Below are 256410 nucleotides of genomic sequence, written 5' to 3'. Positions count from 1 at the left end.
TCAAATTAGAGAAATATTGCCTAACTTACAGAAAAGTTTTGCGCATTATAAAGATGATATTTAAAACTTTGATAGTTTGAAATAATCGAAAAATTATGAGATTCATTTTATCACTTTTAATTCGTACCTCGTTTTGGTTCTGTTTAACTGGCAAAATATTACGACGAATTTCACCAGACGGTATCGTTCCACCCGAGGAAGTTACTCAAGGACTTAATTCTGTTTATACTATTAGACTGTTCAGGCAGCGTTTGAGTAGTTAAAGGAGATTTTCCTTACGGTAAATAGAGGTATCAGAAAGGATTGATTAAAATGAGAAAAATTATAAAAAAGAGGTGAGTTGAAACGAAGAACTCAGCTCAGGGCACTGAGTTTAAATTTTAGCTTGAATTTGATCTCACCTACAAGGAAATTAGCTTCAGCGAGAAGCAATGTAATCCAAAAAGTATTTAGATGACTTTCTTTGCAGAGTTTTCAGTAGCAATTTTATGAAAAAAATGTTTTAACAAATATTAAATTAATCACAAATTTTTGTTAAAAAATTTTATTTTAATATCTTTCTAGATGAGACACGTAAACTTCTGTCTTCTATTTTCCTGGCCTAGGTAAACTATTTTCGAAAATTTCGATTTCAAGTTTACATTATTTCTCAAGTGATTTCTCAATTATTGTTGAACTCTGTAATTGTAACTGAAAAATAAAAAATAAAATAGAATGATTTCCCTACGCAACTTTTGCAAAACATTCTATTAGTTTGAAAAAAGAGAAACAAAATACAAAACCTTTAAATACAAAATTTTTATAGAAATAGGTCAAAAAGTACCGAAAGTAAGGAAAAATTAATTGTACAGCTTTGAAAATAGACACCGCTCTATATTTAGTGTCTATTGTTTGGTAGTGTAATTTAAAAAAATGGTAATATCAGGTCAGTCCATAAGTTCTTGCGTATTTTACCCATAATTTCACTTTTGTACAATGTTTGCATACAAAAAATTATTCGCGGAATATAACGGAACTATTTATATTTTCTTTCATATATTGTGCATTCAAAAAGTGATTTTAATCGCAGATAGAAGCACGTGTTGTTAAAAAATAAAATTGAATTCAAACGCGAGTAAAAGGTATATTCTGTATTTTTTTTTTATAAAAGTGGTAAAAATGCAAGAACTGCTGCTGCAGAAATAAACACTGTTCACGGAGAGGATACCGTGAGTGTAAGGACTGCGTAAAAGTGGTTTTCAAAATTCCGAAGTGGTAACTGCGACGTGGAGGTTGCCCCGCGCGCTGATCGTCCTAAAGTCTTTAATTCCGAAGCCTTGCTCGAACTCGTGGAAGCTGAGCCAAAGTTGGCAGTCGATATGATTTTCAGAGTTTAAATTCGTCGCATGGAACAGTTCACAGGCACCTGGTTCAGTTGGGAAAAGTTTCAAAGCTGGGAAAATGGATTCCGCATAAACTTTCCGTCGCCAACCTTCAGCAGAGAGTGAATGTGTGTTCTCAGCTGCTGCAACGGCTTGAAAATTAAAGTTTTTTGAACCGAATCGTTACTGGTGATAAAAAATGAGTCCTTTACAATAATCCTGTTCGCAAACGCCGATGGTTGGATAAAGATGAAACACCTGAACCGACCCCTAGAGATGGCCTTCACCACAAGAACATTCTCCTGCCTATTTGGTGGGATATGACCGGTATTGTTTATTATGAACTTCTGGAACCAAATCAGACGATTATTATTCCCATCAGCTATCACACCTGAATGAGGCACTTAAAAAAGTCAACCGTCTTTAGTGAATTGGCGCAAATTTTGTTTCACCACGACAACGCAAGACCTCATACCGCAAGGTAAACATTAGGCAAACTGAACGAGCTCGGATGGGAGCTAATGCCGCATCCACCATACTCTCCGGATATTGCACCTTGTGATTATCACCTTTTCCGTGGACTTCAATTCCATATGAGTAACAAGAACTACTCCTCAAAGCGTATTTTGGCTCCAAGGACAACAAATTTTTTGAGCAGGGAATTAAAAATTTTCCTAAACGTTGGGAAGACATTGTAAATAATGAAGGAAAATATATTATTGATTAATAAATACTTTAAACATCTTTTTTATTAATTTTAAAACCACCTTTAAAAAAGCACGAACTTATAGACTGACCTGATAACATTAAGCTACGTATTTTGCCATTAAACAATATTCGTTAAATTAAAACAAATCTAAAATCAAAATTTTTAATAAAATGTTCGTTAAATTAAAACAAATCTAAAATCAAAATTTTTAATCAAATGTCATATAATCCAGAAAAATGGAACACAGAACGAAAATATAGCTTAGGTACTTTAGCGTTTTTACGTGTCACTTTAGCGTCCTTACAGTGTATCTAGTAGGCACTTACAAACTCGTTCTTGCCCAATTTTAAGGGGAAAAAAGGGGCTTGCCTAAAAATTATGAACGTTTCAATCACGAACAGTCGGTAGCAACCTAATATATATTTTTCCATTCTGCGGTTTTGCTCTTAGTTCCGGTTGTTTTCATGGACTCTCCGAAATACGATTTATACCTATGCCAGTATGCAGGAATCAAAAAACGTTTATCCATTGTCCACACGAATCATTTTGTTCTCTCTGAAAGGAAGACTGTGCGTGTAGTGGCGCAAAGCCGTGCCGGGTGTTGGCTAAACCAAGATAATGATCCGAGTCAATGTTACAGGATCGCACGTTTGAGCTTTACAAGTGCCTACGTTAGAGGTATATCAGAGCCTTCCATATATCGCAGCATGGCCGATTCATTTACGCGCTTTTCGATCAGATCAGTACATTGGCTTTGTTTTCTGGAGCTTATTAGTAAAGACCGCCGTAGCCGAATGGGTTGGTGCGTGCCTATTACTCGGAATTCGGAGAGAACGTAGGTTCGAATCTCCGTGAAACACCAAAATGAAGAAAAAAAATTGTCTAGTAGCGTAGTAGCGACTCCTCGGCAGGCAGTGGCAAACCTCCGAATCTGCCCTTCGGAGTCGGCTCAAAACTGTAGGTCCCTCCATTTGTGGAACAACATCAAGACGCACACCACAAATACGAGGAGGAGCTCGGCCAAATACCCCAACAAGGGTGCAAGCGCCAATTATGTCTGGGAGATGTGGAATGAATCGAATGGAATCTTATTAAGATGGGATTATGGCTAAACACACATCCACCAAAGTGAAGTTTCTCTCCCACCGCAAATCTGACACTAAATTTGCGCTCCTTGTCATGTCAACTCTAAAAGACCAATGGTCTTCTACCTTGTCTCCTCCAAAGCATTTCCTGTACTGCAGGGATATCTGGCTTTATCACCCTGGACGGAGTCGCTGACCGGCCCCATTAAGATGACAGCCATTCCAGCTATAAACTCTCCCATCAAGGTTCTTAAAATAATTGCGCGCTCATCCTCAGAACGGTGAATGTCTCATCCGAGGCTTTGCAAATTCTTTAATTGAAGATTGGTTTTAACTGACGCATTTCAAGCCCAGTACACAACCATGCTTTCATAGCGAACCACGTGCTTTATGGCAGACATCCTACTGTAGAACAAATAATCTAGACACTGGCGAGCTCTATGACCAAGTTAGAGAAGTAGCCTCACCAAGAGTCGTCTTCTCACTTTATCTTGCTCTCAAACGGAGCATAACGAGAAAATCAAGACCTGCTAAATACTTGAGTGAAATTGAAAGATGTCAGCTAATTGAACCACATGCAAAGGAATAGTTTCTAGCCACTCCCAGATGGAAGGGCTGTCACAGACTATTAACACAGGCCGACAAAATTTAACCAACATTCAGACCCAGAAACCAGACTATATATTTCCGAAGGTTTATGATGCGCTGAATCCAAATCTGGCCTCAGAATTGCTCTATCAGCTCTGGTTTTCGAGATATCCTAACCTAAAAGTGCAAAAAACCCCATTTTTGCCCATATTTGAGGTTATGTAGCCTTGCAGATGTTTTCTTTCACCAAAATTAAAGGATGGCATCTTTAAATACAATCCTTCTTTTTTCAAATGGCGTTTTGTTTGCTCAAATATCATTTTTTTTCGCAGAGATATCGCATTTTGAAATTTTCATGTTTTTTTTGTATTTTTTGCACTTTTAGGTTAGGATATCTCGAAAACCAGAGCTGATAGAGCAATTCTGAGGGCAGATTTGGATTCAGCGCATCATAAACCTTCGGAAATATATAGTCTGGTTTCTGGGTCTGAATGTTGGTTAAATTTTGTCGGCCTAGTTCCATTAAACACGAAAGATACGATTATCGTAAAAACTCAAACTAATAAATTAATTTTAGTTATCAATCCGAATTTTGCATGGACAGAGAAGCAGATATTAGTTTAAATTATTTCGGATACTTTTCCTTATAGACTAGTGTAACCTATAAATATTTATATGTGAATTTATCAGTCGCATCAGTATCGTAAATAAGACCATTTCGTAAATAAGACCGGGCTTATGATCAGAGGGAAAGACAATCAAAAAAGTTGAGAAGCTTACGCTTGAAACACGTTTTTTTATTTGTATGAAAATCACAGTCACAAAATTCAATTTTGCTTAAACAGTTGTACTTATATTTAATTAATTTTATTAAAATTATTTCACCGAAACTACAACCACCATATTGAATATTGCAAAAAAAAAAATTGAATAAATAAATTATGAAGCCTATCCATTATTCATCCTTATTAGCCTACATTTTGTGGCCTCAGATACAGCAAACTGCTTTTTCAATCCATTCAACTGCCAACCGCTTGTGGGAGCACATTTTCCCAGGCACTTAAAGGCGCTCAAGCTGCCAAAATGGTAACAACATTTACGAGTACTAAATATGTACTCGTATGTCTGTATGTCGTCTGCAACACAACAAGAACTACTTAAGGCTATTGAAATCAATATGATTTCAACAGACACAATTGAATGCGGCAGAAACCAGGGCAAATGAGATGAACCAAAAACCAAAAGAAGCAAATGGAAGTAAAAGAAGAAAAGCAAAAACTCCTCAGCAACACAGCAACACAGCAGCACAGCAAAGAGTAAACGCGACGAAATGGAAAACAATAGACGCCAAATAAATCAGAGCAAATATGAGTACGTTTACATTGATGTTGCATGCATAAAAGGAGAAATAACTACTATATGTACGACAAAAAGCAGTTGAGTGAATAAAATCCGAAGTAGCGAGTAGCAAAAAATAAGAAATTATAAAAAAAGAAAGTGGCAAAGGAAGCCATGCAAGCGCTGCTCCATGGCGCTACTCGAATGCATTGGTACGATGTTTCCACAACTGTTTTCATTGTTGTTGTTGTTGTTGTTATTGCTGAATTTCTTTGGTGACATTGTCGCCAATGCAATGACGCCAGCTGCTGCCGCTGATTCTGCAGATTCTGCTTCTTCTTATAACACTCGTCCATTGCACAACTACTTACAGTGGGCGGATTTCGAGTGAACCATGAGAAGCTTTCGGGATAGCGCCCCTGTATGTATGTACACATTGGGGATGTCATGTTTTTTAGATCCCGTAAATCCCGGGATCAACTTATATTAATCTCGGGATGCCGAAAATTTTTTAATATCGAATTGAAAGAAGTGAAAAAACCTCCTGTCTCACATACTCACTGGCATGCAAGTGAAGGCGAACAGACTAGTCACGCTGGCACGCAGGTCATGAGAGTCAATCACAATAAAGCTAGACATATATATAATGGTTCACAGTTGACCGATGGAATTTGTCGAAAGCTCCTGCTACCTCGGCTGCACTATCACGGCAGACGGCTGCGCAGATGAAGATGTCAACAGCAGGCTAAACAAAGAAAAGGTGGCGTTTGGGCGAATGCATACAGTATGTGCGAGTTCGCAAAGCTCCAGGCGTTCTAAACTGCAAATATTCAGCTCATAAGTGAAGCCAGTGATGTTGTACGGAAATGAAGCATGGCTGGTCTCTGTCACTATGACAATTCAAACGCAGAAAGTGGCGGTGGACAGGTAATACACTTGGCTAAGGTCGATGCTGCGCGAGCTAGCACAAAACCGTGTACGATGGGAAAGTCTTGTCGAGGCCCGACCGGAGAGAACAAGGAACAAACAAAATAAAGAGATTAATAAAAAAAAATTTTCTAGAAAATGGAACTGATGACTATATACATATATTAGGGCAGGTAAATTTGTATGCATTTATTTTTTCTACATCGCACCTAGCAGATATTCGAATTCTACCATGAAATTATAAGAAAAAAGTCCCATGTAGTAAAGTCAATTTTGAGCCCTCCAAATTTCACATAATTAGGCCACTTAATTTTTTTAACTTATTAGCAATTTTTTCATGTCCAATTTTTTTTATTAATTTCTGTACAAAATATTTTTCATTGTATAATAAAGGCCTTATAAATTAAAGTTCTACAATTTATACGGACTTCACCAAAATTTAGCAAATTTCAAAAAATTGTCATCAAAATTTTAAATTTTTAATCAGAACTTTTATAAAATTTCTGGGTATGCAGTTTCATAGCCCATTCAATTTTAGTATAATGAAGTTTTTCCATATAAAAAACTGGTTCGGTAGTCTTTCATATAAGTATATATGTATGTACTACCTTCACAGCCGTGATTTGTTGCCAGCAGCATTGACTGTCAAATCAGAAGAAACGTCATATTTATGAGCATCGCCCAAAAACATTTGGTAAATTTTGTTTTAAACAAATAAATACACATTAAAGAAGACTTCCTTACACTTTCTGCGAAGACGTTCGCTTAAAAATGCCTCATCTTCGGAGAACTCAGGCACTTCACTCGCAACGAAATGTCAGTTTTCGCTCAATTTTAAATGACAAGTTCTTTTTAAGGTGGGAAATGTTGCAGGCATATTTCACGGTGTTGTCACGGCGTGCCGTGAAATGCATATGAAACTTCACGCATATTTCACGACAATGAAATTCGTATGGATTTTGACAGCAACTTCACGTGAAACGCGAACTTAGTAATAGCTTAAGAAGAGGCTCAATATCGTATTAAGAAAATTGTATTTTTGACAAACATATTTCTTTAAATATCATAAGATGGCGCTAGATGTAATTTTATATTATTTTGATAGGTGAAGTGACTGCAAGAAAACTGTTTTATATTATAAATCGAAGTAAAATTTACAAAAAATATAAAATACAATAAAAACTTATTTTTAATATTTACCACCATTCTGCGGTCTTATAAATACAAATTAGATATAAAAATAAATTCTTCATATGGAAAAATATGAAAAATAACCAAGTAAACGTTTGTATAAAAAAAACGCTTAACGTGAATATTAATTTCCCTTATTAACGTTGTTTTAAAAAAATTGTATTCAATTTGGAGCTCCGAAACTGATTTTTGAGCTAAACTCTTTTTTCTTATATTTTTATGTAGAGTTCGAATCTGCTAGAAACGATTTCGAAAAAAATGGCCCGCCCTAATATATATATATTTGGTCTGATTTGATTCATTCGGGATCCCGAAAATTGTTAAAATCACATGTAAAAACGAAACAGAAACTTTGAAGAAAACGTTACACATTTTCCTTAAACATTTTCTTAAATGAAAAAAAAAAACTTAAAATTTGACCTACGCGCTAATAAAAGAAGTTGAAATACTATTCTTTGTTATGGTGAAGATACGCGTTTTCATTCTCCAAATAGCTTTGACTCCTTTTCACAGTTCAGTCAGGAAGTGTTGAAGCCGAAAGATGTTTTTCGTAGCTGGTATCACTTTAATTGATTTGCAATAATATTGGGTTGGCAACTAAGTAATTACGAGTATCACTCATAGATGGCTTCAGTTGAATTTTTAGGTTTGCAGACGTAGTACAAATGTAAAACACATTTTGGTATTTGATAGTTGGCAATTCAGCTGTCAATCAGTAAAAAAAGTTTTTTGATCGGTTGCGTAGTTTTCGTTTGAAAATCAAAAGGAACATTTTCGCAATATTTGCTTTTTTATTTCCTCAAAGGGAAAACCGCATCGCAAACTCAAAAAAGTTATGTGCTGTTTATGGTGACGAAGCCTTTAAGGGGGAGGTAGGGTTTAGCGCTAAAAAAAAAAACACTTTTTTTGTGAATTTTTTACAGAAATATGGCTTAAGATACTTTAATAAAATCAGTTACATGTTATTGTACATCTTTTCAATAAGTTTTTAAAAAATATTAATAATAAAATATTGACAAATAAGCCCATGACAGAGTTTTTTTGGAGATATGTTTTTCGAGAGGTGCTCTGCGGTGCCAATCGGCATTCGTCGTAGAATCATCTGAAACTAAAAAAGTCGAATTTTTCAGTTAAAGTATTACGTAATGCTCCCCCCTACATTAATAATTTTTTTTTTTTCATTTTTGTAGTTTTGGTGGCAAAAAAAAGTAAAACGAGCATTTTTGGCGAAAAATTTCGCCATATTTGTAAGTGAAAAACAACCTTAAAAAACAAAAAATAAAAAAAAAACAGTGTAGGGGGGAGGTATTTTTGATTTAGAAAACGTGTGCCAAATTTGAAAAGAATCGGTTGAATAGTTTCGGAGTTGTGATTGGCACCGACTTTTAAGAAGTCATTTCGGGAAAAACGCGTTTGAAAAAATGACTCTGAGAAATTATCGATGCTCCGCATTCGAGGTAGAGTGCCTACAAAGGCTATAACTTTGAGAGTTCTGCTCCGATCCATTAAAAATTTTGACACAACATTGTTGAAATGATTTACTATAAGATGAGTGAAGAAAAAAAATTTCGATTTTGTGACCCTACCCCCCCCCCTTAAAGAACGGCAGTGTCAAATTGGTTTCGTTCTAGTGATTTTTCACTCAAAGATGAAAAATGCTCTGGTCGCCCAGTTGAAGTTGACGACACCCTAATCAAAGCAATAATTGATTCAGATCGTCACAGAAAAACTCGTGAGATTGCAGAGAAGCAATAATTGATTCAGATCGTCACAGAAAAACTCGTGAGATTGCAGAGAAGCTTTATGTATCACATACATGCATCGAAAATCACTTAAAACAACTTGGCTATGTTCAGAAACTCGGTACATGGGCTCCTCACGAACTGAAAGAAACGCATTTAACGCAACGTATTAACAGCTGCGATTTGCTAAAGAAACATAATGAAAAGGATCCATTTTTAAAACGACTGATAACTGGCGATGAACAATGGGTTATTTACAACAATATCAAGTGGAAAAGATCATGGAGCAGACCAGGTGAACCAACTCAAACAACATCAAAAGCTGATATTCATCAAAAGAAAGTTTTGTTATCAGTTTGGTGGGATTATAAAGGAATTGTCTACTTTGAAACCTAATTCTGATGTCTACATTGAACAACCTACGAAATTAAACAATGCAGTTGAGGAAAGCGGGCCGGATTGACACATCGAAAAAGCATTGTATTCCATCATGACAATGCAAGGCCACACACATCTTTGGCCGCTCGGCAAAAATTATTGGAGCTTGGTTGGGATGATTTGCCAAATCCATCGTATAGTCCTGACCTTGCACCATTTGATTACTTTTTGTTTCGATCTTTACTCCTTGAATGGTAAAAATTTCAATAATGATGATGATGATGTCAAATCGTACCTGATTCAGTTTTTTGCTAATAAAAACCAGAACTTTTATGAACATGGGATTATGATGCTGCCTGAAAGATGGCAAAGGGTCATTGATCAAAATGGGCAAAACGTTACAGAATAAAGTTATTTAGTTCCATGAAAAAATGGTCTTTGATTTTCTAAAAAAAAATCGCAATTACTTAGTTGCCAACCCAATAATAATATTTTTTTATATATTATTTTAGTTTTGTTTTTGTATATTTTTGTTAATTTTTTTTATTTTTATTTTTTTATTGCAATCTGTTTTTTTAGCATTCAGCAATACTTGTACTTAAACCTTAGACATTATACTAGACATACATGGAAAGCACCCAGTGGTGAAACCATTTCTAGATTTTTGCTTATTAGCTTAATAAATCCGTTAGTGATTTTCTCTTCATAATTTGGCTATCCTATACAGCCAAAGAGCTTGCTTTTGAGAGAAATATGAGAATTTCGATTAAGTAACCAGTATAGATTTCGGAGTTTGATTCCGAGTGCCTTATATTTAGTGAAAACATAAGTTTTCTATGTATGCTTTATGTCGAAATGCTTACCAAGGGGGTATAATTACATCATTGAGTCTCACGGGAGGGTATTTTGCCTCATGGGATTTTATTCTCCAATCTTTTAACGATTGAGTTAAATCCTTTTTGAAGTTTAAGTGAAGCTTTCTGGGGGTTAGAGTCAATTGCGAGAACAACAGTGAGAAATGGCGGTCTTTGAGATAAGTAATAATAAAATGTAATAATTTATGGGTAGAGTGTAATTTATTTTGCATAGCAATCCGTTATGCCAAACGCTTTTAACGGTTTGGGATATATCGAGAAATGCTACTGCACGTTCTGCTCAAAAGCTTTGTGACATCTATTTATTTATGATTTGGGACTAATTTTTGGTCTTTAATTAACCCGGTGGCCACCATAGCCAAATAGGTTGTAGCGCGATTACCATTCGGAATTTAGAGAACGTACGTTCGAATCTCGGTGAAGCACCAAAATGATGAAAAAGTTTTTTCTAATGTCGGTCGCCCCGAGTGTATTTCTGCCATGAAAAAACTCCTCATAAAAAATATCTGCCCTTCGGAGTCGGCTTAAAACTGTAAGTCTCTGCAATTGTGGAATAACAATAAGATGCACACCATAAATAAAAGGAGGAGCTCGGCCAAACACCCAAAAAAGGTGTACGCGCCAATTATATATATATGGTATATAGGGTTTTCCAATGAGAGGTGTTATTTTGATACTCAAAGAAAAATGCTATTTTTTAATATAAATGATCGGATGTTGGTTGGTTGGTTGGTTGGTTTAAGGGTGACCCCGCATCGGAGTGCCACATAGACCGCAAGTTGGATCCGTTGTGTTGCCCTAGAGCTCATTATTTTAAATGATTTCCCCACCTAACCGAGATTTTTATTGTAGATTTTGGTCAAAGATATTAATTCGTTTCGAGAATTTGATGAGAGATTCGATTTTCAGGTTCGAGAGTACTGAAAGATTGTCAATTGTTGGAGAGCCAAGAAGAGCGAGGCGACTTCTGGCTAGACCGGGACAACTGCACAGCAAATGTCTGCTCGATACTTCCTCATCTTCGTCCTCGCAGTATCTGCACAGGTCGTTTTGAGGAACCCCGAGCCGACGTGCGTGAGTGCTCAAAAGGCAGTGGCCGGTGATAACAGATATTATATGCCTTAGTTCGTGTTTCGGGAGACTTATAAGGGTTTTTGTCTGTTTCAGATTGTAGGATGGCCAGATGATCGGATGTTTATTTTATTATAAAGAGGAAGGTATGCTGTTAATAGTGGAAAATAACACCAGGCAAATAACCACCACGACCACTCTTACAAAACAATATCCTTTTCATGAAATTTTCCATAACCATCACGTGGCCCCGAAGAAAAAGGTCACAAGGGGTTAAATCACAAGATCTCGGTGGCCAATTGTGATCCCCTCTTCGAGAGATAATACGGTCCGGAAACTTTTCCCGTAAAAGATCAATGGTGTCGTTGCCTGTGTTGCCTGTGTGACACGTAGCGCCGTCTTGTTGGAAATAAAAGTTGTCCATATCAATACCATCCAATTTCGGCCATAAAAAATCGGTAATCATCTTTCGATAGCGATAGATAACACCTGTTATTGGAAAACCCTTTATATATATAATTTGTGTTAGTAGTCTGTAAGAATTTGTTGTTCATAGAATTTATAAATAACAATGGCAATGTACAACGCTCTACACCTCATTACGTAGATGATTTTGTTAATAGGACTCTACCCGTCAACACCTCATTACGTAGAGGATTTTGCTAACACGACTCTACCCATCAACATAATCAGATTTTGCTATGTAGAGACTTTTGTGTTCACTCTTCGTTATACAGAGACTCTTGGAAATCGTACTTTAATCGTAAATTTATTCTAAAGATTATCATATTTAAAATTTCTCGTTTAAAAATAATTTTTAACGAAAAATTTTGGTACAACGCAATTTTTTTTTCAAAGGCCTCAGCTAAATTTTGTTACAATACATTAAAGCTTTCGTTGTATCAAGGTTCATTATATCGAAGTTTCGCTGTACTTTCAAAAACACTTTGTACTTCCCTTTTTATTTATAATGTATACGTTCCTTAATCGCATAGTTTTTCAAATATAATTTAAAAAATTGACTAAAAAATTATTTTTTAATTTTTTTATATCAACTTTACTACTTTTAAATTTGTTTACTACTAATTTAATTTAACTACTTAAATTTTTTTTACTACTTTTAATTGTTTTTTTAGTAAGGGAATTTTAGAATCAGTTTATCTGTTTCCAGTTATTGAGTGTTTTTTTTTGGCTTGAGCCCCGTGCCGAATCCCGCAATCTCGGGATTTCTGTAAAAATACCCCGACATTCCGGGATCAAAATTTTCCGTTAATAGCGGTATCCCTGGTACACATTAACATATACATATAAAATCCTATATATATGTGTGTGTGCATGTGTGCATTCAACAATATTTTTGCGTATGTTTACAAAATCATAAGCATATTTTTTTATTATTAGCCATACTATTGTCATTCGTGTAACTTGCACACACACACACTCATTCACAACCTACTATTGCAGTTGTTGTTGTTCTTGTTTGCAGTTTTGCTCTGTCGTCTGTACGGCATTGTCGCCAATATGTTGATGTCGCAAAAGCGCAGCTGAATTCGAATGGGATTTCCAATCTGGCGTACAATATGAGTTTATGTCGATCGATATTAGCGACAATGCCTACACCGAAAGTAACAACAATAATAACAATAACAGCAACAACGAAACAATTGTAATAATAATACACAAAAAGAAAAGCAAAATGAGCTTCGAGTGAAACAACAATGCAATGCTATGGTAACAATGCCAAAAAACTACCCGAAACAATTGCTTGTAAGCATCCTTTTGTTTGGATGTGCATATGTGCATGTGTATGTATGCTTCTGAATGTAAGAAGCAAGGTATGTGCATATGTATGCATGCAAGTAAGGAGGTTAGTGGTGGAGTAAAAAGTTTCATGATAAATTTTTGAAATTCATTTTCTTTGCTTTTGTACATTTTACCATCTTCTCTCATTTTTATACCCAATGCCTATTAGCATAAGGGCATTGAGCTTTAAAAAGGCAGCCTTCAGCTGGTCATATGCATGCCAAATCATAAAGTAGAATCAGCTAAATAAGTGCAAAACTCTGTTTCATACTACTTTCAAATTGAAAAAAGGATAGTTTCGGCTTTGATGACAGGCTGAATTGTGCATTTAATGTCACTTCTCCAATTATTATATTAAAACTTTTGTTAATTTTGTAATTTCGTTGATTTTTGTCTGAGCAAATCTGATTTTCAAAGCGGACATTTAATTTGTTTTTACTTGTGCACAAGTCACAGATGTTATGAACTGCCCTCAGCCCAGATAAATTCGAAGGCCTGTGCTCTATGGCTTTCAAAATGGATACAGCCAAATTAGCTTTTCCTAGCTTCATTTGCCTTACCACCTTGATCAAAAAGTTCGTAGAATTACCGCCAGGTGACGCTCTAATTTCAGTTCTGTTTTTTTAATTGGTTGCCACATCTGTGATAAGCATTCTTGCTGAAATTTTATCGCCATTGCTTAACATTTGCGAGAGTTACACCGTCTTGAGTAAGTCTACCACTGCTCTCGTTTTCGATTATTTACAGTTTTAAAAATAGATTTGAATTTGCAACAAAATGTTTATTTAAAATTTTGCGTTAAAAATGGCTTCAATGGTGCGAAAACTTTAGAAATGTTGTGAAACTCTTTCGGTAATGATACTTTAAAGAAAACCGTCGTTTCCCAGTGACATGAATGCTTCAGAAGAGATCGTGTGTCTATCGAAGATGACGAACGTAGTGACAGGCCGTCGACACAGTGATGGTAAATGGTTTTTTGAAAAATCCCTACACAGCCCAAAAAAATTCCCTACTTTTCCCTACGCTTACAACAAACTTTCCCTACGAAATTCGCTACATTTTTTTCTCCTGTGTTTACACTATAATGAGGCAATTGCAACGTCAAAATTGAATTGTTTGCTCAAGATTTTTTAAAAATTCCGTACAGAGCTTCTGCAGTGCAATCAGTTCTTATTGGAATTAGATCCAGCAGCTTAACCACAAGCCGCTCGCTTTCCTCGTCGAAAAATCTCACCATAAGACACATATGCGTATTGAGTCCGATGTCTCTCATCGATCATTATGGAAAATTTGTTTACTTTTAATTCTTTTAACTAAATTGTCTTTTTCCTCTTTTGCCAATTCATTTTTTATTAAGCTGGTGCACTTCTTTTTCCCGAGCTCAGAGTTTTTTATTATTTCAGAATCGGGCACGATTTCTTTTAAGAGTGGGATTAAATGGTCCACCACTTGCAGCGCATTTCTTATTTCGAAATTTCTGGAACCATTTGGTTTACTCGCTTTATTTTAGATGTCTTTTTAATTGCCTTCATATTTTTTGGTGCATTTTTGTTTCGGCGTGCTGCGGTAAATCAGACTTGCCACAGCTCAAAACTTTGTTGCACGCAGTGCATTTGCATTTTAATGGATCGTTAGCCACAGCTTCAAACTAGCCACTAAAATTTTGTCGTCAAGCCACTTGTTATTGAACTTTTGTTTCCGATACTTGCATTGTTTTTCCTGGTGTTCCTCCGAAGAGTCAGTCGAAGAGGAGGAGCTCATTTCTGTAAAATATATGCATTTTAAATATAAAAAAGCTAAAACGAAAATAATTGCAAACTTACTTCAAAAGTGAAAAGCACCAGAAAACGTGGGACAACTAGCAATTTTCGCGCAAAGAAAAAATCGTGCTAGCGTCAACGAAGAAAAAAACAGCCAATGTTGCCATATTAACGCTTTTAAAAGTATGCTGCCATAAGGAAAAGAAGTCTGGCATGAAATCTTACCGCAAATTTTTATTTTAAATGCACTTTTTTAATTTTACCCCACTATTTTAAAATTTTTTTTGTCCTTCTTGAAAATTCCCTACATTTACAGAATTAAAAAAAATCTGTCCCTCTTTTCCCTACACCCACATTTTTCGACAAAAATTCCTACATGTAGGGAATTTTCCCTACATTTACCATCACTGCGTCGACATCGAAAACTGATGAATAAATTAAAAAAGTGAAATAAAAGTTAATCAGTAACTACGAACTGACAGAGGATTCATGGATCCAGATTTTGCGCCTTGTTGCAGCAAAGTTGGCCCTGAGGGCCTTCATTTCATGCAAAAAGTGGATCGCGTTAATATTGCCAAAGATTTAATTTCGAAGGCTGAATCCGACCCAACATTCATCAAATTCATCTTTACTGAATACAAGGCGTGGGTTTATTAGTATGACATGCAATCCAGACATCAGGCGAGTGAGTGGAATGCTCCGAAGGAACCAAGACCACGTCTTCAACAAAGTTGGTCTGGGAGACATCCTCTTTCATAATTATTTGTGCTTGTTAATGTAAGTTAATATTTTTGTTAGACTGTGTAATAAGTGGATGACTCTCATTTTGGAATTAAAAAAATGATTTTGAGTTTACAATTGGTTACAGGAGTTGCTCCTTAAGGTTACGGAATATAATCAATTGCAGAGTTTTACTTACATTCTTTTTTATTGTTTTCTTTCTTGCTATTTTTTCTTTCGTTTTTCTTTTCTATCCCCTTACATGTTTATATTAACCTACATTAGCAATATTTTCTAGTTCTCTCACACATTTCACCTACACTTGCGTCGCAGCAAACTTACGCTCATCAATCTGCCCAGCCTTGTATTCTATCGTTCTTGTGTTTCCCTACTTTGTTTCCCTATAATTTGAATTAAACAGCGCGTATATGGATGTGCTTTGGGTATAAAAGGTTTAGTTCCAGCCAAACCTAGACTTCTTTGCTTATTTCTTTTTTTCTTCCTCGCTTTTTATTTTTATCATATTATTCTGTAGCAAACCAAATGCTTTTTTCTCACAGTCACACAAACACATATAACACATAGTCATAGAATCACACATAGCTACGTATACATATATATATTTGTAACTTTAATTGTGCATACGAATATGCCACTGTTGATAGCTCCACCAACCAGCAGACGTTCAAAAAAGAATAGAAAAATAAAACGTGGTCTATCATAATGTACAACAGACAGTTTAACCTAGAAAACGAAATAAATCTAGCGGCTCCTGCCAGTCGCCAGTCAGTGTCCTTCTTTTTCGTTTTGTTTCCCCTTTGCTAGGCAGTAAACAGCTTCCTCTTCATTTGTATTAGTTCGTGTTAAGCAGCATTTTGCTTTTTCTTTTAAATCCCAGCTTGCTTTCCGTTTTTTTCTTAAACAATGAAAGTGTAACACTGGTTCAGAGATATTGCATTAACAATTCTAAATTTATTTTGGAACTCTTTTTCATTTTCATAAGCAAAGTATTCGAGCGAATATCTTTGAAATTTAATTTTCTATAATTGCGAATAAAAACTCAGTTAAAAGGCATACTTTTATATATATATAATTGGCGCGTACACTCCTCCTATTTGTGTTGTGCATCTTGATGTTGTTCCACAAATAGAGGGACCTACAGTTTTAAGCCGACTCCGAACGGCAGATATTTTTATGAGGAGCTTTTTCATGGCAGAAATACACTCGGAGGCTTGCCATTGCCTGCCGAGGGGCGACCGCTATTAGAAAAATTTTTTTCTTAATTTTGGTGTTTCACCGAGATTCGAACCGACGTTCTCTCTGTGAATTGCGAATGGTAGTCACGCGCCAACCCATTCGGCTACGGCGGCCGCATACTTACATAAGTAAATTTAAATATTTTAAAAGACATGAATGTTTGAGTATTTAATTTGTAAAATAAATTAATACCAAAAAAATACGTAAGTCATTGTTGAGAGAATTCAGTGACCCATTCGTTAAAAAAAATAAAAAAATAAAAATTACTGGCGCGTTCACTTCTATCAGGTGTTTGGGCGAGCTCCTCCTCCTATTTGTGGCGTGCGACTTGATGTTATTCTACAAATGCAGAGACTTACAGTTTTAAGCCGACTCCGAACGCCAAATGATTTTTTATGAGAAGCTTTTTGATGGCAGAAATACACTCGGAGGTTTGTCATTGCCTGACCCATTCGTTACTTAACGCTTTTTACCACATTAGTAAGATCGAGATTGAAATACTGTTCTGGGGTTGGGAACAGGGGCCGAAAAAAATCATTATTTTTAAATTTTTAATGAGAAAAATCAAAAGCTTCCAAATACTGCAGAATAGTTTCGCATATATGTATGTATGTATGTTTATGTGCATATGTTTTAATGTTCTTTATGAATATTTTCTGATTTAATATTTTTGGGTTATATATATGAAAAACAATAAAGGGTATTTCTAAAGAGGCTAGCAGATATTATTTTAAAATAAAACGTGTAAAAATTTAATTTCAGGTTTCAGTATTTATATTCAAATATGGCTCTTAATAATTATATTGTGAAAAATTACATAATTTAAATGTCCACCCTTAGCACGTCTACAGGTAAAGTCCGCCAACATTGTTGATAACATCGAGATGTTGATGTTGGAGGTTGTTCAGCAATATTTTGCGCTACAGCAGCAATTTTGCCAATAGAACGCCCAGCTTTTGGTTCTTTTTCTCTCTTCAACAGAACCAGTTTCTTGAGATTTTTTCATCAACCTTAGTATTGTCGACGCATTCGGACCAAAAAATTCATGAATTTTTCGAGATGTTGCTCTTAAAAATCTCCACTGTCACAATAAATTTCAATAATTTTAGGGCGCTGCTGTATCGCGTAAAATCATGCATCTGTTTACTTGACAATTATCAAAGATGACGTAAAAACAAGTACCATCTAGGAGTTATTCACTGCTGACATCTAGGTGTCGCTTTTGAAAGACCCTTTATTGAGAAAGCTACTTCGATTTTTAATGAATCGCTCATAAATCATCCTCATGTATCGAGTTATATTTGTTGATCACAAATAAAACATATTTTTCGAGAATTATTTTTTAAGAATTATTATTATTTGTTTGGTTTTAAACCATTCATGAAAACTAATGACCATTTTTTGAGTCTTATATTTTTAATCTATAATAAAATTCATTTCTTCTCAGAAATAAAAAATAGTTTTTAAGCTACATTTTTTTGGCAGATCGAAAAACTCAAAACGTCACAACTTACCTGAAATCAACTCAACTCAATTTAACTCACCTCACCTATTTAACCTCACTTCAATTCATATTAATCATACACATATCCATTTAGAAAGCTGCGATCCTTACTGCCGTAGCCATAACGCCATAGCCGTAACCAAACCATAGCCGCAACATTACAGCATTTGTCGATTAGTCATGGTGCAATGCAAAATACCTACATCCGTTCTCGGTCCAACTAGTAAATCTGTTGTCCTCGTTCTGCTTTAGTGAAGCCAAAGCTAATTTCCCTGCTATCCTAATAAATACAATTTAACTCATTTTTGAAGAGAATCTCAGTTCCACCACTATATTACTCCAAACAAGCTTCTCCCTTAGTCAATTAAGCGACCATCTCATTGCATTCCATGTTCCTAGCCCTAAAACTCAGATAAAAGAGATGATCTTCGACTGAGAAACAGAGTGTATTTCTATCTTGCTTTCCCTCACCAGCTTAAATTAGGACACAGAATATGACTGTTTTTGTTGTTGCAGCAGTTCACTAAGCCCTATCAAACACACTGTAGTAGGCGGCCGTCAAAGTCTTTCTCAGCTAACAGTACTACCGGGAAAAATGCTGTTTCCACGAACTATGTCCAATGGGAAAAGAGTATTAAATGGGTTTGTTCAAAAGATCATGTGAATAGGCAGTTGATATCGTGCGGAGAACTTTCACATGTCGCGCACTTGATCACAAATTTCGCGGAACAATCGATGGTGAGTGTGTAGAGAGCTCCGATTGTGCCAAGACCAAAAAACCCGTCGTTTTTAGTCAAAAAAGAAAGCGATGGTCACGGTTTTTATGGACTAGTACGGTATTGTGCACAACAAATTTTCGCCATAAGCTTATAAGGACTATTATTTGGACGTCATGAGACGTCCCATCGATGGGTGTCAGCTATTCACTTGATATGGCTCCCTGCGATTTTTCGATCGAGTCATAAAACCCTTACGGAGAACGCGTTTTAATAGCCGAAAGAAAGTACATAATGGAAAATCGAAGACAGCTCTGATGGCTATACCGAAAATAGAGTTCCAGAAATAATTCGAGATCTGGATCAAACGATGGCTGCATTCCATTTGTGGAACAATATCCAAGGCGCACACTACAAATAGGAGGAGGAGCTCGGCCAAACACCTAACAGAAGTGTATGTGCCAATTATTTCTTTATTTTTTTTTTTATTGTGCTGGTGTAACGCGAGTTACGCGAGACAGCTGAAGATCTACGTCTACAAAGTGTGGTGGCTGAACACTGATAACGACATTCAGGAAGCAGGTGTTCATAACGGTAGTACGGGACTTCCGATGAATGTCGTTATTGCGTGTCTGGATACCGGTAGCTCCAGTGGTTATCGTGTGTTGGTATCCTGGATCTCATCAGCCATGTGATATAGATGCGTCCTGACGTGCCTACGGTAACACCTCGATAGGAACTGCTTGTTGAGCGTAAAGTTATGCACTTTGATTACGTATAACTAATTACTCCTAGGTGCCCAGATAGAAGCTGCATAACTCAAAACCGGTCAGCTGATTGCCTTATTTGTCGCCAGCAACGTTTCTTTGTCTTTGCCCCAAGTGCTACCGGGCAACGATTTGAGTACCTTGTAGCTGTTTTCGATCTTAGTGATGATCGCAAATGTATGCCCTGGGAAAAAAGCAAACAATCAAAAGAGACCCCCAGTAACTTAGGGTTATTTACCATCAGAATTTGAGTATCATCGACTGTGACTTCCAGTGATAGTTTAACTTCTGAGAAAGGCTGTAGACGTAATCGTTCGCATTTAAATATAAGCCATCGATGTCATTGCTTTGAGATGGTATTGCTGCCTGGCTGTGAATATGTATACTGCCCCTTTCGTTCCATTAATTTGCCTGTTTCTTTCACCCTTTCAAGTTTCGCAAATACCTGGCACTTATACTTGGAAGTGGCTTACGTGGTTTCTCAGCCGTGGTAACTGAGCATCACCAACAACGCAATCCATTTGCAGCCTTCAGTATGAACGATGTACCTGCAACTACATGTCGAAATTCGAGTTAGATCCCATATAGTCCGTGGCGCTCTGTAGTATCTACATATATATGTATAATATTTATGCTCGAGAATGTACCCAGGACCAAGCTCGACAGCAAACATATTTTCTTAACCACACTGTCGCTACAGCAAAGGATCTACCTTTTCAACAGATGTCGTTGAAAATAGAGAGTACCTCCATAAATACTTATTTTCAAAAAGCCCACATACAGTAGGTGTTTTATATTATCCTATTAAATATTTAAATTAATAGTTCTAACATTTATGAATTATGTTTTTTTACTATCGTCTGTATTTTGCGCCATTTCCCAGCCGATATTCTTCATGTAACACAATTTTTCTCTTGTAAACTAATATATTTATCTATCATTTTGTTGTTGTGCATTCCAAAACGTGAGGTTAACTGCAATAAAAACAAAATTGTTACATTAAAATGCAGCCACAGCATGAATCTGCTTCTCATATGCACAAATGCCTTTTTCTGTATTCTTCTTATTGCTGACATAGTGCCAACTCACTGGAGAAAAAATGACCAGTAGCTGTGAACGTGTCGCCGTTGAATTTAATGTTAAAGCATTTGAAGAAGGAAAAGAGAAAAGATAATGTCACTAAATAGTAGCTGGAGAAGGAATTTTTTTTTATTTGCAAGCATTTGTGCATACAGGGTCACGGTGTTTCATCCCCTGTAAAACATCAATATGATACAAAAATCTTTTTCTAACAGTAATCGTCTCTCGGAATAGATAAAAATGCACCGGCTCCGAAAGTATTCCATGCGATACCAGCTGGTGGTAGCAGAGGAAGAGAAAGACCTATTTTACGTTGAAAATATCAGGTGGAGAAAGACTTGGCTTCACTTGGTGCGTCCCACTGGCCCTGAACTCGGCCAAAAATCACTTAAACGATTATCGCGCCAACCACGAAGAAGAGGAAAAATCGCTTCTCGATAAGTGGTTAGATTAAAATGGTTGCAGATCTACACAGGAGCATACCGAACTAGGCTCCAATACCTTCTTGTCTTTCGAGATAAAATATAAGTCTGTTGACTGTCATTTTATTTTATCCATCGCTAATTGTACTGACTTAGAACTTATTTCAGCAACTTTTAGCCAAACTTGTCTGGTTACTTCCCAAGTGGATGCCTACCTTTCACTTGTCCTTTGACTTAAATTTTAACCAGCGCACAGATTTCACTATTAGTATTTCGCTCCCTGTGACCAGGAACCCAGACTACATTCGTGACACATCGCATGAGCAACTCATTTGGGGTTCTCTTACATTCCAGAAAGTACTATTGGACCATACCTCAAAGCCAACCTTCATTTCGTCTGACAGACGAATCGTTCATGTGTTGGTACTTGATAATTTGATGTTGTCTGATCGCACGAAAATAGCTGAGATTCAATAGCTGAATTTAAGACAAAAGAGACGCGATATTTGTTAAAAATATACTAAATGTTGTTGACGATCGTCAAGATTGAGAATATAGCCGAAAAATGTAAATTAACTGAAAATATCTTTTATTCTGTGAAAAATACATACCTATAGTTTTTTTATTTTCAGCATTTTCTTCAGCGTTTAATAAATCTACAAAAGCGCAGTTCGAGGTTCTGATGAATGAAAGCAGCGGAATTGTGACCTGATAAGAGGAGCACCAGCATTTGGAGCTGATCGAAGAAAGGTGGCGAACAGCTTTTTTTTATTGGTACCTACGAAATGAGAATTTCAGCTATTAGTCCATAGATGACGCTAGGGGTTTTTTTAAACCTTCTCAAATGACTTGTTTTTTTCGTCTCACATCTGTCAACAATATTGAGTTCATTGTTTGTTACGTTTTGTACAACAATGCATTTTTGTCGCTCTTAAAAATGTCGAATTTCGTGTCTTCCAACTACGATTTGCGGACATCGTTGATTTTCTGTTATCAATTGAAGAAAAACGCTTCTCAAGCTCATCAAATGCTTATAGAAGCTTATGGTGGGCATGCTCTAAGTAGAGCACAGTGCTTCAGGTGCTTTGAAAAATTCCTAAGTGGTGATTTTAGCGTGGAGAACGAGGACCGTGGCCGGCCACCGAAACAGTTTGAGGACGCCGAATTGCAAGCATTGTTGGATGAAGATGAATGTCAAACGCAAGAAATGATGGCAGAGCAGTTGGGAGTGAACCAAAAAACCATTTCTAAACGTTTGAAAGACATGGGCTTGATTTTAAAGGTCGGAAGATGGGTGCCGCATGAACTGACTGAAAGGCAGCAAGAGAACTGAAAAACCACTTGTGAAATGCTGCTCTCCCGGTTCAAAAGTCTTTTTTGCATCGAATCGTTACGAGTGATAAAAAATGGGTGTAATTCTCCAATAAGCGTAAACGATCGTATGGTCCGCCCGGCCACAAGCCAAAAACAGCGGCCAAACCAAATCGTTTCTGCCGCAAGGCAATGCTGTGTGTTTTTTGGGATCAGTGTGGTATGATTTGGTACAAGCTATTAAAACCAGGTGAAACAGTTGACGGTGCACGCTACTAACGACATTTAGCCGATTTGAACAGCGCTTTACACCGAAAACGCCCAGAATATGCCGATCGGCGTCACAAAGTAATTTTTCTTGATGACAATGCAGCGCCACATCGAACAAGAGCGACCAGGGGAATTGGTGGAGATGTACGATTGGGAACCGCTGGTGCATGTGGCTTACTCACCAGACTTGGCGCCTTCCGATTACCATTTGTTTGCATCGATGGGTCACGCACTTTCCGTGCAGGGCTTCAATTTTCACGAAGAAGCCAAAAAATGGCTCGATGATTGGTTTGCGGTCAAAGACGGCCAATTTTTGTTAGCGCGGCATCCACAAATTACCTGAGAGATGGGAAAAATGTGCCGCTAGCGATGGCTATTATTTTGAATATTAAATTTGTAACCATTTTTTGTTAATAAACGTTTGAAATTAAACAAAAAAAGCTCATTTCATAGGTAAATATATACCTTATATGTAACGAATTAAGATAGCAAAGTATGTAAAGTGGTGCCAAATTAATCATGAAATTCTGTTTGTGAATACCTTTTATACTAAATAAAAAAAATTATTTTGAATGATAAAAATCTGTATTTTGAACTTTACGTACTCCAGTATTTACTTGTTTGTTTGTATACTGCAGCTCAGATAGATTTTTATGAGGCCGGTATTAGAAAAGATCTTTGCTATCATTTAGTATTCCGTGTTCCAAAACATAGTAAATTAAATTATTTATAAGCATTATTAAAAAGTTTATTGAAAGAGTGTTTAGAAGAAGCAAAGTCAACCCCAACAGATTGGTAAATAGTATTAAATTCGATCGATCAGAGCTCTAATGACGGATACATTCCTAGTATACGGAGATCTTATAAAGCCAATACGGAAAAAAGCTAAATTACGAAGCGCTCTAGATGGGGCATTGAGATAGACTAGCTCCAGAAGAGAGGGGTAATCCATAACACCTTGTATAATATTAGTCCAATATTTTACTGACCGATCTCAGACAACAATTAGAGCTAATTTAGATATATTCAAAGGATTCAAAGGAAACACTTAACGAAAGTAATGTGGTAGCATTTCGAAATATTTTAGAATAGTTGATTACTATTACAAAAAGAAAAAGAAAGAACCTTATCAAGCTCGATTTGGAGCATTCGTGAATGGGATGAGTTTTTTACAATAATATAGATTTTAACGTCGTCGGCATAAGGTAACAACTTGGCATATAAAAAAGTTGTGTATGCCACTCATAAACAAGAAAATAAAGCTCATTCTCCTACAAAGAGCATATAAAAAAGTTTCAAATTTTGTGCAAATTAAAAAAATCAAAAAAAATTTCAGCAAAATCTCATCATCATTTCACACTTTTCAATCAGAACTTATAGAAAAATCTAGCGTTCTTGTGAATTTTCTCCTTATAACGAATGTTCGAAAGTTTTTTTTTATATGGAAGAAAGCACCCAACATCGTCAGCAAATAAATTGTCAAGAATCAACGCGGTTTTTGAGCCATTTGAAATTTGCATTTTATTATAATGAAATTCAGTGGACGTACTTGAAATTATTTAATTAAAAATTAAAATTTATTTCTGATTAAAAAGTGTGACATTTTGATGAAATTTTTAACAATTTTGTGCAAAATTTGAGCCTTTGCGTTACGTGATTTTTGTTCTAGTATGTGTACTATATTTTCATAAAAAGCATTTAAAATTAAATGAGAAACAAATAAATTGCCAAAACATGTCAATAAGTGTCAGTGCTATATAAGCTGTTACTTGATGCAGTGTATCTCAAAACACCTGAAAGTAACCTTTTCTATGTTCTCCGGCCGTCTTTCATAGAGCAGATTCAATATATGCACATGTAGAGGAAATAAAATAAAAGCATAAATTGATATAAATTAAAAAATTTAAATTTCTATTATATGTTTTTTACAATTTCCGGGCTAATTTACCAATTCAAAAGACTTAAGCAACGAACTTGCTTCACCCTAAACTAAAGAGTGATTTTTAAGAGCTATAGGAGTTTGTCAAAAAAACAAAATTCAGAAAAATGCATGAAATTTTTATTTAAATCGATAGTACAGTCCATATAATTTAATGTTTGAAGATTATTTCATGCAAATGTTGACCGCGACCGCGCTTTAAATGGTCCATCCGCTTAGTTCAATTTTGGCATAATCTTTCCAATGTTTCGGCCGGTATCTCACATATAAATGCTTTAATGTTGTCTTCCAATGCGTTAATTGAAGCAGGCTTGTCTGAATAGACATGAGCTTTAACATAGCCCCACAAAAAATAATCTAAAGGCGTTATATCGCACGATCTGGGCGGCCAAGTGACAGGTCCCGAACGTGAAATAAAATGTTCACCGAACTCGCCTCTCAGCAAGTCCATTCGTATTCGTGCTGTGTTGCATGTGGCACCGTCTTGCTGAAACCACATGTCATGCAAGTCAAACTCTTGCATTTTGGGCAAAAAAAAGTTGGATATAATTTCACGGCAGCGCTCACCATTCACAAATACGTTACGATTCGCAGCATCTTTGAAGAAGTACGGTCCAATGATGACACCTCCAGCCCATAAACCGCACCAAACTGTGACCTTTTCTGCGCATTTACGTACCCATTGATCCAAAAAAGAGCTTCGTCGCAGAACACAATTTTTCGATAAAAAAGTGGATCTTCGGCCAATTTTCCAAGACCCCATTCACCAAAAATTCTGCGTTGCGGTAGGTCATTCGGTTTCAAGAGCACCAGCTGTATTTTGAAAGGCGTGAAGCCTAAATCCTTTCGCAAAATTTTCCACGTTGTTGAGTAGCAGAGGCCCAATTGTGCGAACGGCGACGAATCGATAATTGATGGTCATCATTAACACTGGCCGATACGGCTGCGATATTTTCTACAATTCGAACTCGACGTAAGCGTGTTGGTGGTTTGATGTCCATTAATGTAAACTTGGTTCTAAATTTAGTCACAATAGCTCGAATAGCCGCTCATTTGTACGACGATTCATGGTTAAATTATAGACCAAAGTGAAGATGTTTGACAGTGAAACAAAACACGAAACGTGCGTGAGCTATTTAAACCAACTGTTTAAAAAGATAATAGCTACAAAATCACCCGTTATTTAATAGTAATCGACTCTTTGTGATTTAAAAATACAATACCTTTAACTAAATATAATTGCGCGCGCACACAAATTGGCCACAACTAATCTGAAGACACATTAATTTTGCAGCAAATGACTTAACAACAAGAACAACAAAAACACACTGAAGAAAATACGAATAGGTAGTTGCAATAATAACTGACATTGGATTGTTGTGCTTAACAACTGAACGTCACCAAATAGCAAAGAATCGCCATGCAACGCCTTCACCACGACGAGCAACTGCAGCTGCTGCTGTTGCTACCACCAGCACATCACTAATCAACAAAACAATAACAAAAATAAAAATAAAAACCAAAAAACGAGTAATAGTAACAAAAATAAAAATCACCAGCAATTGCTGCCTCAGCGCAGTAATGCTGCACCACTGCAGCGCTTTAGTTTAGTGCGGCTCGCGAACGAATTAGTGGACATGCAATCTGATTAAGAGATTGATACACTTCTTGCATGCGGGTTGGGCTACTCAGAGCCATCCTATTGGCAAAAAGAAGAGAAGAGAAAAAATAAAATAAATAAATAAAGGCAAATGCATAAAGCATAATACGAGTATGAACGTCAGCAGCAGCAGCAGCGTTAAACGAAAAGCGCCAATTCGCATGCCACTTGCCCACTTAGCTTCAACCCCAAAACATTAACTGCCTCAACTAACCTCAACTGCAACTCTACTCAAACTTCGACCACGCACTCGCCTCACTTCATTCAACTCATTTCATTTCGTACTCATCTTAAGACCCTGTCTCAGGTCCTTTGCATTCAACTCAGTTTGTTTGGCTGTCTGTCTAGCTCTTTGTATTTTTTTTTTTTCTTCTTGGCCTCTTCTTATCACTAACTCATCATTTGGTTTTAATTTTTATGCCTTTTGCGCCTCATACAATAAAACAAAAAGTATTTGCGTGGACAGCCTTGTTATTTTCATTATTATTATTGTTGTTGTTGCTATTTCACGTTTTGTTTATTTGTTGTTTTGGCGCACATTGGCGCATTTTCACAGTAATTTTGCGCTTCATTTCTTGGTTGGCCGCCGCCGCTTGCTTTATTTTTATCACTAAGCTTTATAAATTTTTTTCCTCCGCGGTGCTTGGCATTTTTGGGCGGTCAATTGTGGTTGTATTTTTTTCATTGAATTTTTAGCGCTTTGATTTCTGCCTGCTGCATAAGCATTGATGTAGTTTTTGCTTCCCAATTTGCCTATTGTGGTTGTTGCAATTGTTATTGTTTTTTATTGGTTGTGAAGTAGTTGTTGTTGCTGCCATAAAAATTGCTTTAAATTATATTTGAACTGATTAACAGTTCAACTTATGGCTTTGTGGGCGTGTTGACTTTATTTTAAAGAGGCATTGCTTTATTGGCCATTTCGCCGCCTATCGCGATTTGTATTAACATTTGTTGGCACTAACCCGTTTCTTTACGAGTAGTGTTTTGCAGGCTGTTTTAAGGGGATTCGTGTTTCAACTCCTTTACATTGACTTTCATGTTGTTTTCTTAAAGATTTATGCTAGCAGAATAAATTCAAAAATTTGATTTTCAAATGCATTTGGGCACAGCTGAATTATAATTTTTATGTTTCTAAATCCTCGATTTAAATGTTTACCAAATTCCGTCATTTCACAAGTTCCATCATTTTAAAATAATAGGATTTTCGTTAATTGGTAATAGGTTGCAGTTGCACTTAAATTTGGACGTACGCTCAGCAATGCCTAGCCTATTTTGTATCAACTGTGTGCAGGTGTAAAAGTTTCACCACGTTATAGTAACGTTATTTGGAACCAGTCGATTTTCTAATTATTCATTTATTCAATTCAGTGTTCAGATAAATCTTACAAACTATTTTATATAGTCTATATGTTTCTGAGTATTTAGTTAAAAAATTAAAATTACAGACACTTAGACTAAAGTCGAGGTTAGAATAGTTGTTGCAATGGTTTTATTGAAGGCGTAGCTAGTTCTATACCGTTGATCTGCCTCAATAATCAATCTGCCTTAAATCATGGTGCTTTGTCTAAGGTTTAATTAAACTCAGTAGCTCTCTGCTATTTATATTGTAATTTAAAAGATTATACACGAAGTGAACCAAAAAGTAGATTCGTCTTTCTTTAAGGCTTTGTAGGCCAATCAATTTGCGTTTGCCTACATAGCCAAGGAGACCTTTGGGCCAGCAAAGCTTACACAATACATATTTAGTAAAGACTTTTGGGACTCTTTCGTTCTTATTTATATGGCAAGCGTAGAATGGGTTCCATATTAATGAGCAATAATCTAGTCGGTTTCGAAATAAGGAGACGTAGAGTACTTTCAAGGTCAATCGACTAAAGAAGTCTTGCGTATTTCGACGTTACAATCCAATCATAGAAAAAACTTTGAAGACAATGTAATCAATATGTTTCGAGAACTTCAGTGTTGAATCGAAGATTATGCCCAAGTCTTTAATATCCTCTTTGCGACTAAGTTTAATATTGTTCAAAGTATAATCATGGTTAGATGGATTGAGTTTTTTTCCTATATGAAACCACGCAGCATTTATCGTTATTAAAGTGCGGCTGGTTCAAGAATACCTGGTGCATTTCAAAATTATCTAAAATAATCTTATCTTGCAAAGCAAATAATTAGAGATCTTAGGGACGAAACGTTTTTAGCCTATTCTCAAATTTTAAATAGGTAAAAACCTCACATTTCTTGGTATGAAGATAGAGGTTATGATATAATGTGCGGTGGACCACATTTGGTAAACGGAACTGGCGCTGTGGGATGAATCAAACGTAATGTTATGCTGCCTAAGTTCTTGAAAATAATAAAGATCCTTTTGAAGATTATTACAACCTTCAATACAGCACATTTGTAAAAACAACTGAACGTCATCTACAAACATCAAACATCATTTTGTAGATTGAAATCCATTTCAGTATTGCAGACTAAACGTTAATCATAATATAGATTTCGGCGATGCCATTTTTACAAGTAATTTCATTCCCTTTAGGTAGCCAAAAGGGATTTTAAATTTGTGTGAGTGGTGCTGAATTAGTACAAGTAGTAATGGGTCAAAGCCATGATGGAAAGAATAATGAGATGGCGCCTATCGTGGTCCCGTTACTTTGCGCTTAGCTAATTTGACAACTAGTTACGTGATTTTAGCTCCAGTATGGCCAGATTACCATTTTCGTAACTTGATTTAGCATTTTTTTTTTTGTTATTTAGTCTCGGAGTTTTAGTTCTTGCTTCATGACATTTTTCTAGCTGTTCTAATTAAAATGTCATGTTTATAATTTTGTAAAATATACATTTTTTAATAATTATTTAAATAATTCACTCAGTTTTATTTAGCTTTACTTTTTTTTAACATCTGGTGGTATTGCCCGCGATTGCAGGTGTTGTTGGTGTTCTTCTGCTTTCGGCAGTCAAATCTCTCTCTCGCTACTGCAGTGTTGCCTAGCTTTGGATATAAAAACGCACTAAAATGCCCATTAAAAGAAAATAACCCAACAAATTTTTATTGAATCACTTAAAGAACTTTGTATGCGTGACAAATTGTCTTTAAAATGTTCGTTTTTTTAAATAAATGTGTTATGCTTATGTACAATTTAATTTATGAGTTTTTTTTTTGTTAAGCGAGACTCTTTTGTTAAGGGAACGACTTTTTTGCCATATTTGAAGTTATGTAACTAGATAAGGTACTCTTTTTGTAAAAATGTCAGCATGGTTTCTTTAGTATTTCCTGGTATTTTCTTGTTTATTTTTACAATGAATATAACTCTTAATGCTCTATGTCTCACTAAGGATTGATGACCGGAAGAAACGATTACACCTCTATGGTTTTAATTCGCATTCAATAAATTCAAAGGCTTTTTAAAATGTGTAAAAAGGTTTTCAATCTTAAGAAGAGTTGAGAGAGGGGCATTTAATATTTTTGCATAACCTTAAATGGAGCCAAAAATTAAATTTGCACATTCAAATTATCAAATTTTATAAGAGTAAAAAAATTTTCATTAGCACTAAAATCTTCTCAGAGTGACCTTTTTTAACCTTTTTTTGTTTAATAATACAGTTTGTTTTTTAACTTAAAGTTTCGGTAGCTTTAAATTAAAAAAAAGAAACAAACACGAAACTTAAAAATTTTTGCATTTTTGGTATAAAAAAGCACTAAATTTATTGCGAAGAGCAAATGGTTGGCAATACTGCACAACTCAGCAAAGTGACGTCACGTACGCTCTGATGGGCGCAATCTTCTTTCTATCATTCTTGGGTCAAAGCCATGTTGGTACTCGCAAATATGATCATTACTACGATTTAAGGTTTTAATTTTGAGGATGGAATAGATAGAGAATAGAACAGAATCAATTATGGTGTTATTGTACGAGGTTTGTTAAAAAAAATATCGCGAATTTTGAATTTTCACAGGTTACGTATATTCGAATTTCGATTTTTTTGTGGCGATATGTTGGTACTTATGTCTCTCACTCATGCGAGTTCGGCCATTTTGAATGTTCAGTTAATTGTTGACAGCTGCTTTGCTTGCACGTGTTTCGGCTTGTCTTCGATTTTTACCTATTCAAAAAGATGGATCAAAGAACCTGCATCAAATTTTGTGTGAAAAACGAAATTAAGTGCGCGGATGCATTTCGAATGTTGACTGTGTCATACGGAGAAGGTACTTTGGACCAAAGCAATGTTTATCGGTGGTACAAAATGTTCTCAGAAGGCCGAGAATATGTGAACGAGAAAAGCGTTCCGGACGCCCGAGCACTTCAACAACAGACGAAAAAATTGATGAAGTGAAGAAAATGGTATTGGCCAATCGTCGAATCACCGTTAGAGAAGTTGCTGAGGACCTAAACATATCGATTTGTTCGTGCCCTCCGATTTTTTTCAATGATTTTGACATGAGACCGGTCACCGTAAAATTCGTAACAAAACTGCTCAATTTCGACCAAAAGCAGCATCGCATGAACATTATTAATGAGATGTTGGACTCTGTCCGCGACAACCCAAATTTGCTCCAGAGGGTCATAACTGATGACGAATCGTGGGTTTTAGGTTATGACGTGGAACCAAAGCTCACTCATCTTAATGGAAGCTGTCGCACGAACCAAGACCGAAAGAAGCGCGCCAAGTTCGTTCGAATGTAAAAGTTTTGCTTACCGTTTACTTCGATTGCAGGGGCGTTGTGCATCATAAGTTCTTGCCACAGGGTAAAACGATCAATAAGGAATATTACTTTATTTGTGGATTTGTGGAAGAACAAAAATTGGCTCTTGCATCACGATAACGCCCCTGCTCACACATCGTTGCTTGTGCGCGACTTTTTGACCAAAAACAACACACTAATGATGCCACAGCCACCGTATTCCCCAGATCTGGCCCCCTGTGACTTTTTCTTGTTCCCGAAACTGAAGAGGCCCATGAAAGGACGACGCTATGCTAAGATTGACGAGATACGAGAAGGCATCGAAGGACGAGCTGAACAAGATAAAAAAAATGATTTTTTGAAGTGCTCCGAAGCTTGGAAAAAAACGTTGGCACAAGTGCATAATATCTCATGGGAACTACTTTGAAGGGGACAAAATAGATATTAATGAATAAATTAAATAATTTTTGAAAAAACACAAAATTTGCGATATTTTTTGAACAAACCTCGTATATCAACCAATGTAGCACCATATCTCACTGATAACCCCTAGGTCTCATTTTAATACAAAAATAAAACGATTATATTTTTGTCAGCGATTGATATTATACCTTCCCTTCAGAGCCGTTGAACTTGCATTACGATCAATGATCATTAATTTGTTTGCCCTTTTTTTAATTTTGATTCTAATTATAATTTTCTTGCATAACCCAGCAATTGGTAATTAATTATTATTATAAATAATCAAAAATTATTTTATAAATAGTTAACGCATTTTTAATGAAATATAGTTAAAAAATCGTCGCCAGTCGCTCAACGGTCACAAATCTTGGTCCCAACCTACCTGAATTTCAAACGTTGATATCGCCAAAGACATGGTTTCCAAGGCTGAATCCGCCCCAACAGCAGAAACGAGGCGTGGGTTTATGAGTACGACACGCATTCCAGACATCAGGCGAGTGTGTGGAGAGCTCCGATTGCACCAAGACCATCGTACATCGTTTGCAGTCAAAAAAGAAAACGACACACACAGTTTTTATGGATTACAACGGTATTGTACCCCAAGCATTTTCGCCAAAAGGTCAGACAACTAAGGACTCAATTGAGCATTATGAGACGTTTACATGAAGCTATTTGCCAAAAAATAAAGGATTTGCAGGAAAACAACTCGTGGATTTTGCTGCATGATAATGCACCGTCGTACCAAGAACGAAACGAGTACCATCCATTCAACAGCCATAAGGTTCACCTGATATGTCTGCCTGTGATTTTTTGCTATTTGATCGAGTCAAAAAACCGTTCGATTTAGCATGTTTTTCTTTCATAAAATAAAAGCATAGCGCGAGAACTAAATGAAAATCCCTCAGTATTGCCATTTCCCGAGTTATAACTAAATTCCTAGTACTTAATTCCTTTAAAGCGAGCAAGTCGCAAGCACTCGCTCCATGTTTAAATATGTATATACGGGTTTATATATAAATAACTCTATATGCGTTGTTGTACTTCTGCTTGAATAGTTGTCGCATAGAGTTGACTGCATTTAGTGTGCGAAAACCAAAACTACAAAAAAACCGTTTTGATAACAAATGGCAAAATGCGCGTCACATAATTTTTAATTGTCATTGGGCTGTTGCAGATGTTGTTGGTGTCTGAGTCTCTGCTACAACAATTCAGCGAGCTCACATTACGACGCATCATCCAGCGACCAACTGCCGTCCAATGCAATCCACAACACTTCTCGTATAACTGAGGCACAATTTTGCTTGTTAATTGTTGTTCTTGTTGCTATAACTGCTGTTTTCGAGTGCATTGCCGCTGCTAAGTGTCGCATATGCAAAAAAGCGCAATATGCAACAGCTCTAATACCGATGCTGCAGCATCACTGACGTACAACGCTGTCAACGCACAAGGCTGCTGCATCGAATGCTAGGAAATGAAACAACAACAATCACATCATTTATGCCTGCTCGTAGTGATATTTAGTGAGTGTCTTTAAGTCCAAGTTCTAGTCGGCCCATTCTATTCCATTTTTGGTCTACGCTTTGCGGTGTTTTTCTTTTGAACGTTCACCTCCTTTGCCCGCCTCCATTCGCTCGCTCTCTCTCTCTCTCTCTCATGCCACCGCTGGCTGCCCACCATCTTTCGACATTCTGCTCTTTAACGCACTGCTTGTTTACTCATATGTCAACTTCTGTTGCGGTTTTCTGTTGCTGATTGATGTTAAGTGCTGCTCTTTGGAGTGGTGCTAGCTGCGAAACACTCACAAGCACACTTCATACACACATTCATACATGCAAATGTGCGCACACTTGCTTGCCTCACCTCACCCCGACACAATTTATTTTTCTTTTTTCCCCCTTTTCCTTTTTTTGCTGTGATGTGCTGTGTTATTTGGTGTCTTCTTGAATTGAAGCAGCAACATGTAGTTGTTGTTGTTGTTGTTGTTTTATTGCATTTGTTATTATTGCAGCTGGACCTTTGTTGGTTAGCTGCATTTGCTGAGTTGTTGTATTACCGTTGCTGCAACATCATTGCTGCCACTAAATTGTCTGTCGTCACATTTGTTGCTGTCGCCGCTAACATTTCCACGTTACCATCTAAACATTGATGGTTAGAGTGTGCATTGATGCTGCTGTTATGTTGTTGTTGTGTTGTTCCGCTGACTGATCACTGATCGCCGCCAAATGTTTGTTAGCAAATTTTCATACTAATTGTCAGGCGATTTTGTCTGCTTTTGTCCACCGCATTGCCCGCTTGGCAGTACGCCTTTAGATTTACATACATATACACAGCTACACGCATATATATATTTACAAATGCATACATAAACTGGATGGATGTGCGCACAAGGATATGTATTCACTTCTACTTAAATGGCGAGCATTGCATGCAAATAAAGATTAATCGCAATTTACGAATAATATGTGATGCGATTATGTTGGTCATTTAACACAAACCAGGAGAGTACTTTACATAAATAAAAAAATCAGAAGAAATATGCAGTTACTTTTAAAATGACACTGGATGGAATTTAAAAATCCGATTTCGCATCAGAGTAGTTTATCCAATTTAATACTTTTTCACTTCAAACAGTTATAAACTAGATAGTAGCTAGCAGACAAGGGGGCGGCATTCATGCAACCATTTGGATTTTTAAAAATTATATTTTCTGTCATGGTTTGGGCTACTACATATTAGTGTCAAAGGCAAAAACCCAAATGCTTCATAGCCGCAAAAGTGAATAGCGTCAAGTATATAGAACTTCTAGACGAAGTACTTATCACGTGTTTTTGATGATAATTTCGATGAGGTGTGGACTTTCCAGCATGACAACGCATGCCTTCAAAGCAACAAAAGAGCTCTTGGCAGCGGAAAAAAAAAGATTTTTAGAATGGCCTGCCAGCTGCCCCAACTTTAACCCAATCGAAAATGTACGGTCAATACTTTCTCAATTGGTTTTCGAAAATGGAAAACAGTTTGGTAGTGATAAAAGCTTTAGAAGTGCAACTAATATCACTGCCCTGCAAATTTCAATTTTTCTGATGCGGTGTTCCCGAAGGGAATTTTCGCGCTGGGCACGAATCCGAGTTCAAAAATTTTCCACCACGTCAGGTTTTCAAAAAAAAGGGGGTTGAAACCCCTAAAAATAGGGTATTTGGCCATTTTTCAAAAATTGTGGACCAGAATCCTGACGTGCTACGATCTTCGTTATTGTCAGTAATTGAAGGTTGAACTTTGCTCTTTGAAATAAGCCCAAACCCAAATTGTTCGCATGCACCCTTAGAGTAGGGGGTGTACTTATGTCTACGGGGGTAGGGAAAAAAATGAACATAGGAACTTATCTACACCCAAGATAAGATATAATGAAAAGTGCAGTGTTCCTAAGGTATTTAGTGTCGCTGATTACAAACCTGTAGTCAGATTCCCAATATTCAAAATGGCGGACGAAAATGTTAAAAATTTATCCGATTTGCTTGAAACTTGTTACTAGGGAGTTTTTGATGCCGCTGATTACAAATCTAAAGTCAGATTTCCAAAATTCAAAATGGCGGATCCATTTCTTTTTAAATGCTTCACCAATGCTCAAATTTTTCTCACAGTATTTTTATTTAATTCAAATTTACACAGAAAGCGCCCAAATCACAAAATGACAATATAAACGCCTATTCACTTTCTAACAAAGGATTGAATGTAAACAAAACTTTCCGTCATCCCGTTTTACTGGCATTCTAATTTAAAGGCGAATTAAAGAACAAGAAATAGTAGGCCTGAGCTGGCATTGTCCAGCCACACTCCGCACTCTATGCGGATCATCTGTTGTCTAGTTTTACTGTTTTATGCATTTGAAATAACTTAACATTTGGGTTTTAACTTAAAATCTGCACTACTTGGAATTGTTTGTTGTTTTAGCACGATTTGCTCTATTACGCGGCTATTACGTAACTATACCATTTATTGCATTATATACTATTTTTCCCCTAATGCCCAGTAGGAACGGCGACGAGCCTTGCAATATCAGACGTAAACTTCGATAATAGATCCTATAGTCTTTTAATTTTGTATTCAGGCGTATACAATGCGGCACCCGTTTCGGAATATTTTTTTGTTTTTTTTTGTTTAGGTTATCAAGGAATTATCCCTTGTTTGTATATTGGTATCTTCGGGTATAGGGTTATTTTTATGCCCAGGAGCCCAAGTTAAGTCCACCTAAAGCTGGTTCCAGTTACCATTCAAAAGAGTTCTGTGCTTAACTAGTCTCTTGTAAAATACGTCAGAGCCGGTTGTATGAAAAAATGATAACTCGGCGTCATTTGCTACACTTCAGAAGACTTCTGCCTTGAAATTACTCACCAAATCTGGCAGATGGAAAACTATTCGTACACCCTCACCATCCGTTCAATCTTCGAAACGTCGATGTGTAAATCGTGAGTCGGGCAGTTATAACGCAGTTATAAGCGCAGTCATATCTCGACCCCAAAATAAAATATTATTTATCATTTTCGAATAATAACGGTATAATTTGTTTCCCAAATTCCGGTTGTACGAGTATGCACCTGATACAAGTATACAAGCGTACTCTCAAGTGACAATTCGAAATTTTGTGTTATTTGTTGCTATTTATTGCACTAGTTGTTTTTGTTGCGTTTGTTCTTAGTGCTGTTTTTATTCGTCGCAGGAATTTCATTTCCACGAACTTTTCTCCAGCCATTTATGCAATGCGTATTAAGCGTTGATTATGCAACATCGCGCAATCGAAACCAACAACAACAAACGGACACCTCTATTAAAGACACCAAAATTAAAGAAAAAATTTAAATTATAAAAGCTACAGCCGCAACAACATACAGCAGCGAACCATCAACAGTGTCTGTCAGTCAGTCAGTCAACTCAGCAGCTGCTTTGTCAAAACATCCAACAGTCAATTCGACCAACAATGTCGCTACAACAACAACAACCAACACTGCTGCTATTCACTAGACCATTCGTTGGCCACTGCTGACAGTAGTCAGTCCTTCAACTTGTATAGCAGTCAGCGAGGCAGTCAGTCAGTCAGTACTTCAGTTGTATCGGCGCATCATCGCCGGCATCGGTGCACATCAGTTGTAATGTTGGCGGTCAAGCAAAGTCGCGTCGCGCACTTTCAACACACATCACTTGTATGTCATGAGAGATTTTTCTACTTGCCACAAGTTGCGCAATTGCAAGTAGTTTGCCCCTGCGACTGTGACTGCGACTGCGACTGCGACTGCGGTCGGCATATCAAGATTTTTATCCCGTTGCTTAATCGACTGACAAACGGGCAACTATTTACTTTCGAGTGATTATTATTGTGAGTTCTAGTTTTTTGTTTATCTCATTTTGACTTCAAGTAACTTCACTGTTACTATTTTTATACATTTTTCTTGTGGTCAGCTATTTCACAATGATAGTTGTTGTCTTTGCATTTTACAATAAATATTTAACTTTGCATGTTATTTTTGGTGCACATATTTTTCTTTAAAAATAGTAAAATTTTTAAATTTAATAACATTTTACAGGGTGATTTAAAAAAGCCGTCGATTTTTTTCTATAAATAGAACTCAACAAAATTTGTGGAGATGATTTTTTTGTATTTCATCATATTTTTAAGATCGCATTTTATTTTCTTAAATTCCTAAAAAATATCCATAAAAAATGAGTATTTGACCAGAGAGAGAAATTTGTTTCGAAATTTAGACTTAAAACTTGGTGTAAGAAAAAATGTGCGCCCAAGAGAGATGTACGTCTAATAGAGGTGTCCGTTAGGAGAGGTTTCAGTGTACTATCAAAATGTAAAATTAAATACAGGGTTTGATTGAAAAGTAATGGGCCTTATTTTTTTTAAGCAGTTTTATTAAACATTTTTTTTGGCTTATACAACTAATATTGTTGAGTGTCAATACACCGCTGGTAGCGGTCCTTCCACTGCAGGAAACATTTTTTAAACTCATCCGCCGGAATCGCGTTCAATTCGGCTGTCACAGTTTTTTGGATCGCCTCCATGGAGTCGAAACGCCTCCCCTTCAGCTTTCTTTTCAGGCGCGGGAACAAGAAGAAGTCCGGAGGGGACAGGTCTGGGCTGTAGGGAGGGTGGGGAAGCACCGGAACCCCCATCTTGGCCAATGCAGAGGTGCAGAGGAAGGCGGTGTGCGCCGGCGCATTGTCGTGATGATTGTCTTCGACGTCCTCCCGGCCTTTCTTGAACGACTTGTGCCACCGTTTTACCTGGACACTGGACAGAGATTGGTCTCCGTAAGCCTCCTTGAGTAGTCCAATGGTTTCGGTACTCGTTTTGTTTAGCTTTACGCAAAATTTGATCGAGTAACGTTGTTCCAACGATCGCTGCACCTTCGCCACTGCAAAATCCTAACACACTTTTAAAACAGCTTTCACGCGCGTAGCGTTGTTGACTGCACCGCTGTTGCCAGCGAACTGGGACCGGTTTCTAGTGGAAGGGGAAGGTCCAACGATCATTCTCCCCCACCAGCCGATTCGGTTGATCGCTTGGCAGACGCTCCGCGCGGAAGGCTCATTACTTTTCAATCAAACCCTGTAATTATTGATTCGTATTGTGTGAATCGAATATGAATCATATTATGACTGATTTGCCAGCGTAGTCCGGTGATTTGACTTTCATCATATCCTGTGCTTTTCCATTAGCACTCAGAATTTCTTCCTGTTCCTGATTACCCGGCCCAAAAAAGCTTCCCAGCTTTGAAAGCACTTCTGATCTAACTTAACCACGTAAACTAAACGTTTTTCGGAATAATTTTTCAGAGCATACTTCACGGTAATGGCAAAAGCACGTCTTTACGTAAACTGGTCTCATCCGTCTCAACATTTCCAAAAAAAAAAGATTGTCTGTAAAGTCAAATTCATGAAATATATGTAATAAGTCAACAACACTAAGAGGCAACATCATCGATTTGCCTTTTTCAAGACACATTACACTCGAAACACTCCCTTTCATTTCCTACTTTTCCTATTCTCAACAGAGAAATGGTTCATTACCATGCACACAGGAAGAAGGCATATGCAAATACAAATATGTGAATTTATATACAAATGCGCATATACATACATATATATGCTCACTCAAGTAGGAGAGAGCCAGATGTCGAACGTTGCCGAATGCGGGGGCCGATTGTGCTCTTTGTTGTTCGTTCCGCGCTCTCGCTTGCAGTTCAAGCAAGGTAACGACGCATGAGCAAGATAAAGACGAATGAGCAAGATAACGACAAATGAGCAAGATAGCGACGATTGAGCAAGATAACGACGCAAAATTATCACGTCAAAAAGTCAGTTGGAAATGTATGCAAGTGTAAACGGTCAAAAAGGCAAAAGGTCGCCGCCACGGTGCACAGAAACTATTTATCATTCTTGGGTCGCCTCTACTTGTATGTGGAACAAAACGAACAAAATTGTCATTTCGAATCAAGAAAGATCTATGATTCAATATTAACTCATAGAAATAATTTAAGAACACATATGTAACTAAAAAATTCTTTACCTTTCTTCTTCAAATTCTTATTCCTTGCGTAATTTTAATGCAACGCCAATTCCAAGTCTAAAATATATATATATTAAATAAATATATATATATGTATCTACATATAAAATATATTGTATTATACATATATCTGCATATATAATTTGGAGCTATTTATACAAGTATTTCTTCAACAAATACATAACAATTTAAAAAAATTTCATATCAAGTAAAATGATAAAATATTAATTTACAGTCACCTGAATCACCCATTACTTTGGCAACACGTGAATTAGCTGGGAACAGTTAAAAAGTGCCGATGAAATGTCAATATGTTTGTTTACAAATTTAATACGGCGTGTTTTCTTATAGCAAATCAACCGAGTTATTTATTGTTAAATAAAAAACTACCAAAAATGAGTTTTCTTAAGCCAAAAGATAAAATTGAAGAGGGCGACACGGTAATACTTTATCTCACCGTTAATTCAATGCACGCAATCGAGGCGACACCCACAATAGTCAACAAGAAAGGCGAAACCATTGAACACGTAAACGAGTATAGAAATATTGTTATGTTGCAATTTATTAGTTAACTTTCCTGTGCAGATATTCCAAACTTCTTACGGTGCATTGAAGGTGCGCAATTTAATCGGGGTCGCTTATGGCAGTCGAGTGGAACTTTCCAAAGGTTGGGCCTATGTGCTGCAGCCAAATCCAGAACTATGGACACAAACTTTGCCACATCGCACCCAAATCATTTACACACCAGATATTAGTATGATACTCTTTCAACTGGAAGTACGCCCCGGCTCGGTCATAGTCGAATCAGGCACCGGTTCAGGTTCCCTGTCTCATTATTTCCTACGTGCCATTAAACCTAGTGGACATTTACACACATTTGATTTCCATGAGGCGAGAGTGGAGCAAGCCCGTGAAGAATTCGAGCGGCATGGTTTAGGTAATTTCGTTAGCGTTTATCATCGTGATGTTTGTCAACTGGGTTTCGACAATGATTTGGAAGGCAAAGCAGATGCAGTATTTTTAGACTTGCCCGCCCCACAATTGGCTGTGCCATTTGCTGTAAAAACTTTGAAAGCCGAGGGTAAGCTATTGTCCACATGTGTAATGGCAGAAAAATTGTAAAAAGTAAACTTTCATGAATATTTCTCTAGGTGGTCGTTTTTGTTCCTTTTCACCTTGTATTGAACAGTCACAACGTTGCTGCATTGCTTTACAGGAACATGGCTTTACAGAGATTCGGTCAATAGAAATACTGCAACAGGAGCATATCGTTAAAACCAGAACGATTCCAGTCCTCGACTTAGAGTTCCTAAAACATAAGGTAGTTGAATGATTTATATATATATATATATATATTATATAAATCCATTATGTTTTTTGTAGAAACCTTCGTCACAGATAGCGGATGAACCTGACACTGATACAACTAATGAAAAGACTGGACCTGTGAAAACACCTAAGGAAACCAAAAAACTGCTTACATCCTCTGCGCCTCCTACGCTACCAGGACATACGGGTTACTTGACCTTCGCCACACTGCCTCCGGCATTTGTGCGATAGCGACTGTTTCACATAGTACGATATTTTTGTTAATAAAAATATAAAATAAAAGATGTTGTATTAAGATCCTCAATAAAAGTTGCCAAACGTATGCACACAAACAATAGAATATTTAATTCGAATTTGGAAATCGTACCCTAAAACTAAGGCCCTTACCGCCTAAAGAATGCCGAGGCTGAATATAATTTATCCACTATCCAAAATAAATTAGGCGACCCGGAAAATCAGAATAAAAAGATGATAATAGGAAATAAGTAGCCGGGAAGCAGGCGGTGAGGCACATTTGAACGGTAAGAAGCTTTTTAGGCTGTTTAAAATGTTAATAAACATATTGAAGTCAGTGTTGTCACTTCAAAAACCAAATTAGTTGTAGTTAATTAATAAAAACGTTATTAAATCTTAAAAACAAAAATGTTTTTAAATATTTTTAATTAATTAATTTAATATATGGAAAATAACAATAAATTATTATTTTACAATAAAAAAAAAGGAGCACTAGCTGCCAGGGCTTACGGCTCAAATATGAAAATATCACTTGTAATTTACTTCCACACAAATTAATTTACATTTTTACATTCTGCCCCCATTCTCGTAATCCGCAGCATCAGTTTGCTGTATATTTCGCGATTTTCGTGATGTCACCTCGTCTTCCTCCGAGCTGTACGCGCTCAATTCATCCGACATATCATTGTTAGCATCTAAATCGTTGTAGTTGTGGTTGCTTTTATGAGTATTTGTATTCGTATTGCTTTTCGTCGTTTTACACATTTTTTAATTTAATTTTAATTCAATTTCCTATATTTGTATCAAATTACTATTATTCAGAAACTATTACGAAATATAACAAATACTAATTATTAAAAACTAAATAAAGTGTTATTGCATACTTACAAAAGTTAATCATTTAAAAAACGTAACAAAAACATAAATAAACAATATTTATAAACGTAAAACCTCTAAAGATTTGTGAGAACTTTATTTCATAGTAATTCTGTAGTTACTCCCTGCATGCAAATAATCTCATGCGATATAATCAAATGGAGAGCGTTCAAAAAATCGCAGTGCTCGTGACATGAAGTTTATCTCATGCACTGAACTGCCACTTTGGTGTATTTTCATTTATACACAATCTTTGTGGTGGCAACAGTATCAAATCAAAAGTGAAATTTAAAATCGAAGCAGCGAATAGATTTATCTACCGCCTACTTTTTCGTTTAGTAAACTTTTTTTCAAATTTTGAAATAAAAAAACAGCACTTTCAGGCCTTCTTCAACAAGCACATTATTCACAATAAGTTTTGGTGACTTTTAAAACCACTTCAATGGCTGTTAAATTTTTTGAAAACAACATTTTGGCAAATTAGCTTAATTTTATTTCAGTTAGCTCAAATCGTTCTTTAGTTAGTGTTGACTACAATTATAAAAATCTAAATGTAAAAGGGTTCTGTGTACTCTAGTAGAATCTCAATGACGAGCAAATGTCTACAGCATGGGGTATTTTTGTTTAGTAAATAGTATAGATAACAAAGTCAATATGAATCGGTAAGTTTAACCATCGACATTTCCTTCAGGGCTTGTAAAGATTTCGCATTTATCAAATAAATATTTTTACCATCAGAGACCCCCTGTTACAGAATAGAATAAATAAATTGCTATATTTCACATATTGAACTCTTATTTAATTGATAAGAATAGCAAACGCATAATGAAACATTCACTTTTTTATAACATCTTTTTTACTTCATATTTTATTAAAAAACCAGTTTAAACGAATTAAGTGCACTTTGGATGCAGAAATACAACGACTTTTTTGAATTGGATTTTCTTCCCACTGGTTATGTGTGACAGTGAAGGCAATACCTCCAAAGAAAATATGGCAGTGTGAAATGTATGTACTCACCTGCGAAAACGAGATGGCGTGCTTGCCTGCGCAGTACATTGCTCTTCCGCGACCTTACCAATTATTGCATGAAAGAAAATCCAAAAGTTGAAAAGTCTGCGCATCATTCAGCCCATGAAGAATTATGTGGGAAAAGTATGACTGAAGCGAAAAATCAACCATTTTAGTACACGTATACAAGAAACGCGTTTTCATGTTCGGCGCAGCAATTCGATGTAGTGGCAGATATTTGCAGCGTGACCTTTGCAAGTTAAACTATTCAATAGCTCTACCCGCGTGCTGTCACATTATTTTACCACAACAGCAGTTAGCAGTGTCGGCACGATTTTATAACAAATCGATAGTACATTTAATAAAAAATACAATTACTCACAGTTCCAGCACGAAGATAAGTCAACACAGAATGCCACAAGAACAGAAGCCTCAAATTGTTTTTGTATTGGGCGGTCCTGGTGCTGGTAAAGGTACACAATGCTCGAAAATTGTGGAGCGCTACCAGTTTGTACATCTCTCTGCGGGCGATTTATTGCGAGAGGAACGTGCACGTGAGGGTTCCGAGTTTGGTACTTTGATCGAGGACTATATACGTAATGGAAAAATTGTTCCTGTTGAAGTGACATGTTCTCTGCTCGAGAAGGCGATGCAGAACTCTGGAAAGCATAGATTTCTCATTGATGGCTTTCCACGCAATCAAGATAATCTGGACGGCTGGACCCGTCAGATGGCTGACAAAGTTGATTTTCAATTTGTATTATTTTTCAACTGCAGCGAAGATAAGTGTGTTGAACGTTGTTTGTCCCGAGGCCAAAGTGGTTCCGGTCGTAGTGACGATAACTTGGAGAGTTTAAAGAAGCGCATACAAACATACAACAATGATTCGTTGCCAATTATCAAACATTTTGAAAAATTGGGACAAGTGATGCAAATCGATGCCAGTCCAAGTGCTGAAGAAGTGTTCAAACATGTGGAAGAAGTGTTTGCAGCCAAAGGCTTCCAGTAAAGCGGCTCCAGGCTGTTAAGTACACAACTCTATCTTGCGTTTTAGTGATATAATATATGTAATGCGAAAGACGTTACACCTGATCATTAAATTATTCAAAATGGGATATTAGAAAATACTTAATTATAGACACATATGTATGTGTATAAATATATACGTATGTATGTAGTATATAATATGCTTTGGTTTTATTAATGCTAGCGAAAAGTAAAAAAAAAAAATTTTAACAAAAGAACGTTGAACGTTGTCACGTTGTGATTGTACGGAGTCAAAGTCAGCTTTTCCATGACGACTTGACGTAATACCAATTTATTCGTACACAGGCGGTTTAGTAATGATTTCAATTATCTTACGTAGAGGTCAGTTTGTGGACACTTTTAAAATAATTGTATGTAACTTAGTTGTAAGATTCAAGAATAAATTAAAAAAAAAAAAACAAATATTGTTTTTTTTAGATGACGCAGCAAAAAAAATCATTTGCAATTCATTTATCAGTTTGTTATCGGCTTTTGCTAAGGCGAACGTCTGGCTTCCAAATAAAGAGATAACGAATTCTTATACGAACAATAAAGTAAACAAAACGAGCGCAATAACTATTGTGATAAACAGTTGATTTGCTCGTATAGGTAAATAAGAAGCGACTCCAACTGAATCCACTTTGGGCAAGTACATATAAAGAATGTTTGCGCAATTCTTTTTTATTTTTTTTTTATATATATATTTATATATTTTTAATTATAATTTTAGTCAGTCGTACCTTCCCTTTCTGCTTAAAGTGTTTACAACTCACTTTAATGCCTTATAATTGACTTATTGCTTCGGAAAGGCTGACCACTAAACCCAATGAAAAGCCGAAACTATAAAACTCGAGTCAGGCACAGAAAAGGAATGAAAGTAGAATCATGCGGCACGTTTGGAAGTGAGTTAACTATTCATCATCATCGAACGACTCGCCCTACTTAAAGTCGTAAAAGCAAAGATCCCATATGTAACAGCGGCATTTATTTTCCTACTGCTTCCTAACCTTAATTATCAAGTGATTGTTGGGAAGTATTGCGAGCTTTGTCTGAAATAAGAATGTTTTGTGCCCAATTTTTTACGCCACGAGACTGTAGGAAGATACTTTTTCCACAGCGTTGTATTATTATTATTATAATATATATAATTCGAAACAACCCGACGCTATTGTAGCAGCATACATATACGGGGAATGCTGCTGAAGTGAGTTCTTGGGCGTATATAAATCCAGGTCGTCCCGGTTACGCCGAACAGACTGTCGTGCGAACGCTTTTTATGGTTTTCATATTTTTATAGCCGTAGCGGGTTCAGAACTCTGTTACTACATTCTGAAATATCAAATAATTCTGCAAAAAATGGTGTTCAAATCAGTGCAACTAATTATTTAGAACAGTTAATTGTACTTATATGGAGATAGTCGGAGATAAATCGGAAGCATATTAAAATATATCTAAATTTGAATCACTTGTTTGCGAATAATATAAAAGAACAAAAGTAGAATTTCTTACATGTTTTTATAATTAACACAAAATAGAAGTAAATATAGTATTTCAAATTACAGCATTTCGACAGTGATTGATCAAATGTTATTTTCTCAGATTCGGGTTCACACATTCGTACATAGTAGATGAAAACATTAATATTATGCGCTTCGCCTTTCCTAACAGCGTGCAAATATGCCAAAAAACAAAAAAGTTCAACGAGAAAAATATACAGTTCCTGACCTACCACAGTATAAAACTTAAGTTCATATATTAATACATCAAATATTACAACTGTGTAGCGAAGCGCAGACAGCCGGTGTAAAAATGTTTGCTTATCATTTCGATTGCAATCTTATCTCTAGTCCCGTCGTAATTTGTCCAAACGAGCTTGTAAGTCGGCATCTGCGTCGGAAACAGGTGTCGAAGCGTCACTGCCACCAGCAGCCGCAGCGTTACCCCCATTGCCGCCATTGCCACCAGCACCACCACCGGCACCTCCGCCCACACCACCGGCAGCAACAGCAGCTGGAGTATTCTTTGCACCCCCTGCAATGGACAACGAACCAGTAGCAGTGGGTAAATCTCCCAATTGTTCACCCAGTTGCAAGCCTAGTTCGTCAAGAACTTGCGAAACAACTGCATCAGTCTCCTCCTCGTCACCCTCATCTTCCATCGCATCGTCGATAGCTTCGTTTATCATTTCCTCCTTCATATCCATGATTTCAGATTGCTTTTCGAATTCATGCAATATCTTTTGAATTTGTGGGAGATTTAATTGACGATTCATATTCTGCATCGCCTTAGTAACACCTATTTCCAGAGCATAACAAAACAAAAGAAACACTTATTACTACCTAGCTTTAACATAAAGGTAGTCAATGTCGTCATCACATCCGTATACTTTTTTTCTATTTGCTTACCGCGCATCGCTTGCGCCATTGTATTCTGCGACTTTAGTGTTTGTATTTTTAAGGAGACTGCTTGTATGTTTGCCTTCATCAGCATGAACTTTTTCACATAACGACGTGTTCGTACCAAATCCTTGGCCATAATTTTCACTGCGTCCATTTGACCTTCCTTGGCCATGCGTTTTATGTCCGCAATAATCTTTTTTTCCTGCTGCTCCATTTTCATACGCTCCCTGTCCAAATCACGCATAGCTCGATTCAGGGCGCGTTGGTTCTTTCGCAGCATCTCATCCGGTGAGATTTTCTTGCCGAACAACCAATCCATGATAAGAAGTTTATCGTAATAATTTTAAAAGGCAACAAATGTAAAAAACTAAGTGTTCAATAATTCTAAATTTCTACGTATTTTTTGTTCGTTCTATCGAAGTGATGACAAATCCAAATAAAAACAAAAAAATTACTCATCCACAAATGTCAAATCTCTAGAAAAGCAAATGTCAAACAGAATGCCAAACAGTGTGGCAAGTTTAATTAAACATTTAAGTTAATTTAAATAAATTTAAAATTAATTTAATTAAATCTATTTATTAATTTGAATCAATTGCACTATGCAATTTTAAAATTCAGACAAGATTTTGATAGCTGATTACAACTAATTCGGACCTTCCAAATTCATTGGAGTCCATGTTGTTGTTGTTGGTGTAGCAGTAAGAGAAGTCCTGTCAGTGTAGAGTATACCACCGGTCGTTTTCGTCAGGCCCATCTAAATGTATGCCCAGGAAACATGCTGTTTCGATAGGTTGGCTCCAGAGGGACAGGGGTTTTAGATGAGTGGGTTTAAACGGTATGTGAAAAGGTGGTTAGTGTTGTGCAGTTGTGAAGGCATCCCACATGCCGGACATATGTTTAGTATGTCGGGGTCGATTCTAGATAAGTATAGTGTCCAGAACGTAGATGTGCCAGTGTTTAGCGAGTCTCACAGGGAATTTGGAGTTCTCCATCTGCAATGGGCTGGAGAGGTTGCGGCTTCGTTAGTAATAGAACCGAGCCTTTCCTTGCCATGCGACAACTTACCATTGAGGAAGAGATTTAAGAATCTCATAAGCTTTCCTAAAGACAAACTGAGAAAGCTCATTGTCCAGCCACTTGCACAGGCTCAGGTAAAGTCCATTAACTCATGTCATCTGTGACAAATACCCGGAAATCCCAATATACCTTCCTTTTAAGGTATTGTGATGAATAGAGGGCAAAAAATAGCTTTAGGTAGAAATGCAAACCTCCTTCTAGTTCTATTCTATACCTGTTCTCAACCAGCTTAAAAATCATAAAATGCCGTGTTGACAAAAAACTTTTGGCATTTCCCACTACGGTTCTTTCTTAATTCTCCCATGCTTAACAACACTGACAGAGTACTTTTCCCCGCTCCCTACACATCCCTCTTCTAAATGCACACAAGATAACACAGCACAGCTGTTCATGTTTTTTTGACAGCGCTTTGGGGGAGTGCCGTGGACGTGAAGAATTTTTTTCCAACAGTATTAAATTTTATATTCAACCAAAATGGCTGAGCTAATGAAGGATTTTGATAAACCCGACTTCAGTGTAGACAAATGTAAGTAATCAGAATTGTAATTGGCACAGCGCTGCATGTGTTAAAATTATTTAAATTTAAAAACATTAACATTCGGACGAATGAAATAGCCCAGTACGTTTGTGCTTATATATCGCGCAAAACATTTGGAAAAGATCTCCGCTACAGACACTCGATATACGAAAATAATATTGCTCACAGTGTTTAGCACAAAATTAGTGCAAACCTCCGGGAAGCTTTTCGTAAAGAAAATGCTTTTTATTAAAAGTTATCTGCCGTTCATAGGCGGTACAAAAGTGTAGCTCTACATTTATGGTACAACGTTAAGACATGCATCATTAAAATGCAGAAGCTTTGCCTAAACACCTATTATAAATAAAAAAAAATATTTTTATACACTTATAGACACCAAACAACTAGTGAAGGAATGTGTTGGTGGCGCCGATTTGCAACAACGCAAGAAGGAAATTCAAGTTTATTGCGATCAGACATCAGCAACACTTAAAAAATCTGTATATGCCAATTATATGCAATTCATCGAAACTGCAAAAGAAATTTCACGTAATTATTTATAAGACCATTATTATTACTTTTTAACTGACACTCACTTCTTCCAGATCTCGAATCTGAAATGTACCAGTTGTCCCATATACTCATCGAACAGCGTAATATACTCGGCTCACTGACCGACGAAAAAACACCAGGCAATGCGCAGCAAAGCGAAGAAGGTGATGAACAGCCTACACAGGAGGAAGTGGAAAATAGTCATGCTACACGCGCCGTGAAGGAAATGGTACAGGGCTTTAATGGAAATCTTGAGGGTAAAACATTTCTAAACGAGGGTGCTCTAATTGAATTGGACGCTAATGATTATCGGCCAATACAACGTGTATTTTTCTTTCTCTTCAACGATGTGCTTATCGTATGCAAAGTCAAACATGACAAGTAAGTAAAAGATGATGGCTTCCTACGTTTAATAAATAATCACTTTACAGACGCTTAGAGTTTCTTACTGAGTATGATCCCAAGAAGATTGCTGTAATTAATATTAAAGATTTAGATGGCGTGCGCAATGCAATAAATATAATAACGCCAGATGGTTCAAAGATCTTTCAAAGTGTTACTGCCGCTGGCAAGGTAGAAAACTTTTGTTCAATATAATATTTATATGTATTGTAGCATTGTATAACCTACTTATAGACGGAGTGGATAGAAAAATTGGAAGTTGCCTTTCGCTTTGATCAACAAAAGAAAACGAACAAAAAGGGACCTGCGCCGCAGCCACCTAAAACCAAACAGTCATCAGTACAACAGAAGGATTCACCAAGTGACACTAAATCGTTGCTCTCCGAACTCAGCCCCACTGATGCAAACGCTGGAAAAGTTGTAGAAAACTATGGACCAGAATGGATACTGACGGCTAGCGAAGAAATACAAACACTTATCGCTCAAAGGCATTTCGAAGATGCGCAAACGCTAATTCAACGTACACAAGATTATTTAGCAAAGGACGCAAGTTTTTTAAATGCAAAAGAAATCAACGAGAAAGTGAAAACATTAGAAACACAACTTACTGATGTGCTGTTACAGGAGCTTTCCAATTGTCATTGTCGCAATTTGCAAGTAACGCTGCGTGCCTCACGGCGTTCGTTGCAGATACTCGTCGAAATGGGACGTGCACGACAGGCTTGCGGCACGCTGCTTAAAGTCGCCACAATGGCTTTACGTACGGCACAACGAGAGGCGCGTCGCAATAATGCTGAGATATCGGAGTTATTTTTCTGCGACTTGGCACAGGTGGCATGTGAATTTTTAAGTGCCTTCGAGGCTCAACCGGCATGCGTTAGCGGTAAGTTGTCTTAAAAGTCGTAAACATATCTAAACCATTATTTCACACATTTCTGTTTCTGTTTGCAGCGCTCGTTGTTTGGTGCAATGCCGAGCTGCAATACTTTGCCAGTCAGCTAATAAAACATTACCTTACGAAAGGCACACACCTGGACGCTGTAGCAAAGTGCATTGAAGGCATACGCATGCCGTGCGCTAAGGTCAGCACAATTACTTTAATATAAGCAAGAAAAAAGTAACTTGTGTGTTTTCGCTTTTTTCACGCATATTTCCTTTCCAGCTAACCGAAATCGGTTTGGACCTGTCCTACCACCTCGAGGGCCTCTTACGCAGCACACTAGAATCTCTGATCGAGGAATCACGTGTACGTTTACTGGAGACCGTTGGACGTAGTGAAGACACCTGGCAACCATACAATTTGCAAACCAAAAGCAACCTAAAACGTTTGCTATTAGAATTGGATGCACTTGGTATCGACATGCGTGCACATACCACAGGCGACACTTGGATTAATCTCACACAATCCACAGTGATGTTTACACGCCATTATTTGCAATTAACGGCGCAATGTGCCTACTTGGCCAAAAGTGAGGTGCTATGGCCCAATTTGGAGATGTTGTTGCGGGACCTTATGTTGGCCCAACAAGCCGTGAAGCCAGTAGCGGGATTGAGTGTGGATGTAAGAAAGACATACATATATTTATATTTATTGTCATTTAATCACTTACTAATTTTTACCCTTCTTTTTTAGCCGAATTTCGTGCTTAAGAATAAACTGTTTCTACTTGAAGAGTTATTGCCCATTGCTATTGATAATTTCCAACGCATAAGCGGCAGTGAACGAAAATGTGAAATATTGCAGGAATTGCAACGTCAATTGCGCAAACAGATGGCGCCTGTGCCCAAGCAACGAAGTGTTTACCAAACTGATGTATTCTAAGGGAAGCGAGCGAGTAAGCGGCGCTTTTGAATCAGTGCGCTGCATATAAATTATCAAATGTATTATATTATATAATATTAGCGTGGGGAATAAAACATCCATTTCTCGGTAGATGGCTGTAGTGATCGAGCTCTCGTAAAGTATCGATCAAACAATTTAAAGTTTGTGCTCATTGTCAAGGTGACATTCCACACTAGAAAAAATAGTTTGCTGTTTTTTGTTTGCTCCATTCAGTTGTAAGTTACAGGGTGATAACAATGGAAGTCAACAAAGAGAAAACTCCGTACATTTTACAGTGAAATCGTGAATGGTTGTTGGTATGGTATTTGTAGCAGCATAAACATTTCCCGTGCAGATGCGAGGAATGTTGCTGAAGTGACAGTCCTTGGCCGGATATAAATCCGGGTCGTTCCGGTTACGTAGAACCGACTGTCGTGGGAATGGTTGTGAATGGTGTTTATGGTTGGTTTCGTCGATTCCGCTCAGGCATTTTCGATGTTAAAGAAAATGTCGATAAATTTACAAAAATAATTGAATGAAAATAAGAAAATGTTAGTAGTCGTAGCATCGCCCAGGAGCTAAAGATCTACCATAAAACAGTTTTAAGTCATTTGCGCCGAAATATTGAATTTCTTTTTTCCCAAACTAATATTCAGGCAAAAATGGGTATTTAATTTTTTGTATAAAAGCAAAGATTATTGTTGTAGCAGTAGATCACTAGACAGGGCTAGTGTACTGGGGCGGCAGCCCTTGGTCGGGAATAAAAACCCGAGTCATTCCGGTAACGTAGAACCGGCTGCCATGGGAATGATAAAAGCAAAGCTCATGAATAACGGCACGTTCCACAATCGTCTAAATAAATAAACTCACCAATATGCTTCTTGTTTTCGTATTACTTTGATTACACATATACTTTTCCATTTTATTATCATTATAGTTATAATGATTATTATTAAATTTTTAATTTATGTTATATAATAATTATGTACATAGATAACCACATTAATTAATTTTAATTAATCTGCTGCGTTTTTGCGCAAAAATCGAAATTATATATTTGTAGGTTTGCCTGCGCAACGGTTATTTTTTTTTTACTATACTTATTGTTGGTGTGTTTCAAAATGACTCTTCTTCTATATATATATTATATATATGGATTTTTCGTAAATTTCAAAATAGTTTACAAAACATTGCCCAAAAACGCACATATAACCCACAAGTAAAAAATAAATGACAAAACGCCTTTTTATGGAGCGCTGTTCGTTTCTTTACGTTTTAAATTAAATTACAGTTGTATATAATTAAAGCAGTGTTAGTTTAGAGTGGAACGATAATGCGCTATACTCTCAATGCTTTCAGTTTTTTTTTTTTGTAACTTTTATAGCTTTTTACGAATGTAAAATTTATTTCTTTTACTTAATAAAAGTACAGTTTTTCATATATACCCTATATTATATACTTTAAATATAAACTATATATATGTAGAATTAATTTAGCTTCTTCACACGTCTTGTTGGTACTTTTTCGATTTTTGCATTACGTTTTATTTTTTTTACCGTTCAACTTTATTGTTGGGTAAGTGCGTTCTCCCAAACACATATACGTATATATGGGGTTCAAAAACGGGCTTAATCGATTTTTGAAAAAGTATACTAAAAATAAAAGAAATCATGGAATTTAATTTCTTTTAAATATTTTGAGTTCGATCGCAATTCTTTTAAACAACTATCTTTAAAACATAACTTAGTAATTAGGTTTTTTTTTACATATATACATATATGTAGCTTCCACAAACTAAAGGTAAACGAAATTTAATTAGAAGACCCAAAACGAATAAAATTTCTAATTTTATTATAAAAGTTCGGTGGCACTCACCGTCAGTCAACTTTTGTCTGGCCAAGAGAGGGTATTTGTACCGGTACCTAAGAAATGTTGCAAGAAAAAATGTGCGCGCTAGGGAAGTATCTGTCTAATAGAAGTGCCCGCTAGGGGAAGTTATGCTGTATTGAGATGTGCCCTAAACAAAACCAATACTCCGTTTTAGGAAAATCAGAGGGATGACTGCAAAACATACTCACATTGAGCGATTTTGCTCAAATTTAATAATAAAAATACAATAAAAGCAAATTTGAAAATAAGCAAAACTCCTAAATTAACTATGAATGTTTTCGTAAAAAATTTTATACGAAAAATTATTTCGAAAATATACATATTACAGTTTATTTTGAGATAGGATCTAAAATAACCAGTTTCGGCCTGTATTGCTTTCCATTTCGAAATGTATGGAAATAGAATACAAAACGAAATCTGAAGTAAAGTAAGTATGCAGAACTGATCAGTTAGAAGAAAAAATTATCCATTGAATGTTAGCAAAATTTAAATTCGAATAAAACTTTTTCACTCGTTATTTCCGAATTACAAGAATATTGACTAATTTTTCTTCATTTTAAAATTATGCGCAACTTATTTTCGAGAATTTAGTCGATATCAACCACTTTCGAAATTTATATTGAATTAGAAGTATGCTGTTTCAATAAACTTTTTCACGAAATTCTATATTTCTAATATTACACATAAATTTATGTTCGAAAATTAGTATATAAAAAACAAGTTGCAAGCACAAGTTTGAATTCGCTCAGCTTATGCTGATGTATATATTTTTTAAATTTCGAAAGGGAAACCCCAATATAAAGTGAAACAATCGAAATTTCAAAGCGTAATTTTTCCATTATCGAATTTCGGTTTTTATTACACACATATAAATATGTTCGAAAAAGCAAATTTTTAAAAAATCTCATACGAAATTAAATGGGTTATAACACCGAAATGAAATTTCTAACTGAAAATTCGAATGTTATTGGCTCACGAAAGCTAAAATTGTAAATAAATTGAAACTTTTAAAGTAAGGAATCTTTCGAGTAAGCCATTTTTGAGAAAAAATCATCGCTTAAGATATAAAACACACTTTGATATCGAAATATTGAAGGCTCTAATTCCAAAATAAAATTTTTTAACCAGTGAAATTTTAAACCTCCGAGTAAACGTATGATATTTTGTGAAAATGAAGTGTATGATCAAAATTGGTCAATCAAAAGGTCATAACTCCGAAGTGAAATTTTTTAACATGCTAGCAAAACTAACCGCTGAAGTTAATAAAACGCAGATATCGAAATTATCGCTTTATGAATGCCACAATTGCAAAATTAAAATTATACACTAAAGTAAATAGAAGAAAGTCGAAAATACTCGCTTGTGAAGAACATAATATGATTTAAAACTTTTAACTTACTAAAATTTTTAACTTTCTAGAAGACATTTTTGAGTTATACAGAATCGCTGGAGATACTTATAACACGCAATTTAAATTGAAAATGTCACAATTACTCCATTACAAAAGCCCATGTGTAGAAAAATGCAGAAATTATATTTTTAAATTAATGCAATTCTTAAATTTTGAATAAACTGAAAATGTCGAAATTACTAACTTCCGAATGAGTAATTTTGGAGGCAAAAAGGAATCGCTGACGATATAAAGCACACGTTAAACTAGAAATATAGGACTTACTTGTTCACGAATACCCAAATGGCGAAATCAAATTTTTAAAATTAATTGATTACTTTCGATTGAACTTGTTCGCCTTTAGGACTCTCGGCTATCACGAGGTCGTTCTGATTATCTTATTTAGGCTTAACGCGAACTCCGAATGGATTTCATTTGAAAAATTCCCAATTTGGTATTTATTCTCGTTGTTACTTCTTACGCAACAGCACAAAACATTCCTCATAAATTTTTTTGAAATGTTGCTGAAATGTCGAGTGATATAAATCCGACTCATTTCGGTAACGTAGACTTGACTGTGGTGGGATTAGCTTGGGAGGGAAATTTTCTCGGATTTTTTGAATATACGAGATAAGAAAAATAAATATTTACTACTTTTTTCACTGAGAATATGAGTGTGTTCGAACTGTAATAATTGCGGCAGTGTTGCTTTTTATGACATGGCATCACGTTCGGCCACAAAATTTCTGCAACAATACCAACGACACGGGTTTTGTCAGTAAATTTTGACATCTGTGGTCATAACTGGCTCACTGGGGAGTTGAAACGAAAAACAAGTTTAATATTATTTTTTGTTTTTAGCGCGAAACTAAGTTTAAATTAAATGAAGTTATTGATCCGTATTCCCATATTTTTAAACAACACGTTCGGTGCGAAATAACTTCTGCGTCATTGTGGTTAAGTATCAACAGGACATCAAAAAAGTAACAGAGCCGCAATATTATTGAGTAAGGCGAACACACACTATCATTCACTGAGTTTGCGATACAGCTGCTTACGTTTTTAAAATTCAGCTGCTCTTTGTCTCACCACCGTTAAGGCCCATTTGCCAACTAACAACTTAATTAGGAATATGTATGTGTTGAGGTGTTTTTTTTTCAATTATATATATTTTTTTATTTATTGTATGTTTTAATTAAATTTACGCTTCGCACTCGCTCGATTTTACATTATTATTATTATTATTTTTGCAAATTTACTTGCGTTACTTATTACATAATGCATCAGTTTTTTTAAATTTTAATTTTAATTACTATATATAAGTATTTATATTTATATATATATACCTTTTATATTTATTTGAATGTGTATGCGTGTATGTATTGTATGCATACATGCAAAATGTAGTATGTTTGGAAGTGAGGGAGAACTTGAAGTTGAGGAAGCCTACAAAACAAAACAAAAAAAAAAGAAACAGCTGAATGGTGATATTACGGCAAATGATGAAGGATGTGTGGAAGAAGTCAAACAATATGAGCTTGAACGGGGGTATGTGTCGTTAGCTCTCACAGTTCTTGTTAATAATATTTAAAATCAAAAGCTAAGTCTTCTCTATTTAAGCATTTAAATCGACATCCATTTTTGCACCCCATACATCCGTAGTTGTTGATTTTCACTTTTGTTTTTGCTTTGTTTCTTCCGTCTACAACGCGCACAAAACGTACATACTTAATTATGTTATTTTCACTTTATTACTTTTTTTACTACAATTTAATTAATTTAAAGTTTAAGATCTTTTTGTTTTATTAATTTTCTTCATACAAAATCGTACGCACTTAAATTAAGACAAAAATATATATGATAAAAATTAAAAGTAAAATAAAATATCAATGCGCTTAAAATGGACAAAAAATATGTAAGTAATTAACATTAGTATTTAATTAAGCGTTTATATACGAAGGAATGAAATAAATTTTTATTAAAAGAAAAATTGCAAAAAACTAAACTTTTAAACACAAAAAATATGATTTAAAGGAAATAAAATTATAAACTTGGAGTGGAGTATGTGTGTGTGTGTGACAATTTTCAAAAGCACATACATTGGATTTGTAAGTCAATATTAAAAAAAATACATAAACGAAAAATTAAAATTACTAACTAAACATGAAATAATGACTCGGCTGAGCAAAGCTGAGGTAATTGTTGGTTGGTCTGAAGTTGAGTCGGCCAACTACACCGCCGCTTTATATGGATAGGGGCTGGGGAGAGGAAGGGATATGCAGCACTGGTAGCTAAGCGTAGCAGAATTTAAGGCGCACAACGATGCCACTTTCGCCAACGAAGCCAATCCCTCCGACGGGCCGCGGCATGAAGTTCGACAAAGCGGCGGGTGGTAATGGAGGAAATTAGCTGTTCTAATATTAGTCATGAAATATGTATGTATGTATTTTAAAGTTGTGTGAAAGAAATGTTTTTTGTTACAAATAGCAAATATTTAAAGTTCAATAAAATCCCTGAACATAAGAAATTTTAATTATAATATTTCGTTTGTTTGTTATTTCACGTTTTTTGTTTGGTTTTTTTTTTTTTCGTTTTTCTACATTTCATTTCTTTAGTCACTTGCATAATTATACATTAATAAAATATTATATGTGCTAACAAAATGTTTCTTAAGTTGGTTGTGGTTGTTGGATTGGTAGTGGAAATGTCACTGATCGTTGTTGCAGTTACTGTTGGCGTAGTTATTGTAACAGCAAAATCCTTAGCCGAAATTAAATCCAAATTGTACCGGTAGTGTAGATTCAACTACAGTGTTATAAGTGCTACACGCCACCACTAGCTCCACCTAACCAACTGCAATCAACAACAATGTGTAAATATAAAATCTTTTGCCTTACAAATCAGGGATTTTCTGCAGTTGATGGAGCCTGTGCTTTTGCCTTCAATTCTCGTAACCGCTACTATCTGCTTGCCAGCTGTCAGTTGCCAACATGTAACAACAATCTCCACTTTACTCCGTCTCCACCACATGGCTCACTTTTAACCCAGCTCTACACAAATAAGCAAATTTTTATTGCTTTCTGTGCTGCGATTTTTTTTCTTGCAGCCCATGCTTTGTTTTCGTCTGCTTAACTTAAGGTGTTGCTACATTTTTTTTTTGTAGTTTTTTTTTGTTCTATCTCATTATACATTAATAACTTTCTGCTTTTACTCTTTCTGCGCGTTTATATGCTTAGTTTTTTTCGTTAATTTTTATGCTTTTTTCTTGTCTCTTTAACTTTAGTTTACTTAAAATTACTTATAATCTACAATTTGTTTATGTTATTATTTATAATTATTTATTTTCAATTTTACTTTTTACTTTTTCGTTTCTCTTATTCCTTTTTTGCTTTTGTTAATCTTTACTTTAACCACTATTTGCTTTTTACGTTCAGCTACACATCGCCATTTTCTCCATGTACGTCGGTTTATATGAATATTCACTCTTATGCCCAAATTTTCTGTGCTCTTACTACTCATGTATTTTATTTTTATTATTCTTTGCTTATTCTGCTTTACTTTTCTTGAGACATACCAAAGTCCTTATAAGACGATTTTTTATGTTCTTTGCCCTTTCGATTCGGCATTCGCATTCGGTTTTGCGCTCACATACATTTTACATTTTTATGCAACTTATTTTCACAATTTGGTTTGCATGCACGTCTATGTGTGTGTGTGACAATATGTGATTGCTGCTGTGTGGGTATATAACTGTATGCGCATAGAAAACGAGCGTTCTTCTTCAGGTGATAGCAAAAATTTACAAAAGAAAACATATTAGTAAATAACTTCGTAAACCGTTGCCTTTTTGTCGCCGGAACCCGTCACTATATATTTGTCATCGGTTGATATGTCGCAGCTAAGTACGGATGAAGTTTCTTTCGACTGCAAATATTAAATCGAAATGTTAGCGTTATATCAAAGCTTATGAGAACACAGTACAAGTTCGAGTTATTAGAAACGTTACACATTTTCTTACGATTTTCTAAAGATTTCACACAATGTAGCGCAAACTTAGATCGGAAACGCTACTACAAAAACAAAAACGCTACTTTCTCACAATAGTTGGGCGTACATTACGAATATTTTGTCATGCTACTAAAACAGCTGCAAGGACCGTTAGAATTATTACTATTAGAATTATTAATTATTAATTTTATTTTATTAATAGTTCATCTGATTGCCCCCCGTTTTTTTAAATTAAAATAAAAAAATAATAAATACTAAAATGTAGAAGACTTTTTCCTTTGATTATAATTATAATGTAAAAACAAAACACAGCAAGCTGGACAAATATAAATAGCCTCTGAGCGGAAAACCCATCGACATAAGAATTTAGCCAACATTTCTTTGAAGTTAAAGCCACGAATTCAAGATAAAAAGGCTTAAAATTACGTGATGGACCATAAAAGAGTCCTTGAAATGCTCTCCCACTCAATATTGTGAGTTCAAAACTTATATCCAGGCACACAAATTAAACAACAACAAAAAAAAAAGAAAAAATGAAACAGGTATCATCTTCTTAAAAAAAAAAAAAAAAAAAAAAAAACGAATAAACTAAAAACTGGAATAAATCTTTTCAACAACACAAAGGATGCAATATAATAATATTGTTGTAAAAGCACAAAATAATATTGTGTACACTTTCTAATAAGTGGAACTCCTACTGTGTTTTGTGGTATAAAGAAAAGTAGCTAACCTGGAATATGCTAGCGCCATAAGGTGTTCGCCAGGCATTCAATAGATTATCCTTGCCTGTGGAGACGAACCATTTGCCGCAGGTGGCAAAACGTAACGAGAGCACACAGCTTTCGTGTAGATGCAGCTGATATTTGTCAGGCTTGGATGCGTGCAATACTTCGACATGCGAATTCTCCATACCCACAGCAAGCCATTCCCCTGCGAACAAAAAACATTTGCTTTATTGAAATTTTTCAACATCACAAATTCGGTATTACCTGTCGGACAGTAGCCAAGCGAGAATATTTGAGAACTGAAATCGTGTTGTTGTAATTGGCGACCCTCACGCAAATCCCATGAGCGCACCGTATTATCTAGCCCGCCAGTCCACAGGCGTGAACCATCCGGACTGATGTCGATGCATGAGGCGCCATCAGTGTGCCCTTGGAATTGGCGCACCAGTATTTCATTGTGTAGATCCCAGACAGCTATATTGCCATCACTACAACACGAGAAGCACACCTTTGAATCGGGACTGATGGCTAACGCATAACAAGCCGGCGCTGCCGATGTCAATTCGGCTTTAATGCGTGGCGTCGGACTGGCCAAGTCCCATATGGAGAGATTGGACGCCTCGCCGCCCACAATCAACGTACGACCATCGGGCAGTAATTTCACGGATCGTATATAATTGTCACGTTGCAGACAGTCTAATTGGCTGACTGGATTTTTATTATTCGGCTGTGAGATGTCCCAAACTTTGACGCAGCCCTTGCCGCCTGTGTAAACATACTTCGTGGGATTCGAAATGGTGACGGCACACACAACTTCGCCGTGTGATAGAGTGTTAATTTGACGGGCATGTCGTGGTATACCGACGCCGCCCAGTGCATCTGAAGGGAACGGCACCGGTTGCAAGCTGCCTTCACCATTTATGTGAAACGAATAAGCACTGTTGAAAATATGAAAATAAATGGATTAATTATAAATTTCAATTCGAATTAAAAATACATTTATATGATTTGATTCAAATTAAAATTAAACTGATATGATTTGTATTCACTTACGGCTTTCCACCAGTTAACGCTTGAGGATGTGGAATGCCATTTGTTCGTACGTGCGCATGCGGATCGTAGGGTAGTGGTGGTGGTCGACCGTATGCCGGATCGGATGGTGGCCTCTGATAGGGGTCAGCAGGCCGCTGATACGGTGAGGCGGGATAACCGGCTGGCGGTGGACCACCTTGTGGCATCAGCTGTTTGGGATTTACGCCCGGTGCTGGTGCGGCAGCATTTGGGGTGGGAGTGCGTGCCTTGGCGCCCGGTGTGCCTGGCTTGTCCATCTGCAAATAACAAACCAAATTTCGTACAATTAAAAAAATATATTAAATGATGTCAAACTTTTTCACACTTACATCTTTAGTTTTTAGGCTGGGAGTTGAACGCGACGAACTGGAACCGGAACGTGATGGTGGTCTTTCAGTTGGCGGTTTGACACCACTGCTGCCCGGCTTATCGAGACGTTCGCCGTTCAGACTTTCACGATCGCGCGCTTCCATTGACATGTGTTCGCCGTTCGGACGTGGCGAATGGGATTCCTGTGACAAAGCGAGAAAAAATAATGAAAAAAAAAACAATTAAATGAAGTGAGCAAAAAATTTAGGTATTGTTTAGATTTTGAAAAAAAAAAAATAAAAAAAAAATTATGTGAAAATAATGAAGCGGTTGTGTGGAGCAATTGGGATCAGCTCTGTATACAATATATTTTTGGTTTATTTAATTTAGTTTATTCTCGTTTATTTTAGTTCTGTCAACGTTGTTTTGCTTTACGTTAACAAACTCAACTCACCATTTCATTTGCAACATCTACGACTAAATCTTGATCGCTTTTCTCTCCTTCATCCTCCTGCAAAAATTTTGAAAAATAAAAAAATGTTATCAACGCACGAACTGTTTTTCTTTTTTGTTTTTGAAATTTTTTTCGCATTTAAACTAAGCCAAATTAATACTAAATACTACAAAAATGCTTTTTACTAAAACAAAACACAATTAAGCTAAATCGATACAAAAAAGAAAATAGCGGAAGCAAAAGAGGTGAATAGCAGGAGAGAGAAAACTGCAAGCAGCCACTGGCAACTAAGTTGTGAAAGAAATTGCTAGTTGAAGTGGTAGGCAAGGCAAAAAGTCAGCGGGCAAATAAACATTCACATTTACTATGTACCACAAATAGTGGTTTCGGAAATCGTATCGATTAAGATGCTCAGGGATGGAATAAGTTTTGAACAAAAATGCTATGTAACTAAAACTAACTACATACTTTGAACACCAAAAAATTGTAACTACAAATAAAAACAAATATACCAGGATTTTCCAACATAATTTCAACAATCAATAGCGGCCATAATGGCAAAAAATGTATGGAAAAGAAAAATGAAAACAAAAAATACAAAACGACGGACACAGTATACTACTACTTGTACGTAAGGCAGGAAATACTATATAATAACAGCAAAAATAATAAACGCCACTACTACTACTACAACAAACCAACTACACATAGTTATGAGAAAACTAAATTAAGGCTAAAATTAGAGCTAAAATTAGAGCTAAAACCATATTTAATTACATTTACAATAGTTGAGTAAGCAATCAAAGTAAATTAACGGTACTGAAGGGCAGACGTGCACGGCACAGCGCCATCCTGCTGCTATTCTTATTGAATTTTTTCTTGTTTGCATCTTTATTTCAACATTTTTTATGTTTGTTATTTTCGAGGAACAAAACATATATGGTGAGTTGAGTTTTACGATTTTACTGTAGAAAATTTAGCAACGACTTAGCTTTTTAAATGTGGTTTGGTTTACAATATTTATGACTGAAGGCATTATTCAGGAAGCCTTTTTGACATTTTTTCAGCATTTAATACAATTCATTTTCTTAGATATATTCTTTTTAACAACAATAACAATCTATACATTGTAGTAAGTACATTAATAAATGCCAATACAAAACAACAATAGAACTTTGTAATCGTTCAATGCGACAGTTAGTTATAGGTATAAGTTATTTCACCAAAGCCAAAGTAAAGCATTTCATTAACGCATTCAATGGGCGCTTACAAATGCATAATCTTGATAATTGTTTAAATATTTTATTTTCATTTTTATAATATTGTTTAGGCGAGCAGGACAGTGGTGGTGATGGTGGTGGTGGTGGTTATGATGTAGGTGGTAAAATTATAGTAAAATTGGATTTTTGTATTGCTATATATAATACTAATTACTGTTAGGTGGATACAGAGGTGGTTAAAGCTTCATACACAATCAAATAATCATTTATTAAATCATTACGTTTAAACTTTACATTCCAAAATTTTGCCCGTTCAATGCTAAGCCTATATATGTGGTACCGGTACATATTCATATACTATCCATACTCACTTGTAGTTTCTCGTCTTTTCGACGCTTCACATCATTTTCGATGTCTAATGGTGAACGTGTGCGATATTTCTCACGATCAGCTGGTGACACTGAATTGCGCTGTGGTTATTAGGAAATAAGAAAAGGTTAAAATTAGTTATCTCTATTAAGAATATGATGAAATCCCAAATTTATACACTTACCAAACGCTCTTCAGCGCCAGCTGGCCCATCCAACCCGGTTGGCTTGATGTCGGGACGATGATGGTCTGTTGGTGCTTTCAGCAGGCCTTGTGGCGCGTGTGGCAAGCCCATTGAAGCGCCCAAAGCACCGAATGGGCCAGCTAGTGGCGCTAAGCCGGCCATCGGTTGTGGCGGTCCACCGGGCACTTGTTGTGCGTGTATTTGCTGCTGCATATATAAATTACGGTTGCGATATTAAAAGAAAGAGAGAGAGATGGAGAGAGGATAGATGATAATTGTTAATTTATTCATATTATGTGCATTTTATTAATAATAAACTGATATATATATATATATATATATTATATTAAAATACTTTAGGGTAAGCATAGAAAGAGTTAAATTAAAGAAATTCATTAAATAAGGACTTAAAACACACATTCAAAAAGAGTTAACAAACAACAATTCAATGATGAGACCCACAGTATGACAGGTTTATATTTTACTTTTTTGAACAAAAAAAATTCTACTTTTTGCATATATCGGAAAAGCGTATAAACTTTCACGCGCCAATTCGATGATGTCAAGGAAATATTGAAATATGAGAATCACGAATTTCGAACTTTAAATGATCTGAGTAGGTATGAAAAGCAATTTTTGTACAATGAAAAGCAATTAATGTACTATGTGCACTTTTGAGAATAATTAAAATTAATAAATTTAATTGCGTTAAAAAGCTTTGTTAAAAACATGTGAAGCACTCGATTTTTAAAACTAATTTTATCATCAAACTTTCTAAATAAAAATTCGAATTAGCCATGCCAGTTACACGATCGATCGTAGCCCAAACCCAAGTTACGGCATATAAAATCAAACGAAACAAAAATTTCTTTGAAAAACTTGCGAAACTTTGCGAAATTTCTTTGATACAAAAATTTATTCACTCCAACAAGCGCATTTTAGAATACAAGGCGCTTTCCAAAGTAGAGCGATCTTTTAAAAATAAGTATTTATCTTAAAAGTACCTATTGGCAATTGCAATGCCAGCAAAAGTTGATCCGTCACATACATTTTGACGAATAGAAGCAAAGCTGTAGCGTCTGAAGTGGTATTAGTTTTGTGCCCCCAATACAAATAAAAAGGTTTTGGGCAAATCATTTGAAGTGATTAATCAATATATGTATGTATATCAATAATGGTGAGTATGTTCTATGGCAGAGTTCTCGAGTGATTTAGATTTAGACAACTCTTAACCCTCCCTAAGGATAAACCGAGAAGGTTCACGGGCTTTCTCACAGGTCATTGCAGATTGCGCAGTCATCTGCACAGGATTGAGATATAGTCCACTGACTTCTTTCGTTTCTGCGTCCAATCGCCGGAGGCTCCAACAAACCTTCTGCTTGAATGTGATGCTAGTGCAGAGAAGGTTGAAACATATCGATCAGATTTAGCCAGAAGAAAGGCATATACATACGCTCAGCCCAGCTCTATCATAAGTAGTTTAATAAGGGAATTGGGTTTGGATGAGGTACTGTAGAGGGCACAAAAGACCATGAGTTCGAAGTGGATACCTCAACTTTTATTCATTCATTCATTCGATAATCTATCCCAACAGATGTATTCAATGATAGGCTCAAAGAGATGTTAGGTGCTCGATGTGTTGGTGTGTGAGGACCGGCGAAAAGATTATTAGTGTCATGCGAACTACGATTACTTCCCAAATTGTAAACGCGAAGGTATAACGAGGATCTCATGAGCCTACTGGATCTATTTGTCTGCAAAAGATGATGTTTGGTCAGTGATTACGACATTCATTGCAGAAGAGTTTATAAAGGTGGTGGTGATAGTCTCTCGATGAATGTCTTTCGTCGACTGCCAGATCGTATGTTTTTATATATCTCTATGGATTGTATTAGGGCATTCATAGATATGGTTTCTAACATTATTGAAAGGGGCTCGACTTCCAGAGGTTTTCTGTTGTTTCCTTGCGGTAATATTTCTACAGAAACAGTGCATAGTGCATGGTCCTGAACTAGAAGCAGAGCCGCTTCTCACTGAGTAATTGTTGTTCTGAGGACATCAGAAGGCTTTCCGCAGCATTGTTGAGTACAATGATCTGGCAGTGATGTATGGAAAACAGCATTTGCCAATGAAAGGAATACGTTTTATGGATGTAGAATTCAATGATCAAACGGCTTGTACCGACATCCTAAAATACTTTCCGTCAACGACTACACTACAGAAAGCGACTATTATAAGTAAAATAAATCAGTTTTGCCAAAAAATTACGTTTTACTTTGGAATGCACCTTACAAATGTCACAAAACAAACTAACGTAAATTGTATCCTCCTTAAAATAATTTGAATATCTTCCGAAATATTTTCACGGAAATCTTAAAAAATAATACATTTTATAATTCCCATTGTAATTCCGAAAAAACAGTACCGATTTTTGTGTTGTATTGAGCATGAGGCACCCTAACGTACATAATTGGTTTGCATAACATTCGAATATTTTTAAAACTAGGCAACGAAATTCAAAAACTCAGAAATAAAAACAAAATCCTAGTCTTAAGACCTCGATAGGAGAGCAAAGAATTAAAAAAAATGCAAATAAATTAGAATTTGAAGCACAAAAAGGAGAGAAAATAAAAATAAGTTAAACAAAAGACTCAGCGAAAAAACATTTGTATGTATGTATGTATGCATATTTCCAAATATTTAATGAACGAATATGCTAAAATGTTAAATTTGCACAACTTGATTCTGTGCTATCATATTTTCATAAACTCTATAATGTTTTTCTATCAGCATTTTTTTATTAAAACAATAATCGATTTGACAGCAGTTTAAACATAAATGAAAATTCTGAGAAATACTAAACTTAAAAACAAATGATTAAAAGAAACACTTCAAACTATTATGTATCGTATAATAAGGAACAGTTCACACGTTTGGGTGGATAGTAAAATCGGAGCGACTGGCAAAAAAGTGCAATGCCATGCAAGGCGGAAATAATGCAAGAAAAGCGAAAAATACAAAAATCAAAATGAAGCAATATTTTGATAAATGCGCATGTGATAAAGACATGAAATAAAGACAAATAATAAAACTCGAATTAAATGATAGTCAAAAGCTCTTTTCCTTTAACTGTACTAAAAAAATATTTTATGATTTTAAGAACACCTTTGTGAACTTCAGGAACTCGAAGGCTAAACTAACTTAATTATACAGAAAAATAAAATATCTTATTCGCATACCGAATTAATAAGTAAATCTTAGTAGCTAATTTAATTCTCAATTAGCTTATTTCGGGGTATACTCTCGAACCTACGGAAATAAAAAATCGTCGTGATCGATCTCAAAGTTTCTTAGGCGTCGCCAATCGTCTAGCAATGACAAAGCTACGAGTGAATTTTCGTCTCAAAGAAGCATTTCTTGAAAATCATAAGCCTGCGAGGGTGACATAATGCGACATAGTCCATTTTTAATTAAAAAAATAAAGCGAAATATCGATGTTATTGTAGTTTTTTGGGAAATCAAGTCAAACTATTAACGAGAGATCATGAAGCGTGTATCAAATGCATTTAAAAATAACAAAGGAGTGCGTAACTCTACAAGAAGTGATCGGCTAAATTTGAATACCAATGCGAACGCTAAACATAATGTCAGCCAAAGCATGTCATGCAAGTAATGACAAATCTCCGAGTGTATTTCTGCCATGAGCTGTCAAAGCTCCTAATCAAAATCATATGCCGTTTCGAGGTGGCATGAAACTGCTTGTGTTTCCATTTGTGGAACAGTATTAAGACGCACATAAGGAAAAATTGTAGAAGCAGATCTGGACAACCTTTGCAAAGATGTTAGTCGGATATAATCCGGCTGCCACACCAACCGAATACGATAATGGTTTTCATGCCCACGAAAGTGGGGTATAGGTTTACCAGGACGACCTGAATTTATATTTTTGTCAAAAAGCGCTAATTCAGCGGGATTCTACAAAAATGTGTGCACAAAATGTCTTTCAAATGGATTCCAAATATTTGCTCGATACTAAACTGCGTCATATAAAGAATGTACCAGATAATTCGGGGTTAATACTAGACAAAGACAGGCCTTTACGACATTAGCCGTGTAATAGATGAAACTCCGCCACTCCTTAATAGCATCTGACTCGACTCTACAGTTGACTTGAAAGCGTACGGAATTTTGAGTTGAAAGTGAGGTTAAGTAGGGCACTTTTTTAACGCTTATGCTCAAACATAACACTCTTACTATTTTGAGAAGTCAGTATTCGCACTAGTTTTAGTATGTCTATAAGCATGTTAATCCAATTGAGAAAAATCAGACATGACTCTCCAATAGCCCTGTTTAAAAAGAATATGTGTGTAGGTAAAAACCTAGGTATTTTTGTCATTCAGTGCAGAATTATACTACAACTATGTATTTTGAAATTACCCGAAACTATTTGTTGGAAGTTTGCTTATTATTCCTAGGCTTGGAAGTGGTTAAAAACAAAAATTGTTCTAAAGCCGGCGTTCGATGCGGCCAAAGTCAACTGAACTGTTAGCCTTTTAATTTATACATTTTTGTATTTTTTTTATATTTGGTTAATTAGAGACAGGTGTTCCGTAATACTGAAATTGGATAAGAAATTTTTAATGAAAAAAATATAAAATTTTCAATTGTCTGAGAACTATACATTTCTCACAAATTGTAGATTTTGATTGACTCTCCACATTTTTACATCTTACAACCACTCCCCACAACATCCGCAGTGGTCGACCAAATTCTTTTCCCCTTAAAAATGGACCCACGACAGTCAGTTCTACAACCCGGATTAACATCTGGCCAAGGACTGTTACTCCAGCAGACTTCCCCAAACATTTAACATCATAATAACCAATTCCTTTTGTGCCGAATGGAACATGGCCTCCCCAAACATTTATGGAGAATGTTTAGGCTGTTGCAACAACAACCTAATTATTTTCTTGGAACTATCATAAGATGCTCACAATTATCAGACTTCATAGCTTCGAACAAACAGCGTTTGTTAAAACTTCTCAATCCAACAACTGGGGTTGGGATTGTTATTACTAAAATAGTTGAGCCGGCCTCCAAAGTCGTCAAAGCAGAGAGAAGAAAAAATGTCGCCCGTTAAAAAAAAGTTTATAACAATATATTAAGGTTACGCTATACGAGCGAACGAACACACATCAAAACAGAAAAAAATTTAAGAACCAAATTAATATAGTTTAGATGAAAGCAAATCAAAATTAACGTGAGAACTTGGAACGAAAGAAGCTGATGTATATTTGTATAAAATAACAACTAGGCTGAGAAGCAAACCAACGCCAACAGCCAACAGCAGACATGAATGCGCACGCACGAAAGGACAAAATTTAAACTTTTATGAATATTATTGTTATACATGTACATATGTATTTGTGCATGTAAAATGCGGACAATATTATTGTTATTTTTATTGCCCTTATGAAATGTTAAGCTAACGTAATTGTTAGAAAAATAAAGTAGTAGAAGAAAAAACAAACGCTAAACAAGTAACTGAGCATTACATAGAATAATAAAACTAGTGGTAGAGAAATAGCAGTAATAAACGTATTTAGAAAGAGGAAAAGGAACTTACTAGAAGTTGTTGAATTCCCTGATGCTGATGCTGCGCGTTAGCAACATCAAAAAAATTGATGTGTGTGAAGGATTTTTTTGTTTGTTTGTTATCAATTTTTGTTGCATTTGATTTTTTTTTTAATTTTTTTTTTGTGAATGAAAGTGAGCATAAAATAAAATGAAAAAGAAATCAAAGTATTAGAATATGAGTATTAAACAAAGTGTAAACAAATAAGTACGAAATTGGCAACAAATTCGCTGTGGAACGTTTTGACAGAAAAATTCTATGCACCATATTTTCATGAATTAATTAATAAATTACCCACAGGTCTCAATCAATTTCAAAAAAAGACCACTCAGAAAGATTAGACATTTTTTTCAACGATTAGAGGGAGGTGATTGAAACAAGAATGTCGTAGTATCATTTAAATATTGATACACAGCCTTGTCCGATAAAATAGATGCACCCTTAACCAAAGCATTCAAATCAAAAGGTTTTACAAAACTTATATGCAAACGAGTCTACGTTGCCGAATTGACCAGGATTTATATATGTATGTACTGCCAAGGACTGTCTCTGCAGCAGAGACGCAAGTCAAAGAATTTTGTTTTTGCCAGAAAATGTAAAAAAAATTTCGACAAAATACCATTTAGTATATACATATAGCATAAAACGCAACATAACTCTTTTGGCAGGAAACTACAAAATATGAATACCAAGTGCTTGTCAAGTCATTCGTACAGTATAAGTGTAAAAATTGATTTTGAAAAAAGTTGAGTTATATCAGTTTTGAAGAATTATGAGAAAAGTAAAATTATAAAAGCACCACCATATTTATAAGTTTTGCGGCACCTTTTATAGTTCATTCTTTAACAAAGATCAAACCTTGTTTAAGATTTATAAAAATTCGACAAACTTCCAGAAAATCAGAAAAAAATTGCACGTAGTTTTATAGCTCTATAAACTTGCACTTTATTATACTAGAATGAAATAGGTTACAAAATTGCATACTCCAACACTTTTTAAAAATTCTGAATACAGTGTGAAATTTTCATGGAAATCGGATGAATGCTTAAAAATTTTGCATAATGTTTGAAGTTTGATTTTTTCATTTCACGTATGAAAAAAAAAATGAAATTTGAAAAGGTCGAGCCAAGAAGCACCAGGAGATTTGGTGGCTCCTAAAACACTCAGGCTAAAAAGCCCATGCATGTATACATATGTACATCAATATGGGGTGGCCTTATCATTTGTCACTCACTTAATGTGAGATATACTAGCTTTTGACAGGAATGTCATCTTTCGCGCAATTATATTTAAGCACATTTATAATTGTACTAATAAGAATATGAAACTAACTTTTCATGCCACATTTTTGTGTGGTGAAAAAAAAAAATTTTTGTTTTAATTGGCTCTATTTACTGCCTATCTGACACTGATGTACTATATATAAAATATTAAATCCCTATTTTTCGGAAACATTTCCTTACCATATTGCTTGTGATTAATTAAGTGCAGTTAGTTATTGGAATTTATAATGTAAAAAAAAGGGTGCGGTTCTATTTTATTACATACCACTGTATGTAAATTTTTCTTTCAAGAGCATAGCTTTAAAAAATTTACCTTGAGCAACAACAATATTAAACTTTTATTACAGTAGATAATAAATTTGGTATTTCTAAATGTAATAGTCTGATAGGATCAAATTAAACGTAATAATTTTCTGGTACTAAATTACAATGTATGACTTGTTTTTTCACATCTGAAAAATTAAGAAAAAACTGGAAATTAAAACAAGACTCACTACAGCCAATTGAAAAAAATATATAAATAATTAAAATTCTCCACTGTCAAACCAATTACACTTTTTTTTCAAATGCAAACATACATACAATTAAAAAGTAACCTTTAAACAACTATATATAATAGATAAATAAGATGATCACGTAGTAATATTGCTTAAGAAAGAACTAATATTTTGATCTCAACTATAGCGAGTTCACGGATAAATTGCAGTGGTTTATATGTATATGAAGATGCGTTAAATCGCCGAATTAGTATATTACAAGAACAATTATAGAAGCACCGCCCATGCCGCATATTTCAACCAACAAATCAATTTTTTGGTTCTATAGTTGGGTCTCTTCTATAGTTGATAGTATCTGAAGTGATTTCCTTTGGTTGACAATAAAGGAAGATAAGTGTGAACAATCTTGACGCTATAATGCAATAATAATAAAGAGAGCGGCGGACGCTGTAGCCGAATGAGTTTGTGCGTGATTAACATTCGATAGGGCCCGATTTTCAAACCCACTGGAGATGAAACACCAAATAAAAAAAATACTTTTTCTTCCTTTTTCTCCTTCCATGAAAAAAGTTCGACATAAAAAACCAATTTGCCATTCGAAGACAACATTAAACTATTCCATAAACTGGTGATGGAGCTCAGCCAAGTATCTAATAAAGGTCGTATGCGTCAAATATGCATATATGTATGTATATGCACCCATGGTTATGTACAATAATTAGATATTTTGACCAGTTCTTCCTTTTTTTTTGTCCATATTTGCCATAAATTTATTATAAAATATAGTTTATTCAGCAAAAAATATTCATATGAATCAAAGATTCAAACTTTGTACAAGATTTATAAAAATTGTACAAATTTTTATTAAAATTTAAAACTTTTTAATGAGACTTTAAAAAAACTTCGGTACGCAGTTTCATAGCCTATTAAATTGTATTAAGTGCAAGTTTGAATTGGCCCAAAATTATCATTAAATTTTGAAAAATTGTCCGCCATAGCGATCTTGTGCTATTTTTCCATAAAACGAATACACGAAAATTTTTTATCACTGATTTGCTACTAGTGCCATAATAAAAAAAGGAATATAAGTAGGTATGTAGAAATGACAAGTTCCTCTTTTATGCTGGGTAAAAAATTCATGGCGATATCAATTAAAAGCAGGTATCATCCCTTTGCATTTCAAAAGGGAAAACATAGTAAATTGAGAACTTTAAAGCCGTTTTTCTCAACAATTTTGTATTTTGTAGCAGTAGCAAAGGAGACGACATGATCAAAAACTAATAATACTAATAATAATAATGGCACCAGATTCAAAACAGGCAGTACTAATTGAAAGCCCTTTATCATAAATATTCAGTAACTCAACAAAGGCGTTGATTAAACACAGAGTCAAGAAGAAAATTTACTGCAAAGTATTAAGTGCGTGTGGTTGGCGGCGTTCTTAAATAATAATAATATACTTGGCCGACTTTTCCGCTCTCTATCCGTTGTACATAGATAAAAAATTGTTAAACGCATTTTTCATCGACATAAATTAATAGTAACCAGTGAGTAACCTTAAGCTAACCCACGAGGTAACTCATGCTAATGGTTGTCTACTTTTTGAGCTGTTCCCAGTCGGATCTGGATTTGTAAAATTAAGAATTTATATCCGATTAGATCAGAGAGTGTTTTATGCTCATACAATAATAACAACTCTTACAACTCACGATGTGAGACGTAACTAAGGAACTGCCTGGAAGCCTAAAAAAGCTTGATACCAACTATCAATGGTTATAAGATAAATGGAAATACTGTTCTCTTGAGTTTTGCATACGAGTCTAAGCAAAAATATATCTTGCTGTTCGATTAAATTAATAAAAGCACTAGTAAAAAAGAAGCGATAGAGTAAATACTTAGTATTTTTTAATGGTAGTTTGTAAAACATAATTTTCACAACTATTTTTTATTATTATTTTTTTTAGTGAGGTTTTATTTTCACCTCAAACTGTATTCAAATATGTACACATTTTTTTCATTTGGTTTGTAAATATACAGGGAGGCCATCTAACGCTTCAAATTTGTACTACCGAGTGTTTTTAATTCGTCAACTAAAATACATTGTCAATTGAGACAGAAAGTTAGGTTTTCATTTACGGTTTACGAAATTGGTCGATTTACGCTTGAACAATATTTGTAAATATTAAAAATTTAGGTACTCACATAAGGGTAAATCACCTGCAAGAAAATCATTTCTGGCGAAAAATATATTAATATTTTCTGACAAAGCTCATTTCCACGTCGGAGGCTGCGGCAATAACCAAAAGCAAATATGGAGCACAGAAAGCTCGTACATAACTTTTGTACGCGAACGCCTATTGCGCAGCTAGGATTTGACTCCGTCAGATTATTATTTGTGGAGAGCCCTTAAAGATAAATATTAAGTGAATCATCCAGCTACGATAAGCGCTCTCAAGAACGAAGTTGGTGTAACCATCAAACAAATACAGCTCCATACAGTCGAAAATAGGCTGAATACTTGGGTTCATCATATCGGCTACTGCAAGGCCAGCCGTGGAAGTCATTTTAATGAAATAGTGTTCCATAATCAACCGTAAATTTATATGTACTTTCAAATAAAAATAAAAAACTTTTATGGAAAAAAATAATTTCAAATGAAAAAAAAAATTTACAGAAAAAAACTTCTATTAATAAAAACCTCTTCTATTGAAAAAAAAAAACACTTTTATTGAGAAAAAAACTTATCGAAGCAAAAAAAAAAATCACTCGTTTCTTACTGAAAGGTATTTCAAGTTTCAAACGTAAGATGGCCCAGCATGTGTATTGACATACCGATTATAAATGCAATATTATAACACAATAAATAAGATGTATGGGCATTAATACTCGCAGGTATTATTTGTAGTAACATCATTAGGAGTAAGTAAGAGTTGATGATGAAATGCAGTATATAGAAAAATTAACGAAATAAAACTTACCCCTATGATCAGATTTAATTCTTGCATTGTAACTTGTTTCGCGCGCTCCACAGCATTTAAGACCTGTTGTTGATGATCGGCTTGTAAAAATGGTATCAGCTGATTTATCAAAGTATTCAAACGCTTAGCAATTTCCGTCTGTGGCACAGGATGAATAGATTCGAGCGCAAGCGATTTAACAAATAAACGTTGTTGTAGTTGTAGGCGATATTTTCATTTTATTGTTTATATGTATATACATATGTATTTTATTTGAACGGTAGAGAGTGCATAAGGAAAAGTAAATAGAAGAAAAAAATTAGAACAAATTATAAGGCAAAAAAGGGCAAAACACATTAAATATGTTTTTTTATGTGCAAGGCTGTGTAAATAGAGGCGTTTGTAGCAAACAATGTTTGTGTATGTTTGTGTAATTGTGGCTTAATTTCTTGCTGCACGAAAGCACCGGCAGGAGTGCGCACTTCAGCCTTCAGCACTCGTGTGCTCTACCTTGCCTGATACACTCGACAACTTTGCTGCTTTGCCTTTGCCGACTTTATTTGCTGGTGGCTGGTTAGGCAGTGAGGCAGTGAGAGACGTGTTTATTGAATGAGTTGGTGCATTTTTTTGTTCCTTTTTTTTTGTTTTTATTTATTTGTGTAAGAGGAAATTACCTGTTTGTGCATTTCAACATTAAGGCCATATGACATCTCGTAGTACTGAAAGGCAAATTGAGAAAATATTGTTAAAAAATAAATATATAAATGGCCATTGGTAATATAGATGGGAAATTACCATAACATAATGGCGTTGCATTTCGGTTTTCTCATTGGCAAGCTTTTCGCACTCCAATTTTAATCTGCAAAAGAAAAACCAAATATTACAGAAAATTAGCATTCGCATTGAAAGCTGTAGCTTGAGGTAGCAAACGAACGTATAAATAAATATCAGGTGACGAAGAAAGGCATGTAGTAAATGTACGTAAAATAAATACTGAGTTGGAATAACGTTTGGCTTCTTTAAAAATTACATAGAACTTAGACTAATTAAAGCAATTAATCTCTATCAAAGTAAGTAGTATAATTAAAGCACGGAGGTATATTCGAACAGGCAATAAAAATAAAAAATATACGTAAAAAAGGTATAAAAAACAGCATGTTTGTACGTACGCAAAAGAAGCAGAACATCAGGAAAGGCAGCTCACCCTTTAGAAAACGGGTGTAAGGAAGAAAACCAAGTAACAAAGCACAATTCCAGCGAAAAAGGCGAATGGTAAATATGTATGGGTAAGGAGTTAACCGCTTTTGGCGCCCACAAAGCCTTTTTTAATAAAAAGAAAAAATAAAACGCTCTATGGGAAGGTGAAACGGAAACATGAGGCAAGCGTATTATTCGCACAGTGTGTCATTTGAAATATGCACCTCGCAAAAGGCGTTTCCTTGGTGTGAAAATAGTAGTTTTAAATTTTTTCGAAAAAATCGTGTAACAAACAACAAAATATGTAAACAATTTTTAACACCAATATACTTTCCCTAACCACTATTAACTCTTACCCCATCGATTTCTTCTCATATACACCTCACCCCATTGCATCTAAAAATATATATGTAGATCGATTATACTACAACAAAAACCATATAACCCAAAGTTTCAAACTTTGTACAAAATTTCCTAAAATGTCATCAAAACTTTCAACTTACCAGAACTTATTTCTGGTTATGCAGTTTTATAGCCCATAGAATTTTAGCATAACAAAGTGCAAGTTTCAAGTGACTGCAAAAGACCGTTAAGTTTTGGCTATTTTTTTTATTTTTTGTTGACGGTGCTAGGCTTTTGGTCCATATAAAAAAAGTCGAGCATGTACTTTGGTAGTATGAACATATTCATATCAATATTTTTATAAAAATATGTGAACAGTACCACTTATCGCCATAGCACACGAATAAATCATGGGCTTAACTAAAACCGCCGGAAGAGAGGGTTGTCCTAGTAGCTTTCCATCTAGTAAGCCATTCCACGCTATTGAATGATATTCAACAGTCCACCCTCCCACCGGAACTGAAGAGTTGGTCCACAAACTACCTGTGTGGTTGGCGCTTGGATCAGAGGAGCTTAAAGTAAGGAGTACCGCAGTGTAGTGTCCTTTAACCCTTGCTTTTCAACTTATCTATCTCGAAGTTTTCTCAACCTCAGCAGCACTTGGAGCAAGACAAAGTAATGTTGCTGACGACATTTAAAGCAATTGGTCGACCGGTTCTGAATCATGCAGCGCCTATTTGGTAGCCTAGCAGAGGAGGAAGCTCCAAGCTTGCCAGAATACTGCCAACAGGACAGCCACGGGTCACTCTCAGATTATGTCCTGGTCGAGATCCAGGACCAAACAGTACACAGGCAGGTATTAAACGACATACATTGGGCATATCTTACTAACTTCTTAAACTCCCGCTCTCCACAAATTCCGTCATCGACGTCTAACCATATATACTGCAACATCAACAATGTCTAACGGATGCAGATATCTATCAAAAACAAACTAAATATACTACATAAAAAATGTTAAGTCCATGTATACGAATACGACAAAACCTTACTTTTTGAAAACATCCCGTATTTTCATTCTAAAGGGTTTTTAAATAAGAGATGTTATTTTAATATGCAAAGAAAAATGCTATTTTTTAATATAAATGGTCGGATGTTTATTTCTTTATAAAGAGGAAGGTATGCCGTTAATAGTAAAAATAACATCAGGCAAATGACCCTGGGCTGTTGGCGTAGACCTTCTCTTTCACGTGGCCCAAAAAAAAAGTCTCAAGGTGTTAAATCACAAGATCTCGGTGGCCAATTGTGATCACCTCTTCGAGGGATAACACGGTCCGGAAACTTTTCCCGTAAAAGATCGATGGTTTCGTTGCTTGTGTGGCACGTAGCGACGTCTTGGTGAAAATAAAGGTTGTCCAGATCAATACCCTCTCGGTAGTGCAATCCATTCACCTGTAACACCTGTTATTGGAAAACCCTTTATGTTATAACCTTAAGGTGCTGGCCCAATGCAGGCTGGTTTTGTTTGCTGTACTTATTTTGCTTGGCTTTGAAAACGTGTGTAAAGAAAACAGAGATGCTAACCATATACAATAATTCTTAATACATTTTTGAACCATGATTTTAAGAAGTTGTGAAAAGATATTGCGAACTTTTCTCTTAATCATAAAATGTACAAGATAAGAAGCCATACTTCCAGGAATAACATACATAAAGTGATTAATATTTATTGTAAAAACCAAGTATTTCTTTTGGTTTTTCCAGTGTCGCTAGCCTGTATTTTCGAGCTTCAATCCTTTATTGTTGTCGCATTATTACTCGCTTACCTGCTACAATTCGTACACATGAATAATTTCGCAAGTAGCGCTACGGCCTATTCCAGGTTCTTTACTACTACTACTCCAACTACAGAGGGCACTTAAAGTATTGTTGGACTACTGCTCTGAGCTACTAGCAGTAACAAAACGTCTTTATCTTCGTCTTCCACTCTGTATGAAATCTAAAATTCCCAAATGAAGCTTAACCAAATCAAATTAATGTCAAAAGGGCTGCAAATAGAGCTTTGAGCTATTTGAAACTTCTCCGTACTTCAAGCGCTACATTTGGTCTCATTTTAAGCAAAGCCAGGACCTTAAGTGTTAGTATAATGTACCCATTTTTGCATATATCTGAATTTTTAAATACTTGCCATAACTGAAATCACTGTGCAAACATGCTCTACCAATAACGGCAATAAAGTGTTTAAGTCACCCCCTTCATAACTCTAGGAGTCACAACGTAATATTGCTTGTAGCATGCCCCTTCTTTTCATGCTAACTTCTTTTTTTCTTCTTGTTAGCCTTTAAGCACTCCGTGCTTCATTTCCTCTTCTTCATAATTCCCTAATGATTTTGTGCAAACGCACGCATTGAAAAAAGGTACACTTAACGCACACACGCACGCATGCACATGCACTATCAAATAAATAAAAAAATACAATAATACTCGTAATAAAGATCGACAGTGTAGCGCAGCAGCAGTCCAAGAGCTAAGCCTCGTTCTGTTCGCTCGAGAAAAGATCAAATCAAGTAGGGTAGATTTTTATCCTACTCACATGTGTAATATGTATATAGACAGATACACACACCTACAGATCCTATACCAACGAATCGAGAGCTCACAAGCAGCATCCAGCTTAGCTTGTCAGTCACTTGGCCAACCATTCCATACATTTCCAGCCATCCAAATATTTGTCCGTCCATTTGTTGTATTTAACAACAAGAGCAAAACATAGTGTGAACAGCAACAGAAAAAAGCGGTAAGCAGAACACGAGGGGAACCGGTTCTCAGATGCTTACTGCTACTGTCTATCAACCAGGCCTGATCTACCTCGCGTATTTGTCTGCTTGTCTGCCTGTGACTGCCTTCCGCTGCCTTTGAGTTCGTCGTTTGTTTGCCTACATTTCGCGTGAAGCGGCCGCGCACAAAAACCAAAACATAAAAAGAAAATAAACACAGAGCACCAACATACAACATTTTATGTACATACAACAAACTGCTAAAAGCAACAACAAAAACAAATGGCACGAGTGCCGAAAGTGGAGTGAAGTGTATTCACTGTTGTTGTTATTGTCGGTGTTGGTGTTGCTGTAGTGTTGTTTTGGAGGAGCAGCGTGCGCAAGAGCGTGAAGCAAACGTTTTTCGGTACTTACTATTGTGATTGAGGAGTAAATTAAAGAGAAGAGGAGTGAAGTTGGGGGCGTAGCAATGTATAGTGGGACAAATAGGCGAAAATTTGCAGTAAAAATGTCGTTAAAAGCCATAAAAAAAGGAAATATTAAGTACAAAGACTGTTGTAAATTAAAAATAAAATAATAATTAAAATAGAAGATGAAGCAAAATCGAATAAGATGAAATAGAAATGAATCAGTAAAATTTTGAAGAATGAATTCTTAAATTAAACCAGACAAATAATAGGGTTGCTACTTTTAGTTTTCCGGTAACAATTAAGTAATTAAGGAAATTTATAAGATAAATGAAAAGAATTTTAACCAAACAAATTTTAAATATTCTAACTGTGATAATAGATACTAGAAAACATTTACTGCAAATACTGCATAAAAAAAAAATGTCTGCATTTTTTCAATAACTTTTTTCCTCAACTTATGAATCTTTAAATGGATTTTTTATTTGTACATAATAAATGGTATGTAGTTAGCTGTTTCTTCATTTTTTATATATAAAAAATGGGTGCAGCAGAGCAAGGCCACCTTTTTACAAATTACATTATACATTAGTATGAGGGATTTTGGTTAGTTGGAGAGACTTCCGTCTATGTCAAGATAAATTTGACCATCAACTGACTTCAAAATACTTGATTCTCGATTTTTTCGATCTCAAACTAAAAAGTAATAAATAAATGACACTATTACTCTAAACCACTTTTCAATAATCTTCGAAGTGATCGCTCTGCCGAACAAAATTTAAAGCCACACCTCTCGATAACAGAAGAGATCTAACCAGGCACAGTCCGCTGAAAATGTATGCTGAGACTCGGCATTGTTTAGACTTTCTAGCAGACTTGAGGACTATCAAGAGAAGTTAGCTTAATTGTCCTGCTTTGCGAGGTAAATTCATAGAAGGTGAGTTCGCCAGAGCAACAACATTTACATGCACTTTGCTTTTGCAATTTGGTCGTACGAATGTCAAAACTTCAATGAGAATGTAAACCAACAAAATAAGTAAGCAACAAACAAACTTGGCAAGAAAAAATAACAGGCCAGCTGCTATAGCGAACTCGCCTTGGCTAATACCAAACATCTTAGTTAGCACTTTATTAATACTCCCACGTATCGAGCAAGACTGGCCGTCTGTAGTACTTGTTAATCCGCACAAAGAGTTTCTCTTAAGTGAGATTGCACCCGATTGCCAAAGGAATGAACTTTTACTCTCATATCATACAGCCAAACGAGACTTTACGGTTCAACTCGCCGGCCATAGTTACCAAAACACCTAATCCTCCGATGCGATGTCATCTCAAGCATACGAAGAAGACATCTCGGTCTGGTATGATCGAAAAAAAATATTATCACATACCAACCTAACTTTCTTAATCCAAAAATTTAGCAGTATTTTGTTGATATTTATTCAAATTGGGGTGGGTACCGCCCTAACCTATCCGAAAACGATCGTTTAAACCAGTAAGTATATTTCACTAGGAATTGGAGCATTCTTATTGCTAAAATAACCATCCGAATGAAGAATCTTCCCTACCATAAAGAATATTCCTGAAATAAAATGAAGTAGCATAAAAAATGGGAAAAATTAAGAAAATACTTTATTCGTGAAATTTATTCAATTCAATTTACCTTCCGTGAAAATTATTAGAAATAGCTCATGATGTTACAATAATAGCAATATGTATGTATATTCAAATTAAATTAACAAGAGGTCAAATTAACCAAGTTTTATGCACCTACTTAACTTCATTCAATTAGTATCACCTGTTTTTTTAGGTTATCTCAATAACGATATGTATTTTTAATATTCAACCAATTTGTCAATAGAACTGCCGTTTAAACCAACTGTCAGCTGTCACTATGGAAGCACATGTGTAAGAATGTATATACTGGTATGTACTCGTATATGTGAACGTAGGCGTGAGCATTTATCTAAAGCTTCAAGTTTTATAAATTTATTGTATAGAAGAAATGCTACAGGCACCACAACAATAAAACCTCTCTCTTCCTCTCTTGTGAGCATATGGACAAAGCTAGAAGTGTTGACCAGGGAAAAGGCAATACACAAGCGAGAGTATGGTAAGGATTTGATGCTTTAACAAAATTTTGGCATAAATTCGAGAAATTAAACACAATGTACACACTTAAGTTCATGTATGTATGTATGTATGTACATGACTTTTAAATATTTGCTAAAAAGAAAGTAAAAACTACTAATGTAAGCAATGCATAATAACAACAACACTAACTGAAGTCAAACACACTTTAACACTTGAGTTCTTAACTCCGTTTTACGGTCATAAAAAAGTCATGCTATGTTATCTTTGTATTGGCTCACTTTCGATATGTGGTAATTTAACACACATGAATATAGTAGCACAATACTTTCTTATAATCAACCAAAAACGGTGGCGGAAAAATGAAATTGCATTACCGATCCATATTGAATATTGTTTTAGATATAACTTACTCATACTCACAAAGGACAATAAAATAATCCACACGTACTATATATTGCATACACGAAAAGATGTCATCAATTGATATATAAATATGATCATAAAATGAAAAGTAACAATTTCAACTTAAAATAATGCTCGCTGACACTGTGAAATTGGCGCGCAAGAAATTAAAAAAAAAAAAAATTAAAATTAAAAGTTAATAATAAAAATACCACCAATTAATTAAACTAACACTTGCATTTCGAGATTGTTGTTGTTGTTGTTGTTACTGTAACGGCATAAACATTCCCCATATTTATAAATCCGGGTCTTTCCGACTGTCTTGGGAACACATTTTAAGGTTCATTGGATTCCCTTGCCTATTGGATTCTATTGACTAGATTTTTTTCATTAACATGCATTTTTTCTTAACAAGGTTATCAAACAGTTCCCGGAAAAACCACCATCTGACGTATGAAGTCAACTGATTTGAGTTTTTTTTGGTTACCACGTACGTGATAAAAATTCCTACCAAAATTTTATAGCCATGACTTAACATTTGAAAAATGGATTTGAATTTGCAACAATGAGTTTGTATGCAATTATTTTCGTTAAAATTTGTAAGAAAACTTTAGAAAACTTGTTAGGAAACTGTCTCGGTAATGATACTCTTAAGAAAACAGCCGTTTCAGAACAGATGACGAACGCAGTCAGTGGCAGTCCGTCTACATCAAAAACTGATGAAAACATCAAGTAAAAGAAAATTTTATCAATAACCGCAAATTAATCATCAGAGACCTGGCAGAGGACTTGAACATTGCTTATGGGTCAGTTCAAGATATCATAGGATAGCATGGGTGTGCATCGTGTTGCTGCAAAGTTGGTCCCAAAGTACCTGAATTTCAAGCAAAAACGGGACCGAATTGATATCGCCAAAGACATGATTTCCAAGGCTGAATCTGATCCAACATTCATCAAACGCACCGTTGAACAGTGCCATTATTATCCACGAATTTTTGACTCAGTACGAAACGAATACCCTCCAGCAGCCATCGAAATCACCTGATAGGGCTCCCTGCATTTTTTTCTGTTTTGTCGAGTCTAAAAACACTAGGGGCAATGCGTCTTAACAGACGAAAGGAAGTAACGACTTCAATATCGAAAATAGAGTTCTAGAAATGTTTCGAGAACTGGATCACGCGGACATAAGTGCGGGGGAGTACTTTGTATTTCGAATTTTCTGAATATATGTCCGGAACTTTTTGATCAAGGTGGTATGTAGAATGCTGCTAAAAAATTAGCAACTCAGCCACGACTTTCATATTGTTTACAAAATAGTAAAAGTAACACAATATTCGGAAAAGAAAGTGGGCGGAGGAAATGGATCTCGTGCTTACTTAGAGAGGCTAGCGAACACCGAATACAACATTAAATTCGTTCAGAAATCAATATATATAAATATATTGTGTTGTGGTGGATGGACTTCAATTGGGGCATTCGAAGGACTCGTCTTTATAAGGCTCAATTAAAACAACAACAATATACAACGCCATTCGACACTAACCACCTTTTCACATGCCCCTCAAAACCCACTCATCTAACTCGCCTCTCCCTCTGGACCTAACCTGTCGAAACAGCATGTTTCCTGGGCCTACCTTTATATGGGTTACGACGACCGGTGATATACACTACACTGACAGGGCTCGTATTACTGCTGCTACAACAACAACAAAAAACGTCATTCAAGTCAGCTCACTATCCCGATCAATTCCCGCAGGAACGACCCAGATCATTTTTATGCGTACAGTAGGTTCTATTTTTATGCGGTTTTGAAATAGTGCGGTTTTTTTTTTTAAATTACAAAATGCATGTCGACCTATCGGGAATTGTACATATAAACAAGATTCTAAGCCAGCTAAGCAAAAACTCATCACAGATTACATCAGAAATGCTAACCCTACACGTATGGAACCGCCTGCATAACTATCTAGATCAGACGTGTACATTTCCTCAAGTGACGAAAGTAATTTTACGCCAAATCCTAAACGAACGCGCAACATGTGGGTATTGTCTGATTTTATTTCTGACTTAAATTTATTTTTCGATTCTGACGTTTCTTAAATAAAGATATAATTTTCAAAAATACAATATTTTGTTTATGCGATTTTATTTAATTATTTCAGATTCATGCGGTCTATGGAACGTATCTATAGTTATAATATGGGACTAGTGCCCTTTTTTATGCGATTTTATTACATTATTTCAGATTTATGCGGTTTTAGCACTTTTGAAACGTATCTATAGTTTTACTATAGAACTAGTAGCTTTTTTATGCTGTTTTTTTTATGCTGTTTCTTGCGGAACGTATCTACCGCATAAAAACAGAACCTACTGTATTATACAATTTTTGATTTGGTAGTAATAATAAATATATTTACATTTAGAAGTATTCACAACTTTTCCGGTTGGGAACATGACAGTATTGAAAACGAAAAATTAATAGAAGCTAAAGGATCTGTATAATGCACATTTTCAAGAGGACGATATTTCAACTGGAGATCAGCGTTTTTCACGAACCAATCAAATCAAATGCTATTGCCAGAATAGTTTATGCCGCTCTAAATAAGCGTTATGTAATAAATATGTTTGTAACTTTAAATAAATATCAAAGAGAAACCAAAAAACTTTTGTCTATACATTCAATCTGTAAAAATATGTCGTGTATTCCGAATAATGGTTTCTATAACGGCGTTACTGCCTCCTCTGTGAGTGAAGCTACCAATGTATTTGCCGATTTCTTTTCCTCTAATTTTGTGACAGATGAGGACTTACTTGAGGATGATTAGATTGAAATTTGTGGAAATCAGTCAAGTAATTTATTATCAGTCTTCGACTTCGAGTCCCTAATTCTTACCGTCGATGACATTATGGAGGAGTTAAGAATAATTAAAAACTCTTCTCTGACTGATGTGGATGGTCTCTCGATAATTTTACTTAAAAATTGTGCGTCTTTGGTGAGTCCACTTACATTAATATTTGATAAATCTTAATTGTCTTTTATCTATCAGTCCAATATTTAAAAGCGATAATAAAAGGGGCATTGTGAATTACCAACGAATTTCGAAACTATATTTTGTCTCTAAACTATTTGAATGCATCACTAACGATAAGTTTTATTTTATTATAAAAGAACTATTAATACTAATCAGGACGGGTTTGTGGCGGTACGATCTACATCAATTTGTACGGAAGACTGATTTGCGTCTTTTCGACGTGGTACCCAAATTGTGATAAAAAAACGACAAGAATCAGTGGACCATATCTCGATCATGTGTAGAAGACTACGCAGTCTGCAATGGTCTGTGAGAATGCCCGTGAGCATATTCAGTTTACCCCTTGCGGAGGGTTTTGAGCCTTTTAAACAGCTTTTGGTTGTATCCTCCCAATAAAGATTTCGCCTGGCGTAGTCCCATAGTTTTGTGCTAGCAAACTTCCCTTAGCCTTAGAGCTAGTCTTCACTCCTAAGCTTCTACCTGATGGTGTATTGCCCCATAGCAAGGAAGAGCTCGGGTCCTATAAATAGCCGCAGCCTCCCTCGCCACCCAATGCGTCCGCTATGTCATTCCCAGTTATACCCCTGTCCTGAGACCTAAATTAGCCAGATGCGATTGTGCGTTCTTAGTCGATTCAGTTTCTCGATACACTCAAGGACCAGTGAGAACTTAATCTCACAAGATGATAGATCCTTGAGTGCCGTCTGAATATCACTCAGAATGTCAATTCGCACATTCTTGATATCCTTTCGGGTAAAATCGACTGCTCATTCCTTCTTGGGTTAATTGATTTTAATAAGCCATCAAGAAACCTTCGCAGTTTCGATACTTTTCGTATGGGCGTATAAAGCGCTTTACCATGCTAATGCTTGAATTAGACTTATCGGATTCAAAATCAATGCTTTATAATAAATTGAAGTACTATTTATTGTGTAATAATTTATCATAATGTTATTCAAATTTATTATTAAATAAAATATTTTGTACGATTTCCTAATGTCTGTACCATTTCACTCTAGTTTATATATACATTCCCTTATCGGTGCTACCGATTACAAAAGACTGTGCTGTCACACTAAACGCACCAAACGAAGAACAAAACTATCAGAACCCTAAATTAAAACCATACATTGAACTTCATCTCTATCAGGATCACATCGTTGTTTCTGCATTTGCTTGCCAAATTTTTATGCGAATTCCCATCTTTGACTACAGCTAATATGTAGAAGGCAAATGTATATTTAATAAGCGGTTACGTTGGGACACCGTTGCATATGGGCGTGTTGCATTCGTTTGGATGGAATATAAGCAAAAAACATCAAATGTAAACTAAGTAAAAATATAAAATGTACGTCACTCAAAAACTATACAAACATACGAGAAATTATTTCTAAGGTAAATATTAACAAGTAAAGAAGAAGAAAATTCAATACATTTACGTGTGTATGTATGTATGTATACAATTGATTGTTAAGTTTGGTTTGTGAAATGTAAAAAATTTAAATGTGAGAATCTTTGCTGACACTGAGTGGCGTCTGGCTAAAAAAAATTAGATCACCATAATAGGAAATATTTCCAATCCAAAACTGACCCGTATTAAGGCTTTAGCATAAAAATTAAACATAGTAGATTCTACATTCAAATGCCCACCGGTTTAATTGTTAATATATATTTTGTAATACTTACGTATGATATTGTGCTTGTAGAAAGTTGAATTCCTCCTTGATACGTTCAAGTGTGTCAACAATTGTAAACTTCAATGGGCCCTGAGGTGGTGGCCCCTATTCATTGTTTCAATTTATATTTATAGTTTACCGTTTACCAATATTTTGTTAAAAGTTTTATTTGTAATTGAGTTGTTTGTGGTACATGAAAAAGAAATTATTTGAAGAGCATTAGATGAAGGCGAAATAACTAATGTAAACACAATAAATGGTGCGGTAATGCACTTCTACACACTTACCCCCGCCGAGGGATGACGCACCGGTGCAGGATACATTTTGCGCACTACACCACACAACTGCTCTGACTGCTGCTGCTGTTGTTGTGGTCAAAAGGCGATCCTATGGTAGAGTTGTTGGTCAGCTATAATGCTGCTGGTAATTTCCCGCTTACCAAACAATATTCCAAATACAGGTGTTCAAATTTTTGTTAATTCCTTGATTAGTCAGGAGAAAAGTCAACATGAAATGTGACTTATACACTTCCCAATATCTTTTTGTTTTACTGCGATCGTTCTCGTAATATGATGCCTAGGGGTATCTAAACACCTCACAAGAATCGTAGAACGTCGATATTGCTATTGTCTTAGTTCTGCAGCTCCGCTACTTCACCTCGAAAAAATCAAACCTCCTTTTATAAATGCCGTACTCTGCGTCATTGCCATCTAGATATTTTCCTGGAATAGCAAATCTAATAGCCAAACGTCTTAGTATTAGCTTTTACATTTAATTCGTCCTGTAGAATGGAATAATGGCTGTTTTATGCTTTCTAGCCTTTTGGCTGTCTGTGCCTTCTGCGCTTTGCTCGTCTTGTCTTACACAGTTTCTTGCACTATAGGTTGCTTGCGCTTCCTTACAAAAAAAAAAAGACTATTTGCTCACTTTTTCATTAGTCTTTTTTACGTATTAAACTATATTTACATGCTAAAATTTATTTAATTATGTTGCATTACAACCCTATGCACCGTATTTGATAAATTTTATTAATTTTTACACACATTTTTTATATTTTATTGAATTTTTATTATTTTGCCCAACTTTTTCTACTTTTGCTCGCTCGCTCGTTGGTTTTTTCCGTATTTTCTTTTACATGTCTTTTCGATACGTAGAATTGTACACACAAAGCAACACACACGTAACCACTATGTAACGCAGCCACAGCCAGTCAAGGCGCCCGCGATAGTGTTATGCGTGTGGTGGCAACTGACGAGTAGCGAGCAGATTGTCGGTAGCTAACGAGTGACAGAGCCACCACAAGCAAGCACACATACACCCGCACGCAACCAGCAACCACAGTCGGAAACGTAAACCGCACATACACCAGGCAATCGAACGAAAAAAAAAGCTTAAACACCGCAATAGGGTTGCATAGGCGTGTTACAAAAACTTTATTTTGGAACTCACATCGCAATGCAAGAGCACTGATATGGTATAACTGATATGTGTATAAAATTGATATTCTGCTGCTTCGGGGAAATTAATTTGTTATATTTCGAAAAGATACTGCTTAGCTTTAGGATCATCGACAAAAAGTATGTATGATTTGTATAGTACTTTAAAGAAAAATTCTCAACATCGTATCGATATCTTTAATATACATAATATTTAAAACCAATGTTTAATTTAAACTTCAATATTTAGTTATACTGTTTTCTTACAGGACAACATTGAAAAGGGTAATTATCTGGTTTGTGGGGCACGTGAAAATATATAGCGAAGTTTTTTTTTTCAAGTTATATCAAAAAACAAAAAAAAAAAAACCATTTTATAATATTGCTCCTTTCTATCACTAAAAACAAGAAAGTTTATTCCAAATTTTTACTATATTAATATTTGTTCAGATATAGCGGCAATAGAAACAACGGGAAGAAACGCCATTATATTGAAATATACTTTTATATCCAGGCGAAAGTCAGGAATAAAACTAACCCGCTCGATTTTTATTCAAGATCTTTACTAAACAAACAAACGTGCAAAGAAAAATTGAAGTTCAACCCTCTAAGTGTATTTAATTTTTTAAAAGGGCCAAATTTTCCTTGTACCCTACCAAGTATATAATTACCTTGATAAGCAAATTTTGTTAAAAATCATTTATTTTTCTTAATTCGATATTTTTAACTTGATACAGGAGAACGAAGAAATTTATTTGCCCACATATTCCATAATAATTAAAGAATCGGGGATTCTGCTGTTTCCGTGGCGCCGCAATCTTAAAAATACTGTGGATTGCGTAGCCGGAGTTGGACTGATGAGGGCTATTTTTTTGAAGCGCGGCCGAAGGCGGCCCACGCGAAAAGAAGTTCTACGCAAAAATACGGTGGATTGCCTAGCCGGAGTCAGACTGATGAGGGTTAGTTTTTTGAAGCGCGGCCGAAGGCCGCCTACGTCAAAAAAGAAGTTCTACGCAAAAATACTGTGTATTGCGTAGCCGGAGTTGGACTGATGACGGTTATTTTTTTGAAGCGCGGGATATCGAAAATTTTACTCCTATATTTTGTCTTATCTCGCCGAATTCTATCGAAACTGAAGAAAAAATTATTATTATTTTTTTTTATTTAATATTCATTTAGTACCTTTTCATCTAATAAAATAATTAAAAACAAATACCTAACAGAACTTTGGCGTACCCTAATTTAATACAGTGCTGTTAGACCACCAAACACACCACTAAAAACAAAACCCCAACGTACAAAACCGACGAAACCAAAACGTAACCGACCCGACCGACCAACAAGCAACCGACCGAACCCGACCACACAACCATGAATTCAGAAAAAAATAGATAAACAAAAGCAATTAAAAAATACCATTTTCTGTCAACCAAAAAAAAATTAGCATTTCTTTTGATATGAAATTAAGTGTATCTGCCCCAAATTCTCAGCTTTTTCTTTAATTGTTGGATGCATTTCAATAATTTAACACATATTTTCCACGAAAATTAGGAATAAAGTCATTCAATTGTCAAAAATTTCGAACACTTTTTTCTCCCTTCTTCCATGCTTTTCCATCTACTCGTTATTCTACTGTCACTGATGCCGTGCAGTTTGTACGATTCGTCGATCCCGCAAACATACACACATATACGACAACGCGCGAAATACCGAATGACCGACCCAACGCACGTACTTACGAATCCCATGAACTCTCACTCGCCACTCGCTGGTGCACAGGAGACAAACAGTATTGCCAAAATTTACCAAAACTAACTTTTTTAGCGAGCAAGCAAAAAATTAAAACTGTACACTTTATTCACCTTTAAAGAATCGTAATCATAATTTGGCTTAACTCGTAATATAATTTTTAGCTTTAATGCATGTACCTTTTCTCAGTTCATCAACTTATTTGCACATATATTAATTTTGTTGGTAACTCTAGAAAGGCGGCACTAATGGCGTTTCGCTTTTAGTTATTTTTCGCAACTGCAATATTTTTTGCATATAAAGTTTTAACTTCACAATAAGTTTATATTCCAAATGTTTCAGATTCTTTCACTTCAGTTAATTTTTCACGGGAGCAAAGCGCGTTCTAGTCATACGCCTTTTCATTGCGTATTTACTTTTACTGTTCTTGAATTGCAATGTCTAACATGCAGTCGCCGACCGCAAAACTATCCGAAGCAATCATAAAATCAAACACTTGATATTCCAAAACTATCACGCCATATTCTTTCAACTTTCATATTCACTTTGTATATATACAGTAAATATTAATACGCACTATTTATGATTTCTATTTTTCATTTAAATCACAACAAAGTTAATTTAGGTACACGAGGTCCTCGGCGAACACTATGGAATGGCTACTCTCTAAAAATGCTCACTCGATTGCGTCGGCACTCGCTGCTTTTTCGTGCTTTTTTCGTTTGTACTTTATACTTTGCTCTAGTGTATTCGCTTATTCTCGACAATTAAAAACGTAAAGGGAACAAATGCAGATGCATGTGAAATGGCTATTTAGTGCCGGGTTATCACTATTTGTCTCTTTCTCATGCTTGTTTCTCCATTATCATTTTTAATATTTGATAGACCTATCCGATTATGCCAAAATCTGTCGGTTGGGTACCTTAATTTTAAGATATCACGATATCAACAAAACAGAGTTCTGGTTTCAAAAGTATTACCTCCAAAAATTAAATAATAATAACAAAAAATTAATGCAGTTCTTCAGTGAATTTTCAGATCCCACAAATAAGAAATGCATATATTAAATATTGAAATATAAGCTTTATGGGTACATTCGTAAAAAATATTGTTTTAACTACCTTTTTTCAATTTCAATTATAATACAATATTTTGATAATAGGAAAATTTCATGCTTAATGTATCCATAAATATAAAACTGTTGTTGTTGTTGCAGCATAAACATTCCCCGTACGAGGAATGCTGCTGAAGTTCTTTCCGGTTACGTAGAACCGACTGTCGTGGGAACGTAATATAAAACTGTCATGCCCATTACCTGCCCCAAAATTAATTTAGAATTTTATCTCAATTACGATTTCTGAACATTTGAACGAAACGTATACGGCCAACTATTTTGAAAAAGGGCTTTCACTTCCTGGCCATTTTCCCCACAATACAAGACAAATAGAACTTTTTCAATTCGGTTTGCGTAAAACCATATTCCAATTATATTAAAATAGTTTAGAATCATGAATTACTTCTTTTTCCTATGATGATTTATTAGGTTTTAATTGTACATTGACCTTTTACTAAACGAATTCAATATGTAGTTTAGTTACTTGTTGATAAACTATATAAAACGTTTTTCCTATAACTATCTAGTTTTTGTAAAAAGTTCAACACTCGATCGGAGTAGTAATTACATTCCTTTGCTTGCATAGCGTGTTCTATTCGTTTATGCCGTTTGAAAGGCTCTAAACGTAAGCATGCTCGTTGGTATGTGAATATACCACATAGAAAATTCCAAAGGGTTATTTGTGGCCATAGAATATTTGTAAAGTACAATACTGTTGTCGAAATCTATAGGATATAAGAAAATAAATGTCAATTATGCAATTAGTTCACCTTAAAGATTAGCCAACTAGCTCACCTGCCACATCAGAAAGTCGCTAATACGTGTCTCGCCCGATGTACGAAAAAGCATGTCTGGAGGTAATGAGTTTCTTGTATAAAGACATTCTTCTATCAGACGTTGACTAATATCTTCCGGCTCCAAACCTTCCCCTAGCTTGACAATTGTTTCTACAGCTTGAGTTATTTCATCTCGAGAAGTATATGAGAAGGCAATGTTAAGGAAAAGTTTATCATTATGTTCGGTTAACATCATTGCTTTAGCAATCAATAATTGTAAATCTTCTGGGAGCAAATTAATATTGCCAATTACACGGATGCGTACTCCATGTTCATTCAATTTTTGCTCCTCAAGCAATATTTTTCGAAATTTTTCACGTGCTAGATCTAATAAGTCATTTACTTCTTCCTCGGACCGTTTGTAGTTTTCGATGCTAAAAGCAAATGTGGTCACCTCTTTTATGCCCATATCTAAGCACCAACGTAGGCAGTTCGCTAACTTTTCAAAACCGTGTGAATGTCCGTCGATCTTAGGCAAACATTGCGACTTTGCATAACGACGATTACCATCCATAACAAATGCGATATGTCGCGGAACATTACCACCGGCACGCACCACATTCATAGCCAGTGTCTCATACCACTTGTATTGGTAGTCTGATACCCAAGACATACTTTTAATTAATTTAATTTTAACTTTGGTTGGAAAATTTTTAACTAAAATAAAATATGCACATATTTTTACAAATGGTAATAAGAAAAATAACTGATAAATCTTATGACCAGCTGTTTGCTGACGAAGAAATGTCAACGGCCTGTCCATCAATTCTGGCGTGGTGAAAATACTAATTAAAGCAGATATGTTATAAATAGTATCATTAAAAATTCTTAATATTAATCTGCTATTTTAAAATAAATTGCATATATATCAATTTAATTTTTAAACAAACTATACTTACATACATATGTATAAGGCTCAAGTAGATGTAGAATAAATTGGCGCAATCATTGATCTAGTTTTTTTCCTCACAAAAAAGGGAAAAAAAATTAATGCAATCATTTAATAGGAAATATTATTTGATTCATCAGCTTTTTTCAAAGTTTCAAAGCATATGCAAATAGGTAACAATTAAATATAATTATATTTACGGTGTTTTAGAAAATGATTCCATAAAATATATATATCAATTATAAACATTTACATTTTATTAAGTAGCCATCTCTTTCCGCCTGGATATATAATGGCTGTCAAAGAGGGATCAAAGAAACCCACCACACCACTCGTTCAGGGAAACGAGCGAGGCACGAATCACCGTGAATAAATAGACAGACGACAAGAATATGAGGCGACGAAGACTGAGCAGCAGAAGAAGAAATTTTTCATTTGCTCGAACAGATTGGCTGAGGAAATATTTTCAGTTTATACAAAAAAATAAGTAACTTAATAAAAGTGAATCAATGTCGCATTTAATTGAATAAATGTTACAAAATGGAAAATAATAAAGAATTGGTAGCGGAGAGAATTGTAACGCCTGGTAAGTTGTGTGAAAATCAAGTAGAAAAAGGTCTACTCACAAATTGACTTGGACGACGGTATTAAAGAACAGTGGAACAAGGAAGCGACGGCCATTCATTGTGGAAAAGTTAAATTATTTACTCTGTTTATTTTAAAATAGTTATAAAAATTGTGCGAAATTACTTGATTTGAAATGCGCATTATTTTATTATTTCAGAGTTATATTTTCTCATATCGAAGTTTCTGGCTTCGGGTCCGCTGCGGGAAACGGCTGAGGTGAGAGTTTGTACTGCATTTGTAAACAAAATTCTGTTTAAAATATTCTAAAAAGTGTAACTAAAATATATTTTATATGTTTGCCAGGTCCTGGTACGTGAATTAGAACAAAAGAAGGTGAGTGAAATATAATTCCAATGAAAACTATTGGTGACCAAAAAAGTACATAGAACAATCAGCATAATAAAATGAGTAGTCACTTTTAGTTTGTCAACAAACTTACGTATTTCGATGTTTTCATATTGCGCTCATGCCGCGGCTGGAATCGCCATTACCGCTTTTTCCGTGAGATGTGTCTGCCTATTTGAATGTCTAAATCTATACTAAAGTCAAAAAATATAAATTGCTTTCAAAGAAGTGTATATGTTGCTCTACCGGCGATTTGCGCATTTTGATCTACTGGTTGCCTTAAATTGTTCACTTGTAGATGATGTCGGGAGGCTTTACATGTTCATAAACTATCTTGGTTGAGTGTATTTGCGCAGGAAGAGGCGCGATATGGAACAGGATGTTCAAGGATCTTACTATTAGGGTCGTAAGGACAATTTATATTTTTGATTAGAGGTTATGGCACGAGTAAATGAAAATGTATTTTCAGTAAATATTCAACATTTAAAAAAAAATGTAGTTTGGCATGGCGAGTATTTTTGTTTACGCTTTTTGTTTTGACCTTTTGTTTGCTATTTCTTATTTTTCACCTTTTTTGGGATGTTGCGAATAGAGACATATAAGAAAGTTCAAGAAAAGGAAGCTTGTTAACGGAGGAAGAGTATAGGTGTGCTTAAAATTTATTTAATAATGATTTACGTACATGTTTATAATACCATACTCTGAATATAATATTTAAAATTTTTTATACTTTATTTTATTTAAAGGTTTTACCACGGCGTACTGATTGGTTGGGTAATGAACACGAGCAAAGTTTCGCTGAGTTGGTGAGTAGCTATATCTGGTTACAAAACAAAAAATATTAACAATTTTAAAGAGCACAGTGGGACAAATAGTTTATAAAAAAATTTTTTTTTTTTACTTAATTAAATTTTTTTTATTTATTTCTTATTTTATTTCCAACGTTTGATATCTGTTTTTATTTTTTATTATAACTATATTTTTAATACCATATACAAATGTTTATTGCTGAATTATCGTCTTGCCCCACTGTGCTCTTGCTTGCTTATGAAAATAACCCCTGTTCGCTACTAGAAATGTTATATATTTTCGTAAATAATATTAAATCTCCCTCTATTCTACTGCACGGTAGTTACTTTGCATTAAAATCATATAATATTTTATTTTTAATTTTGTATTGCGATTTCTTCGTTGCTACTCGCTACATGCGGCGTCGCCATATTGTTTTGTGTGCCATCAAGGGTTGAAGTTATTTATTGATGATGTCTGAAACGTAGTAAACGTTTTTTGTTAATAAATACAATTAATATTAGTTTATTTATGCATTATAGTTAATATTTTGCACGAATAAGATTAATTTAGAAAAAAAATCAATAATTGAGACGATTCAATTTACTTTTTTTTTTTTTATCAAAAAGACTAATTACTAATGGCGTAGAAACTCCATTTTCTTTCTAAAATTTAAAGAACACAATAAAATTTCTATTTTAAATTAATAATTACAAATTTGCAATTAGAAAAAAGTATCAAGTCATGTGTATAGCATAATCAGCATTCGTTGTTGTCATACGATGTTGGCAGACATTTTAACTACAGCATGTGCATTATCTTTGTCTCAGTTGCGCTCTTTTGTTCTTGGAGGAAAATGTGATGTAGCTAAAAAGAGAACACATGGTATATTTCTTAGAATGAATTTTAGTCACCACAATTTTGTGTGAAAGGGACCACATGCGATAAGCCGATGTGGTGAATACGTTCGCATTCGCATTCCTATTTCTTTTATTTATTTATTTATTTGCATTTTGACAACCGCTCGTCAGCAATTGTTTTGCTTATTAAATTTAATTTTTTGTTTTGTTTGCGACCAAGAAATGAAAACATTTTTTATGATTTTTTAGGAACAAAAATATGCACACGTGGGACCCAATCACCTCTTAGAAATATGTTGCCGCATAGGTCCGATACTCGACAAAGAACTGCCACCGGCAGTATTGGGCATAGTCTCCTTACTTGGTACCGGCCGTCAAAGTTTGCTGCGTACCGAAGAAAGCATTTACCGGTCGAGATCCTTATTGGATTACTGTACACGTTTACATGGCGTATCGCTTCCCGATTCCGCAATAACAAAACCCGTTCACAATTTGCGTAAGCTCACTTGTATAATAAAAAACAATTATAATTGTATCATGTTAATTTACTTTTATTAAAGAAAAAGTCATAACTGGTCGCGAATACGGTGGACCAATTCGTCGAAAGTTGTTGGTGCCCACAAGCCTCTACAGTAAAACCAAACTACTGAAGCGAACCGTAGGACATTTGTCCTCTGTGTATTGTGTGCTTTTTGATCGCACTGGTCGTTACATTATAACGGTAAGATGCAAAGTACTTCTTACGTACATATGTATATATAAATAAACACATTTTTTTTTATCTAGGGTGCCGATGATCTCCTAATAAAAATATGGTCTGCTTTGGATGGTCGTTTGTTAGCTACGCTACGGGGCGCTTCAGCAGAAATAACCGACATAGCAATCAATCTTGATAATACAATGTTAGCAGCTGGCTCATTAGATCGCATTCTACGTGTTTGGGACATGCAGACCACATCACCGATAGCTGTGCTTACGGGTCATACCGGCATGATAACATCGGTTAATTTCTGCCCCTCGCCACGAGGTGATCTAAAATATTTGGTGACCACCAGTACTGATGGTTCAATTGCATTTTGGCAATATTCGACGCCGCGCGGCCAAAAAATAACTTTTGCACCCAAGCCGATACAGTATCACGAGAAGCTGCGTCCGGGACAGGCTCAAATGATGTGCACAACCTTTTCGCCAGGTGGCATGTTTCTCGCAGCTGGTTCAGCTGATCACCATGTACGTGTATACATTATGTCAGAAGATGGACCTAAACGCATTCTCGAATCGGAAGCGTATACGGATGCTGTGGACTCGGTGCAGTGGTCACATAGAGGATTACGTTTCATATCGGGAAGCAAAGATGGGACTGCACATATATGGAATTTCGAATCACAACAATGGAAAAGCACTAAGTTGTGCATGACAGAACGGTTACATAGGTGCGTTTGGACCTGATGAATGTTCACGCAAAATAAAATAAACGATGTGATATTGAATTTCATTCAACAAATATTCAATTTATTGAAATATTTAAGAAATATAAATTATTTGTATTCAATTGCAGCTGCCCACCACCAGAAGAGGGTAAAAAGTTAAAGGTTACTATGGTCGCTTGGGATTGCTCTGACAAATATGTTATTACCGCCGTAAATGACTTCACAGTAAGTTACAGTAAAGTATTTCCAACTACTTGAACTATATACTTATATAAAATTTTTAGATAAAAATTTGGCATTCAAAAACTGGCAAATTGCATCGTGTACTGCGTGGCCATAAGGATGAACTCTATGTTCTCGAATCAAATCCAAAAGATGAACATGTTTTGCTTTCCGCTGGTCATGATGGTCAGGTTTTTCTGTGGGATATTGAAAATGGAATTTCTGTGGCTGAGTTTGTAAACGATATCGACGGCCAGGGACACGGAGGTGTGTTCGATGCGAAATGGTCACCAGATGGCACCATGATCGCGGCTACAGATTCACATGGTCATTTACTTATATATGGACTTGGTATTGGTCCAGATAAATATAAACTAGTAAGTATTCGGTTCATAACTTTTAATAACTACCTAACTTAACCTAACTACCTAACTTAAATGCAGCTTCCAAACGAATTATTTTTCCACACGGACTATCGTCCATTGATGCGAGATGCATCTCAATATGTTGTTGATGAACAAACTCAAGTAATGCCACATTTGATGCCGCCGCCATTTCTCGTGAACTCCGAAGGCAATCCCTATCCCGTACAGTATCAACGTTTTGTCCCTGGTCGTGAAAATTGTACCCGCGAACAGTTGAGACAAATTTTAACAGTAGGTGATGACGGCACGGTAATTGTTCCAAATATAAATGGCACTGGCGGGAACTTCTCACACATTGATCGCCTAATAGCCGTACTAGCCAATCGTCAAGGTGCTGCTCCAGCATCACCAGCAGTGATTGTCGGAAACAATGCAGCTGGCAATCATTCACAACTGGATCGTCTTATAGAGGCACTTGCCAGTCGCCAAGGTCAGGACCAGGCACCCGATTCCAACAATCGTCCGTCAAGTAGTCGCTCAGCGGCTGGAGGAGCGAGGTCATCGCGTTACAGCTTCGATGATTTACCTGGGCATTCCTTGAATCAAGATAATGTAAATCGTCAAGATACAGTCCGTGTTCGGCCATCAGGTGAACAACAATTGGTACCAATTACAGATCAGCCAGCTCAACCGTCGCAGATTAAATATTTTCGTCGTATCTATGTACGCCCAATGAAGTACCAGCAATTGCAAAACCTCAAACAAACTGTGTATGCGGCTGGTCATTATGAGATGCAGGAGTATAAGCGCGAGATGCGCAGACGACCCATTATGATAAATACAGGTAATGTTGCGAGCGCACAATCTAGCGCCAACCGTCAACGCAATACAAGGGGTAATAATGGCACTGGCGGTGGTGCTGTTCGTGCACGTCGTCGTCAGGGGCCAGGCAGTCAACCGCAGCCGGCTTATCGCACACGTGCTGTGCGTGATCAGGAAGAGCTAGACGCCCCACCGCCGCCAGAAGAAGAGGACGAGGATGAAGAAAGTAATTCATCATCGGGTGATACCAGCTACTCGAATGTGGAAGAAAACCTAGAAGAATCTTCGGATGATTCGGATACCGAAAGTTCAGATTATTCGGATTGGGTAGCAGATACGCCAGGTCCGAATTTGGAACCACCAAAGCGTTCGAAGCGCAAGCCATTGTCGAGACGGCGCACATTTAGTGACGATAGCAGTGACGAGACTACAGAACAAGCTACAACGTCTGCTGGCGCAGCTGCAAAGGCTACGAAGCGAAATAAGCGTGTCGTTATACCACCACCAGCACCCAACGGCGAAATACCTGAGTTGTATCGACCTGCTGAATGGCTTTCGGAGGTGATACCGCGTAAGGCTCCTTACTATCCACAAATGGGTGATGAGGTGGTATACTTTCGACAAGGACATCAACGTTATTTAGAAGCAGTACGTCTTAAAAAAGTTTACAAATTAACACACAGTTCAGAGCCGTGGAACTTTCGAACATTGCGCGATCGTGAATTTGTACGTGTGATTGGCATTAAGTATGAAATACGGCCGCCTCGATTGTGCTGCCTCAAATTGGCAATGATTGACGATGATGGCAATATGACGGGTACATCTTTTAAAATCAAGTACCATGATATGCCGGACGTGCTCGACTTTCTGGTGTTGCGTCAAACTTTCGATCTGGCGGTTCAGCGTAATTGGGGTGTTGGCGATCGTTTTCGCTGCATGATTGGTGATGGTTGGTGGATGGGACAAATTGAATCACGTTACGCACTTTCTACCGATTTTCCTGATTCGTACTTCATGTGTTTCCGAGTGCGCTGGGACAATGGCGAGTATGAGTATATGAGTCCATGGGATATGGAACCGATTGATGAAAATCGACTGCCCGATGAGGTGGGTGGAGCGGTACCTGTGTTACAGGAGGAGATACGCGCTACTTTATATCAACCGAAATCGGAAGAGTGGCATCGGGGAGATCGGGATGGGTCATGTAGGCGCATTATCAACGGCTTAGAGCAGGTGGGTAAAATAATTAAATTTTAGTATGAACTAACAGCAACAGCGTTTGGGGTAGACGAAGATGTTCTATATATATGTATGTTAGTACTTCATGTAATCACAGATCGAATACACTGTTGTAAATAGATAGTAGCATAAACTTTCCTCATAAAGTTTTGGGGAATGATGTTGAAGTTACAGTTTTCGTCCGGATATAACTATATTACAAAATAACTATATTACATATATATATGTTTATCTAATATATTTTAACATTACTGAGTATAACAACTTTAGATTTAGGGAACATTAAGATTTTGTCGTCATTGTATTATACAAGATATAGTAGATTGTTTTGGTATATAAACTTGTAAATATCTTTAACATTACCGGGTGAGTATTTTCTTAATGCGACGGAAGGTGATTGGTTTTTAAATATGTTTTTCCTACTATTGGAAAACTTAGGGCAGAGATCTAAAATTTTATAGGCAGTGGGCGGTTGCATATACTACACTCGGGGGCTGCTTTCCCAGTTAGGAGGTGTTCGTGGCTAATTTTAGTATGACTTAGACGGCATCTTGTGAAAATTTTTAGCTGCTGAGAGGAGCATTTCGATGGGATATCTGGCCTATTCCGTTCCGGATTTATGCGCTTTTAGGCATGCTGATATTTTCACCAATCGTTGGCTGTGGGGAATGATGTTGAAGTTACAGTTAATGTGGCTCATTTCACTACCGTAGGCCAGACTATCTTTTGAGCTTTTAGATTTTATTTTAAGTTTTCCACCTTTTTGCTGCATTACTGCTTCCAAGGTATTGTGTTATACTTTATTTTAAGTGACTAACTTTCGGCGAATTCCGGGTTCGAAGCGCACTGTTGTACCTCTCATTCTTGCACGGACATCAAAAAGGCACATACACTCAGCTCAACTCGCTCCATCTTAGGTATATTTAAAGAAAAGGGTTTGGATTGGAGGTATTGTAATGAGTAGATGGCGCAAAAGACCTTAAGGAGAAAATGCAGACCCCCAATAATTTTATTATAACCTATTTTATTCTAAGTAAAGCAGCTTTTATATAAATATATTATATTTTCTATGCTACTTCCGCAAGCAGAAATTCTCGTTGTTCGTTAGCTCCTAATGTGTGTTTGCTGATCATGATGGCACAGGGGTCTAAACTTGTTCGAGCAAGTCCTCAAAATTATAGCGTAGACATCTGCCCAATAAGTGAAACCGCAATATAACTGCTTAGCTTAGGAGTGCAACATAAGGAAGATGATTAAACAAGCTTTAGGGTCAAGGTGCAGAATACACATAATACATTTTTTCATTTATATATTGATTTTAATTTAAAAATTATATGAAATTTGAAAAAAGTGCAGAAAATAGTTGTATTGCAGATTTTATTGATTATTAATATTAATGTTTATTTGTATGTATAAATGTTTTATTTGCATTACAGGTAATGCGTCTCTCGATTGCCGAACACTTTCTGGCACCAGTTGATTTAAATGTGTATCCAGACTATGCTTATCTGATTGAGTATCCAATCGATTTGACCACCATCAAGTCTCGTTTCGAAAATCATTTCTATCGGCGCATTACTTCAGCGCAATTCGATGTGCGTTATTTGGCAACAAATGCTGAAAAATACAATCGCTCCCACACGAATATTGTAAAACATGCTCGCATTATAACCGATCTATGTTTACGCGTAATCAGGTGAGTTTTAACCGAAAAACAAGACCATTCCCAACATGTTGTTGTTGTTGTTAAAAACAACAACAACAACAACCATTCCCAACATACTTCGTAGAGTTCGTTTATTAAAAGCACGTGATTTATTTTTGTAGGGAGCCAAATGATATTGATGTTGCTGCTGTTTACCATCAATTAGTTGATGTATATCACTCATCCGAAACTGAGAACGATAATGAATCAGATGTGGTACCATCGACCAGTACTGGTCCATCCACATCGGCTGCAGCCCGTCAAAAAATGTCAGCTACTCGAAGGTACAAATCAAATTCAAATAGAAAAGATAAATTAAGATCTCCAATATAATAAAATTCTCTTCAATCTAACAGATCAAGTCGCATTCGTTCCGATGGCGATTGGCGTACTGAATGCCGTCAACTATTAGACTTAATGTGGCAGCGTAACGATTCGTTGCCATTCCGTGAACCAGTTGACACACTAGAATTCCCCGATTATCTTGAAATTATTTCATCACCAATGGATTTGCGTACCGTTAAAGAGGATTTGCTCGGTGGTAATTATGAAGATCCTTTAGACTTTGCAAAGGATGTACGTTTGATATTTCAAAATTCGCGTAACTACAACACCAATAAGCGTTCACAAGTAAGTCCACATTTTAATTCTCTGTCGCCGCTCACTCGTAAAGCGGTGCTTTGCTTTGTGTATGGCTTTTGAAAAAAAAATTTGGGTTTTTTAAGGCTTTTGTTTAATTCCTCACGAGTATTGTTTTGTTATGCTTTTAAATATCAACATTTTTTATTTTTGTAAGTTGAAAAATCTGACTAGGTGTTTGGTTATTTTTATTCCTTTATTTTTTCTTATCACTTTTACTATATATCTCACTGTCGTCGCTTCATCAAAGGATAAAGATTCCGTAAAGACTAAAGAATCTGTTAGAAACTTATTGGCATCTTTAAATTAGTAAAACTTGAAAATTTAAACAATTAGATTCGTTAAAATTTTCTTCTTAATTATCATTAGTTTCTTTTGGCCCAGCCACGTATCACTACTAAAAACTAAATCTTTCCTGTTTTAATTTTGATCGTCGTTCATGGTCTCAATTCTTATCATTCATTACATCCTTTTGTGCAATATGAACCTTCTATCTGCGTTTGCATTTGTATTTCTTAGGTTACGTCATGCAAAATCTGAAGTTGGGTTATTTATGAGATATAAAAAAAAATAAATAATTGGCGCGTACACTTCTGTTAGGTGTTTGGCCGAGCTCCTCCTCCTATTTGTGGTGTGCGTCTTGATGTTGTTCCACAAATGGAGGGACCTACAGTTTCAAGCCGACTCCGAACGGCAGATATTTTTATGAGGAGCTTTTTTATGGCAGAAATACACTCGGAGGTTTGCCATTGCCTGCCGAGGGGCGACCGCTATTAGAAAAATGTTTTTATTAATTTTGCTTTCACCGAGATTCGAACCAACGACCTCTCTGTGAATTCCGAATGGTAATCACGCACCAACCCATTCGGCTACGGCGGCCGCCAATTTATGAGATAACTCATCCGAAAATATAACTGCGTTTTTTAAACTTCATTGAATTGATTTTCGAGCCTTATTTATCATACAGGATATGTATTGGGTTAATAGGTAACTTGTTAAAATAGTTTTAAACCACAGCCACCGTAGATGATTGTATTTGTATTTGTATGAGAAATAGATTTTGAATTCGCTCCTTGCTGCAACCTTAAAACATCAAGAGAAAATTGTTTAGCAGTGGTTTTTGTGGTAGTTCATCAAACCCTGCCAGACTCGGTGAAGTTACCGGCAACGGTAGGCCCAAGAAACATGTTGTTCCATCGGGGGAGGCACGTGAACAGGTGGTTGAAATGCGGACATGACAGGCACATGCCGAAAAAATATATATATTCGAACTACTATAATATTCGGACTGCAATTGTGCCAAGGCGCCGCTGGTTTCACAAGGCAGCTTATAGGTGGTGGTTAGGCATCAGTGACGGAGTACGGGTTGTAAGAGACTCTTAGTTTCAGTGGGTGTTGTGTTTATTCAGTTAAGTCGAAGAAATGCCTCCTGATGTGCCTGGCTCGCTGATCTTCCTATTATGCTTCGTAGTTGGGAGCATATTAGCCTCGCTGGGAAGATGTTGCAAGGTAGACATCAGGAGGCACCCCGTGGCCTTCCTGATGGCAGTATTTTGGTAGGTTTGGCGCTTCATCCACTTTGTATCACTAATACTTGAGCCAGATGACCAGATGGGCGCTGCATAATTCAGAACCGGCCTGCCAATTGCTTCCACCGTGGATTTAGTGGGAAAGTGCAAGATTCGTCGCAGAGCAGAAGCGAGAAAGTCTGGAGAGACAGTCGTTCACTTTGGAACACAAGCCATCGATGTTATTGACGGAGACCATTATTGACTAATTTTTTCAAACGCTGAAGTATTCCTTTGAGAGTTAAGAAAACTTGAGTCACAGAAGTTGAAAAGCAAGGAAGAAAGGGCACCACCATGCCACCACTTGCTTTATCCTCCTCTACTTGGAAGTTTGCTTTCGAAGTGTTGCTGGCAAGTGTCGACCATACAGGTGGTTTGCGAACCACAGTTGATTATCATCTAGCAACGGGGAATACTAACTATCCCGAAAGCCTGCGATAGTTCCAATGCTACTAGGACAGTCTTCTCGCATGGGCGGTTTTAGTTAATCCGCAATTTATATGTCTGTTTATGGAGTTAAGTACTGATGGTGTTGTTGTTGTACAGCGTACATGTACAGTGGGTAGGATATAAATAGAACGCAGAACCGATGCTGAGGTGTAGCTGGGGTCAGGTATACCCTAAATAATGGGAAATGGCATCAAGCGTGGGTGGGGCCGTAAAGGTTCTAATTGAGGTACTTAACTGAGGCATCGGTGCATTGTGAGAAGTAGAAGTCGAGGATGGAAGTCCCTCATGACGTTAGCAGCATGTTGCCCAATCGAGTGGTTCACTTCCTGTGAGTGTTAAAGCCTGAACAGGTCTTACGATGTCACCATCCCTACATATAACCAAAGTTGAGCTCGCGTGGAGCCGTCTTTGGGAAACGCAGCCGAATTAAACATCGGGTTCAGTGGTGTCATCCAGCGCTCTAGAAAGGGCTAGTTCATTGGAGAGGCAGCCCTTGGTCCGGGAAAACCCGAATCATTCCAGTAAGTGGAATCGTCTGCCATGTAATGTGCCAGTGGTCGACGTCAAGTTATTGGCAAAGGTTCGAGAGTATTATTCTATGAAAAAAGTCACTTATAAAAACAATCTGGCTTCGAAAGAGTTGTAAAACTGCAGAGCTCTGTACTACAAATTGGATGGATAAGCTCGGCCATTATTCCCGGTTAGGCGGTAATTAATTGTATATAAGTAGCTGCTGGCTGAATTAGCTCTCAAAGTAGATGGTCGACGCGATATGGTCGGACGAATCCATCTCTTCTGGGATAGTATCAAGAAAAATTGATTCTACACATCATGAATTTATCTTTTTAAAATTCGCTGTTTCCTACTTTGGTACTTCGATTCATTTTTCAGTCAGATCAATATTCCTCTCAGAATTGGGAAGAAACATACTGAAATAAAACAAACTACAAACTATTGGAAGTTTGCTTCGTTAAACTCTTTGTTGACATGGAATGCATAAAAACCGCTGGGTGCTTGCAAAAAATAGACACTTTCTTATTAAATACTAGTTAATTTCATTTCGCCTTTTTTTAATTAATCTGTTTTCATATTTATACTTTTTGCTTGCAATTCGTTTAAAACATTATTATCATTAAAGCATATTCAATTTGAATAAAAAATTCATATTCCTGTTGTTAATCCATTTCTCTTCATTCCCACTATGCTTCCATGTATCAATCAATCAATCAATCATGTAATCAATATCATTGCAATGAATGACGATCATTGTAGGAAAGTTTAGCGGTAAGGTTGCAAATTACTTAAATCACCTCCCTAAATCACTTTAGCAAATACCCATTCCTTGACCTTTTTCTATGTACTGCTTGTGCCGTGTGCTTGCAACATTCGGCCCGCAAATCCTTATACTTTTTCTCCTACCGAGGTTATAACTGATGAATAAACTTTGTTTTAGATCTACGCCATGACGCTGCGCCTCAGTGCGCTGTTCGAATCCCAAATCAAAACGGTGATCAGTAACTGGAAGGCAGCTCGTCGGCGTGCGAATAAGAACAAATCAGGTAGTGCTCGCGGCTCTAGTAGTAGTCCTGTAAAACGTCAACCGCCCGATCGCAATCGTGGTGGAGTAGCATCTAAGCGTGCACGCAGCCAGCGAAACACACGCCAACTCCATAGTTCGGATGATGACGATGACGACGATGACGATAATGAGAACGGTGCTGGTCGCGTGAATATACAGCCACGTGGTAGTCAACGCCGGGGTATCAGCGGAACAACGAACGGCAGGAATGGTCTGCATCGTGGCGGTACTACTGTTTCGGTGGCTGCGAGTACCTCTGCCGGCTCGAATCGTGTTAGCTCGTCTTCTTCACTACAACGGCGCAGTGGTGAAGCAACACAAGCAACGCGGAGCTCACGTCGCAAGGCCGCCAGTCAAGAGATAGATGATGACGATGACGAGGATGAGGAGGATACAGAATTGCACGTAACGGATGAGCACACCAGTGTGACGAGTTCCACCTCAGATGACAGCGAGAGCGACGATAGTTCAGAGGATGGTCTCAATGGTAGCAACGATGGATCAGATAACAACGATGCGCGCGGTAAGCGTGCCGCTGCACGTCGTTGTAAACGGCGAAGTGGCGCCGATGATTCGGAAGACAGCTACAAACCCGACAATGATAGACGTGGCAGTAAAAGGCGCAGTGCCCGCGCACGCGGTAGTAAAAAGAAGACGATAAAAAAATCAAGTCGAAAAAAACAGGATAAACAGCAGCAAGCCACACGTAAGCGACGACGACTCATCGAAGACGACGCCGATGAGGATTATATGGATCAAAGCGGTAAAAGGCGTACGACGACGATAGCAGCCACCGCAAATGGTGCACGTCGTGCTGCTAATGGTGCTGCTGTCACAAATGGCAACGTGCGCAGAGGCAATAGGCGACGATTGCAGTCATCGGAGGATGAGCACGAAAATATGTTGGCACAACACACAAGTTCGCAGGCGGATGAGAGCACACAAGACACGATTACGGGTCATCCAGCGACGGTGGGTATGACAACACCAAAAAAACGAGCTTCGGCAACCGGGCGTTCGCATCGTGGTGGCCAAGCATTGAATGTTAGCGAACACAGTGCTAGTACAAGTGCCAACGTATCACAGCAACAAAGCCCTTCCCGCAATACGCGCATGCAAACGAGTACGTCGGCTACAGTAAACAATCGTCGAAGTGCCACGGAAATCGATCACAGTTACCATCTTCCAATGCGCAATGGCCGCATTGCCGATTCAGATACAGACTCGCGTGAAGTAGCAGCCAACGCGCGTCCTACCAGGTCTAGCTTTAAGCGCGCCATTTTAGAGTGGGCGCGCACTAGTGATGTGGATGATGCAGAGCAGGAGGGAGGAGTTGAAGAGGAGGACAGTGAGGAGGCAGAGGAGGTACATACGCTCATTTAAAAATAGCCAAGTGCATGTAGACTAATTGTTTTTTTTTTTTTTTGTTTGCAGATTCTGCCTACACCGACGCCCACAAAGGTTACGCCCTCTAAGGCAAATAATGCTAGCAATCTACTAAACGGTCCCTCAACCAGTCGAGCTGCTTATGGTGGCTCAGTTGTGCCCGTAGCGGTTGGAGCGGTACGTCAGTTGCGCACGAATCGTAATACAATTGTTGAGCCGCCAGACGAGGAGGAGGATTCGGAAGATGGGGACGGAAGCGAAAATGAGCCGCTTGTTTCAAGTCAAGGCATCGGAGCTGGAGCTAATGGGCGTATTCATCGTAAGTAATTGACAATTAAAGTATTTTATTGTAATCAATCGGTGACTATAATCTGGCTGTATTATTGACCACTTCTTGTCTTCCTTTTTCAGCTGCCAGTTACCCGCCAACCCGCAGCACCACTAACACTGCCACGCCTCGTTTGCAGGCGCACGCTGCTGCCATGAGCAATGCTCACATGACGCGCTCACACGCCACGTCAACAACGTCGTCGAACGTAACTACCTCTACATTGTCAGCGCATGATCACAATTATTTGGGTACAGAAGCGTTGGGTCCGTCCACCTCGGTAACCGCGTCACGTGGTACTGCACGTCGCGTGTTATCGCGACATCAGCGCAACGCTGATGAATTGGACAGCAACGCTGATGAATTGAACAGCGGCGCTGATCCCCTAGAAAACGTAAGCATGCTGATGCGAAACGCACGGCTTCGCCGCGGCCTACCAACATCGACGACACAGAATACAATATTTGGCAGCAGAATGATACCAACGACATCGGCAACCGCAGCGACAGTGCTAGCACCGCAACCTCCTACCCGAACAGTTCGACGTGGGCGTTCACGTTATAGTCAAGAACATTCACAAACTGCCGAAGATGATGATGATGACGAAAGTGTAGAGGAAGATGCTAGCGCCGCTTCGGACGAGGGCACTGATGGAGGTTCTAGTACGCATGGAGACGACAACGATGATGATGCTACCGATGACTCGGAAGACAATCAACCATTGACTTCGTATGTACCATCTGGGAGGCGCACACGTAGTCGCGGCAAACCGGCACGTCGCACCAATCGCCGACGTCGTTCGGATGACTCCTTCGTGTGCGACGATGACGACGAGGATTATGAGGTAGAACGTCAACGGCAGCGAAGACGTCAACAGCAAAGAGCACGGTCACGTCGACATAGCGAACGCGACAGTCCCCAGCGCGATAGTCGCAAGCAGCGTGGATCGCGCAATCAAAAGCGACCACGCTACAATGAACAGAGTGATGATGAAGTGTCGCATGACTATAGCAACATGCGAAAGCGACGGCGAGACGCGGGTGTGGAAGGTGATTTGGTAGGCAGCACATCACAGCGTTCAGCGACACAACGACTGCCACGCAATAACGAAGTTACAGACAGTTCTGAAGGTGATGATGACGAACAGTTGGTTAGCGTTAGCAGTCGCGGACGCGTGCGAAAAATATCGGCTAAGGCGCGTCGTATTTTCAAAGAATAAACATGGGTGCGTGCACTTAGGTACCGGCGTTCGAAATGACTGTTTATAAACACACACATACATATAGTGAAAATTAAAGGAGAAACAAGAATGTGTAGTAACTTTATTAAAAATATTACTTTTAAACATGTAATTATATATAGTATATGCAACTCGTTTGAGACGCGCTTTCAATTTGTTATATATTTATGGATAATTTTCTTTAACCTCTCTAACACAAAATATACGCGAATTAAGCGATTTTGCTAACGCATTGCACACTAGAAGCGTGGCTATTTAGTAATTTAAGATTTAGTTAAAATTTATGTTTTAAATAAATATGTATGTTTGCAATTCGTAGGAACATGGAAGCTGTTAGAAAGACTCAACACAGACAATTACAAAAAAGGAAGAAAGCATTAATAAGAACTTGGCACTTTGGCTGCAATATGAATTTTCATAGATATTATTTAACCACAAACAACGCAAAGCAATTTTCTCATATACTTTACATATTTCCCTAAGTTACCAATCAATTTAAGACTTCCATACGCTATTCATCAATGTAACTATTTACCATTCATATAACTTTTGTAATATATTCTACTCGTAATTACTTGAATGGACAAACCTCGAAAAAGTCTTAAGCTTTCATGCTCCATCAAAATGTTTTTTTAATATTAGAGTAAAATGTTGATTTATTTTCTTTTTTTTTTCTGAAGTCTTAAAAAACATGAATCATTTCATTACATCATATAGAAATAGACACAGCCATTTAACTTCTATTTCATACAAAGTAATATAACACGACCGGGTCGGCATTGCCTACCATAATCACCATGCATTATTCCATCTGACTACTTTATCATAACTTATTTCAATGTAATTTTATAATTTACTATACATAGAAATCATAAGATCAAATATAAAATAGTATTTGCGAGAAAAATTCTGAATTTTATATATTTGAAGAGAATCGAGGAGTTGTTGTTGTAGCAACATTCGCTGGTTACAAATCCGGGTGGCTCCGGTAACGTACACCCGAGGTTCTGAATAGAGTACTCTCAGGTTATTTTTTGATATATATATATTGTAGTATATGAGGAATGTTGCTGTCAGTCCTTGGCCGGATATAAATCCGGGTCGTTCCGGTAACGTAGAACCGACTGTCGTGGGAACGAACTGTCAATTACCATTGCTTAGATCAGGAATACAATTCTCACAGGATCTCACACAGGGAAACCCACTATTCTCCTAAGATAAACGAACCTCGGAAAAGAAGGAATGGAATGTATTTTAGAAGAAAGTAGATTTTGCCAATGTAAAAAAGGTAGAATTGGTTTTGGTACTCGGGTTTTAGAAAAGAAAGAAAGAAAGAAACCATCCCCACGCCAGACAGTGCCGTAAGAGAATTGAAAAAGTATCTCCCTATAAAACCTGCTATGAGTTTAGTTAAGGCTGGACACTTGGATTTAATCTCAGCAATAAGTTGAAAGTTGGTAGGGAAAAATTTTTTTTTATTTATTTTTTAATTGTGGTGTTATGAACATAACATTTTTTGAAGTTATATTTTTAAGGGCAGTATCTGAGTTTAAGGAGTCAAACTTTTTAATGGTTGAAATCCGTCTTAAGTGTTCACTAATATCGGGTGTTTTTTAAGAGCTTGGGAATTTAAAATGATAATACAAAACAGAAATATTGGAATGAATTTGTTTTATTATAATCTGGTACATCATTTCATGGCCTTTGTTTTTTAAATATGATATCTGGCATATGTCCCATACGGCGTCCTTAGAGTGTTTGAGAGAAAGATTCTGCGGGAGATTTTTGGACCTTTGCACGTTAGTGACGACATAGACGGTACCAGCTGGTGATAGCAAAGGCCTCCTCTACGTTGGAAAGATCAGGTGGAGAAGGACTTGGCTTCACTTGGTAATTCCAACTGGCGCGCTTTGCTAAACTTGGCTAAAATCGCGTAAACGGTTATCGCGCCAATCAAGAAGAATATGTCCGCGGCGGCTAAAAGTTACATCGTTCATTCTGTCAGTCCAATTTTTGACTACTTTTTCCAATAAATCTAGCCGTTTGGCATCAATGGTGCCTTGAATATTGGCTTCTAATGTTTCAAGATTTGTTGGTTTTTCGGTCTTAAACAATTGATTTAACTTAGCCCCATAAAAAGTAATCCAGAGGCGTTAAATCGCACGAACGATGGGGCTAGTAAACAGGACCACTGCTTGAAAGAAAATTGTAGCTAAATTGATTTTGCAATAAGCATGCTGTACAGAGAGTTGCGTCGTCTTGTTGAAACTGGATGTCGATATTTAGCTGATTAATTTTTGGAAACAAAAATCCTTAGCGCCAACGTGTAAACCCTACCAAACAGTAAATTTGAATGGATTTAATGGTGACTCGTTAACGGCTTGAGGATTGTTTTCGATCTTCCCAAGATGCGACATTTCGGCGTATTTTTCAACACTTCGCGCTACCATAGCATGAATCAAATCCAAACAGGGAAGGATAAAGCAAGGGTTACTGCAGACTGATGTCCTTTCTCCCTTGCCGTTGAAATTCTCATACCATTGCTCGAAAATGGCGTCCGGAATGATATCGATGGCTTGTGTTCAAAAGTGAACAACTATGTCTCCGAACTTTCTCGCTTCTTCACGGCGAGGAACCTTTAACATTCTCCCACTAAACCCATGGAAACCGTAATCACCATCTGATTTGGATGAAGGAGGTCAAAGTACATCTGAAAGTTAAAGTCTCCTTCTCGGCGCATACAACCGGCATTGCCACTAAGGTTCAAAATCGCAACATGGTCTCACCCGGGTCTGCCACAAACGGCTCCACCCGAACTCCACCTCGGTTAGGTGTAACCAGTGCAACGGGTGGTGCCATCTTAAGACCTGCTCAGGCCTTAGGACACATAGGGAGTGGTCCACAAGGTATGTGGCCACGTGTTGCTCCCGCTCACAGGCGGTCCCCGCCTCCACGGCTATACTGCCCTCAGTGCCGGCACATCACACTGCCGCCACTAACAACACCTCAACGGTCAGGAGCCCCCAAGAGCAACACAACTCCCTCCCCAACCCACAATCCTCCTGCTCCTACCCCAGTGCGGGGACAAACCAGCAGCTCTTGGTCCCCCGCACAGTCTGCTCCGTGTGCCAGACCGCCGTTCCTCGGAACATGACAACTGTCCAATGCAATTCCTGCAGTGGCTGGTGTCATTTTCGGAGGTGCTCCGGCCTGCACACCACCCGTGAGTGGACACGCGACTACGTTGCCCCCTGCTGCAGAGCTCTGCACCCGCAACCGCCCCCCGTGGCGTGGCCAACCGTCAACATCAGGCTATTCCCCATCTTGCGGAACGCACAGCAGGACCAACGCAGACAACATCACGCATCCCTCACCCCCCCGAATTACGACGACACTCCCGCTAAGCTTCAAGCTTCTGCAACTGAACTGCAACGGACTCACGAGCAAGATTGACGAGATAGTCGACTTCATGAGTCGGTTCAGAATCAAGATAGCTGCGGTCCAGGAGACAAAACTGCACGCTAGCTCCCCCCTGATTACCAGGGACGGCTACAACGTGCACCGAAAGGACCGCGAGCGGGACAACGGTGGTGGCCTAGCGTTCATAATACACCATTCAGTGCAGTATCGTCTTATTGATGAAGGCATCGACCGCAGGGACAGCACCTTAGAACGTCAAGGTATAGCTGTTCGGTCAGGCGATGCCGAGCTCGAAATCTACAATATTTATATACCCCCTGTCACCTGCTGCCCGGCAGGATATCTCCCCGATATTGGTGCGCTCATCAGGGGAGAAAACCGATTGGTAGTAGGTGACTTTAACGCGCATCACGATCTTTGGCATTCAAGCCTGCCAAATGATCGTAGGGGACAGTTATTGGCAGAGCAGATAGACGATTCGACGTTCAGCACTGTAAACGACGACGCCCCCACTAGGGTAGTGGGCAATTGTAGCAGCTCGCCCGACATAACAATTGCTAGCGCTGGACTGATAAATAGCATAACCTGGCGACCTATGCTATCGCTTGCATCAGACCACTTGCCCATTATCATCTCGATCGAGAGACCTGCCGACTTTGTTTCCGCGGATCACCGGTCATACATCAACTTTAACAAAGCTGATTGGACCAGATTCGCGGAATTTACTGAGAACATCTTCGCAGCCCTACCCACTCCCACCGATGTCCGCGCAGGCGAACGCGCATTCCGCAAGGCGATTACAGCCGCCGCGGCTCGCTTCATACCTGCTGGACGGATCCGGGAATTACGTCCCAATTTCCCAGCCGAAGCAGCCGTTATGGCAAACGAGCGTGACCGCCTACGCCAGGCCGATCCCGGGGATCCTCGCATAAAGGATCTCAATTCGGAGATCCGGCAACTGGTCACCCAACACAAGCGGACCAAATGGGTAGAGCATCTGAAGTCCTGACTCCAGCCCCACACCAGCATGGTTTCCGTAGAGTGCACAGTACCATCACGGCACTCATCGTCATAAACACCCAGGTAAACCGCGGACTAAACCAAAACCGCCCCTGCGAGAGGACTGTCCTAGTAGCGTTGGACCTACAAAAGGCTTTCGACACAGTCAGCCACGCCACGCTACTAGATGACATTTTACAGTCGACACTCCCGCCAGGGCTGAAGAGGTGGACCGAGAACTACCTGAGTGGTCGTCACTCGTCGGTAATATTTCGAGACCAAACCTCAAAACAGAGAAAAATAAAGCAAGGAGTACCGCAGGGTGGTGTCCTTTCACCCTTGCTTTTTAATTTCTATATTTCGAAACTCCCCCAGCCACCAGAAGGAGTCTCACTGGTCTCATATGCCGACGACTGCACGATAATGGCGTCGGGCAATGACATTGATGGCCTATGCTCAAAAGTAAACGACTACCTCGCCCGCCTTTCTCGCTTCTTCACTGCGAGAAACTTAAAACTTTCTCCCACTAAATCCACGGCGACCCTTTTCACCACCTGGACAAAGGAGGTCAAGCTGCCACTTCAGGTGCACGTCGATGATACCCCAATACCGACGGTAAACAACCCCAGAATTTTGGGAGTCACCTTTGATAGCTTGCTCTCCTTCTCAGCGCACACAACCGCTATTGCAACGAGAGTACAGAATCGCAACAAGGTTCTCAAGTCACTCGCCGGCAGCACTTGGGGCAAAGACAAAGAAATGTTGCTGTCGACTTTCAAAGCAATAGGCCGACCGGTTCTGAACTATGCCGCGCCTGTCTGGTCGCCTGGAACCAGTGATACGCAGTGGACGAAGCTTCAGACCTGCCAGAATACTGCCATCAGGACCGCGACAGGATGTCTCCTGATTTCCCCTATCCAACACTTACATGACGAGGCGCACATGCTCCCGGTTAAGGAGCACAACAAAATGCTCGGCAAGCAGTTTCTGCTTGGGTGTCACCGTAGGCCTCACCCATGCAGACACCTGCTCGAGCCTGAGCCACCTCCCAGGCACATCAGGAGACACTTCCTCAACTACGTGGACGAGATCCAGGACAAAACGGACAGACCACTCCAGGATCAGACAGTATACAGACAGGCAATTAACGACATTCATCGGGAGACCCTTACCACCTTCCTAAGCTCCCGACCCCCGAATGCCGTTATCGGAGTCCAACCACCACCTATCGCAGACGAAGAGCTCCAGCTTCCTCGAGAGTCCCGCGTAATCTTGGCACAATTACGTTCTGGATATTGTAGCAGGTTAAACTCCTACCTATCCAGAATCGACCCCGACATACTAAACATATGTCCAGCATGTGAAGGTACCCCGCACGACACTAACCACCTCTTCACATGCCCCATCAAACCCACTCATCTAACACCTCTCTCCCTCTGGACCCAACCCGTCGAAACTGCCAGTTTCCTGGGCCTACCGTTAGATGAGCTAGACGAAGACGACCGGTAATTACACTACACTGACAGGGCGAAGATACTGCTACAACATCGAGTATTCTAACCTGGACCGAACTAAGGACGAGTACACAGTTTGAAAGTATAGGGATCAGAAAACGAAGAACTATTTCGACGAATAAAGACTAACATTGCGAACGTTTTAGAAAGAATAAAGATTATGTGGGTGGGGTAGTTGATCTTGAAGTCAAAATAAACACCCATTCTTTTCATTAAGTTCGAGATGTATGTAGTAAGCTGTTGGAACAACATTAAAAACTGTCGCATTCGAAGTATAGTGACATTTATTAATGTTTAGGAACAAACGATTATGCACACACCAACTATATAAGTTATTCAACTCACACTGGAGAATGGATGAATCTTCTGTACATTTAATTTCATAATAGATTTTTAGATCATTCGCGTATTGAAGAAAATTACTCAATGAAAAACAGGAAGAAATATCGTTAATGAAGAGGATAAATAGTAGCGGACCAGACAAAGCAAAAAAGGAGTAAGACGATACATATATAGTTTGGAAATCGGCATATAATTTTCAATATTATTTTTATCGCCGCTTTTAAGGATAGGCGTAATGAAAGTTAATTTCCAGTCTTCAATGAAAACTCCGGCGGAAAGTGACATAAAATGTTATGTTATGTTATGTTGTATGTTATTATCACACATTCCTGTTTAACGACATACAAACATACAAAGCATATGCAGGCACTTGCTTAGCATAACATACATATGTACGCATAACTCTCTCATCGCTAGTCTAATGCAGTTACATATGCACATATGTATATATATAGCTACATGTATTCGTGAATAGACATAAGCAGATCACTTTTTGTAAGCACGGCCACGCATTCGAGAATAAAAATAATTTATAAATTATAAAGTTAAAAAAACTCGTTTTTTCTTACTGTTTCGGAAAATATAGCTACCAAAAAATATTGGAAGCTCAACAATGCTATATTGCTAAAACCGTGAACATGTCTTCGAGTCGAGCGTACCAACATAAAAAAAAATAGTAATCGAATGTGCGTGGCCCGCGAAATTTGAAAAATTACCTCATTTTTTTTAACAATGCAATTATAACAAACAAGAATTTACAGAAAAAATCAGCTTTAATTAATTCAACTAATAATTGAAATATATGTAGCTGCGCTCTTCGTGGTCCAACGCAGTAATACATATGTATGTATTTCTTATAAAACATGGCAAAAAGAAACATTAAAAGTTAACGGGACTTACTGTCCGATATTAGAGAGAAGTGATTCACAGCACAATATTGGTATAAAAATATGTACGAATACCAGCTAATCTTCTAAGAAATAACAATTCGTATAGAGGAGACTATAACTGCGCTATTTCCTTGTCCATAACTGTACATGCAATACATGCGTGCATTACAAATCCTTAGAATCGGAAATTGATATACGCTTCCACATTATTCAGCAGCGCAGCTAAACAAATTTTGTAACACACTATTATGTAATATTATACTATTTTTATTTTAAACTTAAAAATAATGTACAATAATGTAATGTACATATATTCAAAAACAGTGGTTTAGAGGTGAGCATTTCGTTTCACATATTCCTTAGCTAATTTCTTCACTTTCGCAGCATCTGCGTCCGTACCAAAACGTTCTTCGAATTCCAAATACTTTTTGAAAATTGTGCGCATTTTTTTCATTGGTATCTTCTGTATAACGGCACGCTCCAAAACGCTTCTACAGAGGGATGATAATAATAATAGATAGGAATAAATTTATTGTAGTAATTAGCAAACTATATGTAAATTATGTACAAACCTCGCTGAATCAATCATTTCTGTCTTCACTAACATATCTACATATTGTGCCCACACATCTACACGCTTCGGATATGAGGTGACCACTTGATCGAGTAGGGTTTGTGCCATTTCATTAAAACCATATTTGTGATTTAAATTACCGAAAGCAACAATGGTGTTGACATCTAAAGAGGTAAAATAAGAATATATTAATTTATGAAAAAAAATAATAATAATTAAGAACAAATTAATAAACTACCTTAATATAATTTCTTTATTTTAAACATTAAACTATTTGAATTACGAATTTCAGTCCACTACTTACGTTCTCTTTCGGGCAGGCACGCGAGTGCTTTGTGCAACAGTTGCTGCGCGCGTTCGTGCATCTCTATGCTAAAATAGGCATTAGCTGCCGCAAGCCACACCTCCGGTTGGGCTTTGAATTTCTTTGTAATTAAACTGATCATCTGAATGACTTCTTGTGTTTTCTTGGCATCACAGAGTATCTCCACTGTGCGCAGATAAATCTTGAGTGGATCATTAAAGGTGACAGCGTCCTTTACTACTTCATCGAATGATTCTTTATTGCCATAACGCAGCTCCAAATTCAATAATGCCACCCAAATGTTGAGTTGTTCGTTATCATCACGATAGGATATAGCTTTAATGGCACGACGAGCTACAGCACGCGCTTTATCGATCTCCGCCGACTGCAAATGGTAGACCATATAATTGATCCAGTGTTTGCTGTTATTTGGCTCAGATAGCACTAAACGATCGAATTGATCAACGCTATCGGGAAGATGATTCGGATCAGCATATTTTGCTTCGATTCCACGTAGACGCGCCTCCTCTTCGCGTTGCAATTTGAATTTTTCTGCAGCAGTAAGCTTTTTCTTCTTTTGTACCCCTTGTTCTGCGTCATCTTTCTCATCCTCATCGTCACTTGAAGCCGCTGCTTTATTATCGTTCAGTTGAGAGAGGTCTGTGTTCCAGAAACCGCTGATGCCGGGTAACAACTTTGGTTTAGGTTTATTCAGTTGGTTCGGTTTCGGTTTCTCATCAGTATCTGAAAAGCCAGCTTCATCAACGACAACGATCTGATTGGGTATTTTGTCTTCGTAGAATAGCACATCAGTTGCTTCGACTTCACGTTTTTTCTTCTTTGCGGCTGGCAAGTTGCTTTCTACAACTGATTGATTCCTTTCCTTTTTCGGCATCTTTTGTGAGCTTTTTGGCTGCTTTTCAGCTTTGAGAGGCTCATCGATAAACTCTTTCGCACCCTTTTCACTTTTTGCTCTTTTCATTTTTGGTGCGTCTTCAAGCTCCATTTTAGCTTTGCGTTTCTTTTTTATATCGTGCCACAGCTTCCAAGTGCTCTCCGGCACTGCAATTGGCTTCTTTTCGTGTATGAAGGCCAACTTGCAGAAATCTCCTTCTGTTATACCGGCGCTAGCTGAATTCTCAAAATCGTTAAAATGCAACCGTAGAGGGCAATAAATTAACGGATTAGGACCTTTCTTCAGCGAGCAAATGAAAAGCTGGTCCGTCATCAGCAAAACTTTGGCATTAATACCTGTTTTAGCTACCAAATTGTTAGGTATATGCATATTTGAATTGACGTGTGAAACATCGCCTTGCTTGTTGCTGATATATACCAACTCATTTGAGTAGTCCACCCAAAGGACGAGACAGTCTTGCTTTGCGTCCACTTTGGGTGGCTTAGATTTTCCGACCAGCGAAGATTTCACCACAGCCAACACATTCGTTTTTTCGATTTCATAGTGCCAATCATTCGTGTCCTTATTTATGCCACGGAAATGCGCCACCACTTTTTCACCAACTTTGTGATGTCCAATACTGTGACCCAATCTCTTATGAGCTTTTTTAATTTCAGATACTTCATTTAGATAACTGGAAAGAAAATGAGAAATTATGTATGGTAAAACCTTTACGAGTTTCCTGGAAATTCTACGAATACTTACTCTTCAATGTACCGTGCCGTGCTATTAAGCTCACCGTCCCACACATCTGTTAATTTTGCCGTGACTGTGATTGTCTTCGTGGCAAGCTCTTTGCTCAGTACTTTCACATAGACCACTTGTTCAGGCGTAAGTTGAATATTAGCACTATTAAATGCATTTACCAGCAACATCTTTATATGCACTTTCACCAATTTGCCATAGTTACGTATCGGCACCAATAACTCCACAACATCCTCATGTACATTCTTCACATGTGCCTTCAAAATGTCACCTTTTTTTATATTTCGCCAATTGTTCGTTAAATGCGTTAGAAAATATGGCACATCGCGCAAACTGAATATATTCCTTAAAATGCAAACGGCCTGTGTTTGTGAACCAGGCGTGTATGTACGCAATTTGGCATACAATAAATCAGGATAATCGGAGAGCAAACGCAGTGGCACTAGTCCTTTCACTGCAATTGTATTTGCTTCAAGGTCTTTCTCATTTGCTTCTTCGTAGTCACCTTCGGGGTGATAAGAAATGTTTATTTCCAAACCCGATTCCAAAGTATGCAACACAGTAATTGGGCATATTTCACCCAAACCGAATGTATCATCGGCCAGCGTTAGCGTAATTTGTTCACCCTTTTTGGTTAATACACGGAATGCCATTGTTTGTCCTTCATAGAATTTATACATCTCGCTACCCAGTAAGTTACTCAAACGTTGCCTATATAGTATTCCTTTAAGGTTATTGAAGAACTTTACCAATATATATTCCTCATTGCACTGGACTATTGTACCCAGGTAAGTAGTATTTTGATGCGCATTTACAAGCGAGGTAAGAACATTACCGTGTTTGGACAAGTATTCCGGACGATTGGTCAGATATACTGTTTTACGATCTGTGCTAACAGCCAATACACGACAGCGAACTTTGGCATTTGCCTCCAGCGTTTTAGGTGTTGGGGCAAGATATAACTTTTCGATAATACCTGAAATTGAAGAAAGACCAACGTAAGTATTAAATACAGAAAACATGATATTTATTGGTATACAATTTTATTCAATTTTGAGACAAAAAATATACAAAAAAATTTGTCGACGATTATTGTTATAATAAATAAGATTTAACTAAGTGCCAAAGTTATCAAATTATAAATTATTAAAGAATAACACAGTCCTGCGAGGGTGAGTTTCTAGAATGGCTGTACTTGTTTCTTGTAGTTTTTTATGCACTGAAAACGAATCTGACCTTCAAAATGCTCAGTTACGCCAATAGACGTTACGCCAATAGACGTTATACCCAACGTATACGTAACTGAAACTGTTAATTTCAAAATGTCATAACTTTTTTTTTAAAAATCGTACAATAATTTTAAAAAATGGGTTTTAAAGCTAAAGAGTTGTACTATGCGACCTTTTCGTCGAAAGTTGAAAAAAAAAATTTTCTATCCCAAAAAAAATTATCAAAAATGGCTAAAATGGCCATTTTTTGACCTTTTAGGCTTCATTTACCAATAATCCTGACGTGATGGAGCATTTTGAAGGTCAGATTCGTTTTCAGCGCATAAAAAACTACAAGAAACAAGTACAGCCATTCTAGAAACTGAAAAAAGTTAAATTTCGCAGGCCTGTGTAATGTATTAGATGTGACTTTCCGTATTATTATTATATTTGCAACCCTTACCTTTTACTCCACCAACCTGCATGCTATAACCTCCAACTTTCGGTTCATATTCTTTAACTGTTGCTGTAACAAATTCACCGGGTTTGACATCATCCAATACGAAAACCTTTTCGTTAACGGTCTTTGCGTCGTCCGTACATATGTAAAATGAATCCATTGGATCATAGCTGAGAACACGCACTTTATGCTTCGTTTTCTTTGCGTACTTGACCAATACTTCGTCCTGGTCGTAATTGCCCTTATAGTTGGATTTAATAGTGCGATAAGAGAGCACACCCTTAAACTTATTATCCAGCACTAAAATTACACCACCCGTTCCCAAATGGTGTACTCTAGCAGCCTCTATAATATCGCCTCTCTTATATTGTTGCTCAATAGATAGCTCATTGGCCGATGTGCGCAAGTTTAACGTTAGATAAACAAGTTTGGTAAGTGGCATTACGTACAAAATACGCGCATTTACTGTAGAGTTTATCTCATAATCTTCTGGTAGCGCCAAAGGCTCTGCCAACTGGTGTTCGTTTACGTATGCTGTTAATCCTTCATTCATTATGGTACCTTGTAGACCGTCTTTGAGTATCTTCGATACAGAAAATTTTACAATTGTACTGGGTAAAATGTAATCAATATTCGGCTCATTTTGATTCTTAATTTTCATATTCTCCGGGTTGATTTCTTTGCATATACAAGTGCTAACTCTTTTGTCCGTTGTAATTTTTTCCACTTTTAGAAAAATTAATTCTCCTACAACGCGATTAGACTGTGCTTTCTCCAATGGCACAAATGTGCGCAGTCCTTTAATACCTGACTCAATAATATAACCATGCTCCTGTATCTCCTGTATTGCACCATTAAAAATGAACCCCTTTTTAATATTGGTATGCGACAATTCCGAGTGCACTTCACTCGGTCGAAATGAAAACAAAATTTGCATACGACCATATTCATTCTGTTTCACTTCCTGTACGCGTCCATATACTATTTGTCCTATATTATATAAATCTGTTAGTGGCTTGAAATTGTGGTCAGAATCAGTTTGTTGTAGAAATTCCCGGGTAGCTTTTGTATAGGAGTCTGAAATTTCTAATGCTGACACCCGAGCTGTCATTCGTCCAGGTAGTGATATGGTGAGATGTAGCTGGTCTATAGACTTTACTATACCCATAATATTCATACCATCCTGAATGGTATCATAGTTTAAGAGTTCGGCAGACGGTGACTGAATTTGATCAATTTCAGTATCTACGTCGCCACTCTGTCCATCAACCTTCTTAGATTTTGGTTTCTTGATTTTCTTTTGTAGAGCTCCAAATATCTGGAAGAAAGATAGAAGGGAGGGGTGAGTTTGTTTTGTAGATTCCAGGGTAATTCTGCTTCGCACTTACTATATTTTCGTTCACCTCCTCTGATTTACTTTCCTTTGTGAAAACTCCGCCACGCGGAAAACTTTTCTCCACAATAACCATATTGCAATATAAAACACAGCGTTTTTTCGCACAAAATAAAAATATTTAGCCACTTGATCGACGAATAAAATAAAGTATGATGAAACACATGAAAATGAAACACACGTGTGGCCAACGAACAGTGTTGCTTCTTTTGTAGCGAATTCAGTTGGGATATATTTAATATACATAATTAATTGAAAACGTGTTAAAAAATATATGTAAATAATGATATGAGAATATGCGAAGCTTTCTTTGCAAGACAATTTCTGAAAAATTAGCGGAGATGTAAGAAGGTCAAAGCATAATCACTTTCTTTATTAATTTACCGTTTCGGGGTATTGAGGTTGTTAAATTTGAAACTTCGAGAACACTCCCAAGGTACATAAAAAGCTTTTTTGGTTTTCAAAATCTAAAACATGTATACATTTTAATTATAATAATAGGGGTTTTCACACCGAGCTCGTTACTTCGTAAATCCAACGAAAGCGACTAAACGCCAACGTAAGTAACGAAGTGTCGTTGTGGCAAGCTTGGCACTTTAATCGGCAGTTAGCAAAATAGTAATCAGCTGTTTAACAATCGGCATTTGATGGTCGGGAAATTTAAGTTTAAAATATCAAAATAATTTAATAGAAAATATTCACATTTAGGTGAATTCACAAGATGAATATACAATTAATTGAGCTATACAAATTTATTCACTTTCAATCAAAGTAACTTGTATTGCAGAGGTTTTCATTAATTGATTTATAATTTGCTATATTTCGGTAATTATTTTTTTTTTTAAATTGTACTTTTATATAATGAAACTGCTATAAATCAGCTGATGCTAAGGAGCATTCCCAAACCAACAAAAATAAGTATATTCCAAGACAGATTAAGCAGTTAGACGTAGCAGGTTTACAACTTTGAATTTTTACTATTCACTGAATTTCGAAATGTTAATTACTCTAAACTGCCAATCTTTGCTTAAAGATTTTGACGTTCTATGGGCTAAAAACAAAATGCTCCAATGATATTGCTTTGCTGGTACTGCTAACTTGGGAAAACATATTTAAGCTGATAACAGATTGTCAAGATAAATTAATTATTTCTAAGACGGGAGAAATCCCTTTGACAGAAATAATTTATTTTTAGAGCATTGTTTATGATTGGATTGAAAAATATTATTCTGTTTTAATAGTAATTTTTAGGCAATTTTTTATAAATGTAAGTGGATGTAAATATCTCGAGATAGCTAATGTAGTATACCGAGGTGATTTGCAAAATAACTAACGAACTCTATGAGATATACGAGTAGGTTGTATGATTGGACTGAAAATCAAGTAACCAAGACAAATAAAAAAGTCAAATTAGCTGTTCTCTTGATATCACCTGGAATATATTCGCATTGAACCTGGAATATATTTGCAATTATCACAAGTCTGACGACAAGCTCCTTACCAATACAAAACAAACGAACAAAACATAAAATGTAGAAGAGTTTGCTTGTTTGTAAAAATTCAGTGAATGGGTTGGTAATATTGTGATTTGTGATATTTAAATAAAACAAACTAATGAAAACGAAGAATCGCGAGTTAGATTGTGAAAGCACGAATTATAAAAATATCACCAAATGCAGTTTTTCTGTGTTTTTATGTGGATGACGCCGTGGCAAGATAGTGTTTCTGTGTATGATTTCTTGTGATTGGTAGTTTTTATTGCTTTGGACTTCCTGCCTCTTCACAAACAAGTTAATCCCCTTTCTTTTGTTTGTTTACTCATGGAATCTGACGATGCAGATAATTCGGAAGGCGCAGCCTTGTGTTCTATCATCCTTGTATTTTATGTTCCTCGCATTATATTCTAATTCTCATGACTTTAGCTTTTAGTGTTGACAACACTTTACATATATGAACTTTTTTCTGTTGATCATCTGTTTACCGATTGCACATTTGTTTTTTTCCACATGTTTAGCCGCTTTCCATTAGAGAGTTTATGGTAATCATTTTCTTTAATTAATAGAATCAGTAATCTTCTGTAAAAATGCAGACAATACGCGAATTTACTCGCAAAACAAAGCGTGGCAATATTCTGAAGGTACCAAATATTAATGTTATTTAAACATAATTTAAAACATAATTCACAAAACATATCCTCTGGCATTATTAGATTGTGCGTGAGCATTACCTTCGTGATGATTTGGGTTGTGGTGCCCAGATTTGTGAGAACTGTGTACAGGATGAAACATCTGTGTCCTTACTTCCTGAACGCGAGGTTAAAAGCAAATTATTCCCTTTTCCGCACTATGTAGTATTGGATACAAATGTGGTACTGAATCAGATCGATGTGTTGGAAGAGGATGCTATATCCAACGTGATTGTATTGTCCACGGTACTGAATGAGGTGAAGCATAATAGCAGTGCGGTTTATAAGCGTTTTCGCGAAGTTGTGCAGCATAAGCCAAGAGGGTTCTATGTATTTGTGAATGAACACCACAAGTAAGCCCCTGTACGGTTTCTTAGTATTTTTTTATTTATTATGGTTTCTATATAAAGGGATACGTACGTTGAGCGTGAGCCCGGTGAGAGTGCTAATGATCGTAATGATCGCGCTATACGAAAAGCTACACTCTGGTATGATCAACATATGGGAGAAGCACAAAATAGTCGCACTTTCCAAAAGTCTGATCGCCCGCGTACCAGGGTTGTAATGCTTACTGACGATGCCGACAATAGAGAGCGCGCAGAAAAGGATGGTATACTGGTAGCAAACGCTGAGGAGTATGTAAAGTCTTTAGTTGATTTTCCTATGCTGATTGACAAGTATGCTCGGAAGAATTTCGAAAGTGACAAGAAAACATTGCCAATCTTCCCTACGCACTTAAGTGTGAACGAAATACATGACGGCATTAAGATGAAAAAGCTTCTGCAGGGGTCCTTTCAGGCATCGCGTGAGAATTACCTTGAGGGTGCTGTTTCGGTTGAAGGTTACGAGCATCCGGTAAATATATTATTTTTTTTATTTAAATGTTTTTAATGTATTATGTGTTTTATTAAACTGTAGGTGCTTATTCAAGGGCGGGAAGCATTGAATCGAGCCGTAGACGCTGATATTGTAGCAATTGAGCTTTTACCTCAAGAAGAGTGGGCTGCACCTAGTGAAATCGTTTTAGAAGAAGGTGTCGATGAAGACCCGGGTGATAACGTAGAACGAACTGAAAAAGAGAAAGTCGTGTTTGAAAAGAACGTATCTAAAACTGAAGAAATTCGACCTACGGGGAAAGTGGTAGGTATTATACGCCGCAAATGGCGGCAATACTGTGGTATATTACAACCTAGTCTGCTGGAAAACACAACACGCCACTTGTTCGTTCCTGCTGATCGTAAAATTCCACGTATACGTATAGAAACGCGTCAGGCGGAACAACTGCAGAATAAACGCATAATCGTTGCAATAGATTCATGGCCGCGTACTTCTCGATATCCGCATGGTCACTTTGTCCGCAGCCTTGGTCCGTTAGGTGATATGAATACCGAAAATGAGGTAATACTGTTGGAGCACGATGTGCCGCACAGCAAGTTTTCTGAAGAAGTTCTGAGTTTTCTGCCACAAATGCCATGGATTATTACCCCGGAGGTTAGTAACGCCTAACTACTTAGCGGTGGTAATGTATTGATATTTCATTTGATTCCAGGATTATGAAAAACGTGTCGATTTGCGTGACTTGTATATTTGCTCTGTGGATCCACCAGGCTGCACGGATATTGATGACGCGCTCCATTGCCGCGACCTGCCTAATGGTCGTTTGGAAGTGGGCGTACATATCGCTGATGTAAGTCACTTCATTCGTCCCGGCAATGCGTTGGATAATGAGGCTGCAGCTCGTGGCACTACTGTCTATTTGGTAGGCAAACGTATTGACATGGTGCCGGAACTGTTGAGTTCCAATTTGTGTTCCTTAGTAGGTGGAGAGGAGCGTTTTGCTTTTTCTTGTATTTGGGAACTAGATAATGAGGCTAATATTTTAGCGAAACGCTTTCACAAAAGCGTCATCAAATCCAAGGCAGCAATGACATACGAACAGGCTCAAATCATCATTGATGATACCACACAGCAAACTGAAATCGCCAAATCGCTTAGAAATCTCAACAGACTCGCTAAGATATTGAAAAAGAGGCGTATGGATAACGGGTAACCTATTAATATAGTAAATTCTTATTATTCTCATAAATAATTTTATGTTTTTATAGCGCTTTAGTGTTGGCTTCACCTGAGATACGTTTCCAGGTGGATAGCGAAACACACGAGCCACTCGAAGTAGAGGCGAAACAAGTGCGTGAAACTAATTCCATGGTCGAAGAATTCATGTTACTGGCTAATTGCACAGTGGCTGAACACATTTGCACAGAGTTTCCTGAATGTGCTATGTTACGTAGACATCCGCGTCCAGCACCCAGCAATTTCGAACCACTCATAAAAGCTGCGAGTCATCAAGGCTTCGAAATTAAAATTGATTCGGGGTTGGAATTGGCTAGCTCATTGGATGCATGTGTGAAGCCAGATAATGCATATTTTAATACAATGATACGTATTCTGACGACGCGCTGCATGATGCAAGCAGTTTACTTCATCAGTGGCACTCTACAGCAGGAGGAATTCTTCCATTATGGTTTGGCGACGCCGATTTATACGCATTTTACATCGCCAATACGAAGGTAGGCAATATATAATTTTATTTATTCAAAGATTTTAAAATTCGTTATTTTGCCAGATACTCTGACATCATTGTACATCGGTTGCTGGCTGCATCTATAGGCGCTGATAGCACATACGCTGACTTACTCGATAAGAAATTAAACGAAGAGTTATGCCATAATCTAAATTACCGCCACAAAATGGCACAATATGCTGGACGTGCATCCGTAGCGTTAAATACGCACTTGTTCTTCCGTGGAAAAACACAGGACGAAGAAGGGTAAGATAAATTAACTCAAATGAGTATCTTGACTTCCTTCAATTATATGGCGATTGTTGTTTATATTCACAGTTATGTACTGTTTGTACGCAAAAATGCATTACAAGTGCTCATACCGAAATTCGGTCTGGAAGGCACGGTGTATCTGAATTCCTTATCCGGCGATAAAGAGAATACACCCGGTAGTGTAATATTCAAATTTAACGAAGAGGTGCGTACTACTGTTTGTTATTTTACTAAACAATAACTTTAAAATTTTCATCCGTAACATGCAAACTTCCCTGCAGGATTATACGCAGCGTTGTGGTGATGTAATTTTTCACGCATTCGATCCGGTCACTGTACGTTTAAGCTTGGACTCACGCAATGTTCAACATGAAAAGCTTGTTTTCCAATTGGTGAAACCATACATAAAGGGCTTTAGCGCAGAGTCGACGGCAGATAGTGCGAATGTAGAAATGTCGGATGTTTCAGCGGTCAATCCAACCGAGGAAGCACCACCACAAAAGAAGAGCAAAAAGTCACAAAAAAAGAAGAAATAATACTTCATATGTATAACTTTTTTACTAATAAACGAAATCCGCACCCATACTACTTCAGTATTGTATTTGTGCAGAAATAAAACAAAATTATGCCGAGTTTAGAGTTTCATATAAATACTCATATGTACACTGGTGGAAAAAATAATAGAAACAAGAGCGATTTGCAACTCTTACAGGTAAATATTTTTTAACTGATCGTTCAATCGAAGTCGCCTTTGCTGTAAAGTACCGCTGTATAACGCTGTATACCTTGGCAAATTGCTTTAATGCTTGTTCAGCTTCTCAGTGTTTTTTGAACATTGAACTATGGCATACTCGTACTTTTGTGGAAAAAAATAGAAACAAATAAAATTAATTTTGCATTTTTTAATTGACGTGAAAGTAAGACTTATTTTTCATTTTATCATAACACTTTATATTATATAAACACTAGCAAATACTTACCAAAATCGCTCCAGGAAAACATTCAACTGATTCGGAGCAGAAATTCATCAAATACTTATGGAATAAAGGCAAAACCATGTACCAAATTGCAGGAATCATGAAATGCTGCAAGAAAACTGCTGCGAGCACTGATTAAATATCCTATGTTCAGATGAGACCAAGACATCTGGTGACAAAGCCTCACTGTGGGACGCCCTACAGGTTCGATGATAACGCTCTGCAAAATTGGTAGACCAAATGGAATGATAGTGGGAAGGGAAGGACCATTTTCACTATGGTCCCCGTTATACAGAAATGGATGCGGAGAACACATGGAAACGTTAATTTCATGCTGACGCTGTTTTTAACTGGGCATGGCTGTTTCAGGCAGTATTTGTACAAATACAAGCACACAGGCTCCCCCTTTTGCCTATACTGTCAAGAAAAATATGAAACTCCTGAGAACGCCCTGTTAGAATGGCGAGAGCAAGACAGCCGCTAGCCTAGTACAACATATGCTAGAATCTGAAATGGTTGTAACGTAGTCTCAACAATTATGCGAAGGCTGAGACATTATGATAATGAACGCAGACAAATGAGTGAATAAACACATCCTGCCCCCCTCGAATGAATATCTTAACTGGTAATATCGAGGGGAAAGAGCAGAACAGCAATAAGTTTTGCACAAAGAGCCGGGGAATATCGCATGTGAATTGGGCATACGTATGAGTCGGCTCAATAATGTTATGGCGCTTCTTTTCTGCATTCGATGTAGGTGCATTTTTTGATTGATGGCAACGGACTACATAAATGCTTCCGATTGCTAGAGAGGAAATGCCTATAAAGTGGGAGTTTATGCACGATAATGGCACCATGCATTCGTCAGCGGTTGTTAAGGCATGGATGACTCAAAATAGGATTAAGGTTTTGCAGTGGTCTTCACAGTCACCAAACCTTTGCTAAAAAAAGCATTGCTGGATTTAGAGCGCGAAACAAGCAAGAACTTTGGGAAAGGATTAAGAGAGAGTGGTATTCTATAAGCCCTGAAACTTGTGCTAAGCTCGTCAATTTCATGCATAGGAGATGTTTGGCAGTAATAAAATATAAAGGAATATCCCTGTAACAACAAGTACATATGTATACTTGTAGTACTTTCTGCACTGTAGAAATGAATACTATCTCTTTAAGTTGTTTATGTTATTTTTTGGTTTCTTCAATTTTGAATCGTTAATGCGTTCATATAGAATTTTTTGAAAAAAAAGAGGTTGTCTGTAAAGTCGGTTTACTGACGATAGTTAAACGTGATAACGTCATAAGAAAATAATGATTAAATGGTTGCATTTTTCAAAAGAAAATTTTAATTTTATTTGTTTGATAGATATTTTGTATGGATATAGAGAATGAGTTAACATTAACATAACATAATATACTTTAACATAACATAACATAACACAACACAACACAACACAACACAACATAACATAACATAACATAACATAACATAACATAACATAACATAACATAACATAACATAACATAACATAACATAACATAACATAACATAACATAACATAACATAACATAACATAACATAACATAACATAACATAACATAACATAACATAACATAACATAACATAACATAACATAACATAACATAACATAACATAACATAACATACCATAACATAACATAACATAACATAACATAACATAACATAACATAACATAACATAACATAACATAACATAACATAACATAACATAACATAACATAACATAACATAACATAACATAACATAACATAACATCTCATAAAGCATTCACCAACAGCTTTCATTTGATACCCATATTGTACATACACGTCCGAAGGTTACCCGGGTCCACGTTTTGACCTATATCTCGAGACCCTATCTACCAATAGGTATTCAAACTATACAAAATCATCTTCAATACCTACTTAACAATGTGTGTAAGTTTGGTTTAATTCGGTTCAAAGACACGGCGGGTCCACGTTTTGGCATATATTTCTAGACCCTAGTCATCAATAGGTATGAAAATTACCCCGTATTAAAGCACTTATCAACAGCTTTCATTTGATATCCATATTGTACAAACACATTCTAGGGTCCACGTTTTGGTCTCTATCTCGAGACCCTAGTCACGGAGCGGATGGAAATACTCTGAACTAAAGCATTCACCAACAGCTTCCATTTGATACCCATATTCTACATACACATCCGAAGGTTACCTGGGTCCACGTTTTGACCTATATCTCGAGACCCTATCTACCAATAGGTATTCAAACTATACGGAAATCATCTTCAATACCTACTTAACAATGTGTGTAAGTTTGGTTTAATTCGGTGCAAAGACACGGCGGGTCCACGTTTTGGCATATATTTCCAGACCCTAGTCATCAATAGGTATGAAAATTACCCCGTATTAAAGCACTTATCAACAGCTTTCATTTGATACCTATATTGTACATACACAACCAAAGGTTACCCGGGTCCACGTTTTGACCTATATCGCGAGACCCCAGTCACGGAGCGGCATGAAAAATACTCTGTACTAAAGCATTCACCAACAGCTTCAATTTGATATCCATATTGTACAAACACATTCTAGGGTCCACGTTTTGGTCTCTATCTCGAGACCCTAGTCACGGAGCGGCATGAAAAATACTCTGGACTAAAGCACTCACCAACAGCTTCCATTTGATACCCATATTGTATATACACATCCGAAGGTTACCCGGGTCCACGTTTTGACCTATATCTCGAGCCCTATTTCCAAAATAAAATATAATCCATGTTACTCGTGGATGATGTAGCTTTCGAATGGTGAAAGAATTTTTAAAATCGGTCCAGTAGTTTTTGACCCTATTCATTACAAACAAACAAAGTTTTCCTCTTTATAATATTAGTATAGACAACATATCTTATAAGGTATATGGTAAATATTACCATACATTTTTTCCTTCATATATAATAAAAAAATTAATAATAATAACATTAAAACAACAGGTATTATTAACAAACTTGGTTTTATTTTAAATTCTTCAAGTGAATCAAATTAATAATAATCAATAAGAAGGCATATGCAAATACGTGAATTTATATATGTACATATGCGCATATACATACATATATACGCTCACTTAAGTAGGAGAGAGCAAGATGTCGAACGTTGCCGTTCGTTTGCTTTGTTTGCTTTGTCGTTCGTTCCGCGCTTTCGCTTGCAGTTCATTCAATGCAATGAGCAAGGTAACGGCAATGAGCAAGGTAACGACATATGAGCAAGGTAACACTAATGAGCAAGGTAGCGACATATGAGCAAGGTAACGACACATTTTTTCGTGTGTGCAGCCTGTTAAATCGAATTATAAGACGTTACCACGTCAAAAATAAGAAAATACTAAAATTTACTTTGTTTCTATTATTTTTTCCACCAGTGCATGTATGTAAGTATGTACTTATGTATATATTCACGTTTATATGTTTATTACGTGTGCCATGGTGTGGGTTAAAACTGGATGATTTAGAAAAACTGCGGGAGCTTATATACGATTTTGGCCCAACATCTTCGAATCCAAATCGTAGGTTAAGGGGTTAAGGAAAATGGATATTAGCAAAAATTTGAAAATTGAATTTGAAATGAACCTTTTTTACCAAGCTTTGTGCACACATTGCATTTGACCTCATCAAGAATTATTTTGAAAATTATTAGAACTGACAAACGCCACGGCCAACTACCAAACGATTAAAATTAAGGTTTCTATCTATCATTTTGCTTCATCATTTGACGTTAGTTCAATCCAAAGTGGATTCAGGCATGAAGTCGTCATTTGTTCAAATATCTTGGATCTATCAACTCTGCGGACGTAATAGCCAAACAAGAGGTGTAAGCGCGGGCGATGTTAATGACGACGCCAAGATATTTGAATTGGGAAACTGAACGAAGTCGGCAAACGTTTGAGATTCTTGGTCGAAGCTATTGAGGGAGGACAAGGTTCATGCCATTTTGATTTATGTGAGTTATTGCGTGACTACATTCAGTTGGATCCGTATTCGATACCTGCCGTAGACATAAAGGAGAAATTTTTTTTGCACTCAAGCACTCCAGCCCCTGCTCAGAAATCCCCCATTGAAGTTCCTACGGCAGTGGATATATCTTCCCCTTTTAAAGAGCTCATTTTGCCCAGATATGTCTGGAAATCTGACAAGTCACATTTTATCTCTTATTCTTCTTATTATATGCATACAATATGCTGAGTAGCACTTTTATTCATATATTTAATTTCAGTCAAAAAACACGAAAGTTCTTGATTGATACAGTACAATACAATTATAACTATTAGCGAATTAAAAAAAGAGAATTGTTTTTTTTTAATTGCAGAATCTAACGATATGAAATTCGAGATCACATTAAATTTACAAAAAGTCTAAGAAAAAGGTGCATTGGACTCGAAATTCGTTTTGAATAGCTTGAGAAAAAAAGGGTAAGAGCTTCGTGAAGTTCTCGTTGGAATAAGAAAGATAATGCTTTGCAAAATAAACGTACAATTAAAGCCACCTTGAATTAAATTGAACACAAAAGAAAGCGATAGATTGAACCTACTGCACTCAAGCGACTTTAATCCAATTAATAACAAACGGGAGATATAAAAGAGAAACGGAACAGACAAATTGAAAGATCTTAGGGCATATTTAAGATATATTTGTACCCCTTTTTTTCTTGTGATAACAAATTGGTGTTAAGGTCTCAAAAATAGAGATATTATATGACGACTGTAGAATATCACGTGACTTAGAGTAAGTGACATGAAAATATTTTTTAAAATTTAAAGAGATATATGAATATGTACAGCATGAAACGCGTTTATTAAAGTCAGCCTGGAGTCTAAGCCCATCCTCTGGGTTTCTTATTGCAACAAACGAAAATCATCTGCTAATATCATTTATAAATAAAGCGAAAAGTAGGAGGCCCAAAAACTACCTTGAGGTCATAGATCAGCTCTTTGCAGTAGCAGTTAAAATGCAGAAAATATAATAATATATAATATAATTTTTTAGCTTGCATTACCAGTAAACTTTTACTGATTACTCAAAAAATTGCAGTAAAATTATTTTTTTAGTGATTACTGGAAAAAATTGTAGTAAAAATATTTTTATAAATACAAATATAAAAAAATGTTTTTTTTTTTAAGTCGATAAAATCATGAAAATCGTCGAGTCTAACCGGCACTTATTCCATTGAAGAAGATTAGGCAGCCAACCGTTTAGAACTATTTGCATGAGAATAATTAATAACTATGAAATGCAAAATAAAAATAAAACTTTATTTTTTTACTGAAACTAATACAAAGAATAATATTAGTAGTAGTTGAAATGTACCTTCATGCTATATACGGGCTTGGTCGAGTTGCAATCACAACCGCGATGTTGCACGATTTTTTAAGTCTCACACGCTCGATGTAAAATTCTTGCAACTTTAGCAAAAGTATAGTGTTCTAACACGGTGAAAAAAAAATCAGAAGGCGTGGCCAACATCAGACTGTTTACCGGCTCTCTGCAATTTTGAAGGAATCAGCTGATTTGCTGTCGTAAAAAAAAAAAGAAAAAAACTGAAGTTGTGTTAGTGATACACGAAAAAAATCAACTAAGCCTACACTAATGCTAATTCGTTGCGGTCTGAACAACGACTAATTGGACAAGTGTGTGAATGCGTGTGAAATGAGCGTGCAGAATTGTGCTGGCGAGTACCCGATTACATGGCAGCCGAAGTTACTCTCACATTTTTAGTTCGGGTGGCCAAACTTTGTCATCTATCGTTCTGGATCTAACTATTAAAAATGTGGACATAGTTGCGCGTAAAGTCTTTTAAGCGGTCTCGGTGGTCCAGAGCTCGAAAATTTAGTACCGCAGGAATTTTTCTTACAATAAAAAATTGAAAAACGATATTTAACTTTTTTAGGCTTTTCATTTAACTTCTTTTACATATAAAAATGAAAAAAGCAAATTGTTTTTAATTTTCATAATTTTAAAAATAGCGCTGAAGTTGACCCTCCCAAAAAATTGAACCTGACGGTGTTGACCATTTTGGCTCTTTTATTTATCTGTAATTGGGGTAGGTGGGTAGGTAAGATGGCAAGAGTACCCCAGGTACACTACAAGTAGCACTTACGTGCCGTTTTGATACCATAATGTGGACCACTACCTGTGATAGGATTTAGGGAGGAGATAAACCGTTTACAGCCATGCAGTGCTGTTGATGTAGCGGAGGAGAGAAAAGGGATCTAGGCTGGTGAATTTCATCAAGTCATCCCCAAAGGGGACGCTGAGGAATCTTAAGCGCCTAGCCGCCAGAGCCGGACATTTGCAGAGAAAGTGTTCCACAGTCTCTTTCTCTGCAGGATCCCCACAGCTTCTGCAATGGGGGTTGTACGGAATTCCAAGCTTCTCCGCATGAGTGCCGATCACCCAGTGACCCGTGATCACCGCAAAGAGTTTGGAAATTGAATGGCGGGGGGTTCCCATCACCTTAAGCGATCTGTTTATAACGTATTGAGGCCACAGTGCTTTTGAAATGGCACACGATGAGACAGACCTCCATCTGTCTTGCGCTTTCTTTAGAAAGAAGTTGTGTAGTTTCCCTTTAGCGACGGCCAAGGGGATACCGATGTCTGAGAAGGGGGCAGCTGGATCCGGTTCTGCCGCCCCCTTCCTGGCAAGCTCATCGGCAATTTCATTTCCCTCTATATTCCTGTGCTCAGGAGTCCAGATGAGGGAAATGTTTCCTGCACGTCCGAGACGTTTAAGTTTCTCCTTGCAGGAGTTCACGAGAAGAGAGCTGCAATATGGCGACGACAGTGCCTTGATTGCAGCTTGACTATCGGAAAAAATATTAATGTAATGTATGGGGTAAACCTTTTTAGTTTTCAACATAGTCTCCTTTTAGGCTTATATCCTTCGTCCTACGCTGTTCTAGTTTGTTGGTCTCTTCTGAATAATGGGATTTGTCCAAGTCTGAAGAATAGCCATTTGTTTCTGCAATCACCTCCTCGTTTGAATAAAATCTTTTCCCGCTAGCCATTTCTTCAAATTGGAGTTCGTGGGAGCCAAATTTGAGGAATAGGGGGGATGTGAAACGAATTGGAACCATTTTTCCATTAATTTTACGACAATAACTGCTGAGGCGTGAGCTGGTGTGTTGTCGTCATGGACAAGGAAAATCACTCGACTTCCTCGATTCAAACGAATGCCAAAAACAAAGGCATAGACAGATCTGGCTGAAAATTGAAGAGACGCTACTAACTAAATATAACCTTGATAATGTCATCTCCCTGAATTTGCACGGATTTTTCAAATGATCGTCGTAATTTTCGCTGCTAGTCCCTTAAATTCTAGTGTTATTGTATTTTTTGGTTATCTACTGCGCCGTTCATCTTCAACTCTTGAACGACCACGTTAAACTCTAAATCCACAGTTGGAAATTACATAAGCAGCAGAGTGCGACCGATATTTCAAGCGGTTGGTGACTGATTACGATAAGAGACAACGCTAAAGGAAAACGGTGCCATAAACGGTGGCCAAGTTGGGACTTACGGTTACGAAGATTTTGCTGTGTTTTTGATTGCATCATCTATTATGAACTTAGCTTCCACCAAACTCTTCATATGGCCCTTTACAGTCAACAATTGGACCAACCTAAGGAAATAATTGTCCTACCTTTCTCTATTTATAGATGACTGTGAAACAGATCATGACAATTACTTCATGAATAAGAAGGATATCTTTCTAAAATTGCCTAAAACAATAATTTTTGTACGGGAAATTTATTATCCAACAAATTTAATGCTTTTAAAAGTGAAAAATATGCTAAAAATCAGAATTTCTTAATCAAATTTCGAAGTAGACTTAATTATAATATATATTGTCGGTTTAAACCAAAATAATACTGAATTAAACAATTTTACATTTACTGGCTTGGATCACACCCGCAAAACTGTGCGCTAGCAACAACTCGGCCTCAAGCATTCAGTCATTTTTTGAGATAGCTACACCACCAGGTGGTATGTAGTAATTTTCACGTTCTCCTTCCATAACATTAAGATGAATCTACTAACCTTCAGTGGACACTTACATATATGACACTCCACCGGAAAAGTGCAGAGAGGGCATTATTGTATTGATGTACTCACTAAAAAATAACGTTACACAAAATCTTACTTCAAATTTTAAAATTTATGCTATAGGCTGCAAATATTTCGTCCCTTAATTTGCGTCGCAGGGTGACCAGATAAAGGCGATGGAAAAAATTCAAATAAAACTTCGAAGATAAGAGATACCAATTTGATTCCGACTTTATTTTGAAGTTACATTTTTGCCATTGTGTATGGAATGCGGCCGCCGTAGCCGAATGGGTTGGTGCGTGACTACCATTCGGAACTTACAGAGATAACGTAGGTTTGAATCTCAGTGAAACACCAAAATTAAGAAAAAACATTTATCTAATAGCGGTCGCCCCTCGGCAGGCAATGGCAAACCTCCGAGTGTAATTCTGCCACGAAAAAGCTCCTCATAAAAATATCTGCCGTTCAGAGTCGGCTTGAAACTGTAGGTCCCTCCATTTGTGGAATATATATAAAGACGCACACCACAAATAGGAGGAGGAGCTCGGCCAAACACCCAAAAATGGTGTACACGCCAATTATATATATATATAAATATTTATGGAATATCACATTATTCAAATACCCACCTGGGGTTTTCAGGCAGTGCTTCATGCGTTCGTCCCAATTTTTGATGACTTGTTTCAATATGTGCGCCATTATTATAGCAATAACATTTGAAATGTTGGTATCGAGTGCGTCCAAGTGGGTGATTTGTTGGCGCAGACTAACCACTTGACGTAGTATCAGAGAAAGTAATCGAGGAGTGTCAAGCAGCATGATCGCAGTGGCCATGAATGCTCACCATGAGATAACCCAATTGCCAAAATTCTCCTTTAAAACTTCGAGCTTTGCGTCGCTTGTATGGCATATGGTGCAGTATTTTTGAAACTACATACAACTCGGATATATCAATGTTAAAGTCGGTTAATAACGCTCTGTACTGAGAATCATTGACGTCAACGGTTTCTCCTGCCTCATTTCGAAAGAAAGAAGGTACGCTGCTGCCGCCAGGCATAAAACAGTTAATATTTGTGATGCATTAATGCTTGATCGAACACTTGTGGATTGTAAAGGGCTTTCCAAGAACAGGCGTTATTTTGAATAGAATAGAGATAATTAACGATTTTTTATGGCTGGAATTGGAAGGTATTGATCTGGACAACGTTTAATTTCAACAAGACGGCGCTACGTGCCACACAAGCAGCAAAACCATTGATCTTTTACAGGAAGAGTTTCCGGACCGTGTTATCTCTCGAAGAGGTGATCACAATTGGCCACCGAGATCTTGTGATTTAACATCTTGTGACTTTTTTCGTTGGGGCCATGTGAAAGAGAAGGTCTACGCCAACAGCCCAGGGTCGAATCAAGACCTCAAAGATGGAATTCGTGAGGCTATCGAGCACATAGAACAGCCACTTTGCAATTCGGTTTATTCGCTACAATTATATCAATTTTGCTTGTTGAAGAAGACATAAATTGTCACAGTAAGTGATGCGAAAAAAACATTTTCTGGTATAAACAGCTAAATGAAATGGGCTCAGAATTCGGCTTAACATTCGACGAATGCATCAGTAGTTTGCAGAGGCACGGCTTTTGCATATAAAGGCTAAACACACCAGAAAACATAGCGAAAAGGCACTCGGAAGTGCATCACGCATATATTTACAAATATTTACTTAGATCAAACAAAGGGTTCAACGTACATAAAAAAAGGAATGCGGATTGACGATATCTCAATGATTTTCAAAGCATGATTTTAACGTAAGCGTTAAACGCCAATAAATTCGGAATCGTGTCAAAAATGTGCAGCCTCTGCAATCTGAACGAAAAAGAAAATTTGAAGCATTTTATAGGAAGATGTCCTGTACTCGGTTTTTGGTATTCAACTTTATGCAAGTGAGTAGGTAAGGAATTTCGATGATACTTTTTAATAATTTGTACATAAAAGGTCTTTCAAAAGCGATGCCTGGATGTCAGTAGTGAATAATTCCTAGACGGTACCTTTTTTATGTCATCTTTAACATTTGTCAAATGATGTACAATTTTACACGATAGAACAACGCTTTCAAATTATATATATATGTGTATATAATTGGCGCGTACACTCTTTATCGGGTGTTGGACCAAGCTCCTCCTCCTTTTTGTGGTGTGCGTCTTGATGTTGTTCCGCAAATGGAGGAACCTACAGCTTCAAGCCGACTCCGAACGGCAGATATTTTTTATGAGGAAGGGGCGACCACTTTAGAAAACCTTTTTCTTAATTTTGGTGTTTCACCGAGATTCGAACCTACGTTCTCTCTGAATTCCGAATGGTAGTCCTGCACCAACCCACTCGGCTACAGCGGCCGCCTTTCAAATTTTTGAAAATTATTATGAAAGTGGTTGATTTTTGAATACATCGTGCGAAATAATGGTGCGCATAAAAAAATCAAGCGGTGAAAAAATTTCAAGAAACTAATTCTGTCGAGGATGGAAAAGGGACTAGCTAACCTGAAATTGGATTTTGTGTGGAGAATTTTGCTACTGTAGCGCAAAGTGTTGATTAACCACCTTCAACATCGATATCTCGATGTTCTCAACAATCACGCATTTATGAATTGAAAAAAAATTTGTACATGTTTTATTTTAAAACAACATCTAACCGCGTCTTTTGAACGATCCTTTATCCGGCATGTCTGAAACGATGCATAATAAAATGGTAAATGTTACTGAATATTTACAGTTGCATGCCCCTAATGTTAACTTTAATAGCTGCTGAAGCACAACAATTGGAAACCAAAATCATTTCTATCTGGTCACCCTTTACTTTGTCAAAATTGATCTTATTGCAAATTTTTGAAATACACGTATGTTAATTTTGTGTAGAAAATTTAGAATATGGCAAATTAAAAAAATAAATAGCTACAATGTTGCTCGGATTGTGAAAACATACATATTTACATTGTTTATTTTTCTTTTACTTTTTATTTCCGCTGATCACATAACACTATTTCTTATTTGTATGTACGGGTATATGTTTCAAAACTCACTTAATGCTTTCTTCCGCCCCGCGCTTATTTTGTGCTTGAGAATATACGTTTTCAAAACTGGAATTCAGTTTCACTTGAGCAACTCACGACAACGGCTGGGTGTCTTATTAGAAACGAAAGAGGAAGAAGCGGCGAAGGAAGTGTAATAATATTAGATAATTATTTAAAAGGACTAATGCAGGAGTTTTTTTGAATTTATAGTGAAACGGCAAGATATAAACGAATATTTCAAAAAATAACGGTGACAGTGTTACTAGAGAGAAAAAGAGTAAAAGTTTAGTTAAAAACATTACATAAGATCAACATCGAATTTCGCCGTAAGCAATGGCTGGCCAGAAAGGATCTAACAGTAGCTGCAATGTTGTAAAAAGTAAGTTGAAGAAAACGTATGCTACATATATTTAAATTACAGTGTATTAAATCAATTTTTTTTATAAAAACGAGAAGAAAATTAAGGATAAAATGTATAAAGCCACACATATTGCACTTTTCGTTTAAAGTAGATTCCGTGAAAAAGGCATGGTTTAAAGATATCTTTTTTGGCGATATCGATAATGTTAATTCATTTAATCAATTTCTATATAATAATGCAACATTTGAGCAATATTTTGCTACTTTTTCATCGCAAAATATCGAAAATTGAGCGAATCACAGAAAATCTCCGTATGTGCCTCGAAGAAAATGGTTTTGCGGTGTACATCATAACTCCGAATAGTATCATCTGAAACTAAAAATCCAAATGCATTTGTTAAAGAAGGTGTTTCTCAAGGTATAACTAAGAGAACTTTTCTTATATTTTTTCAATTTTCCTCAAGTCAATTTGGAAGTAGATTTAGCTTTTTAGATTTTCGCTAAATTCCTCATCGTAAGATTATTAATTTTTACAAAAAAATACCAAAAAGCGGATGCGTGGTAAATTATAGGAAGGAGTACTGTGCAAAATGTTAAAACGATTGGCCCAGTAGATTTTGAGTCATGCGGTACAAGGACTTCAAAAATAAAAATGTTTCCAAAAATCGCTTTAAAGTCGAGCAGTTATAGAAGGCAGGCCTGGCGCAATCAAATACTCATAACTTTGCCTATATTGCTTGAATCGAGATTTCGCCACAATATTTTTCACATATTCTTTTAAAATACTAAGAAATATAGATTATAAATAAACTTACAAATAAAAATTTAAATACTTTATCTTAAACAACTTTGTATAATCTCAAAAAAAAATTTTCTTAATAAAAAAATTTTATTTGGCATATATTAAAAGAAAAAATAATGATGAGCATAAAATTTAAAAATTTTAATTAATAACAAACATTTTTTTTTCGAAGTGAAAAAAATTAAAATGTAATAAAAATATATAATTTTTGATTTACAATAATTTTACAATCCTGGCACTTTCACAAAACAGTTCTTTGTATGTTTGCCACTCTATTTTACATAGCATATAATTATCTATTTTTAAAGTATTTTTTATTAATTAATATTTATTATTAAATAAATATAAATTATATTAAAAACATCAAGACGCACGCCACAAATAGAAGAAGGAGCTCGGCCAAACACCTAACAGAAGTGTACGCGCCAATTATAATTATTTATTTTTCGCAGCTAAAAAAAATAAAATATGTTTGAAAATGTTTTGGTTTTTTTGATTGATTTGTTCATCATATAAATATATTAGTATATTTTTTCTTGTCCCCTAATATGTGCAAAATGTATCTCAGCATGCATTTTGAAACACTCCTCACCCCTTTCTACAATATTCACAATATTTGTCATGTTAAATCTTTTTTGCTAATTTTTATAAAAATATAGGTTTTACTTAAAAGAAAAGCCGTGTAAATGAAATTTTCAAACTTTCAAATTCTTCTCAAATTCTCAATTTTTCGCAAATTCAGAAAAATTCATCAAAAATTGTCATAACAGTTTCAAATTTTGTGTATCACAATTTTGAAAAACAATTTTAGTATACTGCTTTCAAGGCGAATATATTAAAGTTGGTGTCGGTAAATCAGCTGATTTAATTTTTTTGTTTTGCCGTGTCCATGTGGCGGTCAGCCCAAACACGGAAACAAAGCGAATCCATTCTTTGATTTCTGTTTTGCTAATACTTTGCTTTGACAATCAAACGTACAAAACATTGTAGTTGGTCTAGCGCCACCACCTTTAATGAATGCGCCTTGACTGCTTTGTGGCTTATTAAATTTCAGTATCATAAAGTGAAAGTTTGAAGTTTCTCGAAAATCGCTTTGATTTTTACAATCCTTTTGCATATGAAGTTGAAGATTTTCTTCCATTTAAAAGAACTCTGGTATATTTGTCGAATTTTGAGCAAAGTTTGAGACTTTGACGGTTCCAATGTTGCTTGCAAAGCTTTGCAACTGCTGAGCGTTTATTCTCAGTCTGGCAAGTTTCGGGCTAATAAACGTAAAAACGAAAAACTCTTTTAATGGACTGCAAACAACTCGGAAGAACTGAAACAGAAAATAGACAATATCTTGCCCGAAAGGCATTGCTTTAAAGTTATTTTTTGCCGTTTATTATTACTTTTAATTTCTTTTCTTCTTACACGAAATAGTGGATAACTAAATTTGATATATTTCACCAACTCTCAACAGCCCGAAAACCGTCAAAATAAAGATAAAATAGGTAGTTTCGGCCACCCATGGGTAACCTCAGTCTAGCAAAGAAACATACTGATTTGAAAAAATAAAAGTTTTTTGAAGTTATTATTTTTTTGTTATTTCAAAAATAAGTTCTCGCCCTCCAAAAATTGATTTCTAAGAGCTGAAACTGGCTTATCTTAACTTATTTTTATAGCAATCGCCACACAAAATATCAACGTAATTAGTAAGGGAGCATCCATACCCATGTTTATACCCCGATTACTTTTCCTATTATTACGAGTCTTACATTTTGGTTTCCCTGTAGCACTTGTACAATAGGCCGGGAAAGAGAGTTTCGCCGCTTCGGTTCTTTTACCTTCAGCTTGCCTAAACAGAGTTTTGGAAGAAAAAGTCTTATCTGCTTTATAGTTTCAGTCATACGCCACAAATTTATATTTGGTATACGTTTTTCTCCTCAGTGAATGCCCTGCCCTATGAAAGGACAGAATGTTAACCCTGGACAGGCCGCTGTTCGATAGTCTCGAACAACTGTCTGGGTTAGATGTCAACGACTTAATAAGGTTCTTAAACCACACAGACTGGATATAGTCATGCCGCAAATAACTGGTAAACAAGTTGGTAACGAGGATGTGGCAACAAAATGGTGCGGAAGCGCTAGTTGGATTCTGGAAGAATCACCACACAAACCAACCAACCGTTTTTCACCGCGGGAGTGGCACCATTGGTATGCCTATTTTCGCCTCAAACTTTTACACAGTGAAAGAGGAATGGGCCGGCGTATTGTCGTGGTACATGATTCAGTTGTTTTCGACCAGTTTGTGCGACGTACTTAAAAACGTGCCCATAGTCTTAGAACTTTGCAGTAACTACCTATACGGCAGGAAAAAATCACAACGAATAATGCTACGCATATAGAAAAAAAATAGAATCAACTTTGCCTTCCGACCGTTTCCCACCCTTATTGTACTCACTACTGATTTTGTTTACGTACTTCGGAGTCATACTTAAACAACCAGGTCTCATCGCTAGTGGCAATCCGACTTCTCTGCTGTCACTAAAATCAGGATCACAACACATTGCTTGTATAACTGAAAAAAGCTATACGGAACTGAAAAAGCTATTGACTTAAAATTTCGGCTGCCATTTAAAAGAAGGTCGTTGACAGTTCCAGAGTTATAATCAAATGGCTGCATTTTGTATCTTATGGAATCTCTTAAGTTTTATAAGATATAGAGTCATAAATATTGGAGTGCGATCATCGTGACCCGGAATCATGATTATCAGCTAAGTGCTGAATTACTAAACAGCTTAAGGTTGGAGTAATGTTCCATATATTAGGCTACGATACTCTCTCAAAGTGCATATTCCAGTTGTTTAGCCTAAGGTTTTGAGTGTTTTCTTTTTTTATTTTAAATCTCCACGCGAAAATCGGTCAAATATTAACATATTGGTTAATATGTGGACCTAACAGACACCTCGATAAGTTATTAAAAATTTTTAGTAAAAAAAATCATTATTTCTAACTAGCTTAACAAGAGAGCAGCTTTTAGTTATAGGAACAAAGTAGGAAAAACCTAATTTAGTAAAATCGTGATGCATTACGAGTTTCAATTTCTACTTTAGTAACTATTATGAAAAACAATTTTCAAAGGACTGCGAAATATTCCATTGCGTTTTTCTGCTTAAAAGCTCAAACCCGTTATTATGAAGCGAGAGCAAAATTAAGTAGTTAAATGAAAAATATTTATTACCATTTAAATGTTCTTACTCCTAATTGCTCATTAAAATTAACCGTCCGTTCAAAATACAAAATGCAGTTAGTTTCTTAATTTAATTTTTTCACAATAAATTTAGTCACCGTTTTTGGCTCTTTTTTTGTGTTTCAGGTTAAAGGGTTCGTTTTAATGGAAATGCAAAACTGCTATTTGATCTTCTATGTAAGTGTGCATTTACATAAAAAATGGGTGTGTGTACATATGCATATACGTATGTATGTCTGAATATAAACGAATAATTAGACACTTAATTATTCGAAAACTTTAACATACGCGTACAATAATTTAAGTGAAATTTAAATGTCTGACCTATGAGCGGAACTCTGACGCGGAAGAAACCAAAAACTAAGTGCAAAATTTAAAAACGTTGAATTCTTGATTTAAAAAATTTTCAAAGGATAGTTTTATATATGTATAAAAGTTTGGTACCAAAATACTTCTAATTTTCGTTTGGTCCTAGGTTCTGTGTACATTATTGTAGAAAAAGTTATTTTCTGAAGTGGTCGCCTTCCAAATGACAATGGCAAAATTTCCAAATGTATTGCTGCCATGAAAAAGCTTCTCATAAAAACTACCTGCCGTTTGGAGGCGACAGCAAAACGAAAACCACAAATTAGAAGAGAAACCCCTAATAATGAACTTAAGCGCTTATATAATAAAATAAAAAAATCGTGCATTTGTTATATGGAGAAAAAAAAAAGGTCGAGCCAAGGAGCACCAGGAGATTTGGTGGCTCCTAAAACACTCAGGCTAAAAAGCCCATTGTATTTAATGAAGTTATATGGAGAAAGTTTAAAGTTATGTACTTCAAACTTGTACTTTATTACACTAAAATTTAATGTTCTCTGAAATTTCGTACCCAATTTTTATTTTCTGGTTAAAACGTTTGAATTCTGGTTAAAATGTTTGAAGTTTTTATGGCGCATTTATCGTCTGGAAATCCATTAAGACCGTTATAAAGAATAACGAACTCGTTTCGGTACGCATCGTACTGAAGATTGACAAACTTATATAAAAATATATAATAAATATGCTAACATAACCGAAAAAAAATGAAACGTTAACATGCTCTTAAAAATACATTTTTTGCATCACCATAAGAATTATTTTCATCTTTAACTGCTTATGAGCAGATTTGTTAATGCAATCCTTGGAGACTCAAAGATTCGGAAAAAAGTTAGCAGAGGAACATCTCAAGGCGGTGTGCTCTTTCCTCTTCTCTGGATACTGGCAATAAATGAATTGCTAAAGGGACTGGAGGAGAGTAGCCAACGCGGACGAAGTTACTGTGACACTTAGAGGGAAATTTCCCAATACTATATATGAAATTATGCAAGGACTAGGACTATCCGGTAGGAAAGTGGTCGAAAGCAAACGGGCTAAACGTCAACCCAAACAAAACCGAAATGGTTCTTTTTACTAGAAAACACAATATTCCGGAAGTAGTTCCTCCGTCACTAAGTGGCACGATACTCTCGATTAGGGAGGAAACCCGCTACTTGGGATTAATACTAGACAACCAATTGGAAGTCAAATGCCGAAGATACACCAAAAAGACTATGGATCATATACATAGAATGGACAGTCTTTGTCTTTGTGGAGCCTTTAGAACTACACTTACAGATGCATTAAATATAATATATACCAATTACATTAACTTTAATAAATCCTTTAGCACAATGTTTCTTTCGAAAGAAGATATGCCCATTTAAACATTAAAATGAAATAACTATCTATACAGATGACTCAAAATTAGATAATAAAGTAGGTAGAGGGGTCTACTCCGAAAAACTAGAGATAAAGCAATCATTCCGCCTACCCGATCACTGTAGTGTATTTGAAGTGGAAGTCACTGCTATTAAGGAAGGACCCAAAAACGAGAGAATTATCCACAAACGAAATCTTCATTTACTCAGACAATCAAGCAAGTATAAAAGCGCTAGAATCCAAAACACACTCGTAAATGACGTGTATCAATACTGCAAAGTACACCTTATTTGGGTGCCAGGCCACAGAAATATAGCAGGAAACTGCAAAGCAGATTAACTTGTTCGAATTGGTACAACTCTTGATATACAATTGGATAAAACGTTTATCCCTATATCCATTGCCACTTGTAAGTTACTGGTAGACAGAGAAACAATTAAAATAGTAAATATAAAATTGCTAAACTTAATAACATGCGAATTAAGCAAATTTTAAATTCATTTAAAGAAAAATTAAAATTAATTATTAAAATATGCGTGTGAGGTAATTGTAAATATTTATTTTTCGGGTATTGTTTTAGCAGCTTGAAAACTATCGATAACTATTCGTTGACAGCTGAGAATGGAAAACTGTGCTTACATTTCTGTTTAGTAAGTTTTGGAAAGTCATCATGAATCGTTTAACGTCAGAATAACGCTTCCAAATTGTGGAAATTTACTTTGACAAAAATAAATCTGGGTGCCGAAATGTCGATTCGTCGTCGCTCTCAACTTGTTGGCTTTTGTCCTTCAATTACGTGGAAAATTTGATGTGAGGATCTGCGCTTACGTATCTATAAAATACAGCTTGTGCAAGAATTGAGTCCAAATGACTATCGTTTTTTGCTGATTGGGCTCATTTAGATTTATTATTCAAATTTAAAGGAAAAAGTAGTCACATATTGGACCATGTAATTCGTAGCCATGGCGGACATATGCCGAATATCATATTCCAAAAATAAATGCCATGAAATTATCTACCAGATTATAATAAAAAATGCATTCCAAAAATATTTTTGTTTTGTATTACCAATTAATATTAAAAAACAATCGATATATAAATATACGGTTCAATTCATAATTTTCAGACTAGTAAATGCTTTTTTAGCTTGATTTGTAAACATCAAAAACCCACTCAGCTCAACTGGATGAGTTGATTTATTTGTAAATATTAAATATATGGTGCGACACTACCATTCGGAAGTGCCCAGGTCCGAGTATCCGGACATGAATCATCGAATGATGGAAAAAGTTTTTTGCTAATAGCAGTCGCCCAACGACAGGCAAAGACAAAACTCGAGTGCACGAGTATTTCTGAAAAAGCTACTCATAAAAACCATCTGACTTTCGAAGTCGGCTTAAAACTGTAGGGCCCTCAATTTGTAGAACAACATCAAGACGCATGCTCGGCCAAACACCCAACAAAGGGTGTAAGCGCCAATGATATATACATAGATATGTATACGGTACCACATTAAATTTAGTTTTACCTTAGCTTCGTGAACTTTCGATTTGGCCGACGATATGAATGCATGGTTAAGATTTTCCCATGATTTTCTGCACTTTAGATTATTGTAGTGCATCTATTTTTAGTCGCCAGTCTTTCGTTTTTGCCTTAGAAGCAACTATTGCTAAGGGTTTCAACATCTTTCAGTTTCAACTCGAAGTTTCGAATCAATTGTCGCAATATTTTATGTCATTATATGTATATACATGTAGGTAGGCAGTCAGACGACTATCTCAGTACAATTTTTTGTTGGTCTCTTTCATTTCTTTCATATGACTAATTTTCTACATACATGCATACCTACATATGCAATTCGATTGAAATTAAGAAGGAAATGTCTCGTCGAAATGAACAACTCATATAAATTTTAAAAGCGAAATCCAACTCATGTACATTCATAGCTTGAGAAAGGTAGCAATATTCATGCTTTCTTTCTATTTGGTTGCGTTAGTTTTTCTATTTACCATAAATAAAACGAAAACGTATCAAGCGAGGTTGATTTTATTTTATGCAAGACCTGAAGGTCTACCAACCCATCCGACATATTTGTTTTGCTTCATTTGAAATAAATTTTTATATTAGAGGCGCGATGAAATTTGCAATTGCATACTTAAATAGATTTCAACTTCCCTATTTTCTACGTATTTAGTAAGCGAATTCAATTCGAATAGGCTAATGAACTCACGAACTCGTAATTGAATATAGGTGACTTACAATAATACACGTGTTTCCTTTCTCCGTTGTACCTTTACCACTAACCTCTGTAAATGCTCAGTCCGGCTTGTGAGAATACTATAAATGTATGGTAAGAAGTATAATTTTAGAATTGTTGCTAAAAAGCATACATATTTTACTTTCAGATGAACTGCTTGGGGACTCACACGATCCAGTTTATGTGGACACCTATAATCGCTCCATTTCGAATCCAAGCGAATTTTGGGGCGAACTTGGACGTTTAGTCGATTGGTCTAAGCCATGGGAGCGCGTTATGGACAACAGTAATCCACCATTCACGAAATGGTATAGCGGTGGATACCTGAATGCCTGTTACAATGCTGTGGACCGGCATGTGCTCAATGGAAATGGCAGTAAAGTTGCGCTGATATATGACAGCCCGTTGACGAACACCGTGCGCCATGTCACCTACCAGGAGCTCTATGATCAGGTATGAAATGAGTAATCTTTAAGTTGGTTCGATTCGATTTCAATTAATCTTATCACCTTCAGGTTACAGTTTTCGCTGGCGGTCTTGTGAGCTTGGGTCTTCAAAAAGGCGATCGTGTAGTTATCTATATGCCTTTGATTCCGGAGTCAATTGTCGCCATGCTAGCCACTGTACGTTTGGGTGCTATACACTCCGTTGTATTCGGTGGCTTTGCCGCCAGCGAGCTTTGCACACGCATTGAGCATGCAGAGCCAAAGTTTATACTTTCGGCAAATTGTGGCGTCGAGCCTGGCAAGGTAGTGCCCTATTTAGACATATTGCATGACGCTGTTGAAATGTCGAACTGGAAGCCGGTTTGCAATATAATTTACATACGAGATAATATATTACGTAGCTCCAATTTGAACTGGAAAACAGATATGCTTTGGGAGACGGTATTACATTTGGGCGCGCCAGTCGATTGTGTGCCTGTCGAAGCCAATGAACCACTGTATATACTATATACGTCGGGTACTACAGATAAACCGAAAGGTGTGCAACGACCAACCGGCGGTCACTTGGTCTCATTGATTTATACGATTCAAAAAATTTATGGCATCAAACCGGGTGATGTGTGGTGGGGCGCTTCTGATTTGGGTTGGGTTGTCGGACATTCGTACATATGTTATGGTCCACTCTCATTGGGTGCGACAAGTGTGATGTATGAGGGTAAACCAGATCGCACACCTGATCCAGGCCAATACTTTAGGTGTGATTTAAAAACATTTTTGACAAATGTGAATGCTTTTGAAAATCCTCTCTTTCCATAGAATAATCGAGCAACATCGCGTGAATGCGCTCTTTTCGGTACCCACAGCTTTCCGTGTTATACGTCGTGCTGATCCTGAAGTCAAATATGGACAAAAGTATTCACTTAAATCCCTGCGCTCCATATTCATTGCTGGCGAGCATTGCGATATGGAAACGAAGAGTTGGATGGAAAGGGTTTTTAAAGTGCCGATACTGAATCATTGGTGGCAGACAGAGTCGGGATCACCAGTTACCTCAACATGTATCGGTTTCGGACATAGTCTCAATCCACCTAAGTACACAACTGGATTACCGTTTATTGGTTATAACGGTAAGTAATAATATGAATGTAACTGACTTCATTTAATTTGTCTTACTTTCAAAATTGTATAACTCATTTTATCAACCAGTTAAGGTACTGAAACCAGATGGTCAAGAATGTGAAACCTCCAAGTTGGGACGTATTGCATTGAAGCTACCGCTTCCACCAGGATTCATGTCAACCCTTTATAAAAATGATGAACTCTTCAAGAAAATATATTTTCAGAAATATCCGGTAAGATTGGCGTGCTAAGGAAAACTTAGCTTAGATTTAGAAAGATTACCCAAAAAATATAATTTAAATTTGAAAAAATTCGATTATGATGCTGAGATAATGAAACAAAACGCTGCATCACCTACTTTTGCGAGGGTGCATCAATAAGTTCCTGAGGATGAAAATAGGAAACACTCTAAAAAACAAAACATCTTGATCTCCTATTAACTCTATTATGATGTCCTCCAAGTAGTACGATTTCAGGAAATCCTAAAAACAAGTGTTTGTTTCATCTATGACCTCTTCTTTCGACCCAAGTCATTTACTGCCAAAATCCCTTTCAATCCAAATCTCATTTTTTCATACGAGTATTTGCAAATAGGCTGAGTTAGCAACTCGTAAACCAAATTTATGCCAATGCATTGTGCTAGTGAAAGAGAACTCTTTTCTGGAAATGTTGTGGTTTTTGCTTCAAATCCGTCGTCATGACCTTGTTGGTGGGCATACTTACCTTGGACTTCCTCGACTTTAATTCACTATTTCTTGGCCTCTAGTATGGAATGAAATGGGATTGTGGCTAGATGGAATTTTCCAAGAGATCCAAAGCTCTTACTGCCCAAGTCACTACTTTATATTTGGAAGAATGTTAAAAGAGCAATTTTGAAACAAATTCATGCACTTTTTCCGTTACTACTGCGGACTTGTGCGCCACTGCGTTGTGCTGGTAGAAGAAAACTTTTCTCTTCTGGAAATCTGGTATTTTTTGCTTCAAATCAGTGTAAATGAGGGGGTGATACCTTGTGTAACCCAAGAAACTGTCGCAATGACCTTGATGCCAGACAGATCTACTCTGACCTTCTTTGGCTTTGATTCACTCTTCTTTCGACTGTTCCTTAGCCGTTAGTACGAAATTACGTAAAAATTCGTTAGGAAACAATTGCGTTGATCACCTGCAATTAAAGCCCTGAAGTCTATCTGAGCTCGCGTACCTACACTCGCCATTCGTTCTAAATCATAACGCGAATTTTATTGACTATTTTGGGCATCACTTGTGTTAGTGCGACCACGCTGAAAGTGAGTAGTGGATGATTCCGATCGATGGTATACCCTCACCAAGTTGTTCATGCTTGTGTTTGGTTCACCTGATGGGGTTTTCGCTCAAAAATATTTTAATGGGCACTCGAAGTTCAGCTTTTTTTGCTTTTATGGAAATACTCGTAGGCGTTAGTTTCTAAACAATAAAACTATTTGTTAACTCTGTGGATATATGTATTTTGGGTACATTCTGAAAGATGTGGACCTCAACTGGCTACTTTGGGCGATTTGGGAAAATGTAAACAGAACAGGTAAATGCCGAGAAGTTCGGAAAAAGTAGTAAATATTCCATGATACCATAAATGGTCTGTCTAATATTAAGCAAATCCATACGTGAAAGCATATAAAATCTTATCTCAGGTGAGAATCGAATTATTTTGAGAACTCATACACCTCTAGAGAGGGGAGTTAAATGGATAGGTTTAGCCAGGTATATGTACGCATCCAGTTTAATGCTGGATAGGAGTTAAACCTGCTAAAATATACAGAATGTAATTGTGCCATGATAACGCGGGTCTAACGCTGATGTCTAGCGAGGTAGCTGAAGATTTTCGTCTGTAATGCTAAGCCTTCAAATATGCTTTTCTACATTGGAATGTTAAAGCAATTTACTTTTACAATTATTTGTTCTAAGTCTCGTAGTTCTCTCCAGTCTCCTTGTGAAAGCCAACTTTATAAGGGCAGAGGTTATCGGCGTTCTTATGGCTAAATTTGTTATAAAATGTCAACTGATTTTTTGACAAATATTTTAGCTCACCGATAAGGGTAATGATTACTTTAAGGAATAAATATAATCTAATAGGCTCCCAGTCGATCGAGGTCACAACGTATGCCAGTTCGATAATGAGTTCATATATTATAGAATCGATATTTTTAAAGTACATTAGACGCGATGGCTAGATCATAGAAAAATTTAAATGCTTGGAGAGCACACTGCTTGAAAAATTACTCAGGTCGCAACAGAAACTCAGATGTGGATACTGATACTGATGTCTAAGAAAAGAAAGAGAGGTGCAGCACTACAGCACGACTGAGTTAAGAAAATAGTCCTGCGGTGTATTTAAATATTAAGTCGAAACTATCCACATACATATATTAGAATAATTGAAACCTTTTGCTACCTATTTAACATTTTTTCCCACACCTTCTTTCGTGTCTCGTTATCAGGGCTACTACGACACCATGGATGCTGGTTATAAGGACGAGAACGACTACGTATATGTGACGGCACGCGATGATGACGTTATCAACGTGGCTGGCCATCGCATTTCCACGTCAAGTTTAGAAGATGCCGTACTAAGACATCCCGACGTAGTCGATGCAGCTGTATTTGGAGTTCCTGAACCGACTAAAGGTCAAGTCCCGCTATGTCTTTATATACCAAAAGAGGATACCCGGAAGACTGAAGCGAAATTGTCAACGGAAATTATCAAAATTATACGTGACGTTGTTGGACCAATCGCTGCTTTCCGATTGGTTGCGCCAGTGGAAGCACTACCGCGTACACGTTCTGGCAAGACGATGCGTAAGGCTATGGCAGATTTCGCAAAGAATGAGTTGATCCATCTACCATCTACCATTGAAGATCCGTATGTTTTTGGTGGATTAAGACGTGCGTTGCAAACCTTGGGTTACGCAATGAATGCGCCCGATCCAGCTTTGTCTATTAAAAATTAAATGCAAATCAATGAAAATTACACTCAAAGAAGGGATCAGAAAAAAAAATATTTTTTACATAAGTAATATTCTTTGTTGCTTTTAAAAAATAATTTATTAGCAAGTGAGTTAATCAAGTAACTATATTAAATGTAAATACTAAATATGTACGAGCTATTGTAAAGTTGAAGTTGATTATATTTGATCTTAATTTAGAGAAGTGTCGGTGTTTAGCGATGATGGGTTCCGAATTTTTAAATGGAGGAGTTTGAGAGGATGGTTCCATATGTAGCAGTCCACGCAAGTGGGGAAAGTTACTGATCGCCATTCACTTGGGAGTGGCCAGGACGATTCTTCTACATATGGTTCAAGCAGCTCACAACTTCCGGGATTAGCTCAAGTAACATCTGGGTAGCTTCCGAACACTCGTGCGAGAGTGAGCTAACGTGAGAAGACGAAGCATCACAGTTAGTATAGAACTGGTGTGATTTTACTGAATTTAGAAACATGACTAGGACACTGAGGAACTCTTATACGCAGCGCTTTGGCTTCCACAATTCATAATTAGTCCACGTTTGCCTTTTATCCCTATATTCTATTTTCTTCCTGATGGTATCACAATGAACGGTTTCCATTTGAACTGTTTCAAGGGTTAGGCGTGTAACCTATGTGCTTATAGTTTATTGAAATGTGGTACAATAACTTACATTCACTGAAGTCCTTGGTAAGGCTATCTAGTGTATTTTGGTATAGTAATTGTAGTATTTTATATTACACTAACAATAAATAATAATAATATGTGAGACTGTGTATAGTACGTCATCAGAGATCCGGAAGAAATATAATATGTCGTAGGTGTGGCGTAACCCTGAACCAGGTATTGGCTGGGTGTACTGTACACAATGATGTTGAAAAAATTATGCATCTATCACTTGCTTAAATGTACGATTTTCATCGTGAAAAGACACCCTATTACAGAACCATTATATTTTGCACCCTGGAAATAGAAAGCCAACTTTCAGCAGGTCTGCCAAAAGCGATTAAAAAAAACTCCATTCCACCCTAATGTGCATACCCGTAATGTGCCTCTGAAACTGGAACAAATGCACTAGCACCGGCATTAAGGCATTTAACATATATTGTCGTCAACTTGGGCCATACAGCACGTCCTTATATACATACATATAGCACATACACATATAGTCATTAAAATAGGTACGCTTTACATATCTATCGATTTCCTCATGACGCTCGGAAAAATTTAAAACTACCATTGAAATATCACTTATTTTACAAATAGCATCAGTGATTCGTTGTGAATTTAAAAGATCCCATATATTATTGTAAGTTGCGTTATTGGTTGCACAAATGCGGTTACTTTCATAAATCTAATTTTGCGTGGCCACTAAAATAAGTACTATGCACATAGTTCTTGCATTTTAACGAATTAAGTGAAAAATATTGAATGCAGCGTAAATAGTTCATTCAATAACTTATAATTAATATGAATTTCTTTCGTAGTTAAGGAGCTAAGGCTTGCTATCAGTCTTCGAAATCAAAAAAGATCGTACAAATTTATCGCAGAGTCACTAGGATGGTCCCAAAAATTTTGTTGTAAATGTCCTTAAACCCAAAAAAATACACAGACTGACGTGTTGGCAAAAAGAAAACGGCTTGCACTACTGATAATTAAATGAATAATGACTCTTGTTAAGAGATCTGATTTTAAGTCATGAAAGGTCATTGCAGCTGCAGTCAACAACGTAGTATCAGCGAGAACTGTACGACGTTCCACTGTTGAAACAAGCAAATTTAAGGAAGAGGAAAAGTATTGCTCAAGAGCACAATTCATGCTGTGTACCAGAGGGTATGAAATGGCAGACGTCCTAAAGGTCAAGAGTTCCCATTCTGCATAGTCACCTCATAACCAACAAAATGGACACATTCATTTGCAGGGACATACTTAAAGAAGTGATTTTTATGTAAGATAATCACCCAATAAACTCTTCAATGCCAGTATGTGAATGGTTTCTACAAAATAATGTTAAAGTTATGGAGTGGCCCCAATCGAAAACTTTTTGGGAGATTTAAAGAAGCGAATCGAATTAAAGAACTATGGTATCCCATTCCCACTGAAACCTGCCGTATGATTATCAACTCTATGCAAATCGAACACAAAAAGGCATTTACAATCATAGTGGCCACAGTGTTTATTGATTAAACTTCGATAATTTCAACAGCATTTTTAATTAAATCACTAAGTTTTTTTTTAATCGTATCTCTTTCTATTTCGTACCTATTTTAATGACCACGTGAATATTTCCTTCTTGTGCCTATTGTCACTAGTTGAAGTTTTAAAAGATCTTTGATATTATTTATATTTATTATTATATTATGAAATGAAAACCATATACAATTGAATATCTGTTATTATTAACTTAAAAACTTGCACTTTCGGTATGAAAGTAGTTGGTAGCTATTTTAATGACCATATGTGTACACAAGTTGCTGATGAGCTTCAACTGATGTAGTAGGCCAGAATTGCAATTTGTTTATGCAAATTTCATGTAAATTCAAATACATAGTTTTTGAATGATTTTGAAGTAAACGCCTACAGTAATCGTGCATTAATATGTATTACAAAAAAAAACTTTAACAGCGAATGCTGGTCATACATCAATAATCAATGAAACTATAACCAACTTGCATGTATATGTGGTGGTTAGTGTTTACATGTATGCAATCTTTCATATATTCGTAGATACATACATATGTGACTTATAACTTTAAGAATAGGTGCAATAGTGAGAGTGACAAGACTGGCGTCAACAGAAAATAATTATGCCCATACATACGAAAAAAATTTCATTCTCGAAGAGCCTACTTTCTTTTGATTTTAAGCGTATGCACATACCTACCAATGTACATATGCATACACACACGTGCTCACACATTATGGGATATTAAATGTGTAAGTACACATTAGCGCAGTATAATCTGTTTATACTTATGAGTGTATGTGAAAAGATGCCCACAACCACAGACGTCAAACAATTTGATTAAGTTGATTGAATGAACGACCGTTAGTTAGGAGCAGACGAACTAGTAGGGTGGTAATGGCACCTCTTCTTTAAATGTATTAACACCACTGACTGGCCGAAAAGCGGTTATATCACTATTTTCCACAATAGTGGTCTTTTAAAAAATCATTGCGCTGTCATCTCAGCGTCACCATTGACGATTGTAAGCTACTCGTATTCCAAACACGCTTCTTGCAAAATTAATTGCATTGTCTCAATACAAATCCCAAAGCCATAAAGGACAGATTACGCGAATTTTCGCCACCCTTATCGCTTCATTTTGCCCTTCACTTTCATTCGCCTGATCTTTTTGCGTATCAACTTGAATGTACGAGAATTTTAAATCAAGGCTTGCCTTGAGAGTTATTTCTTTGCTCATACATTCATACGCACGTACCATGCAGTGTGTAGGTATGTTGCATTACTGTATTTGTGGTTTTGTTGCGCAGTTTCATTCAAATGTCCTTTAGCGCAGATTTAAATATTTGCATTTCACCGAGGAGTTCCTTATATATTAATGACGACACATTCTGTCTGTTATGAAACATATGGCAAATGATGAAGCTGTTGAGTTTAAAGTAGAAAAAGCTGTGTAGAAATAAATGATAGTAGTGATATGAAAGATTATAATAATAATATTAATAATTAAAATAATAAAAATAATAACAATAATAGTTGCGTAATTTGTTTTTGGCGCTTACACCCTTTTTTGGGTGTTTGGCCGAGCTCCTTCTCCTATTTGTGGTGTGCGTCTTGATGTTGTTCCACAAATGGAGGGACCTACACTTTTAAGCTGACTCCGAACGGCATATGTAATATATATTTTTTTTTTTTTTATGCGGAGCTTATTCATAGCAGAAATACACTCAAAAGCTTGCCACGCCTGCCGAGGGGCGACCGCTATTAGAAAAAACTTCATCTTCATTTCGGTGTTTCACGGAGAATCGAACCTTCGTTCGCTTTGAATTCCGAATGGTAGTTATGCACCAACTCATTCGGCTACGGCGGCCAAATTATATATACCACTTATATATATGCAAGTATTGTGTAGGGGGTGATTGATCCCTATGGTGGTTACACAACCGGTTCAACTAAACTAGCCGCATGAGTAAATGCTTTCCACTTGCGTCTAACGCCGTCATTCTCTATTGCGAAGCGAACGTTCGTTTCGTGTCGGAGTCGTATCATTCGTCTGTTTGAGCGGCAAACGAAAACAGTTGATTCTTACGTGGCTATAACATAAGAAAATAACATTCCCTATGACGAATAGTAGGCAAAACAACGAAGTGTAATGTCAAATTGAAACGAAATTGAAACTTTGGCCCCGTGAGTATAAGCCCGGTACGAGCTCGGATACGAATTCGTAATTTATTAATTTATACGAATATATTAATTTAACTTAATTTAATATATGGAAAATAACAATAAATTATTATTTTACATTAAAAAAAAAGGAGCACTAGCTGCCATAGAAATACAATAACAACAAGACGCACACCACAAATTGGAGGAGAGGCTTGGCTAATTATTTTTATACTCTAAAGATGAAGAGTAAACTTCCGACAATAGCGGAAGTTATAGCAGATTAGGTTTCAGGTCTTTAGGGATACTACGTGACGTAGCAGGGAATGAATCGGTTGTTAACATTTTCCAGCGTATCTTCCCTATGCTTGAAATATCGCTAACTTTCACCGAAAGTTTGTAGAGGATTAATGTGCTTTATCGTTCACTTTTAGGGTACACTGTCAATGAAAGTAAAGGGAAAGATGATTTGTATTTAATTCTTAGGATGATTCCATCAAGATCCAAACTGAGCTTTAACATATGTATGCAATTCACAGAATATTTAGCGCAAACTGAATTAATGACGTACTTTTGTCCGTTATCGCACGCAGTTTTCGTCTGAGAGGAGCCCTTCTTAAACTTATAAATAAAATATTTTTGTGGAGCATTTTAGTCTTCCTACAAATTAATTATTTTTCATATTAAAAAAAAAACAAAGGTCAAAATGACCCTCTCCTGTAAGAAGTATTGGGCTAAATTGTTCAAAAAAATATGCGTCACTAAATACTATTATAGATTCTTAAAGAATTATAAAGTTTAGAAACAAAAAAGCAGGTGATTCTATATTCTACAGCTCTTCCTCTTTCGCAATTGCTGTACCGCATTCTTGGTTTTATTTGGCTGCTCTACAGTTTAATTTTTTAAAACTATCACAAACTATCAGCTTTTGGCGTTCACATACACAAAAATTAAGAAGAAGCTGTTTCTGCGGGAAAGAATTTTATTTGCATTTTTATTATTGAGAGCAAATTTCTGCAAGAAAATAGCTAACAGCATACAACTGATTGTAATTTATGCAGATAAATATTAACTTGCAGAATTTAATGTTAGAAATTATGAAAGCAAAAAATTAAAAATAAAACGGGTAACTAAACTTTTTTTGGCAAAGTTTCTGCAGTGATTTTCCCATGAAATACTTAATTTTCATATTCCTAATGTTATGTAATACACTTTCATATGTAAAAAGGAATTCAATCAGCGGCGGCTGATTTTTACTAGTTATTGCAAATTATGCATTTTCAAATTACTTTGAATATGTTTCTTTTTGAGAGCAAACAGATTACAACTCGCTGCTGGATAAATTTGTATGGAATATTAGGCAAATAAGGTAAGAATTAACTCAAACAACTGTTTTTGTTTACATTTGACATTTGCTAATGACAGCTACTAGAGCTGTCTCAATTTTTAATAAAAAGGGGGTTACTTGAAAGTGTTATTTTCTCGGTTTGCTTATTTAGCATTTCTTATTTCTGAACAATGGAAGTATTTTCTCCGTTTATTATAAAATGTAAATACATATGTATAGTATATATTTTTGCTAAAACTAAATGGTTACAAATTTAATCTTCAAAATAATAACCATCGCCAGCGAAACATTTTTCCCATCTCTCAGGCAATTTGTGGAAGCCGCGCCACAAAAAAATTGGCCTTCTTTGGCCGCAAACCATTCATCGAGCCATTTTTCGTGAGAATTGAAGCGCTGCAGGGAAAGTGCGTGGCCTATCGATGCAAACAAATGATAATCAGAAGGCGCCAAGTCTGGTGAGTAAGCCGCATGCACAGCGGTTCCCAATCGTATATCTCCACCAATTCCCCTGGTCGCTCTTGTTCGATGTGGCGATGCATTGTCATCAAGAAAAATTACTTTGTGACGCCGATCGGCATATTCTGGGCGTTTTCGGTATATAGCGCTGTTCAAATCAGCCAATTGTCGTTGGTAGGGTGCACCGTCAACTGTTTCACCTGGTTTTAATAGCTCGTACCAAATCATACCACGCTGATCCCAGAAAACACACAGCATTACCTTGCGGTCGAAGCAATTTGGTTTGGCCGTTGTTTTTGGCTTGTGGCCGGGCGGACCATACCATCGTTTACGCTTAGAATTGGAGAAATACACCCATTTTTCATCACACGTAACGATTCGATGCAAAAAAGACTATCTCTTAACGCAGCCCTCCTGATATCAGGCTGCCTCAGGTTGCAGCGGTGGCCTTACCATGGTGAGGGGCACTGCCATGGCGGACAGTTTATTTCCCCTACGGCGACTTGGGCAGCCCTCCGTAGGGGCAGGTGAACGTAAGAACCAGGGAAATGTACTAAGAAAAACAAAACGATTCGGATAGCGTAAGCAAAGGGACAGACAAGCAGACGGACAAATGGACATACATAAAGACAATGCGAAAGGACAGTCGGACGGACAAGCGGATGGACCTAATGACAAAACGTGGAGAAAGTTCGGAACTCCCTCAGAGGACGAGCTCTTGGCCTCTAGTCAAGAGACATTTGATAGCAAAGCTGTAGGCCACAGTACGTCAACAACTCTAAATCCGCCTTTTGTATCCGCCGATGCCAAAGGGCAAAAGCGTCAATACGTTAAAAAAGGCCCGTCCAGGTATTAGCTTTACCAGAGCACTCTCGCTATTCTCGGCAAAATAAGCAAAATTAAGGCCGAAGGCAAAACTCATCACAAAGACGCGGCCGATAAAGCAAGGTGCTAAAAAGTGGTCAATTATATTAGTACATTGCGTTCCAGGCCACCCAGAAGGTAGAAGCCGTAAAACGCAATCGTTCGCAGGACGAGGGAGATAAAACTGCGAAAAAGCACAAGACCCAGAGTAACCCCAGCTCAGGTATTATTGTAGCAAAAAATATCTAAACATATTTTTAATCCCATCCTACAGCTCATCGGATTTGACGGTCATCGAAATGGAGGCTGCTGACGGCGTCAGAATGAAAATTGCCTTCGGCTATATGGCACCGCCTGACGAGGCTCGTTGGCTTGCGGCTGCCTCCCACAGAACATTTCCCCACTAACACTCCCATCCTGCTTCGAACCATCTGTAAACATGTTTGCCATGCCCTGTTTAAAAAGGTTGCGCAATGCCCACTCCTCTCTTGAGGGAATAAGAATGGAAGAAGTACCGCTCGGACCCAGCGAAGGTGTACATTGTTCAAGTATCATAGGGATGGGCTCTGAATTTCAAAGAATACTAGAGTGTCCGTAGCTTAAGTCTAGCTTGTGAGCGGAACACCTTAATTTGGTTGCGGCGCATACAGCGGCGATGGATTACTAAAGGGATTGCTAACTGTTTAAAAATTATAAAAGTCTATAAAATATAAGAGGTGAAATAGCAAAGGTATTTTAAAGCATCTTAATTATGTGTAAATGTAATATTTAATTTCGGTAGCACAAGCCTTTTTGTTAAAAATTAAATTTTTTTGTTTATTATTTATCACTTTTTTGCACGAATTTTGATTTTTAACGTTATATATAATAGATGAGTAGGCACTAATATTGACTAAGAACTGCTGTTTGAATTCCTATATTAGCCTACTCTCCAGTGCAGCAACAATTTATAAAACATAAACACATAAACACTAACATAAAAGTTATAACGCATGAGTATCTAGAAGCATATGGTGATGTTTTTTTATTACTTATCGGTTGATATTTAACAGAGACAATGCATTAAAAGAAAAAAAGTAATTAAAGTGACCACAATGTATAATTTTTTCATTTAATAGTACAAAAAATAGTTATTTGTATATGCGCTTGTATTATAGCTTAATGTCTAATAAAATCACATTTACGCGCGTTGTCCTGTGGCGACTTCACTAAAAAGTGGATAATTAGGTATAAAAAAGTATACAATATAAAAAACTTATGAAATACTAAATTGATTATTATAACGGAAGTCGATGACTGTAATATACAAACATGGATACAAACTCAATGCACGCGTATAGCCACACAAAAGTTAACGGTGAATACCCATACTAAAACTTTAATTTCTAAGATAAACTCACCAAGTAACATTTGTACACATACAAACACACATGTGCTGGTGTCAGTGCAATGCTAAATACGTGCACGCGTACACCCAACACCGGGGGCGTATGAGCAACTACCCACATCTTCTATGGCAAGCAATCAAAATCGTCGCTGGAAATGCCAGCCAATGGGAATGCTGTATATTTCTTTCCAGCACCAAAAGTTGACTTCGTTGCATATAAAAGCACGTATCCTTTTGCAGTCAGCATCATTCAAACAAGTGTGCTGCTACAACACAGTTGCAATATCTAAACAAAAACAGCATCCAATTCACTCATTCAGATTAACAACAAGTGACGACGGTTACTTTTGAATAACCTTAGTGAAACTCACACAACTACAAACACAAACAAAATCAACAGGTGCGTAGAGATTGGAATATGATATTTGGAAGGAAACTGATAAAAGTGTTTTTGAAATACATGTTGCGGTACTTTTACTGCATCAAAAATTAAATAATAAATAAACACGAAAAAATAGCGAATTAGTTCAGCACATAAAGTGAGTGATTTAGAGAGAAATATATGTATTCATAAAAGAAGTTTCTAAAAACATAAATTTTGTGTTTGCATTATTAAACAAAAATTAACGCAGAGCTTCTTGTAACTTAAAATTAGGAAATTCGTTTAAAAAAATATTTCAGTGGATATTCGCAAATGTGTGTAAAAAATAATAATAAATTTATGTGTAGGCTTATCGTTGGAGAAACGTAGTATTTTAACAGAAAAAAATAATAAAAACAGTACAAGATATACTCCTGAAAGGAGTATATTTGTATATAGTTGTATATAGTTAGTTATGTTTTGGAAACTTTGAAAAAAAGGGCTTGTTAGACTAAGCTAGGTTAGGTTAGGTGTCCTGTGGGGCACACTCAAGCTCATAGTCCATTGTGATGCCGCGTAGGGAGCTTTCCCTATTTCTCCTAAAACCAGTATGTGCTTTTCAAAAATTTTAGAATATCATCTATTTCTGTAGAACTGAGAATAGTAAATCTCCGTCTGGATAGAGCAGGACAATGGCACAGAAGGTGCAAGATTGTCTCTTCCTCTTCAAGACAACTTCTACAGAAGTCATGTGCTTGCACACCCATCCTTTGGGCGTGCCTAACTATTAGGCAGTGCCCCGTTATGACCGAAATCAGTGTGCTAAGACTGTGTTTATTTTGGCTTAGATTCTGTGCGTTTAGCACAGTCGGCCACTGTTGACGGCGATTTTGCAGGTGGTTTCATTACGCCATATTTCGTTTTCTTTCCTTATGATTTCTTCAAGGATGAGTACCTTACATGTTTGTAAGGGTACGCCTATGTCATAGGCTATTTGCTCTTCGGTCAATTTGGTACCGAGTCTCGCTAGTTCATCGGGTCTACAGTTATCCTCGATGTCGCGATGGCCAGGAACCCATATTATCCCTAAGGGAAATGACTCAGCCTTCTCATGAAGTTATGTGCGTCATTTAATGGCTACCTTGGAGATTGTCGACTGTTTTGTGGACGCCGCCTGGCTGTCCATGAAAATGTATATGTCATTTCCAGATACCGCATCACACTGTACCAGTGTCGCGGCTTTCGTTATTGCCATCAGTTCAGCCTAAAAGACACTACCTTAGTCGGGGAGCCGAAAACTGGAGGAGATCCGCAGATGCTCGGAGCATACACCTCCGCCCACTCTGGCTTCTAGCTTTGAGCCATCTGTGTATACATGGATAGACTCGCCGTGTCTTAAATCATCCCGTTTCCACTCTTCCCTTGAGGGTAGGAGGGTCGTGAACGTTGTAATGGCAAATGTATGCGGGAGTGCATAGGCCATCAATCCGAAGTGCCAGCCAGGATTTTTCCGTGAACGTAGCTCTTACTTAGAGTGTTCAGCCGTATTGCCGCACTACGCGCGACATATTTTGCCTGCAGATCTACCGGCAAGAAGTTTAATGTCGCATATAATGCTTTCGATGGCTAGGCTAGAAATCTAAAATTCTTCTGGAAGCAAATATTTCTAAAAAAAAATTATTTTCTAAAATTTTAAATAATTCATTAATTCAATTTCTAAAATTTTTTTCCAAAAATATGTTTCCAAATTTTTCATCTATTAAAAATAGGTTTTGTATAACTAAGCTAGAATTTTGAATTCTTTTGGAAACAGAGTTTCTCATAATTTTTTCGAATTTTTTTTTAATATTATTAGATTTATTATTTTTATATTGAAATCTACGAAAAGATAGGGCTTATAAAATCAGTCTTGAAATTTCGGATTCTTGCGGAAACAAATTTTCTTATAATTTTGTCCAAAAATTTTGTTTCTATAATTATTAGACTAACTCCTGAAGAAGAATCAAACATATGTAGTTATTTTTATATTGTAAAATTAGGCTAGAAATTTAGAATTCTTCCGAAAACAAATTTTTCTAAAAAATTAATTTTCTATAGTAAATAAATTTTTAATTAATTAAATTTTAAATTCTAAAAAAATTTTTCCAAAGAAAACGTTTCAAAATTTTTCATCTCTATTTTTTATATGCATAATTTTATGAAAATCTAGTATTTTTAATTGAAAAAATATATATAGAAGCACTAAATATATTATTAGGTAAACTCTTTGCTATTTTAATATTTGGGCCTCAGAAAAAATACGTATTTTTTTAATTTCTTTCTAAAATTTTGTTTTTTAATTTTCTTAAAAAAAAATTATATAATTATATTATTAGGCAAGCGTTTCGTTATATTAATATTTGCCCTTAAGAAAAAAACGATGCTAGAAAGTTATAAAAATTATATATCATTTTTCTTAAAAAAAATATTCTAAATTTTTCCAAAATTTTAAAATTTTTTCCAATTTTACTTAATTTTTTTTGTTTTTGTGTAAGGTTTTGAAAATTTTTTATAGGTTTGAAACATTGTTTTTGATTTTGCGGCTGTGAACTAGACTGTTTAAAAAAAAATCACTGAACTAGAAATTTTAAAATGTATTATGGTTATGGAATATTTCTTAAAAAAACAAACAACAAATGTTTGTATTACTTTGAAATTGTTTGGCGCTGTGAAAAACTGATTTTTTCAAAACTAGACCATGTAATTATACATTTTGAAACAATTGCTGCTATAAAATTTTTCTGCAACTCAAAATAGAAACATACTGTTCTGCATTTTTTTTTTGTATGGTTTTGAAAATTTTGGCTTCAAAACTAAATCAAAAAATATTTATTATTATTTATTAGAATAATATAAAATATTACACTAACTTAAAAACAAAAAAAAAAGAGCACACTAGCTGCATGGGCCTTCGGTGCTAAAAAAAAAAAAAATTTATTTTCCTAGTTTTTGGAAGACTTCACACCAGTTCAAAAGATTACATCAATCGTAGCTATACCTACAATTTTCAAACAAATGAAAAAATTAAAAAAAAAAAACAAACACAAGCTTTTCAAAATTCGGTTATAATAATTCAATAATTTGAAATAGTTATGTCCATTATTTTTAGTAAATGTAAAACAGCACCTTGGACATGAGTTATGAGTTCATAATTCCTTTTCCAATTTCTAAATTATAGAAGTAGTTTTTCTAAAGGCGGTCGCCATTCGACAGGCTATGGCAAATCTTCGCATGCATTTCTCCCATCAAAAAGCTGTTCATAAAACTCATCTGGCGTTTGCGGTAGCCTAAAATTGTAGGTCCTTCCATTTCTGCAAGATGCCCACCAAAAAATAGGAGGAGAATCTCAGTCGCCGGACTCATATATGTATATATAGCAATGCATAATAAGTATTATACGGGCATATCAGACAGTTTTGAATGTAACATAGATATAAGTTAACCCCCTAAAAATGTAGTATTAATTAAGCTGTATTTTAAAATTCGCTAACCCAAAAGCCCAGGACGGAGAATCGCGTCATCAGTGCATAGTAACTATTCACCTCAAAATTTGTAACACCTAACAATGTACGCACCAGGAAAATTTACATTTTTGGCCTTATTGACAAGCAAAGTCAACAAGTTGAGAATCAGCAGATTGCCATGCAGGATATGCTGTTGGTAGTGCAAATATAAGCTTCACGAAACGTAGTTGCTTTTATTGCGGATGTAATCACTAATGCAATCTGTGTTATATGATTTTATGCAGGTGTTCTAATCAGCTACTTTACATACTATATATACATACAATTATCATAATCGCACATGTGCTTAATTGTATATCTGCATTGCAATACCCGTTGCACATGCGAATCCCCTCGAAACGTGACAAATACCCACGAGCTGCCAAACAAATTTTTTCTGTCAACGCGCATTCTACTTTAAGCCTTTTTTCGGCAATTCCTACACGCGCCGTATTACATGCATACGCTGTGGGTGTATTTATACTTTTACAACCAAGAATGCGTAGATGTGTGAGCAATCGAACAAAAGATCGCACAGTTAATGGAATTCAATTGGGAAGGTGTGCAATGTGAAAACTGGCATATTTGAAGCGAAGCTTACGCATTTAGCGAGGGTAGTGAAAACTAAAGCATTATACCGGGAATAATGAGAGTTTTGATTCCGCGGAAACGCTGCTTGCTTTCTCTTTAACTTCCCTCCGCCATTTATTTCTCTGATTTTTGCAAAGTCATAGTTGCCAACTTGGCGCTTTAAACACTAGATTTAATGTATTTTGAAAATTAAAACGGCAAAATGAAGTGATTTAGCGCCTATGAATTTCTCATTGGTGGTTAAAAACATGAAATAATTCGAAACATTTCCTCTTCCTTCAGAAATTTGGTTCACGTTAAGTCATATAAAGGCTCAACTGGTTTGAATTCATTTGAAAATGTGACAAATTTGACATTTCGGCTCTTTTCATTGTCATATTGAAATGCAGAATTGAAGCCAATTTTTTTCGCCTAGAATCTTTATGAATTAACAAGTTTTATGTTATTCAATGTTTAGTTTCGTTAAATACGAACTATGAAAAAGTATTCTTTGATGTAAACAATTTTGTGTTTTCTGTGTACTTTTTTTTGGTGAAGAAACTCAGAAGTTGCTACTACTACAGATATGCTACTCTCTCGCTTTTTCTGTTCTTCTTCACACGCTCTATTTTATAAATGAACAATTTTGGCAGAGAACTGTCGCAGCGAGTCACGCAATAGTGACATCCAGGAGTAATGCTACTATTTATCGCTCTTTTGTCACCTATCCGTTTTCCACTTAAGATCCAAGGATGATAGATTACCAGGTTTGGCCAATCAGCTGTGGTAAAAAAAAAAAAAAATCAAACTTTACGCCGTGGACTCGGCATCAGAATTCTGCCTGCTCTTTTCCTCGTATTGACACACTCGCCCAATCAGTCATTGTTCAGACGGCAACGAAGCAACATGAAGGAAGACTGTATTAATTTTTTTCAAATATTATCAACACTGTCTCATCAAGACACAAACCGCTGTCATGACGCTGGTGACGGCAGCCAATCAGCTGATTCTTTAGAATTCGCTGGGGGCCGGTTAACGGTCTGGTTTTGGCCACGCCTTCTGAATTCTTTTCACCATGCCTGAACTCTGCATCGCCCCTTTGCTTACGAACAATTTGGCATAACAGGGATTTTGGTGAACACTTTCAAGTATATTTTTTTTTATAAAATGACAGTTATCGAATAAATACTAAGCAGACAGATATTTCTGTGAAATTTCCGCTGCATAAATAATGTTCTTCACCAATATACTCATATTATACTCATTATTGATTATTAATCAGTATGCAGGGATATTGAAAGTTGTACAATTTGCAACATACAATAATTTCTCAAGCAGCTTCGTTTTAGTAGTGTGGCCCGAGTGAATTCACTTTTTCGTTTAGTAATTAAATAAGTGTTCAACTGGCTACCTAGTTCTCTTCTTTATCAGATGTTCCTTAAGTCAAGGAACCTTAACGTATAAGCTTGTAAAGTCCCGCTTGCCAAGGGTGGATCAGAGGGAACCTCCAAGACTATCAAAACCATCTCTCTCATTAATTGTATCAGTTCGAACCGAACACTATGTGTATGAAATTAAAAGGAAGAAACCAAATAAACGTTCGAGTCTCCTCTGCGGTAGCGGTCCGAAGGACAATAAGGTGGAATTAACTCAGCATAGGTATATCTACTTGCCGGCTGTCCTGCTTTCACGAGATCTAGTTTCACACATCTTAGTTCTTAGTTTCAACTACGCCTGAGGAGCTATCAGTCTTGGATATTAGTCGCCTGTGCAAATTTCCTACTAGTACACATCATATCTTCATCCCTAATACCTAACGGGCCAACCATCTAACCTAATGCAATGGCATCTGCGAAAATTTAAAAAAACGGGTATTTATCTCGGTTTCGATCAAACTTCTCTAACAAAGCTTCTCATGAATCCCAACTGCTGTTCGGGTGTGGGATAAAACTGCAGGACCCTGTAGTGGTAGGAAAACATCAATATTTCCACCACAAATTTGAGAGGCTCAGCCTTGATTTGTCTGAAATATTTTTGCGCTACGCCACTAATATTAACTATAGCATAATTTCTCTCTAGCTTAGAGTCGGAGAATTTTTGAAAACTAAAAATATTAAAAAAATTACTTCATATGAAAAATTACGATTCTTTTAAGTAAATATATATTATATAATCCGAGCATTTGCTCCACAATTTATCTGCTCCTTGGCAGCATTCATTAACAGCTGTTAGTAAATTCATCTCAACTAGCTTTTAGACTTAAGAAGATCCGCAAAGTATACAGTACAAAGCTCGCAATAACTATAACTAAGCAACCGTTAATAATACGCTAATACGCCGCAAAGTGTGCGTTTTAAGCTTTTCATCCTACACCTTTCACAAATTAACAGCAGTGCCTTAAGGGCACAATTCAGAGCACACTTTATTAAGATTATTAAAAAATGTAAGTTCTTTTCCGCATACTGTTATTATCACCTGGTTCCTTTTACTTAGCTTACGTTGATCCACTTCCTATTTATATCACTTATGCCGTGTTGTGCAACAACAAATTGATAGAAGTTTTGTGTGATATAGTCATGATGGTAATTTTTATCTATTATCCCGTTATCCTGTCGTCTTAATGATGAGATAAGTTACTGCAAGACGAGCACGCACACTTACAAATACTTGCATGCGTATACATACACACATTTATCCAAGCATTTCACTTCACTTGATTTGCCAGCTGTCAACAGAGCACAATTTAGTTGTTTCCTGTTATGGAAGAGACTTAACCCTCCGATGTTCGGTGCCTTATGATGCGGTAAGTGCATCATAAGGGTCTGGCCAGACCCATACAAATAATGTAAGCAATACGGTTTTAAAAATAATTTTATTTATTTATTTGAACGGATTAGTATTAATTACGAAGCGCAATTGGGTTTACAACTATATAGTTGCATGGAATGTTCATTAAGACATATGGGACGATTACATTTGCTGCAGTTATAACGAGTTTTACGTCGCTTTTTAGAAGAAGAAGCAGCACGATGGTAGCACGATGACCGTGTTGAAGCAACTTGAGCATATGATTGTTGCTGTGCTGCATCTGATGTCGATGGACAAAATTCCGGTACCTAAAAGTAGCGAAATAATTTATTTTAAATTAGTAAATATGAATACATGCATCTTTATACGCGGAGATATATGTAGGCGTGTATATAATTCATACTCACCTTGATATTGAAAAGATTCATTGCTTGTCTTATATGAGCAAACCTCCTACTAATGGGTTAGTCGCCCGTTTCGTTATATGTGGGATAACTAGCTGCCGTGCCAATTCAATGATAAATGAGCGCCTCTTATCACTCTGCTTTGCCGAATTCAGCTCGTCATAGATGATGAATGAAGCCAAACCGGCAATATCAAGCATATTATAAAACATTCCCAGTGACCAACGGTTTGTCGAGCGTTTGCATGAATAGCCAGTCAACATTTGATCCATTGTATCTACCCCCGCTTTAAATTTGATCTGGCTTGAATCCTTTCAATGGATCGGTGCTTTGACGGTAATGGGCAGTGGGTAACATAATTACTGGGTTTTTCGGCTTTGCCATATACGAGCACAGAGCGATAATTATTGTGATAACAAAATAAAGTGCTTTTAACATCACGCTTCGGGTTAAGCAATTCATGCGGAATGAAGGTCTTATTTTTTCTTACGGTACCGACGAAAGCCACTCTACGATCCATCAACATTTCTGCCAAGTTGTATGTTGAAAAAAAATTGTCAGCATAAACAGTCCTACCGCTGTCCATATAATTTTCCATCAATTTCATGACGACCCGTTCACCTTGATTCGTTTCTCGCTGGCCACCTGGTGGTTTTCCGATATAAATTATACCTTTTAAAGGGTAGTTTGAAACAGAGTCACAAATCCACCACACTTCATGCCATATTTTACCGGCTTACTCGGAATATATTGGCTGAATCGAGTGCGCCCACGATATGGAAATAACTGTTCATCGACGGTTACATGACAATCCGGAGTGTATGCTTTCTCTAAATTGGCCATCAGCATGAGCCATACATCGTCCAGGGCAGCAGATTTGCTTTGCTTCAACCTCTCAGCACGAGTGCCACTGTAATCGCAACGGATGAAAGTAGTCAAGCTCTTGAACCGATTCAATGACATAGTGGCCTTATAAATTGGCATATTGTAACTGGTCCACAATTCTTTCGCTGACTGAGAATTCGAGTGGAACACATCAGCAATAAGTAGCATTCCAAAAAATTCATACATTTCATCTTCGTTAGTCATTACCCAAGAACGCTGTTTATTACTGAGATGCTTTTCATTCCATAGACGGAACGCTTCAACGGCTTTTCTGTTGGTTTCCCGCACAATGATACTTACGATTTCAGGAGACAGCAATGGCTTGAAAAGAGCTTTATGACGCGGTGACGCTCCTCGTAGTGGCCCTTTACGAGTAAAAGTTGTAACATTGTGACAACGAGGCCTTCCAGGTGGTGGAGGATTTGAATTCCACATCTCACCATCTTTCGACCTGTATATAAGGCCCTGGGTAATAGAAGTGCTGCATGATTGCATTGTGGTTGAAGCCTGAAGGGCGATAGCTTCTCTATACAAATCCTCAATACCATCATGGTTTTCATCCAGAACAGCCTCTAACTCGATTTCCTCTTCTATATCTGATGCTTCACCGAAGTCATCTTAATCTGGAAAATATTCATCATATTCTACGTCGCCACTTGTTTCAAATAGATCGGACTCCTGTCCCATAATTTCTTCAATTTGTGCCTGAAGTCGCTGACGTCTTCCGGACTCACATTTGCTGCACTTAGCTTACGAAGCAAACGCGTCTTCACATCAACTTCATCCATATTTACCAGTTCCATTTTATTTAAAAAAACACTTTCCACTAATTAAAAAACACGTGTTTACTTTAATTTTCAAATGTCAACTAAAAAATTATCTCTGCCGCTGCCTCCGCTAACAGTTTAGTTGTTTACACCTAACGGTTAACCAATTTACATGAGAAGCTTATATGGGTCTGCACAGACCCATGTGAGCTTTATTAACGAAATTAGTTTAAAGTTATTATTTTTACAACAAATATAGCAAAAATCTTAATTTTGCTACTTCATTGTGTTTAGCACACTACATTTAAGGAAGTCATGGACTAAGAAGCCTCAGATATTAAAAATAAAAGATCTACATACATTTAAAGATCGAATGGGTCTGGCCAGACCCATATGAACATCGGAGGGTTAAATACTGTAGCAGCATAGTTGCTGTAAGCCATACAAGAAAACTCTGTGCTATTAGTAGTCCGGTAATGGCTAGATTTTCACTAGTTGAAAAACAGGAACTGTGTAACGATAGACACGGGGCGCGAATTGTGGTACCGCTACTTTGCTGTCAGCGAATTTGACAAAATCGCTGTATGTTTGATATCACATTTGAGCAATTTATTCGTGTGTTGTTTATGTAATTCTACGCATTTTCACATTTTTCTCATGCAACAGTACCAGTGTGATGTCGCGTCTTTGTGATGGGGTCAATCTTGTATTCTATTATTCTTGAAATTGTGTTCAAATGTCTTTTGCACATATAGGGTGGGCCATGTAAAATTTGCTTTTTGAATCGGCTATAAAAAAACTAGTAAATATTTTTTCAAACTTTTTTTTATTTTGAAGATAGAACATTGTCATTTCTGAATGAAAAATAATATCGTTCAAATGACTGCAAATGACAATGGCTTTACAGTAGGCCATTCCATCAACCCAATTTTTAAGCACATTTTCGATTGTTTGGGTTCCAATTTCATGAATGGCAACTTCGATTTCGTGTTTTAAAGCATCAATCGTCTCTCGATGGTTCGCATAGCATTTAGACTTAACGGTTCCCCACAAAAAATAGTCCAACGGGCTTAAATCACAGCTCCGAGGCGGCCCATTGATATCGGAATTTCGGCTGATTATTCGGTTTTCAAAAACGGTAGCCAAAAGTTCGAGTGTAACTTTGGCAGTGTGACAAGTTGCACCGTCCTGTTGAAACCAAATGTCGTCCATGTCATCCTCTTCAATTTTTGGAAACAAAAACTCGTTGAGCATGTCACGGTAACGCTCGCCATTTACTGTAACCGCGGAAGAAGAAGAAGACTCACCACTTTGGAAATAAGTTTTCAATATTTCCCAACTTTGTTCAAGCGTATAGCGTCCCATTTCATAAATGTCAAACCTTTAAGTAAATTATGAACACATTTGACATGTCATTTGTGTTACCATTCTCCAAAAAAATAGGTGGTTCAAAAACCAAACGCTATATGGCACACCCTGTATTTACTATAGGAAGTTCATCGATGCATTTTTGTGTATTTTTTAGTAAATGAATTAACAGATTCTTGCGGACTATGTTAAGCTAAGAAAATACCTAACGTGGTTGATTAAAATGGCATATGGCTACGAAATATCAGCACTTAAAGAATTGAAAAACAACGTTAATTCCGCACATGCCATAGTATTCGCACCAATTCCAACGTTTAAACCTTTAAGCTGGCGGAGATATATGTAAGGCATATTAAACTGAAATTTATTAACAAGTGGAGGACAATCAGTAGTCCCAGCAATGATACTGACAAACAACAAATGAACACGGCAGGATGGATCTTCTGCTTTCAAGTAATTTTGAGCCAATCAATAAACATCAAGATCCTTACGACGGCGAAGAAACTAAAAACCCTCTTAAGCCGATTAGAAAGACATGTTAGAAGAGACTTAAAAGTCATGCTCTAGACGAATGGGTTTATGCATGATTACCGTTCGGTGCAGCCCGGGTTCGAAACCTGCAGCAGGCATGAAACACATCAAATAATATAAGAGGCTTTTTCTAATAGCGGATGCCCTTCAGCAGCGTTTTGCTGCATAGGCAAGCCACCGAGAGTATTTCTGCCATAAAAAAGCCTATCATAAAAAGCATTCAACAAGGACGAACGTGCCAATATGTACATATATACTTTGCACCTGGAAATATACTTTTTATAAGAGGAATACCATCGAAAGCCTAACCCCGTCAGTGTGCGACTTTTACCCGAACTTAACCTCCTACCGTCCTACCAGTCCCCCCGGCACTACTGTTAAGTATTTCGTTGAGAAACGGTTTGAGCGCTAGCCTCTACGTTCATTTCCGCCCTGATGCAATACGTCAGAAGTAGAATTTGCTTGTAACCACTCACTGTTTTAATCATTTGATGAGAGAGCCACCCCTGCTGTATCAGTATTCGCCCACCCGCAATGTCCCTATCTATACCATAGAAAAGTGAGTTTCTATGTCTGATATCGTCAGTTTGCCTGCATTTTCGTGTTTGATGGCTTACATGTTTTCTTGGCGTTCGCGTCTTCGCCTTGCCTGCTCACTGTACCGAAGTTCCTGCATTATTTCGGTAGCCACATGCTGTCGTTCCATGCATCGTTGCTCTTCAACATTAGTGACACACGATTTTCGGACGTGACGCTACAGCCGATATTATCTTCTAGTGTTTTACAAAGTCTTCTGAAACGGGGACATAAGAAAAGCACATGTTCCACATTTTCGTCGATGCCTGGCTCGCACTGCTCGCAGTATGGAGTCTCTTCATGCCCAAAGCGATGAAGGTATGCTTTAAAAGATCCATGAACACTAAGGATTTGGGAAAGGTGGTAATCGGCTTCCCCGTGCTTTCTTCCAAACCATTCTTCCACTTGCCCTTTGTTGAACTTTCCCATCTTGTCTTCGACTGGTCACTGCGCAGTTTTACCATTTTCAAGTGCTCACTGGGATCGCATTGGTTTTCACCTGCAAATAGTGAGGCCTTCATCCTGCGTTTACCGAGTGCAAGTTTTTCAGTGTCACTACTGCATACACACTATATACGTTGACACTGATTTGTATTGCACATACGAATGCATGTACGTTTTTACGCTAGAAAGTATGCTTGTTGCATTCGCAAGCACTCTTCCTCCACACTAACTGGCATAGGTTTATAGGTATAAATTTATACATACATATATGTATACATAGCCACACGTGTATACATGCAGACATATGTACACCGGGAAAAGCCTTCATTTGATGGATCATTTGCACTTTGATGTGTTGGCACTTGCTACATTCGCAGTTAATACAATACAAACATAGACGCACATGTGTAAGGGCCACACAAGCACACAACTAAGCTTCCTGTGCTGCATACATATGACCTCACACATTGACGTGCGTAGTTACTTATGATTTCATTTATGCATCTTCTGTTGATGTTCTTACTTAAATATAGAGCTTAACGATATCCTTGTGTTGTTTTGTTGTTGTTGTTGTTGTTGTTAATGGTGACAATAACTTCACCATTGGCCCTAGAGTGAAAGTCTTAGCTGATGAAACGAAAAATTAGTTTATCTACTTCTGCAAACTGTCGGAAAAATTGTAATAATCTGGCATTGGCATTCCCTGGGCCAGTAAAGTTGCTTGGATAGAAAGGATGAGATCAGATACATCAGCATCTCATTAGTTAAGAACCAATACAATAGTTTGCATTAGCGCTCTAGTGTATTATAATTTTACTCACATAACGATTGTTGTATTAATAGCCGTGCGAGATCGATAAAGAGGACCACAAAATATCACAAGGCTTTCTTCAACCTTCAACCCACTTTTCATAGACCGATTTGTGGATTGCCTTCCCCATCTTATGCGATTTCTCCTTTATCGCCTCAATCGCCTCAAAATGCTTTACCTAAAGCTATGATTTGGAAACAGACAACAAAGTCACAGGGCATGCCAGATATAAAGAAGCTTACGGAATGTCTTTAAGGTGGTGTTTGTTCAAACAGTCAAAGTTGCATGATGAGGTGTATGACCCGATGCATTGTCGTGTTGAAGAAATCCCAAGTTGCTTCTGCACAAATCCGTCCTCTTATGTGAAACATTTTGCCACAGGGTTTTTTACCAGGTTTGGTCATCCGCTACGGTGCTCAGGCCGTTGCAGACTGCGCAGCTGTGACCAATTCTAGGAGACTCCAATGCACCTTCTCCTTGAATGAAGCGCTATAGCACGGATAATGTTGAGACATTTCGCCCAATTGCAGCCAAAAGAAAGGCACATACGCTCAGTCCAACTCAGCACTAGCTTAAGTTTAATAAGGGAACTGGGTCTGAATGAAGTACTCAGACGAGTAGGGGCCATAAAAGACCATAGGGTCGGAGTGCAAACCTCAAATCTATCTAATCTAATCTAGAGTAACTTCAGTTTCCACGTCATAGGGGACTCGGCAGCAGAATTTTAGTCGCTAATTTCACACACTCGTCCAATTAGTCATAGTTCAGGCGACAAAAAAGTAACATGAGTAGAGATTGTGATGATTTTTTTTTTATAAAACGCCAATACAATCTCAGTTTTTTCGTAAACAAACCGCTCTTACGTCAGATTCGCTAAGAGCCGGTTCATGGTCTGATCTTGGCCACACTTCTATAAATTCTTTCACCAAGCCACAAATGCTTCAATACGCTCACATTACTCTTATTTACTGTTTGGTCTGAAAGAAGAAACTCGGCGTGTACCACACAGCAGCAATAAAAGAAAGTGGTCTGAAAATCTAAGCGTTGTATTCATGTTGTTTTGGCTTTTGTTTTTTGACTTGTCTGAGACGCCTCATGTTGATAGTGATGTTACTTACCTCGAATTTAAAAAGCAGTTAGCAGTCACTTTACTATGGTCCTTTCTACGACAGCCTGGGGCAGTGCTCCAACCTAAATCCTATAACACCTCTGGTTGGCTCTAGATATCTGCCCGTTAGAGGTCTCATAATAGTATCAAACCTTTATGTAGTGAGACTTGGGGTGTGCCAGTCTGCTACTTCAACAATTTCTCCTACCTACCCAGCAGTCACTTTTGCTGCCACAAATCGGCACCAGGAACTGATGTCTGAATTCTGACTGTTAGCCTCGGTATAAAATAGAAAGACCCAAATTACTAAAACGCACGAATAACTGAAATTGTTCAGAACCAAATAGTCCGTTGTTTATAAAAGCGAACGTATTCGATTGATCGATGGTTGGTCGATGATTTTTAGGGCCGCTTATTTTTAAGCCATTTCTATGCAAGAACTTGTAACTAGTCTTATTCTATGAGTATTCCTAATTGTCTCTTCTTTAAGACTATTAAATAAAATAAAAAGTAATTGTTTCCACATTTTTTGACTTGGGCGTTCACTTTTGTTTTGTTTTTAAGAGGAGGAAGCATCGAAAGCCTGTACCCCGTCAGTGTAGGAGTTTAACCCAAAGTAAACCTCCTACCGTCAATGTACCGATCCCCTCCCGGTACAGCAGTTAAGTAAATCGTCGGGAAGGCGGTTGAGCACTAGGCTCTACGTCAGTTACTCTTCACATGCAGTCCGTCATATACATTGTTGTATGTACAAACTTTAATCTTCCCCTAGTTTCGTTTATTCCCGAAGGAAACCACCTCAGTTGGGCCTGTCCACCCCCTCCCATCATACTTGTAACACTTCGACTTTAGAGTCCGTTTCTGCGTGCTTCAATGCATGTTGCATATCGCTGATTGTCAACGAAATTTTATCAAGACATCATGATGTCGACTATATTTCCTGGTACTATCGGATCTTGTGATGGTTGGATGTGGTCAATGCATGTATGTATGTGCGTATGGTTATGAGATGGCCATTATTCAAATCGCAGCTTTACAATGATTTTAAAACAAATGAAATCAAAAGGAAACTGCCATCACTACAACTATAAAATACAATTTGAAAGAGTGCAATGTTCCTGAGGTATGATATATCACACTGGCTGGTGACCGCCGTTTCACTGGCATATAAAAATAAATACTTTTAAAATATTTAGCATTAAACTTTTGAAAGGAAAGGGAAATCAGTTGAAATTGTTTTTATTTCAATGCATATATAATATATTTTTATATTATACGGCAATTCCATTAGCACTTGAAATAAAAATAAGTGGCAACACCATTATAAAATACTTCTTATTTAAAATGTTCAATCATAATTTGCGTAATACCCAGATTCCGGCGGCCGCCGTAGCCGAATGGGTTGGTGCGTGACTACCATTTGGAATTCACAGAGAGAACGTAGGTTCGAATCTCGGTGAAAACACCAAAATTAAGAAAAACATTTTTCTAATAGCGGTCGCCCCTCGGCAGGCAATGGCAAACCTTCGAGTGTATTTTTGCCATGAAAAAGCTCCTCATAAAAATATCTGCCGTTCGGAGTCGGCTTAAAACTGTAGGTCCCTCCATTTGTGGAACAACATCACGCACACCACAAATAGGAGGAGGAGCTCGGCCAACCACACAAAAAGGGTGTACGCGCCAATTATATATATATATGGGGCATTCTTCGCCAACCGGACACCCCCATCTGCCCAGAACAGTTTTTATAAAAAAAATTTTTCCCTATGCCGAAATAAAAGCTTATGTCATGTACTTTAATTTGTCATGTGGCACTTTTTAAATATTCAAGATGGACCTACTTTTCTAAAGGGATTAATGCATCGATCTCTTCTCGATTTTCCCGACATTTTTTAGGCGATAATAGTTCTGAAAAGAACTGTTTGACAGGTATTAGATATTAATTTATTCTTTCAGAATTTTTTATAATAATCTCCAGACAGTTTAACGATTAAGACATATACAGAACTTGTGCTGTCAATAAAACTGTTAAACAATGTTTTACGAAGTTTAGCGATATCGACAACAGATGCGATAATAGTTCTAAAAAGAACTGTTTGACAGATTTATTTTTAATAGTTTATTCGTTTAAACTTTTCTATAATTTGTTCAAATTATTTCTGTACCGTTTGACATGTGAAATACATCAAGAACTAGTGCTGTTAATGAAACAGTCGAACGTTGCACCAGAATCTCTCTCTCTACTTTTCTTAACAAACTACTTCATTTTTTTTGGTGTTTTCCAACATATTTGTCAATATTCGTCGTCCATCTTGAATATTTAAAAAGTGCCACATGACAAATTAAAGTACATGACATAAGCTTTTATTTCGGCATAGGGAAAAATTTTTTTTATATATATATAAATAATACTTAATTCAACTGCACTATTGGTTACAATTTGCGCCTTAAGAGTTAGGTGGCAACGCGAATAACGAATAATTTGATTAAAGCTTTGTTCATGATGCCACATATCACATTTTTGATTAAATTATATTTTTGATTTAAATTTTTATTTTAAATTAACGCCATTAAAAAAATTTTGTGGGAGTAAAGCTATATTTACTTTTACATCGATAAATTTATATACAGGGTTGGCCATATTAAACTGACCCATGTGATTATTAAAAAAATATGGAAAAAGAAACATTTTTTTGTGTTTCATTGTGAAAAACATTTAATTTAGTTCAAGGAGATTCGTTTACATCACTTTTTGAATATGATATCGCGCAAGTGGTCGCCCTTAGCTCGTATAGCGTAATGTGCCTGTTTTTCGGCGTTTTCCATAGTTTTGGCCAGCGTCTCGGCCGATATGGCGGCTATTTCCCGTCGGATATTGGCCTTAAGTGCGCCTAGTGTCTTTGGCTTGTTGACGTAAACCTTAGATTTCAAATAGCCCCAAAGAAAAAAGTCCGGTGGCGTCAAATCCGGTGATCGTGGCGGCCAGTCAAAATCGCCGCTTTTTGATATCAAACGGCCAGGGAACAAAGTCTTCAATAAGTTGACGGTGGCTCGTGCTGTGTGTGGTGGTGCGCCATCTTGCTGAAACCAGAAGTGCTCCATACCATTTTCACGAACAATCGGCATCACAAAATCGGTTATCATGGCCCGATAACGCTCTTGATTGACGGTCAATGGTTGGTGTTGACCATTTTCAAAGAAGAACGGCCCAATGACCATATCAGCGCAAATGCCACACCAGACTGTAACTTTTTGGTCGTGGAGAGGTACCTCTTCAATAATTTGAGGGTTTTCAGTGGCGTAGAAACGGCAATTTACGGTTCCGTTCAAGGAGAAATGGGCCTCATCACTCATAATGATTTGATGCCAAAAATCCTCATCAGTTTGGGCCATTCGGACGACAAAATTGGCATATTCCAAGCGACGAGGCTTATCGGCCGGCAACAGTTGTTGATTTAGTTGTATTTTGTACGGGAATATCCCCAAATCTAAACGAATGATACGTCGTAGAGTGGTCCGAGGGATGTCCAACTGAGCAGAACGACGATTACCTGACGTTTGCGGCGATGACTCGATACTGGCTCGTACGGCCGCGATATTTTCGTTAGATCGTCTTGGCCGCTTTTTATTTGGACGTCGGGTATTAGCCACAGTGCCGGAAGACAAAAATCTTTTGTGCATTTGCTTGATTGCGTTCTTTGACGGCGCACTTTTCACTTTTTTTTTTCTCCACGCACGTTGCGTTTTTACAATCGAGAAGGAATTTTGAATGTACAGCTGAACAATTTCAGCGCATTCTATTGGGGTGTACTGTTTCATGGTATAAATCTCCTTCGACTGACGCTTCCAACGCGGTATGTCATTAGCTGATCTGAAATTACAGTAAAAAGTTATAGGGTTACTCAATGGGTCAGTTTAATATGGCCAACCCTGTACATACTATACTTCTATGTATATTATTTTATACTAAATATATTTTTTTAACAATTTCTCAATTTCCGAAAAAATAAATGGCAGCACCAGCCATTCAAGTTTGCTTAAACATTTTTTTATAATATACATACCTATTACTTATTATTCAACTTATTTTTAAAATATGCTATGACTGAATTAATATTGTGCTAAAATAAGTTTTCCAATATTGTAAATATTAATTAACAGAATTAAGAACTAAAATTTAAATTAAAAAATAATCCAAATCCGTATCCAACAAAATTATTTTGAAATAAATGATGGTTGGTATTATTTTTCTTCTTTTTCAAATAATTGCTGTCTTCGTTTTGAATCTACTTATGTTTTTTTCAATTTCTATATTGAACTTTTTGACTTAAAAAACAATGACAACATACACCTTAGATGTCGTATACTTATTCCACTTTATTTAATACACTTTGTTTCATTATAAAAATTGATTTGTTTTTTATACATCTTTAAAGTTTCACCCCAATAACTTCTTTCTTCTTATTATTTAAAATTTTTCTTATTTTATCACAATATTTGTACTCAGATTTAAACAAAAAAAAATTTACATACATACATATCTATGTAAATAATTGGCATCCAATCCCTTTTATTTCAAACTTAAACACGAAGGGGAACATATCGAAAAGTTTCACTTCAACCATTATTTATTCCCAGAAGGAAATAAGAAAATTTTAATATGAAAGCTTGACATGGTACAACCAAAGTTAGCTCCTTTCGCATGACATTTGATGAAGTTGGCAATGGGGTGCAAGAAAAATAATACGCTTGTTGCGCATTTTAAACGCTGTGGAAACAATTGGAAAGAAAACTAAGCTAAAAGTATTCTGTGGTACAATTAGTATTGATAACATAAGGAAAATATAGGAATAAACTTAAAAAGAACAGGAGAAATAGTTTCTGACGAAACAGATAGAATGTAAGATACTGCGAATTCTCTTCTATGAATATTAAGCAAAAACATGAATTTAAACATCACCATGCAGCAGTGAAGTGAACTACGCGCATATGGAGTTTAAAGCTAACTTCACCGGCTACTTTGCGATGGTAGTCAATTTGGTACTAGTTTGCAATTGGTTACACTGAATACGATTAGGTTGAGCTGACAAGCCAAGACAGCGTCCTAGTATTACCAGAATACTACACCACGACACTTTCATTTCATACACCAGGAGCAATGGGTTCTTTGATGAGTTGAAGTAAGAACTTTTCTGCTATAGTATGTATGTATGTCGATAACCCACTTCAGAGACGCTTTCGCTATCCTTTGCTGAGCAACTTGTACTTATTATTATTAGATAGGGGATAATAAATCGAATTCCTTGAATGCTCTGCCAAAAGCCTCTAGACCATGCAGACGTCTAAGAAGTAGCCTATCGAGTTCCGGACATGCACAGATCACGTATTCCACGTAGTCCTTATATAACTCTTGCTGGCTGCATTATTTATTTCTTGTGGACACCAATTTGAAGGCGTGAGCTGTCAACAAGCAGATCACGGTGTAGATGCTTTACTAGAAGCTTTGAGTCTTCCAGCTGTGGTCACTTTAACAGGATTATTATCGAGTTGAAACAAACCTAATGCGATGTGTAGGTATTTCTACAGATAAAATACTGTATGAATAAAATTGAGGCTTTCATGGCATTTTAGTCCCTCAACTCATCACAGTAGCTCATCCAAATCCAGTTGCTTTAAAAAAAATTTAAGATAGAGCTGGGCTGGGCTGAGCTGAGGTATATACTTTTCTTCTGGCTACATCTGGCCGAGATGTCTCAACCTTCTCCACGCTATAGCTTCACATTCAAGAAGAAAGTGTGTTGGAGTCTCTGGTGATTGGCTACAGAAACGACAGAAGGCACAGGATCATATCCCACTTGCGTCCAGATGACTGCCAGTCAATCTTTACTAGATATACCATCTGCGGTTACAGCGGCCCAAACCGTTGCCTGTGGCTGGTGCTGCCTTCTGGTGGCCAATCGATGACTCAAACTCTCGTATGAACGGTCGGTCAAATAAACCCTATCGTTTTTGGAGTTTACGAAATGCTCAATTTGAAAAATTTTCTCGTCAGAAAACACAATGTTGGGAAATTGCCCACTTTCGGCCAAGCGAAGCAACTTCTTCGCTCTCTCAAATCAGACTTGTTGCTGCTTTGGTGTGAGATCATGCCCCCTTTGGATCTTGTAGGGCTTGACTTTAAGATAATTTTTCAGTATGCGGCGGATGCTACGGTCAGATATTTTCAGTTCTTTCGCCATTTGAGTGGCACGTCGTCGGGGATTTCGCTCAAGTCGCTTCTTCACTTTAGAACCGTTTCACGTGACGTTGCAGTCTTTTAATGACCACCTCCATGACGTTTCGTGATGCTACCAGTATCATTGTAACGAGTAAAGGTGCGATAAACAAAAACTTTACTTACTTCAAGGTGCTTGAGCTCACGAACAATGACTGGCTGTGATTTTCCAGCCAAATATAATGCAATCACACTATTAGGTTTGAAATTCATTACTGATTTTCTTTTTTCGCGTTTACTCTCTGCAAAATGCTTCTGTGCGCTTGCAAACAATATTCTGGACTGCCATTTACCCAACTAATAGATAGCTGATGCCCGTGCATCTGCTGCGCGAGCAGTCTGAAGTAGGTTACACTTCGAGTGCCAGATCCTGTAAACCAAGAAATTAACTATACAAACTCAGCAAACAACCGCCGAGATTTTTGAGGGCCACCTTGTGGAGTGCGATGTGATTTATAGAAGACTGGTAGAGAAAAATCGAGTTTTAGACTGGAACTCCATATTCTTAAATGGCATTTTTATATCGGTCGCCTGCAATTGACAATGGCGAGCCCTTCGGATGCATTTCTGCCAACAAAAAGCTCCTCACTAAAAACCAGCTGATATTTGTCTGTCTGATTATGTAGACATTAATTACAGTGCACTCGCGATAACTCGAACTAATTAAAACAGGCGCTGGTCGATTTATCGAATTTGTTCGACTTATCAATTGAGTGTGCTATGTTAAAAAAACAGTCATCGATATCGATTTTTTTCAATTAAATTTATTTATTTATTTACATATGGATATGAACATGAATATGTTTAAAATAATTAATTCGTTTCAATATTTTTCATCAAATATTTGGCAGTCTTTGTGTCAGTTACACAAAAAAAGTCAGCTTTAACAGAAAAGTTAGGCCGAAAAGAAAGCTGTAATGTGTGTTTGTCTTTTTTTGCCTGCAGCAATGTTGAATATGGCTTTTTCACGCAGCAATTGAAGAGTGTTAACCTTTGCGGGGCTTACTTGTTCAGTTGTGGCCCAATGAATTACCTTATTGATAGAGCTAACTGCCTCCTCAGATGATATCCGCTCACATGTCTCAGTTATGTTGTTAAACTCAGACTCAGAATCACTAGTTTCAATTATTTCTTCTGTGTCAGTAAATTCGGCACCATCATTCCATTTGTTAACATCATGAAGCGTAAATTCGACCTGTAAATTATGTTTTTCATAAAGACGTAAAAGTTTTAAAACATATATTCCAGTCAGAATACCTGTGGGGCTAAATTGTTAAGCTTATTAAGAATAGAGTCTGTTACTATCTGGTTTTCTTCCAACAATTGTTTTTTTAAAACGCTCAATGGAATATTATCTTCATCAGAGTCGCCTAAGTTATCAAAACTCAAAATGTTTTTCCAACATTTGGATACAGTTTCCTTTTCTAACCGACTCCAAGCTGCATCTAATAAAGTTACTGAATCTCTTAAATTAATTTTTTTCATAGATTCGGTTATATCGCAATTATTGTTGAAAATGGAAGCCAGTAGAAAATTTCTGTAGTATAGTTTCGTTATACGAATTACATTTTGGTCCATTGGCTGGATCAATGGTGTCACATTCGGCGGCATAAACATAGTTAAAATTAAACCATCCTCGGACTTTAATTCGATTTCGTTGGGATGTGATGGGGCATTATCAATTAAAAGAAGAGCCTTCTCAGGTAGTCCCCCCTCTTTCAAATATTTTCTTACCTAAATATTAGAGTCATTTAACTTGGTTAAAAAAATTGTTTTAATGAATCTGGTTTTTACCTGCGGCACGAACGAATTATGAAACCAGTCTTTGAAAATCGCCGAAGTCATCCAGGCTGATTTGGAATTTTTGTACTCCACCGGACAGTTAAAATTTTTGAAAACACGAGGATTTCTTGCTTTGCCAATAACGAGAAGTTTAAGCTTATGGTTGCCGGTAGCCTTAGTGCATGCCATAAATGTAAAACGCTGCTTTTCAGACTTTCTTCCCGGTGCTTGTTTTTCCGACAACGAAACATAAGTTTTCTCAGGAAGAAGTTTCCAGTACAATCCGGACTCGTCGGCGTTATAGATTTGGTCGGCACATATCTCCATTTCCTTTATTTTTTCTTGTAAAGCCATTTTGAAAGGGTCTACCAGCTCTGGCTGTGATGACAGTTTTTCTCCAGAAATTTTTAACAAGCGTACTCCATAACGTTTCTTAAAGTTTTGAAGCCACCCGTCACTGGCAAAAAATGTAGAATTTTCCCCACACAACTGGGTATGAAAAGCTTTCGCTTTTTCTTTCAAGATGAGTCCACTTATTGGGTAATTTTTTTTTTCTTTGGGACAGAAACCATTTGTATAAAGCGGCTTCCATTTTAGGAAACTCAGAAGCTTTTAAAGTTCTCCACTTCCCAGGACCCAAAAACGTGTTGTTTACTGCTTTTAAAATTGCCTTATCTTTCTTTTTTATAAGACTTATGGTGGACTTGGCTACCCCATATTCCTTCGCTAGAGAAGTAACACTACGTCCACGTTTAATTTTGTTAAGGACTTCAGCCCTCTCTTTTAATGTTAAACACTTCAACCTTTTACGATCCATTACTCACATGCACTGATACACTACAAATGACAAATTTAAAGCAATTTGGTCAATGCAAGATGTTGTTCCCAGAAAACTAACGGGATATTAACGTCGAAATATTCATATGGACAATACACTAGTATACATATAATTTATATACATATACTATTACATATGTATGTATGTACAAAATGTACATGTTTGAAAAGAATGTGTGTACAAATAAATTTGTTTTTTTGTTCGAGTTATAGCGCTTTAATATTGTTCGAGTTACAAACTAGTCAATAGGGAAAAAAATGTGTTCGAGTTAGCACGTCGTTCGACTTAGCGGCTATTCGAGTTACCGCGAGTGCACTGTATATCAGGTGTTTTTTAAGAGCATCGGAAATTAAAATGATAATAAATAAATAATTAGCGCGTACATCCTTGGTTGGATGTTTAGCCGAGCTTCTCCTCCTATTTGTGTTGTGCGCGTCGATGTTGTTCGACAAATGGACACCAAACGGCAGATATTTTTTATGAGGAGCTTCTACACTCGGAAGTTTGCCATTGCCTGTCGAGTGGCGACCGTTATTAGAACAAACTTGTTCTTAATTTTGGTGTTTCGCCGAGATTCGAACCTACGTACTCCGAATGGTTGTCACGCACCAACCTATTCGGCTACGCCGGCCGCCTTAAAATGATAATACAAAGCAGAAATACTGTTGGAGTACATTTTTTTTTATTATAATGTGATAGATAATTTCCTGGCATTTATTTTTTCCACGTAGACGAAGGATAAAGGCTAACAAGTTCAGAACGACGATGAATCGAGATTTCAGCGTCTTCTTCAACACTTCGCTCTATGGACTTCGCGAAGAATTTTTTTTTCAAAGTAAATTTCCACAATTTGAAAGCAATTTTCTGGTGTTAAACGATTAATGATGAATTGTCAAACCTTACTCTACATAAATGTCAACGCAGTTCGTCATTCTCAGCTGTCAGACCAAGTTATCAATATCTATGGTTCTCATGCAGCTAAAAAAAAACACCCGGTACATACATACGTATAATATATATCTCTGAATTTTGGACAAATCAACTAAAGTGGATTTTACCTCACAAAATTCAGATTTATCAAGAATTAATTAAGTAATTTATTGCACTGTTTTAAGATAGTTATTTAAGCTACTGCTATAAATGATTAATTGTTAAATATCTCGAGTAAAGCTAGCAATTTAATATCAAATAGATAAAAGTGCTAAGTTGACTTAAGTTTTGTTTTATCAAAAATATGCAGATAATAAGGATATCTTCTATAAATATATTCATGTACTTGTATAACTTAAGAAGTGAAGGCGCTTTACAATTTTTTTCTTTCGCACTACAAAAAATGTAGAAAAAAATGTAATTAAAATGTAAAAAATGTAAAAAAATTTCTCTCTCTTTACCTTCTTCCAGCATGTCAAGCCAAATGATCGCCATTCTCTGTTTCGCCACCTTTCTGATCGCTGCTGCGCATTCCAGCACCGCCATGGCTGTGCTACCATTCTGCCAGTCGGGTATGGTGGAAGATATGCCACCACACATTCAGAAGGTCTGCTCCGCACTCAACAATTCGGAGCAGTTGGCTACAGCGCTCAAATCGTATCTGAATAGTGAGGCTGCAGGTAAAATAGGAAATTTCGATTGAAATTAATTTGCACATCAGATTATTATAATTATTTTTCATACAAATAAATAAATAAAATTTACACATACATACATACACTGCTAATTATTTGTATTGCTATTATTTTGCTTACTCTCTCACCCAACAGCCATGCTGACCGATCAGGCGCCACTGAAACGTTCCGATGTTGATCATGTTTTCTTGCGTTTCGGCAAGAGGCGTTAATTTCGAAACATTACCGACGACCACCTCGAAACACAAAACCAACAACAATCGACCGTTTGGAGTACTCTTTGATTTGCAACAACAATAATAGTCATTATCATCTAACACTCACACGCATTCAAGCACGACCGCCATGTGAATAACCAACAAAGCCGAAAGACCCGATAGATTATACGATATAATAAAATTTAATAAAAAATATAACCATTTATTGAATTTTATTAATTTTTATGTACAAAAATACTTAATCAAAGCATGAATATCCTTATAAAATAAGTAGATATGTGTGGCATAATTTTATGACAACTCAAATCATTGCAACTAAAAACATTTTCAAATAAATATAAAAAAAAAACTAAAAATGTTGCAAAGCCCAAAATTTATATAATTATTTTGTATGTATGTGCAATACAAATTGTCAAGTTGATCTCTTTATATTCTCATTTTTCTTTACATCTGGAATATATACTTATATGCGCATGCAAACCGTAAATGCATGAAATCTTGTAAAAAAAAAAACAACAAAAAAATTAAAAACACAATGTTTTTTAAAACCAATTGTTGTTTTAGTTGGCTTGTATAATTCTTGTTAGGCAAAACAAAAAAAAAACACAAAAGGCCAAAACCACAAACAATTCTTATTGTACATTTGATAAAAAATATTGACTATAAATTATTTAAATAAGTACCACGAGGGAGCGGAGACGTTGCAGCAAACATCAATAAATGAACAAATAATAAAACATATAAATATTTCTACGCACTATGAAAAGGTATCAGATATAAATATTTACTAAAAACAATTTTTACATTTAACATAGTATGAGTGCATAAATAAAGAATATATTATGTGCACATACATATAAATGCAAACAAATATAAAATTTGTAAATGTAATTTATTTCAAAGCATCAAAAATATGTATAAAAAATTCAATGCAGACCCGCAACTAAAGATGTATTTTGCAGCACTTACAAAAATATTAAAAACTTATGGTTTTCAATAAAGAAATTTATTTCCTCTCAAATATTACAAAAAACAAAAAAAAAACAAGTATTTGAAAAACTTCTTATACTTTTGCTTCAAAATGGTATTTTGTACAATATAACTTTTATTTATTTATAATTACCTATAAATTTATAAATAACTGGTGCGTTAACCGTCTAAGCAATTTTGGGCCAATCGACACCAGCTAAATGCACCAAATGAATTCAAGTCCTTCTCCAGCTGATATTTCCAACACAAAAGAGACCTTCCCACTCCTCTACTGCCACCAGCAGGAGCCGCATCGAACACTTTCAGAGCTGGAACGTTTGTATTCCAAGCGAGCCGCTGGAACTTTATCGCTGCACTATGTCTTAGTCTCTGGAAAGTTCATTGTTCTATCGTCTCCGATATTCGCCGTCCCGAATGTTCAAGGGTCTAAAAATCTTCTGCAGAATCTTTCTCTGAATCTTTAGTTAGTCAAGGAAGAAAGGAGATAAGTATCAGAGGAAGAGAGAGGAAAGAATAAAGGCAGAGATAAAGGTAGTCCTGTGAGAATTTTCCAGATTCTTTGGTAAGTCTGTAAATATCCTCTAGTTTTTTTCTCACGAAATCGGAACCCAAAACTCGCAGCCTTGCTCTAGCAGAGGCAGGACACTCACAAAGAAAGTGATCAGTGCTATCCGCCTCCTCCAAGCAAGACAGGCACATTGGGTCCTCAATGATTCTAATGGTGGTCATATGCTGACTCCATGGGTTGTGTCCTGTAATAATACCGACCAGCAATCGAACGTCTTTCCTTCCAAGTTTTAGTAGAAAGTTTGACAGTTTTCTGTTCGGTTTTGTCACAAAACACTTTGCAGTTCTGCAGCGGTCTAGACCGGACCATCGCTCTTTATGTAGATTGCATACATAATTGCTGATTCAATTCATGATTCCTGCGGAACTGATTCCGATTATTGGCTCTGGCCCCTGTGGGGGCACCGCTGATCCACGGTTGGCCAATTCATCGGCAATTTCGTTTCCTTGAACACCGGAGTGTCCTGGAACCCATATAAGTACAAGCCAGTTCTGTCTTGCGACAGAGTTAAGCTTCTTCTTACATTGTTGATCAATCTCTGAGGTTTGCTTCGCGTTCTCCAGGGCCTTCAGTGCAGCCAGACTGTCACTGAAAACTCCAATCAAGACTGACATTAGTATCGATGTTAATGTTGGTTCCCAAAGAAAATAAACGAAGTCCCTAGCTACTTTAAAATTATAACTGCCAACTGTGACGCGGTTACCGATAGGCGGTACAATATTTAATAAACCTACAAGAACTTTGGTTGAAATATTCGGCAAAGTTTGTATCACATCCTTGATGTCAATGTGAAAAAATTGCTAGAGATATTTTTATACGAGTGATTTTGCATCATCCTCTAACTTATGGATTTTGTTGACAATTTAACTGAAACTGTGTTGGTGATATAAAAAACACCAACGCAGTCAATGTTAATGTTACTTCATTGGACCATCCGTTAACCGGCTCTCAGCGATTTTGAAGGAATCAGCTGATTGGCTGACGTACCCGGGCTTTGACAGTGGTTTGTTTGTGAAAAAATTAGATTGTGTTGGTGATATACGAATTCCCACGTATTTACACACTCGTCCAAATAGTCGTTGTTCACATAGTGAAATATTTTTAGAGGTATGGGAAAGATCTGACCGTTAACCGGCTCTCAGCGAATTTGAAAAAATCACCTGATTGGCTGACATTAGCAGGGCCATAACAGCGGATTGTTTACGAAAAAACAAAGATTGTGTTGATGATATAAGAAAAAAATGTTACTGTCGTTGTTGTCGTCTGAACGTAATCTATGGTCTGAACAACGACTAATTGGTCGAGTATGTGAAATTTGTTAACGAAGTCTCCAATGATGTGCCAAGCGAAGTTATTCTCACAATTTTGCTTCGGATGCCCAAACTTGATATTCTATCATCCCTGCTTGTTACTTATTATCCTTGCCATTAGTCGTTGTTCAGACGGTAAAGAAAAAACATTAAAATTAGCTAATTCCTTCCCAATCGTTGAACCGGTTAACAAGCTGATGTTGGCTACACCTTTTGAATTCTCTCGATTGTGGTGCATACCAATATCGGGCCAGCTGCCTTGATCTTCGGATATCCTGTCGCGCTACATCTACCTCTTTTCTAAAGTGAAATCTTAATTAAAAAGAAACACTAAAGTTTCTTAAAATTATGAATGAATGTTCCTCCTGTAGGAACTCCTAGATAAGAAGACTTCTTTCCACCAATGTTTCGAACAATGAAAGGTTCGCAGGAACCCTTCCTCTCTTATATGTTAGTTGTCTTTATAGTTTTCACTATCGTTTTCATTTCTTTGAAGAGATCATGACTACAGCAATAACAATTTCAAATTCAATTGTTTTTTTATATCGGCCTTAACAACCACGCTGTTAGTTCTGTCTATTCCAAACTGGATAAAGAGGCAAAGCGAATGGATCTGGTGGGGAACGAAGACAAAACGAAGTACCTCCTGTCTTCAAAAAAACAGTCGGCACACTCGCGTATCGGCACCCACGTCATTGTTGTCAGTTATGATTTCGAGGTTGTAAAAGACTTCGTTTATTTAGGAACCAGCATTAACGCCGATAGTAATGTCAGCCTGGAAATCCAACGTAGAATCTCTCTTGCCAACAAGTACTCCAAGCGACGCTTCGAGTGTTTGAGAGAAAGATTCTGCGTAAGATTTTTGGACCTTTGCACGTTGGCAACGGCGAATATCGCAGACGATGGAACGCTGAACTGTATGAGCTTTATGAGGACATAGACATAGCGCAGCGAATAAAGATTCTGCGGCTAAGCTGGCTGGGTCATGTCGTCCGAATGGAGGCGGAGACTCTGATAGTATTCGATGCGGTTCCAACTGGAGGTAGCAAAGGAAGAGGAAAGATCTGGTGGAGAAAGACTTGGCTTCACTTGGTGTGTCCAACTGGTACCGGTTAGCACGAGAAAGAAACGACTGGCGCGCTTTGTTAAACTCGGCCAAAATCGGGTAAGCGGTAAGAAGAAATTTTATTGTACGAAAGAATTGTTGATGAAACGGATTTTGAATTTATACTTTTAAGAGTACTTCTTAAAGATCTAATGAAAACACAGATATTAAATCCAAGTAATTCACTATCAACAAAAATATGATTGCAATATAATATATTTGTTGTTTTAGCGACTTTAAATCGGAATAGTTACACATGTATGTACATATAATATATATTTCTCTAATAGATTAAAAATAGTATTAAATTAATTGTTTTTTACATTATAATAAAAGTGAGAGCTCCTCGAAACGGCAAGCATAAACTGTTAAAATTTTCATTTCATTCAGTTCGGTGACGACGATATCAGTACAAAGATAACCCATAAGTGCAACAAACCTACATACATAAGCACAAATATACGCATAAGCGGATAACGACGAAGAAAAGCGCCTAGACGGATGCCAGCTGAATCGAGTGAGGAGTAGACACGCTTTACACGACGCGCCACGCGATTGTCGAAGGGATTCTCTCGCATCAGTAGTGGGAACTGTGCTTTAACTACAGATATAGAGCAGAAAAATTATGTTAAATACAAAAACTCTTTAATAAGTACCCTATTATACAAACCGTCATCAGTGGTATTCGAGAGAAGTGCATTGCGCGAAACTGCCTTACCATGGTGCAGACTACTGTTAAATGCATATTGTTGCTGCAGCTGATCCTGCATTTTCTCCAATTGAATACGAAGTGCATTGCGCTCGCTTGTGATGCGTTCTACAGTTTGCTGCTTGTCTACTAGTGTTTGTGTGAGCGCTTTAATGCGCTCATCTAAACTATCTGCAGCTATGCCATCTTCAGTGTGTGTGGTTGCCTTGCGGCGCAATAACTCAGAACGCAGTTGTTGTAATTGTGTCTCTTTTTCCTGCAGACGCGTTGCAGATGCTGCCATCTGATTGCTTAGCTGCTGGCGCAACTTTACCAACTCCTGGGCTTGTACACGCTGTTCCGACTCCGCAGCAAGCAAACGTGCTCTCTCTGCACGCAGCTCTTTTCGCAATGCATCTTCTGCAGCACGTGCATTGGCCGTATTTTCGGTAGTTTGTTCGTTAACTAATTGCCAGTCACGCCACAAATCATCTAATTGCACGCGCAGTGTACTGCATTCCTCTAAGGTTTGCTGGTGCTCCTGTTTAAGGCCATCAAACTCCATTTGCAGCAGACGTAAGTCCGTTTCGCCATCGCTACTTCCAGCACTGCCTGTAGATAAATCGTTTGATTTCAATTCAGTTATTAGATTGTCTTTCATTTGTAAAGCCAATTGGGCTTTGACACGATACGCTTGTAGCTCCTTGCGCTGCAGTTCCGTTTCCTTTAATTGCATTTGTAATTTCTGCGACGTCTCTAAGTACTCCTGTTGCATTTTAGCTAAATTGGTTTCTAGCTCTGAAATTGAATGCATATATTCATTGTTATTGCTACGTGCGTTGCTCAGCTCATGTTGTGCCTGATCGCGCTCATCCGTCAAACGTTGAAGAAGCGACTCTAGCTCTTCGATTCTTTTTAGCAATGCTATTTTCTCATTATCACGATTCATTGCGATAATACGTGCCCGTAATTCATCACGCTCACTGGTCACTTCGCTCAAGGCGATTTTAAAAGCCATCAACTCTTGATTTTCCAGAGGAGTTATCAGTAATGATCCCTCAGTAGCCACCTTTTTAAGGAAATCACGTTTTGGACTCGTATCTCCCACTTCGATTGTGACAGCATCTGGGCGCGAATCAATAGAACTGCGACGGGACGAGACCACAGAGTTAATGCTCCATTCCATATTTTCTTTAGACCCTACTGAATCAGACAATCCGGCAGCATGCGTTCCAGTAGTGTCGTCCATGCCACTTTTAACGCTATTCAAAAAATAATTACCAGTATTTTTAGCCTTGGCCGGCGATAATGCTGCCTTTAAAGACAATTTGCTATTGGACAAGCTGCGTCGCATCGTTTCCAATGCATTACTTTCACTACTATCCCCATCACCAGCTCCACCAACTGTTGCGGTAACTTGCAGTGCACTTGCGGCATTTTGATCCAATTTATTCAGAATATTTTCAGCTTTATCCGCTAAGCCTGATATCCAAGCCATTTTTATGTTGTCGTGGCGCTAATTAAAAAATGTATATTTATAACGAAACGTAAACAAATATTTTTTTTTTTTATTTTTCACTTCACACTGCCAAAAGTATTTTCGTCAGTGCTGGCACTTTGCAATAATCAGCTGATCATGGGATATTATGAGGGATATTTTTAACAAATTCAGAGGGGGAATTTGTTTTAAATTATTATGGATAAAACTTAAAAACTCCGAAATTTTACATTTAAAAATAAGTTTTATTTCCGTTATTTTTCAAACATAAGTATATGTTATGAGCTGATGTTAATGTGATTGAGAAGTAGGTATTGATTATTTATCACTAACAATGCTAGATTTTTAAAAAATCATTGCTTGCTTATTACTCGTGTCGTTTAAAATGTGCAGTTTGGTTTTGGTTCGGCTTCGGCTGAAACAGATTTATTTATAAAGCTTATAATTTTTTAGTTGGTCATAAGTTGCGATGGCCGTAAAAGGGCTTAATGTTTATCTTCGACAAATCGATGCAAAGGATAGAACTCAATTTCTCAGTTGATCGGATAACACGATTACCGTTCTATCCGATCAAGTGAGAAATTTCTAGAAGTGAGAAGAATATAAAATCGAATAGATGCCAACGAGCAGGAAGACATCCTCCAACAAGGATTTTATAAGAAGCTTGATATTTGTTGTGAGAATATGCGACTAACTTTAAGTATTTTCATGGGAAATATTTTCATTTGAAGAAGTTTGAGCTTAGTACAGAAAGACTTTTGGTACGACTATCAGCTCTGCCGTTCCCCCAGCTGTCAGTTCTACGTCACCAGACCGACCCGGACTCAAATCATGATAAGGGCTATCACTTCAGCAGCATTCGCCAAATATTCATGGGAAGTATTTTATACTGTTAAAACTATCGACTCCGTCAAACTATTAAAGCAGGGGCGGATCCAAGGGAGGAAATAGGGGAAAAATACGCCGTTTAGGTAAGAAAACTCCCTGAAAGTTTTGAAATGAACCACGTGACCGCACCAACCCATTCAACTACGGCGCCGTAGAGTTGCAGAATGAAAAACGAAGCGGAAGATGCAAAATGTTACTAAGGCTGTTTTTATTACAACCCCATAACCCTGAAAATGATCGCGTATATGCAGCTGCAATGTCCAACATCGCCACAGCCAAGAAAATTGTAGAATGGTTGCAAAATGTCTCTTTAATAATGGCATGGTAACACGAAAAAACACCAGAAACGTTCCGACACTATCCGATCAGTAGAATTTATTCAACAAGTGCAAGCGATCTTTGACGAGGACCCTTCAAAAATTAAATTGCGAGGGAGTTAACGTTTGTTAGACCCTTATCCCTTGAGTTATCCATGAATATCTTCGGTATACATCCTTCGTAACGCGCAAAAGACAGTTTATGTCGGACCAAACACGAGTACAGCGAGTTATCCGATAAAAACGCCTTCTAAACAAAATTAAACAGCTTGAAGCGACTGAGATGTTAAGGATTTCCTCGGACGAAAAAAAAATGTTTACCAAGACAAAAATACCATTCGCAGAAAACACAGATATGTTTTAATCCTACAGAGGTTGCTGTTGTCACGCACACGAAGTTTCTAACCACTTTTATGGTTTTAGATGTTGTGAGCAACAAAGAGCATGTTATGCCACCACTCTTCTTTACTCAAAGATTTCGAGTGAATTCTGCTGCATATTCTATTGCATATATTCGAGACAGTAGTGAAACCCTGGATTGATAGTGTACGCGATGACAGCCCATGCATCTTTCAGTAAGACTCTGCTCCTTCACACAAGATTGGATAGCTGAAAATTGGCATGACCACATAACACCGAACTTACGGCCACCCAACTCCCCTGACCTTAATCCATACGTAGTAATGGGGTGTAGTTAAGCGTGAAACTAATAAATATCCTCATAACACCATTTCTTCGCTGAATACTCCAATTAATACCATTATGGCCCATATAAATAAGCCGCATTTGATTCGGCAATGCAATCGTTTCTGGACCCGGGTCTAGGTTACTGCAGCTAATGGAAATTGTATTGAATGACTTTGTATGTTATTGGCGCGTAGATCCTTTATTAAGTGTTTTGACCGAGCCTCTCCTCCCATTTGTGGTGCGCGTCTTGATGTTTGTCTACAAATGGAGGGACCTACAGTCTTATACCGACTCCGAACGTCGGATGGTTTTTAATGAGAAGATTTTTTAGTGTCATAAATGCATTCGGAGGTTTGGCATTGTTTGCTGAGAGTTGAGTGCTATTAGAAAAAAAAACCTTTTGCGCAATGTGTTTTCGAATCCAGAACAACCGAGTGGTAGGCACGCACAAACCCACTCAGCTAGGGCAGTCGCAATGCAATAACTACTTTTTAAAAGTACTGTTATAATTTTTTATTTATTAGTTTTCAATTAAAGTTTCAATATCAAAAAAAAAAACTTATATTTCGTAAAAAAAAACAAAAACATATTAACATAAATAACGCCTTACCTTGTTGTATTTCGATTTGTTGACAATATCTCGATAATAGTTGCGTAATAAATTATTTATATTGAAATTTTAACGTTATTAAAAACACATAAATATTTAGAAAACGATTTATTCAGTCAGCAATACTAGAAACAGTGACATTGTTTTACACACAAAATGAAAATTTATAAAAAAAAAACAATTATTTAACAAATAAATTGAATCTTATTAAATGAACAAAAATATAAACAACCCAGAAGATAAATTTGCATAAAAAAAATTAAATAAAAATTGTTAAGACTTTAATTCAGTATTTTGAGGTTCGTGTACAAATTCGAATAGCAGTTTATTTATTATTATTTTTGTTTAATTAGATTTGTGGGTTGTATAAATCAGTCTTTATATTAAAGCTTTGGTTTTATTAGAGAGCTGTTATGCTAAAAAAGATTTGTACATTTCTTGCAACGAATTTTTGATAATTTATTGTTTGGATAAATAATGCGAAAATGAGGAATAAATATATTTGCATTAAAACGGTTGCTTGAATTCATTAAATTGCTAAGCTTTTTTATTTTTTGTTTTGTTTCTTTTGATCAGCTGTAAGTATTTTTGTTATTTTCTATACTTCAAAGATTTTTGAAATCATTCAATAAAGATTTTTTATTTCATACCTTCTGTCATTTTAAGCAAAGGCCTTGCTTAACGAATTTATATATAAGCGTATATATTTATGGTAAATAATTCTTCATGAAATAATGTGGAATTTTTTCCTTAAATCGTCTTGTTACTGAGGAATTCTTTGTTGAAAATATCAATGCGTTGCTTGCTTTCCGTTTTAGTCAAGGCAGCATTAATGCCTTTTTAGCGTATTCTTGTACTATGTACATTTATTTCAAGTTAATGAAAGCATTTGGTTTTTTATTGCAGTCTTAAAATCACTTTTTGGCTGTAATATTGACTTTTTTTCTATATTTTATGCGCGCTTTCCCAAGCGACGGCCGAAATGTTGGCTTTTCAGACACATTTCGATAAAATTTTCGTTTCGTATAGTTACTTTTCTCAATGGTTTCTTTCTTTTTAATGACCATTCTATGCGTTGACATATTTTTTTTTTTTTTTTGTTTTGTTTTTTAATCAATATTTTTACGATTTATGATTATTGTTATTTGTCATATTTCGGATTTCGTTTCATAAATTTCTTTATCTTCCATATTGTTTATTTTTCTCTGCACTTATTATATTGTCGTTAGTTTTAAATTTTTTTTGGTTTTTGTTTTGTCTAAAAATTATAATTTTTTTATAACAAATCAATAAAATACAAACAAAAATATATTTGCAAACTTATGTATTGATCATAATTTTTAACAAAAATTAAACAATTTTAACAAAATATATAAATATGTATGTAATTCAAAGGAATTTCAAAATTTACCATTCCTTGGTTAATCCATTTGAATTCTTTCTTGCATCCGGGTTGGGCAAATTTTTTTGTTTATATAAACTTTTTCTTTCTTTGTTTCCCTTTTGTAAACTTTTTTATCACTTATAACGCCTTTAAAGCCTGGAAAGCAGAAAACTAAACTAGGTAAATTATTTTTCTTATACATATGTAAGAATGAGATATTATTTTGCTATGCACACTTTGAGCACTGCACACTTTAATCAATCACAACATTATCACAGTTTGTTATTTGCACTTACCATTCATTTCTTTCTATAGTTAATGTGTCTGGGCAAATTTTTATACGCAAGACAAGAATGTCTGCTATTAACTTAATTTTTAGTTTGAATATATCATATCACGCTTTCATTTATGGTAGTGAGATTCCAAAATTTCCATTAATAAAATATATACTTTGTATCTGAGATTTGTAACCCATAAGATTCAAGTGGTTTAAAAAGTTGACGGATCATATATATGTATGTATGGTAAGTTTTAAACCCTCAATTTCTATGGCTCAAGTAATTAAGTGTTGGGCTGTGGGATGATAAATAAATGGTTTATCGTAGAATATACATACGAATGTGAATGTCCCGTCGTAATGATTACTTTTAAAAATTATATCATTGATTTAATTTCAACATAAATAAAATTTTCAAGCCAACAATAATATTTAAATGTCATAGTGATCCCACAGACCAACACAGGTACCCAAGCGTTAAACTCGATTTTTTTAATACCATAGTAATAGGATAATAATTTTTCAGTTTCGCAGTTAAGGATCGACAAATTGAACTTAACATTTGGATGAAATAATATATGTCGATATCAAAAATTTTGTTGTTGTAGCATAAGGTATGTACATGCATAACTATTAGTTTGCTTTCCAACAACAAAATAATTAATTACGTAGTTACGAGTTATCGAGTTCTGCACTATGCAGTTATTAACATATTAATCAAATCATAATTCGTGCTATATATAAAAAACAACTTAAATATCATCGAATATCAATAAAATATTTCCGAGCCCTTTTTTATATCTGTACTAAATCAAATCAAATTAAAAATGTTTTTGGTAAATTCGCTTTGTCAATAAATGTCTACACGTAATAAACTGCTGTTTACTTTTGCCTTCCCCAACTTTGGTCATTTTAATTGCATGAAACGCAATTGTTGCAAAAAATACCAAGAAAATATTTGGTGGAATGCAAACTGTTAAGGATTTCAAATAAAAACCAATACATATATTGAGATTATAGCAAACGCGTTGGAATAAAATGAAGCCAGAAAATTTAAGTGAAATAAAGTGGAATCCAAGTGAAGTTATTAAAATGTGGGAGAGCGAATCAACGCGATGGAGCATAATATGGAAATATATCAGAGAGGGCTTAAGGTCGAAGTGCAAACCTCTCCCTTTTTGACTTCATATGGAAATATGCATGGCTCTTAAACCGTAAAGTTAAAAAGGAATTATTAGTATAAAATCAAAATTAATAAAGCCAGATCAATTATAGTGATCGGAAGCCTAAAGATATGTATGCATAATATCTGCGGTTAAAAGCGAATTTACCAAGTTCACTAAAAAATTAACGGGCTCTTATAGCTAAATTTGCAAGCGAATCAACTTTAAACTCATATTTCACAAATTAGAAGCTAGATGTAGCATTTAATTGCAACATTTTTTCTTAATTTTCGACGTTTTTTTCTTATTTTTTAAGTTTCTAGTTGCTCCTGAAGAAATTATTTTGCGGAATCAAAATAATGTTTAATTTACTTTGACACCTCTTTTACTTTTTAGTAGTATACTTTGCTCTCTTTTTCGATGTGCAACATATGTAATTATTTAATTTTCTTTTTCTCAAGTTTGTAGATATGTTTGGAGAAATTATTCTACTCGAAAATAGTTCTACGAAAATAATTTTTAATATACTTTCAAACCCAGTTTTCTTGATAATGCACTTGTTTCTCGTATCGTATTCGATGTGTAATACAATCAGGTACCTTTTTCTTATTTTTTTTTAGTCTCTAGATATTTGTGAAGAAATTACTCTATGCAATCAAAAGAATGCTTAATTTACTTTCGACCTCGTTTTTTGGTTGTTTTTTTTGTTGTTGTTGTAAATAAAAGTTAATATTATGTAAATACTTTTTGGTTCAAGTATAATCGGAACTCGGCAAAACAATGAATGGCATGAAAAAAAAATTAATTACAGCTTACATGTATTGTAAACCAAGGAGATTCATGTTTTGTTTTTTACGTTGCAGGTTCTTCAAGTCTTATTTTTATAATCTCATTTTCTATATTTTTAATACTGAAACATGAACATAATATATAATTTCGTTTTCATATAAAATAAAGCACTAGTATTTTTTACATTCGCTTATAAAGTGTTACACAAAAAATGTGTAGCCCTGAGCAATATCATAATTTAAATTGATATTAGTTGCTCCAAATAAAATAAAAAAAACAAAAAGAAAAAAAGTGACTTCAAACTTTCGTTTACAATTCGAACCTAAATTTGCTCAAAGGCAGTCCGTAAAAATACGTTCCGAAATTAAAAACTTTTTAATTTATAAAAATCTATGAAATGAGCTCTTCTGTTAATTTTCCGGAAATCTTCTCATAACGCATGAAACAAGATTTTGTACTGTAGATCTGTAACATATCTTTTTATCTTGACTTTTGTAGGAAACCTTAGTTTCGATTTTGAAATTATTGAAATTCGTAAGACATTTGATCATCAGAAATATCTTTCATATTTCTTTTTCGCAACATATCATTGGCAGAATGTTAATGCTTTCGAAAATAAAAAAAATAAAGGAACTGCCACTGAAGTTTATATTATATATTTAGTATGACCCACAGCTGTCATTGCTTTCATCTTTGTTGGTTAATAAATTCTTAACCAGAGATATGGGAATTAGCCTCAACATTACTTTTCTGTTTTCTCATTGATTTAAATTGATTATCACAGTTGGATTGCATTTTAAAGCTGTTATATAGTTTTTTTTTTTAGATTTGCTTTCTGTGACCTTTTGTAAATCATCAAAACTTGTAAAGGTAAACATAAAACATAAAAAGTTATCACATTTGTTTGCACTTGTTTTTTTTTTTTTTTTTTTGTTTAGGTCGACAGGTAAGCATATCAAAGCGCTAGATCCATAACCATTTTCAAAATATTCAATATTTTTGAGGAAGAATTGCATATTTTTGTTCACAGTCATTGCAGTTTTTTTATTGTTGTGTGATTTCGAGTAAAATTAATCAGTTGCAACGAGTTTGATATTAACTTTTTATTGAATTTTAGCATATATATTTTTTTAATCTTTTCCGTAGCTACTATTTGATGTTCTAACCGCTTAATGCGCGACTATTTCAAACATAAACATGTTTACTTTTTTGTAATAGAATAGAGCTACTCATATTCTACAATGCATTTATGTATATGTTGTTATGTGTAATTGCTTTATATTTTCCATATATATATATATTTGATGAGAAATAAATATACATATTTTGTTTTGAAGTATGAAGACAAAATTATCAGTAATTTTTTTTTTTTTGAAAATTAAACTATATAGTTGTCCTTATGTTTGTATTTTATATAATTAAACAAAAAATTAGTTTGTCAATTTTCCGTATAATATAAAATTTTTTATAGGTTCAGTGCATGGAAATATCAATTTTAGCTTAAAACTAAAAGTAGCAATTTTGCAGTATGCAGAATAGTAGCAGCTACAATTGCATTTTAATCGAATTCTTTTTTCTTTTACATGCTTCAGCTTTTTGATTTATTTTATCGCCTTTTTTGCATATAATTTACAAAACAATAATAGGCATAATTGCTACTAGCAATTTAAAAAAATTTAGTGCGGTTGTGTTTTTTTTATTTGTTTGGTCATTCAATAAATTGTAGTCTAGTCAATTGTTTAAAATATATAAATCAGAAATCAATAGTCAATAGTTTTCCTTAAATATAAGCTAAAATAATTCGTACAAATTGTTTAGATATTTGCATATCAAGTACTTCTTTTGCACTTTTTCTTTCATTACTAAACAAGTATATGTATAAGCGGGCATTTTGGGACGTAAATGGAGGGAAGTTATGGGAAATTATTCGGTTTTATTGTATAGTAAGTTTCAACAAATAAATTGGTTACTCTCCTGTCTTAACACTAAACATATAGATCAAAGTGATTATTTTCTAGTCGATTGTTTAAGTGTGTATGTATATGGTTATTTAAATTTACCCAGAATTTTAAGTTTTGAAAGTTGATTTCGATATTTTACCACCAACGTTATTTCAACGATCTGTTTTTTTTTTTCTTTGTTTTTTGTTATTTGATTAATATTTGACTTAAGCTCTGTACGGTAAATATTGAAATTACTTTGTATGCTCATTATATTTGGCATAAAACTCTTAATATCTATTAACTTTCTCATTTTATTCACACAACAAGTGCAGCATTTGTAATTGATTCCTTCCTCCATTTAAAACTGGAAAGTATTCTGACGCACAGCGTTTAATTGTGTCCCATCAAATGTCGCAGGTTTTTATATGTTTTTTTTTTTAATAATAGCCAGCTGCGTTTGAATAGCCTTGCTGATACTGTGAATCTGTATATAAATGGGAGCAGGTATAAATAGCGATATTTATTAATAATAGTCTACAAATACATTAATTTAGTTCTAGATGTGTGATTTTTTGGTATTGTATTGCCATTTTACATACTTTCGTTTCTAAAGTATTTTCTTTGCTTTAGAATGTTCGAATATTTTGAGATTGTATTTCAACTTAAACCTATTTTTGGTTTACTACAGCATAGAGTTATCAATATATAAATATTTGTTTAACTTTTTATGAACACTTACCGTAGCCAGCATAAGCACGCTCATCATAGGCCTGTTGTCCATGCTGCGAATAGTCCGCCTGCGGTGCAGTATTGTAATCAACAGCAGGAGCGCCATACTGTTGTGTATAATCCTGCCCGTAAGTTTGATAACGCGTATCTTGTTGAGTGCTATAGCTACTAGAGCTAACAAATATAAAAATGTTTACTTATCGTTTCAAACACAAACAACTACAATCTTACGTACCTATATGTCTGATATTGACTTTGATCGTATTCGGCACCCTGTTGTGAATAAGCGCTGCTGGCTGGAGCTACAGATGACGCATGTGTAGCATATCCGCTTTGTCCGTAACCATTATATGACTGTGCGGCTGGTGCTGCGTAGGATTGGGCATACGGATCGACAGCTTGTGACTGATCATGTGTAGCATAGCTGTGATGGCTGCAAATAGTTTTTAAAATTATAAACTAATTCCGGAAACCAAATAAGTGTACCATACCTTTGCTGTTGGTGGTGACTGGGTGGAGCACCATAGCTGGCTGGTGGTGCCATTGGGGCTGCATGTTGCATAGGTTGATGATATTTAGGTGCCATGGGTCTTTGTGAATAAGGACCTCCTTCATAACGCCCACGTTTCGGTCCTGGTGGACCACCTGGTGAACCACGTTTTAACGATGGTACTGGAGCAATCTGTGTATTAGCACTGTGTGGCTGTGAATGCATTGGAGATCGTGAAATTGATTGACCGTAACCTCCACGGCCGCGTGGTGGGCCACCACGTCGCATTGGCATTTGACCGTGTTCCCCACCAGGACCCATTCCGTGCATTCCACCGTTCATATGAGGATTATAACCTCCACGTCCACGAGAGAATGAACCGCGCCCGCGAGGTGGTCCCCGTGGTGGCAAACTATTCACACCACCGTTTGCGCTTACGGGAACTGCTGCTGCAACTGCAGATTCCGTTGCTACGACACTGCCGTTGCTAGCTGCCGCCATTTCTGGTGCTGTGCCATCAGCAACTGGTGCAGGAGTAGCCGAGCTTGCTGTTGGTACAGGTGAAACTGTTTTATTGTTTTCAGCACCTGTGTGTTGCTTTGCTATTGTGTATTGTAAAATTTGCATTCAAAAAAATATGTATTTGAAAAAGGCGGTTGTACTTACGCTGAACATACATCGGTGGACGACCACCACGCATTGGTGGGCCACCTCCGCGTGGAATATAACTCCCACGACCTTGATAACCTGATCCTCGAGGCGCACGCATTCCCCGTCCACCTGGGCCCATACCTTGTAGTGGAGGTCCACCGCCACCCATCATGCCACCTCCTCGGCCCATATAATGACCACGACCCATGCCTCTACCGCGACCGCGTTCAAAGCTTCCACGCATTGGTCCACCTCTGCCGCGATAACCACCACGTGGTGCTGGTGCACCTACTGGTGCAACCATCGCTGTGGGTGCTGCTTCCATTTTTAACTTCAGTTACAATTATACAATTACACCAAAATTTTCCTCACACACAAAATATTTTTCTCTATACTTTTGAGAAATGCAAATGTAGTTTTCAACCCGGCAATCAAGTAAAAATTATCTTATGCAATTATTTCTTACTCGCCTTACTTCTTTACGAACTTTTTACTTATGAAGCTAGAATAAACACTTATATTTAGATTTCTTGTATTTTCATATTATATTGCCCTTTATACCACGATTTTTTTAATTTTTCAAAAGTAGAAAAATTTCCACATATAAAGAACTCTGTGAAAAAATATGGCGTCGCATCGGTATCGATTTTTAGCAAACAGGGATGCATTCCATTCGTAATTGTCCGCCTCACCACATTATAGCTGCCAGAGTAGAAAAATCAAGGCGCATTCATTAAAGTAAAGGTGATGGCAGTAGACCAACAACAATGTTCGGTACTTTTGATTGTCAAAGCAAAGTATTGAGAAACTAGAAAACAAATAAAAAACTCGCCTTGTTTCATTCTGAGCTGACGGCCACATGGACACGGCGAAAGAAAAAAATTATCTTCTGATTTACCAACACCAACTTTAATAGATTCGCCCTGAGAGAAATCATACAAAATATAGATATTCGAGCTGTTCACAATTCGCTACTAAATGTTAAATAAAAATTTTTCTAACATTTTTTAACCAAAATATTTGTGGTGTTATTATTTTCCATACAAAATAATAATAAAGGGTTTTCCAATAAGAGGTGTTATTTTGATATTCAAAGAAAAATGTTATTTTTTAATAGAAATGGTCGGATGTTTATTTCATTATAAAGAGGAAGGTATAGTAGTTAAAAGTGGATAATATTATCAGGCAAATGACCACCACGACCACGCTTATAGGACAATATCCTTTTCATGAAATTTTCCATAACCGAATTCCAAAGTGGCTGCCCTATATCCTCGATAGCGTCAGGAATTCCATTTTTTAGGGCTTGAATAGACCCTGGGCTGTTGGCGTAGACCTTCTCTTTCACGTGGCTCCAAAGAAAAAAGTCACAAAGAGTTAAGTCACAAGATCTCGGTGACCAATTGTGATCACCTCTTCGAGAGATAACACGGTCGGGAATCTTTTCCTGTAAAAGATAAATGGTTTCGTTGTTTGTGTGGCACGTAGCGACGTCTTGTTGAAAATAAACGTTGTCCAGATTAAAGCCATCCAATTCCGGCCATAAAAGAATCGTTAATCTTCTCTCGATAGCGCAATCCATTCCAAAATAACACCTGCTATTGGAAAACCCTTTATCACAACATTTTGCAACATTCGAATGCTAGTTCTCAAGGGTGATAACTGGTGGCCGTTGCCGAATGGGTTGGTGTGTGACTTCCATTCGGAATTCAGAGAGAGAACGTAGGTTCGAATCGCGGTGAAAGACCAAAATGAAGAAAAAGTTTTTTTCTAATAGCGGTCACCTGTCGGCAGGCGATAGCAAACTTTCGAGTGTATTTCTGCCATGAAAAAGCTCGTCAAAAAAAATATTTCCCGTTCGGTATCTGGAGAATGCCCCACTTGGTCTTGTCGAGAGTGTATTGATCGATCACAATAAGTAAATTCAAGAAACATTTTGCTCTTAAACTGAGATTCATATCACAATTTCGTGTGAAATGGAGAATTATACCGGAATTGCTTATTTAGAACATTGCGTCTACTTAAGCTATACAGAAAATTTGAACTAATCTCGTAAGTGTGAATGCTATATGACAATAGTTAATTTCTTACATGGTCTCTTAAAGTGATCCCACCATTTGACAGTTCTTATTGAATATTTTGGGAACAGTGCACGTAGATTTTCCTTCACAATAAACTGGTGGTGATAAAAGTTGGTGCAGTTTTCCTTTATTTCCTTCAAATTAATAGTGATTATTTTTGAAAATAACCAAATATTGTATTTAAGGAAGCTCAGCCTATTGTGGAACATCGTAGAGGATACGGTTGAGGTCGGCAGACATTGCTGGAAATAAAGGGAGTAAATTTAAGCCTGCAAGCAACGTGTGCTAAATCATTGGACAATTCGCCAAAAGGCAGAGGCGTTTGTGCTTGTATGTGTACACACAAGAAAGCTAAAAGAAGGCAGGAGGCGGAGGATCATCAGCAACAGCAGTGATAATTAGCAGCTGTGAAAAATGCCAGGCAAAGTTGGTGTGAAAATCAAAGCCGGGCGCAACTTGCCCGTAATGGACAGAAGCAGTGATACTACCGACGCATATGTGGAAATAAAATTAGGCAATGTCACTCATAAGACAGACGTTTGTCGCAAAAGCTTAAACCCACAGTGGAATACTGACTGGTAAGTGTCTGTGCGTGAACACAATTCTTTGTAATAATAAAATGTGATGTACTAAGTAAAGAAATCGGCATATAAGAACGCTAATGAAATGCTATCAATCGAGTAATTATGATAATAAGACCACAAGATAAGATGGGTATAGTAGACATTGAAGTATAGTACTTATAGCGTTGGCCAAGTTATAAAATCGCTAGATTCTTCATTTGTTAGTTTTTCTAGTGCTTTTGTTCATACATATTAGCAGCTCGTGTTAAGAACATACACACGTTTATTTTTCCATATTTGATTGTTGTTCTTGATTGCATTTTTTTACAGGTTTCGTTTCGAGGTTGACGATGCTGAACTGCAAGATGAACCATTACAAATCCGTTTGATGGATTACGATACATACTCAGCCAACGATGCTATTGGCAAAGTGAATATAAGCCTGAATCCCTTATGTTTGGAGATGTCCGGACCAACGACGCATGGAAAGGGTACTGTGTTATCTGGCTGGATACCCGTTTTCGATACAATGCATGGTATACGCGGCGAAGTCAACGTAATTGTCAAAGTGGACCTCTTCTCTGACTTAAACAAGTTCAGGCAGAGTTCCTGTGGCATACCATTCTTCCACTGTAAGTTGCAACAGTTATTTTAAGATCATACATTTGCAGCGAATAAATGGTTTTAATCCACAGCACAATGCATACCATATGGTTATCGCGCACAGATCATTCACGGTTTCGTCGAAGAGCTAGTTGTCAACGATGATCCCGAATATCAATGGATAGATAAAATACGAACGCCAAGAGCTTCGAACGAGGCTAGGCAAGTAGTATTTCTTAAATTGTCGGGACAAGTAAGTGTGAACTACTAAATTCATTTGCTTGACTTGTATACTCAATGCATTCTGTTTATTTTTTCCTTATTTGGCGGCATTCGCCATATAAAAGGTGCAACGAAAAATGGGCCTTAAGGCTATTAATATGGGCGCAAATGCTGTTATTGGTTATACGCAATGCTTCGATTTGGAAGGGGACGTCGGAGTGGTGGCGCGCGGCATTGGTACTGCAGTGACCTTGATCAAAGATACAACAAGCAGCCAATCTGCGGCAGCTACAGCAGATAATGCGCTAATTGAAGAGTGAGTACTGCTTTATGTGATGTGGATGTAGTATATTGTAAAGGAAATTTTATAATTTTTATTTTTATAACTTAGTTTTCCACATATACTTATGTGCACTACGTTTATGTGTTGTATGTGTATGTGCGTTTGTGCGCTTTGCCAATTTTGTGACTGTAAAAGCATAAAACATTCAGCGAATAGTGCCGTAGCTGGTGTCTCCGCTGCTTGATGATATAAGTACACATGTGCTTGCAAACGCACGCACACATACACGCATTTTCTGAATTGTTTGCAACAATAATGCATGGAGATACGTATGGGTATAGATGAATAAGGCCAAGGACACGTTTATGTTTATATATATTTATATACGTATGTATGTGGGCAAATATGTGGCATCATCTTTTATACAAAAGCAAAACAGTAAACAATAAAAAAGGATGTTTCGAAGGGCAACTTTTTAATAACTCGCTAACTTTAATACTTTTCATCACATGTATAACAGATAGATGCCAGATATGGTTTGCGACGTGTCGTATGGATAATATTTTTAAGAACGATGATGATAATTACATATGTATTAGGGATGTAATTGTTTTCGATGTTTTACTATTTCGGGATTTTCGGCATCTTCTTATTACAGTCCAGAGATTTCGATGTTGATTATTTTACAACAACTTGACTTGATGAAAATTGCATAAATTTAATTTGAAAAACTCTCCTACCTTCTCATGAACAACAAATAAATGGATTTTAATTTGAAGAGAAAATTCATTCATTAGTAACAAAGCAAGAGATAATAGTTATCTTTACATGCATTTAATAATACTTTAGCTTGTACATATCTGATAAAATAACTTGAGGTATGTTAAAAAGGCTTGATGCTTTTCTGTCTCCCTTTCATATGTTTCGTAAGAAATTACAAATGCCGAAAGTCACGGGAGTGTTGGCCAATAATCCCGGGATCCCAGAATTAACATCCCTAATATGTACGTACATATGTATGTTTATTAGATTTGCTCTTGCCAAAAATTATTTTTTGCGCAGCCTATAATAATAATAATAATAAAACATAGTTTTTTGTTTATTTTTGTTGTTGCTCAAATTCAATCTATCTATGTATTTGTATCAGAAGAGTGACTACGGCTACTCGCTTGGTGTATCCATTTAGATGGTGATGAATTTAGTTTAAATTCGACTAGGCAAAAGTAAAAAATTGAAATTTTGTTCGAGACATAATGAGAAAAACTTTTTATAATTTTTTATAAAAAGTGGTGCCAGTTTAGTTCAACGCAATAAAAAATGCAAAAGAATTGTTATATTTTCCGACCCTTATTATAAGGCACCTTTTCGAACAGTACTTTGGAAAATAACAATTCGAGAAAGTATCGTATGGACCGTGGAGCAGTAAAATGTTCTTTAGAAAATGTCAAATATACTTCAGGAACGTTGAAAAGTACTTCCGAAAAAATAAATTATACTTTAGAAAAACAAAAAGGTACTTTAAAAGTGTAAAATGTAGTCCGAAAACATCAATTATACTTAAAAAACAAAAACAAAACTTTAAAAAAAGTCAATTGTAGTTTCGACAATATCACTTGATAACATGTCAGTTGAGCAGTGAAAATACCTAGTTTCTTAATTCTTTCTATCAATAAAGAAATTGACCAATAAAAAGTGCATATATTAATATTTTGTATGAAAATAACTCTAGTTACAAATAAAAAGTGTATGGAGAGATTTTAGATATAGTTCTGAAGTACATTTAATACTTTCTAAAATGCACTTGACGCTTTCTGAAGTACATTTCATAACTCTAAAGTACATTTGATAGTTCTAAAATACATTTGACGCCTTCTAAAGTCGATATGTTGAATTGATGCTTTTTGAAATTATTTTCCGAAGTACTGGAAAAGTGTAGGAATATTTTTATTTCAACGGCTGCAAGAAGCTTCCAATATTATTTTTTTGTTGCTACAAAAGCAATATAATAATTTAATTTTGCTCATTTTGAATCATCATCATCCATCGCCAAGCAAACTCAGTTCCGGTTTGCCCAATTTTATGGTAGTGACCTTATTGTTATTATAGGAATTATTTTATACAATATTTTTCATATTTTTATATGTGTGTTATATATTAAAATATTAATTGTATTTTCTTAAAGAGCGACTATGGTATTAAATTAAACAAAAAATCTCTTCCCTCTCCCCAAACGAACAAAAACTTTTTCTTCTCGCCCCACTCATTTTGTGCGCTGCTAATACAAATACCTATCGATGTATGTAATAAATTCAAATCACTTAAATCTATAAATGGACTACCCAAATCCAATTCAATTAACTCTCATCATTGTACAATACAAAAACAAAAAACGGCTAACTCTGTTTGAAACTTGTTAATAACATTGAATTAAAATTGGGTTTATAAAAACTAATTTTTCTGTAATTCTACCCCTAATCGCTCGTATATTCGCCTGTTCGTACGCATAACCGATTTATGTATATATGTATGTATGTACATACGTTCTATGCTCTTACGTATGTAAATACCTAATAATTATCCGCTCGCTCATTTCGTTTGTTCTTGTTGCTGTTTGCGTTGCTTTCTGGCAAAAAATATAACAAATTATGCCACCTCTGTACATATTCGCTAATACTCTGCATTCAATCAATCGTAAATTGCCACGTTGTTGTTGTTGTTACTGGTATCAGGCGTACCATGAAGTACATAGAATTTCTGACAGGTTCGCACATCAATCTCGCTGAACAGCCGCCTCCTTGTGAATTACAAATTCACAAATCATGTTCATCAACCCTCTTCGATCTGCAGCACGCCAATACAGGCGCCATGGAAGACAACGAAATCATGCACGATCTGATGCGACAAGAGGATGGACGTGGTGAGAAGCCGGCGAAAAAGTTGCGCCATCATATGAAGCGCTTTACGCACTCTTCGCGCAATATGCTTAACGAGAAATATAATGCATTCTTACGGAAATTCGGCGATAGCATCGAATCCAAGTCGCCTAGCAGCACTTCACGTTCGCTGACCAGCCTCTGCGTCAGCGGTGGTCTCATCAAAGATGACGCTACTACCTCAGGTTCATCGGGCCGTAGTTCAACTTGCACCGCTTACGATATGCGTCGACGTAAGAGTTTCAAGGCTAAACATAAGTTGTTTGGTAGCGCCAGCGGCGGCGGCACGAAATCAGCCTTGCTGCAGCGCACATCAACTGTAAAGCGTAGTAGCGGTGCAAACAATATAAGTGGAAACGCCGTCAATCCGCATCACGCAATACTACGTTCGGTGAGTGCAGATTCATCGGTGAGACGTTGTGTGGAAGGTGGCGGCAGCTGCGGCGTTGCTACCAACAAGGCTGGTCCACCATTAGTCACATCAATATCTGAATATTCGGATAGCACGCGCTCCTCGCCGAATATTTGTGATGATCAATTGGACGCGCTGCTTGAACTACAACGTGCCCGTGGCGAACCAAAACAATTCTATTACAATAAAAACGAATTTTGCAATACACCATCGATGGCGAGTGATAGCTGTGGCCGTAGCGATAGTAGCAGCTGTGTGGATGTAGTGAGCGCCATTGGTGGCTTTCATCCATTTGGCGAGTTCTCGCAACACGAACCACATCGGCTGCAGCTGAACGCACACGACACAGGTACAATTCGCTCATGCTCGACAAATACACCCTCGTTGAGTAATTCAGAGAGTTCGGGTTCAGAAGCAGAGTTCGCGCGCGAAATGGCGCGCGAGGAGGAAGAAGAACTTGTGAAAGTGCAGACTTATTTGAAAATATGTAAGGACAACGAAGAGGTTGATGCCAAGTGGATACGACCAAGCGAGCTGGAAGGCTTCGATGATAGTTTGACAGATTTAACACCACGGCGTTCATTGCTGCGCGACCTAAAGACATTGTCGCAACATGTGCAGGTGCAGTCAGAGGGGTGGCCATTATTGGGAAGGGCACGCAAACGAAATTTAGTACAAAGAAAAAGTTTCACTAAAACTTTGAATACCCAAACTACCTTCTTTAATAAGCATAAATTTAGTAATTATATAAATACCACCTGCCAGTGTTTTCAACCAAGACGATAGGCGGTTTCCGCCCAGAACCGCCTGTACCGCCCCATAGAGAGCGGGAATTAATAATAATTTTTCGGTCAAATTCGAATTGTTCTAAATTGAGAAGCGATAGCAATAATGTGTATTCGATGTACACTATGGACAATACTTAAATCATTTAGGTTAATTTAGCCAAACCAGATGGGCTGCTCTTACAAAGAGTTCAGTCGGGTGAAACAAAGGCCTATTAAGGTGCCAAGGAAAGATTTTCCTAGTCTCAACCCTTGCTTTGCTTAGAGAGGGATTGAAATATCATACAACTTGGCAGAATTTAAAGATCAACCTGTGCGAGAACGATCGGTGCAATCAAATCATGTCGTAGAGAGGTTCTTAATGCACTGACATGCGTTATTCCGATGCTGTAGCAGGTTAAACTCCTACTTATCCAGAATCGACCCCGACATACTAAACATATGTCCGGCATGTGAGTGTATCCCGCACGACGCTTACCACCTTTTAACATGCCCCATCAAATCCACTCATCTAACACCCCTCTCCCTCTGGACCCAACCTGTCGAAACAGCTAGTTTCTTGGGCTTACCGTTAGATGAGCTAGACGAAGACGACCGGTTATTACACTACACTGACAGGGCAAAGTTACTGCTACAACAACAACATTCAGGTAGATCTGCACATCAAGAATATGGCAACCATGAGTGCATTTAGGATAAATGAAGCGGGTCGCTGGGAGGATAAATGATCATGCCATTCTATTATTGCGACACACTCAGTCCACATCGAATAGGACTGACTACGTCGTGCCGAAGGTAACATTCAGAAGGAATTTTGCCACTCTCTTTCCATCTCAGGCGGAATGGTGTAAGGTATTCTCATTAAACAACTTCGACGCTACAGTCTATACTAATGGCTCTAAAATTGATTGTGGTGTTGGAGCTGGTATACGAGGTGTGTTCAAAAAATAAGCTGAAGGTTTCATATTTCACGGGCTAGGAACTTTCGATTATTTTTTTTTTTTATATTGGTACACTCGTCTCGAAGATATGCTCACGGTTTTAGCAATATATCATGTTTAGATTGTTTGTGAGAGGCGTAATAAGATAGCGTGTTCGGCGATTTTCTGCTATACAAATGGCTTCACCTTACTTTTTGAACACACCTCGTATATATAATTGGGGCGTACACCCTTTTTGAGTATTTGTCCGAGCTTCTCCGAACGGCAGATATTTTTTTATGATGAACTTTTTCATGGCAGAAATACACGCAGAGGTTTGCCATTGACTGCCGAGAGGCGACCGTTATTAGAAAAAACTTTTTTATTGATTTTAGTGTTTCACCGAGATTCGAACCTACGTTCTTGCCGAATTCCGAAAGGTAGTCACGCACCAAACCTTTCGGCTACGGCGGCCGCCTTTGAGTATGAATACTACTCATATTTTACTCCAGATTGCGGTGAGTAGTTAAAAGAGAGACTAACACCCTAAATTGGTAACAAATCTAATTAATAGAAATTGGAATTTGGAATTTCTCATAAAATCCAAACCAAAAGACAGACACACACTGCGAATCCATGAATTCAAAAGAAAAAGTTTTGCCCATACCTGGTAGGCGATAGACCTTTTTAAAGTACTACTCCAGACTCTGACTTGAAGACATTGGATATGTAACGTTGTAATTTGGGTAATATAAGTTTTTGTTCAAAATTTTGCTTGATTTCGTTAGTTCCTTTCCCGGCCTACAATTTAATGGACTCTTCAACTGAGTCCACTCTATTTCTATTTCAAACCCATTTGCACACCTGATTGTTGCCTCTTTTCTAGGATTTCATTCAGTCTAAGCCAAAGAAAACAGAAAAATCGCCAACGCCATCGCCACAGCAACAACGTCGCACTGCACCACACCCTCAATCCCTGCTACTACAACCGCCAATAGATGATAGCAAAGCATATTATTCTTCACAACCGGAGATTTGCATTGATTGGGACGGCGATGTGTGCACACCACCACCACCAGTCTCGCACATTGCCCATTCACGTTCGCTGATCAATCTCAGACGCAGCGCCACCAACTCACCAACAACAGTTAACAATGCTAACGCTAATGCTAGAGAGCTTGATTTAACTACCACAAAAGATGATATGTACGCTACTAGTGCCTATGCCTATGGCTATGTTTCGGATTCTGATGCAAGCTCCGCTTATCTGCCAGTCACTATTAAAACATTTGCCGATAATAAATGTCCTGTATTTAAAATTTGTCCCTCTACCCCCACACCTTCGGAAACTGATTTGAAGATTCCCTTTATAGAAGAGGATGCTTCGACAATTGTGGATGACAGTAGCGCCTCAGAGACCAGCGAGATACCCACCCCAGTTTTAGGTAGCAGCACACTTAGCGTAGCCACCATTAGCGCTGCGGCGCCGCCCACCAATATTGATGTTAATGCTAATTCCCCTGTAACTAGCAGAAAGTACGTAGTAGGCGATACTTGTAGTAGTATTAGTAGTCCACAGCGCTCCCCTAGTCACCCTAGTGTTTCCGATTCCGTTTATTTAAGTAAAAATAAAAACTCTACTAATCACAATAGTAATAATCTGAATTCACACTTGCTTGCGCCACCGCCATTGCCATTGCCATTACCATTGCCGTCATCATCGCCTACGCCAACGCGAACGCCAACGCCCGTATTTGTGTCCGTGCCTACCTCATCGCCATCCACACCGCTACTTTGCACCAAAAATCGTCATCATCGTCAACGCGAACATCATCCTTCGCATCATCATAGGTCATTGAACGAGATCAATGCAGCAGCTGTGGCATCTAATAACGCTTTGGTAGCGGCAGCTGCCGCCGCATCTTCTGGCATCACCGATAGTCCCAGTTTGAAACGTTTCACATCGCCGGCACAGGCAGCTGTTGTGGCAGCAGCGGCAGCAATGCCAACCGCTAATGCGTTATCTAGTGGGCCATCGTCAGCAGCGCTTATGTTAGGCAGTAGTAGCAGCAATAGCAGCGGCGGTGGTCGAGCCAAACTCTCACCCAGTTCATCGAAGTTGGCATTGAATGCGTCAGCAACAACGACGGCAGCGTCCAATGCAACCACAGTCGCAAGTAATGCAGTAACAGTTGCAGCGGGTACTTCGCCAGCGACGGCGGCAGTTGATAGAGCGACGGCAACAAGCGTGACGAATTCAATACCAGCAGCAGCGGTTGCATCGAAGGAGGTGCCAACGGAAATGTGTCGACGCTCGTCAGATTCAGACTTGAGCGTTACGCCAAAAGGTGAGAATGATTTTTTATTTTACATTTGTTGCTATTGATTTTAGAACGTACGAATGTGTGATTGCAATAATGAGCAAAGTGCGCCTGAAAGTATATTATTTATTTTTCAGCTGTATTATTTTTTCATTAGTGCTACATTAAAGCCACGATCTTACAAATAAATGTAAAAGAAAATTGTTATATAAGTTTCCGAGAACAGCCTCAATAATATAGGGTGTTTCATTAAGAAAGAGGAAACGTTGCACCTCCATCACCCCTTTTTGTCTTAAAAATTTACTTCCAAAATATCTCAATACCAATGTCATAAGTTATTTCTAATTCTTCAGTGCTTAAACGACCATGAATGAAAGATACTTTAATTTGTTCACTACAATTTGAAATTTTGGAAAAACCTAATTAGTAGTACTATGAGGTAATTTAAAAGAAATTGTACGCTTGTCTAAACGTCTGTAGGTTATAAATAAAACTATAAAATTTAATCATACAACTGATTTTACCAAACACAAATTTGTTAAAGGACAATTTTTTTTAACTTAATGCCACTTTTAAAGCATCGTATAGTGCTTTTATGACTCGATGTCATGTAGACAGCGCGAGATATGCCTCGCTACGGAATTCTAGCGTAAATGGTCGGAAATGTATACTTAATACTCACTGTCCTTGACTACCTATTTCTTGATAAAAACTATAACTTTTCCTGGACCACAATTTTAGTAAATTTAATACATACTTACTTTTATTACAATAATCCCTGCCATCTATTTTCTTCTCATGCTAACCACAAACACAAAATTTTAAAATACAGTTTTACATCGCAAAAGTAAGTAAATAAAAAAAAAATAAAATAAAAAAATGTGTTATGCCTCTCTAAACAAATTCTTTGTCTTTACGCTAGCTCCAATTTTCCCGTACGTAATGTTTTAGTGTGTAATATTTTTCGCTGTTCTTGAAATTTTCCTACTAGATTCAATCGATAAATTATTTGTATGCCTGAATGGAACACTCTCTCAGTGATTAATTGGTGTTTTTGTCTTTGATTTCAAATCCTTTCCTCTGCTCGCTGTTTCTCACTTATTAATGCTCACTCAAATCAAACATTAAAATGTAGAAAAGCGATCAAGCCGCACACAAAATGAAGAAAACATTACAAGAAATCTTACTAAAATAAAATTTTTGAATCTCAATTCATAAGACGCTAGATTGACTCGGTAACTAATTTAGATTTTATTTCGCCCGTAGTTAATTCGGTTGAAAAAGGCATTTTTTAAAGTTTTTTTTTTTGTTTTGACGATACTAAACGAACATTATATAAAGGACCCGCCATCTATCGTTACGGATTTGAACTAGGTATTATTTGAAGAATGGTAACACTTAGCTGTCATCTGATTTGACAGAAAATTAGTTTTATTCTTCCGCTGAACCAAAATGGTTGTGTATACGCTCAAAGAACGCTGGGAAATATTGCGACATTACTTTGAAAATCATGGTAATGTTGCAGAATGTGTACGAAAATAACGTACGGCAATGGGAAGAAGAAAAGCACCGAATGAAGCGTATGTGCGTTACTTTGCGAAAAATGTAAGAGAAACTGGGTTGCTTACACGGTGCATCACTGAAAATACACCTGATAAATTACACACTGTAGGTTGTTTATATGGTCGAATAATGCATAAAAATATTTTTGTTATATTTTTTGTACCCTCCAATTTTTTCTTATTTATAAAAAACCGTTTTTTCAGACTTTGCGCGGTAATCTACGGATATCTCAGTCATTTTTTCACCGATTTTCAATATTTTATATGTTTTAAAAGTGATATTGTCAGACCTTTCAAATGATGTACAACAAGTAATTATTCAAACTAGTTAGTTGTGATTTTTATTTGATTAAACCTAGAGAAAGTGTTTTTTTTTATCATTTTTTTAACTTTAACAATTTTTTATTGCATAATTTTACAACAAAATTAAAGATGTTTGTTAATATTCTTTGAGTGCATTTATTAACGAAGAAATTAATGTATTACTTTCAACAATTGGATAAAAATTGCGTAAACTACGCTAGTTTTCCGACCAAAAATTGTGCGTACACCCGAAAATATTGCTGCTGTGGCCGAGAGTGTTCGTGAATCACCAGGAACATCAGTTCACCGTCGTTCTCAACAATTGGACGTTTCGGAAACATCTTTGAGACGAATTTTGCGTAAAGACCTTGGCATGACGCCGTACAAAGTCCAATTGGCAGCCATATGAATGAAGTTGGGTTCCATCATTAACCGGAAGGATTGTACTTCAAAATAAAAAAACAGTTTGGAAAAATATTGAGTAGTTTCTTTTTTATAGCATTTTTAATTCCGTAAAGTTATATGGCGGACTCTGTATATTATTTTCTCGGTTGTTGATGTTGTTGTAGCAGCATAAACATTCCCCATGCATATACGAGGAATGCTACTGAAGTAACAGTCCTTGGCGGATATAAAACCGAGTCCTTCCTGTTACGTAGAACCGACTGTCGTGGGAACGTAGATTGGTAGATTACTGTAGTGATTGATATATCGTAAAGTATCGATCAAACAAAGTTTGTGCTCGTTGTGAAGGTGACAATTCTCACTAAAAAAAAATTTTGCAGTTTCCTGTTTCCTGTTTGTTGTAGTCATAGCATCGACCATAAACCATTTGCGCAAACATTTTACGACAAAATAATGATTTTTGTTTTGCCCCAAATTATATTTTCCTAAGTTTTCATAGCAAAATAATGAAAGTTTCGCGTTGTATATCATAACTTGTAACAGAATCATGTGAAACGAAAAACTGCATTTGTTAAAGCAGATTTTACCTGGGAGGATTCTTTCTTAAGATTTTTTAATTTTTCGTAGTATTTGGAATTATTAAAAAAAAAGCTCCCACGAAAATCTGGCGAATTATGTAAAAAATTACTGGACGTTTCGTCCAGTAGATTTAGAATCATGGCGTACGTGGACTTCAAAAATAAAAATGTTTCAGAAAAACGCTTTAAAATCGGCAAGTGTAGAAATCCGGTCTGGAGCAACGTCATTTTTTCTTCGTCAGTTTCGTCACAACTTCGTCAATTCGCTCCGATAGACTTGACACAATATTCGTGAGATGAAGTTATTAAAACAAAACCGTAAATGCAAAAACAATCTTTCGGCTATAAAAACAGCATTAACTATTTTTCAATGAATTTTTTCTTGTTAATTCCAATTAATTATGGAATGTTACGTCTTTTAAATTCATGCAGCATTTCATGTCCATTTCAAAATATTTAGGGTTTTTAACGCTATGTCACGAATGGTGGCTTGATCGATAGTCGCCTTAAGGTTCTGGTAAGTTTCCAGATTATTCGAATAACTGAATATTTAACTACAATCTACGACATGGGTCCCGCAATATCGGAATATTGAAGGTAACGAAAAAGCAGATGAACTGGCAAGAGGGAGATCTGCCATGAATAACGTTCTTACAGAATCGATATTCACACAATTAAGCGCAGTAAAAAATGCAATTTCCCTAAATACCTCCGAATCGCTATTGTAGATGGAGAGACCAGACGAAGTGCAAAATTAGTAGAACGTTATGGCCCATCTACAACCTTAGAAAGCCATCAACATTGATATACATGAAACGACGGGACGCCTGGAGACTCACGGCAGTGATAACTAGCTTTTGGTCTGTCGGAGAACAAGCAGCAAAAATGGGCATCCCTCACAAGGAAAGGAAACGATCTTCCGTTTCCTCTGTGAATGCCCTGCCCTATGGAGGACAGAATGTTAATCCTGGGCAAATCGCCTGTTCGAGAGTCTCGAACAACTGTCCGGTTGAGATGTCAACACCCTAATAAGGTTTTTAAACCGCGCAGACTGGATATAGGTATGCTGTAAATAACTGTTAAACAAGTTGGTAACGAGGATGTGGCAACAAAATGGTGCGGAAGCGTTAGTTTTATTTTGGATGAAGCATCACTTTAACTAACCAACCAACCAACAATCTACGACAATAAAAGCTAACGGATTAGAATCGTAAGCTCGAGACGTCTAACTGAAATTTTGCTAAGAGGGTTGATAACATAACTACCGAACATAATGTCAAAAAATCATTTATCTGGTAAGGTGCATGGCACGTCATTTTGCTGAAAGCAAAAATGGTTCATGTTTATATCATCACTTTCAGTCCTAAACGTTAGTAATTGTGGCGCCGTGTCTAAAATGGCGTTTCAAGCAAAGTTTTGGGAGTATCCAATCCAATCCAAAATCCACACAAAACTGTCACTGAATGATTTCGCTTGTTGAAAATCGTGTGCGGGTCTTCGAATTAACAGATGTAGCGATGAAAAAAAAATTAATTTTCATTCGAAATGGTTACCATTTATTTTTAAACCAGCCTTCAAATGATTAGGCCATTCAGCTATTGCAGCTCGCACGGTTTCCATGGATATTGACATCGCTGCTCGAACCAAAGATTGTTTGAGCCTCTCCAATTCTGACCATAAACTGTAGTCCAATGGATTCAGATCTGGGCTTCCAAACGGCCAATCTCTGTGGCTATAAACTCACGAATATTGTTTTTTAGCCACTGTTGGGTGGTTTATGTCGTATGAGCTGGAGCGGAATCTTGGTATAAGATCCAACGGAAGAGAGATCCATGGAAGAGAGTACTGCGCAACTGATTCCCCACGCCTTCTAAGACATCCTCCTGGTACGCTTTTGCCCCGGTTTTAACCCCTTTTTCCCAGAAATAGATGCAACGCCTCTACAAGACACTCCCCATCATCTAAGTTTTTTCAGCAATTCGTAAATCTCACTTGCACTTTTACCACACAATCATTCCAATGCGATTTCCCTTCGCTCCCCACTCCATTTTTTCACAAGCGAAATTTGCCATCAAACTAAGTATAATTTATGAGTACACAATGCATACGAACAAAAGTATAAATAACGGAACTTCTTCTGCGAATTTGTTCTCGCTGTATGCATTGTAAAATTTGTCACAGAATTTATGGCAGGACTAAGGATATATACTTATACAAATTTTCTGCGTTAAAGTTAATATTTCCATTGTTAGGCAACAAAAGATGCTGCAAAGCATGAAACTCACAAATAACCATTCTTTCGTAAAAATACTAACAGTTTTTTCAGCCATAGTTGTGTTCGATAGCAAAATTAGCCATCAATCGAAATCAAGAGCGTAAGCGAAAATTCTCTCTCAAAAAGTAGAAAAAGCAAAAAGTTAACGAACGCAAAATTTTCCAACACTTGCAAAAGTCGGAAGACTTATCAGCTGAAATTATATAAAACAATTTCTGTTATCCAAAAAATTACCTTAAATATACTTTACATACTCAGATTTTTAGTTGTTAAATTTTTAAACTTATCATTTCTGACTATGAACTGCAAATTTCGAACCGACGAAAAGCGTAGAAGTGCACAAGAGACCAGCTTCTACAAAAAATAAACTTCTTTACAAAAAGTTCAGTTATATGCTGTCAGATCTAGCGTCGAGTTGTCACTTTGCTCTCTCAATTTTTGAGTGATGGGTAATTTTTTGGCTTAATAAATACCTAATTACAAAAATTAGGAATTTCTATTAAAAATTGTTGTGTTATCGAACAGAAGTCATGTGTAGTCAACAAACCTCAAATGTACATAAATAAAGATCCAGCTGATCTTAACAATAGAACGCTTAATATTTCAGAAATTTAAGAGAGCTCTTAACTGTGGTTAAGTTCTCTTCATGTAAATTTTAATAGCAACAAAAGTTTTTGTGTGGTTGTAGTTTTCGCTTTGCAGTACTTTCCAATTCTTCACAATATACACAAAAATTGATAACTCTCTTAAATTGCGATTAATTCTTTATTCCTTAGGAATAGGGCTGTCATTTGATCTACTTTTGAGCGTTCGTTTTTAAGCTAATACAAAAATAATTGTTTCTGTGGTTTTTGTCTAAGGTGAATGAATGTGGCATGTTTTTTTTTTCATAAGTATATCACCCTCAGAGCATGCACATACATTTTTTATCTAAATACATGCACACATACAACAACACACACATACAACTTATTAGTGTAATGGCCAAAACGATGTTCTGTATAAACAAAATTTAATGTTTCTTCAAGCTATGGTAGAAAATAAATATCGCTCATTTCTGTGCTTTGTATTTGACGTTCTTTCTGCCATGAAAAATCTTTTCATAAAAAATCATTTGTCGTTCGGAGGCAGCACAAAGTAGTAGGTACCTCCACATTTGTGGAAAAATAATATCAAGACGCACACCACAAATGGGAGGAGGAGCTCGGCCCACTTTTATATGCTTACAAATTTGTGAGTGCGACTTGCGTCTATCAAAAAGTGATCGAATTGGTTTCTTATTCCCCATTCGCTAGACAACCAAGTACTCAATAATATTTCATATCATAGAACCTTATACTACACCTCATCATATCTCGCACTGGTTTCATCGATCGTTTGTTTTGGCCAAGATCTCTTCTTTTCTAACAATTTTATTAAATTTTTCAAGACCGTTTTCAATTTTTGCAATAATGGCTTTTAGAAGCGACCAAGGGTCACATCGTCCAACTGTGCGGTCGTGGATTCAGGTGAAGTTAATGATAAATGAGTCTCTCATGCGTATGGATTGTGGTGATATGTTTATTAACCGAAGCCGATCTTCATCATTCAACCCCGAAATCGGCTAAAGGTACACAAATATTTTGGATGTTATCGATATCCGATACTCAGATCTTCCATGTAACTCAACCGTTAAATTGCGTTGATTCCAACCAATGTTTCCACGAGTGCACATCGAACAAATTATTGTCCTTTGTAGTTTGCCATGGTCTGAGTCAAAATATTAGACTCATCTGAGGTTCTTAGAAATTTTTTGAATAGCAGGCTATCCACCTCCTTCTATCGTATCCTTAATTAAAAACTCCACACTGACAGATTACTGACTCACTCACGGGTTGGTGACTGTGCTCGGACTTCACGAACTTAGCGTTGAGAGTCGGGATCAAATGTAAAAGTCCAACTACAAGGGCATACCCAAAATTGTTGCGGACTTCATATATGAACTTTTCGCAAATGGTTGAATAGATAATTCATTTGAAAATTTGTTTTGAAGAGTGTTTCAAGAATATGTTAAATATTTAGTTTTAAAGAATAATAAAGAAAGGGAGCATACAGGTCAAGGGGAAAGAATTAATTTTACGCAGATATGATGATGCATGGTATTTCTTTGTCTTGCCTACAGAATTGGTTTTTAGACATCGGGTGTTTTTTTAGCTGCATGAGAACTATCGATATCGCTAACTATGGTTTGACAGATGAGAATCGCAAGCTGTGTTGGTATTTCTGTTCAGTAAGGTTTGACAAGTCATCATGAATCATTTAACGCCAGAACAACGCTAATTATGGAAATTCACCAAAAAAGGCATAAATCTGTTCGCGAAGTTCTTTCGAAAAGATAAAGGATGGCGAGAGCGATCGAGCCATGCTGACTAAATTTTTGTTTCCAAAAAACAATCAGCTAAACATCGACGACATTTGGTTCCAATAAGACGGCGCAACTTAACATACAGCGTGCTTAACCTCTTAACCGCTTGAACAGAATTGCAGCGGATTGCGGGTAATGGGTTGACGGATACCCGCTGTCAAAATTAGAACACATTTCTTCTTCTTCGATTTTGTCCGAGTTTAACAAAGTCGCCAGTCGTTTCTTTCTCGTGCTAACCGGCGCCAATTGTACACTCCAAGTGAAGCCAAGTTCTTCTCCACCTGATCTTTCCAGGGAGGCCTTCCTTTTCCTCTGCTACCACCAGCTGGTACCCGCATCGAATACTTTCAAAGCCGGAGCGTTTGTATCCATTCGAACGACATGACCCAGCCAACGTAGCCGCTGGATCTTTATTCGCTGGGCTATGTCGTCGTAAAGCTCATACAGTTCATCGTTCCATCGCGTGCGATATTTCCCGTTGCCAACGTGCAAAGGTCCAAAAATCTTACGCAGAATCTTTCTTTCAAACACTTCAAGCGTCGCTTCATCGGATGTTGTCATTGTCCAAGCTTCTGCGCCATACGTTAGGACGGGCATGATCAGAGCCTTGTGTTAGAGTGTTAGTTTTGTTCGTCGAGAGAGGACTTTACTGCTCAGTTGCCAACTTAGTCCAAAGTAGCACTTGTTGGCAAGAGAGATTTTACGTTGGATTTCAAAGCTGGCATTGTTATTGGTGTTAATGCTGGTTCCTAAATATACGAAGCCTTTTAAAACCTCGAAATTATAACTGTCAACAGTGACGTGGGTGCCGATACGCGAGTGCGCCGACTGTTTGTTTGAAGACAGGAGGTACTTCGTTTTGTAATCGTTTACCACCAGACCCATTCGCTTTGCCTCTTTATCCAGTTTGGAGAAGGCAGAACTAACAGCGCGGTTGTTAAGGCCGATGATGTCAATATCATCGGCATACGCCAACAATTGTACGCTCTTATTAAAATATTGTGCCTGAGCGATTAAGTTCTGCGGCTCGTACGATGCTCTCCAACATCAGGTTAAAGAAGTCACACGACAGCGAGTCACCCTGTCTGAAACCTCGTTTGGTATCAAACGGCTCGGAGAGGTCCTTTCCAATTCTGACGAAGCTGGTGGTGTTGAGCAACGTCATCTTGCAAAGCCGTATTAGTTTTGTGGGAATACCAAATTCAGACTTTTTGTACAAAATGTCAGCTCAAAACCAGTCCGTCCCCGTCACAGTTGTGATTAACCGACCGAAATTTCTGACGGAAGTGGATTGATTGATCAAGCTCGGACCTAATGGTCTCAAGCGAACAGCGCTCGCGTGCAGTGAACATACTAGAATGCGCCACCGAGTACGAACCAACCTGAGTGCTGTTCACAGGTTTCGACATGTTTGTATTATTGTACATACGCCACATGAACGAACCGTGCTTGCCAATCGCTACTTGTTATTTTTTTTTATTTATATTTTTAAATAATATAAACTTAAAGAAATACAAAATAAAGAAATACAAACTTTAAACAAATGCAAAATAAAAAAAAACCTGATGTTTTTGGTTACATTTTTGTGAAAAAATCCGAGCGTCAAGTGGTTAGCAATCGATTTATTGCAGTATTTAAAACACCATTAACGCCATATGACCAAATTCATTGGAAAAATAGTCAAAAGTACAATACTAATCAAATGGACCATGCAGCTCGTAGCCGCGGCGGACATATGTACATGTGCCGAATATCATATTCCAAAAATAAGTGCCATGAAATTATCTACCAGATTATAATAAAAAAACTCATTCCAACAATATTTCTCTTCTCTCACCTGAAACATACCAATGTTTTTTTTTTTTTCAAATTTTGCTACCCTTCTCATTTCTCCATGAATTGCAGTAATTGGAAGTTGATGTCCACATTCATGCATACATACATACATACATATTCGTTGCATTGCATTGCTCCATCATCCAAATCATCACTTCAACAGTATCTATGTAATTGTATATGTATGTCAGTGGTGTAAGCTCATTTCTGCTCCAAATAATTGTATTTAATCAATGTTCACATTGGCTACCCCACAATACACCAACACACACATTCATACATATATTACATATCTACTTAGAATTGCTGGTATATGTTGGCGAATGTAAATACTAAATAGTTTTGTTTATTTATTTGTTATAATTATTATTTTAATTTTATTTTTTACGCATTTCTTTTACTAACATATTTCCATTCCATTCTATTAGGAAACTCATTGTGTGTGGCCAGTGAACGTTTGGTAGCCGCCACAGCGATGATGCGGCTCAGTCAATCGTTGGGCGGAAAAAATGCCAACACTGATGGCATGGAAGGAATGCTGGAGTATCCTTTCTTAACCATGACAAAATATCCTCCTGGCTTCATATTGCATTTAGGTGCCACTGTAGCAGCGCGTTCGGTGAAATTGTTAGAGCGTGTACCCAATCCCGACGAACCCGAAGTACGTGACTCGTGGTGGACAGAATTGCGCATGGAAATACGTTCGCATGCGCGCGCCCTTGGCTGTAATGTCGTGTTGGGCTACTCTGAAGCGACGACCATATCGTGAGTGAAAATTTTGATTATTTGTTTCCATTGTATGATATTATGTATGTTGTATGAAAAGAAAGTTATACCTACACATATATATATGTATATATATTAGAGATGTTTAACGGATACTGATCGAACCCGAATCCAATGCCACTCAACCTAATACACTTAACGATCTTAACCAATTTTTGTACTCGATGTGATAGTTGTATACTAGGATGTAATGCCAATATTAGCCGGTGTTCATCCCCAGATATAAATTTCTTATGCTTTTTTTAGTAATTGAAAGTATTTGAATGTACCAAGCTATGATATTAAATAAGCTTTGCTGAACATTAAAGACAACTAGGCTATGAATATGCAGTCCATCGTAGAAAAGTTGCGAATACAACCCTTCGTTACTACTGTAAAAATTTTACTATAACTAGCCTATAGGTTAAACTCGAGGTGCCATAGCATAACGCCATAACCTTAGCCGTGGTCTGAGCCATGACGATATTAGCTGCCATCTGTTATTGGTGCCATAGCCATAAATAGCTTATATTTACGGGCATTGTCAATTATTTGTTCATTTCGAAAATGCAGAAAGTAAAGAAAAGATAACAGCAATGTGCAATGCTTAATATTAATGCATTATCAACCACAATGCAGCAAATTAGCAATCAGCTGTTTGTGGTTATGGGGAAAACCAAAATTCAATTGATATCTATGGTTACGGTTATGGTTATGATATTATGTCATGGAACCACTAATCAATTGCCATGTTTGCCCCTAACATTGGTTGGAACAGCTGATTTATTGGTTGTTTAACAAGTTTTGCGGTTCGATAAGAAAAACACAATTTTATGGTTTGAAATACACATTTATTATTCAGTAAAGTCTCCCTGAAAATCAATACACTTGTTCCAACGAGATTCCAATTTATGAATTCCGTCGCTGAAGTGAGAATCTGGAAGGGCTGCAAAATAGGCTTCCATAGTTGTTATAAAACAGATGGAAGTCGCTAGCGGCCGAATATGGTGAATACGGTGGCTAGTGGATGCTCCAACAATTCGAACTTTAATTTATGGATTTCAGCCATTATCAAAATGCTCTGTGATTGTATTGTCTAGATGAAAAAGATTTTTTTCTTTTGCAAACTGTGTCTTTCTCCACGAATTTTAACTGGTGTAAAAAGTTACAATAATATTCAGAATTTATTGTTTTACCAGTTTGCAAGTAATCCACAAACAATATTCCTTTCGCATGTCAAAAAAGCGATGCTAACACCTTCTTGGACTATTTCTGGACACGAATTCGTTTCAAAGCCGAATAACCAGGTTTGCAACTGTGTTTAGTCTCTTGTCTTCATTTAGGATCATGGTGATGGTCCCAAGTCTAATCCATGTGATGAATCGACGCACAAAATCCACTTTATCCCGTCGAAAAAGCTCTAAATGTTGCTGAGAAAGTCTTATTCGAATGTGCTTTTGTTCCAGTGTTAGCAAATGCGGCACTCATTGTGCACACAGCTTTCAGAAACCCAATGCTTCTGTCAAAATATTGCTTACAGTGTTGCTGATTGATATTGGTGAGATGCCCTCTTTCAGCTACTCGTCGATTTTCCAATACGATATTTTGTATGTTTTCCACGAGATCTGGTGTTGTTGCTGTTTTTGGACGTCTTTAACGTGGATCGTCTTCAAGGCTTATACGACTACTTTTAAATTCAGCAATCCATCTTTCTAAAGCGTTTTTCAATAGGTGCGCTTCAACTTTTTTCCGATAGGGAGGGCGAACGCCGCAATATTTTTTATTTTTCGCTTGTCATTTGTAAACTTCATTAGTATACATTTCATCATGGAACGCTACACACTTGAGCAACGCTTGCAAATCATTGAATTTTATTATAAAAATGCGTGTTCTGTTAAGAAAGTTTAAAGTCGAAAAATCATCTTCAGTGATGAAGCTCACTTTTGGCTCAATGGCTTTGTCAACAAGCAAAATATGCGTTACTGGGCAGAAAGCAATCCACACGTGATTCATGACGCACCGTTGCATCCCGAAAAAATCACTGTTTGGTGCGGTTTACATGCCGGCGCCACGTTACTGTGAATGGAAATCGATACCGCGACATGATAAACGATTATTTTTGGCCGCAATTGAATGGTATGGACTTAGACGACATGTGGTTTCAACAGGACGGGGCCGCAAGCCACACAGCACACGCTACAATTGATTTGTTGAAGAGTAAGTTCGATGAGAACTAGACTATTTTTTTTGGGGTTGTGTGAAGTCATTGGTCTACAGTAACAAGCCGGCGACGATTTGTGAGCTCAGAGCCAATATTGAACGCGAAATTGCTGGAATTTCGGCCGATTTATGCAAAAGAGTGGTCGAAAATTGGGTTCAACGTTTGGACTTCGTAAAACGTGCACGCGGTGGTCATGCAAAAGAAATCGAATTTCATACTTAAATGTATTATATATGTATGTTCAAACTCGATAATAAAAAAAAATTAGTTAAAAAAGTCAAACCGTTTGTGTTTTATTCGAAAAAAAAGTTGAAGCGCTCTTACTGAAAAACGCGTTACTGTACTAATGGATGGCGAAAAGTTCTTATACACTTTCAACATCCGTTCATAAGGCTTCGTTCCTTTGCTTTTAAACCTTCCAAAAATAAAAATTTCTTCATATACGTTAATATGAAGAGTCTACCAACGTAACAACAAAAATTGAGGGTAGTAGCAACGCTCTCTCTTATCGAACCGCTAAATTGATTGAACAACCAGTATATGGTTATGGCACCTTTAGTTTAACCTTGAATCCATGTGAACTCGAAAAATACTGATAATTTAACACCAGCTGACGTGGGGGGAGTGCGGTAATATTTTTGAATGAAGAACATTAAGAAAATGCATGCATACTACAAATGCAACGAAAAACACTTTAATACTTTTAATACTTTCAAAATTCTTAATTGTTAAACTAGTCAGTTTTTGCAAAATTTTCCTAATAGAGTAAACCTGAATTGAAGCAAACATAGAAATTATGCACTGATAACACTAGAGCTCGACCCGAAAATAAGAAAAGACCAGCAACCAAAATGGGTTATTTGACTTAATGAACTTCATTAAAACAAGAAAAGGGTTGAAGTTCAGGCGGAAAACGAAAAATTGAAATGCGACCAGGCAGTAGGTAAAGATATTTATATATACATATATACATATATATATATATATAAGTGTTTATATCTCTAAGATTATCCCTTAAACCAATTCTATGCATTTTTTCTTTATCAGTTAGTTTTGAAAATTACCGCTGTGTAGAAGGTGGGCGTTTTATGAACCAATGTCAACAAATTGAAATATTTTAGCCTCTTTTGAATTTGTATTTACTATATAGTTTTATCATACTATATATACATATTAGAAGTATTTAATTTTTTAATACAACTTCCTTCATCATTATCATACGTACATTTATTTGTATTTAATCAAAAATCTCCATTTCCATTTTCCTCACTTTCAGTGACGACGTTTGTGTTCTCTCTGCGACAGGAACAGCGGCCGTCATTAATATGGCCTATAACCGCTCCGTATCTCAAACTGATATACTCCCCACAGTAGTAAAGCCAGTCGGCATTGGCATTGGTCTGAGTAATACCGGCGTTGTGATGTCTGCCTCACTGGAGGAACGTGAAACACTCAAAGACCTGCGAAACGGCATGGCCAACGATGCAGCCGCATCCATCGCAGTGAAGGACTCGACGATGTCATCATCATTGGGCGCTGCCACACACAGTTCGGTAGGCAAGAAAAATATGCTGCCGCCCAGCATGAATCTTGTGAAAAATTCCGCATGCAGCGTATGTCATGTGCCGTATAATCTTGCGTCGGTGCCGTTTAATGTGAAGATGAAGAAATGCGCTATATGTCGCAAAGGACGCGTACCAGATGTGTTGCTGGCGACACTTGAGGTGCCAGAACATTTGCATGTCACCGGTCGGGGTTGTTTCATGCAAGCGCAAGTGGTACGTGCCAAAAAAGACCTACGCTCAGAACTTAATGCCAAAGAGATATCGGATGGTCTGCCCTTTTTGGAGTACGAATTACATCGTGTGCTTATCAACAAGCTAAAAGCGAAGGGTATGAATGCCATTTTTGGTTTGAGAGCGCAAGTAGCTATAGGTGAACGAATGATTGCACTAATAGCGACGGGCACAGCACTCTTCCTCACCGCTCTGCCAGTGCCTCAGGTGCCAAAGATTGTGGCTGGCAATACGTGGACGGATAAACAGAAATTGAATGAATTGCAAAAGAAATTGCAAGAGACATTCGAACGCAATCAGGAAATTTATCAGCTCAAATGTATTGATCCGGATTTGATAAGTAGCAGTGGAGCGACACTGGATAAACAATCGGATACTGATGAATCGGATGATGAAGTGATTGAGATCGATTTGAATTGTGGCAATAAAGATACCTGTGTTCTAGAAGTAGATGATATTGAGGATTTAGAAATTATTTCATTGCTCATGGAAACTTATCCACCGGAGGGTTTCCACGTGGTTAACACGCAAAGTGTGCCCGGTATGCTGGATATGGAGGCCGTCAAGAATCTGCAAATGTTTACACAAGTATGGCGCGCCAAATTAGATGTCAGCCAAAATATTAGCGGATTTCCCAAACACTTTCAGCGGTGAGTACGGTTATAATATTTTTTAAACGTTGGAAGTATATACAGGCATCTGCAAGTCTTGAAAATTCAATTGCACTGTCATGAGTATTTCAAGGAAGTGAGCGAATGTTGTGGAGTGTGTATCAAACATTTTTATAGTTTTCGACAAGCCTTTCAGCCCCAAAATGATCAGTCAAATTTAATGAGAAACTTTTTTTTATCAGATTGCATTATCATACCATGCCTCGAGACAGTCGTTGCTAAAAACCACTTTGATTTATTTGCTTATGTTCCATTTACAAAATAAAGATCGAACGCACATTCTCCAGTTTATGAGTCTATTAGCCACGGACAAGCATTCCCAGTTATTTGGCGAAATTTCTTGAATAGATATTTTTATATTTATAATACAAGAACGGAGTTGAACTAAAATTTAAAAAATCGTCTAACCACCAATATCGAGAAATCTTCAACCTGCCTAATGTGAACTAAAAAGCTGTTGTTAGACGCGTCTTTAACAACTTCTTAAAGAAATATCTGTCCTGCCATACTCACCATTCTGTCTCAAAGGTGAAATCCTCCAATTGGAATTGCGGGCGCTGTTGATAGTGACCGGGGATTAATTTCTACCCAATCAGTTTGGAAATCATACATTTCTAATACATGGGCATCGAAGATTTGCTTGTCTGAGTATACTACTGTTGGCAAAAAGTAAGGTGAATTTGGTTGTAAAATGAAAAATCTTTATTTATTCTTGTCAATCAATTTCACCACCTTCAAAATAATCCCCTCTCGATGAAATACACTTATGCCAACGATTTTTCCAATCCCCGGAAACATGCCAAACAGTCCATCTCCGGTATAACCATCAGCACCTTCTTCGATTCAGCTTTTATCTCCTCAATCGATTCGAAACGCGTTCCCCGGAGTGGTCTCTTGAGTTTTGGGAATAGCCAGAAGTCACACGGAGCCAAATCAGGCGAATACGGTGGTTGCGGAACGATATGCGTGGAATTTTTGGCGAAATGGTCACGAAGAACGAGTGCAGTGTGAGACGGTGCATTATCGTGATGAAAAAACCAAGAGTTGTTGGCCCATAATTCTGGTCTTTTTAGACGAATTGCTTCACGTAAACGAAGCATAACGCTCAAATAATATTCCTTATTAACAGTTTGGCCAGGTGGAAGGAATTCATAGTCCACCACACCACGAAAATCGAAAAAAACTGTCATCATGACCTTTATTTTTGAACGACTTTGGCGTGCTCTTTTCGGTCTGGCCTCGCCTTTAGCACGATATGCGCTTGATTAGTCGGTTGTTTCAGGGTCGTAAGCATAAATCCAAGTCTCATCTCCCGTAATGATGCATTTGAGCTTGTCCTGATAGTCTGAAAGCATTGTTTCACACACATCAACGCGACGACTTTTTTCCAAGAAATTGAGAGTTTTCGGTACCAAACGAGATTTGACTTTTCGTAGGCCCAAATGGTCTTTCAAAATGGTTTTCACAGATACTTCTGATATTCCGATCATATCAGTAAGGTCTTTAACAGTCAACCGACGATTTTTGAGCACTAACTTCTTCACTTTATTGACGTGTTGGTCATCTGTTGACGTCGATGGTCGTCCGGAGCGCTCCAAGTCATCAACACGTTCTCGACCGTCTTTGAAGTCTTTGTACCACTTATAAACATTTTTCTGCGACATGGTCGAATCACCAAATGCCTTTCATTCCGCAAACAAAATTTGATGGCACTTCTCTGCTCAATCAAATCAGACATTGTAAAAATCGAAAAATGCACTCTTGGTCGTTTGGTAAACACAAGCGTAAATATATTACTGATAATGACATTCACATGAAAGTTGGCCCAGATGTTATTAACAGTGCTGCCAACTCATGAAAATCCCGCGAAGTTTGACAAATAAATTCACCTTACTTTTTGCCCACAGTAGTATATATATATATATATATATAATGGGCCTCACACCCTGTTTGGGTGTTTGTCCGAGCTCCTTCTCCTATTTGTGGTGTGCGTCTTGATGTTGTTACAAAAATTGAGGGACCTGCAGTTTCCAGCTGCGATTAATGGTGCGGTGCCTTAGCCATGACCGTAACCATAGCAATCAGCTCTTCTGATCAAACATATGGTGCCGCACCATAACGTCGTAACCATAACCGTAGCCGTATGCATCTATTGAACTATGGGTTTTCTCCGTAGCCGTAGGCAGCTGTGAAATACTTTACATTTGCTTTAACATTTGCGATAGAAATTTAAATATTAGAAATGAACGATTAGCAATTAATTAACTTAGTGGCAAATTATCCGTGTTTTTATCACAAAATGCAAATATCCATTAATTACACTTCAATATCAGCTGTTTATGATTAAGGCTATGGCGTTATGGCTACGACACCACTAATTCCAGCTTTAATCCGATTCCGAAGCAAAATGTTTTTTATGAGGAGCTTTTTCATGGCAGAAATACTCTTAGAGGCTTGCCATTGCCATTGCCAAAAAACTTTGTCTATCATTTTGGTGTTTTATGTACGGAGATTTGAACCTACGCACTTCCGCGCGTACCAACCCATTCGGCTACGGCTGCCGCCTGTTTAAGTATACGTACTCATTTATTAGCCTCTCTGCAAGAAACTAGGTATTATTCGTAATTTGTGCATATTAAATTCTAACCTCAAACAAAAAAAAAACTTTAAAATGTAGTACAGTAGGTTCTGTTTTTATGCGGTAGATACGTTCCGCAAGAAACAGCATAAAGAAAAAACAGCATAAAAAAAGCTACTAGTTCTATAGTAAAACTATAGATACGTTTCAAATGCTAAAACCGCATAAATCTGAAATAATCGCATAAAAAAGGGCACTAGTCCCATATTATTACTATAGATACGTTCCATAGACCGCATGAATCTGAAATAATTAAATAAAATCGCATAAACAAAATATTGTATCTTTGAAAATTATATCTTTATATATCTTCCATACTTGTAGGGTTAGCATTTCTGATGCAATCTGTGATGAGTTTTTGCTTAGCTGGTTTAGAATCTTGTTTATATGTACAATTCCCCATAGGTCGACATGCATTTTGTAATTTAAAAAAAAACCGCACTATTTCAAAACCGCATAAAAAAAAGCCGCATAAAAACAGAACCTACTGTATATTGTTCCAGTAGTATCGTATGTACATAAACCTCAAACATTTTTAGAATGTAAAATACTTTTTTGCATTCGTACTATTTTTTTGTACATAAACTCCAACATCGAGAAATTTTGAAAATTTTTTGCTTCTTCGCCAATTTCGGATATTAAACTTAAATTTCCAAAAAAAATTCAGACATGCGAACTGCCTATTTTCGTCTCTGCCAATCTAGAAAAAGAAACTCAAACCTTAAAAAAATTAAAATAAAATATTTTTTTTGCGTTTTCGCCAATTTTATTATAATACATAAAACTCAAACCACCAAAAATTGTGAATATGTAAATATTTTTTTTTTTTTACTTCTGAAAAGAGTAATTTTTGCTTCTTCGTCAATAAATTCTGACCTGCAAAAAGTTCAAAACTGTATTCGCCATTTTAAAACGATAAACTCTAACCTCGAAAAATTAAGTAATGCCACTTAATTTTTTTGTGCTTCGCCATTTTTTGTACATTTTACTCTAAACTTGCAAAATTTTAAATTTTTTGTGAATCAAAATTATGAAAATATGTGTGATTATTCGCCATTTTAATTTAAAATTGCCCAATTTTGTATGTTTACAGACTTTTGCAGACGATTTACTTTAAATTACGCACAATGATACCCTGTGCGATATGCGATCTGAGATTCCGACTCGATCTGCCAGAAAGTGTAAGTGCTTGAGTGTTACTTTCTTTCATCTTCTTTTCTCTGCATTTCTAATTATAATAATTTAATCGTTCAGGATCAAATTCAGCTGCTAGTCACTGGCATGGCGCTCGGTCTGGGCGATGCAAATAAATTCAAATATCGTCGTAAGGCAGCAGCTACCGGCATAACGAACGGGACAACTGCCGATGTACCCGATACTAATGGTCTGTCTGTAGGCAATAAACGTACGCTACAAGAAGAGGACTACATTTTTCCACTCGACGAAGACCAAATGGTTGAAACGCCAACACCCACGTCAAATTTACCACCCTATGGCTTAAATAGCTTCAAATTGTCGAAAACATCACCATCACGACAGCAGAGCAAGAAAGGAAGTGCAATTAACCGCAATTATTATGTGAGTAAAGAGTAATAAAAAGTAATATTTATGATATGCATACTAATACATACATACATATAAGTATATATTTACATATGAACTTTTTTTACCTAGGAACGCAATATTCTATTAACCGTTTTATTAACTTTTGCAGTTCCCGCTACGCGATCGTTACGGCGTTGATATAACACCGCTCAGTTTCATACCAGGTGGTCGCATTGACAAATATCTGGGAAATTTGAATTTCTTTTTTATACGTGAAACGACCTCAATACGCGAGACTGGTGGCATTAGCGGTTTTGTGCACTCGTTTATAACTGAGGTGAGATTCTTGTGAAATCTACTGCTGCTTTAATGTGAATGTTCATTCCGCGTATGGGATGTTATTGTAGCTTAACAGTGCATGACAGCAAGGCATAATTAGTGTCATACGAGGCTCTGACTTACAGGAATTATGTTTTTTAAGTCAATGTCTATTTTGTATATATGAAGGGTGTCAGAAATGTTCTGAGTCTAAAAAACTTAAGATTAAACTTAAAAACAAAAACAATTTAAATACACTTGTGCTCGCTTCCTTAAGTCACTTTAGGTATTTGCCATATTTTTCATACTCAATTTTTTCGTTTATTTTTTACATATATAAGTAAACCCAAAAAACTTGTAAATCAAAGTTCTAAACTATTTACAACATTCACCTTCTATATTCTTGCCCTGCATTAGCTAGAACCCGAATGAAATGTTTAGGAGCTCTACAATATGAGAGGTTAGAATGTCTCTCGGGGTTAGAGCTTCAGAGCTTACTTAGTTTTGCAAAAGACGCAGGCTTATTACAAGAAGCCTACTACAAGGAAACGTTATGGTCAAGCTCCATCTGGTACCACTAAGGACCAAAAGGTCTATGTGATGGCTTTCAACCAGCCAGGTCAACATAACCTAACCTACAACATTCATAAAAATTGATCGAATTTCTAATAAAATAGAATTTTCAGCTTTTTTATCAGAATATGTAGAAAGCGTATGTGTTTTAAAGCCCATTCCATTTTACTATAATAAAGAGAAAGCAACTAAAATCACGACTTCTTACTGGTTCACAGTTAAGTGCAATACATTTTTCATAACTTTTAACCCGTTTAAGAAATATTTTTCGTCTACACCTTCAAAATGCTTATTAATGGTCGCCTTGTCTAACTTCTCTAACTCAACTTATTACGTTTAACCATCAATTCATTGCATAGATTCTTGTGTCAATTCCAAATCATACTGTCAAATTCAAGTTTCTTTCACAGTCACACTCACTCTGACTCATAAAAAAAAAATAATTATTGGCCCGTACACTTCTGTTAGGTGTTTGGCCGAGCTCCTCCTCCTATTTGTGGTGTGCGTCTTGATGTTGTTCCACAAATGGAGGGACCTACAGTTTCAAGCCGACTCCGAACGGCAGATATTTTTATGAGGAGCTTTTTCATGGCAAAAATACACTCGGAGGTTTGCCATTGCCTGCCGAGGGGCGATCGCTATTAGAAACATGTTTTTTAATATATTAATTTTGCTTTCACCGAGGGGCGATCGCTATTAGAAACATGTTTTTTAATTATTAATTTTGCTTTCACCGAGATTCGAACCAACGACCTCTCTGTGAATTCCGAATGGTAATCACGCACCAACCCATTCGGCTACGGCGGCCGTCTCTGACTCATACACTCTCCGAAATTGTTATAAAGACACCACATATTGACAAGTTTTTACGACAGTCGGTTCTACATTACCGAAACGACACGGATTTATATCCGGCCAAGGACTGTCTCTTCAGCAGCATTCCCCGTATGTAAGTATGGGGAATGTTTATGCTGCTACAACAACAACAACAAGTTTTGACTCTTTCCTTATTTATTTTTTAATTTCGATAATTTTCTTTCCAAAATTTAGTTCATTGTTTAATAAAGACCATAATAATTCAAGTTTCAAATGTTATAACAAAATGGCGCGCATTCGTTATATGGAGAAAATGAGCAACATCTTCAGAGGAAAAAATCAACGAAAATGTTGGGCGACTTCAAACTTGTATTTTGTTATACTAAAATTTAATGGATTATACAACTGCGTACCCAATGTTTTTTTTTTATTTTTTTTTTTTATTTTTATAAATCTTGTACAAAGTTTGAAACTTGGATTTTTTTGTTATTTATTATAGAATTAACTACATTTTTATAAAACAAATATTTAAATTAAAAAATAAATAAGTAAATAGTCAGAACTTGTCTGTATATGGTCGTGCCTTCATAATAATTTCGGGGGGTGAATATCCGATCAGGTATTGTCATTTCAGCAACCGTCACGAAAAATATGTATTACTGCTAAAACAACAACAACAAAAATTTGTGTGTTGTATTTTGTAAATATATATACATGTTTATGAATATACATATACTTATACATATATCTAAAAACACTTATAACGCCTATTAGACGATAACCACAGATTAAATCACTCAGGACTATATTTGTCGAGCTATGCCATTTTTTATAAATTATTTGCGTAAAAATATTATTCTCCCATTTGTATAAATATATATATTTTTTTTGTTGTTTTTCAGTTGCTGGCTGTGGTCCGTGCTCATATATCAGCACTTGGCGGCAATGCTATGGTTTCATTCTATATGAGTGAACTGATTTTGGTCGATAATCAGCATAAAAATCAAGTAAATATATTATTAATTTTACTTACTAAATTTAAGATTTTATATTTTTTTAATTTTATCTTTTCCACATTTTTCAGGGTCAATGTTTGATCAGCATCGGTGGTGATGCTGTTTACGTCTCCTATCACGCCGATGACTGATACACGCGCCTAAAAGGCATCTAGCGCTTATTTTTTGCTAATCGACCGAAGAGTCTATACTACTAAAAGCTACAAGCAGAGTGGATGGATAATAGCTCAATTGTCGCAAAGGGAATATTTTTTTAACGAAACTGTTGAACAAATCAAATTATAGCTTAGGTCGCAACTACTTTACTAAATGTTTGAACGATTTTTCCTTAAAACTCACACGCTTATTATTGTTATCATGCATGTATATATGTATGTATGTATTTGCCACCTGACTGTTTGTTGTACTTCGTTTATTATTGTCGGATATTGCACGCGCCCAAAATTAAGTAACAACATCTGAAATACTTTACGAAGCGAAATATTATATATAAATGTAACAAAAATGCGTAGACAAAAACAAATATTATGATGAACAAGTGTACAGCGTGATTTTTCAATCAAATACAAAAAATAAGCAAAAGCGAAATTAAAATTTAAATAACCAAGCTTAGAAAAATAATACTGCACTCAAATCGAAAAGCATGCTCTCTCTGAAGGATATTAAAATTATACAGAATACATATACATACATACTATATTATAAAAAAAATGTTTTGAATTTACCAGCTGTTAGTTTTGCTGCAAATAGTTTAAAACCTTTGTGAATTGCAATAATTATTGTACTTAATTTGCCAAATGCAAATACATAGATATGTTATGTTGAAATTTTAATAGAAAAAATTGTAGTTAAACGCATAAATATTTTTTTTTTTACTCAATAATTTTGTAAATATTCAATATGATGCGAATTTAAGTGTTTGTCAATATTTGAAGTCGTTAGTTTTTGCAAAAATCCTTTTGGAATATGAACAACTAAAAAGTAATCAAAAGAAAAGTAAAATATGATAAATAGGACTCGGAATTTTAAATTTTAGAAACTACAAGAATAACTGAATATGCAATCACAGAATGGCAATGCACCACAAAATAAAAAAAAGTCATACCAATTGATAACATTAAAAGGTTATTTTACTGCATGTATGTATGCTCGTATATTGTATTCATAACTATACAAATTTGTGAATCTGTTTATACACATACTACATATGTTATTGTTTGTTACTTTTTCTTTTAATTAAAAACCAATTTTTCCACGACATTTATTTTATGCAATAAATATTAAATTAAAAAAAATTAATTGCTACTTATTTTAGCGTAAAATATACCAGAAGTTTTAAATAAATGATTATTGAGAATTGAAAGCGAGAATAGGAGTAATCAACGCAATTTATCGAACCTCTTTTAACTTACCACTGCAGTGCCTTTGTGCCAAGTCTGAAAAGTGACCACAAATGTTAGGAGAATGCTGCTGAAGACATAGCATTTGGCCGGCTATAAATTAGAGTCGTTCCAATAACATGGGATCTACTGTCGTGGGCACCACTTTGTCGCATTGTAAGCTGAAGGGTGCTCCAAAAGTTGCACGCTGCTCGGTTGGTTGTATAACACAGGACTTCGCCCAGAGCAATGCTCCTGGCCCAGGACAGTCACCTTAAAAGCAAACTTTATAGCTTCCTCATCAGATCAAGTCTTAGTTTCAATCCCATTTTTCTACATGATATCCTCTGATAAGTTTGACACGTAATGCAAATAGAGCTTGAATCATGTTCCGTGCAGGTTAATACAGTTATTACAAATAATATGATGGGCGATGGCGTTTCATCATCATATTGGCATTACAGTACGGGATGGATCCTTGCCTCCTCTACAATACGCCTCCATTCTTCTCGATAGCCCGCTTTCGCGCTATTTTGTGAGATTGTTGTCGTTGTAGCAGTATACTTTGCCCGGTTGGTGTAGTGTAAATCACCGGTCGTCTTCGTCTAGCTCATCTAACGGTAGACTGTTTCGACAGGTTGGGTCCATCGGGAGAGGGGTGTTAGATGAGTGGATTTGATGGGGCATGTAAAAAGGTGGTTAGTGTCGTGCGGGATGCCTTCACATGCTGGACATATGTTGTGAGATTCTCCGATGGCGTTTATGGGAGCACAATTGCTCAAGCGCTGTATACATCTCAACCACATAAATAACATTATAATACTTTAAATTTATTGCATCTGTAAACCGCGGAGGACTAAAAATTTACAAAAACATATTTTGTAACTTAAATATAAGAACTATAACTACATGATTACACTATAAGTCTATCAGATTTCGAATAATTTCTTTCTTTCATAAAAACTCACATTGCGAGAAAATGCAATGCATTATCTATAAATGTAGTTTAAGTAGCTTATAGAATACATATAGTCGATTTTTATCCGGCAAATAAGTACATTATGAGCTCATCTGCGCGTCAGTTCACTGTGTCACGCTATTTGCCTATACAAAAGTCTTTGAAAACTACATCCAAAATATCATCAGAGCTCACGTGACCTGTAATGCGTTCAATACATTTGAGCGCATTTCGCAGTTTTTGTGCCGAAATAGCTATATCAGGAAATATATCAGGCGCATATTCATCCAAGAAGATATTTAAGTGTTCGATGCAACGCTCTAACTGTTGACGATAGCGCGTATGTGTAATGCGCGGGTTTTCGGCGGACGGTTGACCGCAGCTGTGAGAAATGGAGTAGATTATATTAATAAGTAAATCAACCAGCAATCACATATATTAGAACTTACAGCTCGCTTAGCAATTCTTCAAAGTGCTTTAGAAAGGTTTCCATATGAATGGCAGTTGGTTGCTTGCAAGAGATATGCAGCACATTTTCAACTTGCATCAACTTTTGTAATTCTGTCGTTGAGAGTAAATCAGTTTTGTTTGCTATTAATTTTATACGCTTGCCCGTTAACATACTAGCATCTAAATCCAATTGCTGTAGGTAGGTAGACTGGTATTTGTCACATGTTCCGTTGCTGGTCGTAATATTTGCGCACAGTTCACGGGCGTCCGTGAGCAATAGTATTAGATCAGCATTGAGTAGACATTCTTTTGCTCTATTTATGCCTTCCAATTCGACGATATCCTGCGTTTGCTTACGCAAACCTGCCGTATCGGCAAATACGACAGGGTAGCCACCAAAATTATGTGTACTTTCAATGATGTCCCGTGTAGTCCCTGCTATAGACGTTACAATAGCTACTTCCCGTTGACACATCATATTCAGGAAGCTACTTTTACCTACATTTGGTGCACCAATAATAGCGGTGCGTACTCCATTTCTCAACATTTCGCCTTGCCGCTGATCATTCAAATGCCTACGAATTTCACTAATAATACGTCGCAATTCTTTGTTCAACTGGAGCACTACATCGTCTTCAATATTTTCCTCTTCGGCAAAATCTATGTAAGCTTCCAAATGAGCGGCACAGCGTATAAGACGTCTGCGCCAATTGTCATAAACACGGGAGAGCGCCCCCACACTTTGCAGCATAGCCTGTTAACATACGAAAAAGTTAAATATTGTGACAAATTGTAAGAAAAATATTATATAAAACCTGCTTTCGTTGTGCCTCTGTTTCGGCATGTATTAGATCAGCTAATCCTTCAACTTCGGTTAAATCAAGTTTTCCACCGTAGAAGGCGCGTTTGGTGAACTCTCCAGCAGATGCAGGCCGTAGACCAGGCACCTTTCCTAAAGCATCCAGAATTGCGGCAATTACAGCTAGAGAACCGTGGACTTGAAATTCGCATGAATCTTCTCCCGTAAATGAAGCAGGCCCAGGAAACCATAGAACAAGTCCTTTATCAATTATTTCTTTAGTTTCAGGATGATAGAGAGATTTGAGATAGGCATAACGCGCTTTCGGCTCATAAGAAGAACCGACCACAGCTTGTAAAGCATGCTTGGTGCGCGGACCAGAGACGCGTATGACTGACACACCACACTTGCCATGACCTGAAATGGACATTTTTAGTTAATAACTAAACTAATATATTACTCCATACTTGTAATTTACCTGAACTTAAACTGTATATTGTGCAATCTGCAATATTTTTAGATATGCTACTTGCGTACCGATGAAAATATCTACAAGTATTTGTTATTTTGTGAATACAATTCATTATAAATTAGAATAAATAAGTTTACAAACGAAGAATAGTAAACACAAAGTACAGCTGATTAGAGTGCAATACAGCTGATTAGAGTTTTTTAAGGAGAAAGAAGAACATTGTAGTTAATCGGAAACAGCAGTAATTAATCGATACATTCGGAATCATTTGAAACATCATTTAAACAAATAATTTGGTACAAAAAATTAAGTACTACGGAATAAGTACAGAATTTACCTCCTGATCATTAAAAATATTTAAAATTTTTTTAAATTAGACAAATTCGTAAAATCATTACCTTTGATCTCACAAACTTTGTTTTCAAATTTTATAGTTACAAACGTACTTAAATTAAAAATTTTAAGTCTAAACTCAGAGGCAAGTGTATATGCTCTAGATTCAGCGTTTTATGGTTTAAATCTCTCGAGTTGGACTAACGCACAATTACGGAATATCTCATGGGCGAATAAGAGCAAAATTATTGTATTTGATGAGGACGGTTATATTATTTCGTCGTGTATACTGTCGTTTGCCAACAAAGAACGTCACTAGGTGCTATCTGAATGGCTACTTATGTATTCAATAAGCGCTCTATTACTAATCTTCGACATGTTCAGCCCTACTTTATTAGCGTTCTTGGCTCCAGCCATAATGTAATTACTTCTTAAAGTATGTATTTATGTACATCAAAAAAACTGGGGTTTCAAGTGGTTTTCGAGATAAATTGGTTCTTATAAACTTTTAGTACCTTTGTAATCCGCATAAAAAACTCTACTGAACCTCATCTAGCGAAATGGTGCCTATTCTTTACTTATGCCAAACATGACATTACGTTTTTTGTTTACCTTTCTCAAAAACACACACAAAATTTAAAAAAGTAATTTTATTAACTTAACAACGATGAATTTTGTTTTGTATATGGTGAAGTAGCTTCGGAGATATTATGGTTTTGTAATACGAAAAATTATTCTTAGGCCTTCGTTATCTGTGCCTTTTTTAATTAGCGCAAACAACTTTTAATACCGTCGTAGTTAGAATAAAAAGTTTCAACGGACCTAATTTTTCATTCTTTCTTAAGAAATGGTGGGAATACTTTATTTTTACCTAAGAAAGAATAACGAGAAATTAAAAAATGTACATTAGTTTTTTAATTTTATATTATGTTAAGTTAAATTATATGTAGTTTGCGGGGTGATTCCCATATTATTGCTTTAAAACGCATGCATCTGATCTGGCAACCGTCAATACGATTGTCAAACGAAGTAAAACAAAATGAAGAGGGCGAAGAAATAACGAAATAACAGATAATCAGAAAAAATAGTGGTGATTTTATGTTTAATTTCCTCCGGAATTTATTGTTGTAGAAAACACTACTATGGAAAAAATTTAAGGTGTTCTTAAAAAAATTTTCATCAAAATATTATAGCCCAGTGAAGAACTATGACTATGGGAGTTGCCACATAATCCTCTACATTCACAGATTATAAACGGAAAAACCACAAGGCACGACATTAGAGTTTGATATACGCCAGCTATTACTCTGCTAGGGGGAAATTGATTTGAATTTGGTTTACACAGCAGCAACATTAGTAGTTTTTTGACATATGCCTATTGGTCACTGAAAATTAACAATTGTTTTTGGGCATATCATAAAGGCGCCAATTTGTAGCTGTACTATTTTGATAGATTTTAAAGTTGGTATTAGAACATTTAAACATAATATTTTTGTAACATTTAAATAATTGAATTAGTGTGTAAAATATCTGTAAGCAAAATAAACAAATAAAAATTATATAAATGAAATTACAATAGTTTCTTCAGACGGTTTCAAACGAGTTTACTATATGATGTTTGTTTATGTATCAACAAACAACAAATGAATGTTTCTGCCCGCCAAACTGCATTTTTGACTACCTAAAAATATACAGTCCTTTTTCTTTCCCCATACACAAAAAAATGCTATTTCAAACCGTCTGAAATGATAAATAGAGTAGACATTGAGGTATAACCAGTATCAACAAGAAAACAAGAATTCTGGTATAAGCGCAACTAACAGAAACACAATTGTTCGAATTGTTTTACCACTTTGCTTTGTATCTGATTCGAAATATCAGAGAAATGTTTACTTATTGAACAAGAGATCAATAAAGATAGAAATATATAAAAAATTAGAAGAGAGATAGATTTGTCGAGAAGAAACATGAATGGGCGGTATATGTAAATATCATAATTCATTATCTCAATTCTCTATCCATGTTTTGAAAACGTCTACGTGTTAATCTACAGAATTTTTAAAGCATCTAATATACAGATCCTTGAACGGGGCACAAAATTTATTAAAACTGGGCATATAAGATTTGTATGCTAAGGTGGTATAGTATTTTGTACTATAATAAAGATGGCTCTTAATTTTCCAATGAATATTATTTCGAAATTCTTGTATAGCAGTTGAAGAAGATGGCAGGTTGTTAGGTTGATAGGTTGGCAGCACCGCTTTTTCCAATTCTCTTTATCCAATTAGGCTTTCGAAAGTTACTGTCAAACGGTGTGTATGCGTAAGCAGTCAAGTAGTCACACACAAAGATCGCGGCGTGGAGAAAAGTAAAATTTAACACTCAAAAAGGTGAAAAACGCAATGTGTTTTGAAAATTACATAAAGAGTTGTTTGTAAAAAAGTGTATCGTTGTAATTTGATATGAAATTGTGTAAAACTAATATACATTTAATGGTAATCAATTTCCACAATGCATTGGTTGGTTGACCTACGATAGTGTTGGTCTAAAATGGCGTCGAACTTGATGGAAAGTTAAATGGCGTCCCATTAAGAAGAACGGGGAAAAGTACACATTGTATAAAACAAAAAGCAAGTTCTAATACATTATTTTTCACGTTTCCAGTGCATGTGTCAATATTATACATTGTAATTGAAAGAAAAAAAGAAAGTTTTTATGGTATTTCGAAATATGGTGCAATATTTGTAAGCAAAAAAGTGTAAAAGCAAGCAGAAGGGTAAAGGAGGAAGGAGATAACGAGAATTGTAAAAATCAAATGACTCGGTAATCACAATAGTTCGCTTCGTCCCATTCGGCGTAGTGTGTGTATTTGTGCCTCGTATATTTTTGAAAAGCGATGGTAGTAGTAAAAGTGAACAAAAAAGAATAGCGAAAATTAGTAAGTGGAAAACTAAAACATACGTACAAAGGTAAAAAAGACTTGTTAACGTCATCTTGTCATTCTGGAAATTGTAATTATGTATTAAAATAAGTTTATGTATTTGTGTTTATATGTCTGGACTGGACGGTTCACTGACTATGTCAATTGAAGGTAGCAGGCCGGCCACCAGCTTCCGAAAAAAATCAAAGGGGGGGTTACCTATAATGCTTTAAGAAAACCAATACGATGCGGGAACCAATTGAGTTGCGAAAGGCAATAGTGGTACTTTCATTGTTAATAGTAATACTCTGCTTTTAAATGGCTTTCCTGCAAGAAAAGTGTAGACCTTGACTTTACATACTTTACATGGCTATTCTTTTATATGTATATTTTAATGCACATAAATGGTGTATACTTCACGCCTAATTATAGGCAACTAGACTCACGCATATGCAACCAAATTTGGACGACTCGTTCCAGATGCATTACTAATTGGCGACAACAAATTTGTATGTTTGCGCATTGTAAAAACATTAAAGTAATTTGATAGAAATGCATTAGCTTTGAGCTGCCAAACAGAAAATGCGTAATATTTGATAGTTGCATTCGCACACGATGCGAAAAGGTGGAAATCCTTAGTGAAAACGCAAAAGATTGCATTCATAGGGTAATCTAATCTACAACCTAGTGGTTGTCTTTAAAGTTGAAGCTGCCAGAACGTGTGTTCGTGCCGTCAAAATAGGCCGTATATCTTATGGAGACTCGAAATTTCTTTCAGTCGCACAAGCTGTCAGGTTTTAGGGTTGAAATTAAGTAGCAACACCTTGGTTTTGAAATTCTTGGAGTGAGGATCTTGCCAACATCGTTGGTGTGACAAACGACAAAATCTGTGCGTCCAACCTGGCAGCACTGTTTAAATCTCGTAGCGAATGTTTTTTGAATCATACGTCGTAGTTTATTAATAATTCTTATTATTCCACATCTGATTTCATTTGCTCAAAAGAAACATGTGTGTGCGTGTTTGTTTATGTGTGCGTACGTTAATGTCTGCTGTTGTCGTCTGTCTGTCCGCTGTCTAGTGTTTGTTGGTGTTTATCACATTGATTCGTCTGAACATTCGCTTGCTTCTTTGTGTGCGTGTTCGCTTTTTTTATTTTTATTTTTTCTTATATTTGCCAATTTTTGCACATAGCATATTCTTGTTGCTGCGAATGCAACAGAACTGTGAAAGTGGTGCGATGTGTGGCGTGTGGGGCGCGGTCGTTGAGTAGAGGACAAACGTACAGGTAGGCGGACTGTGGAAGAGGACTACCACACTTTGTTCTAAATAAAATCGGAGGGGATGTTACAGGGTAGATTTTTGATATGTCGCCGCCACTGTCGCCGGTATTTTCTATGGCATTTTCTAAATTCGATTTAATTTAGCGACGATCTATGTAGCTATTAGCGTTTTAGTGTTTTGTTTAATATTTTGCGATCTACGACAGCGTTATTGTTTGTGGTTTGTTGTTTAGTGATTTGAAAGCGATTTTCTTTTTGCGTTATTTTTACTTGCTTTCACTCTATGCCAAGAAATACGTTTTCGTAACCTAGGAACATTATTTTGAAAAATGGGTCACATATAACATACATACATAAATACGACTGTACGGGAAATGCCTGCATAGGTGGAGAATTACGGTTGAGTTACAGTTTGAATATGAAGGTAATAAATAAGTGTTTTTATATTAATATACAAATATGCGGTATGTCTAGACAGAATTAAAGAACCAATCAGAATTTAATACAAACTTCGATTGTTTTCGGCTATATATAATATAAAGCGCGTTAAGTTCGAATGCTACCTGCTGAGCTGAAACAGCTGTTCCGATATATTGATGAATTTCTAACTGTTTTAGCCTTCAGTACAGTGTAAATAAGAATGATGTCAAACAACAATAACACAACTCTAAAACAGCCGAAAAAATTAAGAAATCATTTAACGATGTGAAATTCATGTATTATCATTAAGAACTATATTAAAATACTTAATTTTTGTACTCTATTGCTCGACGAGAACTGCAAAGTAATAACGAAAAGCACTATTTATCTTTCCCATGGCAGTCGGTTCTGCGTACAGGAATGACTTGGCGTTTTCCCGACCAAGGGCTGCCGCACCAGTAAACTAGCCCTGTTTAGTCCGCTGAACCTCACCCCTTAGCTCTACTAGTAAAATAACCCATGCAAGCTATATTAAATAATGTTCTTTTTCATTTTCATTAAACTTTACTTCATCTTTCAGGCAGCATACGGATTCCTCTGACAAAAAATTCCAGTTCGTTTGACTGGATCTATTCATTGAGCGCGTTCTCAATGTTCTCGTAAAAAGTTAACCGCTCTCCAATAAGGGCTGCCTGCATTGATCGGAAGAGATGGTAATCCGAAGGTGCAAAGTCTGGGTAATATGGCGCGTGTGGCAAGATTTTCCAATTCAGTCCCTCCAAATATTTCTACACCGATTTATCAACAGTTTGTCATGTCCACCATCCCATTCCGGCCACTTTTCTTTGAGAGCTCGATTCAAACGCATTAGCTGCAATCGGTAACGATCGCTACTGATGGTTTCATATGGTTTAAAGAGTTTATAATAGATGACACCCCTCTGATCCCACCAGATGCACAACATAACCTTTGAAGCATGAATATTTTGCTTTGCTGTCGATGAACCTGGTTCACCTGGCAGGCTCCAAGATATTCGACGCTTACGGTTATCATAATAGATCCATTTTTCATCGTCAGTGACGATGCGATTCAGAAAAGCTTTTCTTTTCTGCCGTTCAAGAAGCATATGAGATGCCACGTCTCTCGATATCCGTCTCCTTCAATTGATGTGGCACCCAGTTACCTGCATTCTGGACCATTCCCATCGCGTGCAAACGATTACCGACAGTTGATCTGTCAACATCCAACTGTTTAGACATATCATCAAGGGCTCGACATGCGTCTTCATCCAATAATTGTTATTGTTGAGTACGTTGTGTTGTGTTGAGCGTCGAACCACTTTTTACGAGTTGTATTTGAAAATATTAATCAATATACAACACGTTTCAGCTGCACTTCTCTTTAAAAGGTAAACATGAAGCATGACTTTCCGCAAATACTATTTTTACGGGACGAACGTTGACATTTTTGACGTCAGATAAAAAAGGATCTTTCCGCCTTAAACAAATGTCAACTACTGCGATAGAGACCTCATATATATACCTTCAAATCACTATTACTAGAGCGAACACACAAATAGTATCAGCAGCGACACCTGTTTTAAGAGGACGGGAACTTATTCCCATACCCAATATTATAAATCTTTTGCCAAAATACTATATTATATTCATCAATTTAATTACGTCCCAAAAGGTCTTCGCCATATTTATAGCGCGTCCACTCCAGTATATTTACTAATTAATAAAGTCGTTACTAGTTAGCACTAGTTTACTTACTAAAAAATATTTTTTTTTTCTTTTTGTACTTTGCTACCTAAAGTCTGACTCATGGTTTATTTTGTTTACAAGATTTAATAAACTTCTGAGATCATGAACAGCTGATGGATTAGCGATTGAACAGATTTTATTTCTGATTAAAACTAATAACTATTTATAAAGGAATTTTGATATTGAATTATCGTAATAGTCCTTACTAACAAGTAAAGTTCGTGTTCTTATTAAATACCAACTTGAAGTTTGGTACTTCATTCACTGGTTTAAAGAGTTTGGGGGCGATGGTATCAGCATTCGCCACACTGGGTGATAAAATTTATGCGTTTCCACGACAGTCGGTTCTACGTGAACGAAACGACCCGGATTTATATCCGGCCAAGGACTGTCACTCCAGCAGCATTCACCGTATGTAAGTATGGGGAATGTTTATGCTGCTACAACAACAACAACAACAACATACAATTTATGATTACGATTTAAAGGCGCTGGAACTTGAAGAGATTACATCTTTAACACATATACCAGCGATTTCTGTTTCTAATAAATATTTTCGCACAGAAATCTCTCAAATGACAACAAACGCGATAGTTTCAAAGCATTTAAAGCCCTTTGGGCAGAAAATAGTTTTCCTCCAAATAAATAAAGCACCGTTTCCATACATTTTTGGGAAATACAGTAGGTTCTGTTTTTATGCGGTAGATACGTTCCGCAAGAAACAGCATAAAAAAAAACAGCATAAAAGAAGCTACTAGTTCTATAGTAAAACTATAGATACGTTTCAATTGCTAAAACCGCATAAATCTGAAATAATGTAATAAAATCGCATAAAAAAGGGCACTAGTCCTATATTATAACTATAGATACGTTCCATAGACCGCATGAATCTGTGATGAGTTTTTGCTTAGCTGGTTTAGAATCTTGTTTATATGTACAATTCCCGATAGGTCGACATGCATTTTGTAATTAAAAAAAAACCGCACTATTTCAAAACCGCATAAAAAAAGCCGCATAAAAACAGAACCTACTGTACTACTAAAGCGACAGTCCTTGGCCGGATATAAATCCGGATCGTTCCGGTAATGCATAATATATGTACATCGGAGAACGATAGCGCACCGGTGCGTAAGTCTGTTGTCACATTGACAAAATTGCATTATTTACGATTGCGATCATTTCTTGATGATTCCACGGAAAGAGATTGATCCGAATGCTGAGATCATCGAATAAGCAAACGCCTATTTTGAGCACATCATCTAACTTTGAGAAACGTTGGAGAAGAAAAGCGCATCAAAAAATATATTTTTTCTTGCCTTAGAAAATGCAGTTTATTTAAGTTCCTGGGCTCTTGTTCACCGTTATAGTTAATAACTAAAAAAATATCAATACATTTGGACGTAAAAAAGTAATACAGCAAAAACTGGATTTTATTTTATGTCCGCACTATCATGTTTGTAACTATCCGTACTATACATTCATTCTATCAAAAAATTTTAGGAATTGTTTATTTAAAAAGCGAGCGTTACACATATGTCTAAATTTTTTTGCTGGAATGTTGGTACAACTGCCCTATATAGTGTCGCAGAGTTTGAACGTCATCTGTCAATTAGTTTGTTTTTGCATTTAATTATATCAGTCAACCGCAGGTATGCGCTGCGATTTTCACTATGGATAAAAATATCGAACAAAGAATTTGTCTTAAATTTTGAGTTTTACGCAGGTTTTCGTGTGCCGAATTGTTGAAAATGTTGCAGAAAGCCTATGGCGAGTGTGCTTTATAAAATACACGGGTCTACGAGTGGTATAATGCTTTTGCAGAGGGTCGCCCATCAACGTTTCCAGCGGATGAAAATGTCGACAAAGTCAAGGAAATGGTGCTGGAAAACCATCATTTAAGGTTGAGGGAGGGAGCTCGTGAGCTTAGCGTATCTCACGAATCAATTCGGAACATTTTACACCATCAATTGGGCATAAGACGCGTGGCTGCTCGACTCGTTCCAAGAGAGTTGAATTTGTTTGAAGAAATTCATCGGAAAATGGTGGCTGAAGACATGCTTGAGCAAGTGAATCTGGACCCAACGTTTGTCCAACATAGGTGATGAGACGTGGGTATATGAGTTTGACATGTAAACCAGTCAACAGCCGGTTGAATGGCGTTATCCACATGAGCCAAAACCCAAAAAAAACACGTCAAGGTCAAAAGTGAAAGTCGTGCTACTTGTTTTGTTTGATTAGCATTGTGTTGTGCACTCGGAATTCGTTACAAATGGTTATACGGTAAATAAAGAATATTATTTGGAAGAATGTGCGTAGGAAACGACCCAATTTGTGGAAAGAAAACTCATGGATCTTGCAATATTATAACGCATCGTCTCAAAAGACTCATATTGTGAACACTTTTTTGACCAAAAAGTCAAATATTATCGAATAATCACCGTATGCGCCGGATTTAGCCCCCTATGACTTTTTCCTTTCCCTACAACTAAAATTGCCACTCCGCGAACGCCGCTTTAAGTCGATAGAGGCCATTAAGGAGAATTCGCTGAGAAGATCTCTTCAAACGCGTTTAAAAGGTCAGGAAAGCACATGAACTAATCGTTGGCATATGTGTATTGCTTCGAATGGACCCTATTTTGAAGGCGACAAATTAAATTTTGATGATTAAATAATTAATTTTATTGAACAATTCTCGGTACTTCTTTGACAGAATGTACATATGTGCATATTTACTCATCCTTCATACACTTTCGCAAATAATTTGAGCTATTTTTTCATCGATTTCTCTGCTTATTTCTGCTACTATTTTTGTTTCCGATTTTCTATTTTCTTTTTTTTGTATCTTAAAATTATAATGGCGAGTTATTCATTTGACCTGCAGACGCCCCAGTAGCAACAACAATAAAAATTACAAAAGTCACAACGAAAAAATGCCAAACGAGTGCAACAATGTACAATGTTGCAATGTCGTAGCGATGCTACTTGTGTTGTTGTTTCTGTGTCGGCGCCAATAATACATCTCGTTGTCCGCTTTGGTGCACGTCAATGACTATGAATATGTCTGTGCTTTTGGCAATTTTTATTATTTTTATTTTCTGCCGCCTGTGAAAGTCGAAATGGCTTTTGGTTTGGTTTGGTTTTGGTTTGGCTTGGCCTAGCTGTTTGTAGAATGTTTGGTTGTTTCGTTCTTTGTTAATGTTAATGGGGGAGCGTCTCGTAAAAATAAGACAATACAACTTTATTATTTCCCTCCACATATTTAAGGTTTTTACACTATTCCTCTTCAGTTTTGTGTATAAATTGCAATTCTAAAAGTGGTCTTCACCTAACCCCCCGCCTCCCATTCCCACCAATGACTGATTTGGCTACATTCGGTGTGTCTCATACGAATATGCCGGCGCATAGTAAATTGCACACATCACAACATGAAAATCATGAAGCGCCGCCGCTTTGCGTTTTTGGTTGTTTGCGTGCCATTGTGGTCTCTTCGCGCCAGCCGGTGCTTACATATTTATATGCATGTATGCATGCATGCTTAAATGTACCCAAGTATGTATGAATTTACACATGAATGTGGTGCAAGTTGGCAAATGAGTGCAGCGTTGCACCCATTGATGAAGTTTTTCACATTGCCAGTCTTTTATGTTCCGCTTTGACCGGCACTGCCATGCTTTGGTTTGATCTATCCTCGTTGGCATCTTAGTCTGGTGGCGCACAGTGTACGTCCTTCGTATAATGAGCGACCAAAAATAGGAGTTATAGTAAATCAATGAAGGTTGAACTGAAAATTTCTTTAGATTAATATTACAATACATTATGTATGTAGCTTTAATTCAAAGCGGATTAAGAACACGCCCACCTTTAATGTAAGTCATATTCGAATGATACAATAACTTTACAGTAGAAGTATTTATAAAAAATGTTTCCATAAAAACTAATAGTTATGCCAATAATTACATACTATAAAATCAAAATGTAAGTCATATTCGAATGATACAATAACTTTACAGTAGAAGTATTTATAAAAAATGTTTCCATAAAAACTAATAGTTATGCCAATAATTACATACTATAAAATCAAAATGATTGCACTTATTTTCTTAAAAAAAAATTCCTAAAAAATATCTATAAAAAATGAGTATTTGACCAGACTACTACCTTAACACATTGTGTGCGGGACACGTAAAAATACGTTTTTCGCAAACTGTGGGTAGAGCGCGGGTCACGTAGTTATACGTTTTTATAGATGGGTGGTAGAATAAGGGAAATAAAGATATACGGGTTATTAATGTTTGTTGTTACCCTTTCTCATACCTAGTATTACGATGTACAAACATATACAAATCAAAATAATAACGGTAAATTGTGTTTAACAGTAAACATCATACGAGCAAATTTAAAAGCAATTAATTTCAAAACAACTCTTATTTCAGTTTTAGTTAAGTGGCGTAATTCACAGTATACAGAAAGTAGCTTTATTTATTATAATAACGATAGAGAATACATTCTAAGATAAGAAAATAAAAGTTAAAAAAAGAAATCAGAGCCTTTTTAAATTTATACTGATTTTTAATAACAATAAAATTCGCGCACATTTTTCAATAAATTACCCGCTCCAGCCGTAATGCACTGGCACAAAACGCCCGACCACAATGTGTTAAGCACTTAAAGGGGGAAGAATTCCAAAATTGAAGACATGATTATCAAATGTCTAACAGAGACACAGCAACAACAGATAGCTCATCCCAAATGTGGTGCAAAGTTGTTCAACTAAACTAAAATTAATGCATGAAAGTTGAAAGTTGGTCTTAAATGGCTTATTAAGTCACAAATCTAAGAAACCTCAAAATTATTGTTCAAGCGACTTAAGTTAACTTAACTTAATTTAACTTAGCCTTATTTAACTTAACTTAACTTAACTTAACTTATATTAACTTAACTTAATTTAATTTAACATACCTTAACTCATCTTAACGTGGGTTAACTTAACTTGATTAACTAATTTTATATTTTTTTTCTACGGTAATTGAAAGCGTTGAGAATCAAGTTGTCAGGTGATTTGTTTTTATATAATTTTATAGGCCTTCCACCTTAATGGCGCAAGTGAACCTATTCAGCATTCATCAGCACTGAGCTAATAGAACAGCTACGGTCTAGACACAATTAGGGCGAAAATATAGAAACTTATTTAAGTAAAGGGATGCAATTTATATCTCGGGCGAGTAACGGCGAGTTAATTTAAAGATATTAAAATTCAGCTTGTGAGTGTATAAATGTTTAGTATAATAACTAAACCGCTGCTACCTTACAAATTCTAATTTGATTTTATGGTGGTTCCGAACGGAATAAGAACTTAGAATTTATCCTCTTTATCTCCCCTTTTGGAATTATGTAGCTTTTGAGCTATGCAAGTTATATAACGTCTAGAATGTTGTTTATGTACCGGGTTTTATTTATTATATACTAGATTTTCATGTTTTATATAATAGATTTTACTTCAAGTTGCAAAATTACAACAAAAATACCCATGACATTATCGTTTTTTTAATGCCCTAGTAAGGAAAATTAATTACATTTTCTCTTAGGCTCAACTGGGCATTTTCAGAATTCGTACTTTAGTATTTTTGGTTATTATAGAACCGACTGTGCCCAAAGACAATTTATGAGGAATCACACCCTCTGTTAAGCCGCCTCGTGATATATCTTCGTATAGTGCTCCTTGTATAAATTTTTTGAACACATTCCTTTTATGCAATTTATACATGTATTTTCCTAAAGAAGAAAAAGTTCTATTGCACTGTGGGATAAAACAGCTTAATTGCTACTTAAAAATATTCATATAATAGGCTGCAAACAGCTCCAAGTGTCAGAGATGAGTGCAAATAATAAACATCATTTAACTCAGATAGCACTCTGGTCAAAGGAGCAAATTATTTTCAAAAGGGTAGGGATAGTTAACTGAATTATTCAGAAGTGAATTACAAATAGGATTTTTTGGAATATTTTGACACAGCGCCACTTAACGGATCTGTTTTCTAAAAAAAGCACTCCGTTTTAAATAGTATGCAACTTATCGTACCATAAATACGATTTTTTTTATCATATGTCAAGTTTGAGAATAAATCTCGCATGATTCTGGTCATTATTTCATTTGCCCTCTTCAACCTACTCAAACAAAGAATACTCCGTTTTCCTTTGGTCGTTCGCGTCAAGAGAGGCTGAATTTAGGTATTGGCAGTGGTTTGAAAAGCTGCAACAAAAACAACCATTTAACCCAAGTAAAATGCACATTTATTATTAGTTACAGAACTTTGCGCTACTTCAAAAAAGTGATTAAATATTTACTGGTAGTACACGAGTTTCGCCTCGGAAGCACTCGTCGTCTTTTGAGACGATCCATGAATTAATTGATATTGTGATTTCTTCACAAGAGTAAAAATGCTGATTCATGCTGAAAAGATTTTTACAGGTGTGGCCAAGATCATACCGTTAACCGGCTCTCAGCGAATTTGAGAGAATCAGGTGATTGGCTGATGTAACCGGAGTCTTGGCAGCGGTTGTTTCCGAAAAAATTAGATTGTATTTGTGATATACGAAAAAATCAACACAGTCTTCGTTTAAGTTGCTTCGATGCTGCCTGAGCGAGGACTGATTGGACGAGTGTGTGAATACGTGTGAAATGCGCGGGCAGAGTTGCCGAGTACCCAGTGGCGTGGCGTCGAAGTTGTTCGCATAATTTTGTTTTTCATCATAGCAAATTGGTCAAACCTTGTAATCTGTCATCCTTGATGCTAATCAGCGCGAAATGGAATAAACAACGTCTGGGGGGTATGGTGGGTGATGTAAGATATTTCACATTTCACATTCCACATTTCAGTGTTTCTAAGTATGTCTTCACTCTTTTTGTGACATGAGACCGAGACTCATCATGCTGGTGGATAACTCTTAACGTGTCTTTCTTGATAATGTGACCGTTTTTGGATATTGACGCATTAATTCGATACCGTATCCTGTGATGCGACGTTGTTGTTATGTTCACAAATGTCTAAGGAAAATATTTAAAAGACAAAATAATTCAAGAAAGTATAAATATGCAACGAAAATTAAAAAAATGTTCATCTATGGTTGTCTTATTAACTTGCGCGAAATGATGTCCTGTTTTAGTTTCTTTTTTACTATTGCTGATGGCGAAATTCAGAATTTTACAATGTTTTGTCGTGGTGCTGATGCGCTTGCCGTAGCAATAAATGGAAGCCAACTGTGCGTTCTTTTCCTTTTCTATTTATTTTTTGTTTCTGTTTAAGTTGTTCCTTTTGTGTATTAGCTGACATTTACTGAGCAATAACAACTGCTGTTGCGGATTCGTTTTGTATTGATGACTAAAGCAGCAACAGTTGCGGCTACATTTGCTAGTCGGGCTTTATTTTTAAGATACTCAACATTTTTGTATTTACAATGAATATTAACGGGTTTCAAATTGTGATTCCTGCTGCATAGTCGTCATCTAAAATGGAGTTGCCACTTTGGGTGATTTTTATAAAATTGTGGTGTCTTATTGATTCTTATTTATTTTTATTTAGATAAATAGTGGCCCATATAGCGTTTGAAATTTATTTCAGTTTAGCTATAATATATATAATAAAAAATAAACCTGTAACACAAATTTCTTTCAAATAACTTCTAAATGCTGGCTGTATAGTAATCCATTGTCATCCCGATTTTTCAGTATATCTACTTTCGCTAGTCTCGGCACTTATATCACTAATGGTAGTTTTGAGTTTATGAGTTTACTCTTCGAATAGTTGGTTGGCGTAACATTTATGTTTAACGGTGCTCCAAAAAATAGTTTCTTGGCGTCAAATCGCAAAATCGGCAATTTCATCGTTTTGTCTGATTATTCAGTTTTCGAAGAAAAAGCGCAAAAGGTCTAATATATCTATCTCCAATTTGGGGCAACAAAAAATAACCATATTGTTCGATAGCCACAAAAAAAATTGGGTTCGTGTTTCCACTCGGTCAAAACTCACTCTAAACAGCCACTTGTGGATGCAACGGCTTCTTCATAACGACGGGTGGACTTTGCGACCTCCAAATGCCATATTCAGCGTGAAGACGAGGATTTATTATCTGTCATTTACTTCAATACTTAGTAAGATTATCCAATTCGTTCTTTGACGTATATCTGTTTAAGGTGAACCTTTTTTTTATTGAATAACATTGAATGACTACTATTAGGGAGTGCGCAGGTTCGAATCTCCAGAAAAATAATTTCTCCCCCTCGGTAGCCAATGGTAAACCTCCGGGTATATTTCTGCCACGAAAAAGGTTCTTCATTAAAAACAATTTGTCGGACGGAGTCAATCCATTTGTGGAACAACATCAAGGTGAATACTACAAATAAGAGGAGGAACTCGTCCAAACTCCTAACAGAAGTGTTTAGTTTAATATTTTTTTTTAACGGTAAATCGCAAATATCTCGAAAACTTGAGCATACAAAATTTAGCTCACATTTCGGAATAAGTGATTGATTGAATTGGATAGTGGCATTTTTGCTGCAAACTTATGTTACGTCTATACATGGAACAGTTTTAGCCCAACATCTCAACTATTTTCTGCTACTTGGCATCATCACCTGGCACAGCCTAATGGTAACACATGGCATGCGTAAGTTGTTTATGTTATATTAGCTTATGTCGAAGCTACAGGAACGTGGAGGAAGTAGAGAGTGTAGAACACTTTCTCTGTCATTGTCATACTCTTGTCTAAATGCGACATCGCTGCCTAAACTCTTACTTCTTTGGATGTGTGGTATATATTTCATCATGTTTTTTAGTAAATTTTGTATAGCGTTTTTTGTATAAGAACTGAAGTTCACTTCTGTAGGTCGCTTATAATAAACTTTTTTTTTTTTTTTTTTTTTTTTTTTTTTTTTTTTTTTTTTTTTTTTTTTTTTTTTTTTTTTTTTTTTTTGTCGGGACAACTAGCAAGTGCAGCACTCAGACATTAATTGAGTCCATTGTACTACACTTGGATTCCCTTTTAATTTTCTTTAAATCTACCCGATCTCCGAAGAAATCTGAGTAGATCTTGTGGTGCCAAGGAGCCAAGATGGTCGCTTCTTAACACATCAGTGCCAAAGACCTCAAACCTGATTAGGGCGAAGGCGGGGCAGACACACAGGAAGTGGTCCGCCGTCTCACCCTCCTCTTCACAAGCTGGGCAGAGTACACTGTCTGAGATGCCCAACCTTTCCATGTGCTTTGCCCACAGAAAGTGGTCCGTCATTAGTCCAACCAGCCGTCTGCACTCCCCTCTGCTTAATGACAGAAGGGTTTGCGACAGTTGATCGGACATGACAGGTAACATCAGTTTTGTCCATCTGCAGCCTCTCTCAGCCTGCCAAGCTCGCTTGTGGGTAGTAGTTACCCATTTGCTAACCGTGGCCGTGATGGCCGCAGAGGGGAGTGGCAAAGCGGGCTCTGGGCCAAAGAAGTTGGCTTCAGAGCCCATCTTAGCTAAGGAGTCAGAGGTCTCGTTACCCGCGATACCCACGTGTCCCGGGACCCATGTTAGCATCAGGCTGTTATGTCTGCCGACATAGTTCAGCCTGGATTTACAGGACTTCACTACCCCTGATGTGGTTTGAGGGCTGTCTAAGGCCATAAGCGCTGCTTGGCTGTCGCTGCAGACACAAATAGATCTGCCTCTCCATCGTTTTTCCACAACAAAGTTCATCGCTTCTTGAACTGCATACACCTCCGCTTGAAACACAGATGCATGCATTCCAAGAGCAAAGTGCAGTTTTGTCCCGCTGGATTCTAAATAATAATAAACTTTACTTTCAAAATTAATTTTGCTACACAAAAAAAAAAAAAAAAATATGGCATCACTATTTTCCTAATTTTCCATCACTTATGCTTTTGTTGACGTATTGTTGTATTCGCTTATTCCGTAAAAACTGTCAATGCCCTACACTATTGGCTTTGTTTATGTTTCTGTTTACATCGTTGATGCAATATTTTCGATTATTTATTTTATGCGAGGCTGCTTTGCTGATTTATTTCGGCGCGCAAAACATTACACTCTTTTAAACAGGTCGAATTCGTTGAAAGCATTAATGGCCACAACGGCGGGAATCTTTTACACTGTCCGGAGCAGATGAAACCCAAACGTGCAAATGTACTTCATATTTTTGTCTTCCACTCTAGCTCTTCTTTGTTTACGTCAACAAGCAATTTAAAGAAGCATGGCGTACCTGATTGAGTTCAAAATCGAAAGATGGAGTCGGACTCAAATAAAAAAAAAAAGAAAAAAGTACACACTGCGGTCAAAGGAGTGCGTCAAGTCTAACTATTAACTGGTATCGCCAGGTCGTTGTGTTTGTTGTAACTTTTTAATTAACTGGCTGTATTTTTATTTGTTTTCGGAATTTTAGTAAAACGTGTCGAATTGATTTGTTATTCCAAAGATTTGTCTGTTCTTCAATTTTATTTTAGTTCGAGTGACCCCTCCATCTGGTTGGATATATGCGCACACACATATGTACGTACATAAATATATAAATGTATTTGTACAGCCGTTTACCGCTATTTAGAGACGCGATATTTTCACCATGTTTGACTATTTTTCTGCTGTTTTTAAATTTTTATAATTTTTTTTGTAAAAATATAGCTCATTATCATCATCATTTCCTTTATCTCCCATTAGAGCATAGGGCCTAAAAATATAGTTTATGCTACAAGAAAAACAATACAATTAAAATTTGAAAACTGAATACGAAAATTTACTCTGAAAAGTTAAGCATCAGTGCATCCTTTCGCATGCCTAATGATTGTAGTGTCTTTCAGGCCGAAGTTATTGCCACAAGAGAGGGCTTATTGCCCTAACTACAAGGCAAGTCTACTCGGTTAGTCAGGCTGCTCTGAAATCGTTGAGTCAGTGAAACATTCGTCAAAAATGGCAATTGAATGCTTCAAATTATTATCGTAACATTTCAAAATATACCTTAATCGCAGTGCTAGGCCCTAGAAATATAGAACGTAATTGCAAAGCAGATGAACTTCTAAAGAAAGGTAGAACACTAAATAGTCACCCAGATACGAGGTGTGTTCAAAAAATAAGGTGAATATTAGTTTTTCCCAAAAAATATTTATTTATTCATCAATTTCTATTTTATCTCCTTCAAAGTAGTCCCCCTCAGATATACATAATACACTTGTGCCAGCGTTTTTTCCAATCCTCGAAGCAGTTCTGATATTCACGTTTTGGTATGTCCTTGAGTTCTCTCAGCGATTCGGTTTTTATCCCCTCAATCGTCGCAAAACGCCGACCTTTCATGGATTTCTCTAATCTTGGGAACAGGAAAAAGTCGAAGGGGGCCAAATCTGGTTGCTGAGGCATGATAACGGTGGTGTTTTTGGCCAAATAATTTCTCACAAGCAAAGATGAGTAATCAGATGCATTATCATGATGCAAAAGTCATGATTTTTTTTTTTCCACAATTTCGGGCGTTTTTTTCGTATTGCTTCACGCAAACTCTTAATGACTCTTGTCGAAGCTGTCCAGATATTGAAGAAGAGGAAATCTTGGAACACCTCGTGTGTACATACATACATTGCTCTATACAAAAAAGGCTTACCACGGCCACGGCCACGGCCAAGGCTTCTGAGAAGACTTAGGAGTGTAAAAGATGAGCTTCAGTGATATCACAATAGAACTATTCAGGCCTAAGTTTGTCGGATGAAAGCCACACAAACTAACCGAACCTAACCTAATATAAAAATTGGACAATATTTCATAAACATTAGAAACTTTTTAGTCAAATATATGTAATAAAAAATACCTAGTTAAATGAAATTTGTTTAATGAACTATAATTTTCAAAAAAAAAAAAAAAAATTACGAAAATTAAAAAAACATTTCTAATTACCTATCAGCGGGTGTATATAATTCTGTATACGAGGTGTGTTCAAAAAGTGTCGCCAATTTTGAATTTTTGCAGGTTTTTTTTTGTGGCGATATGTTGGTACTCATGTCTCTCACTCATGCGGACGAGTTCGGCCATTTTGAATGTTCAGTTAATTGTTGACAGTTGCTTTGTTTGCACGTATTTCGGCACGTTTTTGATTTTTACCTAATCAAAGAACCTGTATCAAATTTTGTGTGAAAAACGAAATTAAGTGCGCGGATGCATTCCGAATGTTGACTGTCATACGGAGAAGCTACTTTGGACCAAAGCAACGTTTATCGGTGGTACAAAATGTTCTCAGAAGGCCGAGAAGATGTGAATGACGAAAAACGTGCCGGACGCCCGAGGACTTCAACAACAAAAAAAAATTGATGAAGTGAAGAAAATGGTATTGACCAATCGTCGAATCACCGTTAGAGAAGTTGCTGAGGACCTAGACATATCGATTGGCTCGCGCCATTTGATTTGGGCATGAGACGGGTCCCCGGAAAATTCGTACCAAAACTGCTCAATTTCGACCAAAAGAAGCATCGCATGAACATTGCTAATGAGATGTTGGATTCTGTCCGCGACGACCCAAATTTGCTCCAGAAGGTCACAATTGGTGATGAATCGTGGGTTTATGGTTATGACGTGGAAACCAAAACTCAATCATCTCAATGGAAGCTGCCGCACGAACCAAGACCGAAAAAAGCGCGCCAAGTTCGGTTGAATGTAAAAGTTTTGCTTACCGTTTTCTTCGATTGCAGGGGCATTGTGCATCATGAGTTCTTGCCACAGGGTAAAACGGTCAATAAGAATATTATCTGCAAGTTATGCGCAATTTGCGCTAAGCAATCCGCCAGAAAAGCCCTTTTGGCCAAAAACAAGACAATAATGATCCCACACTTTTTGGCCAAAAACAAGACAACGACGCTACGCTACGATTGACGAGATAAAGACGGCATCGAAGGAGGAGCTGAACAAGATAAAAAAATGATTTTTTGACCATGGGGACCATTTTGAAGGGGACAAAATAGATATTAATGAATAAATAAATATCTTTTGAAAAAAACACAAAATTCGAGTTACTTTTTGAACACACCTTGTATGTATATGTTTATTGTATATACATATTTTTACCATTGAGCTTACTCGTCTTAGACCAATTATCTATACACATACATTAATATTATTTTTACCATTTTGTTGCAATTATAGAATTATCGCTTCAACTCTGAAGAAACTTACAGCCGCCCGCTGTGTCTGATGCTGCTACGCTGCGTCTGACATTTGATGTTTGCGTTTATTGCAAAGGGCAATGCTTTGATTAGCTTTTAATTAGTCGTACGCAGTCTTCTCAATGCCTAATTGCAATCCAGTGGAATCCATCGTGGTTCAATCGTTTTATTAATTTACTTTGCTGAATTTACCGTTCGCCCAGACGGAGCCGGATATGATTACTCCTTTCGTTAGTGAACCCTTGTGCGCACTTTATGTGAGAGCCAGTATAGTGCCGTTGCTTTTTCATGCTGAATTTTTATTCAGTAATTATCAATTTAAGTCGCAGTTGTTGTTATTATTAACACAATTCTCTGTAGGTATCCGTAATTAATATTAAGAATATTTCAATTGATTGATTATTGCGTTGTAAGCCACCCATTGTGAAGCAATCTTTTAGATATTGCAGCTCGCAAATTTATGCTATTCGAAAAGAGAGTGAAGAAAAAGTAGTAACCAAATTGTCATACAAGTCTCATATTTGGACTGGGGATTTACAATCTGCTTATTGACTATGAGGTAGAAAAAGGGTCTATATATTTTCCAAATATTCTCCACGCGCACGTTAACAGATGCTAATTCCTTGGGTGAAATCTTGAGCATAGTTTTGGCTGTATATATTTTCAAAGCTTCAATACATACAACTCTAACTTGGAGATGACTATCTCCTGAGCTCCTCTTATTTGTTTCGTGCATCTTGATGTTGTTCCACTGATGGAGGGACCTACAATTTTAAAGTCGACTCCGAACGGCAGATGATTTTTTATGAGCAGCTTTTTCATGACAGAAATACACTCGGAGGCTTCAAAACAAACCAAAACAACAAAATTTCTTCATTTCGGCGTTTCACGCAGATTCGAATCTACGACTTTCGAATGGTAGTCACGCACTAAACCATTCGGCTACGGCGGTCCCCTATTAACTATTGCAATTATCAAAACAAAACTGCTAGAAAGAAACGACATCTTGAAAGACCCTGTAGTCGTAAACTTCACGTCACGTAAAAATCTGTGTTTTAGGTTATGGTAAACGCGCCGGAGTGATAGACATTACTCGATTGTACGAGCAGTCAGTGATAGCCATAATTATAATCGAGCGCCAGTAGGTTCGGTAAAATAAGGGGTATTTGCTTAAACTTGAAAAAGCCTTGAACACCTTTTCAAACTTTTTTCCAGTAGAGAAAAAGAGCTGTTAAAAGTTGTTTGAAAGATATCTTGCGCATGTCTCGACAATTTTCAAGGTAAATTAAAAATAACTTTGAAATTGTTTGTAGAAAACTCTTTTTGAAAACAGCTGATATAAATTTACGCAA

The 256410-nt window shown here is 36.6% G+C and overlaps 15 protein-coding genes across 33 annotated transcripts; 8 read left to right on the top strand and 7 right to left on the bottom strand.

Moving 5' to 3' along the window:
• Positions 1-39525: 39525 nt before the first annotated feature.
• On the top strand, positions 39526-40773 carry LOC129246605 (tRNA (adenine(58)-N(1))-methyltransferase catalytic subunit TRMT61A). Of its 2 annotated transcripts, none has more exons than XM_054885391.1 (4): positions 39526-39714; positions 39773-40268; positions 40339-40508; positions 40586-40773. In XM_054885391.1, exons 1-4 carry the CDS (start codon positions 39583-39585, stop codon positions 40745-40747), a joined length of 960 nt encoding a protein of 319 aa, XP_054741366.1. In that variant the 5' UTR covers positions 39526-39582; the 3' UTR covers positions 40748-40773. The 2 variants fall into 2 exon arrangements, with proteins under 2 accessions (XP_054741366.1, XP_054741365.1); XM_054885390.1 differs by having other exon boundaries at positions 40571-40773.
• A 1850-nt stretch (positions 40774-42623) lies between these two features.
• LOC129246632 (UMP-CMP kinase) lies at positions 42624-44086 on the top strand. The gene has a single exon (XM_054885392.1). The coding sequence runs from the start codon at positions 42840-42842 to the stop codon at positions 43644-43646; it is 807 nt and encodes a 268-aa protein (XP_054741367.1). The 5' UTR covers positions 42624-42839; the 3' UTR covers positions 43647-44086.
• A 1073-nt stretch (positions 44087-45159) lies between these two features.
• LOC129246648 (charged multivesicular body protein 2a) lies at positions 45160-46505 on the bottom strand. The gene is made up of 2 exons (XM_054885393.1): positions 46069-46505; positions 45160-45958 (listed from the first exon to the last, which is right to left on the bottom strand). The coding sequence occupies exons 1-2, from the start codon at positions 46379-46381 to the stop codon at positions 45507-45509; spliced, it is 765 nt and encodes a 254-aa protein (XP_054741368.1). The 5' UTR covers positions 46382-46505; the 3' UTR covers positions 45160-45506.
• A 1009-nt stretch (positions 46506-47514) lies between these two features.
• Positions 47515-50590, top strand: LOC129253287 (exocyst complex component 8). The gene is made up of 8 exons (XM_054891593.1): positions 47515-47668; positions 48053-48208; positions 48265-48592; positions 48643-48784; positions 48848-49496; positions 49565-49695; positions 49776-50174; positions 50247-50590. The coding sequence occupies exons 1-8, from the start codon at positions 47617-47619 to the stop codon at positions 50433-50435; spliced, it is 2046 nt and encodes a 681-aa protein (XP_054747568.1). The 5' UTR covers positions 47515-47616; the 3' UTR covers positions 50436-50590.
• Positions 50591-55012: 4422 nt separating this feature from the next.
• Positions 55013-88199, bottom strand: LOC129236458 (protein groucho). 14 transcript variants are annotated; one of them, XM_054870861.1, is made up of 14 exons: positions 88117-88199; positions 84642-85090; positions 84365-84459; positions 73223-73286; positions 73102-73146; positions 72449-72586; positions 62056-62262; positions 61874-61972; positions 60283-60339; positions 59849-60031; positions 59502-59776; positions 58713-59386; positions 58454-58653; positions 55013-57639 (listed from the first exon to the last, which is right to left on the bottom strand). In XM_054870861.1, exons 2-14 carry the CDS (start codon positions 84675-84677, stop codon positions 57532-57534), a joined length of 2181 nt encoding a protein of 726 aa, XP_054726836.1. In that variant the 5' UTR covers positions 84678-85090; positions 88117-88199; the 3' UTR covers positions 55013-57531. The 14 variants fall into 14 exon arrangements, with proteins under 14 accessions (XP_054726836.1, XP_054726825.1, XP_054726837.1 ...); XM_054870850.1 differs by having other exon boundaries at positions 84642-85356; positions 87653-88193; XM_054870862.1 differs by having other exon boundaries at positions 62056-62259; positions 84642-85356; positions 87653-88193.
• Positions 88200-89052: 853 nt separating this feature from the next.
• On the bottom strand, positions 89053-90227 carry LOC129236313 (dehydrodolichyl diphosphate synthase complex subunit DHDDS). The gene is made up of 2 exons (XM_054870624.1): positions 89449-90227; positions 89053-89378 (listed from the first exon to the last, which is right to left on the bottom strand). The coding sequence occupies exons 1-2, from the start codon at positions 90100-90102 to the stop codon at positions 89130-89132; spliced, it is 903 nt and encodes a 300-aa protein (XP_054726599.1). The 5' UTR covers positions 90103-90227; the 3' UTR covers positions 89053-89129.
• A 539-nt stretch (positions 90228-90766) lies between these two features.
• Positions 90767-106881, top strand: LOC129236311 (bromodomain and WD repeat-containing protein 3). Its single transcript, XM_054870623.1, has 16 exons — positions 90767-90964; positions 91163-91221; positions 91309-91338; positions 92097-92156; positions 93249-93495; positions 93560-93720; positions 93786-94432; positions 94558-94654; positions 94714-95028; positions 95095-97071; positions 98514-98773; positions 98905-99066; positions 99139-99412; positions 102893-104383; positions 104453-104723; positions 104816-106881. Exons 1-16 carry the CDS (start codon positions 90919-90921, stop codon positions 105949-105951), a joined length of 7233 nt encoding a protein of 2410 aa, XP_054726598.1. The 5' UTR covers positions 90767-90918; the 3' UTR covers positions 105952-106881.
• A 6180-nt stretch (positions 106882-113061) lies between these two features.
• On the bottom strand, positions 113062-118907 carry LOC129248313 (protein RRP5 homolog). Its single transcript, XM_054887814.1, has 6 exons — positions 118732-118907; positions 117347-118661; positions 115676-116651; positions 114016-115604; positions 113710-113875; positions 113062-113628 (listed from the first exon to the last, which is right to left on the bottom strand). The coding sequence occupies exons 1-6, from the start codon at positions 118810-118812 to the stop codon at positions 113466-113468; spliced, it is 4290 nt and encodes a 1429-aa protein (XP_054743789.1). The 5' UTR covers positions 118813-118907; the 3' UTR covers positions 113062-113465.
• A 1806-nt stretch (positions 118908-120713) lies between these two features.
• LOC129252975 (exosome complex exonuclease RRP44) lies at positions 120714-124648 on the top strand. Its single transcript, XM_054891180.1, has 9 exons — positions 120714-120873; positions 120946-121274; positions 121332-121776; positions 121840-122412; positions 122471-122967; positions 123027-123491; positions 123548-123751; positions 123824-123962; positions 124039-124648. Exons 1-9 carry the CDS (start codon positions 120820-120822, stop codon positions 124291-124293), a joined length of 2961 nt encoding a protein of 986 aa, XP_054747155.1. The 5' UTR covers positions 120714-120819; the 3' UTR covers positions 124294-124648.
• Positions 124649-136006: 11358 nt separating this feature from the next.
• LOC129252871 (acyl-CoA synthetase short-chain family member 3, mitochondrial) lies at positions 136007-149002 on the top strand. The gene is made up of 6 exons (XM_054891004.1): positions 136007-136291; positions 144433-144737; positions 144800-145485; positions 145547-145857; positions 145937-146082; positions 148324-149002. Exons 1-6 carry the CDS (start codon positions 136246-136248, stop codon positions 148831-148833), a joined length of 2004 nt encoding a protein of 667 aa, XP_054746979.1. The 5' UTR covers positions 136007-136245; the 3' UTR covers positions 148834-149002.
• Positions 149003-157510: 8508 nt separating this feature from the next.
• On the top strand, positions 157511-182709 carry LOC129252895 (dromyosuppressin). Its single transcript, XM_054891049.1, has 3 exons — positions 157511-157649; positions 181720-181928; positions 182079-182709. The coding sequence occupies exons 2-3, from the start codon at positions 181721-181723 to the stop codon at positions 182153-182155; spliced, it is 285 nt and encodes a 94-aa protein (XP_054747024.1). The 5' UTR covers positions 157511-157649; position 181720; the 3' UTR covers positions 182156-182709.
• Positions 182710-186359: 3650 nt separating this feature from the next.
• On the bottom strand, positions 186360-188414 carry LOC129252894 (golgin-84). The gene is made up of 2 exons (XM_054891048.1): positions 186805-188414; positions 186360-186735 (listed from the first exon to the last, which is right to left on the bottom strand). Exons 1-2 carry the CDS (start codon positions 188318-188320, stop codon positions 186521-186523), a joined length of 1731 nt encoding a protein of 576 aa, XP_054747023.1. The 5' UTR covers positions 188321-188414; the 3' UTR covers positions 186360-186520.
• Positions 188415-195523: 7109 nt separating this feature from the next.
• Positions 195524-198892, bottom strand: LOC129246322 (spidroin-2). 2 transcript variants are annotated; one of them, XM_054885048.1, is made up of 5 exons: positions 198264-198892; positions 197599-198199; positions 197343-197540; positions 197118-197281; positions 195524-196862 (listed from the first exon to the last, which is right to left on the bottom strand). In XM_054885048.1, exons 1-5 carry the CDS (start codon positions 198571-198573, stop codon positions 196816-196818), a joined length of 1320 nt encoding a protein of 439 aa, XP_054741023.1. In that variant the 5' UTR covers positions 198574-198892; the 3' UTR covers positions 195524-196815. The 2 variants fall into 2 exon arrangements, with proteins under 2 accessions (XP_054741023.1, XP_054741031.1); XM_054885056.1 differs by having other exon boundaries at positions 197599-198145.
• A 1505-nt stretch (positions 198893-200397) lies between these two features.
• Positions 200398-232340, top strand: LOC129237379 (C2 domain-containing protein 5). Of its 3 annotated transcripts, XM_054872212.1 has the most exons (14): positions 200398-200439; positions 200515-200907; positions 201223-201524; positions 201588-201748; positions 201843-202033; positions 204730-205966; positions 207937-209398; positions 219163-219499; positions 222997-224166; positions 227919-228006; positions 228080-228403; positions 228540-228707; positions 230980-231084; positions 231162-232340. In XM_054872212.1, exons 2-14 carry the CDS (start codon positions 200744-200746, stop codon positions 231222-231224), a joined length of 5772 nt encoding a protein of 1923 aa, XP_054728187.1. In that variant the 5' UTR covers positions 200398-200439; positions 200515-200743; the 3' UTR covers positions 231225-232340. The 3 variants fall into 3 exon arrangements, with proteins under 3 accessions (XP_054728187.1, XP_054728099.1, XP_054728267.1); XM_054872124.1 differs by lacking the exon at positions 200398-200439 and having other exon boundaries at positions 200456-200907; XM_054872292.1 differs by lacking the exons at positions 200398-200439; positions 204730-205966 and having other exon boundaries at positions 200464-200907; positions 208902-209398.
• Positions 232333-235306, bottom strand: LOC129237554 (tRNA modification GTPase GTPBP3, mitochondrial). 2 transcript variants are annotated; one of them, XM_054872497.1, is made up of 5 exons: positions 235158-235306; positions 234696-235096; positions 234055-234634; positions 233880-233991; positions 232333-233812 (listed from the first exon to the last, which is right to left on the bottom strand). In XM_054872497.1, the coding sequence occupies exons 1-5, from the start codon at positions 235261-235263 to the stop codon at positions 233569-233571; spliced, it is 1443 nt and encodes a 480-aa protein (XP_054728472.1). In that variant the 5' UTR covers positions 235264-235306; the 3' UTR covers positions 232333-233568. The 2 variants fall into 2 exon arrangements, with proteins under 2 accessions (XP_054728472.1, XP_054728385.1); XM_054872410.1 differs by having other exon boundaries at positions 232334-233812; positions 233880-234634.
• Positions 235307-256410: the final 21104 nt, after the last annotated feature.

This window comes from Anastrepha obliqua, chromosome 1, assembly GCF_027943255.1.
Source record: "Anastrepha obliqua isolate idAnaObli1 chromosome 1, idAnaObli1_1.0, whole genome shotgun sequence".
In the NCBI taxonomy this organism is placed as follows: Eukaryota; Metazoa; Arthropoda; class Insecta; order Diptera; family Tephritidae; genus Anastrepha; species Anastrepha obliqua.
Note: the sequence above shows the minus strand (reverse complement) of the source record. Positions and strands in the feature narration are given on the sequence as shown.

Bases quoted from the DNA above. Each gene is read 5' to 3' on its own strand.
- LOC129252894 (XM_054891048.1), bottom strand. From the start codon at position 188,320: ATGGCTTGGATATCAGGCTTAGCGGATAAAGCTGAAAATATTCTGAAT. The intron at 186,736-186,804 runs GTTTGTATAATA...CTATATCTGTAG, and splicing joins CTCGAATACCACTGATGACG to TTAAAGCACAGTTCCCACTA.
- LOC129237554 (XM_054872410.1), bottom strand. From the start codon at position 235,263: ATGAATTGTATTCACAAAATAACAAATACTTGTAGATATTTTCATCGG. The intron at 234,635-234,695 runs GTTTTATATAAT...GTATGTTAACAG, and splicing joins CAGAGGCACAACGAAAGCAG to GCTATGCTGCAAAGTGTGGG. The intron at 233,813-233,879 runs GTAAGTTCTAAT...CATTTCTCACAG, and splicing joins GAAGAATTGCTAAGCGAGCT to CTGCGGTCAACCGTCCGCCG.
- LOC129236458 (XM_054870861.1), bottom strand. From the start codon at position 84,677: ATGTATCCTGCACCGGTGCGTCATCCCTCGGCGGGG. The intron at 73,147-73,222 runs GTAATTTCCCAT...TTTGCCTTTCAG, and splicing joins TGCAACGCCATTATGTTATG to TACTACGAGATGTCATATGG. The intron at 59,387-59,501 runs GTAAGTGAATAC...TATTTTCAACAG, and splicing joins GCGTTAACTGGTGGAAAGCC to TGCTTATTCGTTTCACATAA.
- LOC129246648 (XM_054885393.1), bottom strand. From the start codon at position 46,381: ATGGATTGGTTGTTCGGCAAGAAAATCTCACCGGATGAGATGCTGCGA. The intron at 45,959-46,068 runs GTAAGCAAATAG...CTCTGGAAATAG, and splicing joins AATGGCGCAAGCGATGCGCG to GTGTTACTAAGGCGATGCAG.
- LOC129252975 (XM_054891180.1), top strand. From the start codon at position 120,820: ATGCAGACAATACGCGAATTTACTCGCAAAACAAAGCGTGGCAATATT. The intron at 122,968-123,026 runs GTAACCTATTAA...ATGTTTTTATAG, and splicing joins AAGAGGCGTATGGATAACGG to CGCTTTAGTGTTGGCTTCAC. The intron at 123,963-124,038 runs GTGCGTACTACT...ACTTCCCTGCAG, and splicing joins TATTCAAATTTAACGAAGAG to GATTATACGCAGCGTTGTGG.
- LOC129252895 (XM_054891049.1), top strand. From the start codon at position 181,721: ATGTCAAGCCAAATGATCGCCATTCTCTGTTTCGCCACCTTTCTGATC. The intron at 181,929-182,078 runs GTAAAATAGGAA...CTCACCCAACAG, and splicing joins TCTGAATAGTGAGGCTGCAG to CCATGCTGACCGATCAGGCG.
- LOC129246322 (XM_054885048.1), bottom strand. From the start codon at position 198,573: ATGGAAGCAGCACCCACAGCGATGGTTGCACCAGTAGGTGCACCAGCA. The intron at 198,200-198,263 runs GTAAGTACAACC...AATACACAATAG, and splicing joins TCCACCGATGTATGTTCAGC to CAAAGCAACACACAGGTGCT. The intron at 196,863-197,117 runs GTAAGTGTTCAT...ATTTATATACAG, and splicing joins GCGTGCTTATGCTGGCTACG to ATTCACAGTATCAGCAAGGC.
- LOC129246632 (XM_054885392.1), top strand. From the start codon at position 42,840: ATGTTCGGCGCAGCAATTCGATGTAGTGGCAGATATTTGCAGCGTGAC.
- LOC129248313 (XM_054887814.1), bottom strand. From the start codon at position 118,812: ATGGTTATTGTGGAGAAAAGTTTTCCGCGTGGCGGAGTTTTCACAAAG. The intron at 113,876-114,015 runs GTAAGTAGTGGA...TTACCTCTTTAG, and splicing joins GTGCCTGCCCGAAAGAGAAC to ATGTCAACACCATTGTTGCT. The intron at 113,629-113,709 runs GTTTGTACATAA...ATCCCTCTGTAG, and splicing joins GAAATGATTGATTCAGCGAG to AAGCGTTTTGGAGCGTGCCG.
- LOC129246605 (XM_054885390.1), top strand. From the start codon at position 39,583: ATGAGTTTTCTTAAGCCAAAAGATAAAATTGAAGAGGGCGACACGGTA. The intron at 39,715-39,772 runs GTAAACGAGTAT...TTTCCTGTGCAG, and splicing joins AAGGCGAAACCATTGAACAC to ATATTCCAAACTTCTTACGG. The intron at 40,509-40,570 runs GTAGTTGAATGA...TGTTTTTTGTAG, and splicing joins TAGAGTTCCTAAAACATAAG to AAACCTTCGTCACAGATAGC.
- LOC129236313 (XM_054870624.1), bottom strand. From the start codon at position 90,102: ATGTCTTGGGTATCAGACTACCAATACAAGTGGTATGAGACACTGGCT. The intron at 89,379-89,448 runs GTGAGCTAGTTG...TATATCCTATAG, and splicing joins GCGACTTTCTGATGTGGCAG to ATTTCGACAACAGTATTGTA.
- LOC129236311 (XM_054870623.1), top strand. From the start codon at position 90,919: ATGGAAAATAATAAAGAATTGGTAGCGGAGAGAATTGTAACGCCTG. The intron at 90,965-91,162 runs GTAAGTTGTGTG...TTATTATTTCAG, and splicing joins GGAGAGAATTGTAACGCCTG to AGTTATATTTTCTCATATCG. The intron at 95,029-95,094 runs GTAAGTATTCGG...ACTTAAATGCAG, and splicing joins GTCCAGATAAATATAAACTA to CTTCCAAACGAATTATTTTT.
- LOC129253287 (XM_054891593.1), top strand. From the start codon at position 47,617: ATGGCTGAGCTAATGAAGGATTTTGATAAACCCGACTTCAGTGTAGAC. The intron at 47,669-48,052 runs GTAAGTAATCAG...ATACACTTATAG, and splicing joins CGACTTCAGTGTAGACAAAT to ACACCAAACAACTAGTGAAG. The intron at 49,497-49,564 runs GTAAGTTGTCTT...TTCTGTTTGCAG, and splicing joins TCAACCGGCATGCGTTAGCG to CGCTCGTTGTTTGGTGCAAT.
- LOC129237379 (XM_054872212.1), top strand. From the start codon at position 200,744: ATGCCAGGCAAAGTTGGTGTGAAAATCAAAGCCGGGCGCAACTTGCCC. The intron at 201,749-201,842 runs GTAAGTGTGAAC...GCCATATAAAAG, and splicing joins TTCTTAAATTGTCGGGACAA to GTGCAACGAAAAATGGGCCT. The intron at 205,967-207,936 runs GTGCAGTCAGAG...CCTCTTTTCTAG, and splicing joins CATTGTCGCAACATGTGCAG to GATTTCATTCAGTCTAAGCC.
- LOC129252871 (XM_054891004.1), top strand. From the start codon at position 136,246: ATGGCTGGCCAGAAAGGATCTAACAGTAGCTGCAATGTTGTAAAAA. The intron at 145,486-145,546 runs GTGTGATTTAAA...CTCTTTCCATAG, and splicing joins GATCCAGGCCAATACTTTAG to AATAATCGAGCAACATCGCG. The intron at 146,083-148,323 runs GTAAGATTGGCG...TCTCGTTATCAG, and splicing joins TATATTTTCAGAAATATCCG to GGCTACTACGACACCATGGA.